General features: G+C 39.6%; 1 protein-coding gene across 1 annotated transcript; it reads right to left on the reverse strand.

The window, feature by feature from the left end:
* Nucleotides 1-77,110: 77,110 nt before the first annotated feature.
* Nucleotides 77,111-237,764, reverse strand: LOC104569999 (von Willebrand factor D and EGF domain-containing protein). Its single transcript, XM_088521813.1, has 29 exons — nt 237,668-237,764; nt 205,443-205,627; nt 196,638-196,866; nt 193,803-194,035; nt 186,875-186,964; nt 185,478-185,613; nt 181,630-181,853; nt 179,066-179,139; nt 172,433-172,679; nt 169,121-169,326; nt 164,996-165,936; nt 152,020-152,156; nt 151,085-151,246; nt 146,739-146,843; nt 144,629-144,743; nt 141,602-141,852; nt 140,147-140,369; nt 134,485-134,622; nt 132,283-132,433; nt 130,668-130,834; nt 114,940-115,842; nt 105,432-105,527; nt 104,566-104,661; nt 102,375-102,470; nt 100,773-100,868; nt 87,574-87,669; nt 86,316-86,411; nt 80,166-80,263; nt 77,111-77,200 (listed from the first exon to the last, which is right to left on the reverse strand). Exons 1-29 carry the CDS (start codon nt 237,762-237,764, stop codon nt 77,111-77,113), a joined length of 5,778 nt encoding a protein of 1,925 aa, XP_088377939.1.
* Nucleotides 237,765-288,358: the final 50,594 nt, after the last annotated feature.

Genomic DNA, 288,358 nt, shown 5'->3' on the forward strand with positions numbered 1-288,358 from the left:
AGCTAATTTTATATCATTTTTCTCTTATCCATCTTCCATTCTCCTTTAGCTTTTATTATCACTCAGGACCTTACTATTCTCTTTTACTTAGCTGTTTTAGTTTAGTGGGTTTTTATTATTATTTTCTGGTGATATTCTGTCAACATAGTATCTTAGTGTTGCACAGTTGAACAGGTCAAAACACAGAAAATGGCTCTTTTTTTTTGTGGAAGTTGATCTATTTTGAGAGACTCTTCTTCCTGGGACCTGGGAGATCTAGTAGCCTATGACATCAAAGACTTTAAATTTGCTCCCAGTGGGTTCTTTTCATACCCTTATCCATTTTAGGCTCCTATGAACGGGCTCATATAGAATATATAGGGGGGGAGTATCTGCTGATTTAAATTATTTGGCTTTCAGAAAGGGAAACTGACTGTGTCAGTGTTTGTGAGAATCATTTTGACATCTGAAAGGTCTTTCCAAAGGGTAAATTTGCGGAGTTTTAAGGCATATTAAAAGTATTTTGAAATTATGATAAGCTTATAAATAGCCAAATACTTCCAAGTACATTCAAATACTTCTTCAAACCTAACCAGTAAAATCACACAACATGATTTATTTGTTTTGCTTGGTGCTGTTTTTCTATATTGTTTTACAGCAGACTAAGTACAATGATTTATATAAAGTACTATGCTTGGGCTGTTTTAACAATCATTTAATAGGATATAGGATCAAATGGTGTATAACTCACCATTTTTGCTTTATCCATGCATCATATAAATTGAATAGCCAAGTGTATACAGGAAAACAAACACAGGATTTGTATTAGGCATGCTTTTATTCATACATACAGAAGCAGCATACGCAAATATGTTGAAAAAATAATGTCTTCAGTAGAACAGGAGGGCGCTCATCACCTCTGGAAAAAACACCTATCATTCTGGTGCCTGAATATCAATTAAGGAACTCATTTGTAAACATTCAAGTTTAAAAAAATTGGCTTATAAATATATATTTGTGCATGCCACAAACAATGCCTCTCTACCAGATGACTAAAAAAGTAGAATTGATACAATAGAATTGTTATCAAACACAAACTCATATAGTATAAATTCAATAAAATGCCTAGCAAGTGAGCTAGAGTTTGCTTTATACTGTTTAGATGAGAGATCTGAGCATTAATTCATCTGTGTCTGTAGAAATTAAATTTTTTCTTTTTCCCCTGGTTCTATAAGAAAAGCACTAAACAGTAACAGCTCAATCTTCTATCTGTTTTTGCTCCTGGAGGCAGAGAAGTTTTAAATTGTAAATAAACTTCAGCAAAGGTAGGGGTTTGCCCCCGTTTCTGTTCAAATACATTAAGTATTGCATATGCACAAGTGCAGATTTGGGGTCTGTTCCACAGAGAAATTATGATCATAATTGTTTTGGATAGATATTATCTGCCTTTGGATAGATATTATCTGCCTATACCATGAATATTGGGCCATTGGGCTCCGGAGCCCAATTTCTGTCGAGATCAATCAGTGTTACTGGAATTCCAGTATTATTTAGTAATTGAAACCTGGAGCATAATACTGAAATCTTCAAGCCCAGTTGAACTCAACAGTTTATCCTGAGTAAGCACAGGAGAATTTAATGCTACACTGAGCCACATTAAGCAGGAGATATGGCCAAGTCTTTTGCAGGTTGCTACTGCTTTTGTCAGTGACTCCGAGGAAGCAGGCAGAAAAACATTTGTATAAATGTTGCACAAAACCAGGGATATGAAATCCTGTTTTAAGTGAGAAAACCAAACTCCTGTAGAACTGTGCAAATTATTCATGAAAAGAGCTTCAAGTGCTGAGCTTTCAGCTAATGCTCTGGTGAAAAATCTTCTTCCTTTAGACAACTCTCATAGAAATATAACATTAAATCTAAATACGTTTGCAAAGAACTACTGTTACCTACTGTTTTAACTACTCTTGAAACTGCAATAACATCATTTAACACTTTGAAGACTGGAATAACTTCTTTCACAGGGTCCCAGGATGGCTGAGGTTGGCAGGCGCCTCTGGAGAGGCCCTGGTGCTGGGACCAGGCCCCGTTGGGGTCGGAACAGCTCAAACCTCTGGGCAATCTGCTCTAGAGCCCGACACTCTCACTCCAGAAAGGTTTAAATGGAATTTCTTGTATTTCACTGACCCTCCTATGAACCTTGAATGACCCTCCATGCTAGTGCTGAGCCTATTTAATGCAAAATTTCCCCTGAACTATTTGAAACTGCCTTGCTTTTTTGCCAATTTAAAGTATCACATTAAATGATACAGCCAACTGGTTTTATTTATAGTGTCTATAGAGTAGTTCAGAGTCTTTAACATATTCTAAGAACGCAGAATTTACTGTAAAGATCAGCTTTAATTAAGTACAGGCTTTTTCAAAGCCATTAAAAAAGAAAATTCATGAAAATATCAGAAATCTACATCCATACACACACAATATACAAAAAATAAAATCACTCTGTATAAACATAGAAGAGTTTCAGCTTAGGGAATCAATACCAACCAAACCAAAGATCATAATGTGGAAACAATTTATTACCTATTAAAAGTAAGCTAAGGACAGAAACCTAAAAACAGAAAACTTGTGTCTCAATCCAGGAAAGTACAGAACCTGCAAGTAACCTTCATTACATGTATAGACCCACAGCATGCATCATCACTGGAACCTTCCTTCAGTATTTTGCTGTACTAGGATTTTAAAGGAGGAGTTTTTTACAGGTCCTGTAGATAAAAAAAGATTTTTTCCTTAAAATGATAATCGTAAGGTGGTCAGGGTCAGTTGAGGCAGTGCAGGGGAAGGGAAGAACCAAGTTCCATTAATATCCACAATATCCCAAGATCTTGTGCTTGATGATTTCTCCATAACAAATTCCAGGATTTCATTGGTGTTTGCACAGGGGAAGAAGAGAAAACATTATATTTATTGAAATTAAAGTCAGTAAAAAAGTCTTTTTCTTCGGTCCCTGCATTTGGCCAAAGAAACAAGGCTGGAGAACTGAACAAATGGCATCAGGGGAGGAAAAAAAGACAAGTATTCTTTGCAGAATGTCCCAGAATGGTAGTTAGCAAGTTTTTAAAGCATACAGAGTGCCTCAAAATTAAAAGAGTAATTAATCGCAAATTATATATATATATTTAAACACAGCAAAATTAAACTAGCTACATTTTTTAAAAAAATATCCACCATTACTGGGGTTTAAGGTTTACCTGCTGTTTCAGTCATATTCAAATCAAGAAACATAACGTGCAATATACATTTTAGACATCTTAAAAGACCAAAAAAGCAGGAAAAATACACAGGCTGCTAAAGTGTGCCCAGCTTCTCCGCTTCGCTGTGCTCCGCTGAGGGATGCTCGGGGATGCCCGTGTTCCCGTGGAGCTGTGGTGCCGTCACCGGCGGCTTCCCGACTTTCCTGGGGTGCCCCTGAGCATCCTGCAGCTCCGGGGCCGCCTCCGGAGCGCGTCGGCTGCCAGGAGCACGGGCTCCCACAGGGATCAGGGCACAAGTGGCGGCGTGGGCGCCGGGCGGTCGTGACAGCTCCCCTGGCGAGGGGCTCTGCGTGCTCCCACGTTCAAGTTTCAGCATGTGACACAGGTTTAGGAGGCGTCAGGGCTCGGCTGCTTCGGTTTAACATTTCTCGCACTAAAATAGCACATTTCTCTCACACCAGCTGCGACTGCCCCAGCAGTGTTCGATTTCGCTTGCAAAATACCCCGAACGAGCCGGTCGCGGTGCAAAACAAAGCGCGGAGCAGCTTGCAAAGGCCGCTCCGTTGCTGCAGCACAAACGTACGGCAGGAGACACCACCCAGCGCTGTCCCACGCTCGGTGCCAGGGTCGCGCCAGCTTCTCCGCCACCTCAGCGCGCGCTCACTTGGGCCGGCAGCACGTTCTCCCCATCCTGCTGCTGTGAGAGAGGGAGAAAAAAAAGAAGAAAAACAAAAAAACAGCATGAAAACCGGCAGAGCGGAAACGAGAGCCTCGCGACGCCCGCGCGGGCCTCACCCGCCTGCGCCGCGCGCGGAGGCAGAAGGTGCAGAGGGGCGGCGGGCGCTGCGGGCAGGGCTGCGGGCAGGGCCGCCACAGCAGCACGTTGGCCAGGTGGGCGATGTAGCTGGCGGCCAGGCGCAGCGTCTCCACCTTGGAGAGCCTGCGGTCGGCCGGCTCGGTGGGGATGAGCGCGCGCAGCGCCCCGAAGGCCGCGTTCACGCTGTGCGTGCGGTCCCGCTCGCGCGCGTTGGCCGCCGCGCGCTGCCCGCCGCGCCGCCGCCGCCGCTCGCCGCCCGCCGCCCCCCTGCCGGCCTTCATGGCGCCTCCCGCCGCCCCGCCGCCGCCTCATGACTTTTTATGCCGGCGGCCTCACCCCCGCGGCGGCGGCGGCGGGCAGGGATCGGGGGCGGCGCACGCCGCACCTGTCGCCACCACCGTTACACGGCCGCTGGGTGCAGGGCTGCGGGTGCCATCGTGCTGCCCCGCGCTCCCGGCCCGCGCCTCCCTCCGAGCTCCTTCGCTCAGGGGTCGCAACCAGCACCAGTTTATTCTCTGCTCCCTTTTCTCCATTAGAAAGAGAATCAGCAGACTGTCTGCATGCTGAAGCTACCACAAGATCACGGTGTGGGTTGTCCCGAGGGAAGCAGGCTGCTGGCTAAGTGCCCTCGATGCACCATTATACGTGGTCGCCACCACGAGCTGCTTCGCGTCGTCATTACTGTCTAAACGTCGCCCTTCTCCCTGCATCAGGGCTGGATTCGTGAAGCAGTCGTGGATTCACTCTTGAGTCGTGGCCAGCCTCGTGCTGGAACTCTAGTCGTCCCGGCCTCGTGTCCCCACCAGCCTCAGCTCGAGGTGGTCAGGAGGCGCCATGAGTCCGGGCACCATGAGTACGGGCGCATGTGTCTCGCGGATCGGCTGGAGCGGCGAGACGCTGGGCAGGGCTCGCCATGGGCATGAAAACACCATTCCTCACCGACCTTTTGAAAAGTAAGTGCTCTAGAAAACTCTAAAGTTCGATTTTAATACTCAAAGGGCTTAGTTCCCTTAAAAAATGAAGTTCCGTTCTGAGCTTGTGCTGTGCAAGTTTCCTCATTCAAGCACATTAGATATTTCCAGAATGAAATTCTAGCCCCATCCAAGGCAATGGCCAAAGTCCCGCTGACTACAATGGCAGGAGGATTTCGCCCTTGGAATGTTCTGGAGCTGAGCGGCAGGGGCCCTGGTTGCTTGTGAGGCGCCGGCGTTTGCTTACCCATGTTGTCTGGCCAGAGTGTTCACTTCGCTTTTCATTACTGAAAGTGAAAAAACAAAAACTCGCAACACAAATTTCCCCGCAGCTTCATCCCTACATATACTACTGGGATATTAACAAAATCAGAATTTATGACTTATTGATAAACTGGCAAAATGAGATAGGAATAAGCAATACTCGGGGAGAAAATGATGCCGTGTCCGCAGAGGAAAACAGAACGATTTCCACTGACGTTGCAGCAATAGCTAGTGCAGGGGTTAAGGACGGGGGCGGTCGAATGAGTCTTGTTCTGTTTGCAAGACAGTTTGAAAAAGTAGGGCGAGAATTTTTTTTTTCTTTCCAGATAAAAAGCCTTGTAAACAGGCCAAAATGCTGGTGAGTTTAATTACTAGATTATTGATTGGGATAACATTTATGCAAGTGCTAGGGGGAGAATATTCCTCAAGATAGCTGCAGTCGGGCAGGATTGTACTATTTTATTTTTTCTCTTTCCTCTTTTGCAATTTGCTGAATTGCTAATAACAAGCAGGAACGGGCCTGCGTGAATGCAATGCCGAATGGGGAAATATTTCACGTGTACTGATAACATTTTGACTGAAATTTTGCCTTCATCCACAAAGAGAGAGAGATGTCTGAGGTCACTGTAAGAAATATTTAACAATATTCCAAAGATTTGGAATACGAAGTACTCCTTCCTACAGTTGCAGACTAGTGGCCAGTAGTTTCTTTGGTGTGCATTTTTTAAAGGACAGTGCTAATAGGAAGTGACTAAAGAAATACTTAGAAAAAGTTAATTTGGAAGGACTGTGCCTATGAGAGAACCTTTCTCCCATGTCAAAAGGCACTGGCCTTGCAAGGAATATCTGTGGTATTCCTGTGTGCATGTCAATAGTCAAGATAACTCTTATTCAGTATTTACTGGCTAAATGAGGCATTTCAGTTAGACCTGGCAGGTTCAAGGGAGAACCCAAAGGAACCTGATCAAGAGAAATAAAACCCAGTGGTGACTGTTGGTGTGCAGTGAAGAGTACAACCTTCCACTGAATGCTACTCCTTAGGTGACTGCTTGTGTGTGACTTTAGGTGCCTGTGACAACTGCTTCTGTCCGTCTGTGGATGACTGAGTCGTCGTTTTGATTGCACTTCTTAATAAATGTGACTACCATAAAATACATGTTGAACAAAGAATCTTTTAAATGACGTTTACAGAAATCCTGTAAGAGAGTGACTTTACGAAGCAAAGATTGCGCAGTAGTTCACTTTGGAATGGTGCAAGAGGAAGTCTTTGGAGAAGAAGGACTTGCACAGGACATGTTAAATTATGAGAGGTTAATCATGGTATAGATTTAAGGCGTTGTGTGTTTAAGTTATGTCAGATGGGATGGTAAGCCTTGGAAGGGCAGATTTTAATAAATTCGCTCTCTTGAACCCTACACCTTGAACTACACCTTGAACTATCCGAGGGGACAGGCTTCTACCGCGGTACCGTTTCCCAGGTGGGAAATGCACCTCCTTGATACTGTTTAGCCTGGCACTTCTCTCTTCACTTGCAATCTCTGTCCCTTGCCTGCACTGATCTACGCCGCGATTCTCTCTGGTGTTAATGAGTTTTCTGCGTGGTGGCGTGCGAGAGGCCTTGCTAAACTCCAGAGATGTTCTGCCTACCGAGTTTTATTTATACACCCACTCTGTTACACTCGACAAAAAGCGGCTGAGTTGTTTATCTTGTGTTTTTGTCAAAAATTTGTCTTACAGTAATTTTCTCTCCTCTGGCTGCCCACGGAGGCAAATCCAAATATATTATTCACCTGTTATTTCAAAGCCATTTAAACTTGCCAAATCTAAGTAGTGCTTTACAAGATTTTGCTGATACTCTCAAAGTTGTTATTAACTGCCTCAGAAGTAATTTTTGATCGCGGTTGTATTCAGTGGGATGATGACAAGGCATTTCTTTTCTCTGTCAAACTGGAGCAGCGTAAGGACAGCATAGCTGCTCTCAGAAACAAAATGTTTTGTGAGCAGTAGCTCTAGAGAGTTTTGTTTGTGAAGGCTGAATGCAACTAGAGCTATCCCCATCACTTCCTTATTTCAATACTAATTAAACCCACCAAAACCTGTCTTGATTGAGGTGGTGGTTTAGATGATGTGGTCGATAGCCTTCAGCTGTGGCTGAGTTTTTCCATCAGTACAGGTGCAAACCCTCATGTCATTTAGGGTCTGGAAGGTGGGATGGGGACTGTGGTTACTCCTGTCTTTATATATCTGCTCAGGCCAGGTTCCTGCCCCTCTGGACTTGCCTGTGCTAATCCAGACCTCTGTGGCCTCATGCACAGACCCCAAAATGTGCATTTTGGGGTCCCTGAAGAAGGGAGACTTGCAGCATCATCCAGCAAAATGCAGGACACTCTTCAAACTTTCCTCAGATGAAACACAAGCAACTTCTACTCTTTCTGATTGATGCCAGGTATTATTGGAGTAATGTATATGTGTAATTATGGTGCGTGTAATGCCTTGCTCTTCTTGCTGTGTGTTTTGCCTTTTCAGAGACTAATGGTTTGCTAGGTCTGTATTTTTTCCAAATGTTTGTTACCATCCAAGCTTAGCAGTTTGAATCTCTGATAGTAAATCTAGTTTATTTAGCTTGGTCAGAATTTTCCCATCTGTGGAGAGCTATAAATCTAGAACGCATTATTAAAATTGCACAGAATTGTCCTGCAAGTTTTTTTTCCTTAATATTGGTGGAATATTATTATGGAAATGTAACTTGGATTTTAATTGCTTAAAATACTTGACTGGCCTAATAATGAATGTGAACATGAGGTGCAGAGTTGTCTGTTTGTGTGAAATAACTGTGGCAATCTCCTCAGAGTGGTTATTGCCATGTAATTTGTTCTGTCTTCCTCTTCCCATGACTGCTAGATCTTGCAGAGAAAACTTTTTCTGCTTTCTTTTTTGTAAGCACATTTAAAGTATCCTTTTATGAATAGCATCACATTGCACAAGATTTGGTAGATACTCTACGAAATGTATTTTCAGAGGTTTCTTTCAAGTGCTTAGAGATGACAAATACAAAGGTATCCAAGAAAAAAAAAACATGAGAGAAATATAATTGAGTGTATAATTACTGGAGTTTCTGTAATATAACCTCAACTGAAGTTGTTTGTATGGTTTCTTTCCCTCTTCATAGCTTCTTGAGTGTCCTCCTATGAATGTACTCAAAGACTGACAGTCTTTAGATACTTCACTTCCTTCTTTCTAGTGCTTCAGTTGAGCACTTATGCTTCTCTTAACTAAGAAGCCTGTGATCATGATTCCATAGTTTAAATTAAAGGACAGATTCAATTTTAGTCACAGGTTCAAGTCAGAACTGGCTTCACTGTTGCCTATAGAGTTGATCTATACCTACAGCAGTGTAACTGATGCCATATTCAGGGTCATAATCAACTGCTGAACCACAGGTGAAATTTTAAGGTTATTTTCTAATTGCTCATTGGTGCAAAGGCAGAATGCATCAATTGCTCCTCGTTGGAACCAAAGGACTTACTAACCACATTGATGTGACCGTGAAGCCAGTTTTAAGCTTCTGTTGGAAATACTATGCAGTGCATTGATATAGGAGAGGTATCAGGGTAAAATACCTTTATGTTCTCCATTTTCATGACAGCAGTTGAAGTGGAATGTGCGCATATGTATGTTGAGCTATAAAGCTATTTAATTCTCCTACCTACATTGCAAGTAAGTCCAACTTTTCTGTGCTATAGGTTGAATGCCAGTTCGGTAGTATCTCAGTGTGCCCTGCAGAGAAGTGGGTGTTCTGGAGCCTGGCGATGGCAGTCATGTTCCTCAGCGTGCTCGGGCAGCCATGGGAGGCACCAGTGCCTGGACAAGGTTGTTGCCTGATTCCTGCCATCCTCTGCTCCGGGGGAGGAAATGGCTGGGCTTCTGCTGGGACTCCTTTGGGGAGCGGCTCTGGCTTCCAGGTGTGTTTTGGATGATGCAAAGGGTACCCATATGTAACACTGTTGTATAAAAGTCAGAGCTGGACTTCAAACCCTACTTAAATCCAGCTCAGCATGTGCAAAAAACCCAAGAGATTTAAAAGAGATTTAAACAGGTATTTGCAGGATGTAGCAGCAAAGAGCACGGTGCACAGGCCATTTGTATCTGGCAATGCAGACTGTTTATCTGCTCTTCAGTTGGAGAGAACCTTTTTTGGGCTTTTTCATTTTGGGAAAAAAAACCCCTCAGCCCAGAGATCTTTCTGTGGTTTGAGGTCTCCTTTGGTCCCAGTAGCAAACTTGTGGGAAAGGCAGTTCAGAATAAAATCATTTCATCTCCAACCTTCTGCTTACACATGAAGCAGTGGTGGTTTCAGATGTGCAGATATACTGCTTTTATCTTTCTTTAGATATGGATGAGGCAAATTTGCTGAAAAGTGCCTTTAGTCCATTACTATTAAACCTAAAAGGAGAAAAAGAAAACTTCATAAATTGTAAAATACAAAAGCCAAACCAATGATCTACCTAAAAGTGAACTTTTTGGCAAAACACTCTCTTCAATTGAAAACAGTGTTTCAGAACCTTGAATCAACAGCTGTTGATATGTCTGTTCAGTGGCTTTCTGGAGCTGAAATTGTACTGTATATTGAATAACAGGTGAACTAATGCAAGCAGTTTATAGTCTGAAATCTTAAAAGAGTATGTTATACTACCAAGCAAACATGGGATCATGCCTGATGTGTTTGGTATGAACTCCAAGCTCTGTCAGTGTAGATATGACTAGGGTATTTGGGTTATGGGGCTGCATAGAATGAGTCCTATGTCCTTTGTGAGTATAAAGGAGAGTTCCATTTTTGTGGATTTGGAGGCTATAGAATTTTGCCTTGTTTCTGTTATGCAGCCGGTCTTTCATATCTGTTCCTGATTGCACACCAGAGAGCTTTCAGACCAGCAAGCCCTCTACAAAGATGCTCTGACCTTTCTTTGTGTGCCTGTGGGAATGTCGTGCTGAAAGGGAGGTCGCTCTTGTTGGGATTCCTGCTGGCAGCTGCTGTGCCAGGTGCTCCTGTGTAGCAGGAGCGTGGGCTCTTGCATCTGGAGCCTGGAAAGATGGTGCAGGTAGAAAGAGCAGCTTCATGGTGCTCTGAATTATACTGAACCGTTGTGTTTCAATTGAGACCTGTTTGCCTTCTGCTTTGTTTTGTATTGGTTTGCTTTACTCTGAATGCACCCCACATGACAGGTGTCATTTCTGTACTTGATATTATCCTCAAAGAAACCATCAATAATACCAAATGCTTCAAGTTAATATGTTTTGGGAAGTTACTGTGGCAATATTTTATAGCATGCTGGTTGCTGCACAAGTCACAGTGGTATTTCTTTTTATGTCTTTTGTAGACTTACAGTACACCAAGAGCTAGCACTGCAGTGTGCCGTGCACACCTACAGCTCCAACCCTGTGTTGGAGCTTCGTTGATCTGGTCTCTTCCCTGCTTAGCAGCTGTAGGTATTTGGTTCCCCAGGAGGTAGGAATGGCCTGTTACAAGGGTATTGGCTGGTGCTAGTTGCTGCTCCTCTCTGACAGTGGTTGCTCCTTAAATGTTTCTTATTTTCAACCCTTTGATGTAAACTGCTGAATAGCATGAGAGTTTCTTTCTTTTGGCTCCAGCCTATTGCTCTGTGCTCTGTCAAAAATGTTTATTAATTTTGGGCTGGCATGCATGGCAGTTGTTATTCAAACAGGTAGGAAAGGTATTTGGAATATAGCTCAGCTTTTATGTAAAAAACATAAATGCATTAATATTATCATGAAGAAAAAATGAAATCTGTCTGAATTTAGAGATATACTGTGATAAGCGCAGAGTAAGTTGTTCATCTTTATTTAAAAAAAAAAATTCTAGTCAAGTGATTTAAAGTTATGGTTTTGTTGAAGTCCTTGATTGATCAGAGACTTTTTTTAAAAAAAATCCATTTCAAATGAATAATACTTAAACTTCATTGCTTTTCCAGTTCTCTGTACTTCACTATGCAGTAGGCCCACATCTGTACTTATATGTATAGATACATATTCTTTTTTTAGTATGTCTGCTGTCAGTTTTTTTCCAGTTGTACTTGATTGTTCTTTGGGACATTCTGCTGTCGTAACCTACTGCCAAATCTCCTAAACCAGCATTTCCTTCTATATTAATAACACCACCAGAACTTTATAAAAAGAGTTTTGTTCTTGTTTCTGGTGTTAGGAATGTGTCATTAAAGAACTTGCAGTTCGACATACTCAGCAACTGTACTGAAAATGGTTCCACACAGGAATTAATGGCTTTCTCCTGAAATCATTAGAATGAAATTTTTGACTTGCCATGGGGTCCTTGAAAGGAGGAGCTGCAGAGTGACACAGTTTGGTGTCTGCTAGGGGGTGGGTGTGCTGACCTGCCTACCACGTGGACCTGAACAAGTTACCTGCCTGAAAGGTGCTGCACAAAGGCTGCTTATAACTCGCTCCTCATGCAGACAAAAACAGGCTGCTATCTCGGAGACATCCCCTTGTTGATGACCTGCCTCCCAGGCAGATCTGCCTAGTTATCTTCTGTCTTTGAAGCAGCTCTGTGCAGAGTTATGCTCTGAGCAGACTGAACTGCTGCCTGCCTGGGAGGTGCTTGCGCTGGTAAGCCTCCTGCCAGACAATTTTGGGCAATTATTTAACCAAAACATCACATTTCTGAAGGGGACATGCAGAACTAGAATTTATAAATTATATTGTTAGCTATGGCTGATTACTGTAACTGATACTGATTGTTTTAACTGAATATTTGTAAGAAGTATAACAAGTATCCATCCCACATTTAAGACAAAGAAATCTGTCAGAATTTCTGACAATATGGCACAGAACTGATGTGTGCTCTGACTGCTGTGTCATTACCCAAGCTGCAAAGCTTGTTAAAGGATAAGGAAAGAAGGAAGTGGCAGAGTGTTGTTTTGCTTTCCTTTTTTTGACTCCAAATTGCTGCTCTGTGTTGAAGGACTAAAAGGAAAGTGGACACCATAGGTTTCAGTATAGGTTCTTAATCATGTATGGTCAGTTAGGACCGGTTTTTAGGCACTTACACAATATGGTAATTGCCACATGCTCATTCGTAGTCAAAGAAATGCTTTTTTTTTACTTCAATAAGGAAAAAATATATCATTTTGGTTAAACAATGAAATACAATTCCTTGTCTTAGAGAAATTCCAATTATGGGTCAGACACTAGGCTTAAGGGAAAATAACATTCATATCCTCAAGGCCATAGAGCTGCAGCAGTAAAGTTGCTTGATAAAGGATGGGTCAGATATTAATCATTTTTGTTTGGCACAGTAATATTGTCTAAAAATCTGTTCATATTTCTGCAGTAATCCTGCAATAATTTGGTTGCAGTCAGGGTATAGTCACTCTGATGCACCTAAAAACAAGGTCTGGAGTAAAGCTCTTATTTTATCTCTGTGTTTTGTAGCAGAAGCAAGAGTTTTCCTTTAGATATGTTAGCCTTTGATATAGCAGGACAAATCTCAGCTGGAAAACATTAACTGCTGCACTTCCTTTGCACAGCATTGCTTCTCCCTGCGGATCTCCCTTGGTGCTATGGATAACTACTTTCTTCCTATAGCCTGAACCAGTTTAGTGGTGGACTAATATTACCAACTGTTATCAAAGATGCATTTTTTTTCATATTTTAGTGGTGCTGAATCTTCAGCTTGGACATAGTGCATGAAGAACAGGGGTGGCTCATCTGAGCAGAAGTGTGACCATCCTCAGTCCAGGATACAAATGCCCTTTATTGTGTGACAGCCATATGTCCTGTGAGCTGTTCCCATGTGTAATTTGGTCTGCTTTCATACTTGCATCATGTAACTAGATGCCAAGGACAAAGGACAGGTTGGTGGGGACTGTTTGTGGGCTTTTCTGATCACCATATGTGATCTTTATTGCTTGGTCTTTCTTTAGCCATGGTCAGTGCCCACTTCCAAGTCATCCTCATCAGAGGAGCAGAATTCTGCATGTCTTCATGGGTGTCTGTAGGATTTTCCACCTCTTCATAGGCACTTTGATCCCTTTATGTGATAGAGGGGGGGAGGAAAAAAAAAATAAACATGATTGTGTACTTGTGATGCAGTGTGGCCAAATTTGTGCTAGTCCTTTAGTTTTGTTTGTTCTGATCTAAGTTAGTGTCATAGTCTGGAAAAGACTTTTCTTTCTCTTCTGTCCAAATTAATTTCATCCCCTGGAGATGAGGAATAGAAATTGGGAGCATGGGGAGCTGGTGTGCTATTCACAGGTATCCACTCTTTTTTCTTCCTCTCAACCTGTTTCACCATCTCTATTCTAGCATATCTTGACTAATGATTATGGTAGAAGAAAATGAACCCTGCCCTTGGGTATTTCCCAAGCAGACTGAGTTTGTCAGGTGAATTATTCATCTTGAATTAGCTCCTGGGAAGCTGGGACTATACAGAGTGTGGTGGTGAACAGGCTGGACCTCTGGGTACTGTTGCGACAGGCAGGTCTAAGGTTGACAAAATTCACTGTTTAAAATGGCCACAGCTGACAAAGTAAATTCCTGCATTTATTAGATACCTGGAGCTAAAAGGCAGGGCCTGCTGGAGGGAGGCAAGGAAGGAGCTGGCAAAGTGCAAACCCAGATACAGAGCACGAAGTCACAAATGTGAAGTGTGGGGAATCTGTGCATGATACATTGGTGCAGGATTAAGATAATCCATTCGTGGGAAATAGCTGTGTCCATCCACTTCCCAAGCATGTAGAGAAGGTTCATCTGCTGTTTAGACCACACTTAGATCCTTGCAAGTCCCCACGTGGCTTGGTACGATGCCTCACTGGCTAACTGGGGTACCTTCTGACCTGCAAAACTGAAATTCAGCTTATTGGGCTCCAATTTTTACCTTCTGCAAACACTGTTTCCTAGTAGAATGACCTGCTGTAACATATGTATCTGGGAGGGGGAAAAAAATCTTATGAGTTGTTAGTCCAGATATGGTTAGATTGCTTTGATAAGTATTTGGAATAGTGGATTTAAAACACCAAATAAATCAAAGGTGATGTACTAAGTCCTTGTTTTCATCAAAGGCTTTATAAGGATTTTGGTTTTATTGGCATAGTGTCCTTGTCTAATCTCAGTCTTATGCAGCTTACCAAATGTGTTGCAGAAAAATCCTGTGATGCTTGTCCATGTGTGTTTTGAGAAGCAGCAGGCACTAAAGAGAAGAGTTGAATGCATATGACAAGAAGAAAAGATTTACCAAAATCTAGTGATTGTGTTAGGGAACTGAATCTGAGGTAGGAATGGGCAAAACTTTGGACCTTCCACACATCACTTTTGGTTTCAGTTTGGCTGTGCTGAAGGCCTGCCAAGCTTTTCCTATTATCTAGGTTATTCCTGTCTATTCTCCATCACAAAATATCCTCACACAGTAGGCCATGGTCTCCTAGATATGATAAAATGATGAGTTCATTCATGGATTGGTAGTGAGATGGGAAACCCCCAGACTGGATGGAGCTGGACACGGGCTTCCTACAGTGCTTCAGCAACTTTTGTCACCTTCCTGTGCACATCCCTGCAATCCTGTACAACTTGTTCAGGGTTACCTTGGGTGGTGTGAAAACAAGCCTGCTGTGCTGGGAATAAATTCTATTTTAGACATGAATAGAGGATATTTACTTTCATGCTTTACACAGGCTGGACTGTTTCACAGGCATTATAGTTTCAAGATAAGCTATGACATGTTCTTCACTTATTCCTGGCGGTTTCTTTCTAATACTCAGCCTGCCTAGACTCTTTTCAGTAGTTTTTTCCCTGGCATGGCTTTCAAACAGGGGGTGAACTTACCTTCTCTCTGCCTGGGCCTGCTTCTGGGCTCTGTGTTTTATCTGTGCTGTGGCCCTGGAGGTGCTCCAGGCCGGTTTGTGCATCTTCACCAGGCAGCTGGGCTTGGCCTTGCCTGCCGCGCTCCCTCTGCTCCATCTTTTCATTAGGAGTGAATCCATCGCAGTTAGGAGATGCTGGTCTGTTCTTCCCATCTCTGTGCTCAACAGCCTTGGCTGGGCTGTGAGCCTGCTGATCACAAAACTCCCAGCACAAAAGCAGGCAAACAAGCCAAGGCACTCTGATTATTTTGCAGAAAAAAGTCTTCCCTATGTATATCATTGTGTACAAGGAACCTAGCTTCCCTTTACGTACTGTGAGTGTCTCAATTACTGCTTTTGCATTCTTTGAGTTTCAGGCGCTCTCCTCTCTGTGCACATCCAGGAATGCACCTTGCCCAAGGGCAAGATGGTTGCCTTTGCTCACCTCCAGTTTACTTGGAGATTGGAGAACACAAGGAAAAATGTGCTATTGGCATGGCCAGCAGCTAAATGTCAAAATTTGGCTCAAAGATAATGCCTTTAACTACTTAAGCTATTTCTGTAAGTAGGTGCTCCTTACACAAGCAGGGATTGAAGGATCAGACTCATAGCATTGTAAAATCACCCTCTTAGGAATTTTCAGAACTGCCTGGAACATTTTGAATTTAATTCTCCAAACCCTCAGGCAGCTTTTGAATATCTCAGCTCTAATATATTGAAATAGCAGATACTGAACTAAAAAAGGGAAAAAAGTGGGGGTTCTGCTCTATCAGGTGATTCCTAGCAGGGCTGGCAGAATAACAGGGCCCCGCTGCAGGCTTCTGTTAACATATCAGTGTTGGGTAGGGCTGCAAGATGCATTTGTGGAGTTTAACATGCAGAGCTGTGCCCAGAGAAGCCAGAGTGTGGGTGGCAGAGCCTGGGCTTGGCTCTTGCCATTTTCTTCTTTAGGGACAGGTGTCACTGCCACCCCAGGAGCCACCTTAGCTTTCCCTGCAGCTGTGCTGGGAGTGAGCCCTGTACCATGCAGTGAATCTTCAGTCTGTACATTAGGGTAAGTCTCCCAGAATACAGGTAGCCTTGGTGGGCAAGCAAACCCAAATTTCATCCTCATCTCTTCACTCTAAATATTTTAAAGGATATAGATATATTTGGGTCATGGCTGGTCAGATGCATTTGCTTAGGAATATTCTTATTTCCCTGAACTGCAGAGAGCAGCCCTTTAAACACTGCTTGTGGTTCATCTGGCTGCTGCTCCACATGATGGCAGTGCGCTCCTGCGCTAGCGAGCGCCCTTAGCTGCGGTTTAACCTTGCTCTCAGTTAAGTATTTCATCAGAAGAATTTCTTCTGAACGCAGATTGTATTTTCCTTCAAAACAGAACAGGGGAGATTGTTTTTATTGTCTTTTTTTTTCTAGAAAAAGACAATAAAAAAGCTGGAGTAAACTTCAGTTTTGAAAATAGCAACTTTAACTGAACACTTTGTCTGTTTATTCCCCCCACGCTAACTGCCAATATTGCAGTTCTGTAAGAGGAATGCTGCAGAAATTTCATGCAACCATCAAAATCTGGTTGCCTGAATATTACAAAAATCATATTTTCTTTGTTACTGCATCATGTTTTTTCTGTTTTTATTTCTAAGATTTTTTTCCAATTTCCAGTGAGCTTTTATTTTTTTTCCAGTTTAGAAATCTCTGAAGGGGACAGTCAGACTGAGATCATGAGGGGTTATAAAACAGTGATTTTTTTTTCTTTTGTGTTATCAGCTGAAGTACCTTGGAATGTGTATAAGTTGATTGTTTTATAAATATTGCATTAGAAGACCATAAACACTTTTTCAAAAAGTACTGTGCAAAGACTTGTTTTCAAGAATTTTGCTTTTGATTCCCTTGGTTGGGAGTCTGAGGATAATACAGGGAAAAATCTAGAATAAGTAGGATAAACTATGGCATCAGTTTTCTCCACTCTCTAATATTGTACCTAAACAGATAGTGATTGGAATGATTTTCTAATAACTCACCATGTGGAATACTTCTAATTCTAAGAATTGCATTTTAATGTAATCTGTGCTGGGAGCTCTTACTGGTGCTGGGTGGTACTGCAGGTATCTGCGGAAGTGACGGTTCCTGCCCTCGGATTCATGGCTGCTTTAGCTCTGCACACAACCGAGTAGGAAATCCTTCTTTATTTCCAGAATGAATTCCAGTCAGAGGTAGGCTAAAAGCACCATTCATTTAGATTAGAGATTCTGAAACTATCACGTTTGTAACCATTTGTCACAGTTTAAGTAGCAGTGCATAAATGTCATGCAGTTGGTATACAATTTAATCTCTGCTGACAACAGCTCCATTTCTGAAGTTTTCTCAGCATCTTTTTGATGGTTTGCGTTTCTTGTAAACAGACCCTGGAGTTTATGCAGAAGCATGAGGGAAAGCTGATAATGTTGAGGATTATGTGGGCAGCAATCAAATGTCATTTCAGTGGCCGCTCTAAGTGGTTGAGTTCTTTGCAGCACTTGCATTTAGTGAAATGGGTGGATCTCCATTTTGTGGCCGTATTTTAACATTTTTGTTAGGTCAGAGAAAAGCAAGTGTGTTAAATGTTTCTCAGTTGGAAATTCTGCAGTAGTTTAGTTCAGCAAATGCAGATTTCAAGACATCATTTAAATTGTCTACCTTATTTTTCCCATTTCAACACCAGTTTTTCCAAAATTTTTTATTGTCATGTTATTTAATTGATATCATTGAAATGCTGTTTTCTATTTTAATTTTAAAACAATTAAAGATGAATTGCTACATAGTGTTGATTTTTAACTGAAAAACTGAGTGGGTTGTCTAATTAAAACATCTTAGATTGTTTTCAACTTAGGATCATAGGATAATTCATGTTGGTAGGGACCACATAAGCTGTCTAGTCCATCCTTGAAGCTAATCTAGCCATGAGGTTAGACCAAGTTACACAGGGCTTTGTTGAGCCTGGTCTTAAACACATCTAAAGATGGAGACTGTCAAACATCCCTTGAGAACCCGAAGTAGTTTTTGTTTTCTTTAATTTGTTCACACAAGAAATGCACCGAGGGCTTGGTTTGCACTGCACTGTACAGTGTTATCCAGCTGTTCCCCTTCTGCATGTTGAGTGTATTGAGCCAGTGATGGCACCAGAGCCTGAAGTTGTTCAGGAACGGATTGTACCTGATCTCAAGGGCTGCCTGGTTGATTGTGTCTTTGCTCAGCAGTCAGCATTACTGGAGGGAGGTCAGGAGAGCATAAATGCCAATTATCATTCCCTTTTATCAGGTAGACTGTACTAAGATAAAGAAAAATGTATGTTGAGCTTGAGTTGCATCCTTACCTGCCTCTTTTGCAGAACAGAAGATGGAGATATAGGAATTGTCTTAGAATCTGCATGATCCTCTCTTCCTTCCTTTTTGGTTTTTTCTTACCACCTTTTTTTTGTTTTTTATTTAAGGAGGGAGAGAGAAGAGATAAACAGCAAGAAGGTCCTTGGAAGAGCAGCACTGAGCTGGAGGAGCTCTATGAACAGTAAAGGACAGATGGATGAGTTCTTCAAGGGGCAGTTTAGGAATGGATGTGGGGACCAAAACAAAGGCTGGAGCAGTTTTTAGTTAATAGGAGTGTCAATCTTTACCTCAATCCTCAGAGCAGAAAGGGGTTTCTGGGTTGTGGCTCACACCATAGTGATTACTGGAGAGAGCGATGATTACCAGTTTATCAAGCACAAATGTTTAACTTATGGTGAATGTCACTGCTCTTGTTCTATTGGAAGAATGTTTATAGCTTTAGACCTTACTTCCATTAAAGCTTTGGCCTAGACAGAATAGATTATAAATCCCAGTGACCCTGTTCAGTGAAAATGCCCTTTATAGACCTCATTGCTTTGTCTTCTCAGTCAGTGTGTGCTTCAGACTGTGTTCAAAACTGGAGCAGGTGGGGAAAAGAATTGGTGAATTACCTGCTGCTAAGGAACTGTGATGAAGTATGTCATTACAGGGACTAGCAAGACACACAAGTTTTTTATGGGAATTTATCTTAAAATAAAGAAAAAATGTTGATACACAGAAGACTGTGCTGACAGTCGAAAAACGTAAGTTACAGATGCCTCATTGCTTCATACTACTGAACAGAGAGGTAGAAAGATTTTTATAGTCCACTAAAGTGCATTTTTCCTAACCAAGGCAAGCAGAGCATATGTCTCAGGAGGTCCTGGAGGAACTGGAGGTCTGTTTTAGTGGGATACTTCAGATAGAGCCAGACATGGTTCCTGAAGGTCTGGGTTAATGTGCTGCTTACAAAATTACTGATGAGAATGGTTTCAGTGCTTTGGTAAAACTCTTCAGGCAGTGCTACTAGGTCTTTGTGGTTATCATCCATAGCTTTTAAAATACCTGAAATTGTTCTTCCTGGAGGGGGGAAAAATGTGCTTGAGTAAGCATCACTTACACTGCAAAATACCCCCAAAATTGAAGAAAAGTTTCAACCTTATGGAAACAGAATCAGTCCCAGCTGACACAATTAATCCATGTTGGTGATGAAAAGCTTTGTAGCCTTCTGAGTCCACACTAATTTTGCGAAAATATCAGTTTAGCAAAAAGATGCCATGAATAGTAGGGGCGTCAGATTCAGCTAAATGAATAGGAGTGACAGAAAGTACAGACTGATTCCATGTAGTCAGTGAGAGGTGGCAGGGAGAAGGCCAGATTAAGTATTCTAATGGATCGGTTTTCATCCAGAGGGGACATTTGGACTAAATATTTTGAGAAACCCTGTTCCATTTTTTTCTCAGGCAGTGCTCATATCATAACCCATAGCTCCTTTCTCAACTGTGTTTGAACCACTGCCAGGTTATAGTTGCTGTGATTCTGTATGGTATTTCAACTGACATACTCTTTGCCCAGTTATCTTTGTGAATGAAGTCAAAAATTCTAGAATCCTCTCTCCATAAAGGGTTTGAGTTGACATTTTGCTTACGGCTAAGAGTAAACACACTGAATTTCAGGGTAATCTTATTTTTGCCTTTAAAAACTTCTCCTCTTTTTAAATTTGGAAGCCTTTTCTGCTAACTGACCTAAACTAGGTCAGTTTAGATTTAATTTACCAACATGATATATGTGAAGAGCTAATTTAATAATCTAATACAGCATTTTTTAATTGCCTAACAAATATAAGTGTGATCGCATCTCTGAAATGAAAATCAAGACCACTCAATGTCCTTTTGCCAAACTGATTTTGTCTTTAATTAAAAAAAGCAAGAAATCCCAGTGATCCAGCCCTCCTTCCCATTAACATGCGCTGCACAGGTTACTACCTGATTTATTCTCTGTTCTGTAGAACGTTGTCTCACATTGCTTCCTCCCTGAAGAAACTGCTCTATTTGGAAGAAGTTAAGTGAAGTTAGGTGATAGAAAAAGAAACTGCAATCCTCACCTTAATACATGATAAGATATAATTTGACCATTTATTTCCTGTTCTTAATAAGTGACTCCAGCTAGTGAGGCAGAAGCAGTAGCCCTTAGCCTCAGACCTGGCACTCTGATTTCTTGGTAAATAGCTGAACATGCCTATGAGATTAAGTGATGAATTCGCATCAGCACCCAATGCTCTTTGATCAATACCACTAATCCATTAAGGATTGCAACAAAGGATCTTATGTTTCTGTGCCTCTGTTCTGGTATTAAATGAGGAGTAAAACAGACTAAAATCTTCCAAAATAAAATAAGAACATTACCCTTTGCACATTTTAACGATAAAGAATCCTCATTAGTGCATCTGCTGGCCTGGACAGACTATCTTGAAAGCAATTTAAATTTAACAAAGTAATTTTTAAATTAAAAAGAAAGGAGAAGTTTTATAAGATGAAAATGTAGCAGAAGCAGCTACAGCTGCATTCAAAATCCTATCTCCTGAATCTGGTAACAGTTAATTAGACCAAATGGCAGCAGAACCTGAAAGAAAAGGGGCAACAGCTAAATTAAAGCCAAGGAAAATGGTTATTGAGATTTTATTGTAGGATTCAAAGCCCGTTGAATTTAATGGGAATTTTTCCATTGACTTCAATAGGGTCCAAATCTGTCCCTCATGGCTTTGAATAAATGGGAATTAATGTTTCAGTGTATCTACTTTTCCAATGGAAAGAGCCCCTGCGAGAAGCCCCACCAGTGACTAACTTAAAGCCATACAGTATTTTGTTATTTACATGTATGAGAGTATATCTATAGAGCCAGGTTCTGCAGTTCACTAACAAAATGCTAAGGTGACCCAAGTAAGTGCCTCTTAGTGTGTGTGACCTGTTAGTTTCAAAACTACTGTGAATGTTGAAAGAGGTACATTTATTGCTTTTGCTTTATTTGTCTCTTTTCCTTTTTTGTTCTCATTTTTAATTTCCCACTCTCTCCTCTGTTAGTCTTTTACTTTTGATAACTGAAAACTAGTGTGAGAATTGTAACTTCCTAAAATGTTCTTTACTACATTTAAAAGTGTAGCACTCAATGAGTCTTTCATCTGACTACTGTGTGTGTTAGATCAAGGTCATAATGAGTTGGCACATTTGCTTGCTGCAATGTATAGGTATCTAATGGCAGCTGCGTTCTTCACTCCCTGAGTTATTTTCTTGGTTGCATGAGGTGTCAACAAGAATGCAGACTGGGATGAAGTTTGAAGAAATTAACATAAATAGTGTCAATGTGCTGTCTTCTGATTTAGTGCTAGTTTCTTGAGAACTCCATTTTATTGCTATCAATATTTTCTTGTGATCGTTGCTACTGTAACATAATTTCAACACTGCAAATTAATTTCATGTAGATGTACTGTTCGATTCCATCAGTGATGAGAGTTCATGCAGTCACTCCCTCCCCTCTCCTTCCCACCTATTATGTTATCTTCTGTTTACAGCTCATTTTCTGGACTTTCACACCCACAATGTTTGAGAGAGATGGCATAATGCTATGATATTTCATTTAGCCTTTGATAACTCCCCTCCCTTGGGTTGTGAGAAAGTGAAAATTACTTTATAAAAGAAGACTTGGCTAACATAGGGGAAAATATCACTAAATGCTGCATCTGAGAATCACAGTACACCCAAGGTGCTGTTCAAAACTATTAAAGTCATGCCTTTGATGGTCTTTAGGCATGTCATTTTGTAACCAGTAAATTTTGAGCACTTCTGTAATCCTAGTTTTTTTTACCTTTTGCTTTTCACTTCTGTTGAACAATTACAGTGCAATTACAGGTTTCTGTGGTAGACAGAATAGTACTTTCATAGAGTTCCTTGTGTGGCAAAGAAAATTATAGTAAGGTAAACACCTTAGGGCGAGGATGAGATTGATATTTTCTCTTTAAAAAAATCTAAACATTTTAATCTAGTTTCTGAGAGGAATTCTAACTCCTAGAGGTGGGGGAGAGTGAAGAAGAGATTTCAGGATGGATAATGAAAGTTTGTAGCTTCCAGCCATGGAGACTGACACTTAGCATGAGCCTTGGCATGGGAGGGATGGGAAGAGCTGTAGCCTGACCCCATGGACATCCAGGGATCCTGCACGGCATCCAGGGCCTCCATCTGTGCCCAGTAAAGCTGTTCCTCAGTGCCTGAATGATGCTGCACAAATATGGTGTTGGGCTGGCTCTTGGGGTGAGGGCCCTCACATGAAGTAAAATATGTAGGAGGGAAATAAGGGAACAGAGAATGATACAGAAAGGGCAAGTAAAGATAAAATAAAGGGCTGAATAGGAGCACTCTAGAAATTCCAAATATTTGAGCAGAGGGATCATATTTTTATGCCTGAAGGGTGCAACTCTGGAGCCCTAACTTGAACAGCTGGGCTGGCTTGCTGAGAAAGGATAGGAGATCAGAAGGTGCTGATCTGGTAACACATTGGACTGTTGAACATGGTGGAGAGAGGAGCAGGGAGCTGCCAAGAGCATTTAGAGCCTGAGACAGGTCCAGGGCCGCTGGGACTTGGCTCCAAGAGAGCTGTAGGTGTCTCAGCTAAATCACATCCCCTTAGGATTGAAGGGGGTGCAAAGCAGTAACAGTATGTGCCTTGGTGTCTGTTATTTTCAGTCCATTTGTCTGAGTACTGCATGCCTTTTGACAAAATAAATCATACTTTGTTTTGAAGAATGTTTTCTGCATCAGAACCTTTTAGTGCTGCCTCCCTTCTTCCACAAGAAAAATCCTGTTGGAATCAGGTCTTGCAGGCTGCAGCAGCAGCTATCAACAACAGGGATATTATTTAGAGACCTAATCAGAAGGGTCTTGGCATCCTAACTCAAATAGAAACAGCTCTGGGCTGGTAGCTAAAGAGTGATGCTGACAAGGGACTGAGTTGCTCAAGGGGGCAGGTACCTGATACTGCAAATACAGGAATTTCCTCCCTCCTACTGCACATGTAGCAGAGTAGGGAGCATTAGCCTGTATTGTTGTTAGCAAACTGCTAAACCACACAGCCCCAGAGATGTTTTTGGCACTTAAGATGGGCTGTGGGTAGGGTGGAATTCTGTCTTAAAGAAATTCTTCACTTAAGTGGCTCTATAGCCTGCAGAATGTTTAAATACTTTTGGAATCTGTGTTTTGGGTGGCAGCTGCTGTGTCCTTTCTAGCTGTGCACACTCTACAGGTGTGGTGGGTGGTAAGAGATGCTCAAACAAAAGGTGTTCACCAACGCATCACTACAGCTTTGCCATGGATTCCATGTCCTGAGGGAATGTATCCTCAAAGATACAGTCCATGTTACATTTTCCCTTTCAGTTTGAGAGCGAGTAGTGACAGATCTAAGTATTTCTAAGTGATGGCAACATTAAGAGCACTATTTTAGTGATAGAGATGATCAAGAAAATGGAGATGATAAATATATTTACTCTGCTGCTTTTTATATATACTTTGCCTACCTGAGCAGGTGTTTGTAATATCTTTGAACATTTCTCTGCCTGGATTGATTTATTACCAGCACAGTCGTTATGTTCCCTCCAGGCAGATTTGCCTCTATATCAATTTAGCATATCTTTAATTACAACTGGGAAGCCTTTAAATTTCACCTGTGTTTTGAGCAATTTTCTACATTGTAGTCTGAATTCCACCCAGTAGCATTAGTCGAATTTATGTACAGCCCCATCTCCCCAAACCTATAGGTATATTAAAAAAGAAGAAAGCTTAGAGCATAAAATTCAAGCTGTGGGAAGTCCCAAACTTTACCCATATTTTCCAGTTCCAAAGGACCTTGGCTGTGTTCAGGGCTCTTTCTGAAGAAGCAGTGAGTCAGTATTTCCTGTTATCACTGTTCTTTTGTTATTTACTGAGTGCTGCTGAAGCCCAGCATCCACACAACTAAAACCTCAAATGCTGCTGGTGTTTTGTGTCCTACTGCGATGATTTGCAATTGCTCATGAATTAGCAGAGCACCCTGCAATGGCAGGTTGTGTCGGTCCCTCTGTAAATGCAGAGGGAGGGAGCTCAGACTAAAAGCGAGCGCTAATACTGAAAATGCAGTTTGTAGTGACTAGTCTCTGTTTTTGCAGAGTGGTGCCTTAAGTAGCCTGTTTTATCTTTAAACTGTAGTTTCTGGTGGTCACAGTGCAGATGTGAGTGCTCAGCATGTCTGTCAATGCAACCCCAGCTGTTTACAGTTGGATTCATGACCTTATCTTCCAAATGAGGTGGGACTCCTGTCTGTCAAGTTCATACAATTGTCTACTTAAAAGTCCTTTCAGAATCTGTATACTGAAAGAAGCCAAATAAATCTTTGGTGTGCAGTCCATGCAATAGCCTTACTTAGTCTTTTTAACCTTGGAGTGCTTGATTTTACAGCCCTAACGATTGCTTTTGACATAGTTGCTCTTCATGGAATTCTCAAAGATATTATATGTGTATGTGCATTATATATTATAAAAGATATAGCTATATAATAAACACATACAAAACTTAGGCAATCTCAATTGTTTGCATCCTGGCTAGATTGATTGACAGATTGATTTTAATGTTTTTACTTTTTACTTCTGGACAGGAGTTAACACTAATTGCAGGGAAGAGATGGATGGACCAGTTTCAGTCCAACAGTGTGATGCCTCTTGACACTAATGTTTGTTATCTGGGGGGAATGGCTCCTTGGAAGGTTGCACTGAAGTTTGTAGAGCTGCGATGACTTGAGTCTTGGTCGCATGTGGTCAAGATATCTTGGGAATCAGGTGCTTGCCAAGCCCCTTCAAAATAAGGAGCTGCGAGATGTAAGACATACAGATGAGTATTTAGCTGTAAAATTCCAGTGAGTTTCTAAGTGATCAGATAATTTCAGAGACTTAAATGAGCCTCAACTCGAATGTTTTAATGTGATAGTAAAAATTTTCCATGTGTCAGTCCTGTGGCTAAAAATCTAGGTCTCTGCTCCCAAGCCTGAGGTACTAGGTAAGACTGTACTGCAGACTAACACACACAAAACACATTTTCATCAAACCTTATTTCAAAAAAATAGCTGAAATACTTTATTCAGCAGTTCAAAAATAAAAGAAATCACCATCGGGAATTAAATCTCCCACTTGGATAATTTCAACAGTTACATTGAGACAAGAATATTTGCAAAGAAAAGCTGGATCTCAAACCAAAAAATGCTAGATATGCTTAGCCAGAGGCATCAGTAATTATGATGACTTTCTCTGAGTCAGTACTGATCTCCGATCAGTGTGACAGTGCCTCTATGTTCCCATATGTGTTTTCATATGTGGTTATTTTACTGAGGTGGTTTTGCATTGAATAAATACCCTTTCTCCTAAGAGCTGGACTCCTCACATCTGTCCATAAATCCGCTACCAGTTTTCAATAGTGTTAGCCTAGTCGTGCCACCGTCCTCAGCCTTAGTTTTCCAACTACTTATTCCATGTGGATGACCTGCTCTTTGCTTTATTGTGCTGATGCTACCCAGCTCTTTTGCAGCTACCCAAGATCTGGTTTCTTTGTATGTAGCACTTGTGGGTACACCATGAAAGAAACCAGCTCATCTCCACAGAAAAGTATAAATTAATGTTAATTAACTCTGGTTTTGTTCTTCCCTGTGTCACTTCTGGGGTTTCTTCCCTTCAGTTGCAAATGGGGTGTATAGGACTAATTCTGTAAAGTGCTGGGATTTCGTAGTTCCCTCTTATTCCAGAGATTGTATAACACTTTTCAGGACCTTGACTCAGGTCTGGATTCAGCCATTAGATTACTGAGAAACCAAATAGTGAAACTGTCATTATTTCAGACTCTTCTGAACAAGGCAGTAGAAAATATACCACATGAAGCAATCATATGTTATTATTTAAATGGCCTAAGATTGATCCTCTTTTTCTTTAATAGCATCTTTGAAATCTTTCTCCTGTGGACTAGGCACAAAAAAACATGTTTTGTAGCATACATTTGTACATGGCATTGTCATTTGGTCAAGTCTTTTCCATCTGAAAATGATTTTCCTCCTCTTTTCTTTCCCCCACTCTCTAAAGAATTGAGCTTCTAAAAACTTGATGTACAAACTGCACTTTCCAAGCCTATAAAACTGGGATTGCTTTATGGAACTGGAGAAGAAAGATTTTTATTTATGAGCAAGCTTAAGCAATTTTAGATAGTCATTTTGGTCTGGTGGAAGCAAGGAACTAAATTCAGATTGCTAGAAGCACTAATTATGGATCTTTTTTCTAACTAATATTTTTGATGATAGTTTCAGATTCAGAAGCCTGAGTACTCAGGTCTCCAAAAATTATGTGGGGCCTTAAAATGATAAACTTTAATAAATATTGCAAGGATATTTAGAATATTCACACCAGTTAAAGAGTGTATGTGCTAAATATTTGATTTCCTTCCTTTATAAAAATAAGGAAACAACACTTCTTTAAAGAATGGCAAATTTCTAGCATCTTGGTGGATTTTGAGAAATTATGCATGAATAGCAAGTTTCACAATGTTTTAAAATTATTCCTGCAACACAGCTTGCATTGGTGGTTCTGCCTACCTGCATGAAGTGGTTCGTTTGCAGGAAAATTTACTGGAAAAAATGGAAACGGATGAGTGGTGTTTGTCAACCAACAGAAAATGAAACATCATGGTAGCTCCTAGAGAGTTATTCTATGAAATGCAAAGATTAGAGGAAATTGTGATGCATATAGTGTAACTAAATGGTATTTTTTCAGATGATTTGTAATGGACACGTGCAGTGCCTAAACTCTGAAGCCTGATATAAGCATACTGTTACCAGTGTAAAGAGCACTTCTACTGGATGATGTCAATTAAAGTACCTGCCCTACTAGCTAAAATAACAGGCATGTCTGAAACTAAACAGAGGAAATGGCCAGGAGAGATTGCATTTGCTTCCTCATTTTAATTTGCCATTCCCTCCTCTTTTTTTCATTCAAGATTTTCGTCCTTCAAATACATTTCAAAAATTTATAATGTTTATTCCTTGTACACACTGCAGGTCATTTGATTTTATATCATGCATTTTTATAGTCTTGCTAGAATAAAATGTGATATTCTCTCTTAAACCCCTTACTGCTTTGGCCTTTCTTAGTCTGAGTTGCATGGTCATTTGTTATATATGTCATAGGAGGCCACATATCCTTTGTAGCATTTTCTTTTTCTATTCCCTTTAGAACTTCTTTATGCTTCAAAGTTTGCTGCTTTATTTCTTCTTAAACAATTCTGCCTTATTTTTCTACTAAGTCGCTAAGCTACTCAATTCAGTCAGTAACTTTGTTTTGCTTGTTCTTTGCTATTTCTAGTTCTATAAATCCTTTGTGTAATAATTTGGCAGTTCAGGTTTGACAAGATGAAAAAAATGATGAAAAATTTTTCTGCTAAAATATCTTTAAGAATGAAAATTGTACTGCAGAGCTTCAACTCTCATCCATGTTTAAGATCTAGCCCTGTATTCTTAATGAAACCATACTAGGATTTGTGCTCCTCACATATGTTCTCTAGTGCTGAAGAGCTTTTAATGTAGATGTGGAACCACAAGATCAGAGAAAATTCTTCATTAGCTGGGTTGCCCATCAGCTCAAACGTGAATTATTTCAGCCCCGTAGAGGTATATTGACAGTTCTTAAATGAGTTAAAATTCCTAATCCAGTTTGCTGAATTTCAGAGAGGATTGTGTTACGTGTGTGTCTGCGTGTACCTATGTATGAGACTGCCTGTATGTGCATGTTTATAATTTCCAGACTGAAGATTTTATTTTTAAGTAATTTTTTCTATTATATTATTTTGATGCAGTACCAAATTGTTGTTACATTGGTCTTAAGAACTGCTGAACTGCTCCTCCATTGAGTTGGTAACTATAGACCTGGACTGATAGTTGGTAACTATAGACTTGGACCGAGAATGAGAAGCTGTGCTGCATGCTCTATATGCTTGAGTTAGGTATTTTAGGTTGCAATTTTAAGAATAAAAAGTCAACTGTAAAAGGGGCTGTATTTAATGCAATATTATTGTCCTCATTTTATGAATGAGATGGACAGAAACATTTGGAAAACCAAATGATTTTTCCCAAGGTCAGAAAGGAAAGAGCTGAAACCGTATCTCCCTAGTTGCAGTTTCAATGACCTAAATGCACACTTATCCTTCATGTGAGTTCTCAGGCATAGTTCTGTTGTGCTTCATGTGCTTGAAAATACTTTCCTGTATCAAAATTGTGGAGTCTTTTTATTACCCACTTTGTTTAGGGGAAATAATAGTAAAATTAATGAAAGAATATGAAGATTTTCCATAAAATGGGAGTGTGGTAGAAGCAGATGGAAATATACCAATGTTTTAGGCTTATTTAATGAGGATTTGTAATTCCTTTCTTTGAGAGTTTTGTGAAGTTGAGACATAAAAAGGAGAATTGTCAAGAAGAAAAAGAATTACAAGGTCTGGAGTTAGAAAAGCCTGATAATGGATTTGCTGGTGGTTTGGAATAATGATGGACCTATTGATCAGCTTTGCAGTGCAGTTAAAGCTCTGACCCCAGAGCTTTGGAAGGCCTGCACTGGTTTCTAGGAGACTTGTTAAGCCTTGAACCAGGAAAGGTTCCTTTTTGGGAGGGAATCATTTCTTCCTTTAAGTCTCCTAATCATGGGCAAAACTAGAGCAGTCCACCCATAAATTGCCACATGGTAATTTGGTGATGACCAGACCCTTGACTCAAGTCAGGATCTGTGGCTTATCCTGTGAGATCAAAGTACATTGTGATCAAAAAGAGGGGCGTTTTCACTCTCTCCACCATACAGCTTCATTTTGGATTCCTTTTTAGTAAGAAGTCACTCTGCAAACTGCTCCTTTTAATATCTTCTTTCTTGTCCCAATTAGTTTGGAAATTGAAGTCTCTTGTTATCACTAATGTGCTCATTTAATCTTTGTAATTTGTTACCATTTCTTCATATTTTGGAGGCATCAGACATTTTTATAGCAATTCATATTAGCAATGTGATCTACTTGCCTAAAAAAAAATCAACCTTAAAATAATTTACCTCTTTAAAAGTTATTTAAAAGTGTCACTGAGATAAGTGTTTGATTCTGCTTCAGTTAAATTCAGCAGAACAGATTGTTATGCAAATTCAGTTAGCCTTACAGTTCAGACATGCAGTTAATAAGCCTGATATGTGAAAAATCCACTTGCATAATTATTAGATTTTTAAAATACTTAAAAGTGGTAACAGATTTCCTTTTTACATATGGGAAAGAGGGAAGCCCAGGGCTGAGGTGACTTGCTGCTGAAGTCAACTAGGAAGCCACCGCTCCTGCTGGGAGCGGGCACGGACTGAGGCTTCCAAACAGCAGCTCCTGCTCCGGCAGTGGCAGCAGGTAATTATATCTAGCGAATGCACATATGTGTGCATATAGCAAACATACACATATAATGTATAATGAAATATGCATTGAGTATTTAGATGGAATTAGCCATGCATATGTTATGAAATTATATATATTATGTGGGTTATAATTAAGCATATTTTTTGGATTTCCAAAACAATCAACTCGATGTTAAGTCTGTGCAGGTTTGTTTTTCCTGAAAAGTTCCTCTTGAATTTTTATAGTTTAAAATTAATTTTTTGGGGAGTGTCTGAGCATCCTTTTTAAAGAGCTCTGTATATCAAAACTCTTAATAAAGTCTGGGGACTCTTTGTTAGGTTGTACAGCTAGTTTAGGTGTCATAGAAACAGTATCAAACTTCAACTTACATTAAGTTATAGGAGCTGTAAGTGCAGTATAAATTAAATTAGTAGGTGAGAAAATAAGGTTTCATCATAAATCAAGAGATATTTGAGGCGAAACAAAAAATAAATGTACAGGCAGAATCTTGTAGTTGAGTCATGTTCAAAAATATTAGAAAGCATCAAAGTGAATAATTGTTTCCTCTTGTGAGTTCTTTTTCCACATTAACAGAACACTTGTAATATTGATGTATCTTACCAGTCATCTAGAATGCTTCTTGCTGGTGGAGTAAACAGAATATTTTTGAAGGTTTCTCTACGTTGTAAGGAGCATCATGGGAGCTTATTAAATTCATTAGAACACAAAGAAATTTTAGCAGCCATTCTAAGTGTTTTTTCCTCCAAAACAACTTTTGTTTTATTGAGAGTAAAAAAATCAGGGAGTGAGCACTGGAAAGAGTCCCATGCTACATGAAATAAGGAGGGGAAAAAAGTAGCTACTGTTGCTGCTTATGACTGAAATCTTCAGGGAAGCTTTGAGTTGAGGGAATCGGTGTGTTTTCACTCTTAGAGCTTTATTTTTTCACATAATATGAAGAAATATCTAGCAAGGGATAAAACTAGCAAATAAAGTTGTGGTAAGATGCAGCTTTCAGATACCTCAGCTAAGAAAATGTTAGGGTGTCTGCAGCATCTGTCAATCCAGTTGTATTTAGTTTGCATAATACATGCCTTAAGGAACTGTGTAACTCCTCAGCTGAGGAGTATTATTCAGAGTATTATCTGAAGTTGATGCCTCTTGTTTTCAGACAACAGCAGTATGAAAAGCTATTCTGGGCCAAAGTATCCTCCTCTTTAGCAATTGGGATCCAATATGAATCCCAATCACATGAATGCTTAAGGGTCTCTTAAATGTAAGAGATAATATCCAGAAAGGTTCTTCTGGAATCAGCTTGGATGGGAGAAGCCAGAGTGAGGTTTGAGTCTGAGATGATGCATGTGTGTTTAGCCTGTGGGAAAGGCAGGATGCTGCTTGTGTCCACACTGGTAGTGGTGGGACTCGCTTGAGAACTTCCTGGGCTTTGCCCATCTCCTTGGGATACCAGAAAAAGTGCGTGCTTAGAACTGGAGCAGAGAAGCAGATCCGTGAAACATTAACATTAGCCTGAAGGTGGGTACCTAGCTTGGATTTTTGGATTGGAGCTTCCAAGGAGGTGGTAAACCAGGAGCACAAATGGTGACCATGGGAGCAACTAACATTGTGGAACCACATAGGAAGTTGGAAGAGTGATAAAAAGGTTTGTTTACAAAGTGATGAAGGAGAACAGAGTAATGTGTGGTGGTTACAGGATGGGAGACACAATTTCAAGAAAAAAGCTGGTCAAAGGGGCTATTCAGAAATCAAGCAATAGCAGAATGGTGTTTTAGAGACTACTCTGAGACTAAAATAATGCTGAATGCTGCATAGTCTAGTTTGGGAATACAGAGAACAATCAGTAAACACAAATTCAACAAACTTAGAATGAAAAATAATCATTCAAAAAATGGCGAACAAGCAAAAATGAAGTTGTCAAATTTATACTGATAGGGAAGGACCACTTGAAGGGTAAGTGTTTTCAGAAAAAAGATAAGGAAATGCAGACAGTGCATGGGGGAACAGAAGCTAGGATGGGCAAACAGATGAGTTAGGAAAGAAGACTTGCAAAGTTCTGCACCCGTGGTGTGGAAGGAGATGAGGCTTGTGACTTTTCCTGCAATTTAAGAGGTGGTGTCAGCAGAGTTGTAAGAAGCCTTCATTTTTCTCATTCCTTCTGTCTGTCAAGGTCCATTTTATCATAAGTGCCTGTAAGGTGCGTAGGTGAGAAGTATGGTTAAAGCAAAGAAGGATCAGAGTGATACACTGAACATAGAGTAAAAAGAATAATAGAGGTGAGAAATTTCATGGGATGATTTTGTGAACTTAGGAACTAACAGTGTTGGCACACCTCTGTTAAAAACATCATCTACTAAAAAGACAGGCTAAAGTGTAATAGAGCATGAGAGGAGTATGAGCTATTATTAGTGCAGAAATGTGGGCACTTCCAGGCTGTAATTCACTGCATCTAAATAAAATCTGTATTGTAGGAGGGCAGCAGAAAAAGCTGCCTGGAGCAGCTTGTCTTTCTTATTGGAAACCCAAATAACTAATAGAGATTAGATATCTCACTTATAGATGGATGAATCCTTCCAAGATGTGTGTGTGTGTCTCTAGGTGTGCTTTAACCATGAAAAGGCATCTGTAATGTAAAGGAGGTGTGTGGCAAGCCATGTCTCATGGAACTATAAATGCACTAATATCATGATGGTTCCATCATACTGGGAATGATTCAGTTGAAATACCTGAAAAATCTTGTCTAAATCTATGATTCTAAACTGCTTAAAATAGATTTAGTATGGAACAGCATCAGAGAGAAAATGGAGAGCCCACCATAAAAAAATAAAATAAATGAGGCAGGGCTATTTTTAGTATAGTGAAATGAGGAAGAAGGGGGGTTATGATTACATCTGGAGAGCAAAAAAAAAAAAAAAAAAAAAAAAGCCTTATCGGTTAGAGAATAAATGGTAGAAACTGCACCATTAAAATGGGAACCATAAATGCATCATAAAAACAGGTTAGGCAAGAAATGTAAGCAAGAAAGGTTTCTAATATACAGTGAGGTTCTGCTACAAGCCTTCTAGCAGGAGTAGTAAGATTTTAAGACAGGTTTATCAGTTTATAAAGATTATACATCATGCTTACCTACGATAGCAAGGATAGGGTTTTGATGTTCTGCTATTTTATTTAATTCGTCCTTAAATTCTGAGTTGCTCTTGTGGCTCCTGAAGTAGTAGTGAAAGGCAGAAAGAGGCTATGGCTCAGGAGGCCTCCCAGCTGCTTTCGAGCTCTGGATACCCAGGGTTTCTGGTCCTTGTGAAGACTTTTCAAATAGCCAGTTGTACTGGATTAGATTTTTATTTTATTTTTTTTTCCTCCCTGCATTGTGCCTCTTGTGAGGAGATATGAAGCAGACTAAGCTCGGCCTGTTGCACCTAGCTAGAAAGGAAATCATTCTCATCCAGTCATCCTTTACATCAGTGTTTTGAGTCATTGTTCGAGTGATACATTCCCAAATGACAGTAGCACTAATGTGGATATTGAATTCTGAATAGATTTTTATGACATGTATATCAGAGTTTTGAGGATCGCTAGGGAAAGTATTTCTACTGACTGCAATTTGATGAAAAGCATTCAGCGCCCAAAATAACTGTTGATCCGAGATGTTGGTGCTGTCATAGATATTAGAAGAAAAATATTCAGGTAAAGCGAAATGTTTTCTTTGTTTTATGAATATATTCCACTGTGAGATTTAAATAGCAATGATTGTCCCCCCAAATAAGTCTTCTGAACTCAAAAATATCCTTTGGAAAGCTGTAAAATTCTTTGGAAAATTCTAATATAATAATTGATTTTTGGCTATATAAAGTTGTTAGGCACAGTTACAAGAGTACATTTACAAATCTATGCAATGCATACTTAGAACAAAGCCCTAGTGACAGTGCAGAGGCTTTTATTTCTTTGCCTGCAGTACAGCACAGAACAAATTGAGAGATGCCTTCACGGTAAGACAGTTTGTTCTTTTGATTTCACTTCTGATTCTCTTCAAGCATGAAGCATTAACAGCTTCATTTAGATCTTCTAAGCAGGAGCAGAAAAGAGGAGTTCAGAGGGGTCCTGTGAAAGAAGATGGAGTCGTGGGAGAGGGGTGGTTTCATTATTTATCATCCTTTTGGCTTTCTGAACAAAACCTGCTAGTATTCTTGAAGGACAAGCTCTTCTAGTGGAAACGAGTGTAAAAATGACACGATATAGTAATGACCATTGATGGACCAGAGTTAGTAAGCATTAATAGAAGAAGTTTCTGTTTGTAAATGGCGATAAGGATGCTGGGTTGACTTGTTGCTTACTAGCTGTGTACCTCAGTGATGTTATCTGTGAAATGGGGATCACATACATTTCTTATAAGCACTGTTTTGTGAGATTCTTGAGTAATGTGCTATAAAAATGCAAATTTCTATTTTGTTCAGTTATGGGTTTAAAATCCCTGAAAGTAGTTAAAAAGAGGGCCATTTTAATTTCACTTTGACTTTTAATTCAGAGCAAAATAGTCATTCATAGGATGGTTGTATATGAGGTGTGTTAAGTTCCCTTTATAGTCTGCATAATTAATTTCTAGAATAGCCGAGTCAACCATTTATAATAGCCTTTAAAGTTCTTCGTAATAAGGCAGAAAGCCAGCCTTCAGAAAGGTCAACAAGGCCAAAACATGATCTTTCTCTGAGAAGCAGTCCTTTCACTAAATCTCCTTCTATTTGTAATTTATTGTTTGCGCTCCTTGTTCCTCTACAATTCCAAGGATTATCATATGCTCAGAATAAGTTCTTCAGTTCCCAGCCCAAATGCCAGTTGTGTTCTTCATCTTACTGCAAAGTGAAGCGAATTAACCCCTGCAGATTTCATGCTACAGCCATCAGGTAGTGCTTGAGCATTGCGGGGCAGCTCGGCTCCCATGTGAGAAGAGGAACCAAAGGCTCCATAAGGGCATTGCCAGTCAGTGGTTAAGCCAGGGCAGCAATGATCGCCATTCTGCAGTGCTGGGGACACCTAAATTGCATCTAGATTGTAGTAGTTCAACTAGAAATTAGTATCCTCTACGTGCAAATTGGGTCTCTGTTATTTGTGGGCACTCTTGTTCTGTGTGACTCCAGAACACTCCCATAGTAAATAATTAAGCCAGGCTTTGTCTGTTGGTTACCTTTGAAGTAAAAGGAATTGTTGCATTTAGGAAAACCAAGCCTATGTAGCTGCTGTGAAATACATTAAAATAACAAGAGTTGGGACTATCTGATCACACAAACAACATGAATCATCTGCAGAATACAGTCACCACTATTTTTTTCTGTAAGGATAAATCAATGATAGACTGAGTCACTTCATGGCATTGCTACATGCCAGACACTGGGCTTGATAGATCTGGCGCCCAGCATGGCACATGCTGCGTTCCAACAGCAAAGCTGAAATTTACTGTCACACACAAATTTAAGAAGACATATAGCAGAATCAATATGGTGCTGTATTGCTACACTGTATACAATAGCATGGTGAAGTTCTGTTTGTCATATGTTTAATTAGATTTTGTATTTAGCTAACACATTGACAACACATAAGAAATGATAGCGAAGTAATACCTGTGGAGATAATATTTTTTATTAGTATAAATAAATACATTCAATCAGGCATAATAGTTTCATTTACTGGAGAAACTAAGATTTATTACTTTTTTTGGTCATTTAAGTAAATAATACTCTGTGTGCCTTATCTATGAAACACTTTTTTCATTTTAGCAGTTCATAAATGTGTTAAGCATACTTCTGTATTTTAATGATATTAAAATAATCACACAGATTGAAGTCAGAGCAGCATGAAAAAAACAGAGCCTGCCAAGATAAATTTAAGTTTCCTAATATTGATTATTTCTGTCACAATTTAAACACTGAGCATATTTTCGTATTTCAGAATTTCCAGCAAGATTTAAATTTTAAATACAAAGTTACTGGGAAAAGAAAATATGCTCTGACTATAATTGTTTTTGCCCCTCTCTTTACACAAACAGCCGTGCTAACTGTAAAACTTTGTTTTATCAGAACACATTTAGGCATTGAGACGCAATGGGTGGTGATGTTACGGTGAGATAATCGCCCCCTGAGGTGTCCTGAGACAGCATAGCTGATTATCTCTAATCCTGTTGGGATGTAATTATTTCATGATAACGATATGCTTTGAGTTGCCTTATTGCTGTTATCAAATTTCTTTTGGTTTATATCTAAACACATTAAACAATGACTTTGTCAACTCTGAGGTCCATTGAGATTAATCTATCTTTTCACAATGTTTAATTGGCAGTTGGAATATGTCTTCAAGCCTGTTTTCAGTTTCCTCTTAAGATTACAGAAAAATGCAGGAAGAACACCTGAAGGTCTGGTCCATCCACACGAAACAATGGCAGGATAAGTTATTTTTAATGGATTAAAATCAGAAAAGTTGCTAGCTAGGAGAGATGGCTAACAAGAACTTCAAATAAACTAGCAGTGCGTCTGCACTGCAGTGACATCACGTCTTCTAACCTCCTATTTTCCATGCCTGTATGAATGAGTGCTGACCATGAGGCTAGATAGTTCTCTGGAAAAGGCAGGAAGGACTCGTTGATGGGTGTCAAGAGCAAAAGAGAAGATGCAGCTCTGCAGGCACTTCATCATGCTGCTCTGGTGGTGCAGCCTGCTCTGAGCTTTGGAACAGGCCGTGAGGGTTTACAAGACAGGTGGAGGAAAGCTAGCTGGGTGCCTTGGATGCAAGGTAGACATGCCATCTGTTTCTGTTTTTGCAATCATGCGATAGGTGTTCAGACATCTGTATTTTTTGATAAAGGTCTAAGGTATTCAAGTGTTTCTACTTTGAGATCCATGGCCCAGTTTATCCTGGTGACATACAGAAAGTACAAGATGATGGGAAAACCCTGTGGTTTGAAAGCTAAGTCTGGTTCTGCACTGTTTATGCTTCCTGGCTCATGAAGTCAGATCTGATTTCTGTGGTATAATTGGTTATCTGAACTGCTCAAATAGAAGGTACCTAGAGGCCAGTGCCCTAACTTTTAATTGTGAGAAGTGACACTTAATAGAAATTCAGAGTAAATCTTCCATTTCGTTTGCTATCTTCAGTCCTTCATCTGTCATCAAATCAATCTTCATCTGTCATCAAATCTAAGGTAAAATAGCTGATATTGAAAGAGTTGATGTTATAACTGATTTATGTGGTCAGAAGTGCATGCATAAGCTGCACCACATTTCACAGAGCTGTTCTCTTCCTTATTCACCTTGAAGACTTGTAAGAGGAGGACTCAAGTACATGTGCCACAGAAACCAAGACATGGAAGGAGGAGAGCTTGAACACCACCACTGAGCTGAGAAGCTGGAAGCAACCCTGTCACACACCTCAAAGCCACACCAACTCTGAAGTCTTTCTTGACTATTTGTAAAATAGAAAAAATAGATTTAGGAATTAAATTGAGCTGAATGTTTACATTTGGTGTAAGAGACTGAGAAGAACTAGGATTTTTGAATGCAGTACTATTGTTAAGTCATCTCCTTTCCTGGAGATGGAGAATTATTCTGCTAAATAATCTGAGCCTTATTATCTTAAGCAAGGATGAATAGTTAAAAGTGTTGCTTTTACTTAAAAGTAAAAGAAGGGTTTATAGAATGGAGCAGAAAGATCCTGAAAAACAACAACAAAACCCAAACAAAAGCAAAAAAACCCACCCAAACTAAAACAGTTTTGGGGGAAAAGCTTAAAGTAACATTCCCTGCATAAGTTTATGAAGGGGAGACTCCAGGAAACTGGTGAGGTTGGCCCAGTCTTTATAAACCCTGTCCAACGCAGACTAGTGTCTCTGCAGTGTGTGGCAAAAAATCCAATGATTTAATTATCCATAGTGTCTATGTGGATTTTGGGTTTTAGGAGTGGTGTTAAAGAAAAAAGGAAAAGCAAAACATGATGCTCTCTGGACCACTGCCCATTCCACAAATCGCATTCTCCTCCAGGCTTTCTCAGCAAAACATCTTTGTTTTCTAGTGAATGATGTATTCAAAGAGGAGTTGCCTTCATTTATTTTCTAAAGTAGGGCTTGTTTGTACTCTACTTCGAATAGATTTCTGTCTCATTTTACTAATGCACGCTCAGTCCTAATCTAATAATCCGCTCTGGATTACTCAGTGCTAATAGAGCTGTTATCCATTGTAGATGAGTTGTTCTCAGTGAAGGTGACGATTTCCAAAGGGAGTTTCAGAGTATGTATGTGAATAATAATTTAAGATACGGACAACACATTTTCAGTAATGAGGAGGTAAAATGATAATTGAGTGGCTCAAAACTGCTGTGATTTAAAATAGTTTTTAATTGAGAGAGATTTGCAAGGTACATGACCATCATGCAAGTTAACAGTGTTGAACTAAGAGGACAGAATAATTTTTAAAATGATTTTTTCAAAAGAGAAGATGCTAGCTTCAGTGAATTATACCCAAATTCTATTTGAGACAGTTTAATTCTGACTGACTTCTCTTTGGAGTTTAATGTTAATTCTTGCATACAACTTTTCCAAAAAAGCTGTTGAATAAACAGATACATATCATTGCAGGTGGTTCTTAAGCCTAGCCTTTACAAATAAAAGTAATTTCACAAAATCAAGTTTGAATTATTCAAAATGACATGCATCTAGTCCATCACAACCCTGTTCACAACAATTGGACTTCTGCAAATGAAAATGTTGACTTTTTGTTTTGGAGATGGCTTTTATTTTGTGTCGGTAAGGTAGCAGGTCCTCAGTAGCCAAAGTTAGGACTGTGAAGTTAGCTTTGATCTGCTAAAGTTCTTTTGCAAGACCTGTGACCTTGATTTGATATTTGCGATTTGCTGTAGAGAGTTTGCTGCCTTAGTGAAGGAATAGACTGGCTGAGTTTAAAGGATGCAATAACAAACATTTGAGTAATGCCTACAAAATGTTTAATGAAAAAATTCTATTCAAAGTTTAAATTCTAATAAGTCACTGCATAACATGGCTGACTGCCTTGAAAGGAAGGAGATTTTGTTTGCCGGAAGGACAGGCTTGTGTTTCTAATGGAGGAGATGGATTGTGATCCTAAGGAGTATCAGAAAGGTGGACAGTTGTCTTTGTGGGCTCCAGTGTTTAGGAAAGAGGATGAACATTCTGCAAGATGCAGAAAGTGAGCAGAGGAATCATATACAGGGAACAAAGCAAAGGAAAACTGTGCAAGGATATCCCAAACCCTACCACAGAGGCACACTTTCGGTAGGGATCTGCCCAGTTGTGAATTGCATTTCACTAAGCACACTTCTAGAACCTAGGAAAGTTGCTGGAGGAACTGCTCATCCTGATGATTTTCTCAAAAATCCTTTGCCTCTCCTCAGTAGGAGAGGAAAGATGACAGAAACTGCGGCAAGCGAATACGATTTTGACAGGACCTGCTACTTCAGTTTTTGGTCGAGTTTTATAGTGCTGATGCTGACTTAGCAGATTTTGCATTAGTTTTCCTATTTAAATTTGCATGTGTGTTTTGATGAGATAGTGAATAATGGAAAGACAAGAAGACAAGCCAGAGAAACAATTGCTTATGAGAACAATTTGTCATAATGCATCAGCTGCAGTTTGCTGTAGCCAGGTGCAAGGGTAGGAGCCTGCCTTGGAAACAGGCATGCTGAAAAGGGATCAGTGTGGATATGATCATGAGTAATAATGTACAATAATATGATGAAAAAGGGTAAATGTAGTGCTGTGTTAAATAGAATAGATATAGTATAAAAACTGTCTTGCCACCATCCAGGTTATTTACTGCTACAACCCTACAGTGCGTATGTTGCAAGCAAAAGTTGATGAAATGTCGGGTGACAATGTGAAATGAAGGACAATTTTTCACATTAACCAAAACTCTAGTTTCAGTGGGGAAAGTGGTGGGGAGGTAGTAGTAGCAGGGGAAGGTGGTAAGACTTGATCTTGTCTTTGTGGTAACTAGGGAATTTCAACTCTAGGAAAATTGCAGAGAATTCCAACCCTCCTACTGTCTATGTGGGTCATGAACGGAGGGGCTTTGGGAGCTAGCTGTAGAAAGCAGAAACTACCAGAAGCTTAGGAGAATATTCATGGTCTGTATTTTAAAATGCTGAAAAATTGATTGTACCTATTGCAAACAAAGAAGAAAAAATGCACAAGTCATTTATCAAGAATCTTTATTTGTCAGAAATTATGAATATAGGCATTTAAATGAACAAGATTAAGGGTTATTCTTTCTGCATGTCCCCCACCCTGGAATCTGGAATTTTGTTGGAGATTCCAGTACTTTCTTTTCAAGTTGATACTTCATAGTGAAGGGTTTTCATTTCTAATAGTTATTTAAGATGGAGAACTGCAACCTAAAACTTGCTCTTGGCAGGATAAAGTCCTTTATTTCCATTTTAAAATGCAATTTTACTTTATAACTAAATCTAATGCCAGCATGAGGTACTATAAACTTTTAATAAAAGTTTACTTAGTATTAGACTGCCTAGTATTCTAAATATTAATCATAACTCAGTAAGGCTGAACACCTGCACAGAAGAGTGTGTGTGTTTTTTAACCTCTGAGCAAGAGTGCTATTTGTGGGTTAAGTTCTATGAGGGTGGAGGAATTTCTGTTCAAGTCCTGCTTCTACAAAATTTTCTTTTTTTTTCCCACCTGGAGCTACCTGGTCCATGTGGCACATGCGTTGCACCTCTCACCTAACAAAAACTTTGATACTGTTAGGGAAATTAGCTGTTCTTAATCTGACAGTGGGAGCTAAAGGTTGGGATAGAAAGCCACAAGTTTAGATGTGCCTTGTGCCTTTTTTAAGTTATTTTAAAATCTTTTAGCCAACATTCTGTATCTGATTGATAAAATTCTGTGCAGTACTGCATCGTCTCATGGAGAAGGATTTCCTTTGCAATCTTGACAAGCCATCTCTGAATGTAAATCTTGAAGAGGAGACCTCAAAGATGGAGGCAGTTGCCTGATGCCTGTTGGTGGGGGTCGGAAAGCACAGGGACTGCGTTTGCTTCATTGGAAGAAGGGTGTCCTGTTGGCTGAACACCCTCCAATGTGGAGGGCACCAAACAAGCTCGTATTGAAGTGGTCTGTGGCATGATGAACTGCTGAGGCAGGGATAGCTAAGAGCTTGGCACCTGAATAAGTCATGAACAGTCCGTGTTCATTTCTCAGAAATCCTACACAGGAGCTCCTTCAGCTTTACCCTGGTTGGTTGCTTGGGAGACTGGTTTTAGTTGTTTCAATAAATATCATCCAGACTTGTCTGCCTCCCCTTAGTTTCTTCCTTTTTTCTCAAAACAAAAAGTGGGAGTGTAGCTTCCTTTAAAATGTGCTCCCTTTCCAGTCTCTAACACCCACTATTTCTTTTCAAGATATTTCTTACCCTTCCAGCTCACCCAACTCATCATTGTCTTTGCCCCTTTATATCCTTGTCAGTGCTATTTTTACACTTTTTTATTCTTTCATTCCTTTTTTTTTTTCCTCCTTGCACTTCTGACATCTTTTCCCCGACTCCTTCCTTAGCTGTTTCTCCTCAGACCAGCAGTCAGGATCCTTAATGAGCTGTGACGTGCTGGGCTCGCTCGGTGTCGGGGCAGTGCGGGCTCTGAGGCTGCCTTGTGCTGTGCAGGCACAGGGGTCTGCAGAGACGAGCGCTAGACTGCTCAGAAGGTGCTCTGTAATCCCCCCGGACCCTGTCCTGGGACTGAGATGATGGTTAAGAAACTGTAGAAAATAAATGAGATTCCATTCATTAGCCTCGGAAGACTGCGGCAGGGAAACTTGCTTTATGTCAAATATCAACTGAGTCCAGATCCTGAAGCCGAGTAAGTTCAAATGCTGTTCTGTTGGAAAGAAGACATGTGATTTATTCCAGCTGAAGATGTAGCCCTCTTCTTTCTATGCTACTACTAGGCACTACTTTTCTAGGCACCTGCTGATGCCTGTGTTTTATTATTTAAAAGAAAGAGATCACTGGCAGCAAAAAATATTCACCAATAAAATGAAAATTAGGCACATATAAAGCCGGTATAAGAAAAATGAGCAGGAGAGCAAAAGTTCTGCTAAAAGCTTGTCTGTGGTATGCCAGGGCAAAGGGAGGACAGGGTGAAGCAATGAACCTCTGTACCTGAACAGGAACTGTAAAAGCCTTTCTGATCTCCAGCATTTGGGACAGCACATTGCTACCTTTCTTTAGCAGTTATTTTGCTTCTTTTCCATCTCGGAATGGGTAGAAACCTACACTGAAAAGCTAGACCTGCTTTGCTTTTCTTGCCTTCATGAACTTCAGAAAAGCGAAGATCTGAACTCAGTGTATAGGCAGAAATGAATCTAATTCCATTAGGTTTGCCTGTTTCTCTTTGCATGCTTCGCTTGATGCCCTATGCTCTCTTGCATTTGCTTCTTATTCATTCTTAAGATTTCTTTGTAGGATTTCTCTGCATTCAATTACTGTATTCTTCGGGAGGATTGCTTAAAGAACATATTCAGTTATTTCCCTTCCTTTGGTGTGTTATCACTATATTTATTGTAATTTCTTGTTTACAGCAGTAAATTCGTATCAGAATCAAATGTGAGAAATTCTGGGTTTGCACATATACAGATTATACAGTGATTTCTGAAAATTTGTTGTTTGACATGAATATTGTTTACCTTGAGTAAAATTTCCAGAGATCACATTGACTCCAGTGCTTGTAAACGTGGGTGGCTGCATACATCCGTGAGTCTAAATTTCCAGCCATATCTATAACGGAGACAAAAAGGGATGCAGGAAGGGAGTAAGAGGCCAAATAAATGCATAAGAGACCCAGAGAGTGAAACACACTCTACTGCCTTTAGGTATCATCCAGTTCCCTCTAAGTGAAAAAGACATACTCATGTCCTCTCATGTGTCTATGGCGTTCTTGGGTGAATTCCTTGGCTAATTTCTGTTGACTTTTTTTCTTCTGCAGGTGATATTTGTACATTGTTTCTTCATAATGATAATATTACCAAACAATTTTTTAAGATATCGTTGTAGGTTAATAGATGTAGGTACAACAGAGAAACCCATGCAAAACCCACCAGTTTGAACTCTTATGGGTGTAAGAGTATGGCAACATCAGTATGGGCACTGGCAAGGGAGCAAACGGGCACCCTTTGCACCCTTGATTTTTGGTATGCTGATGTTTCCTGAAGGAGAAGGTGGAGAGATGAGGGCAGATTGTGGGTCTTTTGCCCATGGAGTTGCCATGTAGAGAACTGTTCTCATCACAACAGTACAGGGAGTTGCCTGCCAGAAAGCTGGGGTTCTTTTATTGCTTTGGTTTTTCTGAAATAAAGGAACTTATGTCCCAATTCAAATTACCTGTGACAATTCTAAAAATGGCTTCTTTGAACACATGCCTTGAGAATGTGGGCAGGTGCAGGTAAGCTACTTGACAATATACATTTTGTTGCCTTTTGCAATAATGATAGCTGAAAATGTCACTGCCATTACATAGCACATTTTATGCTATTTGTGTAATGCCCTTAAGCATCCTGTCCTGCTAAACAGAACTGCAAATTACTGGACCTGGGTAATCTTCCCTCAGCAGCTTGGTATTTCTGTTTTTAATTGTCAAACCAATTACTGGAGCTTTCTGCGAGAGATGCTAATATTGTTTTGTACCTAGCCAGGAAAAAATGTTAAAAGTCTTCTAGGAAATTATATTTTGAAATACCAAAATCTAAAAATACATATTTAAAAGTCAGAAAAATGGCAAAATATTGTTATTATTTGGGAAGTATTGTGTACTTTAAACATGGCAGAGAATTAATATTGCTACAGAAATGCTTTATTCATTTCTTGAAATCACACCTAACAGAGGGAATATAAACTGATAGTGGAATATGTTGAAGGCACTTGAAAAAGCTTTGGTAAATTTAAGAGACTGTGCTGCAAATTATTCTAGAGCTCTTATAAACAGGGTCAATGTAGGTTTATGTAGTGTTAATGTGATCTCTTTTATACTGAGTTTTGAAGTCTTTTAGTGCAAATTCCCTCACTCTTAAGCTCCGATTCTCAAGGCCGTGTGCTGTTTTAAAGCCTGCAAAGATTCGCTGGGAAAGTGAGAATTTATACTGATAGCAAAGAAGTGCCTCAGGTAGAAGTCTAAGCTCTCCGAAGGACTGCAAGGACGTGGGGTGGCACTAGAACAGGGAACATGTGCCAGTGATTTAAATCAGAGCTACTTGCTCTCCTGGTGAGGTTTTATTGACTTCAGAGGCTACAAACCTTCTCCGAGAAGTCTTGTGATATTGTCAAGTTGTATCAGAATGAGAAAACCTTATTCTATCTCATTGCCTGTTATCTTTCTGTTACAGTGTGCCAAATATTTTCTTCTTAAAAGAGTTTTTTTTTCAGACACACAAGAAGATCTATGCAGCTTTCAGAGAGAGCTGTTTTGTGTATGCATGTGTATGTAAAAACACAGGATGTATCTGTACATGTACTTATATAAAATACGCGTGTAGGTACCTTTATAAACTCATAGATATGTGTATTTTGTTTTATTTTAGTTAGGATGATGTTCTAGGATGATGTTCATGTTAACTTGAAACATTGGATAAGAAGGTGAAAGAATGGGTAGAAGGGGTCTGGAATGCAGTACACACATGAGGTGTTTACAAGTGCAAATAAACTTCAGAACAGAAGGAAGTTTAACTGATCCCAAATACTTCAGTGATGGATTTTGACCACTTTTGCAGTGTTAATGGTAGGATATTGTGTTTTTCATGTCCTTGTGATGGAATGTATTTAGAGAATGATATAAATGTAGGTAGAGAACATATCATTGAACATTATTTTTAGTCTCATAGGAATCTAGATGTTTAAGAACAGCTTGCAAACTGATTAGTTTTAAATCCCTTAACGTGAATAGTTTTGGTATTAAAAAAGAAAACTGCCAGCTGCAAAAGATATTGCTGTAGAAATCCACCAGGAACAGTTTGCTACATCTTCACAGAAATACTTTTGGGGTCAGACCCACTTTAAATAGTGTCCTGTGAAAATATTTGCAAGCTTTGGAAGCTCTATAATAAAACTTCAGCAATATGTTTTTAATAATGTGTTCTGCTAAGAGAACTATTTCAAGTTAAGTGCTTAAATTAACAGAACTGAACAACAAACTACGGCACGCCTGAGGCAACAGAAATAAGATGCTTTTTCCCGAGTCCCAGCTGCGGTATATTTGAGGAAAGGCGGTGCTCCACATGCATCTTTGATGCAGTCTGCTGTCGCTGGGGGAGCTGCAGTCGGAATGAGTTTCGCGCGACGTGTCCGAAACGCTCAGATCCTGAATCCCGCAGGGCTTCGGCGCAGGGAAGGCCCCCAAGGAGCCGAGCACGCGCTGCGCTCTGGGTTATTTCCTAGCGAAATCACGAGTGCTCGGCAAGAGCAGCCTCGTGCCAGTCCTGCATCCTGCCCTCTGCTTTTCAGGAGCAGCAGTCCAGCACGACGCCTGGGAGGATGATCTACACAGGGCTTTTCCCCCAGCGAGAGGTGTTTGATAACAGCAAGAGCACAACTGGAGGAACTAGCACAGTGCCCATTTCTCTCTTTGCTGCTTCCTCTCCTGCCAAAGAGCAGATATTAATTTGCAGGCAGTGATGGTATTGATGGTATTTCTTTCGCTTTCTGTTTTCCCTCTTAAATGTTTTGACCTTTTCTTACTTTTAAAACATTAAGCTAGTATTTAACTAGAAGCCTTTTCTTTTTCATTATTTCAGACTTGAAAGGGTTTGTTGGAGTCTCTAAAACAGGTGCTCTGAAATCTGGAAAGACTAACAGTCAAGATCCCTTTTATTCTTCTTGCTCCTTTTGTGGGTTTTTTTCATTCTCCCTTTTCTCTGAAAGCAAGCAACATGCTTTTTCCAACTAATATTTTGCTTCTAGTTGAGGTTCACAATGCGTCAGATCATTGTATTCCATCAGAGAATAATGCTTTATTTAACTATAGATTATAAAGGAAAGCTAGCACATTTTCTATGGAGATAAATGCCCTACTGAAGGGTATTTAAGGTCTTTGTATTTACTTCTGCAATGCCTTAGAATTTATGTATCAGCTTTTAAAAACATTTCTCTAGTAAACCTTTCTCACAAATATGTGAGACACTCACATATTTCATCAAATGGTTTTTTCCTTAATTTGTGTTTTGTTTGTATTCCTGCCTGTGAGCTGTCTTTCTCAGGTGTCTTCATATTTCCCATGTCACCCTACTTTTAGTTAAGTGTAGCCTCACTAATGCCTATGGCAATATCTGTTCCCCCCAGTTCTTGCTCTTCAGTTTTCTCCTCCATGGATCAGCAGGACACGGTACTAATTCCTCACTCCCTCATTCAAAGCTCTCTTTGCATATGAGAAACACTTGAAACCATGTCTGATTTTTTTTGTATCTTTTCTCTTTTAAATCTTGGAAATTGTCACTGGAAATGCGTTAATTGTCATTAAGCCTCAGTGGAGATTCGGATGCTGTTGGGTGAGGTGGGTCATACTTGCACTGGATATGATTGATCCCTCCAGAAAGCACAATCCTTTATGGCTTTTCTCCATATTCATTACTATCAAGTCCCATGAGTTTGAAATTTATGCAACTATTTATATAACCATAGCAAAAAAAATGGATATTACATACTCTTCATTGTTTTCCTCATTCCTTAGCTGGAGCAAAGCTAGTTTGAGTTACTGTGGGCATGCAGCTTTATATATATCAAAGGATCAAGGTTTAAATGCCATCACATTTTGGGTCTCCTTATCCAATACTACAATGCTAAAAAGACCCTGGCAAAACTATATGGTTCAGAAAACTAAAGAATCCTGGTCTGACACCTGAAATGCAGCTGTCTTCATAAACCATTAAGATCAAAGGAGCTTGTGCCTTAATATATTTATGTCAAACATATCTTTGCACTGTCATAAACATCCTCAATTCTGATTTCTGTGGGAAATGTCAGAATGGCAAATTGGCATGAGATTTGTGAATGGCCCCTCAAACCCAGCAGAAATGCCAGTCTTGCCCCGCATGGGCAGGCTGGGACGTGCCACAGGGAGCCCCTGCGCTTCCCGAGCCGGCCTCTGCGTGATCTCTGAGCTTGGGAGCTGTATGGTCAGCCCATGATATACACCAAAAGCCTGTCTACTGATATACTGAACTTCGTCTTGCCTGGGTCACCTACCTCAGGAAAATCCTCTTTACTGCATAGTCGTTCACAGAGCAGTTTAGGCCCGAGGTTCTTTCAGATCCGATACCGGGACACAGCTTCGGGAGGGCTGCAAAACAGAGCAAGAACAAACTGAGGTTTTATGTGTCAGTTTTATCAACCTGTTTGCAAGTCCATAAGAATTATGTAAAATGTTCTCAATAATTGGACAACACCTGCATTTATAAATATCATCAGAGATATAAGGTAAATATATCCACAGGCACAAACAGATGAGAAACTAGCTTTTCCTCTGCACAATGTATTTCCAATTATACCTTCGATAAAATACTAGGAGACAATAATTCATATATAATGTTCTGCCATATTTAACACTCAGATATGTCTGCATAATTACAAATTCAGAAGGCAGTAAAAATCATTAGAGAAATAGCTGGGCAAACATAACAGATCTTTTTTAAACTGCGAATCTCATCTTGAATTTGCAAATGAATTCCATTTGACAGTACTTTCCTTTCTTAGGGTTTTTTTTTCCTGCAAACATCTGAGCAACTGAGTTTGTGTAGTTAAAACAAAGAAATAAACCTGCTATAGAAAATTAGGGTGCTTAAATCAGCATGGATACATTTTAGAGAAGAGGGAGGCTTGTCCAAGGACACAAAATCCATTGCTTGTACTGAAGCAGTCATTAAAATGAGCTAGATGTGGCTCCTAGCACATGTTTTGCAGCTTGTGTGTAAAGGCACATCCAGGAATACCCAGGAAAAAATTCAGCTTATGAATTTCATTCAGAATCTGAGCTTTGCAGGACATCTTTGCATATGTCCAAGCCTAATGCTTGCAGAGTGTCCCCAAAAAGTGATGCTCATACCTGATGATCTGCAGCAATTTTGTAGTGTGTCGGAGCAGCCTTTTCATGAGCAGGCTCATGAAATTGGGTGTCACAGCATCGTGTAAGCTCATGATTGCTGCTGTTCCAAGCCGAGGCAGCCAAGCTTTCTTCACTACTCACAAATATCTCCACCCTGGCACTTGGTCCAGGACTGGTTTGGCTGATTGTTACTCCCTTGACTTCTCCAGTTCTGCTTTGGATTGATTTACCACCTGTCTTTTTGCAGTCTAAATTTCTGCTTCTGTTTGGAAAAGGTAATTTTCAGAATAAACAACTAGATTCCAGTTCCACTCACATGGGAATGATATCTTGAATTTAGGAGATAACTATTTCATTGACATGTGGGAAAATACTGTGAAGTCCAGTGACCATAAACTTGATTTTTTTCCTATCTTGAGTTCAAACACTTCAAATTTCCACATTTAGGTTGAGGAGAAATATGAAGGCTGCAGGAAGCAGTCAATGAAAACAGAAAAAGACTGAAATGATGCAGTAAGGAAGCAGCCCCATGCACTTCTCAAGTTTGAACCACAAATCTCCTTTCCATATAGTCCATATGCTCCCAGGTCCCATCCCTGTCCTCTGAAGTGTGCAGGTACATAGGTACAGTGGCTGTAATCATAAAGAAGGACTTGACATTTCACATATGCAGGCTACGAGATCTCTAAGGAACAGAAAACTGCACCCAAAAGATTTTATTAATATGTAGTTGTAGTAACATCTTGAGAAAACAGGATGTTGCAGGCTATTGTGATGTAGAAAAAGGATAATGTCAACAGGATGGAGAAGTTTTTATCTGGAAAGAAGAAAGGCGTTTTGTCTGGAAGGCAGTATTGCAAAGCTGCATGCCTACAAGAGGCAAAGAACTTGTTTGTGTTCAGGGGAATTCCAATAGTAGAAAAGGATTTTGAAGATGGACTTTTAAAGGCAAATTGAAGCTGTTTGAGAGATTGGAGAAAAAAAAAAGACTGCACATAAAAATCCCTGAAAAAAGGCTGTACTGTAAATCTATAAAAGAAAACAACTTTTGTAAAAGTAGATGGTAAATTAATGCATTTTTTGAGGTATAGTATTTTGGCTCAGTAAAATTTGGGGAAAAATGATGCAACACTTTCATAATCTATTGTAAACTTCTAAATTTGGAATATATAGTGCTAAGGGCTGAGTTGATATTGTAAAAGATCATCACTTTTGATGGTTCAAACAAATACAGAGTTTAACAAATGCATTTTGGTACTGCACTTTTCAGCTATACTAATATCCCCACTTACTCTGTGAGCAGCTTCTCATCTACGTTACAGAATGAAGGACTTTTATGCAGCGTCTGCCCTGGTTCTCTGTGGGTTAGGTACAGGTATGACTGCTGAATGACTCTATCCACTGAAATGTGAACTCTGCCATAAAATGTGTCATTATTTGAAAATGCCCAATATCACTGCATGCCTACCAGAGCATATAGTGCTAACCTCTGAACTCTTATTATCCCAATGAATTTTATGAATAGGAATGGAAAGATCAAGGTGTCTGATGCTCCATCTGGTTCATGTCTGTGAATTATCTCCAAAGTTGTAGGGATATATGTACAGTTTACTAATTTTATTTTTACATTTCTGTCAGATCAGTTAAAATTCATGTGGATCTTTTTATTTCTGTCAAGTTCTAGTAACTGTTAAGGTACGCTAGAAGCCAATTTCTTTACAAAAATAAGAGTTTTACGCCATCCTATGACTTCCTAAATTGTTTCAAGTAAAGCTAAGGAGGTATGGTTGAGTGGGGGGCTGTATAAATGAGATCTGCAAGGCAGATAGGATGATATGGTGAAAGAATTAATAACAACAGCTCTTCATCAGGCCATCTTCGTCAAGCAGTCACGGAGATGCTGAGTTTGACCAGCCCAACAGAAGGTGACTGCCCCATAGTCCCCAAGAAGCTCCTCTGTCTCTCCTTCCCAATTCCCTTTATTTGCCTGTGGGAGGAAGGACTGATCAGGCACTGGTGTGGAGTGCCCAGGGTGGTGAATGAGCCAGGGTGAATCCCTGCCAGCAGGGATGGGCTTTCTTCCCTCTTGGAGCGCAGCATTTTGCTCCTGATCTGCTCTATTCTGCCCAAATGAATCAATGGCTATCCCAAGTAAATTGTTTTTCTTGATGCTTAAAAAGTATCTTCCATGTAGACATAACTGCTTGTAAGTCCAGAGAGTTTGTGGCCTTCTCTGCTGAAGCTTTGAAGTTTGATCTTAGGTGGATATGGTTTAAATTTATCACAACTGATGGATACAGTAAAGCAGATTTAGTAGGTCAGTACTTCTACTCAAACTGAGTAGAGGCCACTGATACCTCTTGCTAGTTTTAAGACAGAGAATGCTATAAATTTCACAGGTTATGACACCTGTTTTTATCACCTGCTCTGCAGCTCTCATTTTAAAGACTAGCAACCTGAGGTGAGCATGTGATGAACTGCTGGTGAAGGATGGGCAGAGGAAGGACTGGAATCCATCTTCCCTGTCATAACTCAGACAGATGGCATCATACAGGGTGTAGCTAATGGCCTGATTGCAGTGAACCCTTCTGGAGAGTGCAAGTCTATATTTAAATCTCGAGGCCGTGTCCCTACGGTGTTCTTGGAGACATGTCTGTGCCCAATGCTTTTGTGTCCCTGGGTTGAGAGGTCTGTTTTTTTTGTAAGACTTGATCACACAACACCACTAAGTCTAAATGCAGTGAAGAACCTCAAATGGCAGCAAGAAGCTATGGGGTGGGAGAAGAAGTATGAGAGTTACAGCCATGATGTGGCAAAGCTGTTCAGGAGGGGTTGGCACAGATAGCTCATCATAATATACATCCCATGGCTTGTAAGTCATCTGAACATAACCAGTTACACCAGAAGTAACTCTAGTCTTGACAAAGGACATTGGTTGGTTTAAAGTTTCTAATGAGCTTTTTGCACATCACCATTCTTGGAAAAAATCCCAAGCAATCTTGTCAAAGTGAAAACAGTACTTTATCTTTGCAATTAGGGTTAGAGAACTTAATTCCCATGAATATTCAGTTCTTCCCACATCACAGTTCTGCTCATTGATCACGCATGTAAAACATTAATGGCATCCTGGGTACTGACTGAGATTCAGTCTTTGCCATTTGCAATTCTGCTCCCTTCGGAGGTGGCTGAGTGTAGCAAACCTGCCTTTTAGCTTTAAAAGCCCTGTAAACACATCCCTGGCCTGCTGCTACCCGTCAGTACAAGAAAAGTGTTGCAGTTTTGCTAGGAGTGCGGTGCAGCTCGCAGCAAAATAGCTGCCTCTCAGAAAGCCTCCACGAATCCTTTGAACCTAATTTGCCAGGTTACATCATGAGAATAAGGATTTTTCTATCCTCTTCTCCACGGGAAGGCGGTGCGGCAGGCACTGGTTGAGAAAACCCTGCTTGTGATCTCTGCCATCCAAACCAGCCCTAACTGCAGCGCAGAAGTTGAGCGAAGAAAAACGCAGCGGATAGTCTGGTCCTGTTCCTGCAGTTTGGGCCTTTCTTGCAGCAAGGTTAACTGGCGCAAAAAGCAAAGTTAATACCCATCTCCAGGAAGTGTCTTTTACACTTAGAATTCTGTGCTAAACTCAATTATGTTTATTATAAAAAGCAATTGCCATTAATTTACAATTGCATATATCTCCAGAATGTGGGGTAGCATGTAGACTTGCAAGATAATTTAATAAAAGATGATTTGATTAAAACTTACAAAATTGAAATTTGTAAGTATAGGTATTAATATCCTGTGCTGTGCCCAAAGATATATTCCTTCCCTGATATTTTTGGTTATTTCTTTGCTAGGCTATGTATCTTTATGATGGAAAGTGGTGATGACAACCAAACCCCTGTAATATTTCTTAAAGATTAACCTTCAGTAAATATAATAAATTGCCCATGCTTTCATGTTTGTATGAAACTGCTTCCTCTAAACTGTCTCAATCTAGTCCAGTGCCAACCACAAAAAAAAAAAAAAATCTGAGCAAAACATTCAATTGAAATTGAATGGGATGCCATAAAATTAATGGAAAAAATATATTGGACCAGCATTCAGAAAATGATCCAGACAACTCAGCCATTTAAGCACAGGAGTTTCAGACTAAGTCAGTGTTAATCCTATCGACCGTTTGCAGTCTGCAAAGCAAGATCCATAGGTCTATGGCAGTAGGCATAGACGATTTGCTTTACTCGATGTCATCTTCAAGTTTAATTTGCAGTACATGATAACATATGTTTAAGGTGACATGTTTCTTTGAGGACTTTAACTGCCACAGGATATTTTAGAATATCTTTATTTTTCTGTTGTTGTATTTTACAAAACTATTATTTTTCCTCCTTCTTAGGCAAAATATAACATTAAACTCCTCTCTGATAAGACCCCAAATCACAGAGCAGTTTGGTTCGTTTTAATCATGCCTAAATCTACTGAGGTCAAAGAGGGATTCTCAAGTGCTTAAAACTAAGCACAAGTTAAGTACTTTGCAGGAGCAAGTCCTTCCAGAATCATGGTGGGATTAGTTGTGTGATTACAAGTAGCTTTTTCGTGTGTTTTAAGTGTTTAAGTCCATGGAAACCATGGCAGAAGCTCCTCGAAAAGAGCTTTGAATATTCTCCTATAAAGATTTACTTTTTTCTTTCCTATTTTAAATAAACAAGTCCTAATTATTATGCATCCTTTTCATGCACATTTTTATAGTTGCTTTTTGCTCGATATGTTTGTTTTATTGTTGCTTTTCCCCCTTTATGCATGCTAGAAAGTTAAACAGTAAAACAGGGTAAACAAGCAGGTACTATGTGATAATTGAACTCTTAATGTCAGTGTTATGATGCAAGTAATGCAACTCAAGGTCTCTTATCCTTCAGCAGCGAGACAGTAATTGCCTGATGATAATCATGATAACTACACTCCCTGGAGTTGCTTCACCGCTGCTCAGAAATCCCTTCTGCATCTCTTCCAGGGGCAGGATGAAACCCCCCATATTCAATTATTCTGCTGCAAGTTGAATGATTATGATGCATGTTCCCTGCCACAGTGATTTACATAAATAGAACATTAGAAGTTTTATTCTACAAGGAGGGATAATATTTTAAAGTAGAAATAATTGAATACCGTGTGGAAGCTTCATTCAGTGCTAAATGCAACCGCTTCTATTATGCAGCACAAGCATTTTATTACCTGTACATTACCTGCCTGCCCAGCCAGCACAGATGAAACAGTTACTGATTATATTAACAGATTATTTTTTGAGAAATGTGGTTGTGAGCTGTTCAAGTTTGGCATGAAGAGTGAACAGCGATTACAGTCCCCAAGTGCAGAGATTAGGCCCGAAGGGCACTTCTACTATTCATGACCTTTGTACTGAAACCCTGCGTTAGACCACCTACTTGAAGAAACAAAAATTAAAATTAAAATACTTTTGGTTTCCATTGAGGTCCATGGCAATGAGCTCCATAATTAGAATGCATTAATTAAAACAGTGCTGTATGCTTCCACGTATACTCTGTGGGTTATCTGGGCTCGAAAACGAGTGTGATTTGCCTGCAATTGGGCAATGTGTTTCCCACGTCTATCCCAGAGTCTCTTCTGCCTTTCCCTCCTGATCCACATCATACTGTGCTTCTTCAATGTACCTTTGTGCAGATTTTACAAAGAATTGTTTTCTAAGGTCCAGAATATACAGCAACCAAACTGCTCTTCTTTCAAAGGGATGTGAGTGACTTAGTGGGTGGTATGTGCCTAAAAATGGATTTCCCTTTGCTTTTAAAAGTTGTTCCTTATTTTTTTTGAGTGCCTCTACTCTTGTATTATGAGAAGTAATGAATAACTATTATCCTTTTCTGTGCTATTTGGGATTTTAAAGTTGCCATTTTTTCCAACCTGATGAATCCTATTCCCTTCTCCTATATTAGCCGTTCCGAACCCTTGATCAGTTCAGCCATGTGTCAAATAGGGATAATAAGTTATTTGCTTTAGGGGTTGTTATGAAACTACCTGACTTGATGTATTATAAAGCTCTTTGAAATCCTTGGGTAGGCCTGTTTTCTGTTTGTTAGCCACTTCGTTTCTCACCTAAATGCAGAAATGCAAAACTATGCAGAATAGTTGTTTTCTGAAGGTGTCAAAATTGCACGCTTGGAATTATCATTAGACAGTTTGACTTTATTTTCATCTGAATCTTATGACCCAACACTAACCACTAATAACCTCTGTGACAGTATTCCTGAGCCATTTAATTTAATTAGGTCAACCATTACTCAAGAATGCCCAAATCCAGCAGAACCAGGGGATATTTTTACCAACTGGAAGCAGCTTCTTCTGCACCTGGGGCATTCAGGAGGTGTTTAAAAACCAGGATTACCCTTCTTGTTACCAACTCATGTGAGTTTTCAAACACTTACACACGATGAGATAAACCCTACTCTTCTGTCTGGTATATTTGAAATCGCTCCACTGATTTCAGTAGAGTTCTTCCAACAATTATTATTTCTTGTGCTATTCTTAAGCTCAGAGTAAACTGAAGGGTTAACACTGTATGCTTTTTTTGCAGCTAGCACAAGATAAAAATGTTAACATTCTAAAATATATTGAAACAATAAAATGATCATATTTTTGATGATTGCAAAAGGCATAAAGTTATTCAGCTCTTTGGAAAGATTCTTAAGGAAAACTGGTCATATGTAAATCTTTTGTAAAGTGTTGGCATCTTTGAAGTCTGATGCAGCCTCAAAGATTTGAGCCCACATGGTTCTTCCTGCAAAAATGTTTTTTAAGCACACCAATTAGGATGTCCTATGGATTGATTTGAAAAATGACTTTTGCAAATGACCCTGGTTTCTGCCTTACTTCTTTTCTTTTCTTTTCTTTTCTTTTCTTTTCTTTTCTTTTCTTTTCTTTTCTTTTCTTTTCTTTTCTTTTCTTTTCTTTTCTTTTCTTTTCTTTTCTTTTCTTTTCTTTCTTTCTTTCTTTCTTTTTTTTTTTTTAAAAAAGTAATTCGTATAGAACTCTGCAAATTATTTTTAAATAGACCTCAGACTAAAATCACTGGTTTAAAGAGGTACCAATAATGTGAAAGACATGAGCATGTTGTTTAATTTATTTACAAGGGATCGATGTTTTCTTATATTGGCTCCTGTTTCGAAGTAAAGATTTAATCCATGAGAGAGCAGCAGACACAGAATTCAGCTCAAGTTTCCATGTCCCCTTCCTGCATGTGGAGCCTTGGGAAGACGAGTAACACACTAATAGTATTTTTCTACCATACCCATCTCCATTTGCTTCTTTGAACGCTTTGTTTCCTGCACTAATATTCTAGTTCTCTCAACATAATGAATGAGCTAAGGGACTTGCAGGCGTTTCAGTACCATTTGTTTTTTATCCTAAAGGAAAATACAAACCCCTCTGTCAGATAGGACTATGCATAAAAATAAGTGTTTTCTGCAACACAGAAGTTGAAGGTGACCTATGCTAATATAACTGATACAAACTTTTTTCAGCTGAAAACACTTCACCAGCTTTTTGTTTGTTCTTGCCAACATGTCCCTCGCAATTTAGATACTGTGTAGTATTTAAAGGATGCAATATTGAAATGGGAATAGATAGTTGAACATCTTCATGAACTTTCTTTGACCTGTTAAGTATTGTTTACCGATTTACTTGGTGAGAAAATAAAATTAAATGATAAAAATGGATTTCCTAATTCAACTTTTTAAATTTGAGAATGAAAATGCATGTTTATGACAAATTAGAAACTGGAAAATTATTTTGTAAGACTAGAAAAATTGTTTCCAGCCTTTTAATGAAAAATACAGTGAAAAAGAAATATTAAAATATTTCAAATGAAAACAAAATTAAGGAATTTTATTTAAAAAGTAACAAGCTTGCCTGTTTCTCTTTTTTTCTTTGATTTTTTTTTTTCATTTCTTAGTTCCATGTAGGTATCACCAAATATACATTTTTTAATAAAGTGAGCTTAGTTTTGCCTCTGGATGAAGAAGAACAATTACTTTAAAATTACTTCATGTTATTGATGGATATTTATGCTGTTAACCAACCAGTTGTATAGCAATCTGCCCATTCCAATACCGACCTGAATATTTCTTTAGCCTTTCCCTAAATTGTTCTTTTGCATCTTCTGTTTATTGATAGAATAATTTTCTTGATTTCTTCAGTAATCAAAACCTGTCCCCACAAATGAAACTCTTCGGGGGCTCAATGGCCATCAGGGCTCAGAGAAGTAGTTCAGGTGCTCTGAGCATGAATGAGAAAGGAAGATATTCTCCTTCCAATATGGAGACATCCTTGTTGGACTCCTGTAGGTTGTCTAGTCCTTGGAATTAAAATTTAGCATCAGTTTCCAAAGAGGGAGGACTGAGGCCCATAAACTCACAAAGCTCTTAACAAACTAATTAATATTCACAAAAGTGAGTCAGGAGTTGGAAGGAAGAACTAATGAGGAATGATTAAGTGTTAAATATGCATAGAATGTCTTAACAACTATTAAAGCAAAGGACAGAGTAGTTGCCTGCAAATACTGAATGTAAATAAAAAGGGCAGAGGAATTAGTGAGGTTGGTTCTGGAACTAATGAAATAATATGTAGTAAAGTAGTTGTCTTTTTGGTTATTAAACTTTCCCTTAAGCTCTAATGCAATAGGAGATACTGGAAAGAACAAATGAGAGGAATTTTAGGACAAAAAAATGAAATAGGATAAAATCCAAGCCCTGGCCAAAATGTCGGAATGTAAAGAGGCCGTCTGCAAATTAAATCTTTGAGAGACAGGAAGGAGGATGAAGGGAGCTGTAGGCCAGTCAGCCTCAGCTCAGTGCTGGAAAACACAACTCTATTGGTGCTTGACTTGTGCGACTGCCTTCCGTGATGGAAGGACTCACTCTGGGAATGGAGCGACGGCCGGGAATGCCGTTCAGCCTGGCATTAACCTGGGAGCAAGCAGATCCCACCAAATCCTCAGAGCCAAACACATCCAGTAGGAGGTTGGGCTAGGGACCTCCAACCTACGTTTTTTAATTAGACCATTAAGCAATGGTCTAATTAACTGATTACAGCTGGACTTGGACAGGTGAGGAGGAACCAATCAGAAGAAAAGGATATTTATGAAGAATTTCCAAGTTGAGTTGAGAAAAAACTTGTAGTCGAAGGATTAGACTTTTGCACTGAAACTCCAGCTAAGCCAAATAGAGGTTTTGGGGGCTCCATAGAAAACTTGTTTCTAGTAGGATGCCCCTACTAGGAATCCAGGGCTGTGTCTGAGAAAGCTATATAGTCCCAATCAGCTGTGTTATCAGGTGTCATTTATGAAAGTTTTCATGTTGGTAATTGTTTCCTACGTTGTTTGAATGGTAAACATTTAAAATGTAAATCTATTGCAATAATTTTTCATATATATTCTAATTTAGAGTAATAAAATGATGCTACCATAAAGCCAATGTTCTGTTAAATCTAGTTCACTTGATACAATATGTTGCAGGTGGAACATTGGAATGACTGATGCGTGCGTGCCTGCTCCGCCTTCGCAATACATCCAGCAATGTTTACTTTAATGCCAAGCATCATGCAATTGAACATTCTGCGTATTTAAAACACTGGAATTCCTGTTGGACAAGTCAGCTAAGTGAGGTACCTTCTAGTACACACACTTTCAAATCCTAGTGCCGTTAAACCAGAGTTCTGAAGGGCAGTCTGATGGTGGGATAGGGGGATCGTGTATGTGGCTACATCTGGAGACACTACCAGGCACCTTGGAAGTTCAAGGGCATTCCTGAAATTGATCCCTGAAAGCATTTAGCAAGCATACTTAAAATCACACTTAAAATCCTCATCTGTATTAGGTAACATAGTAGCTTTGTCTTGTCTCTAGAAAAATTTAAAATTTAATTGCAATATATGCCTCAGATATTTTTACTTGTGAAATGTGAAGAAAACAGTATCAAAAAAGAAAGATTTAGATCTAGTTAAAGATTGAATATTGATGATTTATCTTGGCAGTGGTAATTCCCGTATTTATAAGAGCAAGAGTTCTTTTAAATCTGTATCTTATTGTAGCAATATTGGGTCAGATAGCATCAACCTCATCTAAGCTAAAAAAAAACCCTTTTTGCTTTCTTACAAGAAATAGTATTACTGCAAACTGAAGTATAGAAAAAAACATTATTGCCTCCAAGGTGGTATGCCATCTTAATAAGACTTATCTTTGAGACAAGGAAAAATGTACTCTTCAAATCCCACATGCATTATAAACCACCACTTACAAAACCTTTGTTCTAAAATGTCGGCAATTTTACCTGGGGCAGATATTTCACTGCGCTTAAAAGGTCTCCGCAGGATTCTACTAAAACTAAGGTGAACCATAAAGCCCTATGGATACAATGAAATTTAAAGTTTTTGTTTTTCCAAGTTTTTGTTGACTTTTTTTTTCTTTTTCAGTACAAAAATCTATCTTCATCCAATGAATCTAACCCTAGCTCATGCTTACTATCAAGTTTTAAAAGCAAAATGGCAATTAGAAAGAATAAAATTATGTTTATTCAAGAAATGTCATTAGAATACAAAGCACTGTGACAATTAAAGCAATTAGACATTTGAAGTAAACCAACAACATAACCAGCAAATCTATTTGGGTCATGAGCCAGAAAAGGCCATCTGGCATTCCCAGTGATAGCACGAACAAGAGCTGGCACCTTTTATTGCATGTTGATAAGGTCTGGTAACTACTGGATTGCTCTATCTGAATGCAAAATTGCAGACAGAGTTGGTACCACTGCATTGCAAGTGGTAATTAATGCAACGGAGCAGTAACATCACCAGGCACATGACCTTTCCAGTTACACTCAACCCATCTTGCTCCAAAGGTCTGCAATTGCAATTCTACTGGCAAACAAAACACTTATTAGAGATAAAACTAAAAATAAGGGATTAACTATGCAAAAATAGGTGAAATACCTCAGAATTATGAATGGCAAACAGAGATTTCTGACAAGTGGAGGCTTCTAGCCTATGATTCCCCTTCACATTACGCATTCTTTAAATTACAGAGAAAAAGGTCATAATCCTGACTTGCTTTGACTGGTCTGAATTGGTGAACTGCATGTGTCAACACATTTTTTTTCACTCTTATCTGAGGTTGGATGGTCCCTGGAGAGCCATGGTGTGTGGTATGGCAAAGCAGCATTTTCCCTTTGCATTTTCCTTAGTGGGAAGTCTACTTTTGAATCCCATCTGCCTTTGACTTTGGGGGTGTTCCAGGCCCATCTTGCTTCTCTGGTGTTGGGCCATATTGAGCCACTGCAAGACTGAATGAAGCAAAAGGACCTGCTGGGCGGGACATGGGGACTTTCTGTGAGGGCGAGCACTCGCTTGAGGATGCTCCAGTAGATCTGAGATGTTCTTCCAGAGGCTTTCTTATCTGTAAAATCTTCACATAGCCATAAAATGGGTGTCAGGCCTGGCATGCAAGCTGTACCTACACTGCAGTAGGAAATGTTTTTGTTATGAGTGTCACGAGTGTCTCCATACATTCGTCTCAAAGCAAAATTACCCTGATAGGACTAGAGGAAATGGCCGGAAACTGAAACATCAAAAATTCCATAGGAACTTAAGGAAAAATTTCTTAACAGTGAGGGTGACAGAGCACTGGAACAGGCTGCCCAGAGAGGTTGTGGAGTCTCCTTCTCTGGAGATCTTCAAAACCCGCTTGGATGCAGTCCTGTGCCACGTGCTCTAGGTGACCCTGAGTGTGCAGGGGGGTTGGACTAGATGATCTCTAGAGGTCCCTTCCAACCCTAAGCATTCTATGATTCTATGATTCTATGAAAACAAGCACGAGCTGGTAAGCTAAGCACAGGTATTTCTTCGCTGCACCCATAGCAAATTCAGCCTGGAATTAGCTTACAAGCAACCTTGTACATCTTTAGCAACCTGGATTTTAAATACTACAAATTTTGGCTGAGACGATTTTTAATGAGCATTTAATGAGCATTGGAGATAATACTTAAGAAATAATATTTTATGACTGGGTTCTTCTTTAACTCAGTTTGCAAACTCATGTTAGGACGACACTAATTTTGCCTTAGTGGAATTTTATATGGAATGAACAAATGCAAAACCAACCATTTCCTTGTGAAGACAAGGCCTAATTCATGAATAGGAATCCCACAATTAACTTTGCATCTGTTGGTCTTATCTGCATTAGAAATCACTGTGTAATTTTGTAAGGGCTGAGGGCTTTTTGTATAGTAACTAGAGGAGCTAAATTTAATAACAGAGTTTAAATAAATAAATAAATAAAAGAAGATGTTGCAAAGGCTTCCTCTTTTTCCTTTACCGGCCATTGTTCTGACAGGTGTATGAATGCCTCTCAATTCCTTATACCCAGGAGCAGAGGTTATAATAATGGCTTTAAATGTGTAATCTTGTGCAATAAAACCCCTACTATTAATGCAAGGTTAAGCATCTGATTTTTAAAGCTATCAAGGTCAGGAAAGTAAGGAGATAGAATTGCCAATGCAATTTAGCTTTGGAAATTTAATATATTAAACACAGTTTACAATTCCATGCTGTAGTGGAGGAGAATCAGTCCTGGTACTATGAAAAACAGTTATAAATGACTTAACCAGTTTTCTGACTGATCAGTAGGCAGAGAAATCATTGCAAAAAAATTCAGTGAGGACCACACAGTATGGAATTTGTAGTACCCTGAGGCTAGAAAATTGACACTTGTGTTTCCTCACTGCAAAAACTTTCCAGAGGTTTCATTTTATAAGACTTCATTGCAAAACAGAGTATGTCCTGGCTGCATTATCCATAGAGAAAGGAGAGGCTTCTTAGATGAATTAGTAAGTTTTTAGTTTCAAGCTTTATGCTACTGTTTCCTGGAAGAATTTCCTGTGCCATCATAGGCAAAATTCTAAAATACCAAGTCTAGTCATTTTTAGAAGGCAACGAACTGTCTTATACCATGTTAATACATAATCTATTAAAAAAATAGAGAGAGATTTCTGGAACTTTATGAAGTCCAATTAAATTCTTAAGTTTAAAAATCAACCCTGATGATTTAGTGAGACTAAATGTATTGTTTTTTAAACTTGATCATGGTGATCATCATGATTGTTGTCTGATATTCTCTTTCTTAAAAAAGAATTTTGTCTATAACTGGCTTTGAAATATTCTGCCATACTTTGGTACAAAAGAAATTTTGCAAAAAGTTTTACAGTTATCTCACTTGGAGTGAATTTTGTGAATAGTATTGAAACAAAGAACTAGATGAAATGGTTCAGTATAGCAATTGTACTTTGCTTTTAATCAAGTGTTCTTGGTTCATAAATTCATAAATTTCCTCCTTTGAAGGTTAATCTCCTCTGAGGCTTGGCAGGTACCACAGAGATTTCCCACCAAGATTCACATCATTAGTGAAAACTGCAGTAAGACCCAAAATCACAGCCCAACTTCCAGGAAGAGAGGCAAAGTAGTCTCTAATCCACAAGGGTGCCAATTGTTTGAAATGAGTCAAAATTCAGCATGAATGTAGCCTCAGTCATGCCCAAATTTTAGTTCTACTAATTCCCTTAAAGAAACATGGGTGAAACCGAGGATGCAGCTCATCTGAGCAGAACAGCTGCAGTTATATAGCAATAATTTTAAGCCACATGAGTGATCTTTGCAGTTGCTGCTTTCCTTGTTTTTCCCTTCTTTCTTCACCAGAAGCAGCAAATTTTCCTTTCTGGTGTCCCTCTTATGCCTCTCTTCCCTTTTCTTCCCTACATGTTCCTTGGGATGTGTATGTCCACCTCCCTTCTCCTTAACTGGTGCTTTTCTCATTTCTGGTGAGTCTGGCATAGAGACCAACCTGCCAAGTCCAGAAGAACTCATACAGCTCTACTGCTGGCCAACAGGCCTCCCCTGTTGAAAAATCACAGAGAAATGGGCTAAAGCTTTAGAAAAGATCTGTTCGTTCCTTTGTTCTTCCTCCTCACATCATGTTCATGCCAATTTTTGTTTGCCAATTTTTGTTTACCTCATGGCAGCTCACATATTGGTGGACAGTAATTTGGACACTCTCAAAAAGTTTGTTCCAGGTTACAGATGTTATTGTTTTGCCAGAAGGTTATCAAAAATTGCAGGGAAGAAGATTGTTGCCAGGCTGAATTATCATATGCCAAGGATGAATTCCCACTCATAGCAAACCTGGTGATTTCAAAATCAAATCAAATCCGTTTGTCCAAGAGGATTCTGCTTCATTTGTGGTCTAGAGGCAAAGGGCTTCACAGGTATTTAGTTTCTGAGGAACCATGTCTCCCCAAAACAGGGATGATTCCAACATTGCAGTAGGGAAGAATGTGTAAGAAAGCAGAAAAATACAGGCAAGCAGATGTGTTCCTCACTGGCGTGGTTCCCTGCTAATCCTTATGTGATTTTGAACCTTCCGGAGATGCGGTTGAGGTGGAAGACGGTGGGACGTACCTATATGCCCCAAAGGGATTTATTCTCCATTAATCCCCTTCAATAGTTTATCCTTTCACAGGAAAGATTTTCAAAACAAGGAAAGCTCTTTGTACATCTTAGTAAAGTGAGAAGCAAACATCCTAATTTATACATCTTAATGAGTGAGTTTCACCTGAAAAAACAGATATTTACACAGCTCTGCTTAACATAAAATGTGTGCTGCTAAGATGAAAGTGTTTTGTCGCAGCTCAGTTTGCATTTATTAGTGATAAAAACTGTAAAGCAAATTGTACAACCTAGATTAAACAGTATTGAAAAAAGAGAAAGTATTTCAACGTGAGTAAAATTACTAAATGGAAATTTTGAAAAAAAAAATCTGAAAATATTCATTATTGTGACTTTCATGTCACACAGCCTGAATATTGAATTTTATTCTGTCATGTAAAAAGTGATAATAGTGTCTGCCTTAAATATAATTTTCTACTTTTACAAACAAAGTAGCCCAACTATAAGAACATGATCAGTTTTTTAGTAGCATAGCTCCAGAAGTTCAATTCAGGATTTTTTCTATCTTTCACTGCTCTTTTCACATAACTTGTGGTATGTGAAGTTCAGCTAGTAAAAATGATAAAACTGGCACAGTGTACTGCCCCTGTGTAAAATGCCTCCTCGCAATTAAAGCTTTTCTTTGCCACCAGGAGTTGGTTACTGTGCTTGTAAGATTGATTTTTTTTAAAGGAAAAGAAAATCTATGAAGTATCTCAGCTAGCTGAAAAACTGTGCTTGTCTCTCTACATATGTCTCTCTAAAGTAGTCAAGGCAGCAGGAAGCCTCTATGGGACATGGAAAGGTAACAAACCCAATTTGTGAGGAGTCAATGGCTGCACTTAAACTGTGAAAGATTAATAGATAATATTCTATTCCTGTGCTGATTACCATACCTCTACATTTTATTAATCTATTTTTCTAAAGGAAGGCACTTCCTTTAGTGCCTTCCCGCAGGCACTGAAGTTTGTGGTAGTCCCCACCTCTTACTTATTTATCTTCATCCTTCTCTCACTCTGGTATCTCCTGCAGATGTTATTTCCACAATCTTTTTCATCTTACAGGCAGAGTAAGTACCTTTTCTTTTGGCTATCCGAATGTAATCAGCGGAGGGGCTCGAGTAAAGACAGGAAACCTGCCTGTGCCCAGAAGCCAAGAAGAGCCCGAATTACGGCGGGCTGCCTGCTCCTCCCTCCGTCCTTACAGAGCAGGGCTTGGGGCAGAGCTACCTCCTGCTCCGCTGTGTTCCCTGGCGTGCACACAAACGAAGCGCCTTTAAGTGAGAAAAAGGAGTTTTTAACACGTTGATGCGGGCAAGGGTAGCAAAAAATTCCCTGCAGAGCTCATCCCGGACCCGGTTTCTGTGCAAACATTTCCGTGCAGGATGCTCCGCACCCGAGAAAATGAGACTATTCCGTCTCCTCATAAATACCCAATGAGCCACAGTGTCATCAGTCTTCCTAAAAATAAAATATTAAACGCTGTAAATGGTATTTGACCTCTATTACAGTTTCCAGCAGATTAAGAATGTTCCCATGTTGAGCGGCTCGCTGCCGCAGGGGCACAAAACCCGCCGTGTGCGTCTCCACTGGGGCTTGCGGTGGGGCAGGACGGAGCCCCAGAACACCTCTCTGAACCCACACCATCAATGCTGTCAGCATTGTCAGCCTTTTTGTGCTTCCAGTTATGTTCTAATATGGAAATATGGAAAATGTGCTACTGTGTCATCTCTCGACGCTATCAACAGTATGGTCTACAACTGCTTTCCCGCAGCGTCTCTCCCACTTTTTCAGAGATAATATTTTTGCAAGGCTATTTTTAAAATCTATACTTGCAGTTCCCATCTGAATGCTGCTAACATATGTTTCCAAACAAGGATGAATTCACAGTGGGAAGCTGCCATATTTTTCTTTAAAAGCCAATAAATAATGTTCGTGTTGTTAGATGAGCGAAACTCAACTCAGATGCCTTAAGTTATTCAAAATCTCAGGGTTATTATAGACTGCTTTGTCTCTTCTTATTTCTGTCAGGGTATCCATCATACTCCCTTATCAAAATCAGAGATGAGAAAAAAAGAATTCCCATTGGCCCTAGGGCTTGGGTTTGCAATTGGACCTGATGTCATGTGCTAAAGGAAGGGAAAAGGGAGCTGGTGGGTTATGGAGGATTTTGTCTACCTAGCTATACATATTGGATGTAAATGGGTAAAAGGAAATGGGTAATAGTCAACATGAATATATTGAGGAAATATCATGTCAAGAACTCTATTTTTATTTTATTTTATTTTGGTTTATTTTATTTTACTTTATTTTTTATGGAAGGCAGTCCATTTCTTAATTTCATTTTCTTTTGCAAATCTTTCAAAGCCTGTTTTCATAAGTAAGCTAAGGAAACATGGTCTGGATGGGTTTGCTGTGAGGAGAGAAGGGGCAAGTCTCAAGAGTTAGGAACAATTTGTGGCTTCTTGTGAGAGTCATTCTGTGGTGAGACTCTTGAGACTCTGCCATGCGCTTGGTGACCATCTTTCTGTTAGATAACGGAACAGAGACCCAGCGTACGAAATTTGCAGTAATACAAAGCTGTAGTGGTCTACAAGTAAGCTGGAAGGTAGGGTTAGAGCTGAAAATGTTAATATAATTTTATCCATTATCAGTGACAGAAATGTATAAAGGGAAGCAGAGAGGAGCTGAGGCATGTTCAGTGACCATAGAAATATTACCAAATATACATGAAACTAGAATAATTTTGCCCATATCCTACGTAAGAGTTTACATTTTGAAATACCATCTGGAACATTGATTTATTTTCTCATGTTGTGTGAATAACTTGAGATTACAGTGGTTATAGAATAACAGCGATTATAGAATCACATGAGTTTCTTCTTTATGTATTTTGATCCAAGCCCATATTAAGTTTTGGTGGAGTGGCCATATTTTCATTGGCTAGACAATTTTTATGTGGTCTGAAAACCGACATGCAAACATTTCCATCTTCTTGGTGGAAAATTTGCATAATAGTAATAAAATATGAAGTGATATTCAGTTGATTTTTTTTTAATCTAAAGGCCCAACTCGACCTGATGTGTCTCCTTGAAATCTGCATTATTTTGCTGTAAACTGCTTACTAAAAAATAAGTGCGCTGTGCCCAATAAACATCTAATTGGATATGAGCCCTCCAATAGTTATTTTTATGAAGAAGAAGTAAACAATCATTTCATAATTTTTAATGGAACTGTATTATTTAATAATACTTTAGCTTTTGTCTTGCTATAATTTTGTTAACATAAAGCAATCTTTAATTACTTTGTGTGGCATATTTGGTAGTGACTTTTCAGTAGAACGCATTGGGTGCTGACCTCAAACCTCAAAATCTCTTCTTCGCTCTTCAGACCTCTGCAGCTTTCTTTATACGAAAACACCTTTCTGAAATTAAACAATTTCTCTCTCTCATGAGGGAAACAAGGGGAAAACACGTAGGATTTTTAGGTGGGTAAACTGCTGCACACGTGTGTGTGTTTGTTTGACACGATGCACCCGTGCTCCCTGTTGCAGAGGCAGGAGCGTGTGTGACTGGGGCTCGTGTGGAGAGGACCGACGGGGCCCTAAGGAGCTGTGGACACTTCTGGCCTGGCTTCAGCTTGTAATTCCCAGCTTGGCCAAGGAGCCAGGGGGATTCTCCTTTTCCCCTGGTGTCTTCCTTTGGGTGTACACGTGTTGTGAGGCACTATGATCTTGAGAAGGCTTGAGCTTAGAATTAGCTGAAAAAACTGAGCTCCAGCTTGCCTTTCTCTTGAATTTTTTTTTCTACGTGTCTAGGAACAATTTTGCTCGAACTTGCTCCAATAGGAGCTACTTTTGCAGCTTATGGAGAATCTGTGAGCGCCCCTAACTTGCATAAAATTGACTGTATTGCAGGTGCCCTCTCCTAACTAGGAGAATTTAAAGCTACTGACTGCAAATCCAAGCATGAAATGATCCTAAGTATCCGACACAGCCTTTTCTCCTTCATCTAAATTTAGCTCCCAGGTGCATAGCTGCATCTTGCTGTGCCTTTGCACCCAAGGACAGACATTATCCTACAGTATCTAAGCAAAATACTCTGTAGCCTTCTTAGCTGATGTTAGATTGCAGTACTGTAGTCATGAATACAGAATTAAAATTACAGGTTGTGATTTCCTTTCAGGACACAGAATGCCACACGACCATTCGGAGCAGCAGGTAGTGCCAGACTGCTGACATGAAACGTTGCAGTTAAGCACAGGGATACATCCTCACACATCTGTGCAATATTTATAAGTTAGTTGCTTCTCAGATTGCTCATTAACTGTCTAGAGTGGATGAGTGCATTTAGGTTCATACTGTAACTAAAGCATTAAAAGGAGTTAAAATTTGCTGGAATTTGCTTGGTGAAGTTTCTTTCAGCTGAATTACGGGCTAAAGAATGGCAGCTCGGGCTCACATTGAGATTTGGTCTGTTTATGTTTTAGCTTGTCCTTACGGTGCCCTACAACTTCAACACAGCCTTGTAGCTTTGGAAAGATTTAAGATTTTTGAGTTATGTTCACTGTTGCTTATTGAATATAATAGACTTTTCATTTAAAATAGCAAGTCAGTGTCTTTAGCAAGCAAAGATGGCTTTATTGTAAGTGTTGCCTGGGGACGGCAGAGATTTGGATTCAGCCCTTGGCCCTAGGGTTGCACTGAAGAGGTTTGATCTGGTTCGGTAGAACTGGCGCCTCCCCAAAGATGCATAAACAGCAGCTGCTGCTGCCTCTGCTCTTGCTCTGCTCCGGCCTTCGTTGGAAATGGCTCCGCTCCTCCCGCTGTCGAGGCCATGGAGGCCTCCCTGCCGGCCTCCTCCGTTGCCTCTTGGCCCTCAGCTGGGTCGGAGTCGCTGGCAGTAAAACAAGATGTTGGCCCTGGCACAAGTGTCTTGTCAGAGCAGCGGCAGGGCCCTGCTCTTGCTGCATCTGTTTCCTTCATTTCACAGGTGGGTTTAGTTTCTCCAGCTGTATGCAGATTGTGAGAAATCATGTGTTCACGTAACACTGACCTCAGGACTAGGGCTTTGAAACCCTGGGTTCAAGTCCCTGTTCAAGTCCCATCATATTCTCTTGTGATCACTTGGCCTGTCGTTAAAGGCTCAGTAGCAAATCCATGTTGCTTACTCCAACATGTTCTGCTTTGTGAATAATTTTGAGCACATTTAAGGCTGAAGAATAAATTTAACATCCTTTTGAGGCCCTTTTCAGTGTTATTTTTCTTCCTGTTGAAGCTTTATTTTGTACAAATGCATTTTTTTCACCCTAACCAGTAAAATATCCTAGAGTGGAAGAATGGATAGTAGATTTGCGTACTTCATGCAAAACCATGTGTTTAGCATCTGTAGATCAATCTTGCCAAGTTAAATCATTAGATTTGAGTTCAATGGGTTTGATTCTGTCAATTGTTAAAAAAATCAAACTCTGTGATTGTAAAGATTTCATAAGCATTTCCGCTGATAGATTCCCTTAGCCTGAAATCAGAAAATATGCAGCCCCTTCAAGATCAATGTTTTAACCTTTTAAAGAGATTTGCCATTCACACACAAACATTTTTCCTGCTTCCTGAGACCATAATCTTGTGTTACAGATCTATAATAATTTCCAATCATCTTATGTAAATCTTTGCCTTTCTTTCTAAATCCATGTGGTCTCTAGTGTAATAGCTACTGGTTTTTATCCTATCTGCTCCCCCTCCCAAGCTCCTTCCTGCTGCAGCTGTAACCTTGCTCTGGTTCTTCTCTATTTTTTTCAGGCCTTATGACTCAAAAATTCATGCTTAGGTTTTGTTACCTTGAGACTGAGCCTGTCTTTGTTTTTTATATTTTAGATTTATTTCTGTCTGCTAATTCTCATTTTTAAAGAAGCAAAAATCATTATTCTTATGTTGTAATATTTATATGTTCTTATCCCACAGTTAATCTCTGTGTTTGTGTCTTGTTCAGCTGCAAACCTCTTTATTACCCAGTTTTATTTTACAACAGCCTGAACCTTGCATGGTTGCAATAAGAGATTGTTTTCTGTCTTGATCTTCCTAGCTGCGTCTTTAAAGCAATTACATTTATCTCAGTGTTCATAACTCTTAACTTGTATCTTCACTCTCAGATATTTCCAAATAGAAGTTGCAAAAATAGTTTCCTTCTTAAAAGAAGCTTGTTTATTCCTTTGTATTTTGTTGATTTTCTTGTTATATTTGAAAAAATAGAGAAAAAAAAAACAAGTTTTGAATTTCATTCTGTGTGAATAATACTTGGGCACATTTTTACCTCGTGTAGAAAATTTCTGCCAGTTCTTCATGTCTTTTCCCTTCACAGATATCCAGTCTTCTTCAGTAATTTGGTCTTGTAAAAGGATGGCAGCTCACAGCTGTTGAGGGGAAAATGATTGCTAGGTTTATAAGGGCAGAAGCTTATAAACGTGTTTTAATCGCAGGAGAAAGATTTTGAAATGGTGTCTGTATTAAAGGGCAATTGGAAATATTAGGTTGATAAGGTTGGCTTGTGGTATTAAGCAGATAGGCTGCTTGATTTTGTGCCAGAGAAAATTTTTCCACTAGGCCTGGCATCGTTAAAACTGGAGATAAACAAGCTTGATGACCACCAAGGCTCGAATGTTCATTCTCTTGAGACACACAAATTAATGTAATAATAAACCCTTTGTTGACTATCAGAAGATATGTGTAGGGCATAGGAAGGGCTTTCTAATAGAAAAACCTGATTTTGCTACACGGTTATGACAAATCAGCCTTCCACCTGACACAGAGTCTGACAGCACTAACAATCTAATAAATCAGTCATGGGTAACGCATGCTGAAAGGTGCTTCAGGGGGAAAAATGAAGAGTGTAGACTAAGTAGATCTGTAGTATGTTCCTGTCTTCCCGTGGCACTGTGGCAAAACAATTCTCTGGATTTTCTTGGCAAACTCCCTGCAATAGTTATTCCTATCTCTGCTTTGTAGTAGAGGTACCCTCAAGTTACATGTCTAAACCAAAATGACTTCTAAACAGGAAAAAAAAAAATCTTAACAAGACATCACAGAAATCAGCTGAAAACCTGGCTGGTTCTGTGGGGGCACCATTGTGACAGAAGAGTAAAATTTAGAGACTTAGTACAGACATTTTGCTTAAAATTACCATCATTAAAATAAACTGCTCTCTGTTTCAGACTGAGAATTTGTCTAGATAGGTTTTTTCCTCAGGAAGTGTTCTTCTTTTTTTGATCAGTTTTAATAGAGTGACTGCTCCAGACTAGGTTAACTGTACGGGTGGAGAGGTGCTCAGTCATCTGTCAGATGGAAGGGAAGTAACAGAACTGGCTCCAACATAGAAGAGGGAGAAAATCTAATTCTACCATTGCCAGAAGAGCCCAACTAATAGAGATGAGGCACTTAGGGATGTGGTTAGCAGATATGGTGGTGATGGGCGTGTGGTTGGACTTGATGATCTTGAAAGTCTTTCCCAACCGTAATGATTCTATGATTCTATGATATGATTTGGAACTGTGCTTCATACAGTCTAGAAGAACCTTGTCTTAGTTAAGAGCTTATAAGTAGAACAAATCTGAGGCACAACCCTGAGATCAGAGGCATGGACACCAAGATTAAGACAGGTACTTGCTGTGTTTGAGGAACCTGACCTCACTGGGGGTGAAGAGCTCTCTGCAAGAGGAGCTCCTGCGTGGTCGCCTATGTCTGAGTTTTCCTGTGGGAAACTGCGCTAACATAGTGTTCTCCATGTTCGAGCTGCTAGAAGTAGGAGACAACACAGAAAGCAGAGATGTTTGTCGATGGCCTTTTGTTCTAAAGCTGCCCTGAAGCTGATCCAGGGGATCAAATCCATCTGTCCATCTACCAAGCACTGGTGCAGTGGAAACCTACTGAAACTGAACACAAATCTGGCTGTAGTAGTTGTAGGCTACAGCAGAGCTCCTGAGTATAAATTTGTTTCCTGAAATATAAATTGTACCCTTAAACGTACATATTGTTATGCATACTGTGACATGTATAGTGTGACGTCTTCTGCTCTTTTTCCAAAAAAAAATTACACATAAAGGTATAGTATCAAGCCCACCAAGCTCGGTGGGAGTTAACTTATATTTGCAGAGGAGTTGACTGAGTATTTTTTGACAAGACACCTATGAAATAATGTAGAAAATATTTTCTCATACATTATTCTGTATCATACTTAAAACACATGCTAAGAATATAATCTCTGTCATCTATAAGCAGATATCATCTGTAGTGGCTTATTTGCAAAGTTTATTGAACAACCAAGGGAGGAGAATCACTTAAGTGCTGAAGTGGCTAAGAGAAAAGAGTCGGTGCCAAAGTTCATCCGCAAAAAAAGAAATGTTTTAGACAACTAGACAACCATCTACTACTACTATCTAGGCAACTTCCTAGTTTTCTTAAAATACCTGGAGATGTACAGGCTTATGTGCATGACTTAGGCACTTCCTGAAGTGCTGTGAGAAGCTGTAAGTTGTTGAAAGCCTTTTTAAGCTTCCAAATCCAATCTTGGCAAGGGGCTTGGTTCATTAGCACTGTCTCTTGTAGACCTTATGGAAGCAAGGCAATAGAAATCTTTTTTATTGATTGAGGCTGTACTTCAAGAAAGGCAAAATTGCCACCCTAAATTTAATCTTGTAGATAACTTACCTGGTGCCAATGTTCTGCTTTAGTGTTAATGTCTTCCTGGAACTGCTAAAGTGCATGTTAAAACCGTAACTTCGTATTAACATTATTAATTGTGATCTATATCAGTATGAAATTAAGATTTTTTTTGAAATTTAGTAGAATATACCCATTATTTTTCAAGACTGGTCCTGTGTGTGTGCTCAGTAAAATACATGCACAGATTAGTGAGTATAATTTGCTTTTACATTCTTTTGCATTTGGAAAACTAGTTACATTGGAGAAGTTCGCAACACAAAATGGAAGGAAAACCTGCAGAAATAAAGAATAGAAAATCATTTATTGTAAAACAGTATTGATACAATTAGAAGCTTCTTATCATATACAGTTAGATGCGGAGAGAAAAAAATCTGCTACTATTAGAGATTAGGAAAAAGGGAGGAGGACTCTTTCTGTGAGTTACAGCACCCAAGATTTCCCAAGCTTCTTTGAAACTTGATTTGATTTTTCAAAGGTCTCATAGTAAGTGTCTCATTCTTATAATTTGACAGGAAGGGTCAGATCAAATCTTACACCTAGCAACTGTTGCAGTGCTAAAGGTTCAATGAAAAAATAGTTAGTTGTATGATTATTCCATTTCTATTACTTCTCAAAGAGTGAGGAAATATCAAAACTTCTCTGCATTCCTCTGTTAAGACACTGTGGTTTTAATCTGTAGCTGCTTTGAGTCTTCCAATAGGACAAATGAAAGAGCGTGTGAATGCCCAGACTCTGGTTTGGGATTTACCATACTGAAAGGTGCCTCAGCTGGTGGTTTAAAAAGATTATTTTCAAATGAATTTATAGTTGGGTTTCCTATTCCTTCCTGTGCTCCTTCCTCTTCTCGCCCTGGCTTTCCTGCTCCTACTCCATCCCTTGTCAGTACCACTTAGTGTGTTGAAATAGTTGGAGCTCACAAGCTGCTTGCCTTGTAGCCTCTTCTAGATGAGACGAGGGTAGATTTCTGTAAATCTGCATTTTCAGGTTAAGAATTTTTTTAGAGCACCTAGGTTTTCCAATGTTTCACTAAGCATATGATTTAAAAGCTAATTAATTTTATAAAATTCTTCTGGGGATTAAAGTATCATGGCTACATGGGGCCTTGGTAGTCTTGCTGGCTCACTCAGGCCCAATCTAAATAATCATTAAAGAGAGGAAAGAAGAACTCAGGGGTAGATGCAACTAAATGCCAACTTTTCAACAGATAAGATATTCTTACCTCCAATTCAGAACACTGGGGCAAAATCCAATATCTTAAATAATTGCTGTCACATAACCAACTTTTAGAAAACTAAAGCATTTGGCTTTTGCAGTTTTTTCATTACTCAGCTCCATGATACTACAGACTGGAGCTAATATTAATTAAACATTATGGAGGTCTTTTACTCAGTTGTCTGAAGTTCTTATTTATTCACTTTTTTGGATTATGGTTAAATACACTTCTTTAAAAAATGAGAAGAGATGAGGGAATTTATCTGTGCCTTCCAAATTTTAATGAAAGCAGAATAATGTGTCACTAAAATCTTTATGAAATATTCATTTTAAAATTTTGCTGTTGTCAGGTGCAGTCCATGGTGATGGTCTAACTACAGCTACAAAAAATGAATTTGAGGCTTGCCATGCCAGACAATTTCAGAAATAAAGGTACGTTTCTTGATGTATGGTAAGGTATTTTTGTTCTTCTGTGTGATTATATGAGGGTAGGAAGGAGAAGATTGACAATTTCTTCACACTACATCTTCCCGAAAATGTGCACAGTGCCAGATTACCAATACCCAAATGATTGTCTTCATTGTCCTGCTGTTATGTTATCTTCATCCTATTGGGAGCTGCAAAAAAGAAACGAGTATTCAGCTGCTTGTGGGACCATATGAGAAACAGCTTTACGTGTGTGGTGTCATGCAAGAAATATTATGTGCAAGTGTTCAAATGATTTAATGTAGTTACTATATTTTCTTTAGATTTTTAATGTAATTATGGCAAAATCACAATCCACATTTTTTCACAGTTTTGACTTAGGTGACCAAAGTTTTATTAACCAGGTAATGAAGAACATGATTTTGAAAGGGATTAAGCAGTGAAATGATGAATGGAACTGTTTCCAAAGCATGCACATGAAAAGATATCATCTAGCTAAGGCTGATTTCTGCTCCATTGCTTCAACAGGAAAATAGCTATATTGCTGAAATGATTTGGCTTAGGCTCTATTATTTGCGGTGGCACTTGACAGTTATGGAGTTGGAATTCAATTTCTTTCATGTAAAGCAGGTGTGCCCTAAAAAAAATCACTCTGCCACTTCTGTATAACGCTTGAAGATTGTTGGCTTCTTGCCTGAAAGCATTTCAGTGTATTTACCCATTTTCCTAGAGCAGAAGTTGTCCACGAATATCATCTCGGTTTAAATACATGAGTGAATTTTCTTTAGCCCCAAACAAGATAATAGATGATATGAGAAGCTTTATTTTATGCTAGCACATAGATTTAAGAACCAATTTTAAAGGGAAGTTTTATTGAAATCCATGTTACAGAGCAGATAAAGATTTATTTTTCTATTATTTAGGACAAGACAAAAGGTGGTCTTTAATCTTGGCGTATCTGTATTTGTATCTGTATCCAAATTTTACTTCCAGGTTTGACTCTACGGTAGAAACCTTTGCTCCTAATAGTGATGCATCCAGGTAGCAGTTGGTTATTTGTGAATAGGATATGGCATATTTACTTTATATGAAAAGGCAGCATACTTCTGCAAGTGCCTGCTGAGATTTAGACAAGCTTAGTTAGAGTAAGGAAAAGTGTATAATATCTGAATGGGCAATTCATACTTAGAGGTTAGATAAAGATGTGGTTGTGTGCCGACATCTGTCTGTCTACACACACAAACATATATATGTATGTACATATTTATAGTAAGACTTATACCTAGATTTTTATGTGTGTATGGTATGTGTGAATGCATTGGTAAAGTAGCATAGAGACTTGCAAGCAATCTTGCTACACAGACTTATCTGCAGTCACCCCAAAGCCCCATTCTGCAGGAACATGCCAACTGAAGCCAAAGCATCTCTGAGAGGACTGTCACTAAAATATTACCCTCTGTTTCTTTTCAAACTCTAATGAGATAAACAATGTTGTAATTTTCAAATCATTAATTCTCTGCAGTCCCTCTTATACTTAAGGAGAGGGTATGTAATGCATCCTTTTGCTGCAGAGACCCATCAGCAATAGCCTGGGAAATGAAGAGAATGAACATTTTTCAACATCTGGTTTCTTCACAAGCTTCTCTGCTTATGTGTTCAAGTAGTCACACACACTGCAGATTTTCATTTTGCTGTGCAGGTCCATATTTCTTTAAATCTTTTAAGGGCCAGTTGCAGTTTTTGTCATCAACCGAATGGAGCCTGGTAAGGAGCTCTCTAGGCTGGCAGAGGCCTGAGCTGACCCACGCAGCTCGTGTGCCGCGTTGCTGTGTGGATCCGTCAGGTCATGCCTGGAATCCCAAACCCTTGAATGCTTCCAAGTCTTAACTAACTCCTGTGGTTTGGGCTGCTCTTGTTTCGCCTTGTTTCCTGCCCTTCCAGTTCCAGGATGCCTCTGGACACAGCCTGGCTACACAAGTTGTGTGTTTTGAAGGTATTCTGCAACATGATGGGAGAGTCAAAGTCATTTGTCCTGCTTAAATAAACTACCCTTACATTCCCTTCTAATAAGCAAGCAAGTAGTCTGACTAACGTACATTATAGGTGTAGCTGAGTATCACTTGTATTCAACTTTTCCCTTTTTTTCTTTCATATTAATTACATCTTATTTATCAAGTAATTTTTAAATGTGTGTCATTTTTTCCTAAATCTCTACCCGTTTGGTTTGTATCTTTGTGGATGTTCAATGCAGCTGTATGATTTCAGCTGTAACTATTGTCATTTAATGTCTCTTGGTGTGTACATGGGCAAAGTAACACTGGCATTGAGGTTAGTAGCTGCAGCAGAGGATTGCATAATATGAGACACTGCTTATTAAAAACATTCTTCTGTGTTTTTGGGCTTTAGGGAAATCAATCAATGTATTTAGTCTTTGCAATGTAGTCACCAAGTTCATTTGTGAGAGAATGAATGGCATGTTCTCCTATATGTTTTATTGGTAAATTCTAGTGTTACAAATAACTGATGAAAGTTTTGCCTTTTTAATTATTATTTTCTGAAAAGGGCTAGACTGCTAAGTACATGTATCCCTTAGAATAAACATTCATCAGATAAACAAGTCTAGTGCATTAATATTTAAAGTGTTATTGAGAAAATAAAATATCATGATAGCTTGTAGTGTAATATTATCTACCATTTACATCCAACTAGATAACATGGTTTAGCTTTAATTAATTCTGTTGGCTTAATTAATTCTGTTACTTTAATCTATTTAGAAAGAGAAAAAAAAACAAGGAAAGTATGATGGTATCAGATAGGACAAGAGTAGCAACATGAATTTTGTAGAACTCCCTAAGGCCCAGATATTTACAGATATTTAGTTGGAGCCCTCTGGGACTCCAGCTAAAGTTTTACTCGCTGTGGTTCCCCTGGCAGAGCTGGCTGGTTGGGCAGGGGCTGTTGTGAATGTTAAAGTCAGCAGGAGCGTTTTCTTCATGTCCGTCATGAAACTTGCTAAATTATCTGCATGTCTCAAAGAGTCAATACAAATTAAAAATACGCAAACGGTTTCTAAGAGAGTGATTGCCATTCTAGCAAGTTCATTAGCCTTCTGAGGAATGCTTTTGGCAGGCTGTTTAGCAGAACTCCAAAACAAAGTAAACCAAAAATGTCAGAAAATGAATTGCAAACCACTTGGTAATACAAATGTGAGAACGAGGATGTAGATGATGAAGAGTTTGGAGGAATGTATATTGTTCTTCCAGGAATGTTGACTGTACAAGAGGGAACTATACTGAAGATTACAGCAGTGCAAGGGAATAACTTGATTAAATGTGTGTGGGCTGTCCAGGTTTCCATGGGTTTTCTGGGGGGAAGATTTTTGCAGCACAGCCTTTTTTCGCTTCCTGTGTCTAGCATCTGAGTATTTGCAACCCATACTCTCGAGAAAAATACTGTTGAAAATGAGTATTTAGCTCCAAATTTGTGAGACTGCACTGAAGACTGGTAATTAAATCCAAAGGAGGAAACAGTCCCCTATATGGGGTATATGGCAATTACCTTACATTTCCTTCTCTAGGAAAAGGGGGTGGCAAGATTCAGTTAGCAGCAGGTGAAGCCACCTAGAACCTCCCTTGTCAGCTGCTGTTCTGCTCCAATTTAATCATAGAATCATAGAACATGTTTTGGACAAATTTTACATGTCACCTACTACTGTATTGTTCCCATAATTGAAAATTGATAACAGAAACAGATCAAAGCATGAGCTGTAACTCCTATAGCAAAACATAGTGGTAAATCTAGCAGGGAGAGAAAATTGCAGATGACACAGGCAAAGCTAACATGTTTCATGCGTTTTCTTCATCAGTCTTCACAGGATGGTTAAATGTGACCAAAGGTTCAATGCAATTAGAATTAACAAAGAAACAGAAATGCAAGGGAAAGTAGGGGGAAAATATATAGAGAGAATCTATCTATCTATCTATCTATCTATCTATCTATCTATCTATCTATCTATCTATCTATCTATCTATAGATTCAGAAAAGCCAGATTTAAGGCCTGTTTGTAAGTGAAAAGACTGCAATAAACTAGAATTTGAATTTATGATATGCCTGCTACTCTGCATTGGCATATGGGACTTCCCCTATATGGGAAGTCCTGGGTACAAGAGGGTCTTCACATGAAGCAACGAATCCAGGACCTCTGGAGGACCAGTAATTAACTCGGAGAACTCCTAAAAGATACAGATAGTTCAGTAAACATAATACGTATCTTTAGATGAAGAAAAAAAAAAGAAAAAAAAGAAGTATTAAGACAAACCGAGCAGCCTACGTTGGTATCTGAAAGGATGCTGCCACAAATTAATAATCAATTTATAAGCCCCTCAAGCATAAGGAGGTAATAAAAAACCAGCCAGTCAGTATCCACCAGCAGACACATTTTTTTTCTTTAGGGAGACTTGTGACGTGCTGCAGACAGTAGTATATTTTAGATGAAATAAGTAGGGAGGCATATCTGTTTGAGAACCCATTCTCAAAGAATAATTTTATCAATAGTGTCTTGTCAAGAAGGGTACCCATAGGCCCTGATTTTTCTACTATTCATTACTTTCATTAATGTCTTAGGCAATGGGATTTTTGAATAATGTCACACTTGGAGGCAGTGCAAGCAGACTTAGAATTAAAAATATTCCTGATAAATGGGTGAAACGGTTTCAAATGCGTAGGATAAAATTAAATAAAGACAATAAAGGCAGTGCTTACAACAGAGAAGTCAACTACACAAATACCAAATGGGAAATAACTGTTAAGGCATCAATATTGTGGAAGTTGGTTACAGTGCTGTAACAGAAAATGTAAATCTTTTCTGCAAGTGTGTTAATGAGAGAGTCAGCAACCAAACTGGGAGGCAGTAACTCTGCTCGAGTCAGGGGGAGAAATGCACTTTAAAAAGGATGGCAACAAACTGGAGAGAGTTCAGAGAAAGCCATCAGAATGAAAGATTTAACATGTAATTTGTTGAGGAAAATGAAAGAAAATCAAGGAGGGGATGTCGTAATCATCTTCCATATGTAAAAAGGTGTTATTAAAAGGACTGTGAAAGCTTTTCTCTGTTATCTACCAAAGTTACCCCAAGTGGTGTCAGGTTACATTGCAACAGATTAGCTTTATATTAGGTGTTATGGAAAAAGAAAAACATGCCCTAGCAACATATTCCAGCACGTGAACAAATTATTTAGATAAATTGTGAAATTTCCATAATTAACAGGTTTGGAGAAGAAACTGATTAAAGCCTCTTCATAGTCTTTGTTTATACCTGATCCTATCTCATGCATTAACTGTTGGGAGACCTATCATCTCAACATTTTTATAATATATAAGTATGAATTCTTATTCTTACATTTTATTTTAGACCATGGTGGTAAATTAGCTTCTATTTATTAATATATCTTATAATTTTGACTTTTTGAAGGGGGAAATAATATCTTCTTCACTCCATTTCATAAGCCATACTATAAGATTTAAATGAGATGCCACGTAGAACTAGCTTGGATTCTAGCTCTAAACAAGGGATCACAGGTGAAGGAAACCCATTAATTCTCTTTACTCAGAACCTTTCCATCTTCACATCAGAGCAAAACAGTTTTGTGGAAGTGCAGCCAATCAGTATTTCAGTTATGAACTGAAATTGAAGAGCTTAATCATTGCCAGAGAGATCCATGCATTTATATGTACCATTGATAGTTTGGCATTTTGGACTTATGTAACATGCAAATTCTTTTTCTACTTTCTCTTTTCCTTCAGTCCTGATTTTCTATGTAATAACTGCTCATATGTGAAAGGAAGCCTGGTATTTGATTTGATATATTCTGTGAAGTGCAACAAAGTTCTACCTGGTTTGTGAACTGCCACATTCCTCCTTCAGCCATTCCAAACTAGATTAATGCTTTAAAACAAACCCAATGATCTGGGTCTGCGATAACAAAAAGGGCATCTCTCGGTATACAAAAGGAAAGTCCTCTGAATATAAACACCTGTGAACAATAATTCTAGTTTATCTTCACTTATTCCTGTTTCTGTTTGCTCTTCTCTATTAATTGTTTCAGAAAATGCACAAATTTTCCTAGCCTACAGTCAAGCTACTTAATAGATTTTTATATAGAGAAAATTGCAGCACTTACTCATCTTATCTACATCTGCTGTGTTTTACTATTGATGTAGGAGCTGTAATTCAATATGAGAATGTACTTGTTACAAAAATCCATATAGGACTTTAATTTTGATATTAAAATCTAATTATCATTAACAGAATAGAGTGTCCATCTGAATAGATTTTAATGGTTTCTCTCACTGCATTATGTAATAGAAATGAAAAGGTGTTGATTTCTTTTCTCAGCCTTTCAGTATAGATAAATGACAGGGCAACCTGCAAATCCTCGTGGAGTTCTGCTGCTTCTTAAAAACGTCCCCCTTCACCATGGCAAATGTATAAAATGTCCCTAATGCCCGTGACTGTGGAAGTGAGAAGAATGTCTCAGAAACAGCGTGTGTGATGTGAAGCAAAGCAGTCCTCAAAACAGAAGTGGGAATTCAAGCTAGCACTGTGCAAGGCTCAGGCACAGCAGGCGGGACAGAAGGAAGGTTTTGTCTTAGTGCCGAGGTGTGGAGGTGAATCTAGACCCACAGAGGATGTCCAAGTTAAGCACAGCAGTGCTTTACAAGAGGATAAGTTAGGAAAGTGGTGGGAATATGAAATGGGGCAGGGGATATATGGGGTGGATGGTACAGATGGTCTGGGGTGTGGTAGGATAGGCCTTGCCGTTCAGAAAGGCTTCCAGGCTTGGGTTGAGCTACAACCAGGGCACTCTTAATGCAGTTTAGTGTGCAGATGATTAGTGGATTTGGAAAGGAGAAGCATATAAGGATGTCACTCTTGAAGTAGACACAACTTGTGTGGAGTTTTTTACTTGGAGTATAAAACTGTTCCAGGAGGGAAGATTTTATATAGAACATGGATACAGTGTTAGATTAGCAGCTTAGTAGAAAGTAACCTTCCTTTAAACTATTTTATAACCTTATTTACATCTTTCATGTGGTTAATATGATCTTAATTCATTTTCCTGTTAACTATTTTAGACCCATTCAGTTATTTTTGTTCCTCTTAAAACAAGAATCCACTGTTTTTGGCCCATACCTTACCTTTTTTCCACATGCTGAGCCAGTATAGCCACTTCTGCAAGCACAGACATTTGGTCTTATGCACCTGCTTCCAAACAGACATTTTTGCTCACAAAGTGCTACAAAAGAAAGATTAAGTTTTTTATAAATACAGTTACTGTAAGGTTCATAATAAGGATAGAAATATGGATGAATATGACGTGAGGAAACACCTTATGACTCTGTATGTTCATATGGTGGAGGAAAGGATAATTAGGAAAAAGATTTAGAACTTGGAAGTTGTTTATCACAGGCTTTTTCATGTCTATATATTTGTTATTTTAGAATTTTCTTTCTTTATTCTTATCCTCTTCTAAATGATGGGAAAAGAGAAGACTGTGCCAAGGTAATCACCTCAGCTCAGTAGGTAATGGATCTGTTTTGAAAGCCAAGATATACTCTGGGCAGTGATAGTTGGTCAGATTTGTGCCAAAATTGATTTTATTTTGTTCCAATTGAAATAAAATAAGAGCTGTTAAAAGACTCTTTCTTTATTTGAGATGAAAAGATACATAAAATATGCACCGCCAAAGGTGATGGAGTCACGATAAATAAAGGGGAGATTTTCATGAACTGTGTACTTCACATCTCTGGAAACAGGGTGAAAGGAAATGCAATTGCATGGCCCTACATCATCAGTAATGGGCTATTCATTCTAAGTAAAAAGGATCCAACAAATGTTTTTAAATGTTATTTACAATACCAGTGTACTTACAGAGGCCCATCCATTTGAAGATTTTCTGTTAAGAAAAGAATGAGTCTCCTTTTCAAGAAAAAAAAAATAGCTATGGAAAGTAATGAGTTGAATTACTCCAACCTTAGCCAGTTTTTCATCCTCATTAGCAGTTTGCATTCTTGTGACATTGTTTTGGCACAGAGAGAAGAGAACAGCTAATTCATAGGGCATCAAATCAAGAAGAACACACACGTCATATTATTTTAATTAGATCTCATGAGTTAAACTTTCTATAGATATTGCCAGAATATTCTTTCCGAGTTACCAAGAGTCAAACTCAATGGCTTCAAAATCAGTCAGGTGTGCATCAGCAGCTGGATTCTTTCATTTTCTTATCTGGTGGAAATATATAGGAGGTCTCTTACTATGCACTAATATGACAGATTTAAAAATAAAAGTATATTTATGTGTGTGTTCTGATACCATCTCTTCCATTGTTGTATCTAAGCAAAGTAAGCCATCAGATTTGAGACATGGTATTTTACAACTACAAGAGATAGTTCCATGGAAAATAAACTTCAACACATTGAAGGGATGAAGGAACAAGTTCCAGAAGTTCAGTTGATTAGTCTCAGATTTCTGATTTTGATGGAGATATATATAAAGTAAATTCTTTGCATTAAGGTCTGAAGTCTTGGAGAGAGAGAGGAGTTAGGCCAGTGACTTCTTTAGAGAGCCTACTGTGGGATCCTAAGCCATTCAAATGTAATTTTGAGAGAAAAGTTACAGTAATGGTTATAGTGATCTTGAAAGCCCAGAGGAAAGCTGTATTTTGCTATAATGATTCCTATGTCTATGCTTATTTAAGCATCATCTGAAACTTTTTAATGCTTTTTGTCTACCATGTTATTGAAAAATATATTGCCAACCTTACCAACTTATCATAAATGCTAACCCTCATAGAGAGGGTAATGATTTCACCATATGAAAGAATATTAAAATGTAAATGTAAACCTAAACTCAAGCCTTATAGCTAAGGGAAAGAGGTGAAGAACCAGACTTACAGGCAATCCGTATATACTCAAAATGAGAGGATGTGAACTCCCTGGCAAACCACTGCTCTTATGAGTCAGCCAGCGAGGATTTATCCTGTTTCACAGCTACTGACCTTTACCATGTCCAGAACAAAAACATACAGAGACCTGGACATGCTGATAACCTTCAGATGTTCTTTTTATCTGCTGCCAGGCTCCTGACCTTGAGCTAGTGACTTGCCTTCCTAGCATGAGAGCTAGTTGGTTTATTTCTGCTCTTTTTTAAAATATAAAAAATGCTGTATTGTTTAAACAAGGTTTTCAGAAGCTAACAGCTAGGGGTAGTCTGGTATGCATTGGCAGGATGGGTTTTAAATTAGTTATCATATTTTTCCATCTGTAGTTTCTTTGTTTCTCAGGTGATGCCGGCAAAGAAAAAAAAAAGGGAAATGATTTCCTCCTTTCCTCTCGGGTAAACTTCTTGTCTCACCCTCTCTACTCACTGTTTCCTGCCGCAGTGCTCATGAAAAAAGAGCTCAATTTTAGGAGAAAAGTTAAAAAATATTTTGAAAGAAAATTGGAATTGAAATCAAAGATGATAATAACATAGCTGAAATTCAAATGAATATTTCATAAATGTATTTACAAGGAATGCTAAGCCACTAAATGCTAAGAATGACACAGACTATTTCTTCATTATCCTGTACAGATTCAGCAAAGTCACTTAATAAGCTAAGCTTATGTTAAATTATAATCAATAAATGCCTATTACAAAAACAGATTTATCCCTGAGTGCTAAAAGAAAAGAGCTACTATTTGCATACAAATGGCAATCTTTTTAAAAGTTTTTCTTTTTTTAAGGTTTGAAAGGGTTACATAGGAAAACTAGAAGCCAGCCTGTTTGAGATGTTCAAGACAGAGAGAGAATGAACAAGAATGTTGAGAAAATTGTAAGGCTGTAAGCTTGACACTTATAACATGCAAATAAAGCAAAGATATTCTGAAGGGCAAATGAGAAGCCAGTATGTGTTCAATAATGTTAGAACAGAAGACAGCAGCATGAATTTTAATGATAAAGATGCTTCACAACTCTACCCTTCTTATACTTTATAATTAATTATTAGAATTATACCTTGATCTGGCATGCTGATCCTTAACAACAGATTTACATCTCTGGCCAGAAGCCTTCTGACTTTACTTAGGGTTGTGTTTTAGCTAAATCTGTCAAGGGAATCAGACTGCAGAATCAGGTCTTCACCGCTTTGGTCTAATGTTTCTTTTCTAGCTCAAGAAAAAGAGAGATGTGAGTTAACACAGTAGGAGATAGAGAGAAGCCACAGGAATGGAGCTTTAGAATGGGTATCTAATCTAAAATTGGTAGGAAATCTGTAATGGCAAAACATGGTGATCTTATGATACTGTTTCTGTGTTTATAAGGAGGGAATTTTTAGAACATCTGTGCTGCTGTAATGAAAGCCAAAGACAGAGTCAAATAGAAAAAATCTTACGGTGGAAACAGATATGTCCTAATCTATGAAGCTGCTACTTTCTGTAGTTAAGGTGTGGTGAAAATTTCAGGCAAAGTAACTTTTAACCTGTCTTTCCCAAAGGTAAATTTTCCCAAAATTTACAGTACACTCTGAAACTTTACAATTAATCCTTAAACTATGACAATCAAAGTCATAGTTATTTATTAAAGATAATGTGTGTATCCCACCATATACCTTTTTTGGTGGGACAAATGACCTGTTTTATTGATTCTCTTTCAGAAGCTATTCCATGTAGTGACAGATGACTAGGGAAGAAAACTGTTCTGTTGGTTGACCTCTTTTGTTAGAGTCTGATAGATGAGGACTATTGTTTTATCCATTACTCCTGCAACAATATCACTTAAAAGTTTCTTTACCTGCATTTATCCTTGCTAAATTCTGCAGTGCAATGGTAGCCAGAGACTGGTGAAACTGGGAGCAGCTTGCACAGACGTTATGGGAGCGCTGCTTTGACTTCGGCTGGTTGTTCTAAGAACAGTACTGAGAAATTCAAAATTCACTGCTTTATATTGAAATGCAATTTCATTGCATATCATTGCAAAAGAAGCAAATTTTTTGCTTGTGTTATTGCATCTCCAAAATGCAGCTGAACTGTTCTATATTAGATAAAAGTTCTTTTATCCATTAGCTGAAAGACACCTATGATGTGTACATCTGGTAACAGAGTCCAGGGTCTTCAGAGAGACAGTTACTCTGATTTGGACAGTGCTAATCTTAAATACAACCGAACTGAAAACCTGCCCTAGATTAATCTCAGTGGGGTTGCCGGCTGCAATGTTGAAGCATCACTTGTGGTATGGATCTCTGGATGGATTTCTCTAGTGAAAGCTGGCCAGAAATGTAGGGAATCATAATTTGCACTTAAAAGTTTTTGTATTAACTATTCAAGACCTAAAACTAGAGAACATCATGTTTTGCATTTTCTAGTTTTAGAGAGGTCTGAAGATTTTTCTTTGTGGCAGCTATAGTTACTGTTGCCTTCAAACATCTTCTTCAACAGTCAGTGCAGGTGTAGGCCTTGGTGGGTTAGACCCTGAACTAAATAGCTAAATCTAGGACTATTTATCTAACCTCCTCCTCTTCCTGGAAAAAGGCCCCAAAGGCACAAACCGTCCCCAGTTACTGGTGGACTGTGGAGAAGGTTCAGTGATTGCTGGGAAGAGTTATCTGGATTTTCACTTGTGGAATGAAACTAACTTTTGCGTCAGAAAGCTGAAATTATTTAGAAACACATAATGATACTATCTTGAATGATGTGTTGCTATTAGTTTTGCATGCCTTAATGTGAACATTTTGCTGAATTATTAAGTTTAACAGTCAAAGTCTGTAGCTAAAGTGGTGCAAGTCTGGAACATGGCCTTGTTGTGGATGCTCTAACTAAGAAGAAAATTTGATCATATACACAGAGAGAGAAAGAGGATGCAGAGCACAGAGAAAGCTCAGAGGTTGAAATTTTTGGACAAAACAATTTGCAAAGAGGAAGGTGTGATGAGCCAAGTGCCTCCATGCTCCAATGCCGCTGCTCCTGGCAGACTACATGGATTTGGCCTCCTGCTTGTGCGGTGCCCTGAGATAGAAAGCTGGCCGGAGCCATCCGGGAGTAAGAACAGAGGCTGCTCTGGTAACCAGAGCTTGTTTGCAGGTCTCTTCACTGCTGCTCGTCAGTGCTCACTGAAGTGAGCAATTCTTTGAAAAAACGGGGCACTCAGAAAGCTCATAATGTTTAGACAGATAAATATATATCTTAAATTCTGGATTTGGCTGAATAGAATCTCATATTAAAATTCAAGAACACAGACATACTTTCACACATTATACTTGTATGAAAAATCTCCTTCCTACCTAACACCTGTGGGCATGATGAGGAGGATATTTTTACTGCTTCCTCCCTGCCTTAATCTGAATACCACACAGCAACATTTTAAGAACCAATCATCTGCTCTCTGACACTAGTATGTCCCCTTTCTATTAAAAAAAAAAAAAAAGTGAAATCCCAACTACTTGGTGCTTATTTGAGTTTTCTGTGAGACCTAGGAGTTTCAGATAACTCTTTTTGGACAAAAGCTGATTAAATTGTCCAATACAGTGAAAACACAGGAAGAAATAGTAGAAACGAGTGAATGTGAACAGATTTGGAACAAAGGATTCAGGGGCCTGATTAAATAAATACATGAAAAAATTTCTAGGCTTGTGTGTTACAATTGCACACCCATACGGATTTAAATGACAAAAAGGTTTCCCTAAGTACTGATGTTCTCTGTGAGTGTGAGAAGGATAATGCCTTCATATGCCTTTCCTTGTGCCATTTTAGTCTAGAACTAGGAATGTCCACAGACTGAAGTGGTGCTGTGGGCAATAGTCGGTGACGGATCTCTTCCTACTCCAGCTTTCCAGTTCCTCCCCATGCAAATACGTTTTCTCCATCTCAGTAGTCAGTAATGCACAGCATTTACAGGATCAGGCTCCTGGGTTACAACCACATATTGTTACTTTACGTCCTTAATTCCAGCTGGACATGCAGTTTGGGATAATCCATTTCCTCTTGTCTCTGACCTCTCTCTTTCACTTTGCTTTGAAATCATAGTTTAAAGACTACTAGTTTTGTCTGACAAGCCAAACTGAGCATCTGCCAAAGTAAACGATGACTCAGTTCTCTCTTTCTCACTCATGTTGAGTCCAGAAGTGTCTTTGAAAGTAGTAGTTTTAGTCACAGAACAAGACAATTTTGACAAATCGCAAGTAGAGTTTAGATGCTAATCCTTTTAGAGTTGACTTTTACGTATAATGTAAACAGAGTAGAAAACACAATATGTAAATGTGTCTGGTGCACTCTGCGTGGCTTCGAAATGGCAGGACATAAAGCAGCACTTACGAGTCTGGCACAGCGTTCCTCTCCAGCCCCCGGAGCACTCGCAGATGTTCGGGCCTACACATTCGCCACCGTTCAGACAGTTCTGCAGGCAAACGGCTGTACAGGTTGACAGGTAACATGTGAGAAGATGTACACAAAGTCAGGCTTTCAAGAGATGTCTTAAAGAGTGACGTATGAACATGCTAAGTTTTAGGTCATATGGCTGATTTCTAGATAAATTAGTGTGTTCTATTCATCAGAGAATGAATTGTTAGGGTTTTTTATATATTTATTTATCCTTAAGATTGTGTCATTGATAGCTGTCTTCTTACCTACCACTAGCAGCTTTCCTATTCCTGATGCTTACCATCAATTACGAATGTTCTTCACCTCTTTATGATAGCATTCATATGCTATATGCATGTGTTGTATGTTTTAAATAAATAGAATCATAGTAGAGTTTGCTATGCTTATTATATACATTATCCATTCTGAAATACTGAAGGAGACAGTGACTGTGCTTTTTTGTGTGTGTATGTGTGAGAGACACAGACTTCCTGCAGAATTTAAGAACTTATATATTATGATTCCAAGCACTGAATCTGAAACTGTATTTACCAGTAGGACCCAAAGGGTAAAAAGACAGTATTTCAATCCAGTTTATATATAGCATGTCATCTCGATTCTAAATTTATCCATTTTATCTGTCAACATCATGATAATGAATAGCCACATACGAAAAAATGCTCCTTGAAAATATTTCAGGATAGGAGCATTTTAATTATGTGTTTATGTAAACTGAAGGCAGATATGGTAAAATTACAGAGTAAGAACACATTCCCCAAATTATGCACCAAAATATATCTGATGACCTTGGCAGTATATCAATTTGGAAGGCTTTATAGTAGGCTTTAAATACTTTTGTATGTTGAAATATATGACATTGGTTTATAAAATATAACAAAATATGTTATATTAAACATAAAATCAATACTTCAAGTTTAATGCTGTACAAATGAATTTCCATAAGTATATGCAAAACAGGTGCATAAAGCAGAACCAGATTTCCCTACACACACATTTTTTCCTTTGCAAGTATCAAATATTTATAGCATTTTGTGCTACCTATACTTAAGATTGCTTTTCTTCAAACTGCTGAAATAGCAAAGCAAATTCCATTCTCTCTATTGCTTTCTAATATTAAAAGAAGATTACAATAGATGATGAGTGGCTTAAGCAATAAACAACAATCTGTCTGATAGGCAACAGAGATGCTTACGTTTATTACAGTGCTTTCCCTTCCAGCCTGACGGGCAGTCACAGACATTCGGGCTTACACATTTCCCTCCGTTCATGCACATGGGATCACAGACACCTGCAGATGTAGATCAAATGAAGAACATGGTGGTTGGGAAAGGAGGAAGACTTCACTAGAGACTTGCACCCTTTCATAAGCTTAAATTGTTAGTAACTAGAAAACAAAAAAGTAATTTGGATTTGAAAGTCTGAAACTCAGGCAGGATAGCTTCTATGAGCTCTTCTGCAGTGTGCTAAGGCTTGTGAGGAGACTGTCCTAAGGAATCTCCAATAAGAGCTGCTTCAGCAGAGACTTGAGAGAGGCATTAATTACCAAGACTCTCAAAACACAAGTCAAATCTCTGTACTGGCTGTAGACAGACCAAATCCTTGTTAAAGCTCTTGCTGACTGGAAATATCTGATATTCTCAAATGTTCATTTCGATAAGAAATGACTTTGCAGAGAATAGATTGGCTTCACACTATTTTGGGAATGTTCTTGTATTCAATCGCGCTTAAAGACTAAACAGATCTGTATGATTATTTTTTATTTCTTACCTTTACCCTATATTCTTTCATCTGAGTAATATGTGAAGTTTTTCTTTCAGCTGGAGGAAATTGGATGTTTTCTTGTTAGATTTCATTAGAAATCTAACTGATGTTTTTTTGTGTCTCATATTAGATTCTGCTTTTGTCAAATGTATTTTACAAAACCCAACACTAAAATCTCAGCGTTTAAGAAGTCGAACATCTTCAATTCCAGCGCACAGAGCTCCATGACTATAGCTCTGGACATAGGTAGATGCTCTATTCAGATGCCTGGAGTCCTCGTCTGCTGTTTCTCCTTGACTCTTATGAGCACTGCAGGAAGGAACCATTAGTGTAGTTCAGAAACGGGATCGTGCAGATGTGATGGAAATAGGAGTTATTGCTTTGACACTTGCCCTATCCTTTTGCTGCACTACCAGCTCTTTGAGCTGCTTTGCTGCTCATAGCTGGCTGCTGTATTGGCATTTTGCTCTGTGCCAGGACTCCTGGATCTCCCAGCACAGTGACCTTCCCGTAGGCAGATTGAACTTACCCACCCCTGTAAGGGCTGGTTGAATCCAAGCCCTTAAACTGTCATCCTCTTTTTCCTTCTTTCCCCACCTTTCCTGATCCATGCTTTCACCCTGGCCTCTGCTTATTAAGGCTCTCAAGGATCTAGAATTCTTGCTGAGCTGTCAAAAAGCAACCAGTAGTTAAAACCTAGTTGAGTTCTAAGTGTAATGGCAACCGCAACTCTGAAGTCATTTTATCTTTTCTTTTACCCTTCCTTCCTCCCTGCCTCTTTTGAGCCTACATTGCGAGTGAAGGCTTTAACCTGCAGTCTTGCACTGTATTTTATTTGACTTCTTGTTCCAATTATAAAATAGCTGAAGTGTTCAGAATTTAGAAAAGATGACAGCAAACCATAATGTTTAACCTAGAATTCAGATGACCTTAAGATTTGTAATAATTGCTGATGATAAGGTCCCTAGTTCTAACTTGTTCTCCTCAAATCACACAATGAAAATCCTGGGATTTTATGTTGAGATTGGATGTAAAAGATTGTGTGTTTTTCAGTTTGTTAGATATTGTGAAACGTGAACACTGTCTTCCTCACCCATTAAAAAGTGAAGTCAAGAAAGAAATAAAAAGAAGCACAATAATATATGTTCAACAGGGCTTTCTTATTTTTGGCCCTTTCATTTTCTGTGTTCTGTCGCACTTCTACTAAAAATTACATATTAAGATTTTCTTAGTTGCTTTGTCTTGATATGAGACTTTCTGACCTTCTTTCAATTACATGGAGTGAGGGTTTGTCAATAGGGGAAATTGTTCCATCTCACTTTGAATTGTAATTCAGCAGAACTCAATCACAGTTGGGATCCAGTTTTGCTTTGAGTAAAACATAACAGTTCAAACTGATATTCAGCTTGGGATTTATTTGAGTGTTTGTTTAACTGCCCTCAAAATGAACAAGTCATTATGGGAGTGCAGCACTTTGGCACTGCTTATGACCTTTCTTACTTAGGCAATAACTTCAATCCAGAGAAGTTCAATTCAGAGATAACTAAGGGAGTCACTTAGGTGGGGAGTGTGGGATCAGGGCTGCACATGCTCTGAAGGGCAGGAGCCCTCTTGTGCAGGTAGGGAACCTATTTCCCTGTTCCCTATTCCCTATTCCTCTGGATAGGGAACTCACAAGGGACATTTATGTAAATGAATGCAGTGATATCTATCCCTTTTTTTCTGTCTGACATCTCTGCCTTATTCGCTCCTCCTTTAACTTCCTTAAACACGATTCCATTTCAATGCCCCTAAGACAGCCTTCAACGTTTGTTGATTATAACTAGTTCCGATCCCTACTAGTCCCACTCCTTGGCCTCTGTGGAGGAGCTCTGATTTCAAAATAGCAAACAAAAATGTTAGAGCCTCTCGCAGGAAAACTAAATAAATTATCAGACACTACGAGAGCAAATCAAATTACCCTAATTCTCCCAGGCATGGGCATGACTTTGAAAAGACTCAGATTTCTTCTTCCCCCTCCCCTGAAAAACGCAGAACAGCTTGACCCAAAGACAGCAATGGTTTGATAGGTTTACCATCTGCCTTGGGGACTACCCTTAATTAAAATGATGTAAGTTGGTTCATGTTTTTCCTTTGTTCCAATGTGAGAGTGTATATCTCTGCGGGTGGGTGCTATCAAAATGTCTTGGGTGCAGTCAGTAGCTCTGAAATCCACCCCCTTGCTGTCAGCATCAGGATTTCCAAACTGTCACTAAGAACTGGAGCACAGAATTTTATATTCCATCAAGTTCCTCATTTCTGTGAAGGCTGTGAAGGCCATGGTTTAAAAACTAGAAAAGGCACTTCAGTGTTCTTATGTTTTCCAAATACTGTTAAGTTAGATAAGGTAAACCTATGTTGGAGGAGATAATGCAGATTAAAGGAAAAGCATGATTACATGTTGTATCTTAGGTGAGGAGCGATTTCGATAAAGGGAACAAGCAGCTGTGGGTGTTAAGATAAAACATAGGTGTTGCACAGAACGTCATACAGAATGTGTGCTATTCTCCTGTGTAATGAAAGGCATTCACGAGCTGCTAAGTTTTCTGTTCTATTCAGCAGCTATTTCTCTTTGATGGTTTTAATGTATTTTGACCTTACAATCACTTAAAACTTTCTTTGACCCTTTTTAAAGCTTATCCTCTCTAGGCTGTCTTGACCCAGTGAAGTGCTTCCTGCAACTCTTTTTATCAGCCTCCATAGAATACCAAGGTTCAATTGATCCTTAAGGTAGTCAAAGCACCTGGTTTGTAAGCCAAAGGCTACAGCTTCCCTTTCAAAATAAATGTTTCCAGAGATTACTTAAGCTGTTAAGAAAAACTTAAATGTTGGAGGTAGTATCATCAATGAACACCTGCAATTCCAGGGTCTTCCTTTTTTTGCCCTTCTTGCAATCGATTTACAGTAGCAGTTGCCTTTAAAATGTAAACAGTGTTAAGCAAAATCTGCCTGCTGGGGAACACCAGGAGGAGCTAGGGCAGAGTTAAGCTCAGGGCACGCTCTGCTGCAGCTACTGTAAGGAATTGAGAGTAACCTCTTATTCTAACAATATTAGCCAGCAGTTAGTTCTGATCGGTTTACAGTGATTAAAAGAAACCAGACATTTCCCTCAGAATCTCACTGGTTCTGTGGATTAGCAGGCAAAATAGTTTTTTGCTGAACTTAGGCCCCTTTCTGATTCAAGTACCTCATTGCTCCTTCTCTCCCTAGAAGCAGGTGATTCTTTTTCCTTTTGGCTTCTAATTTTGTTGAAATACAGCAGACTTCCTCCCGACCCTTTATAAAGTCAAAACAGAGGGAATATTAAATCAGGCTCCTAAAATTTTGGCAGAAAGAATGTTTTGGAATGTTTTAGGAATACACTGCAGCAGCTGAACATCCTTGTCCTTTCCTGACAATGACAGTGCACAGCCTATTTCTTTCTGAATCAAAAATTACCTGTCATCATGTATCTTGAGCCGTGCTGCTGATGAGGAGACAGTGCGTCACACTGCAGTGTTGATTAGAAGATGGAGTTTTCAAGACAACTGTTCTCTCTCTTTTTTTTTTTTCCCTGAGAAGCTGAGAAAATTGACCTGCTTCTGGATGTGTTCTGCCTTTGGATGGAAGAGAGAAAATAGCCTCAAGCAGTAACATCTGTGTGGGCCAGCTAAGGTAATGCATCAGGCTACAGGTTACTGACAAAAAGCATAGAAATGAAGCCAAAAAACACCTACTGGTGTATATACACTTTAATTTATCCTTTAAGTCACCATCCCTATGTTGTCATTTGTATGTGATTCACAGGCAGCTACTTTTATTTCTGGCTGGCATTGGGTTTGGAGCGACTTCTTTGTGCGTCTAGTGCGTATTTCAACTTGATCTCTGCATTCCTCTTTTGGGGAGGAGAAAGTTGATCAGTCCCAGTTTTGGCTTTTGTATGTGCCCATATCGTATTTAATGTCGGCTTTCTCCTTTCTGCTTAGTGGATATCTAGATTTGGTGTGACGTGTCAAAAACAGAGGGCTGGAGCTGGGGAGACACGGCGTGGTAAGGAGACAGAGCATGGGACAGCTTTAAAAATAACATCGACTGGTCTCATCAAGAACATACATATGACAGAACTCAAGCTGAGAACAAAAATGAGACCAGGAGCTGTCAAAGCAGTGAGTTCCTGCATTAAAGCTGACACTTCTAGGCCTTTTCAAACATTTATAGACAATATGCATCACCTCTTGGTAAATGCTAGGGAGAAGTTCTGTGGTTGGAATGAGACAGTCTCAGGACTGTGGCCTTAGAGCGTGGGGGGATATTGCTGTTCTATTTCACAGGACAAGAAACGGAGGGCCAGGCTGGCAGTTTCACAAAATAGCACAGTTCCATTGATCATCTGGAAACAAGGTTCCACAGCTCTCAGGATGCATTATGCGTCTTAGCAGCACTGCTCAAATGAAACATTATCCTGACTGCAGTAAGGAAATGATTGGTTAGATGCTTCTAGGCTCCAAATAAAGATTTGATCTTGCTGCATGCTCTTTAATCCTTGGAACAAATGAATCACAGAACAGCTGTGTTTTGGGTGGAAAGGGAGTCTCTAACACAGGGGCACTGTTTTTGGATTTTACTGTCCTGACACTAGCAGAAGATAGTCCAGGTAAAAAATATCATTCTGCCCTTTAGAGGGTATAACTGATGCTCAGCAGATCATTAGTGAGATAGATGTACCAATATATCTGCTGCTGTGAAGGTCCCAAATGCACATAGCTCTCAAAAACGTTATGGATTTGGGACACTACAAAGTTTTTGTCCCTTTTTTTTTTTTCAAGAGCAATAAGAACTAATTTTGAACATGGTAAGCTTTAGGTGAGTATGTTGCTCTCTGAGCAACAGAGCTTCAGAGCTTGTTTTTCTCTGAAGCTTCTCATCTAGGTTGATTTGAATTTGTAAATAAAGAACTGGCTCTATTGCCATATTCCAGCTGTATTAAAGTATCTTGGGGACGTGTGAGCCGCTGAATGTCAATAATTACAATCACAGATTAAATTTTACAGAAAAGCAATTTGTTTTATGTAGCAAAATTGTTTTCAAGAGTTTTGTGTAGGGTTCTTCTAAAATTTGGATCCTTACCCAGATCAATGATTCTGATGTTTGCTTATCCATATTTCTTGCTTCACGTATCTCTGACAGAAATGCAGGGCACTTCTTCAATAAATTAACCTTTCTGAATAGCAAGAATAATCTGGTAGAAGCCTCTGAGGGAAGCAGTGCAGGAGAATGAATTACTGCAAGACACAGAGGGAGCTGTAAATGTAATTGTGATGGGTGTGGGGGCAGTTTGCATTTCTAACATAGTCACCTTGCTGCACAACTCTCTCAGTATGGGTTAGCTTGCATCACCTAGCAGACATCAGATTCAAAAATGGTCTGAAAAACTGCAGACCTTCCAGACAACAGCATGATCCCAGTGTTTTTCCTGTGTCTGCTTTTTCTTCTGATACATACTTAGAAATACGTATCGGACCTATTAGAGTTATTAAAGCAAGAATTAATTTACATATTAGAGCACATTGAATACTGAAAAGGAAGGCTGCTGGGATGCTAGACTAAACTTTGTTTGTCAATATGTGATGTACTGAAATCCTGTTTACACTGTCATGTCACTCACTAAATGGTATAGTTTTATATTAGTTAAAGAGGATCCTGGTCTGTCCATTTGTCCTTCCAAAAGATGCCTTGGCAGACTGTGGCAGCAAGATTCTTAAACCTTAGGACACAGCGGAAATGAGTGACATTGCCATTTTAACACAGATAGAAGATTTTCTGCTCTCCCTGGGCAGAAATGTTTCTGCTTCTGTATCTTTCAGCTTGCCTATTGTCACTTTTCAGGTGACACTCTTCCTAGAGGTACAATGGTATGACGTTTGGATACCTGTGAAATGTTTCAGCATCTTTCAGCATGAAAGGCACGGTGAACAAAATAAGCATGTGCAGGGGCACACACATGCACGGTCTACTTTGGGAATATTCTGCCATGTATTCCCAAACCCCACCATATATCTTGTGATCATTCGCAAAGCCTTTTTCTCATTTGTCAACTGATTTTAGTCGGGTTGCAGCCCTATTAACTTGAAAGAGACTGTAGCTATACTTTGCTCTCATCTTTGCAACTGTTGGTCTATAATTAATGCAGGGAATAGCAGAGCAGACACTCAGCACAACTTATATTTCCATCTCGTTAGGGCCTGGCTTCATTTTCTCTTCACTGGGGAACGCTCCGTGTTTCGCTAGGTCAGCGAAGCATTGCGGCGTGTTCATGAATTGTGCCCTGAGCAGGAGGCGCAGGGAGGCTCCCGCAGGTCCCGTTTGCCTTGGCCTCCGCGCTCGCGTCTGGCCTGCTCGGAGCGGCCTGCGCCGCGGCCGCCGCTCGCTGCCCCCGGCTCCATTTTGTGCGCGCAGAGCCAAGGGGAGCCTTGGGGAGCGGAACTGAGGAGAACCACACTGAGATGGGAGGTGGTTTCGAGCCAAGGAGAAGAGCAGCAGAGAATGACAGGGCTGATAACCCAGCGGAGAAGGAGACGCTTCTCATCCGCACGGAGCGGGGAGCCCTGGTGCTCCTTTCAGCAGAGGGCTGCTGTCCGCGCTGGCACGGGGCCAATCATAGAATCACAGAATGCTCAAGGTTGGAAGGGACCTCTAGAGATCATCTAGTCCAACCCCCTGCACACGCAGGGTCACCTAGAGCATGTGGCACAGGACTGCGTCCAAGAGGGTTTGGAAGATCTCCAGAGAAGACTCCACAACCTCTCTGGGCAGCCTGTTCCAGGGCTCTGTCACCCTCCCTTCTCTTACCCTTATTTCCATCCTTGAGAGTAAGCTAGGGCTTCGTTGGGAACAAATATTGGGAAGGATTGCCTTGCCAATGCCTTCTTGCAGACAAACAGTGAATGTTAATCTCCGGAATTACTCTCCATCTTTTCTCAGTGGCAAATCCCACACTACTTTTTTTTTAAGAGCAGATTTTTTTAGATATTTTAATTGGAAACAGATACCAAAAATTATTGTTACTTAAATCAATTAGTAGAAAACGAAACACTTATCCTGACAGAGAAACTCACTATAAAAAAGAATTATAGTAATTCAGGAATCCAAACTATTCTAGTGGAGGTATGCATTTATGTACAGCAGCAGATCTGACACATTTTTTAATGCCTTTAAGATACAAGTTAAAAAAAAAAATGGCTCAAGACCTAGATTTCCTACTCTAGTAAAAATTAAACTGCAGCCTGCAGATGTTTTCTGTGGAATGAATAAAAGGGTAATATGGCCTTTTAGCTTCTTATTTAGGATATAAATTCATCTTACACAGAAACAGATCCTTGTAATTTTTCTGAAAAATAAATGTAGACACAAATGCATGTGCTTAGAGCCCCTGTCAAAATAATGCACCACCTACATGCATATGATCAAAATTTAGCTTTTAAGTAAGGTCAGCTGAGGGTTTTGTCACAAATCCTTCCTAAGCATGAGCAGAGGGTAGCGCTGCTCCAAGAGGGCAAACCGTGAGCTGGATTGTACCCGGAGTCCCCATCTCCTGTTGGCTTTCTCCCCTTCTTCCAGGAAGTTAGAGTGTCCCCGTTTTCCCAGGCAAGATGCAAAGTGTGTTTGGTGTTTAGGGGAATGGCAAAGATACTAATATCCCTGATTCTTTTTTCTTTTCTTTTTTAAAATATCTTCTGTTCTATATCCTGTCAATATCTACCTGTATCCTGCACTATGTATCTACCAGACCTGCCAATCTCTCTACTTCTGTCAGTAGAACTAATGCTTTTAGCAGTAAGTTACATGTCTCTCTACTATGAGCAGCTATTTAGTCATTTCCAGACATCCAATGTCCCAGGGTATCAGAAATCTTGGACAAATAGTTGCTGCTCATGAGCCCATCCATGGCATGTGAAAGTCTAAAAAACACATTATTTTTCATTCGCTTAGGTTACATTCATGGATTGTTTCCTATTCAGTTATGTGGGAGGGTTTGTTCAACCTCTTTCGACCAAGCTGGCTGATTTTAGATGGCTTGAATCAACCTGTCTACTCAGTGAAGATATTCCTGAGAATATATTGCCGGTTGTCAAAATGATAACTTGCTGGAGGTGTAATTTTTAGAGCAATACAGGTTTCTGCTTGTGCAGCTCACCGGGCAGTAATCTACACAAACTTTTTATGAGAAGGCTGGAATGCAGGAAATCAGTGACTTTCACAATCTGGCGTCGCTTGGCAAAAAGTTGCCTTTGAAACCTGATGTTCACATTTCCAAATCAGTTTGTTTCTAGCCCGCATGCCATAAAATCCTCCTGTTATTGGGAAGGAAAAAGAGACAAGGAAGAGAGGAAAGCAGAGCTGGAGGAATGAAAGTGAGTTACGCTGTGCGCTGTGACTGAGTATAAATCCTGCCGGCAGGAATTATTGGAATGGAGAATAAAATACCCGGGTGCAGAAACGTGGTTCTCTGCTGTAATGCAGTGTGTAAGACGCAGCTAACTTGGCCGGGAGAGGAGCGGCGAGAAGGGCTGCTGCTGCCAGAGGAACCCGGGGTCGGGCTGCAGGTTCGCTTGGTATTCCAGGGAAGGGAGGAGGAGGATGTTCGGCGCTGTTCTCCGGTGCCCTTTGCTTCCTGATGAGCTCCGGGGGGAGCCTGCCCTGCCTCTTCACTCAGACATGGACTCGCTAGAAGCAGATAGCGGCGAAGGGGGGATAAACATGTGGTCCCGTGAATCCCCCCATTTCTCTGCCCTTCCTTTCGCTCCAGCCCTTCATAAGAAAAGTAAACTCAACTTTTATTAGCTCTCCCTTTTCAAAAAAAATACTTATAAAGGAGACCTGCAAAAACACATACAGCAAATAATGGAATCGGACCTAGCTTCTTTGCCTTCGATTCTTGTAAGGATGTGGTAGAAATCGATGTGAACACTGTGGGAGAGCCTCATGAAAAGTCGTAGAATGCCAGGATTATTTTGACTGTGCATGAATTAAAGAAACAACAGTAGCTTTTCTTTATTATTAAAGCAGAGTATGTTTGTTTGATGCAAAGGTGATCCAGCAGTATGTTTTATTTTGAGATCCTGCCAGCATTTGCCTCTTTATGCTCAACGAGACAGATGATATTGAAAACAATTCTTAGCGAGCGAGCATACAAGGTTGTTGTACGACTGCTGATGCACAACCATCCATTTCACTGTCAGTTCTGACACCCGCTCACGCGGGGCGTGGGTGTTGGGGCTGCATAATCACCACACAGTTATTTATCAGTAAACACACCAGGCAAATCCGTCTGTCTCCGCTGGCAGCCAATCAGACCGGGGTGATTTACACGTTTTGGGAGACGCTGTTTAGAGCATAAAGAACAAACAGAAACTTTCAGGCCCAATGCCCTTCTCCATACGCCAAGGCAACGAGAGGAAGCCTCGATGGCCAGGACATGGCTGGTGAGTTTTAGCTGCCAGGCAGACATTCAAAATGCCAAATGGTGCTGGGGTGGAAGTGAAGAACCCAAGGAACATTGCTATGTATTTCAAAGAAACCAACAGCAACTTTGGGCTCTATTTAGAAATAACACGTGTTTGATGGGCTAACATAGCTCTTAGTTATAATTACATCCTTCATTTGAGAATCTCAAGCTGCCAAAATCAAACAGAACTTTTCTTTCACAGCCAATGCCAATGAGATATTAAGGAGGAGAGAAAAATGCACAAAAACAGTAGGCACAGTGCCAAAATATCCAGGGACAATTACTCAAAAGCTGACTGAACTTACCCTATCTTTGCCTCTAGATGTTGTTCCTACCTAAAACTGAGTAGAGATGTGCCATGACAAATATATTATTTGTTTAGATTATTCTGTTATTTCAGTTATGAATTTTAGGGTGTCTTTCTATCATGTTTGTTAAGATGGAAGAAATACTTCTACCTGTAAACTACTGGATAAAGAGACAGCCAAAACTATTAGTATTTATTGGCCCAGCAGAAGGGCAAGCGTCTGTCCCAGGCTGCTACATATACCTGAGTTCCAAGATTAGATGAAATCTTAATGTGTGCATTACCTCCCAGTTGGGTGAATTTGCTTTATTATTGCAATTCATACCACTATTAGTGGATGCCAGAGGTAACTGTGTATAAACTGGGTACTGTAGTGTAGGAGCAGACGCAAACCTGAAAAGCATGCTGATTTCAATCATTGACTGCAGGCTCAGGAAGAAAATACTTTAGTTTGGATCATGGTTTCTGAAAAGAATATTTCTCAGGTTTTCTGGTTCATTGGAAATTTCCAAAAACAGCAAGTATTTTCCAGATCTAATGATGAAGAGTATCAGACTGCTCTATATGATATACATGGCAGGAAACATCTTTAGACTTTCGTAATCCTAAGTTTACTCACTCAACCTTGATCGGTTTTGTTAGGGAGGCAATAAATCCTCCCAACATTTCCAAGAATGGAGACTGGATGTAAGTCCATAGAGAAGCTGATTCGCTGCCAGAGCTTCAGAAAAACTACACTAGAAGGGGAGAAACTATTCTAGAAAAGGGCAAGAACTCAAGGACACTGGAAGTTCATATTCAGAAAGCGAGGAGCAATTAAAATAATGATGAAGCCACTCACAGGGAGTTGTTTTTCTCAGAATCGTAACATGCCCCGTTCTGGCTAAGCCAGCTGTGCCTTGCTCAGCACGGGGTAACCTGGCAGCTGTCAGTGCTTTGGATATTACCGAGCTATGATTTGAGCCACAGGTTCACATTTGAGTTCCTCTGAAATGGAGATAAATTGTCCTGATGATTTGCAAATGGGAGCTCCTGCAGTCTTATCCAGTAATATTCAGCAAACTTTGTTTCTAGCTATAGTTTGCTATTTTCATATATGTATTTCTTTTTCTTGCACATTGTGCAAAGATATCATGACTCCATATAATTACCGTAGCCAGTAATAAATCATGAGCAAAATCACAATTCTTATGCGGTGCACAGATGTTTTACATGGGGCCTTAAAGGCAAACAGGAAAGACTTAAATCCTGAGAAAACCTTTTCTACCCACTGGTAATCTACTGTTCTCGTTCTCATTCTTTCCTTTCCGTATTCTCCCCGTCTCCGCTTCCAGGGAGGTTAGTGGAAGCACCGCATTGATTCTTTTCCCAGGGTGATTTCCAGACTCAAGCACACAGCCTGCAGGGGTGAGCTCAGCTTTACACAACCAGCTGCCAAGGCAGCCGCGGGATTATCACAATCCCACTTGTCATTGTAAATCATCACTATTTGATAAATGTATAAAAATATCTATATACTGCTAGCAATACTGCAAATGAGACACAATGAGCTATATGCCATGTTACCATTTTTTGAAATGTGAAATGGATGTTGTGGTACTTTTCCCATTTTATTTAAGGAAAATTAGTTGGGAACTGGAACTTCTTCATTCTAGCAAATTGTTTTCCACTTTTTCATTAATGTGTGAGTGTAATTGAGATAGGGACCCACAGGGACACTGTAGATGCATCTGCTGAGAGGGGAAAGAAACATTGCGCGTTGGTAGCCCTGCACCATTTAGGGGAAGGCTTTGCTAGAACTGCATCTTGATCAGCTCTTATTTTCTCTGATCTGCCTTGAGATAGGCAGTGTGTTTAAAGCTGGAAACAGTGCTTTAGTAGTGTTTCCTAAACTCAAAAACAAGTTGCCAAACATAAGGGGCTTTTTTTTTCTTCCTGTTGTTGTTTCTCCTTTCTTCCCTCCAGCTTGTTCCTGCCAGAACAGACTATTCCATCGCGCGCTCCGCAGCCAGGCAGAGCTGTGCGGCGCGGTTCTCTCAGCTGAAGGAGGGCAGAGCTCTGGTATGAGCACGGAGAGGGCTTTTGTTGCTGGAAGGGATTTTTTACTAGCTTTTTTGCTCTGTGTGCGAAAGACATAAAATGCTCTGGAAATGTACAGCTTCTTCCTGCCAAGAACGGTTGTTTTCACAGCTCCCTTCTCGCCAATTTCAAACTGGTTAAGAAATAATGATAATAAAAAAAAAAAAAGTTTTCACATACATACCATAAACTCCCTGGGTGAGCAGTAGAGTTTGTAAAAGTGCCAAAATAGCCTGTTTCCCCATAAGAACAGAGGAATCGCATATGAGTACCAGTGCTAAGCTGAAGAGGGAGTTTTCGGAGACAAGAACAAAGTAGAGGCTGAAGCATTATTAGCCAACTGTATTAATTAAGCTGCAGTTGTGATGGTTTGACATTTTGAAGGATCTCAGTCAGCTGTTCTGCCTTTGGCTTTAAGTTTTTTCCCCAAACTCTTTCACGGAATAAATTAGATCGTCTCCAAATCCAGTGCATGTTACTCAATCTAAATTCATGAAGTATGTATAGAGGATTCCAGCAAAACATTCTACTCCCAACATTTACTTAACATAACAGTATTCTAATTAACATGTTGGTTTTATACCTAGAGTAGTGCCATACAAATAGAGAAGATTAGAGCATTAATCCAAACTAAATGTTCTGCTTAACATGCACAGAAGGGGGAAAAAACTGTTAATGAGCCAGAGATCAGAGGAGAGTGAAGGGAAGTCCTGTAACTTACTTCTCTGGCACCTTCTGCCCACGTAACCCTCAGGGCAGGAGCACACGTTGGTTCGAACACAGTGACCACCGTTCTTACAGGGAGGAACGCAGACAGCTAAGGAAAGGAAAGAAAAATTGTGTGATGCACTGAAATCATGCAAGGTGTTAATGCTGCTTAAATACAGGCACCTTGTAGGTACCTGAGTATGGATGTCTGTGTTGGAGGATCGGCCTGCAGCCAGGGTAGAGGTGTTCCTCCAAAGGCTGTTTTGGAGCGGGTGCCTCACAGGAGGCTCCCGACTCTTCCCGTTTGCAGAAAAATGTGGGAGAATAGTCCTAATGCCTAGAGGTCTTTGTTAGGTACCTGGAGTTAAACCATGGACTATGTCAGAGATTCTCTTTGGTCTTTAACTTTGTAGATCTACTTCTGCTCTTAAAATACAGAATAATGTTTGATATTTGCACTCTTCTCTCTTTCCCAATGAAGCAGAGTTGAGGACTTGGATTTTCTTCACTGTGCTTCAGCTCTATTCCCATATCACAATAAATGGAGGTTTATTTTCAAATTTTGGTCTAACTTGGAGTATTTAAGGATGATAGCTCCAAATCACCTAGATGCTGAAGGCCACCTGCCATGACAGATGTCAAGACAGAGATCATATGGTTACAGAGTCTGTATTATTTTTTCTCTCTTCTTCACCCCCAACAACACAAAAATGAAGAATTTCCAGGAAGTTCGAGTTACAATTATATTTTTGTGTGTGAATTATTCACTTGCAAAAATTTGCGTTAGTTGAATTCATCTAGGAATTCCAGGGAAAAAAGGCAAAAAACACCTTTAATATTAAAATAATTTAGCTTTGCTAATAACAGTGTAGTTATGTGCTGCTATTCAAATGAGGATATAAAAGCCATCCTCAAAAATGCAGAGCACATAGGAGAAGCACTGGGGGTTTTGAACCCTATATAAACCCTAAGCAATAGCTTCTGTCTTCTGTCTATTCTGTGTGGACTAATGAATAGTTAAAAGATTCATTAATTTCAGATTGACGTCGGGAGTGCAAACGAACAGACCAAAAAGCCCAAGACACTATTAGCCTCAGTTAGAGCCCCCTTTGGGACATGGATTCCAAATCAGGTCCCTGATTAGGCCAAGCGATGTCTGGTCACCTGTGAGAAGGGGACTCTGAGGCAAAGTCCTCTGAAGTCTCCCACCCGCTGGCTCTCGGGTGGTCAAGAGTTGACACTGTGAAGCCCATTTGGAGCTAAGTGCCACTACACACTGGCACGGTGCACTATAAACTTAGTAAAATGAACAAAGAAATAGACCCATGCTGTAAATTTTAATTGTATAGTTGCTAATTAGTGATATCGCTTCAGATAGTTTTAAATTGTTTAGTTATCATCGATGCCATCATAAATAAGTGCTTACTCCTTCACAGTACCTTTAAGAACAATTTAATGCAGATTTATGATAGACTGTATCATCAAAGGAGCACACAGGGAGTCCTGACAAGGAAAATCTCTGGATATACTGCATGCCGTGGCAGCAATGATATAGGCTGCTGTTTATATTTTAAGCCTGGACTCTTTATCAACATGATAAATAGAACTTTCTTACCTCTCTGGCACTGTGGTCCATAAAAACCATAAGGACACATGCACGTATTTGGCCGTACACAGATTCCTCCATTTAAACACACAGGATTGCACACAGCTGTATGTAAATATAAGAAAAATCTATTAATCTCTTATCATTTTAACTTTTTTTAGAGTAGACACATCTTTGTTGCTGCCCCTGTCGTGAGAATAAATATTTTTGGTGATTTTTGGACAAATTTCATACTGTCTTTGCCAATCAGTTGTACAGTGGTGTGGCATTTATTTGCTGTTGCACAGTAGGAGCATGGCAGTGGGGTTTTAGCATAGCTTTGGGGGTGAAATAAAACAGAATTTAATAGTTATTTCTGATGTCTTCCTGTGGTTTGCGTAGTTCTTCTTCTTTCACTTTAGTATCCCGGCCGAGGCAGTAGAATGTAGCCTTTTACCTATAGCTTGCTAACCTGGAGATGAGGTATTAACCGTTGTCAGCACTGGGCAGTGAGTGGCATTTCAGCGGTGCTGAATAGGTATGTGCAGCAAAACCCCCACTTGTTCTGCCTCCTTTAAGTGCCAGGTCCCATGACATCCTTCTGCCTCGTGCATCACTGGCAAAGCCCTCTGTGCCCATTTATTTAGTGGTTATTACTATTGATAATATAACAGGCATTAGGAATTAAAAACTGCTTCCCATATTCCTATGTGGCAAGTGCCTGACTAAGTGTTGAAAGAAATGTTTGATTTGGGAAATCAGCTAATCTACTTGGGCAGCCACTGTGTGAAAAATACGGTGTCCGATGCAGTTTTCTTTACAAAGACATTTTAAATCAGTCATTTCCCTTCTATTCACTTTCTCTTTCAGTAGCTTATTGGATAAAGTAAAAAAAATTAAGCTTAAAAAAGATAGGGCCACAGCAATTTTTCAGGTGAACAAAAAAGAGAAATAAAGCATCAATATAGAAAGAAAAAAAAAAAGGAAATTGTTGTCTTGATGCCATGAATTTAAGACTAAATAACAAACAAAATTGACTTCATTCATTGCCAATAGTGACTTTGGATTAGTTGCCTCATTTTCATAGCTGGTTCACAGACGTTCACACTGTCAGTGTTTACAGTTCCATAGATGATGTCTGCCAAAAACTTATATTTTTGTTTTAATATATGCATAAACCAGAGATTTCCATGTTCTGGGAATGCTTTCCTTCAGGAAGAAAGGCAATCCCAACAGGTTTCTGAATTTCTGAATACAATCTGTAGTGCAACAAATCAGTGCCACAGAGTGAGTCTGATAGCCTTTCCCTGCGGGTATAGTCAGAAAAACAGACTTCTGTCAGGAAAAAGAGGTGATGGGAACTGGAGTGCCAGAGTAGTGACAACACAAATTGTTGAGCCTGGACCTTAGCTGGGTTAATCTATGTGTCCTTGATTGCCCTTTTATACGAGCACTTGCAAGATCAGCAATCCCAGGGGTAGGTGGCTGGGATAACATCTCTCCCCTTCCAAGAAAGGTAACGTAGGCTGTTCTTTAAGACATTCAATAGTCACTAGGCAAAATGCCTTCATAGCCTTGGAGCTCTGTCTCTAGAGAAGGCAAGTAGTGCTCCTACTAGCACCTAGGGCCCGAGAGAAAGCTCTGAGCCAAATCTATTCGAAATAGGCTGCAAAACTATGCAAAACTGGCTAGAAATAGATAGCTAATTCCAGACCTCGCATTGTCATTTTGTGCTGACTGATGGAGGTGACTTTTACCTGAGTGCATGCCTTGCTGTGAATGCCTTTGCACGTAGCTGGTAGGTATTAAATGCAGCCGGGAGAAATAGTGTGAACTCTGGGAGGCAGCAGTGGACTTTAAGTTCTTGTGAACCTATTTTTTTCTGTCTTTTGGAGTGGCAAAATTGAGGCAAGAACTCGACCAAAAGAAACCAATAGTGTGATACAGTTGCTGATAGCCTACCTTTTAAGGTACTTTTTTTTTTTCTTCGATTATGCAGTATTAACCAGAACTCCTTATAAAGTTGCTAACCTGGCATTTTCCGTTTGCTTGCTTACAGTCTCTCCCTAACTTAAACAGCCCTTATTCTATTCCTGTCTTCATAAACCTCATTTCTAAGTTGAGATCTGAATGTATCCCCACTGCGACCGCTGAATTACAGCAGCCGTAAGGAGGCCGGGCAACAGAAGGAATGTGGGGCTCGTGGCTTCCCAGCACGTACCTATTTCACAGGAAGGGCTGCTCCATCCATTTGTGCATTTGCACTCGTCCGGGGACACACAGATGCCGCCGTTGTGACAGTGCCTGTTGCAAACCACTAGAAAACAGGCAAAGGGTCAGGTTCAGAATCTCTCACCTGCAGCCACCGACACGAGTCCTAAAGCTGCTCTACGACAGCAGCAAAACCAGTGGCGTTACTCCGAGATGTAACCTGGGATGAATCTGTCCCTTCCTTTCTTTTTTAAATTCACTCTTTTCATCAAAACTCTTGCATCTAAACTACTTTGCTTTTTAAGTATTCTAGCTATCCTGGTTGATAGATAAAATTATATTCCTGTCAAGGGCAACCTGATATTTAAAACAGGAGAGAGCACTGCAATAAAGAAACTGTGTATGTTTTGCCATTCAGCTAATACTGAAGGGCTGGAAGGGTGATGTTTTTCCAAGTGCTCTATATATTGAACCTCTTTTGTTGCCTGTATTGCACAGTAACATGACTCTAAATAGGTATGGTTGTCTTTTTGTGTTCTCAAAATTAGTGTTACTGTATTCACTCCCACAACCTTGAGTTTCATAAACGTTACTATAAATAATATGGAGGTTTTTGCTTGTTTGTTTTTCCAGAAGAAAATGTTGATATAGATGTGCATATTTTTACATAATACAGCTATGCTGCTGATAAAAATATGCTCAGAAATAGTTTAGCAAGGATATTACTTCAATATATTATACTTTGATTTCCTTGCTGTATTCAATCATAATTTTGAAGGGAAATACAGAAAAATAAATAGACTTCTTTGTGTCTTATCATTTTCTGCAAATTCAGACATGTAATGAAAAGAAAAACCTCAATGTATTCATACATACTTGTTTCACATTGAGGACCAACAAATCCATAAGCACAAGAACAAGTGTTTTGAGATACACAGGTTCCTCCGTGCTCGCAGGGCGGATCACAGAGCACTGCAAGAAGCACAAGCAAAATAAAACATGAGAAATATTGTGTTCAAATATTACATTCTTTGTGGTTATGAGTACAACACTTATTCCTACTACTTCCCACGTGCCATTTCACTAATCCTATAAGCAGTTCGGCTACTGAGGAAAAGACTAAAGGATCTAAGTAGGTTAATAATACAGCACAAACTGAGGAACTGGCATAAACTCTCTGTAAGGGAATGATTTTAACATAATCATGTTATTTAACTTCTGACCGGGTACACTTTTAAGTACATATTTTGGAAGTCCAAGGATGCAGAAAGTACAAACATAGTCTGTAATACAAAATACCTTGGCCTTCCCTCTCTACAAATGTGCCTTGTGCATGTTCAGGAAGCCTTAAAAGGTGTCAGATGTTATTCTAAACCAGAGATGAAGTGTTTCCTCTGAATACAAAAGAGCTGTATAGAGTCAATCAGCAAAATGGCAAACATCTAACAGTTTAAATTTTTAATAGGCAGTGTGAAGTCTGAAGATAGAGCTGGGGAGGATTTCTCAACACATTGCAATAAGTAATGTCATGTTTGGAAGAAGGAAGACGAGGAGGGGCATTGCATAAACTTGGAAGCTTTACAAACTTTTCTTTTTTGCAGGAGATACTGCTTTGTATTTAATGTTGGTCTTTAGGAGTCCGGCAGTAAACTCATCTCTTTTAAAAGTTAAAAAATCTGAATTTAGGGAACTGTGTAGGGGGGTTCACATTACTTAGCTGATCAACTGGATGAAGTTAGGGAGCTGTTTTCCTTGAGCACCCTATACACTTACTAGACAGTTTCTCTGGCAGTTGAGTCAGACCTGGAGGCTGTTTTAGGGACTGAGGAAGAACATCCCTAAGGGCATCAACTGTGTGAGTTAGCCTCTTGAAGCTAAATGTATATGTTATCAATATACATAAGTATATAAATATTATAAATGTACAAATATATATATATATATGAGGCAGATATCTAAAGTTTTGCATCATTATTGCCTCTACTTGTAACCCTCTATTAAGAAGAAGTTACGTATGTGAAATGCAGGAGAATCAGAGAGAAGAAACTGCTGTAGGAAGGCCACCAAAACATAAAATACGGTGCACAGGAGCAGAGCAAGGTGCATGTGTTAGCTGGCTCCCACGTAAGCCTTTTGACAAGTACGGTACAGAATAAAAAATACCCATCCGTGTGCTTGGAATGTGAAGGCAGAGAAAAATACTGTACTTTGGCAGACTTTACTGGCAGAACTGTATCTTTTGTAATGCGTATGAAGTTAAGCAAGGTTATTCCAAGGAAAATGCATAATAAGGAAAGAAACCAAAGAGATTCAAAACAAAGTGCCATTTCAAGTACAAGAGGAAAAAAACAAGCCTGGTACAATTTGTTCTTAAAACTGTGAAGTTTTGAAAGTACAGTTTTGGACTGCATAATTGATAGACCACATGAAGGACAGATACTTGTGGCACCAAAAAATTTAACTGAAGTTCATCCATTGAAGGCCTCCCTACCCCTTGTGATTGCACTTCACAAAAAGCCATTGCACATTGAGTTTGCTATTCAAAAATATTGTGAAAGCCACCACAGATTTTTAACAGCAACTAAAAAGACAGGATACAAGAAGATACCTTTTAATAAAACCATTTTGACACAAATAACATTAAAAAAATAATTTGGTATTAGATCTGCTCTTCAGGTATTTAAGTATTTAAATTTCCTGTTAGCAATCATTTTCAACTGTGAAATTTTCCATTAAGCATTAATATAACTTTAGCATTTGACATGTCTGAGAACAGAAACCTCAACAGATACATTTTGATCTGCACTATATATGCTGAGAATGACATTAAGCTAAATTCAGTTTTCATTTGGTAAGCTATAACATTTAGACATTTCCTTTTCAGCATGTGCTAGAATAAATTTGAAGTGTAGATCAGGAAAAAAAAATCCCATTTTCCAGACAACTAAATAGATCTGATTTAGACTCCTTTAGGCAGTTGTGTTAAAGTTCCCAAAGATCTTCTGGCTCACCCTGCAGTAGCGGGTGCTGCGGGCAGGGCAAGCAATAGGTAGCAGTCTGTGTTGAGTTGGAAAGTGGAAGGGAGGGGAAGAAATTGAATCTGTTTTCAAACAAATTTGTTACTCCTTTTAAATGGAAGCACTGTATTTATAATCTCCTTCTTGCCCACCGTGGCTCGCTCTAGATCTCACTGTCGTCAATGACAGTCTTTCTTACTGCGTTGGGCGTAGGGTACTGACCCATCCATTGCACAGACGCATGTTTGAAAGATCTTCATTTTTCTGTGCTTAGAGAAGCACAAAACTTGCTTTCAACTATATATATATATTAACAATCAGAATTTAACACTAGGTAGAATTAGGTGCCATTCTCTCCACAGATGCAATGACTGGGATAAATACACCTCTCCTTTTGAAGTACATGAAATGTGATTCTCTTTCCTGTAGTAAGATGGTCACATAAAACCTCCAGATGCCCAAGTGTTGAGCCAAGCACAGTGACATTCAGATATATTCTTTATTTCAAGATGTTTGTAGGTAACTCATTAAATGAATGTGTCCGACTGAATAGACTACTTTCCACCTGGCCTTTATACATTGTGAGTTACATCTAAACTGTCAGAAAAGAACATGATATTTTGGATATTAAAATATTTAGCTCTTATTGTGACATTTAATAATAAAATGTTTAAAAATATTCTATTACTGCTGAATAGCAAAAGATAAAAGCTGAACACTCTGGCTACAGTGAGAGAGGGAGGGTAATATTCACCCAGAAGGCATTTCCCTCTACTGAGAAATAGAAATATACTGTTTATGTCACATACTTTTCCAAGCTTCCGTCTTTCATCTTCAGGAATAAACATTTTTTTCCATAAACATTTACTAAATTGTACAAAGGTATTGCAGGGTTTTTATACAAAACGTTTTTGGATGGTATAAAATAGCAGTAAAGAGAAAAGCATTGCCGCAAATGGTCAATCTTCCTGTCAAATATATGTATGTTTATGTTTATAATTTAAAATCAGGAGATGAGAAATTGAGAAGTCCATTATTGTTTTCTTTGAAAGTGCTTTTTGGAAAATACCCTGAAACTACTATTTTTTTTTTCCGTTAAAATACTTTCGTTGTGTGCATTTTTTTATTTTAAGATGAGATCATTCACTTTTTATAGGTTTCTCCATGATAACTTTGGGGGTGCTCAGAAATACATGCCGTGTTGTTTCCTTTGCTTTTGATATCATGATCAGCAAGTGGCTGCAGGACAGACGTGCTGCTTAATGTCTCAACAGCGAATAAACTGGCTATGCAGTCTAGTGTGTGACGTCCTGGATAGACCCAGTCCTGTTTTCACTCCAGCAAGTCACTGAAACGTTCAGTCTCCCAACACAAGAGAAAGGAAAGGTAGGAAGGACTGAAATCCACCCTTGCCCTGATGGCTTTACCCAGTCAAAGGAAACTGAAAAAAAAGTGCAGCACGTAGAGATGTCTGTGCACTATTAAAGATGAGATGTATGACCCTCCTACATATGTATCTCTCGTATTTGCTCTAGGAATGTATTTGGTCCTCGGATTTGAACAATTGTTCCACTATGTGGAAGAGTCATCCTGAATAAATATCTTATACTACTTAGGCCACAAAGTAGTGATGTTATGTAGCATCAGATTGGCAAGTCAATAAAGATCAGTGGAAGTTTAGTGCCTTATTTCATTTAGTGTCTGTTCTTGCCAGTGCCTCTAATTACCCGCTTGTATCTGGAGGTGTCTAGGTACAGAGGTAGGCTCGCTGCCAAGCATCAACGTGGTTCTCCTTAGATGACAGCAAAGTATGCATTAAGAGAGGAAATGGGAGCAGGTGACGATTCCTACAATCAAATTGAAGTCGGGCAGACCTGGCAGGTCTGGCCAACCATTTTGTTTTTCAGCAACATGTATTGGGAGTTGTATATTCCATGTCCCTTCCATGTGGATTTTGACAGACTGCTGTGGATAAATCAAGGAACTAAGCTGCAGACATTAAAGAACACATGCAAAGTAATCACCTAATTAAATGAGGCACAAGTTTTGTTTTACACTGAGGCTTATGCCACTCAAAGACAGAAAAATAGCTTATGTGTTGCTCCATTATGCTGCACTGTGTATATCCCATGCTGGTCTTCTAGGCAGGCCTGTATTTCATTTATTAGTGCAGTTAAAATTACTTGTGCTTACTTAAATAGTCCAGCAGTCCAGAGCCCAGTTATGAAATAAATACCATCATATCAAATAGAAAATGAACTAGATTAATTTGACTGGATAAATTGGGAATAAAACTGCAGACAACAGTTCTACTGAGGCTGTATTAATGGGCTTTTTTTTTTTTTTTGGTGAAATGTCAGCTGAGTGCTCATCTGCAGTCAAAAAAAGCAAATAGAATTTAAGGATCTGTTAGGAAAGGAACAGAGCACGAAATGCCAGACATTATTACGACCTATATCCATGGTGAGCTGCATCTCAAATACCATGTTCAGTTCTGACTCCTGCAGCTTGGAAGAGATATAGTAAAATTGGAAAAGATATAGGGAAAAAAAAAAGTGAGAGGGACAACCAGAGTTGCGTAAGAACAAGAAAATTTTGGAAGCTGAAGAAGAATAGAGAAAAAGAACAGAGACAGCCAAATCACTTGCAGGGTATAGGATATGAAAATACAAAATCACGAGTGGCCTGGAAAAGTTGAATAGGGTACAATTGCTTTGCTCTCTCAGTACAAAAGGGGAAGATGTAAAGCTAGCAGGCAGATAGTTTAAAGGAAGGAGGTAATCCTCTAAATAGCACATAGTTCAGTTGTGCAGCTCATTGGTGTTACTGGGGGCAAAAGAAATTTATATGGGTTCAAAAATCATTTGGAAGAAGTTGCAGAAGAAATATATATAGAGAGAGATTACCTACAAAGACTTCTGCTCTGAAGCCCATGATCCATATGTTGCTGCGAGACCCTTCTGAACAGTGTCCTCTTATTTTTCTCATACCTGGTTGATCATCTGCTCTTGGTAGCTGTTGGCGATGGGGGGATGAGCTTTTCATCTGCTGTGGTCTAATAGGCTGTGTAAAAATGCCATGAGTCTAATGCAGCCACCTGATTTTTTCATTTGTCTCATCCAGCTGTGCATCCTGAGATCACAACCCATTCCCAACTACTCTGTCTTTCCAGTTGATTTGAAAATTACTTGGTTTGTATGTCAAGGCAATGCTGTGTTTTCATTGCTTGAGCAGAAAGCATGACTACCACCATTCTGGAGAAGATTTCCCTCTGCTCAGAAAATAGCAAAATATGCCAGAATTCTACAGCCATCACATTTTAAAGAAAATACCGGTTTCTAGAATAACAAGACTTTATTCTTCATAGGAATTCCGAGGAATTATTATGACTACTAAAAAAAAAAAAAAAACAGATAATACATTTTAGCTATCATCTAATCCAAGAGAATTTTACACAATTGCCTATATTTTATAGAAATGAGTCATTGACTTTTTAATTGTATAGTTTTAGTAACCTTAACTCCCTTTTTACCAAACTTGGAATTAGGTAAATCAAATCCATGACTAGGAATTTGTTTTAAATTCTCGTTTTTCTTCAATCTTCAGGTTTAGGGCTCTTAGTTAGATTTAGGGCACAATAAAAACACCCAGAGCAGAAGCTTTTGTTAGCGTCAACTGTTACAGAACGGAAAGGACATGTTCCACCTCAGGGAACCCTAAGGAACCCAAGAAGTGTAACAGCTGCTCTCAGACAGTAACATATGCGCAGACCCTGGTTGAAAAAAAAAAAGCACCCGGGGAAAAGACAGTATTTTTTCCTTTTTTTTCCTCATATAGTGGATACAGTGTCTTTGGAAACACAAGCATCCCTGTAGTAGAGAGAAGAATGGAAGCAAGATCAGGAATAATTACTCTAAGGTTGTTGGCCCCCCAACAACATCCTAGCAAATATTTCATAGCATTAGAGCTTCTAATGCTATGTAAGGATGTGTTTGTAACGCATTCCACTTTTAATGTATTAGACAGAGTATAAGAAACATTATGAAAACAGCCCTGTTATAAGCTATTATAGTGTTTTGCTTTTTTTAAAAAAAAATGATTGGCATAGTGAACTGAAAAATATAAAGCTCAAGGAAAGCTCGCTGAAGGAGTGTGACACTTTTGCAGTGCACTTTGGAAAGTGAAAGGCGCTGTCCTGTAAAACTGCTAAAAGTGTATCATCATGATGTATTGGTTTTATGGTATATATCCTTGAAAGGAACACTTAGAGGGGAGAGGATGGGTCCACCTAGCAACCTCCCTCGTCACTAGGGAACACTTAGCTAAGTTTATTCCATAAAGGCAAGCAAGCAGGAGGAAAAAAAGCAAGAGAATCCACTAGACTACTGGAGGCCCTACTTCCCCCATTTACTTTTTTTCTATTGTGGGTAGGTGATAATGCCTCTCTCCAAAATACTCCCCTGAACTGATGTGTTTTGAGGCCTTGCACACAGACTACTCTTAACATTAGGTCTCTAATAAATGATAATATTGACTTCACGGCAGGGAGGCTTTTATAAACTGCAGACTGGACCGGCTGTAGGAAAGGGCAGGGAGGTGATGAGTTGGGCCTTGAGGAAGCTACTTCATCTCAGTTCATCTGCAGCATAATTAGCTGATGCCAGAAAGTGTAGGAGAGTTAAGAGTCTGTGATGTTTGTTAAGCCAAAGCAAGACGGGTAGAAGCAAGGTCCTAGTTCTTACATACTGTGACATTGTTGGTAAATAAGGCAGTGGTCTAAACAGAGATTTCTAAGAGCTGCTGAAAGTATTTCAGTTTAGATGGCTAAGTGTATGCCAGATACAATGAAATCTATCTGTATTCTTCCAAAAGGAGGCAGTAGATTGAACCAGATGCTCCCCAGAGGTCTGTTCCAACTTGGACTCTGTTTTTAATAAAAGGAAGGCAGAGTAGAGGGAAGATACTTCTAATTTCATCCAAAGAGGGCGAGTAAGGGACTGTCCAAAGTCATATGGATATTACAGAAATAAAATTTGATCTGATTTAGTTTAGGGGAGAAATTCATTTTCAGGAAGCTTTTTTTTTCCCCAGCCTGATTTGGAACCTGCACAATTAATGAAAAAATCTACGTTTTTGGCTCAAGATAAATATCATTCAGACACTCTTATTAAACAAAGGTCACATTCCCCCAAGCTGTACAAGTAGTAAACCTTGCTGTTGCTGGGCAGTTTCTTCTAGATCAATGAATTTCAGTGTCAACTACAGTGGTGACAGCTCCCAACAAAGTATCTGAGCCTGCCAGCACTTTTGCTCACTCGCCATGGATGTTGCATCAAAGCTTAAAGATTTCAGAAGGTTTGGTCTCATCTGACCACTTCTTAGTGATCTTCTGATCTCTCTTCTTAGACAATATTGCTGTTTCGAGGGAAATCTGTGCAATTGTGCCTGTATTGTCTGGTGCTAATAACAGAGGTTATGGCAGTCCTTATAGCAAGGAATTATCCTCATCTTCCTACGTCCTGTCAGGATGAATCAGCTCTCTGACATGGGAAGAGACGTGAATAGCCAGATGTGCAAGGGATGTTCCTCTCATAGTCCGATGGTGGAGACGTTTTGGGCCGTGTTTCAGGACATGGACAGGCAGGTGCACAGAGGGACTTGTGATGAAGTAGAACCACGGAGCAGACAGGCTTAGCCAGGTGATGCTGCACATGGTCACAGAATCACAGAATGTTTGAGGTTGGAAGGGACCTCTAGAGATCATCTGCTCCAATCCCCCTGCACACGCAGGGACACCCAGAGCACATGGCACAGGGTGGCATCCAGGTGGGTTTTGAAGATCTCCAGAGAAGGAGACTCCACAGCCTCTCTGTGCAGCCTGTGCCAGGGCTCTGTCACCCTCACAGAAAAGAAGCTCTTCCTTATGCGTGGAGGTGGAACTTCCTGTGTTTCAACTTACACCCGTTAATTGCCGTCCTGTCACCGGCCACCACAGAGAAGAGCCTGCCCCATTCTCCCTACAATCACTTCTCAGGCACTCGAACATGTTGATCAAATCTCCTCTGAGCCTTCTTTTCTCCAGACTAAACAGGCCCAGCTCTCTTAGTCTTTCCTCAAACAACAAAAATGATGTTTGTGTCTTAGGTAGCCAAACCCGGAGACAGTGAATGATGTTGGCAAAAAAGTACTTCATCTTGTGGACCTTCCAGAGACATTTTCAGTAATACCAGTAATGGAGGAAAATATCTTGTGAGACAGTAGAAGGCAGAGCTACATTGTAAGTACTAGATTTGTCATACTAAATATGTTTTTTTACACAGAGCACCCATATGCCCACATTTGTAAATACAGATGTGTACATAGGCCTGGTGTTTGCAAGGTGGCCATACTGCAGCCAAACTTGCTTTGGATTTGCCAAGACTTGGGGAAGCTTTTTACTTCCCCAGCTCCAGGTGTAAGGTAGGGGTCAAAGACAGGGACCTTCACATGCCCATCTGCCTTAAGCTCTTTAAAAGGCACATTTTGGAAGCGTGCAAATTGTAGCACCCTACATTACAGTAACCTTTTCTTAAGTCTTTTGTGCTATATCCCCAGATCTGCCCTGGGCATCAAGGGCTGCTGTAGTACAAGAGGCTTTAAAACTCTCACCAAAGATTGGCTGGTATCAGGGAGATCCTGCAGTGCACAGTGCATCACACAGCCCCAACAGCTCAAACTGTGCTCTGTGGGGGTGGAACACGAGGAACCATATGCAAAACAGAATTAAATAGATGATGCAAACACTTTTGTGCTGTGTTATTAACAGTGAAAGACCAATTAAGATATAAAATTATCATGGGAATTTCAACAAAAAGGTATAATTAATGACAACTAAGTCAGGGAATTCATTGTTTAAAAAATGTGGATTATACCCTTCTGGTGCTATGCATTTCAGATGACAGGTTTGTTTTTGTGTTTAGAGTATTAGATATTTAAAGTATTTTTTGTGATAGAAGAACAGTTAGATTTTCCTAGAATACGCATAGACAAATGGAGTCAATTTTATTCTTTTCTTCAGAAGTTTTATGTGGTTTCAAATATAATGACTTCAGTAGAGTGAATCTGGCCTTAAGGAAGGGAAAGTAAGATCACAATCTGTCTCTGCTTTTAATAGATTAGATATTATCAAATAAGTGTGCCACTTTGTAAGCAGAAATAACTTTCCTTGAGTTATAGAAGTTAGTCTGCTCTTTTAAAATATAACTAACTTTAAAAACAAGTACAATTTGCACCTGGCAAACTGTCTCCAGCATTTGATTACAAATCATTATATTGGGTAATGATTAAATTTGAAATTATAAAAGGATTTTAGAAGGGATTCTTCTTACCTTCACATGCAGTCCCATTACCGCTGTAGCCAGGAGGACAGGGCCCGCATTTAAAAGCTCCGTCTTTGGCTGGCTCACACTTCACGCCGGCGAAGCACGGGGTATTTGCACAAAAGGCATCCTGGTGTTGAGTCCCACGGGTGGGTTTTGGTAGTTCCAGCTGGTCGCTTGCTATATCTTGTGCTTTTCTGATTGCTGTGGTCTGTGCTAGAAGCCTTGTTCGGAAAAGAGGCCGGAATGGCGGGTTTGCACGTGGAGGAGCTGAATCAAAAGAAGAAGCTGTTAAATGAGGTGAGGAAGGAAGGGGTGATGCCAAAGGGGATGTTCTCTGCTGCTCTGTTCCAAAATCTCGGGATGGCTCCGTCTTTGAGACCGTGACCCTGCTGAGCCACTTCCTAAGGGAATAGCCGTGTTTGGGGTGAATCCGCTGAACAGCGTGGGGGCTCGTAGAGAACGAACTTGAGTTTGTCTTGAGATGAGACGAGACCGTCCGTATTGTAACTGCTTTACTTTGTTTAAAATGAAGAGGCGTTTGGGTAGTCATAATGACAGCTGCTACTTTGGCCTCTCGTTCCTTGTGTGGAAGGAAAGTATGTGTGTCACCACTCATTTTTATTTTTTCAAGAAAAATCTGTTTCTCAGGCAATATGGACTCCTTGTCACTTCTTTTTGTTGATAATGTCTGAGCCTGGGAAAACTTCCTTTTTATTGTAAGGGATGGAGTGCTAATGAGTGTGGGGTTTCTTCCCAGAAAATATGTAGCTTCTTGTCTTGGAATTTGGGTATGGGAAAGAAGGGAGTAAATATTTCTTGGTATCTGTAAAGCATCTTCCTGGTGAGAGCCTGCAGCATCATCACTGTTTCTTTCAGCAATATCCATGTGGCTTTGGGAAGATCCTGGAACTAGAGCAGAAGGGACATAAATATATTAGTCAAATATGCGGGTCTAGAGTTTTAAAGGAACCTCAGTGAATCCATAGCTTATAAACAAACAACAGACTCTCAATTCTAGATGTAAAAGAGTTTATTTATCATATATGATAGAGTCACATCTATTCCAACAGGTACAGAAAGAACACAGTTTTTAGGCTGTGGGTATCAATAGAATTGGTGCACAGGGAACTAGAATACAGCAGCTTAGAGGATGACTCTTCATGATCTAGATGAAATCTATTTATGTTAGCTTAATATTGAGCCTAAACCGGTAAGTCTCAGTGAATGTCAGGCTTTTCTCTTTGAGCAGCAGCACTGAGTTTGCAGGGATGAACTGCAGGCAGGCCAAAACACTTGGCGTGCAGGCTTGCTACTTTTGGCCTGTTCTTGCCCATGAATTTTGGCACTGTGCACCATTTTGTGGTGCACCCTACAGTTCTTGGCCACCTGGGCTAATAATTATTCCTCATTAGCTGCATAGATTGCAGCAGCACACTGGGAAGCGTTCTGCTGGATGGCGCCCAGTGCAATCCGGGATAAGACAAGATGTTGCGGTTTGGGACAGAGAGATATCAACGATGGAGAAGTAAAGAAATGATAAGACAGCCTTTCGCAAGAGCACGTCCTAGGCAGGCTGCAGTCCCATCAAGCTAGTGTAAAACTAAGTTTTGTAGTCCTTACGGCATGGGAGAGTTTGAAAGGAGAGCAGTGGAGGAGCGTTGTCAATGCTGCGCGCAGCTCCCTCCAGACGCGAGGGGCAACGTGTCGGAGAGGCGGCTGGTTGGATCCGTCAGCCGCTCGTGGCACGGCCGGCCGCCTCCTCAGCTGTGCTGGGAGAGATGATAGATGGAGAGAGGGTAGTCTGTGAAGGGCCCTGAAAGTGGAGACGACTAGTTTGAATCAATACTTTCAGGAAGATTAATGGCCATCTGCTGGCTTTAATGAATGGAAGAAGCTATTTTTAACCAGTCCTGGCACACTCACTCCATCGGAAATGGAATATATTGGATCCTGTACACAAAAACCTCACTTGGTTTTAGGATTGACTCAATGCGAGGTGTACATTTACCTTTTAAATGTAAATATTAATCACTTTTGGAAAAACTCCTTTTGTTATAGAAATTAGCCCCAGTTAGCAAGGAACAAGATGAAGAGACTTGGCAGAGGTCAAAAAGAAAGTTAGAGCGTTCACCAGATCAAAGGAAATCCTGGTGTCCACAGCTATGTTTATCTGGCCTGTAAGCATCACTCTTCTGCAGGCTGGTGGATTTTTATTGCCCTGAAGCATCATGTTCTAGAGTTATATGGTGGTACCAGATCAAACTATGAACATCAGCACATCAGATTTTAACCTCCATGAATGATGAGGAGCATAGAGTGGAAGAAGGGAGATAGGAAAAGCAGGAAGGACATCAAGAATAAGAGCATGAGAAGATGCGATATGTCAAAGGGTTTTTAAAAATGAATGAGAGAAAGAAAAATGAAAGAAATATCCCCACAGAAAGTTGCAAGTAACAGATGATTATTGCTGCCTTTAGAAAAATCAGCTCAGGGACAAGAATGAACAGCAGTGACAGTGGAGAGCTGAGTCACCTCCTGACACATTTTCAAAATGAGCCCTAATTATAGCTTCGAACTGATTCCATCGTATCCTATTCAGATGAGTTTTTTTTTCTTTTCTAACTAAATTTTACTATCAAAGGGATCATACTGACAAAAACAAGAAAGGAAAATCTTCTGTTTCCTGATCAGGTGAGAGAGATGCAGTGTACTCATTCTTCAGATAAGCTGCAGCCTTCTCTATAAGGGTGGAAAGCACTGTTTTTGGAGTATACCTATGATGATGCAGTTTTTGACACCTCTAACAGAGCTATCAGTGAACAGCAATGATGTGTTTTGGTTGTTTGCTCCTTATGATACGTACTGATTAAGATTCCTCATCCTGCACTTTTCACTGGCCACCAAAGGCTGTAAGATGCTGTCATGGGAACACTGGCATCATTCAAGTCTGTCTGTTTTGGTGTCCTCACAGCCATCATTTCTTCAGATATTTTCTAATAGTACTACAGTGCAATCTAGTTAGGATTAGAATAGGACAGAAATTTTCTAGAATAGCTGAAAATTTCCTTCTGCAGTTTTCCTGGTTTCTAAATAAGCTAAAACAAAGAAGTATACTAAAAGATTGCAGATCCAGCTATCTGTAGTCAGCAGCTTTCTCAAATCCTGTATTACTTCAATTTATTTTCCTTGCAGTCGATCAATATCTTCAGATGTATAACCCATTATCAATGCAGAAGTGTGATTGTGTGAATCTGGTTTGCTCTGTGTGATTACATATTGGACAGGATGAAAATAACAAAAAAATGACAAGGCGAAGTGCTCAAGGTTATATGACAGTACAAAAATACATTTTTACTACCTGTCAGTATTTCTTTCTATATTAACTGGGAAATGTGGAGCAGTGGAACAACTGAGTTTATTTTTCACAGAAGTAGATAAGTGACTGAGAAGCTGATGCTTTGCTCCAGCTGTGCACGGCAGGAGCACTGTCCGTATGGATGGAGCCGCAGCGCTGGAAGCACCGCGGAGCGCAGGGAGGGATCAGGCCTGGAGAGGATGGATTCTGCTCTTGCCTCTCTATCTGGGCATGATTAGAACAAGGGTGACAGAGGCCAGGTTTCAGAGACAGGGTGCTTAACACCCCTCATCTAACTCACCACGAGTGCGCTGCACGGGGCTGGAATCCCCCTTCATTAGAAGGCCTTAGCCTTCTGCTCGCCTGACACCATGTGCCACCGGTGCTGAGCTCATGAATCAAGGTCATCGTGGGCAATACCTGCTCATGCTTCCAAAGCCATCACAGTGCTGGGGAGGCACAGCAGATTCTGATTCCTTCCCTCACCTGAACTGCATTTTCTAGTGAGCTTACTTGCTATCCCTAGTTGAAGAGATTCATGGTAATTCTGAAAGTTATAAAATGACCACATAAGCTAATGCAAACAGCAGGTCACAAAAAGAGCAGAGACACTTGCCAGGCTCTTAAATGCTGGGTGAGATAACAACACTGAAACACAGGGAAAAAAATCAAGTATATTTTCTCTCTTTTGTGTAACTTTTTCATGTACTCACATGAGGAAGGCACTAGAAGAATATGACCATATGTGTACTGTAGTCAAGGTGTTGCCTTGTCCTTCAGTCAAACACCCTAAACCAATCTACTCTGCAGCTGGAGAATGGTTTGTTCTCTTTACTGAGATCTCCTGGCCATGGTCACTTTTTCCTGTCAGTTCAGGATATTAGGGCACCTTTAATTCTGCTCAGGTTACACCCATTTCAGAATGCTGTGAGTAGTTTGAGAATTCATCTCATTATTAACACAATTCAATAAATTTACAATTTGTGTAGCTTTAGAGCTATTAACATTTAGTAGTACATGCTGTGTAGCACATTTCTCATTCAGAAGAATGTCGACAGAGGAATGCTCTTCTGACATATTACACTATGTAGGTCATCATTTAAAATTTGAAACATCTACCAGCACATATATCTTATTTAAAATGTCAAGAGAGAACAGAAAAATTATACTGGTCTAAGAAGTCTTGTTACTAAAGTATTAGGGATCATTCCATTTAGCTCTCTACTGTTCCACATATATATATATATATATATATATATATATATATATATATATATATATATTTACTTGGTGAGAGAGGGGAAACTGAGTAGCTGTCATTAGCAGGTCCTAGGGAACTTCTGTTTTTCCATCAACTCTTAATCTGCCTTAATCTGCCTAGCTATCCAAGTATACCCTACATCTTCCTTTTACCAGCTATTCAGGAATATTGGCTTTGATTCTCCCTTCTTGCTCTTAAGCATCCTGAATTTCCTCACATTCAAACAGCGCCTAAACGGATTGAACATCCCAGTGATCGAAGTCCTTCCCCTTATGATCAAGCAGTAACTCTCTGAATATCCAACTGCAAAAAATCACTCAACTCGTTTAACTGAGGTAGATTTTGACCTCCTGGGCTTTACACAGGATCTATTTCCAGGCTTGCTTTTGCAGAAACAGAAGTGTTTTTAAGGAGTAACTAGGATTGGCATATTATTATTAATTTAAATAATAGTGTCAGAGATGAGGATTATTTGGCTGTTTTTGATGTCAAAAACTGAAAAATCAAATGTATTGTTACAGTTTAGGAACACAGAACACAATCTAAGTAAACACATCCAGAAGTTAATCTCCAGTTTGAAAAGTGGGAAAAGAGAGAATACCAATAATATCTTTCATCTAAGAGATGCCCAGGTCTGTCTGGAATTCAGAAATCAAAAAGGTCGAGGAGCCACATGGAAACCACTGGCTTTGTTCAGACAGGTAGAATAAACAAAATAGCCTATTTAGTTCATGCTGTCCTAGCACAGCTAGACTGCTTGTAGCTTTAATATGCCTTAACTCCAGATTCAGCAACGCATGAGCAAAGCAATTGCATGAGTGTTTCCATCTGCAGAGGCGTATTCAATCTCAGTAAAATCTCTGTTCTCAGACCCTCACTTCTGTGATCATTAAGTTTACTCACTTGTTGCTTTAATGATGGAATTAAAAGGTGAACATCTAGTTCACCCTCCCTGAGCTATGTCTCAGCCTCATGGAAAATGAGGTTGTGTTGCTGATATTGCTACCTGTGCAACTTTTCTTCCCTGTTGACTTAACAAAATCATGAACAATAATGAATATTCTAAGGAGTCTGCATTACCAAGCAGCTTTTGATTATAACAGTTCCTTCCTGTGCTTCACATTGTCTTGTTTGTCAAATGTGGCTGCAGCTGTACACACACAATTCTTTAAAACTGTTCATAATTTGCAATGCAAATTTGTTTTCTGTCTATGAAATACAAAATCATACTGCTCTATCACAAGGCTTTTGTGAAGGAGAAAACCTTGGATCTACAGCCAGTTCATCTCCGTATTCAGAACAAATAATTGCCAGAAACGTCAACAAATGAAGCTATTCTTGTGTCTACTTCTGTGTATTTTATCAGCTGTGATCATTTAATTGATGATCATTTACAGACACCTGGAACCTTCCCCCTTCAAATTACCTAAATAGTCAACTTTGAAGTTTGCAGTAGTATTCTCATAACTTTAGTTAGTCCTCAAAGTCCTCATAACTTTAAAGGACTCTGCTTACCGTACAACAGAGGCTATGGCGTGTTATACTGCATGTAGGGGTGGAGAAACACAGAGAAACATTCACACTGTAGGAACTAGATCATGCGGTAGGTAGTCTGAAATTTCTAGGATTAGTCATGCCTGGCAAAATTCTTCAGATGCCTGCAGCAGGGACAGGAAGTAAAATTCTCATTCAACTATTTGGATGTGATTTTTTACTATCCTGATTTCACCCAAACTAGAGAACTGATGCAAAGAAAGGTAATAGAGCCAGACAGTGTTCGAGCTTGCGCTCTTGCATCAAAGTCTTCTGTGAAGAGGCAATCATAAGGAATCAAAGAGGGTTTGGCTGTGTGGTACTGGACTCTGTTTGGATATCCACTTCATGGAATTGTGGGGTCAGTTTTGCAGAAACTTTCCCCTCTGTTGGTTTGGATTTAACTAAACCTACATAAACAAAGCCAATGTAAACATCATGGTGAGTCAAGTGCTGCTGTTTTTAAAGACAGTAGCCTGTAGCCCATGGAGCAGGTGCTGAAAGGTGAAGTACTATAGTGGAACTTGGCAAACTCTAGATATGAATCAACAGAAGAATGGAAATGGTAGCAGCAAAAAAAGACATGACTATGTTTGTTAATCACAAGGTGATTCTGAGCTACTTGTATGCTATGAAAAAGGCAAATGGTTCTGGGATAGGTCAGGCATAGTAGTAAAAATAGAAGAATACAGAAAGAATTAGCCATTTCTGGTCACTTGACAAGAAAGATGATCTCAAATTGGAGCACGATCATGGCAATGAAAATATGAAAGAGACACAATTAAAGGATATCTTGTTATACCAAGAAAAAAAAAGAAGTATGTCAGAAGGGAACAAGATTGCTTTCTATGAATATTCAGGGAGAGTCGGCAGAAAAGGGAAGAGAGACAAAATATCAAGGAAGGAAAGAGTGTTTAACTGAACAGTTGAATTGAACTGATTAAATCAGAAGAACAAGTTTATCATGAATAGATTAGCTATGAATGAAAAATGTATTTCTTTTCGCTGGAAATTTTCAAAAGCTCCCAGCTGCCAGAAGAGTGATATTTTAGACATTTCTTGCAGTGAAGGAGTGAAAACAAGAAGTCCGGCTTATTATAAGATGGAGACTGATAAATGTGTTTATTGTGTCTGCTTGTAGCAATGGGGATTAGACTCTCTGATCAAGGCCGTACTTTTCCAGTTCTGGATGTTGAAATCCTGTGTGAGTAAACAAGAAAATATCAAAAGGAGACAATCTGTTTACTGATCCCTCATTAAAAGCTCTGCATGTTTCTTTGCATCAATCTACAGTTCATTTGTGTGTATTTTTTCAAATATAAATTTCTCAGGGTAACATAATTGACATTTTAAGTCATTAATTGAAATGTTTAAGCAAAATTAGATCAAAGATTCTAAGATGCTCAGTCATGAAGCAAACATCATTAATGTAGCAATGATATTACTGACTACATGTCAGAGAACATTTTTTGAAGTAGTTGAGGAATACTTACCATGATCCCTTTAATACATAAGAAATCCCAAGCAATGCATTAGAAAGGTTTTGTTTGGATGTAGCCATTTCCTTATAAGAAAGATTATTCATAAACCCTTTTCAGTACAAAGCATCATAATGTAGGGATTAAGAAAATCTAAAAATGCAAAGATTTGAGTATTAATTCTGCCTCAGTTTAGATTCCTTTTAACCAGATATTCTCCTCAGCCTTTAAGTGACCAATTCCTTTTTATGTGTCCTGAGTAGATAAGGGTAGTGTGAAGCTTGATAAGCTAAATTTCCAGAAGGAGATTCAATTTTGAATACAACAGAAAAGATTTTAATATGCAACTCATCTTAACACATGGTACTTCACATAATGTACAGACCTGCATTCCAAGGAAGTATCCATGAGCTCTCAGTGCAATTCATGGGCCAATAGATCAGATACAAGCAAAAGGGCAAGGACTTTTCAAGACGGAGAAGGACACAAAGATAACTTTATAGAAAAAAAAGCCTTTGATGAAAATAATGTAGTTTATGGTCTTTGTTTGCAGACTCTTTAAAAAAAAAATGTGATGTTTCCTGTAAGTTATCCATAGGAATTTCGAAGTCAGTCACCAGAGATTGCATTTGTAAAAATTGGTGTGAGACTTGTAGATGGCGGAGATGCCAGCATGCACAGCACACAAGGACTTTGGAACTTTTCCTTATCCGTATCTTATTGGGATTTTATGTGGAAATTTATAAACAAGCTGTGCTCTAACGAAGAGCGTTAGATGTGCTCTAGCCCTCTCCCAAGAGACTTGCCCCAGCCCGTGCCTGTGATAAGAGTTTTCTTCCATGTTCCCTATATCTGTGGGGTCTGAACCACACTCTCCTGCAGCCTTTGGCCGTGCTCTTCCTGTGTTGTCACGTGAACTCCTCAGCTAACGCAACGGCAAGTGCAGAACTACCGCTCCATTTCGGTACCCTGTGGATCACCCACTTAACTCCCTCGTAACCTTTTTAAAGCCCTTCCTTTAATTAGCTTTTGTCCGTCTTTCAGATCTAAGGTTTTATCTCTCGTCTTTGTGTTCTACCTTCTCCAGCTGATTTTTGAGTCTGCGACTGTGTTATTTCAACAGCTGTAAAGAGACCATTAAGATAGAGTTCATAAAAATAAATTATATTTTTGATTCAGGAATTGGCAGTATGTTTTACTTCTGTTTAATGCTATAAGAGAAAAAATAATAAAACTATTTTCTTATCTGATGATGCCTCTTGGGCCTTCCAACTCTCCCCTGACTTCAGCAAGTTGATAGATGTATACAAAGCAGGTTAAATCAAGATAGATCCTGTCTGAAATATCCCTATCTAATTCTCTGAAATATCTATGTAGAATCCTTTAGAGCTGTAGTAATAGATTATATATAAAAAAAAGGGTTTTAACATTTCTTCAAAAGAAAACGCATAATATTTCTTTAAAGAAAAATAGCTTAAGTTTGAATATTTTACTGAAATTCTCCTTTTATTTGATTCAAGACATAAATGGTCTAAAATTACAATTATATTGTTTTGGGTTGTAAACACATAAAAATGAGTTACTTTACGTATGAAAGCCAGCAAACAATCTCAGCTATGCCTTGCTGGAGAGTAATAATGAATCTCTTTTAATATCATAAAAGCACATATAAATGCCCTCAGTGAAATCTTGCTTTTATTGCCATACTGAACAATTTCAAGTGATTAGGTTGACAACTATCCATAGGTTCTTTCCAATATAAAATGAAAAGCAAGGGACTTGCTGATCAGTTTTCAGTTTCAAGAACTCTTAGGCAGTTCTGCTAATTTGTATCTTGTTCAACCAAATGCATTTTTCACTTTGGCCTTTGCTGGTAAGTTGGCAATGATAAACAACGTGACTGCTTAACTGTGCAGAAGGTGTATGGACGGTGTGCTTTGAATTCAGATCACAGCTTAGAAGGGTCAACATGCCAAAATCCAAACTGAGCAGCATGAGAGGAGAATTTGAAGTTTATCCTGTCTCAGCAGTCTTTTGTTAATGCAAGTATCACTATTTAACTGTAACTCACTGCTTTATTAAAATTACGCATCATCAACTAATGCTGGAAGTTATTTCTGGCCTTTGAATTCTGTGGTAACATGTTGGGCCCAGACATCTTATGCCATAAGGCTTTCCTTTAAGATAAATATCTGATGGGAGGGTGTAAAGAAGACACAGCCACACTCCTCTCAGTGATGCCCAGTGACCGGGTGAGAGGAACGGGCATGAACTGGAACACAGGAAGTTCCATCTGAACCTAAGAAAGCTCTTCCTCACTGTGGGGTGGTTGAACTCCAGAACAGGTTGTCCTAAGAGGTTGTGGAGTCTCCAACCTTGGAGCTAGTCAAAACCCAAATGGCCAGGTCCTGTTCACCCTATCGTTGACCCTGCCTGAGCGGGTGGTTGGACCAGGTATCTTGCTTTGCTTCAATGGGACCTGCATGTTGGTCCACTATGAGTTACTTGCCGTTTAAAAGAGCTTCTAAGTGCCTTTAACAAAACGGCAATGTTATCAAATTTATGAAAGCAGGGTTGGCTCCCTTGAAAAGCTATCTGCTATTATAGCTAGATGATTAAATGGGCTTGGAAATTTTAAGGAGAGAGAATCTTACTTTCTGTTCTGTCAGTATAAAAAACTACAGGGCCTGTGTCTTCCATAGATTATTATTTGCTGCGGACTGAGTTGTTATTATCTCTTAAAAGTCACGTTGTTGCAGTGATTGCTTAAGCAAAAGGTGGCACATTCTTGGTAGAAGAGAAATGTAATCTGTACTTGATGTTCTGATTGAATGTAAATATTATTCATGGCATATAGCTTAGTCTCCTTTCCTAGTGCTTTTATGGCTTGGGCTTCATTGGTCTTCTATTGCTGAGCTACATCATTTCCTAAATATATCATCTGGATTGGAAGCACTTAATAAATTCTGGATTGACAGAGTATATGGATCAGTGAAGCTGGTAACCGTTTATCTTTTAAATTATCTAAACATATTTTTCCCACTGTGCCTGCTTTAGTTGTTGTATTTAGGTCATAGCATATACTGTACAGGCCTTTTTTGATATTTTTTCTGAACACAGTTAGCATTTTATTACGTATCCCTAAGAGGGAGAAATCATAAAAGACTGTTTGATTTCCTTCCTATCCTGCCAAGTATAGGAGGTGGTTTTCAGTGGCAATTACATATTCAGAGGGTAAGAAATGGTCAGTACTTACGCTAAGAATGCTAGACCAGGCCCAGTGTAAAGGTTACTCGTATACTAAACTGTCTTCCATGGATCCAGAGCATTATGTCCTTGGATGGCAGCATTTCTAGCTACACTGTGGCTACCATTTTGTCACATACCTCTTGAAGGACATGATATTAAAACATAACACATCCATTTGCACAAATACTCCTTTTGGGCTGAAGTACGCAGAGGAGAAATACAGAAACAGGGGTCAGGAACTTTCAGTACAAGTTCTAGAGATGACTCATGGCTTTATTTGCAATGGCATTGAGCCAAAGCGAGGAGCTGGAAGCCTGGCACAGAGGAGCTGTGCTTCCAAGTTTCAGAGCTCACAGATCTCTGGACCTCACAGGAATCAGCTGCTGATTAACGCACAGAGGTAAATCAGAGACTTATTTCTGCTTATTTTGTATTTCTGTTTTGTCTTCTTTACAAGGATCTCAGACAACTCCACAGCTAATGACTGCAGCATTAAATATTCCTGCCTTGAAGTGAGTCTGGTAACTCATTGCATGAATAATGTGAGGATTGATTAGTCACTGCTGTTAATGCTGCAAAGTGTGTGCATTGTATCTGTACCTGTCAGTAAAAAGAGATTTTGTGGTTGAAAGGTGTGTGTGTGATGGGCCTATGTTAACGCTTTTTAGAAACCTTCCTTCCAGGAACAACGCTGAGCTTAATCCATTAGTGTAAGGCTGTTCATTTAATGCGATCACTTAGGATTTACACCAGTGTAGGTGAGACTGGAATCTGAGCCTTGATCTTTTCAGTGCAATTTCATCAATTCTGTTTGATATGAAATGAAAGGAGTGCATTATGTTCTTCAGCCATTTTTGGAGCAAAGTAATTTGACAAGTTCAAGGCAGTGAAAGAGGTCTTCCCTCCTGGAGTTAGCTTTAGAACTGAAACCTTGGATTAGCAATCAAATCTTTTACTATGTTGTTTTCCAGGAGTTATTTATTTTTCATGGACAGGAATCAATGATGAGTGCTAATAATGACAGCAGTGATTTCCAAGTTAAAAGTTAAGAGTATACACGTTAAGAATAGCAAGTTCCTCTGACTACCTCTGTGCTGATTGAGCACTATGAGTTTAAATGTTTTCATTTGTTTTTAAATGCACACCTTGATGTTGATCTGAGGGTGCTGTAAATGAGAGGGTCAAAAAGGTATCTCTGATGTAAAATCATAGTGAATTCAGAAGCATACTCCAGGTGTGGATACAGTGTAAAATACAGAGTGCATAAACATAAGAAATAGCTAGGAAATACAAAAGTACATCAAATGCCAAATGTCTACAACACTGCAAATTATGTGCTATGGCAGGAATGCCAGCAGCAGTGTTCAGGGTGAAAAGAGCAGAACTCGATTACGGAGATCATAAAATAATCCTTTCCCTTGATCCTCGGCTCCCCAAACTCAAAGGAGCACAAAGAGCCGGCTCTGAACAAACAATCTTTTATCAGTGATGGATGTGGCACTGTTTTGTCCAGTAAAACTGCTGATTTACTAATAGGAGAAAAACAAATCTTTTCTGATGGCACCTACCTCTCTAACCTGCTAAAGAAAGCACAAACAGATGTGTATCTCTGCGACTGTGAGTGATGAAACCAGCCTAGAGAAGGACCAGGAACGTCTGCCTAGTGCTAATATTGCAACATGCAGTAACACCAGCAGCATCTCCCATTAGGACATATTCATTTTCCTTATGCCAAGAATATGACCTATGATACTGCGTGGCTTGATTTAATGGAAGTGCCTTTTCCAACAAAAAGGTAACAGATATTTTATACAAATGAGAAATCTGCCCAGTGAAGCCTGGGCAGATTTAAATTCCTTACACTTCCCTTTTATTGCATGGCCAGCAAAATTAAAGGATGCTACTAGTTTTTTAAAAAAGCAAGTTATATGCTTTATGTATTTTGAAGGGAGAAAAGTAGTTTTTCCTTTGTCTTACCTGGAAACAGTACATATGAGAATGTATTTTTTAAAGTAGTAATTATCCTTTATGTGTGAAACTCCATGAGGGTTTTCATACTGGTCATTTTTTATATAAAGGGAGTAAATCAAAAATAATTGCAACAGGTCTTGGTGATTTAAAGTTGTATAAATTACCAATATTAAGCAGTTAAAACATACAAGTAAGAATAGAATCAGACCTCAACTGGTTTGCCAGGCAGGTATGTATAGCTCAGAAACTTACTGCAATCAAGTGATCCTGCTAGTTTAATTCCACAGATAAGTCAAGTACATCAAAACATTAAAACCTATCACCTTTCAGTGGTCAGGAAATGGTATTTTTTGCTGTAAATCAAAACTGAAGGACTTCTGGATGCATTTTCTCAGTCAAAACTGACTTAAGAAACCATGTTCTTGCAGCACATTTTTTTTTCTCCTCAGTAGCCTACAAGGGCAGTTTGATAAGATGGGTAATTTTGCAATTTCTTTAGGAAAACATTCTTATACCTTAACCCTTAGAACACAACAATCAAATAAGAATACTTGTCAAAATAGCCAATAAAACTACAAAATAGGAATTAGTAAGAGCAATTTTAGATTACAATTTCTAGACTTGGAAAGAAGTGCCATGTAATCTCGCTACCTTCACGAGCACTGTAACACTCTGAAAGGATTTCCTCTCTTTTATTTGGAGAACAATAGCATAAGCTACAAGGGAGAGAAACTTTTATTCACATAGGCAGGATTTCAAATTAATCATAATCCACAATTTACATATATAATTTTAATTGAAAGTTCTTTTCTTCTTTTCTGATAACTTTTAATCCTGTGTGCTTTACAATACTTCTATGTGAACTTGCGAACCATATGTCATCAATCTGATTATAAATTAGGACATTCATATAGTTTCAGCAATTGCTTTCATAATTAAATACTAAAACAAGTGACTACTCTCATTTAATCCTGAGGCACATGATTCTTTAAATGTTGGACTTGCCTGTGGCACCCAGGCAGCCAGACATCTTGCATAATGCCAAAAAGATATAAAATCATGCAGAAACACTTCCTGAACTCTTGCAAAGCAAAGGTTGTTTTCATTCCTTACCCAACAGAAAGATTTGTGTGAAATCCCTGGAACTGTGAGCAGAATTTTTATCACTTCCCACTGATGTCAGCAGGACTGCTAAGCAACAGGGCCACCCTTCTCTGGATGGTCTTTTAGACCCTTCTTTGACTTCAGGGGCTAGTTTCAGGCATCTATTGTACCATGAAGTCGTGGATACACTTTGCATATTCGGGAGGAAAAAGAGAAACAAGACCCCAGCCCATGTGGCACAACCCGCTTAGGGAAGAGGCCTGTGTTAGTTTCAGATCCAACCTGGGCTATTTGTTAAATCTTGCCTGGAGCTGCATATGAAAAGTGTGAATCACTGTAAATGGCACCTCGTATCTCAGCTTCCCTTTTTAGAAGACAAATGATTTGATTAATGGTTATATAAGCACAGTGTAGGTGTGTCTGATTTATTGTACCAATATCTATAGCTGCAGAATCTCTCTTCTACACAGCAGCATTGAGATGACCTTTGGTGTATACAGTATTATTCCATTAGCAACAAGGTGCAGCACTGGTCAATAATAGAAATGTCTGTATATTTATATGCAAAATGATTTTTATTTTTGGTCAGCTGCTTTTACAACTTCACCTGTAGCTGACTCTGTGGCTGACAAACTGAGTAATACAGTGTACACACTAGTTGCTAGACAGAGAAAGAAAAATGTTAGTTTTATTTTGGAGTCCTTTAAATTCAGAAAACTGGCTAAAATCAATTTATAGTTCAAAGAGAGTGGATGATACCGACATTAAGTGGTAAAATTGCTTCCACTTTGATAGTGTGCATTAAAATATAACACCAAGGTGATAGCCATTGATTTGGAATAAAATAGGAAGTGAAGGTAGGTTTGACAAGTGTAGGAGGTTGGGGAACAATTTGACAGGTTTCAAATCAAGCAGGTTCACCTGAAATACTTATTAAAAAGAAAGAAAAAAAAAGGAACCTGCCTTTATAACCACAATTATTAAGGAATAAATGTCAATTCACTATGTAAATCACTCTGGGCTGCAAAAAAGGGACAACCATCCAGACTGGCCTTAGAGAATTGTGCAGTGAACTTTGAGAACTGATATAAAGAGAGCAAGATCTTATTTCTGATGATTCTGATGAAGGATTGCTGCCTATTGGCACTTTCTGCCTGAGGTCAGGGCCCAGCTTTTCTTTAATCACAGCAGAAGACCTTTTCTAATGATCAGTCCATAACGATTAATGGGAGTAGCTGATTTTCTGAACTAGAAAAAAAAATGCTACTACTCAAGCTATGAAAGACAATATGGAAATGTTTTAATTATCTGTTCCCTTTGATTGTTGGTATAGCTGTTCTTACGTGACACTGTGTTTACCGTTTTCTTCACAGGTCACTTTGGAGTACAGATGCCTTGCAGCAAGAGAAGAAGGAAGGCAGAGTGTTATTGGCAGGTGTCCTGGTCTGGTCTTACTGAGAAGGAAAGAGCACGTTTTGGAATCATATGCCAATGCTTGCACAGAAGTACAGATGTGGGGATTTATAACATCTACTATTCCTGATGTGAAGAATTCTCTCTAACAGCAAATGCAATGGTGCATCTATTTAATTTCAACTCACAGAGCCAGGTATACATGAAACAAGACTTCCTAGCTGTTCATCAGGTAAGAATGTTCACAGGCAGAAGAAAAGCCTTAGTGATTGATTATAAAGCACATTGTGTTGCAACACCACCCTGTTCCACATTTTCTTACAGTCTCTGTCCGCAAAACTGTTTTAAAATTCCAAAAATCATGAAGTACCTGGTCTGGGGACTTTGGTACAGACACGGCCATTTCCAAAAAATCCTGCTGGACATCGGCCACAGAAGTATCCAATGTAAGGTGGTTTCCGATCAAAACATGGGACTCCAGGGAAACACGGCCTGTTAGCACAGGTGGTAACATATGATGGAGGTGCTGTGTGGCCAAAAAAAGGAAAGCCAAACACTTTTAAAAATTACAATAAACCAAATGCACATATAAAATAAAGCATCACTAAGCCTGCCTAAAACTATGCAACTGCTTATATTCTTTTAAAATATAATTAATGCAGAGTGTTCTCAACCTTGTGCCAAACATTAGAACATCCTGTAGGCAGAGTATATCAGAACATCTGCTTCTCATTAAAACAAGATTTATTAGGCTTCTAATTACATGTTTTCAAGTTTATTACTCAAAGTTGCTTGGCATTTATCATGGATAATATAGATATTGAAATTTTCAGCATAAGTGAAAGATTAGCTGAGCAACTACATTAATCAGACATACTTTTGTTCTTTTATGATTGGAAGGTTATCATCAAACTTCACAGTACATATACCATACCTTTAAGAATACCCTGTCAAGTACATATGTTTCTGATTGCAAAATCATCCTTAAGGTGTCAAATATTGTATGAGAAGAGACTGCTCTAATTGTCTTCGAATGATGTGCAAAATCAAACACTCTGGTAGTATATAATATTTTATCACTTATGATGTCACTAAATAGCAAGAGCATATGAACTGCCTCAGAAGAGGTGTTTAATGGAGTCAGGACAGAGGACAGATGAATAAAATATTAGTGGTGGTTGTAGATCTTTTTAATTGTCTCCAGTGAGGTCTGTATCATGATTCTCAAGTATTTCCAGCATTATTCTTGTACCTTGCCTGCAAAAATACAATGTATGCCTCTAAAAGGCAAATTTTGGTTAGGTCATGGCAGGCCTGGCACAAATATACAGATGAAAATGTGAAAAAACGAACATATCGTTCACATATGTCCTACATAAGAAATACTCCCAGTCTCAATTCTTGGGGTCCTTACTTTCACTGGAAAACCAACAAAAAAATATGATACTCCTTAGAACCAGGCCTGTGTACGAGGAATGTGTTTCTGTGTTAGAAAGTGTTTAGTTCTGCAGTGGTCACTGTAGTGACTGCAGATGTTCTTGGAGAAGCCTGGGCCATAGTTGGGTTCATACTCTGAGAGTCAGTCTTTGTTTATCTTCAAACCTTGGTCCTCATTCAGCAACTTCCAGTGCAATGCTGAGATAAAATAGCAGCTGTGTTAGACTGTGGCAAATTCCTGTAAGCTGTCACTCATATTGCATTTCTTTGCACTAAGCGGTGAGATTGGGACTGATTTTGCTCCTTCTTGGAAGCAGTGAGGTCTCTAGTCGAGCTGGACTACCCTGGTTGCTGTTACTCTAATGACTTTCTTCCCATGTCAGTGTTTAGCAGCAACACTCGGTGTGATGTACTGAGGAGGGTTGTTTTTGTTCTGCAGCTCTGTCTAACTGATGCAGTTAGCTTATGTTAGGATGCTAAAGCATATGACCTCTAAATACATAAACTGCAACAGCAGAAAGAGATTCTGTGTCACTGTACCCCTACCTTGTGTATCACTTATGTTGATGCTCTTAACTGCAGGAGAATTCTTTGCCTCTAAGGGTTGCAATAGCCGTTCAACCTCCGTCGTGTTCAGATCACCTCTGCCGTCGTTATTGTCAATGATGGGCTCTTCTGTAACGTCAGCAGCAAGCACAGCTATAATAAGACAGTACGGAGGCAAGGAAACAAGGTATTAAGAGCTTAGCTGTGATTGATGATAAAAAGCAATGGTAACAGCAAATCAGATAACCTGACATAAGTTTATTTCAGAAGCCTGCCATCAAACGCAGACAGGCAAATCAAATGAGTCAGCTGCTGAAATGCAGGACAGCTTTGACACAAATACAGAAAAAATTACTTTGTCCAAATTCGCTAAACTTAAGTCATGCAAGAGACACAGTTAATATGCACAGGGATCTTTTAGTGAGCTAAGGGTAGGCAATGTGCTTGCTTGCACAAAGATGAGATGCTGCACACTGGGGCCCGTGATCTGTCTCTTCCTGCTTCACTTTGAAAGCTTTCGTCTGAAAACTGCCTTGTACATGTTTGTTATCTTCAGTTAGCTCAGCTGCCAACTTTGTGCTCTCTAAAATGCATGTTCCAAAAATATATGGAAGTCAAGGGGAAAACTGATTGTTTGAGATATTAAAGAATAATAATTCCTACCTAAATTTAAGACAGTTTCTCAAAGGATTGTGGGATCTCTACATGGCTATATGTGATATCTACATGGATATATGTTGTGAGATAAACAGCTCCGGATTCCTTGGATCTTCTTCACTCTTACAGAAAACCTTGAGACTGTGACTTTTTATATACATTAAGCAATGAACTATAGCCCTCTGTAACACCTACAAAATTGGTTCATTTTCATCCTTCTGCCTCCTTGAGGATACTTTTCCATGTGCTGCAATAGGGGAAGTATGGGAAGGGATGGTCAGTCTCACAGCAGAGAGTATCAAAACCATGAAGAATGATTTATATTCTCTTTTGGTGGAAAAAGAAGCACTTGGAGGCCTTTCAAAAATAATGTTTCTGTAATTAAAAAAAAAGCCTAAGGAGAAGTTACGACTTCTCTGATATATTTTGGAAAAGGGCATAATTTTGTGTATCAGAATAGCCTTCCCTTGCTACTCATATTAGCTACAAAAACATACTTGGGTGATGCAGATGCATAATCAGCTTTGAAATGACTCATTGTTACCAACTACCAACTGTAAAGGAAACGTTTTTGTGCAGACATTTGCAATGTGACAGAAGGATATTCCATAAAACTGCAAAGGCAATCCTGCTGGCCCCAGAACCTCTCTGTTACAGTGTGGCTTTTTACATCAGATTGTTTTTCTCTTGGTAAACAGAATGAGGAAAAGTCATTGTCTGCACAGTTCTTATCTGTATTTTTGCTTTTTAGAATTATTTGGAAACACTAACAAAACATAAAAAACACTTCGAATACTGATTTGCTCCTCCTTGTCAACCCAATGTTGTTTTTACTGAAGGCTTGTGTGTGTAGAGCTGAAAAAAGCAGATATAGAGAGTGTGTGAATGGGTCACGTCCTGTGCACTGGAGGGTCTCAGTGCTGCACAAAGTCACTGCAGCCCCCGGTGCTAGCGAGGCTGCTGAGGACAACCCTGACACAAACACTGACAACGTTCAAAATTGTCCCTGGCTTTTTCCTGACTGGTTGGAAGCTGTATGTCAAACATGAGCTCGGCAGCTATGGATTGCATCCTCTATCAAAAATACACCTCGGGCATGGAGGTGAAATTCAGGTATGTGTGAAGGACTTGAACATTGACCTTGCTTTTACACTAGCTGTTGCTTGTACAGCTTTCGCACAAAACAAACATCCTGTAGGTGCTGCAGAGTTGGTGCTCTAAGTTATTGTATGTTTTGGAGGAGATATTTTGGAGCAAAATACTCAAGAACCTGTGGAACATTCTTAGCTGGCATCTAGAAAATACTTTTTTTTTTTTTTTTTGTATGCTAAGGTTCTAATAAAAAGGAAACTAATCCGCAGTGAAAAAAATCAAATAGAGACCAATTTGCAAATACCCAGATTAATATAACATGGTCATGGTCTGGTTTGGGTATTTAAAGGTCCAATCGTGAGTGAGTAGCAAAGTACTCATTAAAGGGAATAGCAGTAGAATTGAGCCCATTTCCCCCCATCTATTAGAACAAATCACGTAAAACACTTACTTACATTTGCAAGTTTTACCATCTCCCTCCATCCCAGAGGGGCAGATTCCACATATGTATGATCCAAAGGTGTTCAGACAAGGCACTCCAGGAAAGCAGAGATTCTCTTTGCATTCGTTCCTGTCTTCCTGACAGGTAAGCCCTGTGGCAAAAGCAAGGAGTTAATAGTGGGGGAAGATTCCCTGTTTATTCCTCAGCGCGAATGTTGGAGCAGACTGAGGCTTACCTCTCAACTGTGAGCTCATTACAGGGTACGTCACTCATGTTAGTGCCAAATTCCCTGCAGTCTCACTAAAACCTGCTTTAATCTCACTGTTTATTACTGTCGTTATTGGCACCAGAATGCTGAACTTGAGACAACTGCTTGTAGAAAACTATGCATATTAAAGAAGTGATTTCCCCTGCATTTCACATCTTAGCTTCTGCTTTTGTTGTATTGTTTATGCGAGATCTTTGTCATATATTTCAAAAGCCAATGTCACCATTTTGGCTTTAGGAGCTTGAGAGCTGTGTACTGACATGTTGTGCTTCTCATCACTGTGTGAACCTCACATTACTTACAGATTATTGTATACAAACCTGAAAGAGTCTGGTTGGAGGAAAATTTTACTGAATAATCTGATTCTTAAAAGTACGGTTTCTTATTTAAAATCTAAATTTGGAGAGACATTCTCAAAATTCCTTTAATCCACAGCACTGGTGTTTGAAAGATAAGCTAGAATTTGAACCCAAAACAGCGCATATGGGCTATTACTGATAGTGGAAGTAGGTTTTAAAAGTTCCTTGAAGTAACTGATATTCAAACCCTGGATATGGATACCTACAGGGCAAGCCGAACCAAAAGTTAAAATGACTGTCTGAACAGCAAATGAACTGTAGGAATCAAATATAGCAATGTTAAATACTCCCTCAGGCTTCAGATATGCCTGCTGCTGTTTCTGTGCATTTGAGAAAACTTGCTTGGCTATTCCTGATTACCTGAACACACAGTCCTGATAGCAGCTCGTAAGCCAGCCCTTGCCACCCCTGCTCAGGTGAGCCTTGTGCCCCTTGCAGGGCTACCTGAGGAGACTGGGACACTTGCTGGTGGCACGTGGAGAACCCCTTTCAAGGCATTGCTTAAGGCAGGGTAGAATGGCTTGTAGCATATCAGACATTCAGCCTTATCAGAAAAGAAAATGTAGGGATAAAATAATATTCTTTCTTCAAAACAGATTTATCTTAGCAGAATGACTTACAGAAAGATGAGAACAGATTATTATTATTCTTTTACGACATAATCTTTCACTGCTTCAGCATCTCAGATAGCTTCCACTTGTCCTTTCATGTTAAAATAGCTTCTCCATGTAAGAAACTCAAATGAAGTCTCTCCTGACTGAGATGCCTGAAAAAGCCAGTGTCTCCCCATCCCCTGCCAGTCTCATCTTGCAGAAGAGGAAAGGCAGAACTAAAGAGGTCACCTCAAACCAAGTTGTTCTGCTTGTGCCTTCTTCTTGATGAGGGAAACATCCCTTCTTATATAAGTTAAACATCAGTGAGTAGACAGCTGATTCTGTGGGGATTACCTTACTTTTTGTTTTTTTTTTTTCCCACACTTTTGGGCTACTGGTTTTGTTGTATAATTTAATTAGCAAATTTATAACATTAGGCTGCTTCTCTCTGATATGCTTTTTTGATGACAAATTGGGAGATCAATACATATCACATTATGGAAAATATTATATGGATTACTCTCTGATTAGATTAGTAATTATATTCTTTCTCTGAATATTATAAAAAGACTAAACATGAAACCATAGAATCAAAGTAGGACTCCTACACACTGTCTATTTTGTAGGGGACTGTCTTTAAAATCTCAAAGATGAGAAATCTGCAAAAGGCAAAGGAACAATGTAAGTATGAAACTAAATTAAAAAAATCCACACATCTAAAATCTGTAATGTAAAGGTGGAACTATGTAAGTGCTTAATTTCACTCTTAAAGATATTTGATTTAAAACAATATCTGGTAAATTTTGGCATAACAGTAATTGGGCAGAGGCTGAAGATGAATGTTCGGGAAGTCTGAGACTAGGCTGAACGATGCTGAAGAAGAAGTAGATTTGGAAAAAAAATTTGTCTGTAACAAGAAATGTGAATTATTATGTTTGCATGACCCCCATGCACTGCAACACACAGGAGTCTCAATTCCCTTGGCACTGCTACTGTACAAATAAAAATAATAGGAAAAAAAGATCTTCAGGTTTCTAGGTTGAAACCTCTGTTCCAGCTCTATTTCCCTGTCCCTGCATGGGAAGTTGGTTGAAAAGATAAAGTCCTTTTATGCCTAGAGAGGAACTGACCGCCTGCAGATGCAGAAAACAAATTTTTGATCATGTTTACATTAGGCCGACTCTAAAACAAACACTACCTAAGCTTGAATTTCGTTGAGGGATTCTATGATTATTACATACTATGACCAAACTTGATTTGCTCTGTTTCCTGAAAAGTAGCATGAATTTATAGCCCTTTTCTTCCCCTCCCCCCCCCCATAATTTTATATTAATAAAGGGTGAAAAAAGGAATAGTTTTGTGATTAAGATACAGGGATGGGGTTTGTTCCCAAGCAGAGGATTCTTCCTTTCAGCAGTCATAAAGAAGAAACAATAGAAATTCTCATTAATAGTGTTGCAAGAAAACGAATGAAGCTTTGAACACACAATGAGATAAACATGTATAAGTCTCAACGGAAATTCAAAATATTAATAATTCTGAACCCATCTTTCTCTCAGATTTTCCAGTGGCTTTTGTCCATGCATCGTTCCCATTCCTACATTATATACTTATATTCCCTGAGATACACAGATGCACTTGCATTGCTAGTGTTTGGCAACACATGGGTGCTTCTCTTGCAGTGGTGTTTGGGAAGCTCTCAGAGGAGCTAATGTTTTGGGGTTTTTTTCTACTACCTGTTCACTACCATTTGTAAAGATTTGATGCTGAAGTGGTGTTGTCACTTGAGCAGTACAGCATTGCCTTCTCATTAGATTATTGATGGTTTTCTAGGGAATTGAGACGTAAACACAACATCAAGGATGAGCTTTTATTGTTGTCACAGAACCTGCCCTGAAGTAAAATCATCTGCCTCCCAGCTGGCTTTCAGCTCCACTTGCTTATAATTTTTCACCCTCTATTAAAACTTTGAGATGTATTCCTGTTTCAGTCAATCATATCTTTGTTTTGTTGCTGTTTATTTTGTTGTTTTGTATTTTAGAATTTTGGACCAGGGAGGCAGAGCAAAAACAATATACATTTATTTAAATTGATAAGAAATAAAGAGTTCAGGAAAATCTACTTTTTCTTGGGTCATCACGATATCCTGCACCCTTATCTTTGAAGTCATATTATAGATGTATCTTACTTTCAAGTATGGTTTCATTAAGTGTTGGATTTTTTTTTTTTTGGAGAGTGAGAACCACATTTCTGAAAATACTCCATGTGAATTTATAAACAAAGCATTGTAATTATGGCAGATGTTTCATGTAGAATAATAGAGCTTGATTTCATTCCATCTATATGCGGTACTGCAGAAAGTGAGAAAAAGGGCAGCAGTGTCAGTCTGTTGGGGAAGATCAAACAACAGTAGCAGACCCAAGGAAAGAGATTTGCCCCTGGAATTATGTTGCTTTCTACTCATTTAATTCACTTCCTTGTAGGCAATGAAGGATTGTTCCTCATTACCCAAATGTTTAATTAAATACACCCTAATAGATTCCCCCATTTCACTGTTCTCATAGGGATATTATTTCTAGGGAATTCAAGACAACGTCATTCAATATAAGATTTTGATGGGGGAGGCATATTTATATTTTGATCAAACATTCTGTTTCTATGTTTAGTCTCCATGCTTAAGCTTAAATATTTTTGGATCATTAGAATCTCTTGTGGATGTACTCGCTCTGCATACTAGCATACTTTTGTAAAGTTGTAGGATTACTGACAGTCTATACTATCTAGTAATTATGCAGATCTTTTGGATCATGTTTCTGAATTCCCAATTTTCAGTCATTTTTGGTTTTAAATTCTGTCTGCACTTCTACAGGTAATGAAAACTAAACTAGCGATCCCATGTGATAGAGGTAAACAAAAACCGTTTCAGAATTGCTGAAGGAGAGAGAGTCTATTTTTTCTTATATAAGTCCATTGAGTATAGAGGTTCTTGCAAATATGCAGTATATGTAGTAATAATTCTGTGCATCTGATGTGATGTCTTCTTGCTTTTCCAAAGCTATAGCACTATACAGCAGCAAATATTATGAGTCTCATGAATTTATATGTGCTTTCATATGTGCACTTTTTCAATAGCTTCAGGTACTGAAATGTGAGCTCAGCTTTGGTTATTGAGTTTTATGAAATGATTGTGACCCAAGAGATACTTTAAGACAGTTTCAGTTAGCACCTTCCACCCTGGGGAGACCGATTTGCACCTGATGTGAACAGGTAGTAACTCCATGGTGTTACTTCGTGTGGTGGCCTGTGTGAATGGCTGGCTTTTCCCTTAGGTGGCACCAATGTTAGGAGCCCTGGCAGAAAGGCAGAGGATGAATGCTGGGTGCAACATCATCAGGCTAAGCGTAAAGCTGGTCTTTGCCTTCCTTCCATTTTAGCCCTCACCTGACATACGAATTTCTGGTTTGTCATTAACAGCAGGGGCCCCCTGAATAGATTGCTATATCAGCAAAACATAATTGCTTCAAATTAAAAAGTCATGTGAGTGATTGGCAGGATGGATCCATCCGTCAGCCACCTGACAACTCGATTGGAAGGTGTATCCAGTTAGGAGCCTACTTAGGTGCTCTCAGCAGATGAAGTCTGATGAAGTAAGTGTAGCCCAGCAAACACATTGACACTGGGAACTGGGAGCTAAGCTGCTCGCACACCCTGACAGGATGAACCCCATGGAAGCTGCAGGCAATCGCTTTCTCTTAACGTTTCCAGTTTTTATTCCATATGTCTTGTGTCCACCTCTTTTGTTTTCATGGCATTTTGTTGTCTCAGTCTTGTCGCTTTTTATTCTGCATTCCTCGGCAGATCTTTGGTTGCAGTGATCATCTCTCTTCCCTGCATCTCTTAATACAATGTTGTTGTCACCCTTGAAAATTTTGAAGGACTTTGTGCCATCAACCTATCTGAACAACTCAACAGGCTTGTGCTGTTCTGTTTAAATTTAATGAAGATTTATTTTTACTTATTTTCCATGTCTAGTTCTCCTTCCTATACCTGTAAAAAACACTAATTTCCAGCTTGCCTCCTTGGTTTATTCTAGTAAAATCTATTGGAGTGCAAGAGTATCCTGCATCTTCTTTCTTTTTTCATCTACTCACTTTTCTCCTGGCTCATCTCACGAAAGGGCAATTGGGAATTTGCCAGGTAGAAACTGAGATCAGAGTAGTTCAGAGCATCCCTGAATGATCATTTTAGGCTCATAGGGCCTGAGGTCATTTTTTCTGCCTTGAGCGTGGCCAGTTAAGTAGCTGTTTTTACATATTCTCTCTCTGTTTAAAGCTGCTCATGGGAGCAGAGGGGAGGCACACATAGCCTCTTTGACAGATGCTTGTGGTCATGCTGCATTCTAAAAAGACTGAAGTACAATTGCAGGTAAAATTGAGATGAAAAGTGATGTGTTACCTTCCAAACCAGGGGGACATTTACAGATATAGCTGCCCACACCGTCCACACACACTCCACTTCCACATGGGTTTGATTTGCAGTCGTTATTAATATCTTCCTGGCAAAATTCGCCATCGAATCCGTTTGGACATAAGCACAGATATTCACCAAGGCCTGGGGGGAATTTGATATTGGTAACACATGTTCCACCATTGACACAGCTGCAAGGCTTTACCAGAACCTGAGGAGGGCAAAAGGGAGTCATGATAAGGCGCTTCTGAATAATCGCAGTTGAGAGCTGTTACCCCTTGGGAAAAGACAGATTTACAGTACAAATATGTTATACAGTATTATGAAAACTTACTTCTAACCAATTTCCTTTGTCTAGATAGATGATCTCACACTCAGCACACTTATGTGACTGAAAGCTTGACTTTAAAGGGATTTCTTTTTATCATTTATGGGCACATTCTAACCTCTTACAAGAAAAAAAAAATCCTATTTGCTATAACAGCAGTTGCTACACGGTATCTGAGGGCAGGATTTGTTCCTTATTCTTCAAAGAAGAAGTGAGAAATCTTTTCTCTTTGCTTGCCTGCATATCCTCTGTAGTGTTTTTGCCATTACAGATGGCTCCCAGGCAGGAACATGACTGTGGCATTCCTTGGCTAGTCTCTATTTCAAGGAAGAGGGGCCTGTAGTTATGTTACCTATTAGCAAGGGCAGCATTACAACAGATTTGAATCTCCGCATTATCACATTTCATTAAACATAGATCTAGCTTGAAATATTCCCATTACAATCATATCCAGACTCTGGTTTCTCCTTTGTTGTGTGGGTTCAGCAGATTGGTATTTTTAATGGTAATTGTTTGAATGGATAAAGATTTGAAACTGTAGCAAAAAAATACTTTTGTTTTCCTCACAAAAATTCTCATGTGTCAAGTGACTGCAACCCACTTTATTAGCTCTTGCTATCATGGGATTAATGCTAGGTTATACAATAAAGAAAAAGCAATGCACGGGCACTTCCACGAAACTTAAACCGTGGAGTAATGACATAAGAGCAAGGCACCCTCTGAAAATATCATTGAGAATGAGTTATAATCTCCCTTTTATAGCTAAAACTTGGTCTTTTATATTATATGCTTTTTTTTTCTACAATCCGAAAGCAGAATGTGAATTTTAAAGCAGATTAATGAACCATTAACAGGCTCTGCAAGAGTGTTCTTTCAAACAGCAATCAATAGCACTCTCTCTTGTTCATTGCATATATAGTTTCTATGTTCTCAGAAATATTTATTCCATTAATTGATCATTATTGCTATACTGGGTAATATACACTTATGAGGAAATAGCTGAAGTCTTAGATTTTAAGACAGTAACGAATTATTAACTATGACAATTGCACTAAAACGCTAATATAATAAACAGTTTTTTCAGCTTTTTTTGTTTAAAGTGTTCATTTCCTTACCTCAATAGAGTATCTGCTCTGTGCATTGCATTCATCTGACACAATGAATTCAAAGGTCTGCATTTCTTCTGAAACAACTTTCCATATGAGAAGGCCAGCGGGAGAGAGCCTGGCGTCCTGCGGACCAGCCTCCAAGATGAAGAGCACAGCTGACCCTTCCGGATCCAGCGCTGCTAGCTGGTAAACAAAATTCTCCCCAATAAAGGTCAGCAGTTGGCTGGAGGGGGCTTGGAACACGGGAGGCAGGTTGTCTAAACAGTAAAGACAAAACCCTGATTACATAAAGTCAAGTTTCTCCCATGTACACATTCACAATGAGTTCTTTGCAGGAATGTTCTTCATGAGAAAAGGTACAGAAATATCCTGAGACTGATGGAGGTTATTTAAATGTTACCAGCAGCAAATAGCTTTACCAGAAACTATAGTTTCTTCCTCCTATTTGTCTCATCTTCCATACTGAACTTCTCTACCATAGTGAACCATGATTTCTTTTGATATGTTTCTGATACACAACAGATCAGACATGACTTCTATAGCCTCCCACTAGTCTGCCTTCCCAATTCTTTCTAAAACGTTAATTATATCTCCAATAGTTGCATGTGTAAATTTATTCTAGCTATCACTCTGTCTGTTTAACTGTCTGTCTAAAAGTAAGTGAATGAATTCTCATAGTGATGAATGACAGGTGGATTGCGTGGGCAATTCAGGGGAAGAAAAGTAAGCTAGGTAACTATTCCATTGAGTAGCTTCCATTGCTAGGTACCATTACATTGCCAAGATGATCTCCATATGTCCCTTCCAACATCAGTGGATCTGAGCAGTAGGTAAGCCTGAGCAGTGGGACTGAATTCAGTCAGACACCTCAGGGATAAAGATCTCATTGACAGTACAGGTGCTACAATGGCACCGGGACTGTATCCTGTCACTATTGCCATTGTTATTCTTAGTGGTGGTGGTGTTTATGTTCAGTATTTCCTTAATAAAAATGAAAGCTAAATTGCACTCAGCTATTTTATAGAGAAACTTTGCCTGAAGATATTTACGATATAAATAGGTAAGAAAGACAGGGAAGAGAAAAAAAGTATTGCAGTTTAAAATTGGAAACCAAGGCAAAGTTGAGTACCCTGAGGAGACAACAGCTCTGTGCAGGGCTGGAAATTTCATCTCGGTGATTTAAGACTCCTCAGTCTCAAGCCATGTTTTCCTTCTTTAGCCATCAGGACAAATTAACGTACTGATATTTAAAGGAATGATCTCATAGAATGTAATGTGCTTATAGTTTTAAGTTAAACACTGCTACTTCCAAGCATTAATTTCAAGCCATACTCTAAAGCTATGAACAATATATGTGTTTTCATAAAGACTGCTTGTGTCTTTGCATTATGCTTTTGGGAAGTCATTATTAGTGGGCTTTTTGTGCATGCATATCCACTTCTCAGCTTTTGCTTTCCATAGCTTGTCTCACATTATGCAGTTATTTAAATGTGCCTCTCTACTCATTGCTGCTCTGCTATCAGAGTTTTTGAAACTGCCTGTCCAGCAGATTGCCATGGCATAACTGCTGAAAGCTTCCATCTATTAATTTACCTTTTACTTCACAAACACTCAAACTGTGGAGCCCATAAAGGTTGTGCCAAAAGTAATCAATGAGGTATTCAGTGGGTATGCATTTATAGATAAATGCAAAGTGTTAACTGGATGGAGGATTACAAAAAGTGATAGGCACTAAAGAACCTAAAATGAGGAGCTCCTAAAGCAGTCTGCTAACAAGACTGTTTGTGACTACACTGAAGCATCCTTTGCATTCAGTGAATATGTACTCACAGTTATTGCACAACCTTTTTAAAGTTCTCACAGTTTTGAAAATGAGTCAGATGAACCCTTTCATTTTGGTATTCTTAAATTTTGAAGTCATCGAAATGTGAATCATGGTTTGTTCCACACTTTCTAAATCATTTCTAGCCTTATAGAATTTCAAACAAAATGCAGTTTTTACCTTTTAAGTAATTTTTGAACTTTAATATGAAACTTTCTCAGTATTAATAACCAGTATGTCTTCAGGACAGACTCATCCCCAGAAATAATATTGCTGTGCCACTGAGATACAAGGACAGAAAGGAGGCAAATTTTATGAGTCAGAGGTGAAATTTCTCATTAAACTAAATTATATCTTTAAGCAGAAAGTCTTTATGCAAAAAAAAAAGATACTTTCAAGTACTCAAGCTCTTCAAGACTGGCTTACCCTTAAACATTTTAACTATTGTCTGAATGAAATGCAATGGTATTCTTAGTTGGCCAAAACTTGTGATGGATTTGCTGTTTTATAGGTCCTTTGTGGTCCTTTCTAAGTGTCTTTCTACCAGCTCCTAGGCAGGCTGTGTCTGCACGCTGCTTCTCTCCACAGTGTCTCTATTGAGCTACAGACCCAGCCACTGCTTTCCAGCTCTCCTGCTCTTTCTTCTCCTTTAGGCACTCTCCAAAAGCCTCTGTCCCTGAACAGTCCCAGTTTTCCTCCAAGGAAAAGGGCTTCAAAAAGCGGGTTTCTCCACAGCTCCCATCATGCAGGGCTGCAGAATGATCCTTCAGGTTGTGGAGCAGTGAAAGTCACGGTTAGCTGATGCTTATCCCCCCAACGCCCTGCTAAGCCAAAGCCTTTTATGCAGCACCTCTTAGAACTGGGCTCAGAGAATTAAAACAATTCTTTAAGATACCAAAAATAGGCATTTTTCTTTGCGGTGTTTTCTGCAAGTTCCCTCAAAGATTTGTACTTGCAATGTGATTAGAGATGTATTTTCAGCAAACAGATGTAGGCACTGCATGAGGCCTCGATATATCAAAATTTTCATCTTTGAGGTGTTACTTTTAGTTATTAATTTGAAGTCTGTATTTCTCATGCAACCAACTATTCCCACTGGAAACTGCAGTTTCCACACACTGTACGATAGGCCCACGGTAGCCTGTGTATTTCACAGGCTGAGTGCTAAATTCCCAACTAAATGCTTCCAAGTTGTAGAAAAAGTGTCTTACTTCCATTAATAGACCAGGCAAACTTAGAAATGTCAGGTTCACAGAGAAGGCAAGGACTGGCAGGGCTTGACTCTCCTTCAACATAGCAAAGTCCATCTATATTACAAGTATTTTCCTGCAAAAATATAAAAATAAAATGGGTGGGAGGTGGAGGCAAGGAAAAAAGAAATAAGAAAGATAAGAAATTAGCAGTTGCTAAATTGGATTGCTTGAATTTCTTTAATATTGATGGATAAAATAGCAGTACTAAAATGAGCACGAAGCTCCCTACCCATTTTGTAAGCAAATACCTGGCTGCAAAGTGCCCACGGTCACAGCCTGCCCGGGCACAGGGCTCCATCCCACTGCAGCCCAAACGCTTCCCCCGAGACTGACCCGGGTACCAAATCTGGTGGTCTCAAGCCCTGTTTTAGTAGTTTCCCAAGCTTCTTTTTCAGTGTATATTAGGTCACATTTTAAATTATGCCATCTTAAAAGTACTGGCTAAGGTAAAGAAACAGAAAGTACTTTGTAATTGCCCTCAAATGATAGAACACCACAGATCTCTAGCATTAAAATTTGGATGTTAATTAGATTTTATTACATTGTTGTTTTCAAAGGAACTAGGCTTGGTTCTGATGAAGAAAGATGCTTTTCTTTTCTTTTTTTTTTTTTTCCTGATGTGATAATGTGGTGGAGAATGGGCTCCATAAAAGAGGAACACAAAATGTGAAATGGCCTGAGATAAAATGTCCCCTAATTGAAACACCTTTTCTGAAAGCAATTTAGGTATTACAAAGTAATCTTATAAGAGGGGTAATTAGAATGTGGTTTGATGCAATTGGAAGCCCAGTTCAAATAGTCCCTTGAAGCATCTTAGGACAGAAATTATTGTAATCCCTAGAGAACAACAGCACAAAAACATATATGTTTCAAAAATATAAGAATAAGGCAAAGTTTCTAAAAAAAAAAAAAAAAAAAAAAAAAAAAAAAGTAAAAACTTTTTAATTGAAATTGTTCTTACATCATTATTTTAAGCAGAAATATAAATGTCTTTGCCCTCATTTGAGCCTATGGAATAATTTCTGTTCACTGATTTACTTGAAAAAATGTAAATTTTTGTTTTATTTTTGTAACTGGTAAGTTATTGCAGTCACTGCAACTTTGCAAACTATTTTTTCATGTTAGTGTTAATGAGGACAGTGAAGCAAATGTGTTAGTTATACCTGATTCATCTTTATTTTATAAAAGTGAAACGTGGTGCTCTCTATGCATCTCTGCCTCAGGGTAGAAAAGCAGGAATGGGGCATTAGTGTTTTCAGTCAATAGCTGCTAAAAGTGTGCTGTAAACCCCACTGAAAAATAGTAAAGTTTTCTAATGCAGTCCTTTAGAATATAAAGGGAGGATTTTAGGAAAAGGGGATGTTACAGTAATAAATAATTTATTAGAGTATACAGGGGACACACATAGAATACAGTGTTATTCCAGCACTTACGAGCACGTACGAGCAGGCTGGCAGTTGAAAACGTAGCTCTAGACTTAGATTACAGCATCAACACTGTCGTAGTACTGTGAGTTTGTACTTGGCAGTATTTCAGGGAAGCAAGAACGTTTCTATGGCCTCGGGAGTGTTTTCTCGTGACAAAAGTTGCACAGTGTGCATGCCAGCGTACCTCTTGCTAAGGCAGGAAATGGGAATGCAAATGATGTATCCTACAGTGACGGTGCTTCCCCCAGACAGACTTAGAATTCATGCAAGATAAAATAACTTACCACCAGAGACACTTCAGAAGGGAAGGTAAGCTACTTTCAGGCGAGAATCCACAGTCCTATTTACTTCCACTAATATTTTCAAGTATAAATATTACCAACTGTGTTCTTTCTGGAAATGTCAGTCCGATAAAAGTCTATCATAAAGTCTACTTTATCAGGTATTCATGGCACACAGAAATTATAACAATGAAAAAAATGGAAATTGTGAAAGAGAGAAAAGTATTAGATCGTGCAGCTGACCTCTGGAATAGATTTTCCTCTTCTGAAATAGGTACTATGCACAGTACATCAAAGGGAGGGAGAGGGCTAAGGAAGAGATGAATGATCCATATTAAACCTTTATGTTCTTTCAATTACCTTTAATTTACAAACTCCGGTTGGATGGAATTCACAGGCCTGGCAGACTGCATCGTACAGGGTCAGGACTTTGGAATTACTGTACTGGAAGCCATCATTAGTGATCTAAATGATACAAAAATCATACTTATAAGTAATAATGTTCCATATGGAGACTGTGTGCTCACTCTGGAGCATATACCATTGCACCCTTGCACTGGATGCCTGCCAGCGAGATAAATTAAACCGCTTGTGAGTTGCTTTACTGCAAGCTAACAAATTGCTTAATGTTCCAAACTGGAAACTCTTCATTAATAACCAAAAGATCTTTTGGCTCAGCTGACATTCAGGGTTTTTTTTTTTTTTTTTTTTTGATTGTAGTTAGATTTGTTGAGTAGTCTCAGCTTTAAAACATTTTCAGTAGGCAAAACCAGGTTGTTTTCCAGTAGTGCATTACCATGCACTGGTGCCACTGGTAGCTGGGACCACCAGTGCCATCACCAAATAGGTGCGTCCAGCAGATACCCTTATGGAGAGAGCACAGGCAGTCAAGTTCTGCAGGTTTCCAGTTGTGACACGAAATTAAGATTTTTGGCAAAATGTCAGGATCACTTTCCTACTAATAACAAAGCGGTTAGCTTTCCCTTTCTCAAAGATAAAAAAAAAAAGCTTTTATTTACATGGTTTTAAACAAACCTCAAAAAAGTACTACTGTGGATAAAACTGGGCAGTGAAAGTTTTATTTCAGCAGGAGGGTAGAGAATAGGTCACCTTCTAGTCCCAACACAGGAAAGTGTTACACTCCCCTGTAATTTAGAATGCCTTTGTCTACAATTAAAGCCTTAAAAATGCCTTTTAAAATATATTATGCTTGCACAATAAGACAGGGCTACACAAGCCTATGTTTTAATTTTCCACAATAAAAATGAAAGAATGCCGGAGAAATACGGAAAAGTGCTTTGAGAAAGCATTGTCACACCTCTCAAAGTGACATATGTGACTATTAAAGAGCATTCTAACCCCAAAATGCTCCCCAAAGCCGTCCTGTAGACACTGGTAGCGCTCGGGCGCGGGAGCCAGCGCAGCTCCCCGAGCAGAGCGGGAGCTCTGGTTCCGATGATGGACAATAGCGGGGTCCACACGTCAGCCCACAGAATCGAGTATTTAAGAAGTTGCTAAAACCAAAAGGCTGGCGTAGACGTAGCCATGAGATTTACAGCTCCTCATCAGCAGCAGGGTCAAAGAGTCTAAAGTTTCTTGATCCAGTAATAAACTACTTGAGTTCACTGTAAGAGTGAACGCGTGTTAAAACTGAGCGAAAAGATTATCTAAAGTGCACAGAATAAAAATTACTTTAATAAATTCCATAAAAAGCATCGATTAGCATAAGCTCACTAAGACTAATATAGAAGCTCGTGGAATGCAATACAGGAGATACTCCCACAATGTCACGTGTGATCGTTCAAAATGCAATGCTAGCTAAGTGGATCAACTTCTGCAGGCACAAATATAAGTAGATAAGTGGATGGTATTGCTGGATATTTATAATTTGAAGTTCTGAAGTACATAACACCTACTTTGGACTAATTTAATTGAAGTAAAAGTCATTGGTATTGCTATAAGGAAACTGTTTCTTTCCTGCACAACATGCTCAGTCAAAGTGTTCATCTATTATATGTTATACTAAATGGAAAACTCTTCTAAAAGATGCAAAGAAATTACCTCTGAGCTCCAGAGGAGAGAAAGAAGAAAATCCCCTAAAACAACCCCCAGAAACGTGTACCTCGAAGAAAAGTGATATTTATTTGCAGCAAGATTTCTGTCAAGAAGCTGTCATTCTTAATGCTGTTTGCATTTGATTTCATTCTTTTATCAATATTTCCTTTTTTTTTAATTCAAAACTAGTACACTAGTCATTACTAGTGTAATGGGGAGATGCTAAAGAAATGAATGAACAAGGGAAAATATATTGACTTATAAAATTGCTCTAATTTTTCTATTCCAATCGAGCATTGTGAATGAAATATATATCTTTCCAATTTTTTTGTTACCGTAATTTTTCAACACTCTATTAGAAACTTCCACTTTGTTGTTTTTTTTTATAATTGGGTTGTTTTATTTAATCGCTTTTCCATTAGTTGCCCTAGTGATGTGGCTGCTTTCAAAAGCAGCGGTCAGATCTAAGATGAGCAAAACTCTATACAGAAGTCAATTGGCCTTAAAAGTCCAATATCCACTGCCAGTTGTGCCATGATGGTTTGAACACATGTATCCTCTGGAAATAAAATGCTCTTTCGTCTGGACAAGCAATCAAGCCAGTGAGAAGCAGTCCCTCACATCCGCCTGAAGTGAATTTCATCCATCATGAAACAATGTTGGCTGCTTGCATCACTCATAATATAAATACGAGTTGACTTGCAAGAATATCTGTGAATGAAAAATGGAAGCTCTAGAAACTTGCTGAATCCAAATTCAGTTTCTGCTTCACTGGCTTTTTAGCAAATATTATTCCTACCTTTGACAAATACAGGCAACGGAAATGACTTGAGGGTAAGCAGGGACCTGCTTCCCACATTAGGTAAGTGCCTGCCAGGCTCTTTCACCTTTTCAGCGTGTACCTGGATAATCTAAGTCATCTGCTGCCTGAGTAAGACTTTGTATTTTGGTATCTAATCTAATTATATTAGGTGTGGTATCTAATCTAATTATATGGAGGTGGCTCTGGTGCAGCCACAGTACTTTCGTATCTGCATTCAGCAGTATGTCATGGGAAGAACGAGCAAAATCTGCTTGCTCTAGAGGAGATAAAGTGAGAGAATACTGAGAAGAATGTGTGAGCCCCTTCCACACCATGAGCAGGGGTCATGGAAAAATTGAAAAACAGGCTTATGTGGAATTTTGATGATTTTTCTCCTATTTGATTTGCTGGTGGGAGAGGTTCTGAAAATATTGGAGATATATTTTCAGATAGAATTATTATTTTGATTTTTTGGGAAGAAGTTTTGCCTGCATTTTTTAAAAGCATTAATGTAAGCGTAATGTAAGACAAAAGATAATATCAAAACAAGTCTTGCTAGGACTTTTCTGTAGCACAAAGTTTTGAATATTTGTGGAATTCATTTCAAATCATCTTTGTCTTGAAATAGTCCGTGGTTATACTCTCTGTGCCACCATAAAAGAGACATTAACGCTAAATAAATAAATGAATGTCTTCTAAATGGAATTCTGAGCTTTCCCTTCACAATTCATTCAGCAAAACTATCCACATGAGAGATACGATTAGCATGCAGCCGGCTACGTCTGCCTCGGATGGTTTAACTGTGCATTCACACAGTTGTGTAGCCAGGAAGCTGATTTTTCCATGGGGTTCAAAGGCTCGGGAAGGTGCAGGAGGCTTGCAAGCACGGAGATTTCCTTGAACCAAAGTGCAAGGAGGGAGACATTCTACACATGTTTTGAGATGAAAATATGAGCAACAGAACCGCGCTGCTCAGGGCTGACAGGCAGCGCTTGAAAGCAGAATGAACCGCGATGCGCGCTAGCGACGAGGCAGCGCGGGACAGCGAGCTGTCCCTCCCCGCCACCAAGCTCAAGGGGGTCTCATGGCAGTTCTTCAGATCCCAAGGTGGGATTTTGGCTCACCAAAAATATCCATCTTAAATAAATGTACAAAGTTCTTTTTGTTTTCCATGTGCAGCAAGGCAGCACCTCTGATCTGCACTGTGAACAGAGGAGCTTTGCAGGAAGGCTGGTAGCACTGGAGGGAAGCTAGTGTTTCACTTGCACATACTCCAGTTTTCAAAGCACATCTGCAGTCCTTGTACAACCGTAGTACATTTTTCTCGGCTATGGGGAGCTGGAGTATGGGGTGCTGAGCCTTAAGGAAGCAGCCAGCCTCGGGAACACAGACGTGTAGGCTGAGAACGGGACCAGGAGCAGGTTCAGTAAGACACTGATTTCCTGTGAATATGTGGTAGGAGACCTGCCACTGATCCAGTGAATATGCGAGACCTGCCACCGACCCAGTGAATATGCGAGACCTGCCACCGACCCAGCACCCCGAGCCGGGGCGCCTCGGAACGAAACACTGATGACTGGCAATTGATTGGTCCGACCGCATCCATCTTGGGTGATTACCTGGAGAAGTGATTGCAATTTGCTCTTTCGGATTGCCTATAAAGACATCTGGTTTCAACTCCTTTTGTTTTGTTTTGGAGCCTTTTTTTTTTCACTGCGTGCCATTAACGTAAGTATTTCTACGGGCACCTTTAACGCTAAAGGGAAGCAAATGTGCTTTGCATTTTGATTTACCATGACAACTGATTTGCTCCTTCTACATTATGTCTTAGAAACATAAGAAATCCTACTTTCACTTGCCATCGTGCGAACGGCTCGTCGCCAGCCACGAAGTGCACAGCCTCCATCCCTGTAACGTTCAGCAGAGGAATCTGGCAGTCAACGGCCTCAGAGCTGAGGAAATCTGCTTTTGTGGTCTCTTGCTCTCTTGATATCCATTCACTGTTGAGATGCTGCAGCAAAACAGAAGGGGAGTGCAGGAACTCAGTCGCTGTGTGTTGAGATCAGCTACACAAAATGTCCCTGCTTAGCTAGGCCCGATGGGGTGCTCAGTGGCCATGGTGGGCAAGTCTCAGCTGGGTCTCAGTGTGCAGGATGCAGGCTGAACTTCTCTTGTGAAGTAGATTTATGAGATGCATCCAACAGTATATTTGAGTATCCTTACAGCAAGTAATTCAACATCTTAGAATTGTCTGTGTGTGGCAGCTTGTAATAAAATTACAGTCTTGCCCAACAAGATCATTTCAATACTCATTAAAACTTCTGACTTAGTACTTAACTATGACTAAGAACATTGAAATAAGAGATGCAGTAGATGTGTAGGGGAATCCTTATATTTTATATTTAACTATAACAGTTAGCATTCAAATGCATTTAGAAAAACAACCAAGCGTGCCCATTCCAGATGCACAAAATGAGAAATAATATTGTGATTTCAGGCTTCACTGAACTACAGTGTAGCTGAACCAAACAAGAGTTAAACAAACCCCCATGGAGAGAATTGGCAGGAATACGTAGCCTTGCATTTCTTTGGAACCAGTCCTGGAAGGGGCCCAGCCGCTTCAGCTCCCCTTGCTCATAGCAGCCTGTTGGATTCAAGGGTATTTGTGCCCTGCTGCCACCATGAGAGATGGTGACATTCAGTACCGTTCGGGGAGGGAGACTTTAATACAAACATATCAAACTGCATCATCAGTACTTTATGAACCTGTGGGAAGGTGCTTACAATTAATCTGGTGACCTTGCAGTGCAGGTTGTGAGAATCTTTGAAGCCAAGGCCGAACACCCGGATCCTACTACAGTCAGAGACTCGGATATCGCAGAGGCCCCCGTGCGCTAAGCCTGTGATTTCCAAAGTGTGCTCTGGAAGGACGAGATAGATACAGAGCTTTAGAGAATGCACCTTGCGTGCTACTCCCTCCTGCCCCCACAGAATTGCTCTTGTTGGTGTTTCCTTTCCGTACACTGGGGGTTTGTTTCGGGTTAATTCTTTTTCTCAGTATTCCTTGCTCCCCTGCAAGCTTCCCCAAAGAGGAGCAGGAGCAGTTAACAGGAAACCTCCCAGTGAGCAGCCAACCTCCTGCTGAACAATTTTCTTGCACACACAGGATTGCAAGATTTATCATAGAGTGGTATAGAGCTCATGTAATTAATTAGCTTGTGTTGTGGCTTCAGGGTAAAAGGTTTTCACGGGCAATACCAGCTTTTGCTGACTCCATTTGCAGCCAGGCCCAAAACATAGTTTGCCATAATGCAGAGAAGCATGAAGGTGGGAAGTGGAAATATGCTAAGATGACCCTGCCGCCAAACTCCTCATAATGTGAAATAATGCTGCAAAAGACATTCCTTTTCCCAAAACCAGTGCATGTAACAAATCTAACAGTGCTCAGAGGAATGTTTGCATGTGAGGGTTAAGTCAGTAATGGGCGACACAGCTCTGTACAATGTCAGCACAAATGCTGTGCACCACTTAAGTCTCAAACGGTATTTTGAGGCCTTAAATAGGGTTTAAGTGATGTATGGCCTGTGCTGTCCTCCCTGCAAGGTTGACTTTCACCCATTAATGTTTTAAGGATGCTTTATGATTCTCAGGTAGAGTTTCATTTTTCTGCTGTTGCACTTTAGCTGTTAACATTGCCTATTGCTATCACGTTATTTTTACAGAATGAAATTTAAAATTAGTTGCAGAATCCAGATCTTTAACAAAAATATAACCGGGCATATCTGGGATATTTTACATCAGCATAGGTATTTGCACAACCTGTAATATCCCTGTAATATTCCTGTGTCATAGCTGTAGTCAGGCAGGATCATGCTTTTGTATTTTCGCTGCCAATGTTTATAGTTCTTATGGGCAGTAGAAGCCATCATGATTATCTGCTCTATCATACAAAGCAGAATATTCCCATTTTGTTTCTTGGATGGTACTTGTTAGAAGTGGGTTAACTGGGAGCCATCGGAGGCAGATCATGCACCAGCATGAGGATATTGCCCGTCTCTTATCCTCAAGCTGTCTCTTATCTAAAACAGAAGCTCTGCATTGCCTAATATTTTAATAGCCCATTGATTGAGCTCTGATTCAAGAGGCAGAATGCCTTTAGCTGATAGCTGTCCACTGCACCTTGCTCTTCCTTTAGGGCTCTGCCATTTAGGCCATAACAAGGATGAATGTTGTTCAAACATTGTGATCCCACCACCTCGCAGCCCGTAACACATAGCTGTGTGGCACTTGTTTTCCCACAGAAAGGAAGGAAGGCAACATAAAGGTGAAAAACTGTGAAAAGACCTTCTTTTATACTCCCAAAATGCTTTTAGTATTTCTTTTTCTTGTTGTTGTTAAGGATTTTATTGCTGCAGCATTAGCAATGCTGTTGGGCATTTGCTATATTTACAAAAAGAGAAATAGTTTACAGCTTATCAGCATTCATCTGTTAGCTGTGGATTTCTGTAATGTACAAAACTATTAGTCAGATGTAGCAAATGGTTTTGATAAATTGCCATCTTCTGCAGTTAGTGTATTAAAAAAAATGCTTCATTATGTTTTTCATAAGATTTTAATAGTTACTCCCACTAGTACTGAGGTAGCTCAGCTTGCATTAAAATTTTCATCATCATTTCAGATTTTCGAGCTTCTGCGTGTGAGGAAAAATCTCATAACCCGGGGATGAGTGACAGGGCAGGAATGTGTTCATGCATCCCTTCTTCAGCAACCCTGCTCAGGGTTGTCGCTTATCAATGAGCCCTGGAGACTTTCTGCAGGATTTGCTTACATCTCTGTGTACATCTCGACACTGCTGCAATAGTGTTGGGCCAGGGCCAAAGCAAAATTATGCAGCCTCAGTGCTTTTTGAAAAGCAGCAGCATGGCATGCAGGATTTATTTCACTCAGGTTGTCCCATGCACTCTTTTATGCGGATTTTTTAAATTGCTCTAAATCTCATAGAAAAAAAGGGTCCCATATATTTTTGGATATCTTCTCTCAAGGCTTGTCCAATTGTGTGTTAATTAGGATGAAGATTTTTTTTTTTTTTGCGGGGTTGTAAAAGGAAAAATGTATATCATATATTTCCTCTATTTTGATGGAGGTGGAGAAGAGGAAGGAGGGGACTATGTTTTTGTTTCAATAAGCTTTTTATTTGTTGCCAGTCTTTGCTATTTCAAAGCATCTCCATCTGGGAGTTCTCTAAAGGGAAGAATAAGCAGTGTTGCTGTGTAGGAGATCGTATTTAATATAATTCTCTCTTGCTTTAGCTCTGGTCAGCTAAAGACATGGTAAGTGGTGAAGTCCATTCACATTTTTTTTACAAAGGACTTTTGTAGGGAATATTTTGAGAAAAGGAAGAAGAGGGAGAAAATGAAGAATAATTTTATAACTGTTTTTTTTTTTTTAAATGATACCAAAGTTCAGATTTTAGACCTCAGTATGGACAATAAACACAATTAGCTTCGTTTTAAACATTGGCCATTAGTTTTAATCTGAATGTTTCTGAAGGTGAACAATCATATTTAATGGACATAGGAATTTTAGGCATTTATTTTTAACATGGTTTTCTGTTTGTCTTTCCTTCTTTCTGCTGTTTTTGGTGTATATTAACCAGTCTCTACCAATTGCAAAGAGTGGCAGTCTCGAAGACATCGTATCTGTTCTGTAAATGATATGTGTGCACAGACTTAGAAGCAGAACGAAATTTGACAAAAATTGTATATTGTGAAACTAAACTTACTGAAGTTTTACTAGTGGTTGGATGCAGCTCATGCTTGGTTTCCACTTTTGATTACAAAAATATCCTAGCACAAATGAACATTCTTTTGCAGTGCTTTAAAAGCTCGTATGTAATTTTGGGCAGATACTGTCAGACCAGAAATTGAAACTGGAGGAAGTTTGTCCAAACAAAGAGAAGGAAACGGACTGCCCAGTTTTCCTTGATTTGGATGATGAATAAGCAGCCTGTCAGGAATGCGAAACAGATCATATGCTGCTGGAAATGGTTGCAGCTTTGTTGAAGCAAAAAATAACATTGTCCATGTTAATTGTCAAGTGAGATATTTGTCAAGCAGGAGCTGGTTTTTCTAGGAGCAGGTGAATGCAAACAGACCAAGCTCACTTTGCTGTATCCTCATGTGGCTGGTGGCAAGGCTGTTTGATTCTGGATTGCAGCACTGTGTTTGCAAGCTGCGGTGCCAGAGCCTGCGGACGTCCTGCTATCCTGCACTACGGAGCTTCTGGATCGGAGCTGCCTGACATTTAGTTACCTCACAGCATGGATGGAACAAGCCTGAATCTGCCTCTTTCATGTGAATACACAAATATTCCACTTCTTTCTTCTGCACATGTCCCTACCTCAAAGCTCATTTGAAAATCCTCCCTAAATATTAATTTATATGCAGCTTTCCAGCGGTTTTGTGCATCGTTGTCCTGACTTCTCTAACCTGGCTTCTAAGAGAAGACTCTCTTTGCTGCAAATGTAGTTCTTGAAGAACTGCTATTTGCCAGAGTGCCCAACTGTGGACCTATGTCCTGTTGCTGACATGGAGAATCTTAAAAATAATAAGTTTTGTGCTTTCAAGGGCTCGGATATCCAGGGTTGCAATACAAGTGTTTGCTTGCTATGCAAGAATTAAGCTTTGCAAATGAGGGAGCATTTTAGATAGCCCTTAATAGCTAGGAAAGTTACCCAGGATGTGACATCTTAGCAGGGACATGAACATCTGTCCTGGAATTATTCTCATGTAAATGTACTACGTGCCTAAATCCCCGTTTACCCTCCCTAGCCTGTTAACAGACCCAAACTCCCAACTTCTTATTGAACCCTGTGGTGCATCCACATCAAATCAGCAACTGGTGTTTCCCTGCGGAAAGGGCATTTTGCAAGTCCTTTAACTCGCCACCTGCAAGGAAGGGACTGGCTCTGTGTCACAAAGCAACTGTGTTCTCCAGCAATGTGGTAGCTTATTTTTTCTTTAAAAGCTTACTGTGACATTGTGTGTCTGTTTGATCTCCTCTCTTTTTAAAAGGCTTGCTAGCACTTTATGGTAGCGATAGAAGGAAATGGGGAGGATGTTGTTAGCCCCAGAGTATTGGCTAGTTTTTCAGTGGCCTTGGTAGGTGGTAAAATTTAAGGTCAGCTTACACATTCACAGTGTTTACTGACATAGCAAAACAGACCTCAGTTTTAGTCACTTGAAGGCACTTTAGAGCAGGACCAGAGGCAGCAGCGCTTCGTGCTAATGACTGCAGTTACGGCGCTCAGAGGGAGATGCAGGATGGAGCTCAGGGGCCCCATCACAGGCTGCGAGTCCACGCGAGTGGAGAACTGATGGTGTGCAGCAATTTCCCCATCTTTGCAGTTACTGAATTAGAATAAGATCTGGTTATTATGAATGTGTTCTCTATTCATAATTGTTTGGCCATTCTGTGCTGGGAGACCTTGGATTGTTTATACTGCCGTAAACCCTTTGTAAAGCATCATATAAGAAGTTGCAGTCCTGCTCTGAATTTTTGGCTTCGAGCAGTTTAAATCAGACATTTTAAAGTTCTAATTCTAATTTTGTAATGCATAAATTTATTATTTGGGGTGTGTATATGTACTCGAGGAAGGGCATTGTTTGCCCAGGGTTTTGGTTTTGTTTTGGATTTAGCAAGATTTAAGACAGAAATTTCCTGCAGTGCCTGCAAACAGCAGGATATAAAACAGGCATGCGTCCGAATTGTCAGGCTTTGGTCAGTTTAAATGAGACCTTTAATTCTATAAACTATTGCAGCATTTAATTCTGTACTTCAGAAAATGGTCTTGTTTAGCTTCATGTTTCACTGAACCGCTTTCACTGCTTTGCATTAAGCAAGTAAACTGATCAGCAGAAAAGACTAATCTCCCTGATCTGATTTGCAAGCAATAGTATGGATCACCGAGCATGCAACCTTCCATGTCCCTTATCATGAGGATTTGATATCGTTTTAAAATACAGTTTCTATTGACTTGGTAACTCTCAAGCTAATAGCCCTATTGCAGCTCAGCCAGGCCTGTGCTCTAAATGGAAAGAATGGGGAGTTAATACATTACGTTCAGAAGTGTGTGTTTATTACATCTTCACCATAAAAAGGAAGTTAAAATTGCTATGAAAAGAGAAGCTTCAAAAATGACATGAAGCTTGTCAGTCCCTGAGAATCGCCCACAAAACTCCTAGGCAGGAATATGTTTTATTTGACTGGGAAAAAAAAAACCTGTCTCCATCACTATTAAACAGAATATGCACATCAAAATAACGATCAGAATATATCGATTGCAGATTAGACAGGGCTCACAGTGTTTTTCTTTAGTTTTTAACTGTATTTCTTTTGTAAATTTTATATTTGTCATGCAGCAACATTTTTATATTGTTATCTGCTAGAGTTTTGTTATTGGAGCTGTTCATTCTAGGGGCACCAGAGTGATATTTTCAGAAATGGATAGCTCCCATTTTTGAAATAATTATTACAAGTATTCATAGTTAACTCACTCAGATGAGGACCATTCCTGTGTAGTTAGCTGAAAGTAAGAAATAGTGTTTTGTAAATAAGCATTTAAAAATCATTTTTAAATTTCCTTTCAATATTAAAACATTAATTGGTTTAGTTGGGAATAAGATGAATAACTGAAAAGAAAGCAGCATATTTCATGATCCAATATGAATTTTCATATTTATCTCTTTTTCAAAAGCATCTGGTAAACTGAGGAAAAATTTAATATTAAGTGGATATACCATCTCTCAAAGTAAAGGTTTAACAAACTGCATGCAACATCTCTGCAATATCTAGATACCCTAATGAACGCCCCTTCACATTTTATAAAGTCAATTTGAAAGAAATAAATACATATTTGTAATATCTCTAAGCACAATGTAAAGAACCCAATCCTAGTGGAATGGAAGCAGCATATTAAACAGGTTTTATGTAGCAGCAGCATATAGAGGTCTGCATGAAGTGCTTTCTGCTTTATGAACTTGTTGTTGAAGAAAAATGTACTTCATAAAAACAGTTAAGGTCTGAACTACTGTAATAATTACTGCCTTACTGCCCATCAGTTTTTAATTGAACAAATACCAGTTCAGGGCAAAATGGAAACAGATCTGCCCAGGCATAGGAAATTTTTAAACCCTAGATAAGAAAATCCAGTATTATGGAATGGAAAAGGCAGTAATTAATAAGAGAGAAGAACACCCGTACAAGTGTTCAGTAGTATGTTTCTGTGGAGATACCCTGGAGTTTTAGAAATCAGATGTTTTTCTTTGAGAAGTCTAGTATGCACTTTTGCTTCATGTAATCTAATTTATGCATGGCGAATTCTATTGACCCAACATGCCATAAAGGCTCCTCCGGAGCTGTTGTGATGTGTCATGTCCACAAACTACAGATTACACGTGCCAAAAAGTGCGTGTTTACCTGACAGATTAATGGTCCTTACATAATCGTGGCATCCTGATCTGGAATTTAAAAGCCACTGAATTGATAGAAGAGGGAGAACCCTGTTTATTTCAAAGTTAATATATTCTCATACAAAATCTCAAAAGCAGATGTTTGAGATAAAGAAATAAAATACTCTGTCCCCTTGCACCAGAGGATCTCAAAGCACTTGTCTATCAATGTCACCCTTATGTTTTTGTCCTATAAAACAGAAATTAAGCATTAAAATCAAAGCAAAATAATGTAGAGTGAGATTCCTCTAATACCTATTTCATCCTCAGCTCCTATGAGTGGTCTGAGCGATCAGAATATTTCAGATGTGTGCCTATGCATAACATCTTTGTTCTGAAGCCTCATTCCTTGGCAACTTTCATAACTGACCCGTGCCGTTGTTATTTAGTAGAATTTTTTTTTTCCAAGTAATTTGTGTTTTCTCATGAATATTATTCAATGACAGCATATGAACAAGACTCAACCCAAAGCTGCATGTTAAAATTCAGAATGATCAATACACTCATTTTAAGAATAACACAGTGTAACTCACATAACCGGAGTTGTAAATCTGTAGAAGGGACCTTTTGCCTGTGGTTCATAGCCCTAAAAATGCTGCTGAATTCAAAGAACTTCTTAACAGCAGGACTGAATTAGACCCACTCAGTGTTACAGCAATGGTATCTTCCTTAGCATCTTAGGTAAGCACTAACTTTTCATCATCTCACAGTACTTTTTATTAGCTCTGGGTTTTTTTACTAGCTATAATTTTTCCAGAACATTCCACACAGAAATTTAAACTTCTTCAAGTGTCATTACTTCACTGAAACTAATTTGTCCTTATTATTCCTCATTACCTTTTGTCTTGTAATTGCTCTTTAGAGCTTCATACAATCTGCATATTACATCCCTCTATGTGTGCTTTACTGGTCTTGGTTCTTTTTTATAATCAACATGGTCAATATATACAAATCGTAAGCACCAACCTGATTTGCTATCTGTGGTAATTGGATTCTGCATTTAATTACAGGTGGTAATGACATTTTAAGCACCTCATACAGGTGTTGGGGGGGTTTATGAAATGTTAAGCAACATTAAGAAAGTCTAAGCTTCTGGAGCAGTGCCAAATTTCAGAGGTGCCTTTCAACTCCAAATTGCAGTTTTCATTTGAGGATAATTATAGCTGTGGCCACCTGGACAGCTCCTTGTTGGAATGAAACCGTGCAGAGGCGTAAGTCTGTCTGCAGGCAGCACTTCGCATCCTCTCTATTCCTGCATGTTTTCATTTTAAATTATTCTAAATATGTTATGGGTTTTATTCTCATCCCTAAAAATACTGCCTGGCCACCTTTCTTTTTCTGTGCTGGTTGAAACCGGTGGCACAATACATTATTATATATCGGCAGCATAGCTGAGGTTGGGTGACCTTGGAGAAGATATTTGAATTATGTTGATGGCCTCCTTGATCTTGGGGGAGTTTTAATTCACATATATAGTTCCAATCTGAGAAAATGAGATGGAGATTTGTTTTGCAGCTAATGGGAAAATATATGGCCAGAACAAGGAGTTTCCTTCTCCTTCATTACTCATGTAACTTTTCCTCTCTAATGACTTTTTCCTAACCACAGACTTTAAATGTTACCTTAGCTGGCCTGTGAACATACAGCTTTATTCCTGAGATTGTTTTTAATTCTGTTTCTCTAAGAGAATTTCTAGTGTGAAAGTCTGTCTTTATTGACATAACAGGACTTCAGTGCTGAGAACTTCCAGTCTTTGGAATTGTTCTGTAAGAAGCACATCGTTGTTTCGTGGTGCTGTAGCGCTTTTCCCTGCAAATCGGTTTTACATTACACGATATCTATGTACGAGGAATATTTCTGCCTATGAAATAAAAAAAAAATCAAGCAAATATCTTTACAGAATGCTGTGAATAGCATTCCAAAATGAAGAACAGCTCACAGTGAAGCTCACACAGGAGTGGCTATGTCTTCCTTGACTCTACTGCATTAATTAGCTGACCTTTGCTGAAGTATTGCAATGGCCAAGGGACTGGAGTGCCATAACTAAGATTTTATTCCTCCTTTTAGGGGCTCTGACCTGGGAGTGGACATTTGGATCTGTTTTACATCGCAAATCCAAGATCAGGTTCTTTTATAGGTATGCACCTTCAATATTTCTAAATATAGAGATAGGAAATGAATATTCTAAATCAGCCTGGTCTGATGGTCTGTAATATATGGAGCTCAATATAGCAGATCACACGCATTCATTCTAGGCTGGAGACATTTTTGCCCGTCCACAGCTAAAGCTGAAACCAGCTGCTTTTGCAGATTTCACTCAGCTTCTCTACAGTTGGTGTTTTGCTTATTCTGAAGGAGAAGGTTCTGCAAATCAGGTATATTTCATCAACTTAGCATTCATTGGTTCCCAGTTGGTTTGGGAGAGGAGGAGAAATGGACCCTAAAAGACACTTCCTTTTGATAATTCCTCTTTATGAAGTTTCATGTTTCGTATCAGGATTTAGAACCAAATTTGAGTCTGTGGTAAGATAACCCAAAGCCTTTTGAGGGAAAAGGAGCATTACTTGGGCAAAGAAATATATGAGATGCTATGGACAGATTTAGGCCCAGATCTACCTCAGTTGTTTTTAATAATGTTATGGTCCTCTGAGGGTATTCATGTGAAGAGGTGTTTTCCGACACATGTGCATGCTACACATTTGAGAATAACCTTAAAAGAGTTATTCAGATGTAAGATCAAACACTCAGAAGTTAGTAAAAGAGACGAGAGAGCTTTCATCATTGGTCTTTGCTGAAACTTGGCAAGTATCCACTGAACATGCTGAGAAGTTAATTTTCAATACTGTTTTCCCCAAACTAAAAGAAATTCTTCTCTTTAAGGGACTGATATGATTACAGTCTTCAATCTGTTATTACTAGCATTAGCAGAAATGAGTATTGTCCCCCCCCATCCATCACTGGAAGACTTGAGGACTGTTTTGGGAACATGCTTGGCAAAGAGTCATAAGGCAACAATTAGCTGCCTAGTATAAAGCAAAGGCAAAGGTTTACTCTTTGAAGGGTTGTCTGTTTATGGAACCCACATTACAGAAAGTTTTGTCCGGATTGTTATGATCTTGTAAATACAGTGATGTTTCAGGTAAATTTGGTTAGGAAATGGATCCTCTTTACTTCTTGTGTTTTCATTTTGGGGGGAAAGTCAAACTGAATCCAGCCAAACAAAACTCTGTTTTTTTTTTTAAATTGAAATGATGCTTTCTTTAGCAAGCAAACTCTAAAAAAAATGAGAGTTTTTTCTGGATTTTGATGGATTTTTTCTCACTTGTCTGTAGACATTTTTTCAGCTATATTTGTTTAAGTATCAGCTATATTTGTTTAAGCACAGTTTTTCATTTTAATGAACAACAGATTGTGAAATATTTTGAATAAATGTTTGCAACCATTTCAAGTTTTAAGGATGTGGAAAGCAGTGAATTGCTAAGTGCTGATTTTGAATGATTGGGAAGTAGCGATTTCTCTGTAATACCTTTATTTTCATGCAAAAGGCAGTTCAGAGGGTTCCTTGGGTTGGGGGGAACGTACCTGTGTGTGTGCTGCATGTTAGGGTTTTGCCATGTAAAAGCTGATGTATAGATAATAAAAAAAATAAATCTATATGGTGCAGAGAAGATTTTAGCAATTGAATTAATTACAGTAACTTTATTAAGAGCCTGTTGCACCACTCTGATGTTTTTTCCCCACCTTTCTCTGCTGTACAAACCTGTAAGAGCCAGTGAATGCTCATGGGGTAAAATGTACCATGAGTGATTTTTGTGTTTCATCTCTGGAGACTGATCGCTGCTGATGGGATCTCACTAGTATGGCAGAAAAAAGGAAAAACAAATGTTAAATGTTCCCTGGGTCAGGTACACCCTTGGGAAGGAGTGTCTGCGTGTCAGAGTTATGCCCACGGGCTTGTCCTCAAGAGAAAAATGTGTTGGTGTCTCAAAATGGCAATTTCTTTTTTGTTGTTGTTTATTTATTTCTTTTATTTACTAGTCATTTAGCTGGAAGCCATCTAGAGAGCATTCTTCTCCTCTTGGGTAGTAATTATTAATGTGGTCTGTTGGTTTTCTTAAACAAAAAATAATATTTGCGCTTACGGCTTATGTCCACAGAAAATGTTTTGCAAGTAGTAGTTAGAAATACAAGTTCTTAGTTGCAGCTAGGAAATGTGCAGTACCACACAGAGAGGGCTTTGAAAAGATGCCTTTAAGCCATTGTATACACCATACACGGAGCATTTTAGCCATTTAAGTACCTTTTGGCTGGATGAATAAAATGAGCAAAGTGCTGTCTATAAAGCACATAAGGCCCCCTTTACATGCAGTAGCTGAGCTGTATTGCTATAAAGGACTAAACAGGCATGGGTAGAAAGTGAAGTAGCTGTTTATAGCTGATTATGAATGCAGATAGTATTTAAGTTGATGTAATATAGTTATTTACAGTGTGATAGAAAGAACAAGACTTTCACTTTTTAAATAACATAGCGCCTTGTAATTTTGAGACAAGCGCCTAGGAATTTTGGACAAGGGCCTTTTGCATTTCGTTAGGAGCCCCGCTGAAGATGCAAACATTGATTTTATGGCAGCACTAACGAACTCGTGTCCAGTTACCAACAACCTTGCGAGCCGCGAGTGGAATTTCTCCTCTCCTAAGTGCTGCCGTGTGGCCGCGTCCGGCCTCAGGAGCAGCGAGCGGAGCCGTGAGGGGAGCCAGCCAGGAGAAGTCCCTGTCCCTGCACAGGCAACACTAGTGAGGCTCTTTGGAAAGCTGGGGGAAATCATTTCATGTATTTGGAACTCTGATAAGCAGACTTCCACAAGAGAACATTGCTGAAGCAAAGAGCACCCACTGCAGCTTTCTCTGCTGGAAAACGACGCAGTGAGAGGACTCAGGGCTACTTCCTTCTCTTCTGAGGATAATAAAAATTTAAAATCTGGTCTAAGCAGCTCTGCTGCCCAAATCCCTGAATTCTATATTGGACAATTATTACAAGATTGCTCAAAGCACTTTTCAGGCAGTGATGTCAGTTGTTCTCTGTGTGAGTTAGAGAATTTTTCCAGATCTGTAGAATTATCCTGTAAATTTTAGCCTATCATTAACAAAAAGCAAATGCTGTGTGCTTTTAAATCAGCCCACCGAAACATGTTTATTCTGAAGCACCGGGGTAATCCTGTTCTACTAGTAAGTGCATTGCAAGTATCAGATGTGCAGCTGGGTTCCTGGGGCTTAATGAGATTTTGATGTGTCAGCTAAGCCGTAGTGAATGACCATAAATATATGAGCTTTACCTCTCCTAAACACAAAGTAATATCCATTTGCTTAAGTGTCACAGAAACATATTTCCCCCACAGAGGGATGGGCGATGAGAGGATGTCTTGTCCCTTCAGCTTAGCTGAAATGCTGTCACTTATTAAGCTGCAGGATCCCAGCTGTATACCTGAGCCTTAAGTACCTTTCTGGTAACTTTAAGCATAAGCTTATGGGGTTTGCTGAAGCAGGGCATAATTTGTTAAATGAGTGCTAGCATTTACACACGTGCTTAGTTCCAAGCACTATGAATAGTCATACTTGGATTTTTGCATTAGGAGGCTGAAGTATAAAGAAGAAACAAATCTAGCGGGATGTCCACCTGTTTAAACATCAGGTCATTCATAACTGTTTGCAGAATCAGGTCTGTAGAATGCACAAATCTGATGTTCAAATATGTCCTATAGCTATTTATGTCTCTGAAACAGGTTACATGTTCATTTTGTCACTATTTTTTTTATTAATAGTGTTTGAAATATAGTGTTTGAAACTCATTTTCAGATGTTATTCTCCATTGATCAGGAAAAAAAGGAGTGTCTGTACAGGGCTGACATGAATATTGACCACAAGGTGAGTAAGGAAGACCCTCATTTTTATCAGAAGCTTGTTGCTTGTTGGCACGCCAGTGATAGATCAGATGTAAAGAAAATCACTTCTGCAAAACCAATTTGCTAAGGGGCTTGTAAAATCCATTTTTAAAAAGTTATTGAGGCAAAAAAGTGGACGATCATCCAACCAGATATTTTGATCAGCTCTTCAAGGTCAAAAACTGATTACTAATTCATCAAATAACTTACTGGTATTGCTGTTCAAAGAGCAAACACCTTTGTGCAGATGTTCTACCTAATAACTGCAGTACCTAGAAAGACAAGTAGGAACAAATAGAATTTTTTACTTACTTCTGGCAATACTACAGTCGTAAGAGCTGTGGTCTTCAAAGCACCGGCAGCCCAGGTCTGTACATTGTCCATTGCCATTACAGAAAGCAGGACACCGGAGAATGGTGAGGATTTCTTGCTGGCTAGCAGATGGCTGGTTTCCTACATGAAATATTCTGTTTCCTAGCACTCTTCTTTCACATTCGTTTTCCAAAAAGGCTATCAATGCAGTCACCCAGGCCACATCATCCTTGAGTTGCAGATCTGAAAGACACATACCAATTGCCTCATCCATTTGCTTGCCAAGGACGGCTTTACATGCTAAACCAATGGTGGAATTTGCGAGGATCTGGTGGCAGATCTCCAGAGCTTTAGCATAGGTTAGACCATTAGGAGTAGGCCATGCCAATGGAAGTTTTGTCTGGCTCCCTTCAAAGTAGTCCTCTGGGAAAAAGTACGCAAAGCTCTCCGAGTCTGTTTGGCTTGGGCTTTGCAATGGATAAAACGATGAGTATTCATAATAGTTGTCTTGCCTTTTGGCTCTCTGCAGTTTTTCTGCTGGTTTAGTAAAGTTAATGAAACTGTTGTATTCCTGGCGTTTCATGGAAATGTGTGTGAGTGGCTTTAATTGGTGCTCGGGGCTACGTCGCTTTTTGACTGATTTCGGCAGGTACCTCCGATGAAAGGGTTTGGCCGACGATTTCCTGTTTCCCAAAGTGGATTCTATTTCTGGGTGAGAGACAAATTCTGATGTAACATCTAGATATGGGATTGCAGAAGTATAATCCACATTTTCATAATGGCAGCCAAAGGACTGAGGGAAGGAGTTTTGCAAGGTGCTCAGTGTGTTTACCGAGTGCAGGGACTTGGTGTTCACCTTCTGACATCTGCAGTACTTTTTCCTGTGCTTCCCTTCAGAAGGTGCTGGAGTCTTGTCGAACAAGCTCTTCCCTGGAGGTATTCTGGTTTAAAATCAGAGATTAGAAAGTAGAAACTTTCAACAAATTAGTATACATTCCTTTCTTTCCTTTCTTTGCTTACTTATACATAAACTTTCTTTCCTTGAGTCTAGGGAATGCATACATTCCCAATCTAGCAAGTACCTAATAAGTTTAAACTCTGTTTTCTTTAGTCACTTTTGCACTGTCCTTTCTGAGTTGTCGTATGTATTTTTTTAGGACTCCACTGAGACCGTTTGGTAGCAGATGCTTAAGTGCTTTGCTGGCCCTCTGCCTAAGCGCGTGACTTCACTTCACAAAACTTTTTTTAAGGTGCAGGTTACTCCTTGCGTATTGCACATGAAGTAGCACCTAGGATTTGTCCCTGATGTGGCTATTCTTGATACAGTCTGGAGAATGACTAAGGAGATGTATTTGTTTCAAGTACTTCATTATGGAATCATCTGTATCCATTTACCCTTACTCTAATTACACAGGGTTTCCTCTAAGGTCTGGAGCACTGTACTTTTTTCCTTTACATATTTTATTCTTTTTAAAATTTTTATGCATACTTTATTTTGTTCTGCTCTTCTAACGGAGCTTTCTTTGAGCTTTTCTTTTCACATGAAGTTTTCTATTGATCACAGGGTTAGGGTATCATATAAGGGAATATGGTATTTTCCCTTTTTATTTTAACCAAGCTTTAATAATGGACAAACTTCTACAGAGTTTAGTTTGAACAAACATGATTAAAGTTTCTCTGGAAACCTCATGAGTGGAAGATTTCTGATTGATCTTATTTGCATGGCACAAGAAGAATCCTAGAGCTTTGTAGAAGATACGTTTCTTGTACCAAGAGTTGGCAGTGCTTTATTCCAGACAAAGTTGATATATCACCAAAAGTTTGGCTTTTTTTTTTTTCCTTTTGTGCTACAGCCAGAATGTAGAGGATTCAGGAAAAATAAAACGTTTGCAAACATTTTGAAGTCAGATACTAGATTCTCTTGTAAAAAATGTAATTACCTTGTTCAAATATTCCACTATATATTGAAAATACCTGATGTTATTATTTTGACCATTGAGACAATACTAGCTTAAAAAAATTGCAGTGACAGTTGCAAAAATGATCCAATTTCTCTTCCTCAAATATGAGCTCAGACCTTTGTGAAACCCTTCTTCACGATGTGCAGGTACAGCAGACTGCAGTGAGATATGATAGGAAGGCTTTCATGCTCACAGAAATATACAAGCTATTATGCACTTAGCATGAATTTTCCTACAGTGTAGGACAATAAAACCTATTTTGTTGATTGAGGATCTGAAATGACCTCTTGCCCTTTGCAGTAAAAGTCAGGGCCACTTCAGATTCCACGCAGCCGTCCTGCACGCGCTGCCCGCTCGCTCCGAGTGCTCGGGACACCTGGATGTGCTGCTACTCGGAGTCACACCACAAACTAACCGTAAATCTAAACAAAAGGCCACAGGAGCTGGAAAAGGCCACTAGAGACTCTGGTTAAATATTACATATTAAATATTTAAGTAAAAATGACATACACTAATGATTAACAGAGTTGAATACTGTTACAGTGAATCCAAAACAACGGTAACTGCAAAATGTAAGCATAATTTCTCTTCCTAATTTAAGATATGTCTTTTAGAATTCCTGTTGGGATGCTGTGTTGAGGACTGAGAGGTTCTGATATCATTTTATTGTTAAAGGTACTTTGGAAAGTTGCTGTTTGCAAGCGCTCTGTGCCATTCTGAGCCCTGCAGCTGCCTGGGAGATGAGGGAGCCAGGGATGGAAGGGATGTGCCAGATGGCGAGCACACAGCCTACCTTCAGGTGCTGGAGAGTCCTGAAGACTTGTGTGCCTTAAATGTTATTTAAAATGAAATTAAAAACAGCAGCAGCAAAAATCACCCTCCAGGTTTTAATTTCTGTTGTGCCATTTCTCCGTGGGTGGATTAGAGACTGATCCAATCTCCTCTGGAGAGAGCTATAGCCTTTCCATTGATCCAGCCAGGTTTTGAATCAGGCATGGCGTCTGAAGAGTCCTTGCTCAGGGATTCAGCATAGCTAAATTTGTCACCCTCTGCCTTCTCACTTAGCAGAAGATTCCTCTGCCTTTCCTGAAGTATTCCCATCATGCGTGCCAAGTGCTAGAAAATTCCTCAGTTTCGTATTATCTTCCCAGGTGTTCTGTCTTGGCTCCTGATCTTTTTTTCAACCTTGCTTCTCCCAAGGGTCCCAAGGTATCCCCTCACTGTTCATGGCAGGTTGTCCTTGCTCTAAACTAGTTTGCCCTTTCTCTTCCGACAAGCAATATTTGACTGCTATTCACAATATCAAGTGCATTAAGTGCATTAAGATACGTTTAGGCTGCTGACTTCTAAACTGTACTATTTCTACCTACGGGTCAAAACTGGCATGAGATAGCCATCATTTCAGCTCATTGGACATCACTAGAATATGGTAGACGCATTTCTTCATTTTTTAAAAATGTAATATGTCTATTTTTTGTTGTTGTTGTTTATTTGTTAATGAAGGATTGAACCAAGCAAACAGCTTCTGCATGCTGAATAACTGCCAAGTTAATGTGTATATTGACCCATCAGACTAAGGTTTGAGTTTGTGTCACCTGTGTCAAATTTTCATGCAGTTGTTCTTCCCGCACCAAACAGGCAAAGTGTGAGGACTCAAGCTAATTTTGCAATAACTGTGCAAATAAACATAACCCATCATCACCACCATCCTGTTTCCATTATCTGCAAACCATACTTCACAAGCAAACCTGTGCGGCCAAATTGTCTCTTTTTGGTATTGGGGTCACCTTGCAGGTATCTTTAGAAATCAGTATGAGGAGTTTAAATGTGGAATAGGGATACATTACAAAGTCAGCTTCCTGGCTTTGGTTACAGACCATCCATTTCTGATCTACTGTCATTAGTAGAGCAGATATTAAGTTTTAGCATGGTACATATATTACCACACTTCGTCAAAATTTAACATTTAATCTATATTCACATATTGTAATTAGTGCTCAGGAATAAAAGAACAAGGGAAATGCCAAGTCCTTAATTAATCCCTATTGTCAATTATCTACATTTTCAAACCCTATTGTCAATTATCTGGATTTTCCAGGGTGGGGTGAGAAACGCTCCCTAAAACCCCATTTCTTCCCGGGCCTGGAAGCATCGGGGTTTGTACCTCCAGGCCTGGACGAAGTCCTCGTGGGTCGCGCTGCGGCGGAGGGGCCGCCCGTCCGCGCCGTGCGCGTCGTTGCGGCCGTCGCCGTCGAAGGTGCCGCACAGGCCGCGGGTGCCGTTGAAGTCGCCGCTCGGCGCCCGTACCGTCAGGCTCAGGCCCCACGCGCTGACGTCCGCGCGCACAAACGCTCCCGAGGGGAACAGCAGCTGGAGAAGCAGGAAAAGGCCATTACCGAGCTTTCTATGTGGTAAAAAGTGTCCGTTTCTGTACTCTAAAGAGTAGGATGCCAGCTACACAGGTGGTGATTTAAGCTCACTTAGATATCACTATACATATTCATTCCTGCTGTCCTATAAGCTTACTTTCAGATTCTCTCATGCTAATATCTGATAACTTTATACAAATATAAATCCACACAAGTGCTTCCTTTTAAAATTAATAATTACCTTCACTGAAGTTTTCCCACTGGTAAGTTAGCAGCTAATTTTTGAAGAAACTTCCATGACACTAAGACCACCCTTGTGTCTTCGCCTAGGAAATTGTTTCTTTTAGATAAACTGCCAAGTCTGAAAAAGAGCTTTCTTCCCTCTGAAAAATCGTTTCATTTTCCAAGGCTGGATTACCCAGAAAATGATTGTGTTTTAAAGTGGATAAAGCAATTTTCTCATTAAAGAACTTGTGGTAGGCTTATGCTGACCTTTAAAAGCAAAAAAAATCTTGAGGGTAAGACAAAGAAGTAGAGCTGTGTGGATAATGGATTTTTCAGATTGGTGGCCCAACTGAAAAAAAAAAAAGAATAAATCTCTTCAACTGAAATGTATTGTTTGTTTCCTACATTTTTCCAGGTAAAATGGTTTTGAAGCTGATCTATATCAGGCGTGGGAGGAAGAGAGCTCTATCCTGATAACTAACCCTAGTATTTTGGTTGATCCAGAATTAGAAGTTTCGAGTTAAATAAAAACATACATTAAATAATTGGAAACTTTTAATTTAAGTATTTAACTAATGTGCATTGCTTTTTATTTCTTTTGTTTCCTTTTAATTGTGATTTTTTAATTATATACATTTTTATTTTCTATATTTCCTCCTCCTTTATTACCAGAATTTATATTTGCCTACAGTAAATACTAATCTTAGGCGTTTTCTCTTCCTAGCACTTTTTGTGTTGCTGCCTGTGTGCGATCTCCTGGTCTGATTGAGCTGAGCAGCGAAGTTCCAGTGAGCTCAGTGGGAGCTGGGGATGCTGTGTTTTGAACTCAGACTCACTTTAGTTTGATCTGGGCATTTAAAGTATCTTTTTCTCAGAATATTGACCTTGGCCAGCAATGGAAGTGAGCACTCAGTTGGCTCATGCTTTGTGCCATATGTCTGTCTGTCTTTAAGATGCAGGATTGGCCTGTGTAAATCAGCAGTAGGACTCTCCCGAACTACGGTGGCACACGATGAGCCTGCGAAACACCAAAGTTTGGAACAGGCGCAGGTGCTGCCAACCATGGAAGAGATGAGCAAGCAGATGGCACAACTGTGCCAGCTCCATGTCAAAGTCTTCCTGAATGGCTCACGTAAAACCAGTTCTCCAAATACTTCACAAGGCCTTGGCCGTATGTTCACCTTAGCTGTACTGGCTTTGCAAGGTAAGTTAAAAAATGATTCGCAAACTGAAAGCTAGAATGACTTGATTAGTTCTTTTTTTCTAAGTTTTTTTTTTAAACATATAAGAGGAAAACTGTGGGCACAGACCTGGGTGAGTTTCTTCTTTGAGGTAAACATGTGCCTTCTAGTTACATCCTTTGCTGCCAGGAGGAACCACCGGCTACAACGCTGAGTGCAAATCCAGCAGTCAGGGCTGCAGGAGCTCTTTCAGTCCTCTGTGCTGTTCGGATTAGTATTTGCAGGTGTGGATTTATTTCAGGAATTTAGAGGGCTGTAACACTTTGTTTTCTTCTTGCCCCTGTTAAGCTGTGCAATCTGCCACTGAGGACCTGACAAGTGTCCAGCTTTTCTGTAACCCCCATGGATTTAACCATTGCTGATGGGGACTTTGAAGAAGCCTTATTGAGAACTCAGCTTACAGAGATATAGGAGGGCTGGCTGTTGGAAGCTGCCACCACGCACAGAGCAGAAAGCAACTTAACATGGTTCAAAGCAGCCACTTTGGGAGCTGCCGGAGCCGCATCCTGACTGTGCGATGTGGGGCCATGCACGTTGCTCTGCCATTCCTACAGATTCCTGCTTGGATGAGGGTTGGATTCATAGCTGTGTCCTGAAGGTGTCCTAATGTATTTTAAGCTCAGAGGAAATCAGTGAGACTTACATGAGGTGTAAATGAGGGTGGGGGTTTCCTTGCTAAGATCATTGTGGTAATAAAACTGCAATTACGTGGCATTCAGTTGCAAAATGAAATGACAGCTTGCTCCCTGCTTTTTCTCTATTCTATAATTAAGTGACTTTCAATTAGTAGCTTATCAAGATCTATTCCAAGGGAGATCACAAACAGAGTCAAAACATGGGAACTCCCTCGCATCCTTCTGGCTCTGCTGTGGACCTGCTTACACTCTAAGTAATTCCTGGCAATAAATCTTGATGATACAACTTGAGGATAAAATTATCTTCTTGGCTGTAACTTGCGGCTCTACTCCTCACCAAACCCCCCTAGTGCAACCTGCTCTTATTCTTCCAATGATTGCAACCAGTAGAGTGGATTAAAATTCCCCAGTCTGGATAAATGATAGGCATCATTTTGCATACCTGCAAAGCATATTATGGTCTTATCTTTTTTTTTTTTTGGCAAATTACTTTAAATTATGTCAAATATTCTATGTTTGCAGCCCATTTTCATGGCTTCTGGCAGCTATCTGGATCTCTGTATTATTGCCTTCCTGTCACATTCTACCATTCCATGGTTCTACTCTATCTACCTGTGATCTTGCCTTGAATATTTATATCAGAAGCACTGCAAAAACAATTGCTTTAAGAAGTGAAGTGTTTGGGTAGTGCCTAGTGTAACTAAACTGTGAGATTGATGCACTGCGAGTAGCAAGCAACAATATTCGCCCTGAGATGGGTTTCCACGACATTTCTAGAGATATTTGCAGACACGTCTCTAAGAAATACCCTGAGATATTTGGTTGTTTTTGTTTTACTGTTTGTTAAACTAACCCTTTAACTGGCTCCTTCCCTCGGTCTCATTTTCCGATACCCTTTGCGGCCTCAGACATTTTTGTAGCTACCTCCGTAATCGCTCGGCGGTACCAAACTCCCAGTTGCCCGAGCGGCACCGCCAACAAGAGCAGCACCCGAGCCCCCACGCACCGTGATCTTCCTTCCTCCGTAGGACTCGAGCACTCGGACGCGGTGGCCGCGCACGTCCAGCCGCGGCTCGGCGCGTGTCCGGCCGCACGTGTCCAGCACGGCCACGTCGTCGCCCTCCCGCGCCGCCACGCCGCAGTTGCAGGATGCGCCCGGGCGCCCGCACCGCCGCTGCCGCACGTGCACCGCGAACGGCCGCCGCGCGCTCCCGCACAGCAGGAAGGTGCCGGTGCCGGGACTGTCGTAACGCCTGGATGGGAACAAGCAAAAACAGCCTTGAGACACCCCCAGCTCCCCAGGAGAACGGACAGATCGACACGTGGGGAGACAGGGAGCACCGCGAGGAAGCTGCTGCCGCTGCAGTTATTAGCCGGGAGTGCATAAGAATTCATGGGAGAAGCTGGTGGCTGCCGAAGAGCTGCTGCTATGGCAACGGGCAGGGATAAAAAGGATAAACATTTGATAAAAGCAAATGGGAAAAAAAGTCCCTGCCTCCAGGCCTTAATAAATATGTTTTGGTTCTAACTGGATGCTTTACAGCATGATATTCTTCAAAGCAAAATCAGTGCTCGAATAACATCCTCTATGACTAATTACTAACTTTTACAAGACTGAGTGTGGCTAGGTGAATATTTCATATGAAGAAGTGAGATTCTACTGAAAAACAGTTAAAAGGACTTTTTTTTTCCTCACTTGCAGAACAACTTCTTTATGAGTAGAAGTTTCAGTCTGAATGGATTGGCAATCAGCACATTGCAGTGTGTTCAGCAATTTGGAGCTTTCATTTTTCTCAGGAGAAAAAGTCCTTGCTCCATCTGAGTTCGTGAGGAGACTAATCCCACAGATGTTTCTCCCTGCACTAGCGAGCCAAAATTCCTGTGTCCTGCAGCACAGTGCAGTGGGAGTCCAGCATGAAGCTCTACAGGAGCATCCTCCTGCATTCTCTGCTTTCTCACCCAACGATCTTGCTTTACTCTTCTGTATTTTATTCCAACACAACATACATAACTAAAAGAAAACAGTAGCTATACTATAGCAGTAGCAACTATATAGACGTTGCAGGAGGTCTTGCCACATAAGCCAACAGTTCTCATCCTTAAAAGCAGTGGATTCTCCTGCTGTCTTTTAAGGCACAACATGTTGTTTTAAACAAGATTTTTACGAAATTGAGTAACATGGGAAATAAGCTATAAGCTATTAATAATAATCCTTATCATATTCTGCAATAAAAAAAAGAAAATAAGAAAAGCATTTTGCAAAGTATAAAGTCAACCACTAAACTAAGTAACAGGATTTTTTTAAAGCAGCGTCACATCACTGTTTTTTAGTCAGTGTTTTCTAGTTAGAGGTACAAATCATTTATTGTTTTATCTTTGGTTCAACACCCAAGATGTTTTAGAGTGCTATCAAGATTTTACTTAGATAGTAAAATCTTAGAAAGCCATAGAAAGTGTGTAACCTAAAGTACAGCAAGAATTTAAACCCCAGCTTCTTTCCTCTGCAACGATGCGCACTGGACTTTATACTTAATCTTGAAAAACTTAGTGAAGTTGACTACAAAATGATTTTGAATTATTCTGTCTCATCTTATTTTCTAATCAAGTACATAACGCCAAGCCACTGAGGTGCGGTTGCAAATACTGATTAGGACTAAGGAAAACATTAAAAATATCTAATCTCTTTTAGCATCAGATGCTGGCTCCATTTGGAACTCTTCACAGGAGAAAATGAGGAGCCAGGAAATTTAACAAGAATCACCTTGCAATTTCCTTCAATAGCCCTTTCAACAAGAGGTGTTTAGAAGGAAAGGTTTTTAGACAGGTTGATGGAAAAATATGCAGCAAAATGACTATAGCTAGACTAATCAGGTGTATCTAGTAAATAAGATAGTATTAGCTTATGTATATAAATATCATTCCAGTAATGGGAGCTATTCAGTGTTTAATAAGCAGAGACAATGGATCCAATCCAGCTCTCTTGGAAGTCACTTAGAGTCCTTCAATTAAGTCATGACACAGATTCCATAGCACAAAACAGATTTGCAATGTGTCTAAATTGAATCTTTCAGCTGGCTTTGAATTACTTGAATGGATAATTGAAGGTAATCAGGTAAACTTTTGTGATGTTTATACAACTATAATTGTGATAATCATTCATTGGACAATATTTAAGAAATCAAATTGCAGAGCTGAAAGCATCAAGCGGAGTTATTGGAGCTCCTGCACCAGGGGACTCAGCAGATTCTTTGTGAAACAAGCCCTATTGCTTGGGTCTGAATTGCCCTGTATTTTGCATCTTGCATTTCTGCTTCTCTAATAATCTACAGCAATGGATACTTCCATTAAAGTGGTCCCCTCCCTGCTCATAGGTGTTTAGGCTGTTTTCCAAGAAGTACATCACGTTCTTTTTCTTTGTGCTCTTTATCCAAGAATTGGATTTTAAGTCTTTGTTTAAGATAATGAGATGTTATTGTAGGATTTTTTTCTCTTGGCTCATGGTAAGGAACGATAAATGTGTGTGATATATGTTAACACTGGTAGTAATGTTAGATTAAGTAATGTGATCTCTGAACTGTTCATCAGGCTGCACTGAGATCTCCTTCACTGTTTTATCGATTCAGTTATTACTGTGACTGCTCCTAAACTTTTCCCCTCACAGTTTTGCTACCAAATCATTTGATGTGTTGGAAGCTTCTGCTTCCCTCGTTAGTGAGAACAGTTTTATGCTATTTGGTGCCCTAGGAAGTATTGGATTATGCTGCAGGATGTCCTCAGGTTTCCCCATGTTCATCGCTGAAGTGTTCTCAGGGCAAAGCTCCTGGGTTATGTTCAGAGCTTTCTGGAAGCCTGGGGGTATAAAAGCTTCCAGCAATTGCCAAAAAATAGAAGTCTAGAAGAGCAGCTCTGGAAGGGAAGGGCTGCCTTGTCGTGTCCAGGACTTCGTTGTGGACTGCTGTGATGAATTCTACTAAAACCAAGGACAAGGACAAAGTTGTGCAAACTGAGCTGTTCTGTAACCAGACAGGGACTGGTGGCAGTGTCCCTAGGATAATACTGCTGCATTTGTATAAATGCTCAAGAAATCTCACAATTCTTTTGTGAAATAAAAAAAAAATATTTTAGCAAAATGCAAAATAACATTAATCATATATAACTCACCAATCAAGAAATATTTCCCTTTTTACACTTTGCCATAAAAGGATTTTCTCCATGTTGAAAGCTAATATTTCATATTTAAGAATCTACAATTTACGATATGGAAGGCTTTTATATTTATAACATGCCATAACTAATAATGAAGGCCATGCTTCTGTTTTACAAGGCTTTCACATTCATTTAATTTAGAAGGTACTTTGCTATAAAAGGAAATGCTATTTCTGGATTTTAGCTAGTATAATTAGTGCTATGCACTAATACACACAAATTGAGTGTGCTTGCACTTTAAAGTATGACAGTTTCTTCTTTGATTTTCAGTCTATTTATTTGGTCAAAAGAATAAAAATGATAAAATAAATATTTCTTTAAAATACATATTAGCAAAAGGCATATGGAAGGTGAGTATTATCATTGCAGCCGTGTTAAGTATTTTAGTTATATTATGAATAACTAGCTACCCTAGAAGTAATGCAAACTCAGTAAATCAAATTGAAAAATATTGTCAAGTATTTGCAAAAGTTAACAAATGAAGTATTGTTGTGAAATCTCACAAAATAACTTATACATTAGAAGTAACCATTTCAGGAGGAAAGCTTTGCTATCAAAAACTCCAAGTCTTCCAGGCAGTTTTTTGATTCCATTTTCACATTTCCAGCTTGCAAATTTGCTAAAAAAAAATAGCATCAAAGTTTATAAATTAAGTTTTAATGAGTCTTGTTTTTCTTTTAAATTTTGGAAACCAAAAGCTTGCAGTTTTCTATTTTCGTGTCTGCTTTCATCCTTGCTTTTCTCCATTGTGTATTTTTCCTTCACTTCTCCATTGCTAATGGGCAAACCAGAAAATCTGGGAAAGGCAGGAATATGTTTACGTTCATGTCCAACTGCATAGAAAATGTTCCTACTATTCCATGCTGCCGACACTCCTGCAGGTTTGCTAATGGCAATGCTCCCCGGGTTCAGACTTTCTCTTGCTTGGAGCGTTGCAGCTCCTAGGTTGTCGCTCCACAGGGCTGCATGGAGAGTAGGCAGGAAGGGTGCTGAAGACCCAGCCGCTCTTATCCTTTCAGCCCATTGCTTCCTAGTCCCTAGGAAAAGTTTCTTGGAGTTTATTCTCTTTCCTTGCTCCACCATTTATAATCTACAGAGATCCCCTAGTCCCTCTCTAACAGCTTTTTGTTGTTGAAGGACATTTTTGTGACTTCTTACTTGAGCCCACAAGCTTTCTTGGGGCAATTGTTCTGTATTCTCAATACCTAATGCACATCTTATTTAAAGCACAGTTTTCTACCACATAATGTTTTGGAAATGTTTCCATTCCATAACTCTGTCTTGACGTTTGTCTGAGGGTTATAGGTTTGCATCAAGGCAGAGGCAGGAGTTGCATTCACTGCTCCTTAAATACAGAACTTTAAATTCATTTGTCAATATGTTACCATTTTTTAGATTAATGCATGCAATAAGCAGAGAGAGAGGTTGCCTAACTGATGTCTAATAGGGCAGCATAATCATTATAATAATTGAAAGAGAAATTATTTACAGTAATAAATGGGAAACTAAGTAGGAGTAATGGGACTGTGAAATGATGGGTAAGAAACTTGGCTGGATATCAAGAAGTGATATGTCTTAGTGAAATAACCTGATTATCGAGATGGCAGAAGCCCCATCTCTTGGCTAGACAGGACAAAACAGCAACGAATGTCCACAGGGAAGAAACTTCCTGTACTGAGGGCCCAGGGTATTCCTGGGATTTTTTCTTTTCAGGATTTTGTGATTCTGAGGTAGGGCGCTGCAGAGGGATGGTCTTTTCCAATCTCCCTGTACTCAAATGGATTGTACACTTGCCTAGAAGCATTTCTACGTATTAACAGTAAAGGGTTCCAAAATGAGTTATTCAAATAAAATTGCTGTAACATTTTAAGCCCCTCTCCCCCATTTTTTTTCCTCATGGAAGCTTGGTTATAATATGTCTGAGAGGGTACCCCCTTTCTGAGAGGGAATTTTCAGTAATTCATAACTTTCTTCACACAACAGTCTGGTGGGTCATTATCCACTCTTAGCCCCAAATCAGAAGTGACTATTTTAGAATGTAAATGTATATAAAGTTTTTAATTAATAGTGCATATCTAATTTAGCATCCCAAAGGTGAAGCAATTGCAGATACAAGCGGCATGTGGGTGTCTGTGTGCCACTTGGAGCTCTTCCCTTGTAGTTCCCTCCCAATGACTGTACTGCCAAGTTCTGGCCCATGACAGCCCATTTTAGTGAGGTTTGAAAGACCCTTGGAAATCCAATGTTTTCTGTGGCCAGGGAAAAGTGATCATCTTCTCACTGCACTGAATCCTGGGAGCCCTGAGTCTTTCTCCCAGCTTTGTTTCAGACTGAGCGACCCAACCTGCATGAAACAAGTACCAGACCCCATGAATGACGGTACGTGGCCAAAGTAGAGGGAAGCCCTAGATAGGCAGTGACTGATCTCCGAGCTGGGACTACCCAGTTCAGGTGACACTTCTGCTTGAATGTAACCCTTAATGGGCCAACTCCCTCTCCCCCTTGCCTTTCAAGCCGAGACTTTCCCATCTTTGACGTCATTTCGGAGTTTATGTTCCGACAAATGCATGCTGCTAGCTCCAGAGCATGCTGGGTTGAAATTGGGACATTAGGATGTTGAAATTAGAATATCATGCCTGCTGAGCCCCTCTGGATGCTATATTCATAAAATCATTATCTGTCCCGTTATGAGGTTAACAGCGGAATGGCAAATCTGGAATGTGATCTGAAATATTAGTAACTGTTCTTCAAACATGCCAGCTGTAAACTTAAAGAACTTCTGATTATGCAAAGCATCTAGGGTAAATATATTCATAAACGATTAGGCAAGTTAATTGAAGAAAAATTGTGTACTGTAAAGGCTGTAAAACACAAAGGTACCATCTTTGGCTCGCTAAATCTTTCAGCAGCTTATCACTGGGTCATACTATCACCATTTCTGAAGTTCTTCTGTCTGGACAGTGCAGCTATTTTGTTTCCTTTGTTATGATTATGACTGTCAGCTCCATGCAGAGATGCAGAGGTTCATACACAAATGCAGCAGCGTTCTTGGGCCAAGTGACTTTGTGTCACGCTTTCCTGTGCTGCTGTGGGGATGCTCGGGTTGAACTGGGGTGTCTGTAACGCAGTGCTGCGTCATGCTGCAGACACCCACATTAACAACCGTTTTGTTTGAAGAACATATTAGAATCTGACCTTTGTTCTGTAAAAATCACTCAAGATCAGAAGCATTTTGGCCTCAGGATTAAAACAGTCCTAGTGCTTTTGTTAGCAGCTGCACGGAGACTGCACGTTGCTGAGGCCCTGCATTAATCACTATGAGCAAACCAGCACAACGCTCTTTTGTTGTTTCATGTACAACCAAATACATGCTACAACCGGAAACCAAAGACTGCAGTAATTGAGGCAAATTATTTCAAAGCAGAATACTCACCATCCATCAAATGTGATAATGTGAGGATCAGTGAAAGAGTAGCAGTTCCCTGTTGGGAGGTCTTGAACTGTGACCTAGTTAAAATGAAATGTGTAATGAATCCAGCCAACGCAGCGGGTTTGCTTCATTACTGCTCCTCCCAAAACATAAGGGGCAGCATTTCTGTGTCAAGTATAAACTGAAATCTGACTTTAAAGCATGCGAACAAATTGGTACAGAATAGGCTTTGCTTTCAAAAATTTGATCATGTGCAATGTGAGGAGTTTGGAGCGCTCATATCCCACCAGGGTAGATACGGATTCCAGGGTCTGCTAGATGGTATAAGGAGGTAATTAAGTAGCATTACTTTTTTTTAGTCGTCGTGGACAGCCCACTAGTTTGACCTTAAATTTCCTGATTCAGCATTGACTGATCAATGTATTTGCTGTGCACATTATTGATCAGGTCCCAGTGCTGAGGCTCAGGCTGTAGGTATGTGAAGGAAGGGAAGGGATCTGCCAAGATGAGCAGAGATCCTCGACTGCGTCATCTCTCAGCTCCCTCGGCGTAAGCTGGATCACAGCCCAGGTCTGAGAGCTCTGGACATGAGGAAGCAGAAATGCTGCCACCGACAGCTAGAGGTAGGATAGCTCCCACTGAAGTGGCAATCACTTTGCTGCAGCACGGTTAGGCCTCCATTGCCACCTCCTCTCGAGACGGCGCTTTTGCGTGATTGCTCACTGCTATCCAGTTCTCAGCAATGCAAAACGGGGTTATTTGCATAGGACCTGCAGTGATTTGCAATATGAACAGCTCCTCGGTCACTGGATGAAGTGTTATGTTTTTCCCCATCTCCAGCCCACCACGGATTTTGTGGTCAGAGCTGCTTGCCTGCTCTTTGCCCATGAGAAATCCAGAGGTGCAATTCAGTTAGTTCTGCTGTGATCTGTGGCGCAGGGAAGAAGAATGGCCAAGATACCCCTGTGGAGCCTTTTGGTGACAAAGCAGAATTCAGCTTTTTTGGTGGTAGTGAAATTAAATGAGCAAGAGGGACCTCCACTCACTGATAAAATTCCTCACCCAGGGCGATGCATCATCTTTCAAAATGCTCTATAACCATCCCACAGGGATATTGCTTGTACACCCACAGGGTCTGGTGTTCCCAGCTAGTAGAGTGATTGCCTTGAGGAATGAAAAGCGCCACATCCCTTTGAGCAGCATTTTGACACGAGGTCAGTTGCATTGTTTGCATTTACAGCGTGGTGTAAAGGGTCATCACAGAATTTTCCCATTTTCTCCACAGCCACGAACAAACACATACACCTGCCCCTATCTGCCCTGCTCTTATTTTACATGATACCAGTAAAGGATGTGACTGTACATGGAGCCTTACGTTGCTGAAGAAATCCATTTCTGTGAGGGGAAATGAATATGTCAGAATATTCTGCACACCATTTCCATTCAGTTTTCAGTTAAGTCGAAAATAGTTGAACAAGCCTGAACAACTAAAATCCACAGTGGTGGGTTTTAGCATACGAGTTTCTCCGTGATAAGTTTCAGGAACTAGTTTACATTAATGCCTCTGATTATCTGCATAGCAGCAACGGGGACAGGGGAATAATGTCTGTTTGTTTCTATAGATCAAATTTTTACTAGGATTTGATCTGATTTATTATTAAAATTGATTATCTTCATTTCACATTTGCTATATTTTCGTAGCTTAATGGACTACAACTGCATCCATACTATATATTTCATTGGAAGTATGGTTTCTGTTCGTTATAATAGACCAGCCTGGATGTGCCACCGCTCTGGCAGTTTTAGCTGAATCAAATTAGATATTATCCTGTCTTATTCTCTCAGGCCATGGGATTACAGCACACTGCTATGAAACCTCCCAGCTGAGAGGCTGAAAGACCTTTGCAAATGATGGGCCAGTTGCTGCTTGCCACACTTTTTTGGGCAGGCTGTCTGCAGCGCAAGTGTGGTTTGGCTCTCTGATAGCTTCTCATTATTTTTATTTTGGACATTTATATAGGAAGAGACAGAGTGGGTAAGAGTGTCATCGGAGGTCTCCCGCTGGTTACTGGCAGGGTCACAAATTGAACACAGCAGTACCGATTCTCACTTCTCCTCCCTTTCTAATTACTGAGGCACTCACCCTTTTTTGCCCAAAGTTTTCTTGCAGGTCCAGCCTTCCTTTCATGCCAACCAATTTTATCACGTGGTTTCTGAGCTTTTTTGGAAACTTTCCTCCACACTATGACAAGGAATGTTAATTCCCTAAACTGGATTTCGCCCCTGCCTGCTCGCCAGGCTCACTGGCAAGCTGGACTGGGTCTGTAATCCAGCTGTTCACCCTGCTGACGTGCTGACTGATTATCAGACCTGAGTCTGTTACAGCAGGAAGCTTTGCATGCTAATCTTCTTGGCACAGAAAGACACTGGTTTGGTTTCCTACCCTAACAGCAGTCCCCAAATGTTGGTGCTCATATGGTTCAGATTTATCGTGTTGCCTTGCTTTCTCCGATATTAAAACTCCCATTTAAATTTGACATGTTCTCCAGACTACTTTAGGAACCAACCTGCACATCCTTTGGGGTGTAGTCGCTCCAGAGCGGCCCGCTCCGTCCGGCCGCGTCGGTCCTGGCGCTGATGCGGGTGACGCGGTCCCCGTCCTGCGCGAAGTCTGTCACGGCCGTCACGGTCAGCGCGGCCGCCGCGCAGCTGCTCGCCGTGCAGGGCAGCGCGTGCAGATCCACCTGGCACGATGACAGGGCCACGTTCGGGGGCCCCACGAGCCGGGTATCTGCAACGAACACAAACACCGAGTTCCACACGACACGTCCCAGCAGCTCTCCTTTGTACCGTCCAGCACAAGTGTTTTACATTCCCCGACACGCATGCATGAAACCAGATGGGGTTTGTGTGAAGACAATTGTGGCTGACTTAATCTGGCATCCCTTTGCACATTTTACTATTTTTTCCCCTTTTTTATATATATTTTTTCCTGCATTAGATTTTTTACTAATACTCATTGGTGCTGTTCTGTCCACAGGTGTTTATATTTCTGGAATGACCGTCTTTATGAGTCCATGTGCAGAAAATGAAGATGAGTATTTCTCATGACAAAGAATGAGATGAATCTGTGTTTCAGGAAAGTGTTTATCTTTCACTAACTTTATTATAAAAAGGGTATCTGCTGAGACTTGCTTAATTTAAAATAAAGGGAAGTTTTTTTATTTTCAATCAGTTTTCAGTAACTTTCAAGTCTGGGACAGGAAGAAAAATGCAACAGATCAGTACATTCTTCTCTCTTACAGGTTTTTGGATTTGGCTAGGTTATTTTGCTCTGTAAAATGATGGTAGTATCATTTCTATCTTTTATAGAGGAGATGTGAGGACAAATTCACTAAAAGACTGAACAAAATAATATATGATGGTGTTACTGGCTATATAAGTGTCTATGATGAGTGGGAAAGTGATGGGTGATGACAAAATCCATGTGGCAACGGTAACTCAAGCTTATGCATGCAGCTCTGCCCCTGCCCATCACCTCTCTTAAAACGAGAATAGTGGTGTCCGTTTCTCTTCAGTGCTGATCCTTCACGCTGAGGTCACAGGTAAAATGGTAATTCACTGTTTTTTTCATGGGTGTGTTTTTTTATGAGCATTGACCATTTGGTTCTGAGCCAGCTGGCCTACATTTTGGATAATGTCTGTCTTCTCCTTAAGGAGTCACTCAAACCTTCATGAATTCTTTAAGGAGTATATAATGAAATTTGGGGCCTAGAACTGCTTTCAGGACTATCAGTGTTTGTGCTAAATGTTTAATTTTCCGTTGCAGGCCAATATTTATGAGATGAGAATATACAGTGTCCTGGAAAGCGTGGCAATGGAATTAATTGGATACAAATCTAAGTGATTTTTTTATCATTTTTTCAGATTTCTAGCTTTGTTTAATAATTTATATGAGATGGTATTCAAGTGTTCTAAGATTGTATTTCTAATAGATGGTATCCAAGTCTTCTAAGATTGTATTTCTAATACGATTAAGTTATCAACATTTTATTCCTTATGGAAAAGACTCATAAAATGGAAATGAAATTAACCCTTTAGAGTTCTATAGAAGCTGCAAACATTAATTGCATATTATTTCTCATACCAAATCCTTAAAGGCTGCTGTATATCATATAGAAAAGTCTTTGCTCATTTTCAAGGTTCCTGATTCAATTAAATTGGAGGTTTCCATAAGGAATAGTTACTGCCACTGCAGACCCATGGGCTGTGCTCAGAACTCAAACCAGAAGTTTAAAATCAAACAAAATGGTCTTGTCAAAACAGCAATGATAAACGTAACAAAAGGCGAACTCCGGTGGTGCTGGTGTGCCTAGGCATTCATTATGATACTGTCTGAACTTGAAGAGATATTTCTATGCTTGTAATTAGCTTTCTTATCACTTATTCCCTACATAATTAACACGACAGTGGCGTTACATGGATTCAGTCAGACGAGGAGCTTGTCAGTTAATTTCTTTGTTATAAATGAATCTCAGCTCAACTTGTTTTTATTTTCAATTTATTGCACTGTGGCCGACATTACTTTCTTCAGGAGCCCACAGCGTTCTTTTGAATAAACAAAGAACCCTACAGACAGTAAAGGCACAAAATAAATGTGTGGTTACGCAAACACACAGCAGTAGCTGTTCAGTCTTAGCAACGTATAAATATCTCAATTGATTAAGGGCCCAGTGTCATACAAGGATATAGCCTTGGGGTGGAACAATCAAGGACTAGATCTGGTTATTAGTTTAAGTTACATAAATGAGATGATTAAAACTGACAGAAAGTCGCCACTTCGGTGACAAGTTTCCTCAAAGATCAGTTAATTGGGAGAGTTGTGTCTCTATCTTGACACCTCTTGGCACCAAAATGTCAAGCCCATTGAAGCCTTGAGAAGAAATCTGCTCTTGCAAATGTGACACCACCTCTTTCCTTCAGTTAGATGCAAAAGTGCGTTGTGGGACTAGAGGAGACCCCCGGCAAGGAGACAGGCTTAGGTTCTCATTTATCAATCCCAGCCTGCCCAGGCCTGGGAGCTCCTAGCCCATGAGTTTACTGTCTGTGAAACATTCGAAGGCCTAAGAATATATCTAGGTAGCTTAAAAAAAAAAAATCCCTTATAGGTTCAGTGACAAGCTTTCATTTTGGGTAGGCGTTTAAGTTGCCTAGAGGTTTTGGGGACATCCCACCACACACCAGCTTGCATTCCTTGGTACCTAAATATCTCAGGGAATCTGTTCCCATGAGCTCAGTGAGTGCTTGCCGGGTAGCCAAGAGGGATATGGAGAATAGGGAACTGCTGAGCCAGGGAGAAATTCAAAATACTCCATGTCCGAGAGCCAACACAGCTGCTGGAACCATACGGTGCGGCTCGGCTTAAGATCACTGTGTTATGATATCATGCGAAGGAGTTTTTTTCTTCTCTTTGTGCACTTGGCTGATGGTGGGGAGAGAAACAAGAGGGAACTGAGAACTCATGTTGTACAAATGCCTGATTAAGAAAATAAAAAAGGCAGAGATGGAGCAGCGAGAGTGGGGAGGAAGATAGAGACTTACTGGGTCTTTCTTGTTTTAGAGGAACTGTCTGTTTTTTGCCATTTTTTTTTTAACTGGCCTTTTGAGGAAGAAAAACTGTGGGCCTAATCCTGGCTCTAAACAATCTTCTCATTGAGGCTCTCATAGAAGTAGAATAAATCCCTTGCTATAAAAAGATTTGGGTGTTTTCTCTATTGACAGTGGTAAATAAATATACAAATGGTTCCCTTGCTTAGGCATGGCTATTGCACCAGATTAACCTCAGGAAACTGTTTGCCAATTGAAAGGGCAAGGTAATTTCCTGACACATTGTTAATACATTAAATTAAAAAATATTTTTAGGAAAAGCATATGCTACATTGTGATGCACAATTATACATTATGATAAGAATGTTTTTTTTCCATTTAAAGTAAGGTAGACAAAAACCACAAGCCCACAAAAGAAGAAAAAAAAGCTTCAGTACACATTTACTGAATAATAAATCTGTCAGTGAGCTCCTTATTTGTAATTAGTGTAATTAGTGGAATTATTCTAGCTAAGACCATATCAATTACAAAGTTTAAAATGCAATTTTATACTCCCATAATTTAAAATAATTTCTTCTACTCATATTTATTTCACCCATAAATCTCAATGGATTATTGTTAAGGTGTTCTAGGTGTCAAAAACCTGAGTGATACTATTGTCTGTTTTATCATGTATTTTATTTTGTAAGCAAATATAAGGTCTCAGTAGTTTGAGTTTATGGTGTCTACCCTGTGGTAAAATTAATTGTAGCATAGGTACCGAGAAAAGTAATCACACTGTTTTGATGCTGATATGTGAAACTCTTACCCAAATCCTCAGTACTTAGCTGTAAAGTAATTTTGCAGGAATCATCATTCCCCGAACAGGTAATAGGGACAGTACTCAGAATGGTCAGAACATGCTCTTTGCCATCCTCTGCAATTTGTAATGATTCTGGTAAAAACTGAAAATAAGAAAATCACTTTTAGATCATTTTGACAAATTAATAAGGTAGTGCTGAAGTTTATGAAAATTTGAGTTCTTCTAAGCAATTATGAATCATAAAGTCACTTGTAAAATATTAATCACCTTAAATTTTCGAAAGGTAAAATTACTAATAAACTATCTTAACAGAAAAGAAGAAAATGAAGAAAATGTTTGCAGCTGCCATGTGTTTGCTTCCTATTTGCCAGTCTAAAAACCTGCTTTTATAAAACCTGAAAATAGTGTGATACTATAGAATATATATATTCATGTTTAATATCTCTGGCTGAAATGAGCTTTCATTTCAATGCACTAAGGCACTAGCAATATTTATGGCCTGCAGTGTGGCGCTGCCTCAGTTATGAACATGGACACTATATTGGTATCTGCTGCAGGTGCAAAGTAACTAAGTGCTGTTTTCACCCGATTCCTCTTCCCTGCTATGGCAGGAAGAAGAATTTCTCCATACATAATACATCACAGCTTGGGCCCTGGGGAAAGGAGATGGGTTCTGCCATTTCTGCCTATACCTTCTTCTAGGGCAAGGGCAGAAACAACGTTTGAGTCTAGTCAGAAACCGGAATTTTCATTCCTTGTAATTGCTTGGAAACAATTCTGACATTAAAAACAACAACAACGAATTGAACTTATTCTTCAAATGTCATACAGAAAAGGCTTCTAGATTTTTTAAACATCATTCTTCTGGGTATGAAGCTCAGATATTCAGAAGATCTCAAATTTTCCAGGGTTGTCAGCCTGACAGTGGAATTCCTCAGTAGTGCTTTGCTCATAGTGTGGGCTTACCCTCAGAAATTTGATTTTTTTTTTAATGTCTAACCACAAGAAGTTGTTTGATAAAAAATCATTTCTCTCTACACTTTCTTCTGGTCTCATTACAATAAAATTCCGCACCCTTGCTGGTGTGGCTTCCCACCATATATAACCACAAGAATATTTTGGGGCATATTTATCAGAAGATGTAATTTTGCACGTTCTTTATGGTGCATTAGTGTCAATACCTGCACATTCTGCTGATGAGCGCTTCCAACAGTTTTACAAACACATTGAAAGCCATATAATATATTGAGACATTTTCTCAAAGTGAACAAAGACACAGCTTTGGTTATGATTATCAAGACCTATGCTTCCGTGTATTATCTTTCAGAGCAGGTCAGATAATATATAATTTTTATCTGGGGATACGCTACAGAAGTTCAGTGAATCATGGCCATCAGCATTACCTTAATCCCTGCATAGAATCCGCTGCTTTCTTCAGGTAATGACTGCTGATCAGGAGCGTCCTTCATAAAAGCGGTGACAGTGCAAAAGACCTGTAATAAATAAACATGTATTTTATAGCTCTTCTTGAAAAGAATGGCATAGTTATGTAACTATTCGTTGCTGAGGTCTTTCTTTATTGCTGGAACAGAGTTTTTGGAGGTCTAGGCTTTAAAAAATGTTTATGTATAAACCTTGAGATTTGAAGGAATTTTGGTTGCATTAAATAAGGAAAAGAACACGCATTTGCCTCAACAGCTAATAACAGTGAATGCTTACAGTGCATTTTCTTCTGCAGCTCCTTCTAGGGGTTAGTAATATTATCTCCATATTAATTAGGGACAATTACACTATTCATAGGTGTTACTGTGCAGATTATGACATTAGCCTTTAGAATGTCAGTCTGTGCCCTGAATCAAATATCTTTTTTTCTGTACCATGATTTTGAACTGTCCTTTGTTTAGATTAGTGTGACAGCCACCGAGTCTTGGAAACATTGTCAGTAACATGCAAAGCACCTGTTTTTCTTTTTTCATAGTGCGTTATAAAAGTATGCCTAGATGAGACAAATGTGCCTACAGGGTTCATATTATAAAAGCAAAAAACAACAAAAATATGCCTTAAAACAAAAGCCACCAAACACGATGTACCAGGCCAATTATGCTTTATTCTTAGCACAGTCATGCAACCTTTATCTCTACTGAGCCCGCACACCATCTGCCATCCCAGTGTTTCATTGGTTTCAGAAAACGCAAACAGCTAACATTGTTTATAGGATCATAGGATTAAACTACAGAATTTTTTCTTAAAGCAAACTGCAATCAGCTCTGAAATGGCAGTTCTAAAATTTTTTGGCCTCTTCTCATAAATGGAATAACAGATTGTGACATACTAAAATCAATTCTAAATAATCAGATGGCATATTTATAGCTACTGCCTTTTTTAAGCCTCAAGTAACCCATGAGGGGAAATCAGACCAATGTAATTTATTTTCTGTTTTGGTTTTGGACAGATTTTTCAGCACCACCTGTGGGCTCGACGTGTTTTTCAGAGGTCAGTGTTCATGGAGAAACCTAAATGCCACTAAAGCAAAAAGTGTTGATTCAATTGGACCCTTTGGCTCCATCCACAGTTCTTTTAGAAGCACCCTAAAAATGAGGGTGAAGCCAAAACCTTTTGTCATCCGTCCATTACAAGGCAGCCCGTGGTTGGCCTCCATGGTCACCCCAACCCTTCCAGCCTTTTCCTGGGGAGCAAGTGGGCAGACTGAAGGGTCCTGGTGCCCTTCGAGGATACCCAGGACATCTGGGTATCCTTCACCTGCCTGCAGGTCAGGCTGTAATGCATGACAGTGGTTGGAGGTCACTCTCAGAAGGCTACTTTTCCCTAGGCTTCTCCTGGGACCTCCTGTCTAGACATGGCCCTTGTGACCAGCAATAACCAAACAGACTTGAAAAAATTAAAAATATTTGCAGCATTATAGGGTCATATGGATGCGAGTGATTTTTTTAAAGTCACATTTGGCCTAGTGAAAATAGTGTTATTTATCATATTATTGACATGGAGTCATGTACATCTTGCCATGTTCACTGGATGGAGAGAGGACATAGGCCTTAGAGAACCACTGTAGAGGGCAAATTCGTCAAAGACTCCATAGTCAGAAAATATCCCCTTGAGGGAGAACAACTCATGTTCCCCTAAAGGTAATAAGACCCTATCATGATTAGATTTTTCTTATTCCCAAGTATTCCTCGTACAAGCTCATGTTCAACTTACAAGGCGGAACATGAATATTGCCCTTCTTACTGCCATTTCCATTACAGCAGCTAAGGAGAGAATCTGCAAAATCATGATCTGACAAGTCAGTGACAACACAGAAAGAGAGAGTTTGGATGATATATATTCCCCCTAGTGAAAAAAAATGATTCCATTACAGAACTCAGTGAGCAAACGCAATGCATCTGCATTGCAGATACTATATTTACACTTGTTGGGTTGTTTGCACTTTTTGCTTCAGCGCTTTTTACCAAAAATATTCACTTGGAGACTTCCATTTGAGCACACCACTTGCAAAATTCCTGCTGGGGAGGGAGGTATAATTAGTGCTGGCAGGATCGCTCACTGGGGTGCAGAAAGCTGAGTGGAGGGGGAGGCTCCAGCAGAGGAATCTTGGAGTCATCTTCAGTAAAATGACGCCTTGGAAAATGTCAGAAACCCAACCTCGTTCCCTGTTTGCAATGTGTTCTCACTCATTGTAGAACACAGCTATAGTATCATAGAAAATTAACCCATAACAATATTCTGAAGTTATTACCAGACTCTATGTCCTGTCCATTTTAGTTTCAGCATATATGGGGTTTAGTACAGAATTTGCAAATCAGAAATGTATGGGCAACAGTCATGAGTTGCATTTTATTTCTTTCCTGATGTATTTCACATCATTCCCTTTCTTGTAGTGTCTTTACCTAGCTAGGTGCACACTTCACAACCAGCAGATGCGCTCATTGGCTACTGAGGTTGATGGTTTGTCACGTAATTATGGTGATAGTCACTCTAAGAAGTTTTTTGCCTTCAGCCAAATACTAGCTCTTTTTCTCCAGTTCAGTAATCAACTTTTGCTTTCTCTCCTCTTCCTTCCCTACTGATGGATGTATCTCTTTTTAAAAGCAAAGACATAAAAGCAGCATTACTGTTGGCAGTATAAGGATGGCCATGAAGGCCATGTTTTTTCACAAACTCATCAAATATTTCCAAAATCAAATTACACTTTTTTATCATCCTTTTTAAAGGAAGAGAAATCTGTAAAGGTGCCTTCAGACACTGTGAATGAATTGCTTCCAATTGTGGTCTGCCTCCCTCACTTTGTGCGTTTGTAGTTATTTCTGTAGGGCAAAAAACTACTTACGGGCACAATGTGCTGATATAAAAAGGCCCTGGTATCTAAAAATTTCTACATTCCTGTGTTTCAGAGCAGATTTCTACCCTTAAGTGAACTTTACTCCCACTTTGCTGCAAAGCCTGTGAGCAGCATATTTAGCCAAAGCAGAATTCAGCCATTAATTTGGTGGTGATTGGGAAAGCTCTGGGAAATGACTGGGAGAATTTTTAAATGCTAAGACATTTAAATGCTAAGATGTCACAATCATCAGCAAATTTCCCCCTAACATCTTGCACATCAAAATGTCTATTTAGTGTTCTCAAAATCCAAAGCTCCCACAAATCATTTATTGAAAATCATTTTAAATGTAAAAACCTCCAGCTTTTTCCTTTTCCATGCTCCTAATTACTCCTGAAAGCAGCATAGTGGTCGTCAGTGGTAGTTTGAGGATGTGTTGAGGAAAAGGAGGCCAAGGGTAGAGACAAAGAAGCTCAAAGAAAGTTGCATTCACGTTTGTAATCATCTTCAAAGGCAGAGCGCACAGGGCGTCCATCATCGCCGCCGCGGTGCTGTCCGAGTTCCCATCGTCGTTGCCTGTCAGCGCACGCTCCGGATGGTGGAGATGTGGCTACCTGCCAGGGACCATCTCCCAAAGACCTTGGGCATGTTTTCAGATGTATCTCTGTGTCTGCACTTTAAGGCTTTCTTTCAGAAGTCCTTCTGCAAATTTAGGGTCTCAGGAATGTCCTGCGGGCCGCCAGGCTATCTTGGGAAGGGTGACACATTTATTTATGGCAAGCCTCTCCTGGCAGAACTGGCTACAGGTCACCCATCTCTGTGGCAGGAGCTTGAGTGTTGCTGTAGTGACAGTGGTTTAAAATTAAAGTAATTGCTTCTACTGATAATAGTCTTTCAAAGCTTGAATACAGTTACGTCCAAGTAAGACTTCAAGGTCTGGATTTCAATGTGGAGGGAGGCCTTCCATCCTGTCTGAGCGGTGTGGGAGCTCAGGGACACCGCTCTGGTCAGTGCTGGGCAGCTGCTACACGCTGCCAGCGTCACATCAGACACCTCTTCAGGGTGCCCCCCTTGCAGCTACAGCCGCAGCTTTCAAAGGGAGGCAAAAGATTTCCCAGGACAAGGACTGCTCCGTCATGCTCCTGGTGTTGGCGTGAAGGGTTTGGTTGGGATCAGCTGTGCCAGGTGAAGGAGTGGCATGTGCTGGAGATGAAGGCTTCCCACCTGCAGGTGCCTGCTCTACTAAAGGCTAATCTAGGCAGCACTCTGTTTCTGCCAGGATGCTCCCTTTTTCTGCTGCTGGATGTTTTGGAAAGGACTTTCAAGCTCAACTGTAACCTTCAAATTAGTAGTCTTTTGTGTTCCTCATGCTGACTATGTCAACTCCAGTGCCTGGGATGAGGTTAGTATTTAAGCAAGGGGAAATATCCTTTCTTTGAGAGTGGACATGAGCTGTTCTCCCTCATATATCGAGGTGCTAATTTGCAGTGTCCTTTGCTGGAGCATAGTTTTCAGGCATTGCAGAATGTCATGCGAGATGGCCACTTCTAGCATGCAGCGTGGAAAGGCCACTTTTACTCAAACATTTTTATTCCACAGTGTGCATCACAGTTTATGTATGGTGACAATTGCTTCTTGCCGTATGAACTTTCAGATTGCTGTGCTGAGCAAAATCTGCAGTTTGCTTCTAAACACCTTTCTCTCTTAGCATAACTCATTACTCACACTGTGCCACTATAATTTATAGATGGCTGTGCCTCCAGGAATGGAATGACCTCTGTCCGTATCATATAAATAAGGCTGAGGAATGCTAGGATTTTCATATCAGATGGAACAGGCTTCTTTCGGTGTCTATATAGAAACAGCAGCATGTTATAGATTTATTTAAGATTGCAATAGTTTCACGAACATTATGCTGCCAACATCACTGTCTGAAATAACAACATTGGAGCTCAGAGATGGGTGAGATAAGCACACATGACTGCTATTAAAAAATAACTGGCTGTTTAGACTAAAGAGAAGTCAATACAGGTTCAGAAATGCTGGACAGTAAATCCCAATTCCTCTTTAAAGTTATTATATAGCTTGACTACATATTAAAAATATTGATGGTTAGTCTATTGTGTGACTAACCTATTACCTGGAGACTTTCTGATGGATAAAATATAGTGTAGCTATCAATCACCTAAAGAATGATTAAAAATAATCTTTTCTCGTGGCTGTACTTCTTTCATGTCAGGAGACAACCAGAAAAGGTGCTAGTTCCAGCCGAGGCTTATAAATAATACAATTCCTAGAATTCATCTATGGGCACTGGAGCTCAAACCAGACTGGGCACAGGTGGGTGAAATGTGGGTTGAACAGAAGAAAGCAGTTTTTTTGTGATGCTGTGAGTTGTGCAGCCTGCAGGATTCGTTCTGCTTGGTGATGGCCCTCGAATGGGAATCTCTCCTTGGTGGCATCACCTTTGCCTTGCAGTAGCCACATTATCACTTGCACCAAGTGAAAGGAGAATCTGTCCCTTTGTAACTGTTATTAGAAAGCCATAGTGGAAGAGCAAACACAGTCCAATGCTTTTCTGATCTTTAGTGTGTAAAAACTAAATTCCCAGTTAGAACTGAGGCTTCATTACTTGGTTTTCACCAGTGACAATTTATGGGTAATTATAATTAGCCAAATAGGCCATGAAGACCTTCAAAAAAATTTAGCAAGGAAGAGAACATTTTAGTGTCACTAAACCTGTTAAATTAAACATGAGGGTTTCAGCAGAGGACAAAGAAGGGCTTACTGAAAACTTAATGTAATGAAAAAGATCCTATAAAAATTTGGTGATGTTACTAGTTAACAAAACTACATTTTTTTTTCTGTATCCCTCAGGATTGCTAAAACTAGATTTGACTGGATTTGTGTTACTAAATTTGTAACACAAACTTGCCTTGAAACCTGGCAGAATTGTCCACCTCATATTAGTGGGAAGGCAGCATTAGTCAGATTGCAAATTCAGATTGCATAGTTTTTTTTTTTTTTCTCATTTCTTCTCATAATTACCTAGACTGTGTTATGGTTACAAATGACTCACCTTTACAAGAACTGGAAAAAAACTATTCATATTTCTTAAATATCTCAAAAAAAGAGCTGCAAAACACCACAACTATTTCCAACCTACTTTTAATACAAGGCTATTATCCTTGTTTGTTTTTTCAGTTCTGTGTAGCATCACTAATGGCTCTCTGCCTACAAAAGTTATGAAGCTAATCTAACTTTAAACGTCTTGTTTCTGTACCGTGAAAGGCCATGAATTCATATACAAGTCATTTTTTTCACATGTCATATTGGCTTCTGTTTTGTAGTTGTTGTTGAAACTAGATCTGTGTTGCTATGTAAGCCATCAAATATACTTCTTAAAGATTGTTTTGTAATGAACTCTATCTTTCAGTATACTATTGAACCAAGAATTTGGAATCAGAGAGGCAGAACACCATGAAAAAGACCATAAAATAAGCCTCCCTCTACTTTAAAATGTGCTATCTTTCTTTTCTGTGAGAAGATGTTATTGTGTCTCAGGTCCATGAGTATAAAAATTACAGAGTGCGGATCGCAGAGTATGCCTGTACTGCAGATTCTCACTGCTGCAAGGCACAAAAAAAAAAACACTAAGCAAAAATTGGATCAGGTACATGTACCTGCTACTTGTGCCAACTTTATGGCGTTCGAGCAGTAACGTGCGTGTAGTTGTTCAGGTTGTTTTGGAATAATAGCAAAGCAGAAAGCTTCCATGAACTCCGTGCTATTCAAAGAAACATTACAGGTTCTGAACCGGGTATATATGACTGTGTAATCCTGTATATAACCCTGATTCCATCTTTTTTTTTTCTGTGCTAGGTGTTAAAATAATGGATGAGACACTAACAGAAAACAACTATGATTTTAGAAAAGTTTGACTGAACATTTGATTTGTTTTCCTCTCTCTTTTGCTGAGAGCAGGGTATCCTTACCGTGTCTCCCAGCCTGAGATGAACACCGTCCATCTCCAGGTAGGAGAAGGGCTGCTCAGTGGTGTCCCGGCGGATCTCCTCTTTTGTGCCCGTGTCGGACAGACGTGACCAGAGCACCTCGTAGTGCAGCGGCTGGCGTGAGGATGGGCGCTCGTAAACACATTTCAGGTGGGCACGGTTTTCCACAAGCTTGGGAGTTATCACGGGTTGCAAAGCCAGGCTCATGAGCTTCTCTGGAAAGGAAGACAAAATTATTGTGCAAAACATTACGTTAGTAATGCAATTATTCATTCAACAACAGGGTGATTTGAATTCAACTGGACATGAGAGAAACACTCTTTTATATTCTTGTGATTTGATTATTAACTCTATAAAAAAAGCAAACCTCTTTCATGTAAAGCACACAAATGGCTAAAAGTGTAATGACTGTTCATTGATGTTATAATAGTTGACCTGAGATTTTTTAATTTGTAGTTAGAGTAATATTAATGAAATCAAGCATACACTTTAATAGAAATTAATTATTTTGGCAAAGGCATTTAGCTTTGGATTTCCCAGAAGCACAGGCCTTTGATCTGCATTTTGCAATAAATACAGGAGAGAGATGAGTGATAATTACATTACAGAGGTAAACTGGCTCTCAAAGAGCAGCCAGCTCATATCACCATGTGGGGCAGACTCTTTCCAGGCTGTTCTGAGATGCACCTTGAATGAGCCAGTTCACTCTATTTTCTCTCTGCCCAGAATAATTCCACTGCTCTGAAAATACAGTCTGCTTTATATATGCTTCAACAAGTTATGAAGTCTGAAACTTTTCTTCCTCTAAAGCTTACTTAAAAGTAGAAGCAAAACAATGTATAATACTGTAGGGCAATGTTCTTTCATGCCTCGAGACAGGGACTCAAATGGAAAAAGAAGCAGGTTCAGATAGTTTGAAAGGATAAATCAAGAAACTTTTGCAGGATTGTAGAGAATATTATGGAAACTTAAGAGAATAAGATATGAGACTGTTAGAGCAGAATGGAGAATAGATGTGTTAACATCTGTCTAGGGCAAATAAGAAGAGCTAAGGAGAAGAAACAATTTACTTAAAATATGAATAAGTGCTAGCTGTTTATAGACTTTTTTTTATATGTACTTCTAAGAGAAGCTGCCTCAAACTATTCCTCGGACTATGACTTTCTGAACAGATTTATACCAGAAGAACAAAGTTAGGCAATCAGAGCATGGGAGCCTATAAGCAAAATTGTAGGTGCATGCTGCACTTTTCTCAGCTATAGCCTTTCTGCCAAACTGTGAAGCTTTAAATTCTTTTCACTTGAACCTGGGAAGTGCAGAATGGTGCCGGTGTTCCCGAGCTCCGGGTAATGGGGCTGTGGGGAGCTCTCCGGCAAGAAGCTGTGACACTGCCAGCTGGACCGGGCTCCTCGCTGTGCAGATTTAGCAGCGCGAATTCACAACCCCCCCATAAGAAACTCCAGCTTTTAGTGGTTTCTGTCCAATGCATGATACTGCAAAGACGTCCTGAAATCATCAAAGACTCAGGGGAGCTGATCACTGAAATGCATTAAAAATGGAGAAAGCATCAATGGCTATGTTAAGAAAAAAAAAAAAAAAGAAAAAGAAAAGGTGAGAGAGGGCAGAAATTCATTGGTTTGGCATAGCTGGGAAGAGGATAAATTTTATTCTGTCTAAAATGCAGGCAGATTTAAGTCTCAAGTGCTATTATGCAAAGTTACTAAATAAATACTGATCAAGAGGCTTAATAAGCAATTTGATGACCTGAAGCAATTAAATAAGCCTGAGTGCTTAAGCACTATGACAGAAAGGACAAAAGTAATCACCTAAAAAGTAGAGATAAAAAATCCTCCTAAGAAGGGTAGAAGGAAGCTTTTAATTGAACATGCTGAACTTAAGCAATGTTCCCCCCTCCCCCCCAAAAAAAGAAAGAAATTATAGAAAGGTTTCATTTATTTTGAGTTATATATTTATTTGGAATAGTGAATTATTCTTTCTTTCTTCAAGTCTATTTTCCTTCTCTCTCTTCTCTTGCACATGGGAACGTTAAAATATTGATAAAGATAAGAAATCAGACCCCTCTCACTTTAAAAACTTTTTCTAAGTTTGAATTTTGCCTGATTGAAAGGTGGTAACCCTAGTTTCTCAGTGTGGCTTGCCTCTGTCCAAAATTGCTGAAAGGAAGGTATAAAGGTAATTTTTTCCCTTTGAGAAAGAACTGTCTTTTCTGGCTAAATCTATATGCACCTGAACATGCTCCTAAGTTCAGAGGGTTTAACTGAGTGAGCAATTGCTTTCTGCTCTTCCTTTGTTTCCTAGCTACGGCAGAGAGGTTAGAGCTCTTGTATTAGGCTGAAAATTATTTCTGACTAGAGTAATTATATAAATGTCATGAAAAAGATGTTATCAGTTTTTTTTTTTTTTCCTTCCAGAGTTTCAGAATTATCTTTTTCTTTGTGGGGGGGAAGATGGTGATTATTTAAGATAAGAGCAAGCCTTAGCTCCTGTATCCTTGACACAGGACGTGGTAAAATGGAGCTGCTCCCCAGCTGGGCAGCTTGGAGCCAAAGTGGAGAAGAGACAACAGCAAAGGTCATGTGTGAACGGTAAGCAAGCAGAGAGCGCTTCGGTAGCACACACCAAATTACGTTTTGCCCTGGCAATGATATATTTTCCTCAGGAATGCCTGCTGGTTTATTTTGGTGCTGGGGGCAGTGCTTGACTTGCAAGGTGGCTGCGCTGCGTGTTGTGGGCCCTTCGCGCTCCCAGCGAGGGAGGTGGAGGTGGGCTCGTTGGTACCGCGTTGGGTGCCCTCACCTTGGGCGCAGTAGCCCATGCAGCCGTGGGTGGGCGGCAGGCGGTAGACGAGGAAGGCGCCGCAGTTGCGCACGGCCACGGGGATGCGGAACGCGCAGCAGTCCTGGGCGCCGCCGAGGAGGAGGCGCCACGTGGCGCAGGCCGTGAGCTCCTTGCGTTGTCCAGCGGCCGGCAGCGCTTCCGAGCCCAGCGAGAGCCACACCGGGGCCTGTGTCCCGCACTTGTTCATCTGGGGACACACACAGAGGGGACAGTTTACAGCAAGTATGCCACGGCTCCACGGGGAACCATTGCTACAAAGCAAGGCTATGAGGGTGGTGAAGATGGAGGGTGGGCGAAGGAGCCATGTAGACAATCATAAATACCTATTTTATGAGGAAAGACTAAGAGAGCTGGGCCTGTTTAGCCTCACGAAGATTGAGAGAGGATCTTATCAACATGTACAAATACCTGAGAGGAGGATATAGAGAGGATGGGGCCAAACTCTTCTCAATGGTAGCCAGCAACAGGACAAGGGATAATGGGTATAAACTGAAACATGGGGAGTTTCATCTCCACATGAGGAAGAACTTCTTTCCTGTGGGGGTGCCGGAGCCCTGGAACAGGCTGCCCAGAGAGGCTGTGGAGTCTCCTTCTCTGGAGATCTTCAAAACCTGCCTGGATGCCACCCTGTGCCCCATGCTCTGGGTGTCCCTGCTGGAGCAGGGGGGTTGGAGCAGATGATCTCTAGAGGTCCCTTCCAACCTCAAACATTCTGTGGTTCTGTGAACCCACTGAACAGCACATCCCCAAAGCCGGCCACACATCAGAAAATGTTGTTCCTAAAATGGCTTTAGCGAGTGCATTTTGGGTCACAGTTGGGAAAGGCTGAGCTGTATTTATGTTTCCAAATTTAGAGATAGCTGGTCAAAGATCTCAGATCTGAATTGCTCTCTGTAGGTGCCTGGCTCTCTCCACTGACTGTGCGGACATGATTATCCAGAACTGCCTTCAATTTAAGTGCCTCAGCGAGGAGATCGGACATAGTCTCAGCCTCCTAAAATTAAATCCAAATTACTGACAATAACTGACTCACAGGGAATAAGTGTTTCTGTTTCTTTGCATTTCCTCAGACAGGGAGAGTGCACGGTGCCATTTCTAATAGTCCTGGGACACCCTTCCTCCAAAAGGGAACATGTGGCTATATGTCGTGTTTGGAAAACACCCTCACTCTTAGACATCTAAAAAGCACTGATTCTCAAGAGACATTGTTAAAATGGTCCAAAGTCTCGTTTTCCCACAGAAATGTGGCCTATACCTGTCCTCGTTGTGTCCATGTGCATCCCTGCTGTTGTAATGCAGGAGGCCACCGGGGAGGAATGGCTTGCCAGAGAGGAGGGAATGTGCATAGAAATGCTTTTACTAGGAATTTTAGATGAATTCATTTCCTGCTGCTCTTTAAAAGCCGTGTTTTATATGATTCTTGAAGAGATTTGTTCCATTTATTTATTTACTGCTGCAAGGGAGGTCAGTGCTTTGGAGCTGAACAAGGTGCAGATATGGGAAATTCATTCTATCCTGGGTACCTTCCGACTTAGAGTGAAATGTAATGTGAAATAACAATGTTTTCACAGCATGTTTATAAACATACAATAGTAATGACACCAAAGAGTGCACTGAGTATCTTCAAATAGGATATGGAGAAGAGGATGTGCCATTCATAGAAAGAAGAAACGGTTGAGAGAGAAGGATGGGTGACAAGAGCTCAGCAGTTTCTATTTCATATTCATTTTATGGTTTTGTTGAGGGCCACTACACATACAGTTAAAAACCTTTATGTTTTTTAATTTAGATATTTATATGCATGCCTCGCTGTCTCTGATCTCAGAAGAAATAACCTTCTAATGATTTTCTATAGAAGACCTTTTGCTGTTTGAGATGTGTTGAAGAATCGCTGCCTCCATTTGCTTGGGCAGGTACCGGCCTGCATGGCCACAACACGTCGGCATTGCATGAGGATGTGCAGGGCAGGCACTGCCTCCTCGGCTGCCTCCCTGACCTTGGGCAAACTGCTTAACCTTTCTGTGCGTGGCTTCCTTATCTATAAAATAGAGGTAAAGGAGGTGGCTGAGGTTGTAATAGTTCTTCCTTGCTTTTCAGCAGTGTTGAGAAGATAAATTCATTAATGAGACACTCAAATATCTACCATGCTACGAGCCATGTAGATAAATAGACAGATGCAAGTGCATTCTGGCTGTGATAAAAGATGAAATGGGATCCATATATAAAAGTGGTTTTGTATGCCATGTTAACACATAAAGGCAAAAAAAAAAAAAAAAAAAAAAAAACACGGAATAAGAAGACAGTGATTTTCTTCCTCTTTGTATTTATCTTCACTGTAAGTCTGCAAGCCATTTCAGTGCTTGAGAAAGTATGGATTAGTGCCACTGACGTAAGCCAACAGTTTTGTGTGCAAGCTTTATGATAAACCCTCGCTGTTGATCTGCAGCACCCTGGATTTGTTCTGGCAAATCTTGCATTGAAACCGCTTCAGCTAAATAGTTTGTTATGTAATGTGCACAAATTACAAGCAGTAATGAACCCTTTTGACTGACTGCACACTCTGCAAACTCCAGCCTGAGAAATCAGTCATTTTAACAAACTGCGATAAAATATTACACACTGTCCAAGGAAGAATTTTGGTGTGAATCAAGGAATTCCGTTTCCCTGGAAGCTTCATGATATACGTGCATTTATTTTCTGCTTCGAGCTGTATGCTGCCCATCTTAGGCAAGCTGCCCGTACTAACCAAAAGGATTTGCTGCATTAGGCCTCTGTGAATTGAAAAATAGACCTGGGAAGGGCAAATGTATATTCATGCACTCAGTCAGCAATACAGATAAGAACAGAAAGACACAAATGAGAAACAAAAATCTGGAAGAAGAATTTCAAAGAGCCAAAGTTTTTAGGTCCCAGCTGTGGAATAATTAGCGTTAAATTTTGCAGCAGTCATTTGAGAGAGTAACCAGAAAATTGAATACAGGGGTAGCAAATGATTGGCATTCAAGATATAGCATTTACCTGCAATAACTACAGTCATTGCTGCACTAAGAATAGCAAAAAGCTGTGGGAATCTCACACCATAATTCTGGAGCATTTCTAAACTGGAGAGCAAGAATTATATATCTGCCTCCACAGAAGAGAGAACTTTGCATCTCTCTCACAGGCAAGTATTTAGTCCTAGAAGGCAGCAGTGAGGGATGCGGGCTATGGATTTTTGAGGTTATCTATGCAAGCTACATAATTCAGACTACGTAGCAGCACCGCTGCTGTTGCATGGAAAATGCCAGTGTTTATTACTTGAAATAGAAGATACACAGCAGGAAGAAAACTAAGCTAGGATGTCCCTTGACGTTTGTTCAGTTATTTCTGAGTATACTGCTAGGCCAAATAAAAAATCTCTCCCTAAAAATCCTGTCCCCCTTTTTCAGGTTTAAGCAGAGTGCTAGACTGGAAGCTGCCACAGATTGATTAACACTGTGTACTAGATCACCTGCACTCGATGAGTGTGGTTGAAAGGTGTAGTTAGATTTGCAACTGTCCAGTTTAATTATAATTTACTGAAGTGAACTATATTGCTGTAAACACTAAATTTAGATTATACAGTTGCATCTGTCTTAGGTATTTTGCAGTGACATAGCTTACACAAAAGAAAACTTTTCTAACAGAAGAGGGATTTTGTAGGCTGTTGCTGGGCTGTTTTCAGTGCTCAGTATCCTTTCATTCTTTGTCCAATAATAATTAAGTGGTGTTTTTAATCTTCAAAGCATTTTATAAGCCTTACCTAATTAATCTTCCCAACACCTGTGTGTGGCAGGTAAGCATTCATTAAGTGTTTTTGAGTCATACTTAGGAGCTCACTAATCTCTTTAATAATTCAGTTCAGAAAACCTAAACGACAAAATTAAATTTGTTCCCCCATTGCCAATTACAATGGGACAAACCATTATTGTTTAATCCAATGATGTCTCCTTCTATTTCGTAGGGGGGGGGTTGGGCAATCAACTACTTTGATTGATTGAACACTCTAAGGTTCTTTATAATTGCGCAAAGAAATCAGGCTTGATTGTTCTTGTCACTTGGGTATTGCACTGAAATTATGCTGTTAAAAATAAGTAGCACCATATGTGAGAAACGCATTGTTTTAGTTTGATAGGAATGGAAGGCTTTTCGGTATATTGTCGGTTGGCAGTTGAAGCATTGTGATTTTGCATCTGTTATCCACTCAAAACTTTACTTTGCCTTAGTTTTTTGCATTTCTTTGTAGTAAGTTAAAGTAAATATGTTTTTTATTTATTTATTTTTTATTTCAGTCTAGGGCCGAACTCCACAGAAATCGGTTTACGTCAGGGATATCTGTAGCAGCAATTAAACTGGTGCCTGTCTTGGGTTTCTTTTAAGTATATGCTTCTGAACAATAGAGACTGTAATTGTAATTTCTATACGAGGTTTTTTGTATGTCTGAAAGACAAACAAGACAAGCAAAATCTCTTCATACCTACCATTATGATGTTAGAGTATTCACATATATAGGCAGAAACAGAATTGCAGATGAAAACGTGAAATAATATCTTGAAAGTGTCACTTGCTTTTAAGTTCATATAGAAATTGCAAATCCAAGTAGGATTGGATTCAGAGCAAAATAAAAAATTGAAATAAAATAAAAAATTAATAGTATGCCCCTGAGCTATTGTATTTTGAATCTAAGTAAAAAATTTTCTACAAGAGGTCAGGTAGATGAGGAAATTAAACTGAATGTGGAAAAAAATTAATCTTCTTCACCAGGGACTAACAGTATGAGGTGTTACACGCAGATTGGATGTGATACTCTTTAACATGGCCTTGTTTAATACACCAAAGAGCAGCCCTGTGCCAATGCAGGCTGAGGTGCTTTCTCCAGCACGGGAATGAGCCAATGAACAGAACATGAAGGAAAAGCACCATTTTGCCTTTAAAAACCCACAGCTTCCCTGAGCAACCGTGTGCTGAGCTGTGCTCCTTAAGCAGCTCTGATGAACCCACAGCGGTCTCCTGCTCCAGCAGGCCCCTCAGGAAACACAAGCCTGGGAGGAAAAAAAGAAAAAAAAAAAGGGAAAAAAATGAAAAGAAAAAAACCCAGCACTCCCCAACACAGAGCTCTGATGGAAACCCGGGGCTGTGAGGAGCTGCGTCCTCCAGAGAGCTTTAATCTCTTTGCTCATCCTCCCCAGCGGACACGCCAGCCTTGTCCTCTGTCTCCGTGTCTGTTATGGCCTGCTGTTCTTTTCTTTTACAGACTGTTCGCTCCTTTAAAGCCTGCTGTTCTTTTCTCTGGGAGCCTCCAGTGCGGCTCAGTTCACCTGTCTCCGCTTTTTGCAGAGATGAAGCATGGAAGGCAGGAGCTGGATGCGGGGATGCTGGTGCTAGCTGCAGCACTGACTTGATAGAACACGTTGGCATAAAAGCTTTTTGCCCGGCTCCCTTTCCAGGCCCTGTAGTTCCTGGTGGAGCCTGAGCTGCTTTCTGTATTTTACTTGATGATGTGGCTGCTGTCACAGCCTGGGCAGGACGGGCTTTTATCCCCCAGCCTGTCCTGGTTTCTTCAGAGCGCCCAGGACAGGAGGTACCAGTGTGTGGCACAGGTTTTTCACCCACACGTAAGAGAGGAGAAGGAAGAAACACAGTTCTGGTTGTGTCTGTAGCTGTAAGCCCTGCTTACACTGCGCAGAGGCTGTGACCGCGCGCGGCGCTTCTTTAATCCACACTGAGCTTTTATTCCACCAAGGTAGTGTAGACCTTCAACAGCATTAGCAGGGGGTGCTCCTTCAAAATCCTTTCCAGTATTCATTCCTTTCCTGGGGCTTGCCTGTATGCGTGTGTGTGTATGTGCTATGTTATTTTAATCCAGAAGCCTATTTTTCTAACCAATGTTTTATCTATATTGACTGTTCATTGTTAAATTTTTCCCTGTATTTTTAATAGATTTTCAGTTGAGCTTTAATTTTCATGGCACTTCTGTTCTTTCCCTGAAGGTCATTTTCCTGCTAGATCTGGCCATGTCTGTGCATTGTTTCTTGTTCTTATTGTAGTCCCTTAATCTTAGCAAAGGCTTCCCTATGCTTTCTTCCTTTAGTGATTTTTTCCCTTCCAAAGTGAATCTGGCAGTTCGTGCAGAACAAGCTATTGTTTGTGATGTGTAGGCAGCAGCCTTGCTACCTGGGGATACAGAATTTGCAAGTTTGTGTAGCTTTTCCGCCAGAATTTGCTCTTGGATGGGGACGTGGCTGTGGCCCAAGAGCGCATGCTCAGAATCCTGTAATTGCTCTGCTTCCTTAGGGAGCACAGAGGGAGAGAAGAAGAAGAAATAGAGGGAAGAAGGTCAAGATTATTCTTTACCCCCCACAGGGAAATTCAGCAGGCAATGCCTAAATTGGAAAGTTATTTCAATCAAAAGTATTTTACCAGTGGAGGAAGAAGTTTATGGACAGCAGTTGGATTTAGGGGATGGAGAATTCAGGAATACGGTTAATGTTTTCACTATCTTTGACCAAAAAAAAAAAAAAAAGTTTTCTTTCTTTTCTTTTTCTCTCAGGTTTTAATAAGCTTGCTCAATTAGTGGATGCGAAGAAATTCTTAAGAGTCGCTGCTATTTGTTAGAGGTCCATGGCAAAAGTCTGGGTCTGTTAGTGGTGACATGGTTCTGGGCAGAAACTCTTGTAACTTCTTGCTTCATACGGTCGCAAAACAGTAATCAGATGTGGCTGCATTTATATTATGGATTTTTTTGTGTGCCAAAATTCAGAATATAGGGTTTGAAGAGTATCTGAAGGAGCCCACAGCTCCCACATAGGCCCCACGTGCAGCTCTGAGGGCCCTGCTCCCTGAAGTGCGCCCAGCACGTGCCAACCCTCCTGCAGAAATTCTCTACTCAGAACCTCTAAATCTCCATTATAGTTTAAATCCCCTTTGAGCACAATTGGATGGCAAGAATCCTTACCTGCTATTGCTTTGAATTAAGAAGTTAATCTTATCCTTTGATAAGCAGCTAATTTTCCATCCCACCAGTATCAACAGGGCATATTTTCTACAAGGCACTGGGGTCATGTACTTTTTAACTATCTACCTGCATTGTCTGGCTTAATGTGGTCACTTTTTTCCTTCCGTTCAGGATTTTGTCTTTCTCTTGTTTAATTAAAATCAGCTTGCTATAGCCAGAGATTGGAATGTCCAACAATAACTGCTTATTAAAGAGTGGAAGCTGTGCAGTTATTAATTTAAATTATTTTGTTCCAGAGGTTTTGCTCAAATTAAATGGAAAACCAAATTAAACAATGATTTAATTAAGTGGAAGAGAGAGAATGTAGAGGAAGATTTAGAAGGTGAAGATCTAAAAGAAGAGCATTCTTCCAGTAGTGACATATAACAGATGTAATCCTTCATCAGCGTAGTGAAACAGAGATTTACTGTCATTCAGAGGATAATGAAAAAACCAACGGCAAGAATTATGTTACAAGATAAGAAACTAAACTGATGATTATAGCTCTACAAACCTGAATAAAAAACTCCATAGAAGAGATTAAAGGAAACAAAGCATGTTTTGTTGGAAAGAAAACTCATACAGTTGATCATTACTAAGTACTAGAGATTGCTGAATGCAATGACAAATTAAATAATTTTATGGAATATGTGCATACTCATAGAGCAACTGATGTTAAGTAAAATGCATAATACATCTAGTTGTTTATTCAAGGATGGCCTGCCATGAAATGACTATTTCAATAACAATCATAGCAATTTGTTCACATTAATTAAATTTATGGATTGTGTATGCAGAGAGTTAGAAATCCTGGAGAAGTGACAATTATTGCTTAACATTTCATTTACTGTGAGTTCATGAAGATATAGATCTATTGTGGCAAGTTCACAGATCCGTTCAGGAGGGTGTGAACTCCTGCTTGCTGATTTCATAAAGGTTTCTCAGCTAGATTAACATAACATAATATTAGAATTACTGTCACTCTAGATTGAATGTTTCATCTTTAAAGTCGTTTACAATAATTAGTTTATTATTTTCTAAACAATTCTGTTTAATAGTGTATTTGAAATTATTCTAACCTGCTACAGCTGGGCAATTTAATAGAGCACTGATTTTACTTGGGGTCTGGGATTGGTCTAGCAGGAATGATTGCAGGTTTAAGATTATCATCACACATATTAAGCAGACATAAAAATAGGTAATTTTATGGTCTTTTTTTTTCAGAGAGTACTGTTATGTGATGGAGCTTTTTTGTTCTATAACACAGGGCATTTACAGAACTGTAAATAATACAAAAATTGTTATAGTTAGAAAGACAAATTTGGTTTTATCTTTTTCTCCTGTATGGCTAAAGTGCTTATATTGTACCACTTTTTCCCTTTTGATTGCATTAAGCAGCAGATAATTATTTTAACTGGGAAAGAAGTCAAGGATCTATTCCAGAGAGCTGGAACAGAATTCCTTGGACTTACCGGAGCTGTGGCATAACAAATGAGTAGATTTAGTAGGTATATGTTTTTAGGGTAGGATGAGGCCTTGGTCGGTATTTGAACAGCTCCTGGTTCACAGGGATCGTGGCCTCTGGCTGTTGCACTCATGTACAGCAGCACTGTTAGGGGAAGAGCCGTTTTCCCATTGCCCCTCCAACCCCATCCTGCTCCTGTCATCACTGTACAGAGGAGCCTGGAAAGGAGAATCACATCAAAGGATCTATGCAAGGGCGCCAGGATAAGTTCTTAAGTTTTACTGACTTCTATGCATTTTGTTGGCATTTCTGCAGGCCTGTCGTGGATCATGAAGCGGTACCAGGCGCGGGGCAGGGAGTGATCGCAGACCAGGTCCCGGGTGGCCGCCGGCTGCAGCTCCTGCGAGTCGAACCGGACGCTGCGGTAGGGGCTGCGCAGGACGCGGTGGCCCTCCGGGGAGCACTCGGGAGCTAAAAACGGTAAAAAAAGGACAACCATTAAAGAAAGTGTATCAGTTTGATGGCCAATAGCTGCTTGGGATTGGGCAAGGTGTCAAGACAAAAGTGGGAAACATTCAGGACAACTATATAAAGCGTTGGAAGCCAGGCTACATTAAGATCTTATTTATTTAGATTTTTATCAGAGCTGAACCAGAAGCAGAAATCCTAACCCCATGAATCTGGTCTCAGCATAGTTCTAGACATTAACATCTGCATCTCTCCTAAAAAATTAAAAAAATGGGGTGCTTTGAGGTTTCAAAGTCTTGTGATCATTAAAAACTCACTTTTTATTTGGTTCACATCATTGTAGATATGAGTATTTTTAATCATAACACAATTTCTTATTTATTGTTCAATACATATCTATATAAATAATGAAAACAAAACTGGGTAAAAATAATAATAAGACAGTAGAGGACAAACAAGTAGAACCTTGTCGTTTGTAGAAATTTGTAAGACTTGAAAATATTCAAGCCCCAGGTCAGATTCACCCAAGGCCTGTACCCAAAAATCCCAGTTCAGACCTATTATATATGCACTGCACAGTGTAAATCAAAACTGCTTCATCTCAAAGCCTGCTTGTTTACATACTTGCCTTGTTTATTCTCATATGCCTCCTGATTCTCTACAGAATATTCAATATCTCCTATTAGCTGATAGTATGAGGCCTTCCAGTGATTATTTTAGAAGTTATTTGTTATCAGCAAGCTGATTATGTAGGGAAACAAGGGTCTTTCTCTTGTTTAATGCAGTTGTTCCCTCGTTTGCTCTGCTGGCGCAAAGGCCACTTGCACCGGGCTAGCACGGGGGGGAACAGGCTGGAGTTTGACCGCTTTATGCATCAGCAACACAAGTGTCAGCTAATTTCTTGCTGCAAAAATCTTTAATTGCTCATGATGTAAGAGGCAGTGAGGACTGAGCGGGGACTGCACAGCCTGGTTTGGAGAGCAAGCTGGGCAGTTAGCAAAATTAACTTATTGCTCTGTAGATGGGCCATATTTATGTGAAACCGCTGGCAAAGAATGAGACCCACCTCCCACCCCTCCCAAAAAAGTCCTTTTATTCAAACGTCACTTTTCAGGTCGTAACCCTGCTTTAATATTATGCCAGTGGCACTCTGAAGCAGATTTATCATTTTTATTTTATTGACAAGATACTCAGAAGGTCAAAGTCAATCCACTTATGCACTATTTTTAAAGATTATTTTTATTGTGCCACAGGCAAGGCAATGGTATACAAGCCAAATGGGGACAAAATGTAGCGTAACAGAGGCTTTATTGTAAATTTCAGGGAACAAAACTATCAAAACGATGGTGCAATTCAGTTAAATGCAAAATTCAACTGAATTAATAGAGTTGCCTTTTAAAACAGAGCCCAAAGCTTTTCTTTTTTACAGGTAAAAGACATTTTACAGGGGAAAGACTTGAAAATACTGCAGCACTAATTAAATCTAGCATCTGATCGCCTTGCTCAGAACTCCTTTCTGGGGGTTTGCGCCCAGCAGTGGGGACCACATGGAGACCATCCTTGGCAAATTCCTAACTAAAGGAAAATAAATGGCATTTCAGCAGACCAAATGTTCTACACGTATGAAAAATTTACCCTATATTTGAAAACCTTATTAAAAGTTGGCCCCTCACTGGTCTGTTCAGTCTCACTTAGTGCCTCAGAAGTGCTAATAGGAATAGGATGGTATCTCTCGGTGCCTTTTGCTTGCTCTAAGTACCTTCTTTCTGAGGAAAAAGCAGAAGAATCTAAAAGTAAATGGTATTTAAATATGACTCTCTGCACAGTGCTACCACAGGAATCCTACGAGAGCATTTTATTATAATTAATAACATTTGGATTCTCAATAATAATATCAAATACTTTATTTAAATGTAATTAATAATGCTCTGCTCAATATGTATTAGTAATAATCCCAATCCACACAGCATGTTGTGGTTTTACCAGTGATTAACTACGCTGTCTAAACAATGCAAATACATTAGAAATTGAGACACAGCTAATTATTTTTCATCCTTCACATATTTTTCATTTGCAGTAGTTTAGAAAATGCTGCTTTGCATGTTACCATTAGTGATGTTTAACACTGCTGGTAAGGATTTAAGAGGAAAAGGGATGAATCTGAGGAGCAAAGAGGGGAGGCATGTCAGGGTAGTGAGGAGGGGGATGCTCGCTCATTAAATTTAATGGTGTTGAGGATGAAATTTGCTTGTTTATGGGATGAAATTTGCTCCCTGAAGTATCTCCGCTCCTGTGGTCTGGGCAGCCACAACTGTGGATGTGTGTTTTATTATTTATTAAGTGTCAGAATCTGTTCCCGTGCCTTTTAGCGGGTCGGGTTGTGCCTGTGGACTGTCACTGAGGAGGCGATCGGGGAAATTGATCTTGTTCTCAGCCTGGTGTTGGTTCCCCTGAGCGATGCCAGCCTGTGCGACACGGTGACTGCAGCTGCCCTTTAATCAGGTGAAGCTTTTCCGTGCATTTTTAGTGGATGACAGAGCCAGGTGCCGGTGCCAGGCTCGTGTGCTCCGATGAAGTGCTCAATGTAGCGACTGTCCCCACTCCTGTGGGGAACGATCAAAGTCAGTGTCCACGTCTTGCACCGAGCTGCTGTTATTCTTGTGCTGCCTAGACTGCCTTTGAAAGGAAATATTTATTTATTTACATATGAGGAACCTGTATGTTTTATTTAATCCCACGACTCTATCCGTATAATTGCATTCAAAGGGTTTATGAAGAAAAATGGTGGCTTTTCAGGGAGCTGAACCTCATCGGCATTATGACCATAAAATTCTCCATCAGGAAGAGTATTAGGCACATCAGAGCTGCTGCTTCTCTCCACCCCAGTGTCTCAAATCCAGCACTGCCCGGGAGCTGCTCCAGTCACTCCTCAGTGCTCTGGAGAAGGTCTCACGCCTTCATCCCCGTTGAGGAGATGCTGCTGAGAAGCCAGTGATTTGTTTGCTTGCCTGCTCTTAAAACATATTTTTAAGCCAACAATTCCGTGGCAGCAGCTTGCTGAAAGGAGCCGCTGAATTGCTTCCTCCTGACATACTCAAAGCAAACAAACGCAGTCCCCGTTGCCACTGCTAAGTGCAGACAGCGTTGCAGCAACTCTGTCAGCGTCACAGAGCGAGTCCTGCGGGGAAAACGTCTCCCTGCGGAAGTCGTAGGAATATTTCTATTAATGTCATGGAGGTCAAGATTCCCGCAACTTTAATGTGTAGTGACTTGTTATGCTCAAATGAAATGACTGGAGACTGTGGATTGTGCAGAAGAAAAAGAAAAAGGTTATTTCCTGCAATTTAGTAGCTAAAACATGGCTCTTTGCAACAAGCTGAGCCACTTGCCTATGCGTTTGCCAGAGTCTTTGGTGCAGAAGATGTTGCCCAGCGCTGGGGCTCGTGCCCAGGCTGAAAGCCTGAGCAGAAATCACGCGGTCGGAATTTGCTTCTATTTGTAGAGGCAGGTTGGTGCGGGTGCAGCAGAACTCTCTGAGATCCTCGCTGCCTGTAAATATCAGCGGATTACTCCGGGAAAGGTTTGGGATGCGGCGAGATTTTGTTTGTTTGCTTTGAATAGCAGCTGCAAATCAAATAATAACAATAGGGGATGGCAGCTAGGAAACCCCGAAAGAAATACAGAGCACACGCCCAAGCTTGGTGTTTGCTTTGGGAAAAGCAGTGCTGGCCACACATTATATTTAAAGGGCATTTTAAAGCTCTGGGAAATAGCTGGCAGTTCACAGGTAGTATTTGCGTGGTGGATGAAGGAAACCTTGGTGATGGCTGCACGTAAAACTAAACGATTCCCCCTTGGGTGAGGGGCTGCAATTGCTTGTGATGGGAAACAGCACTTGGGGATGCAGCTTCTCCCTGCCTGGCCCCGGAGCGCACGGAGCAGACACTTCCTGATGGCTTTCCCAGCGAACCCAGGGAGCTTTGGAAATAGGAAACTGAAAAATATATAACCATGTACATATATTTTTCATACCAGTATGCCAGTCTTTGGAATGTATCCCTTGCAAATTCGGGAATTTCCACTTTTTTTCATATTCTCAGATCCATAGTGGAATGAAACATTCTCCAGAATGTTTGCACATCTATCCGTAGAAAAAATGTGAAATATTTTGATTTTTAAAAGCCAGTCCCAGATGCCCAGCATGCCTGCAAGTTGCAGCTGTATTATTTGCTTCCCTGTCGAAGGATCACCACTTCCCTGCCCCATGGCTCAATTTCACTGGCGTACCTGGGCACCAGTGAAAGCTCTGGGGGCTCCTAGAGTCTGTCCGTGCCAGCAGCTTCCCACTATTATGATTTCCTGTGCATGGAAAGAGAATTTGGGCAGAAAAGAGGGAAGGAGCTAGGAGATAAAAAAAAAAAAAAAATCCTTCCAAACTGTTGGCAGAAATTTTCATAACACAGTAAAAGAATCTGGTCTGATAAGATGTAGAGATTCCTTTGCTGGATAGAAGTTACAGATGAGCAGTAGTCTATTAGCAGATAGATATTGTAACTGAAAAATGTCTGACAATTTATACAGGCAAGTCGACGCCTTATTTCACCAATATTTGCTAACATTTTAATGCAATTATTCTGTATGCTGATGAGAGCAATTTTCTTCCCCAAAATATTCAGGAATCAGAATTTGTTGTGAATATGAATGTGATCATTGCATGAAAATGCTTGAACTGTGTGTGCTCTCCTCTGGCAGGTAAAGCATAAGAATTTCATAAAATCCTTGATAGCTAATAAATAAAACTATATTCAGATAATTCAGAAGTAGAAGAACCTCCTACTGATAATGAAGTCCATTGAATAAATACCACATATTCATAATGGCCAGGTCTTGAACAAGTCATAATTCATTCATAAAATGAAATTAATAGAGATAAATGAACCGTTGTGTAAAATGAATGTAATTATAGAAAATTTGACCTAGGAAGAGATAGAGCTGCAACTGAAAAGAATAAAACATTTTTTCAGAGTTATTATTTGTGCTGAATAACAGACAGAATTATGGAGAAGGAAAATCTGGCCAGGCAGGAGCTTGGTTTTTCGGCAGACTGCTGCTTAACACTTCCACTTAGATATTAAAGTATTTTGAAAGTAAGATGTCTTCTTGTTTGGTAGATAATTTAGCATTTAGAGTAACTGCTTTTATTTTAAGGCAGACTTTAGCCTTACAATAGAGGTCTGTTGTATTTTGAAATAAAGTGATGTGCATTATTTCTTCATGTGATGCACCACCGTGGTCCAAGATAGCAACAGGTGAAGAGATTCTTGTCCTTCCCTTGCTCCTATGGATGCTCTAATCCTTGATATTTTCTTCTCTTAGTGTATTTACCTGAAATGCTTACTTATAGATTGCTCCCACTGGGCAGGATTAGCCAGTATATTGCTTAATTCGTAGGAAATTCCTTTTTCTGCACCAAGGACTTAACATGGGGCCCTGAGACAAAGTGTGATTGGAATAAAAATGCTCCTAGGATCCAAGACGTTGTCTGCATGATGTATGAGAGCTTCCTTTGCCTGGGAACAAGGCCCCTCATCACCCTGGTCCTCCTTGAAGGACCAGTGCTCTATTGACCAAGCATGGGCCGGTGTTCACTTCCAGGGGGAACTATTTTTTATTCATGCCTCCATCTTTTATCAGGGGTTGAATTTCTATTTTTAACCCGTGGTTTAGTAAGGGGGAATTGATTACATGAAGTCCCTTGCCATGTCCACACATCCCCACGAGACGCCGGCTTCTCCCCGCTGCCGGCAAAGCTCAGCCCTGGAATATAGAAATCGTTTGCTGCTGCTGTGTCAGAAGGGAATTGAAAACCTCATAAATTTCCTCAAGTTATCTATAAGTTAATGACGATGCCTTTAAGGACTTCTGAGAATCAATAAAAAGAAAATTATAATTATTGTTATTGATTGGGCTATTTTGCTCTCGTCCCTCCGAATGAAAAAGTGAAGCAAAATGAAAAGGTTCTTTCTTACCTCTAATCTCGGTTGAACATGTGCTTCCAAATGTTGCTTTCCCAAATAGCAGGAGCAAAAAATGGACTCACATGTTTTGATTCTCGGACCCACCGGGCTCTATTCAGATGGAAATTTGATTTCCATGGTTTGCCCCTCTGAGAGTCAGAGCCTAAACTAGGATGCTGGCTAATTACAGCGTGAGCGCCACACATTCTCCCAAGCTGCTCCCATGATAAATGCTGAATTTTGGCCACGTTTCCCGCTGCTGAGTTTAGTTCTGCATGCGGATGATACAGCACGGGGCAGGGTGTCACCACTAACACACTGACAGGGATCGAGGTTGCAGAAGAGACTGTCGGAAAGACACCGGGATTCCGGCCGCGGGCCGATTAGCGCCGCCAAATACCCGCTTCGGGTCCAAGCGCCACCCGTGATTTAGTGCCCTTGTAGGCAGGATGACGAGCTATTTTTTTTTTTGCCCTTATTGTTTTGTTATTCACTGATACTTTTCATTCCATTCGCTGAATCGATGGGGCTTTTGGCAGCCCCATGCTTCTCCTGTGTTTATGATGTGCTTTTCCCTCGGCATTTTGACATTTCAAAAGGATGGTGCAGCGCAGTCTGCCTTTGGAGGGAGGCTCTATTAGCTGCTGTTATTCAGCAGTGTCCTCGCAGCTTGTCCATGGACATGCTCCATTTCCCTGCTAATACACGGGCCTGGAAGGATCTCAGCGTCTACCAACCCGGAGTCGGGTCTTGCTTGATGCTGTCGGCACGTGCACAGGCAAATCCCCTGGTCTTACAGCCTTCCCAAAATGGGATCGAGCAAATGCAGCTCCAGCAGATGCAGAAACTTGTCTCATGCATCACAGCACTTTGGATGAATTTAAAAATATAAAAATAAGAGGTCATGAGCCACAAATGATCCTCAGCCCGCCTGGCTGGCGTGATAAGGTACAGGCATGCGCTCCCAACCGTGGAAGTGCAACATTAAGTCTAATAGATTTCCAGAAGCCAAGTTTATCAGCAATCCTTCGTGTTTGTTTGTTCAATAGATGGCAGGTACCATTTCCGTACATATAGGCATAATTAGCTTTAACATCAGAATGCATTAGTGCCTTGCTGCTAGGGAAAGAGACTGTTTTTCCTGGTGATATTTCAGGGGAATCCGGTATGTCTGGTTACGGAAAAAGTAGCTCATTGTGTGTCTTGCACTTGAATGAGGTCTGTTGGCTCTTGTTCATGCCATGAAAGAGGAAAGCTTTCAGCACCTATACATGAAAACCTCTCTATAAATACATTTCCTAATTTCGTTTAGTGGAATTTTGCCCCCTGTTCGGGCAGATACTAATTTTCCTCTTTGTTCAGTGTGATCTCTGTTCTAGCTGCTCCACAGCTCCCTGCTAATTTACCTGGAACAGTGGGTACATTCATAGAAATGAGTCTGGGGAACCTGCACGGACTTTGGCTATTACCAGCTTTAGATACAAAAGAAAAGTGGCTGTCGGCTGAGCTTTCATTACACTTACAGCTGCTACCTGCACAGTCTTTTAGGACGTAATTATCCCAATAAGAAAAACATCTCCCTAATTGTGTGTGGCTGAAGCCGCCTTTCCCGGCCGTATCACTGCCAAGACCGCAGGACAGGCAGGGTTTGGGGTTTGCTCTCCCATCTCCTTCTTCCACAGCAACAGCAGCTGGTGAAATAGTTATAGCTTGCACCAAAATAGATGCTTCAAAAAAACAGCCATTCCTCCTGAAGGAGGAAGCAGCCAGAACTTAATTCTTTCTCTAGCAAAGGCTCAAGGAGAAACGTTATCTGTAGGTAAAACAAGGCAGAGATGCCCTATTTCAGAGTTTCTCCCTTTACATCATCAAATAACAAACTTGATTTCACATTCTTTGCCAGTAATTGGCTAATAACTGTAATTTTCATCTGACTGAGTTAGGCTAGAAACCACTGTTCAGAAAAACCCTCCAACACAACAATTGATCAATTCTTCATTACAATCGATGCATTTAGTTTACCCCAGTCATTTCATTTGCAATTTGAGTTAAAGAAATAAAAAACAACAAACAAACAACAAAAATCTGTTCAGGCAATTCCAGATTGGACAGCGCTAACACAAATTAGTAGACAAAGAAACAGCAGGCGATCAATTTATTGTTCTCTACTTTATTCTTTAGCAACTTGTTGTCATTGTTGAGCTGCATTTGAAACTTGCCAAATTTGATTATGTGAAACCTTGGGAAAGACAAACTTCCATCATTTTTGCATCATATTTTGGGAGTTGTCTGAAGAGCTCGTACAGGTAGGACTGTTTGGCAGCTGCCAGCATCCCATCAATCACACATAGCTAAAATATAGCATGGTAGCCCTGGAAGGGCCACTCTTGTTGTTTTCTCACATTGAGCTGGTTCCGAGAAGGTTTAGCTCCCACTAAACCACATGCCCAGCAGTGCAAAAGGCCCAATAGTGGCTCTATATTCCCTGAAACCTTCTTTTGTGCCCCCAGATTAGCTGTGGTTGCTGGTGACTGTTGGGAGTACTAGGTAGCCCTGAGAAGATCTCTATCCCCCTGAACCTGCTCTGTTTTGTATAGTTTTATTCGGTATTAATAAGAACATGTGTTGACTTTGCCAGCTTCCAAAACCATCTCTCTTCCTTTTCTTTTTCTCTTTCTAGGCCAATACATATTCAATTATTTATACCAAATCCATAACGTGGTTAGGAAAAACTTCCCAAAACAGTCTGTCACCTTGCAAAACCCCTGTAGAGCAGAAAGCCCCCAAGGCAGGGCAGGATGTTATAGGTGCCTTTCTGCCCCAGCTATAGTTTATTTGCCATAACAAGTAGAAAATCTGTCTTTAGCCTGAGGGGAAAAAGCATCTGGTGAAGCAGCCTGCACACTTATATCTCTGCTGCCTGTGCAGATGGGTTATAGTGCACTTGCAAAGCAGGTGCACCTGTGAAAGGCAGAGGTTTCACCTGCAGCCACTTTCTCCACATAGATAAAAGGATCTTCTTAGGGGAATAGATTTCTGGAAATTATGCCTTTAAAAAAATAAAAAAATAAAAAACTTTTTTTAGAAATTTTTCTGAGAATAAGGTTCAATATTATCTAGCCATAGAGGTAAAGGACAATTTAAAATGGCATGATAGAGCCTTTTAATGAATTCCTCTATCTATCTTATTCTCAGCGAGTTCTGCTTCTGTTAAAAAATTGATGCTAGGTGGATTTTTTTTATTTTATTTTTTATTTTTTTGGTCTTCTGCATTGGCCAGACTGATTCTGCAGCTGGTCACACTTGGCACATTTTGAAAACTGCAGCCCAGTTTTTCATGAGCAGAAGCAGACAGTGCAGCCCTTATTGCCTTCTGCTGGAGCCTGTTGCAGCAAGGCTGATGGTTCTGCTTGGTGGCCATGAGCACACCCTGTCTGGACCTGCCTAAGGTCAATCCCGTTGGGAGTGTGGGACCAAAGTGTAGGTATTCTTCTCTTTACTATTGCATTTACCCCCTCACCCCAAATTAAACCTTGGGCAGCAACTGTGTGGAGGAGAAGCAAATGTCCATGATAACTGTGAAGACCTTGGTGAGCTGTTTTTCAGCCTCTTGTTGTGTTATCCATCATACTGCTGAAAAAAATGAAGGCTAAGGACAAGTATTGTTTCATCTTTTCTGTTATTTGCTGAAATAATCCAGCATTGAAACAAAATACTGAAGTCTGGGTTATTTTGTTGTGGAATGTGTAGATTCAGCAGCATGGCTCAGTATTAATGACAACCAAATGGCTTAGTCCCTGTGAACTGGGATGCCCGTTTGCTCTTAGGGATCCAAATAACACATATGACTGAATTAGCTCAATTTTAAAATAGCCTAGCAGCAGCCAACCATGTTTTGGGTTAATTTGCAGTTTCTGGAATTTTGAGGCTTTTCCAGGCACAGACAGACCCAGTGCAGAACCGAATTGGCCAAACATGTGAAGATTTGAGGTATAAAAGGTTTAACAGATGGTAATGTTCTACATTTTTTTTCTGTTGCAATACTATGAGTAAGGACAGCATGTAAAGCAAGGTGGAAAGGAAAATATTACATGTATGAGGGACAGGAAGAAATAGTTATAATACTGTGCTTTAGTTGACTCTGAAAAAGGCAACTGTTGAGCAGATATTTCGGGGACTATGGAAGGTTAATAAAAAGATGACTTCACTGGTTTAGCAAGGGAAAGTGACTTATTTTAATCTAAAATAAAACCTTCCAGTTTTTCCACAGAAATAAAATTTCTGAAACCAAAAAGCAAGACTGATAGCAGTTTAAAATAAACACCTGTTCAACCCACAATTAAATATTTTTGGAAATAGAAAGCATTAAGTAATCTAATTTTCAAGATGATTGAAAGGAAATATTTAAGTTCTTTAGAAAAGGTACTTTTTTTTTTCTAGTCTAAGTAGGTAGATATGTTCAAAATAAAGCTACTGTGGATCCTGCTGACCTAACGAAAAGTGTCACCAACGCTATTTTAGGCATCTCTGTTCACAGGAAGCTTGCTCCTAAGGGAGCTCATATCATTTGAGTTTGCCTCACAAAGCATGATCCCTGGGACTAAATATCTTTTGTTTTTCTTATCTGAACTGCTTTCGTGTACACGAACTGCTGCATTTCATGAACCCTTTCTTCCTGCTCTTTCATATTCCTTCCCTGACTCCAGAGCAGCCAGAGCTGAGATATAGCTAGCTTAAAATCCTCATTACATTACAAGCTGTTACCAAACTCCTTTTCTTCTGGCCCCAGCAAAGCAATGCCTGCACATAGCACTGCATAAAAATAGAGCAGGATAATGTGTGTCTTGGCCTGGCCCTTGCCCAATCCTCGTTATCTGGTGCAAAGAGTGCAGAGATGTTTTTGGCATCAGCAGTGCTGAAAAGAGGGTCAGCCTCCTGCTTTTCACGATAGCCCTTCTTATCTCTAAGTTATTGCTGCAGGGTCTGCATGGGGACATGAGGCAGGGAAAGCGCTTCAGTCCCTTGGTGGTCCTTCGGTAACAGAGATGGATTCTCCTGTCCTCTACCCCAAGCAAGGATGGTTAATTCTGATTTATCTCCCGTGCTGTGGGGATCGACCACATGAATGAACAGTGTCCCCAGCTCTGCCTCCCAAAGACAGGATCTGCACGTGTCTCTGTTTCACACACTTCTCCAGCAGCAAAGCACAGGCTTCATCTTTGTCCATCCTGATAGCTACCTATGCTTTTGCATCCTTTTAGACTGTAGTCTAAAAGTAGTTCTTAGCTGTGACACAAATCTCATTCATGTTGCAGTAAGTCCAAATTTGCCATTAGGTACTAGAAAGCCCTAATGTGGATAATATGGTACAGATTTATCTTAAAATGTCCATCTGAACCAGTTAATTTCCTTATTTCTCTCAACCTGGTTTCTTAATATTTGTTACTTATTCATTATGACTGCATGACTACAAAGAGTACATCAAAGCTAAACATTTCTCTTTAATCAAGGCCCCACAATGTTATCACTCTGGTCATAAGACTTCAGCTTTCATATTTTCATCTCAGTCCTATTCTTGGAATGTGTCCCATCATTTAAAATCGTTGTCTAAGGTTGGAAAAATGATCTCTTCTTTTTCAAGGTGAAACTTTTCTTAAGATTGCCCATGGACTTTATAGGTGCATGCTAATAATGATATAGATCCTTTTTTTATGTAGATTGAATCTTTTTTACAGTAATAATGAAGTTTGTATAGCCCCAAATACTTTTTAAAGATTACTTAAATCACCAAGTTATTTTGGCCGTGATTTCATGAATAGTGGGAGTCTGTCCCTTTGCAAAGGGCTCTGGAAATAGTCATCAAACTCTCCTCCTTTCCAAGAGAATAGGTTGTAAAGTGCTGATATGTGATCATGTATGTGTGAGGAGGCTGAAGATAGGAGAAGAGTTTTCAACCTTCTTGTAAGATAACTAAGATGCATATGCTATTGAAAATAAGGGGGGGGTTATGATTTTTTTTTTTTCATCTTTTCGTGTCAGTCTTTTCTTCTGGTCTAAGTAAAATCAACTGACAGCTGAGTCAGGCTATCCAAGCCTCTTTATACTGTCAGCGAGAACCTTAGGCAAAGTTATACATCGACACAGAAGCAGCCTTGGTAAAAGGAGGAGAGAAATACACTGGGGAAAATGTACTGCCTGTGCCCGTTGTCCCCAAAGTGTAGCCTCGGCCAGCAGCAATAAACTGTGAGACAGTTTGCCAATGAAATAGAAGGTCAAAGAAAATAAGGCAGACCAGGGAAGGTCACATAATCCGTCAGTGTTCAGCAGCAAACACTGCAGTCTATGCAGAATCCCATTTTCTGCAAGTAGGGTGAGATTTGTGAACTTCAGAGGTGTCACTGTTGCTTTCACTGTGCTCTTAAAGTGTGTTGGTTTTCTACTAAACTCATCTTTCCAAACAGCTCACTAAAATTGAGTGTAAACCTTGCAAGTTTTTGCTCCAAGCTGCACATGCTGCCCCAAAGGAGCTTGCACGGGGTCCCTTTGAGGACAAGGCTGCGAACAGGGCCCCGTTGTTCATGAACAAAGTGGGGGCTTGTTTGTGCCCTTATCTGTTCGGGGCTTGGCAGGTAGGTTGCATGCTGGATTTATGTCCTGTCTGTTAACAACTTGCCTCTGAATATTTGGAATCAGTATAAAGTGAATATAGCGAGATACCATATGTTAATTCCAGTTTCATCTTGGCTGATAAAAGTGCATAGTATAAGCTCTTTGTGACATTATTGCATATGAATGCAGGAAGGCAATTGCATGGACAGTCTAGCAAAGCAGTAGCATTACCCATTAAGATTTTATCGAAGCAATGCAAATGTTATTAAGGAGGAAAAAGTAAATAGAAGGTTGGGTAGCAAGATCAAATCATCTAGACATCCAATCTCTGATTCTGCAAAGATTTTTGGATGTTAAACTTTTTAATAAGGCTAAGAGGTATTTAGTGTGTGGCTGGTGCATCAGAATTGCTGTTTACTCTCTTGCTTAAGTAGATGTGTATATTCTATCTCCACATGTAATTTTCAGGAAAAAATAACTGGCAAAGCAAAGGATGAGATTCTTTGATGCTGTTCTCCTAATGCCTGATACTATCAAATAACCTCCAAGTTGCCTGACAGAAAGAGCCTGAAATTGTGAAGAACAAGATTGACTGAAATAAATTACAGTGTTTTAAAATGTTAGCTAATATTGATGTTTCTGAGAAAAAAAAATACTCCAAGAATGCTCCCCCAAAGAGTTGATTGATACGGCTGCCAGCGGAGCCCGTGTGACACTGGATAAGTCACTTCAGCCGTGTCAGAGGTGATCATTACTTTTATGTTCCTCGTTTTCTGGGTGCCTGACTGATGACCCTGATATGCAGAAATATGAGGCACTTGAAGCTTCACTGTTACTGAAATCCTGAGGTTTGAGCTGGCTGCAAGCTTTCTAATGAAAAATTTTTCTCTTGGAAAATGTTGACTTGCCACAACTGAGATCTTCACAGAACTGTATTTTTCCACTGAAGTAATATTTGTGATTATTTCTTTTTTTATAAAAGATGGAATTTCTGGAGGGGAAAGAAAGAAAAAGGGAGGGAGCACTTCATTTTGGAATAATCAAAGCACATGAAAGGCTGCAAAAATGAGAGACTCAGCATCTGCTCTGAGTAAACTTGGCCAAAACTTCCCACATTAATGCTGTTATCTCCTGAGCCGATGCCTGTTACAGAAGTGGTGGGAGAAGGAGGAGAGAATCTTTCTCCATCTCCCTCTTTCTTAAAGCTTTTACAAGCACTTCAAAAGGCTCTGGTTCATTCCCATGTGAAAGAGTGAAGAAATGTGTCTCTGTGGCAGGGGAGACCAGGGTCTCCTGGAGAAGCTCCTCTGGGCTCCAGACACCCCAATGCAGAGGAACACTTTTGCCTCCTTCCCCTCTGTCTCTCAAATTATTAACGTGTTGGCCTGTAAATGTTGATGTAGCAGACCCAGAGCATTTTTTATTCACTCGACCACTCACGCTTTCAAAGGAAGAGACGTGTTGGTTCAGTGTAATGTGTTCTCCGTAAATCCATGCTTGTTTTTCCCATCACCTCATTTTCCTCTTTTCCAAGGCAGGTTTTAATATTCTGTCCCATCCACAGAAGGGGTTTGCCTATCTGCTGCTTGACATCACATGAAGGGGATTGCAGACAACTCCAGACAACTTGTCCTGCTGCCTACCTCCCTTTATAGATAGGAAGTGTCTAGCCTGTGTCTCTGCTACAAATTTGGCTGATCTTTCTTCCTCTGCCATCAGTGGATACGGAGAATAATTGACTGCTATTTTCCTCCCATCAGTCTTTCACGTATTGGAGGACTAAATGCATTCCCTTTCAGTCCTCTTTATGCTAAACAAGCCTGTTTCTTTTAACTTCTCCTCATACATTGCATTTCTAGGCCTCTTGTCAGTTCAACTGCTCCTTTTTTTTTTTTTTTTTGAGCTGTCTCCAATTTGTCCATCTTTATTTTAGGCCAATGATCAAAATTAGGTATAGTACTCCAGCCTCTCAAGTCCTCTCAAGTCCAAGCATGCAACGTAATGTGTTGTTATGCTTTTATTCACACTATCATCCTCAAGAACAAATTTGATTCTTGTTAATTTTTCCTAATAACTTGGCAAGCACTGCAAGTAGTCTGGCCAAGATTACCCCAAGTAATCTTTCTGACAAATCCTGGAGTTAAGCACTATGTTTGTGCTTCTGTGTTTGTCTTTCTTGGGATCTCAGAGGTTTTCCATGAATTCTTGAGTATGATTTTTAATGATTTAAATAATGGTTTGGCTAGTCCCCTGTTACTCATGGTGGATTCATCAGTTAGTAAAAACCTGGATATATCCCTTTAACTGTCTATTTTCTTCCCCCTTGTGCTCCTCTTGCCTTCTTAAAATGAACTGCACTCTGTGTCTGATCATAATTAACTTCCTCTGCGAAGTCTGAAGCAACAAAACCCTCAAATGTGCCTGTGTTTCCTGTGTCACTTCACCTGCTCTCCTTCTCCACTAATGGACCTGCACTGCTTTCCTTTGCCTTGGTAACATTAATAGCGTTTACCCTTCACCTCACTAAGGCAGTGAAAGTAAATTAATGAGGGTGCATGAAGCACCCAATTACTATAATAAAGAATACCAGGAAAAGCCTTTTGGAGAACGAACAGTGTTCTGTGGCATACATGTGTGAAAGCCAGGTGCTCACAAATAAGACCAAGACAAAATACTAACTAACTGCTCCATAACCCAGTACTACCATCATGTGCGCTGTAGGCAGTGAGGGTCCTATAGCAAATCGGCGCGTGATCATTCACTGACACCTGCATTATAACTCTTGTGCACAAGGGAGCAAGTGCTGCCTGGCCTCCAAAAAAGTGACATCTCCTCATCTTACCTGTGTTTGTAGCCAGCATCCTGATGCTTTGCCACTTGTTTGGTTAGTTTTCCATAGAGGGAACAATGTCTTCATAGCAGTTAAACAAGTTGGTGAGATTCTCTAACCTCCTCCTCCCGAGGGTGCGATGGCTGCACGGGTCACACCAGGCCATCTCACTGCCTTGTGGAAGTGTTTGGGGCTGGTAGCTGTCTTGCATGGCTCATTGAGGGGGCACAGTGATATAAATTATGAGGGGAGGTTATTCTGAAGAGGACTCAAGCTGAAACAGCCCCATGAAGATGGCTACCACAACACAATTTGTGCAAGCTTTCCATTTCCCCAACTCATTTGCCTGAGATTACTGAGGACCAAAGGCCAATTTGACATGATGTGACCCACAGCAACCCCTGCTCCAAACTGCAGAAGTTTCTAATGAGTTTTTATGGATTGTTTTGTCCTTGGAGAGTGTTACAGAGATGATGCACTGGCTGCCCTATGACTTGTACAACTGGTTGTTTCACGCCTTGTATCTAGCATCCTTTTACCCAGAGGGAACAATTTAAAGTAGGCTGAATTGGCTTCGTACCAGCCAAGTTTCTCTGCAACAATGATATATTTACCTGGTGGCTTGCAGCAAAATTAAGATATCCTTTTTCTGCTCAAAAAGTGCAAATAATCACCAGAGTGAGTCCAGAACTGACCCTGGCTTTCTCCCAAATAAATTTTTTTCCTCCAGTTGTTCAGTCCGGCAGATGAGGCTTTTACTTACCTGCTGTCATCTGACCTCTCTGTCCAAGAATGTAAAATTAATTAAACAAGCCTCTCTCCAGCTGTGTTCGCTTAACAGCATGTCCATTCTAGCACTAGTTACCCCAGCATTTAGACCAAGATTAACAGGAAATGTCTAAATAAGTGGTATAAAAATTTTTGCACTCTGCCTGCTGCAGGAATGGGCTCATTGCACATCCTGCTCTTGTCCTATAAGTGTAGCCTTTTGTCTCCTGTGTCCTTTCAGCTTAATTTTAGCTTGCCCTCTACTTTCACCTCCATTACTGTGTTATACATGGGCAGTTGACTATGTGACTTAATCATAGCAGCCTTGTCCTGCTGTTTTACTTCAATCATCTCCAACCTCTCTCCACTGGGCCGACAAAGGTACTTTCCCCTGCACCGCAGAAAACATGATCTAAAACAATATGATAGTGTTGGAGTTCTGCATGCATAATTTCAACCGTGTTCCATGTAACTAGTCACCTGGCTTTTCTTTTTTAATGAAATCACCCTTGTTATCAGCCTGTTTTCATTCAGCTCTCAGAAAAGGATTGCTCACAGCATGAGTCATAGCAGACATTTCAGTATCTCTGTCAGGAAGGCAGCAGTGATAATAAAAAGAGGTCCATCCAGACAAATCTTTGGAAATATAACATTTAAGAGCTGAGATGCTGCTGTTACCTTTCCATCATTTTTGCAGAACATTAAAAAAACAGAACACTCCCCAAACAGCATCTTGTTCATTAATACCTTTGTACTGTTTTCCGCAGTGTTTTTTTGCATCCATTATATAGCTCAAAAGCTTTGCCACCTTTATTTTTCACTTCTAAGTCTTCTACTCTAGGAACTTGTGTTCTGCACAGCTAAAAACCCGGCCAGGTAAGTGAAGCCAGCTATTTTTTTGAGGCCAGAAGTGCTCTCCTGCCTTTGCTGCATGGGGTTTGTGCAAATGTGCCCTCCTCAGCCAAGCAAGCGCTGCTGCCTGCACGAGTAAAGGCACCTTCTAGCCTCACCCCTCCTGTCTAAATGCAAAGATATCACTGCCCACATGTGAAAGTCTGCCCTGAAATCATCTGTCGCTTTTTTTCCCTTTGTATTTCTCTTCTGATGTGAATATTTTCTGCAAAGTCAACTGGCAATATGTAGATCATTATGAAGCTTTTCTGGCACAGCATCAGCTGATTGATGGCTGTGAAAATGCAGCATATTTCATTTTCTCTTCCTGGACATACAGCCAGCTGCTAATGGTTTTCACAGGGTGAAGCTGGCAGCTGCAGGATCGGGTCTTGAGGTGCCTAACTGTGTGTTTGCAGGATGCCACCTGTGTTCTTGGCTGATCCACTACTGGTCGTTACTGCTCCCAGGAAGTTGTCTATGCGAAACGGGGGTGAAATGGGGGCTGTGCCTGCCTGCAAAATCCAGAATTTGACCTCGGAAAATGCAGTTGTTAGTGTCAAGTGGGAATGAACTTGAAATCTTTAGGCAACTAGGACTTCACTAGCCTGTTTCCAAAAACACATTCAAGTCCTTTCGTTTAACAGTTGCAACTTAGTTTTATTCGTCTGCCTCCTCAGATCAAATATATTAACACATAAATATTATCCCCTTCATGTTAATGATTACCACTTGCTGCCAGCTGAGATAGCATGAACTTCCAGGGCATCCCAGGCCAAATGAGAGCAGGGCTGTGGCTCTCAGCAAACACCCGCAGCAATCGGTGATTTTCTCTTACAGCTCCTGACTAAAATCTGTATCTAAATCTTTGTGCCTCGATAGTAGGAAATGGTCGTTTGACCACAGCATGTATCGATCCACCTGGCTTTCCTAGGCCAAAGGGCTGCGGAGGCCCCTGACGGCCACATGATGGTCTTCATCCAGCAAGATATTCAGCTCCTCCTCTTGCTGTTATAGCCCTGTGTAACTGTGAAGAATGAGGTTTGGGCCCACTTATACATGTAGATGCCACATCCCTCTGAGAAGTAAAGAGAGGAAAAACACAGGTTGGTATGAACGTGATGCTGTGTGTTATTGACTCCACTGACTTTTTACAATTCAGCCTGGATGTCTTATCTCTCCTGGAGAAAGAAAGAATCACTTGAATGCTTGGAAGAAAAAGGACAGAGCTGTGGAAAGATTTGTCACTTTTGTAAGCTGCTTTGAAACAGTAATTAGGATGATCTGCCTTTGCATTTTCATTTTGGAGGGTTTCACAAGGACTTAAATGGGAAAGAGAAAAGCAAAAGGGATCAGTTGGGAATTCCTGAAAGGAGCAAGTGAATTTCATCATTCTGCAACTCTTGCAAGTAAAAATTATGCAATGTTTGCCTTCATTTATATCCTATCCTCATCCGCATAGATGTAGAAAGAAATCCACATCTATCTACCAAAAAACAAACAATTTTAGAGAGAAGTAACAAATTTCATAAACAGATATACTGTAAATCAGAACCTTCCTTCCAGGTATGAAAGTACAATTTTGCCTGATTTCTAATCTGTATGATGAACAAAAAGCATTCATAACTGCCAAGAGGTTGGGAAGTAGGCCTAGAGTTTACATCGCTTTCTCCTGTGAGACGCCGCAGGTCAAATTCCCTCTCATCAGTGTGTGCCACGGAGGCTTTAGATAAAGTGACTGGGGAAGAATAGCTGAATGGTGAAAGCTATTATCTCAGAAGACTGATATTTACTGGGTTTCTGCTTTTTTACCTTTCTAGCTGACTCCCAGATTTTCTTTTATTGCTACACATTTGTTTGCCTCCTTTCTCTCACAAATGCCATTGAACCGCGTGCACACAGGTCTCAGACAATTTTATCTAGAGTTATCACCCAAAACCTTTTCAAGACCTGTTCACATGCAAATGAGCCGTGCCGGTGTCGAGGGCACTGCAGCCCATTAGTAATCCTGAGAATTAACAATGGAATTGCGTCAATCCGAGACGGAGGAGGACTATGGACTATCTGGTCACAGGGCGGCTGTTCCCCCTATGTGGGTACTTTCAGTGCTAAAAATACAGTAGAACAGTTGAATTAATGCTGTTGCGTAGACCTCATTTGGATCCCTGTGCACATGTTCACGCCTGTGCAAGCTGAGGGAATGGCTATTAGGGTAATCAGGGGAATGAAGAGCTTGCTTTTTAATTAGAGATTAAAATTAATTTGCATAGCCTAGCAAAGGCGGGGATGAGGAATCGTTTTGTGTTGCCTCTGCCTACATCAGGGAGGAAAATCCATGAGCTGAAGGATAATGAGAATGCCAGCAATAGGAACAACGTCAAGGAACAAATTTAGAGTGGAAAATAGGAGATTTGTATCTACTGCAAGGCAAAGATCTAGATCATTTGAAGAAAGAGTAACAGAAAATTGAGTTCTAGGATGGATTCGATCAACTTCTGAAAGGCATTAGGTGACCTGACTGCTTTTAATAGTAAGGCATTTGAGCTGAACAAGAGCAATGACGTGGTTCATGCAGTTTAGGGCTTTTAAAATATATTTGAAGACACCAAAATATCTCCAGTGATGTTGGCTGGGTTGGAGAGTTTCAGCAGACAATTCTCTTCCTCTTACGGATGTAAGCCCAGACACCTTTCCAGAGACTGAAAATGAATGTGATGTGTGGAATCACACAGCAGGGTTATGTAGGGAGTGTTTGAAAAAAGGAAAATATTGGCATGTTATTGCAGCTCCTGAAGCAGCAAAGCTGGAAGAGTCTGATTCAGGAGGCCAGAGAAGTGTGAAAGTTTTGAAATGCTGGCCTAGCCCTTACACACCGCAGATTTGATTTAACGGCTAATGGATACATTATTGTTTATCATATTCTACTTTTTTTGGATTTTTTTTTTAAAACTATTATCTGTTTTGTTATTTTATCATCAGTCATTGAATTATTGCTGGGATTTTTTTTATAGATTCATCATCTTATCATAAATATGCCAGAATATAAAAATGTCTGATTTGTAGAGTCTCACTATGAATAAATTAAAGAGGATTTATGAGACTTACAGTCTGTTCTTCCCCTGTTCTTTGGAGGGCTTTGTGAATGTCTAATGAAAGCTCTTATTTCTTATTATGGAATTTTATTGCTACCATGTAACTGGGTTAATATAAGAATAATAATAGTAAGGGATATGTATTTCCCTGTGAGATGTGTTAATATGGAGAACAGCATCTGAAGTTCAAAAAATAGGAACTAAAGTGAAAGCTGTATATCATATTCTGTAAATTGAAAGAAAAAAAAAATAAAGTGCTGAAAAAACAGGGAAGGAGTGTGTAGAAATTGTCCTATAAAAAGGCAATGACAAAGGTTTCTGAAGATGGGAGTTAGCATCTAGTTCAGTTCTGTTGCTTGATCATCCTTGTTTTTTAAGTCATTTTGCCCTACTCTTTGATTACGTTTTAGCAAACATCTTGAAATACTGCAGTGTTACCTGGTGACTCCTGGTCTTCTCCACAAACTCTTATGAAGGGGAGGAAGAGGCATAGAAATCAGGAGGTGGAAAGAACCAATAACGAGCATATTCTGCCTTCTCAAAGTTCTTCTTTCTGGTCCACCAGAACGTGGCTGATGTTAATTCACACAGATTGTACCCCAGGCAATAACCCATACCCCGTTTTATGTGCAAAAGAACCCCAGAGACACATTAAGTACTTCCCTGAGTGCAGGTGAGCAGGAGACTTGAGAATACAACCTGAATCCCCTGACTTGACTCTTTCTCCTATGTATGAGCAAAATAATAATAATAATAATAATAATAATCCATCCTTTACATTCTTCAGAGTATTTTAACATATTTTAACAGCATTTTCTATAGGAATGGGTTAGGCATAAGTTCACAGGTGGGTGACTTGCAGCTCAAAATGTTGGCGTTTCAGTTCATTGCCCTCTGCGCAGTGCTGCGGTTGATAATCGCTTGGTATCTTTGTAGAGTTCATGGAACACGTCAGAGCCATTTTCCTCTGGCCCTAAATCGAAGCTTTTAACAGGTATATTCTAAATACAATAGGCAATTTATTTAAAAGTTTAAAATCACACTAGTCTGGAACTAAACTGTAATTTCCCATTGTTTATCATTGTTCAAGGCATTTTTGCTGCTCTGGGATGTCAGAAAGCAAGCTGGGGGTAATTGTTGTACTATGTTTCACTGTGAAATTCAGTCAGATTAATGACTTGAGGGTCACTTGAGATTTAGGTAATTTATATTTATGACTTAGTGTTTAAAGTGTTTTACCAAATCAGGAAATAAATTGCAGGTTTTATAAAAATATCATAATTAAAAATTGACTTGTACTAAGTGTTGGCTTCAGGAATGTACCTGAAGTTAAGTATGATGGATGTTTAGCTCAATGAAAGCTATAAAAAAATAGAAGAGGCTTACGATGATAAAAAGCATTTTTAAGTAGCTACATTATCAATCTTTATATTGAGGCAAATTCTGTTTACATTTCCTCTGTATTTTATTTTCTTGAGTGTGACCAGTTGTGGAAAGAGAACAATATTAGTATTATCCCCAAAGATATTATCACATTTCAATTCAAAAGAGGTTCTTGAATCTAGTACAAAACTTTAGAAGACAGAAATCACAAATACTTGGTTATTTCTTTAATAAGACTTATTCACTCTGGAGTTTAGGAGACTGCCATAAATCTTTCTGCTATGAGGGAAAAAAAAGGAAATTTCCTTGCCTTTCCTCATCTGAGCTGTCCAAATATTTAGGTGATGAAGAGTGTTTTGGCATTCATTTAATTTGGGAGAAGCAATGGAAAAATATGCAATATGGTAAGTGAGGCCGTGGACGTCCAGCTAAGTGGTTTCACATAAGCCCTCCTGCGCTGATAAGGTTTCCGTACCTTTATTTCTTCCTTCCCCGAATTACATGCTAGTGGCAAAATGATTATTGATAACATCTTCTAGATGCATTATCCAGCGTCCAGAAGTGAATAACTTGTTGGTCCCCTTTTGAGCTCACTCACAGGCTGGCAAGGGGTCAGAAAGAAGCAAAACTTGCTCTTTAATCTGTAATGGTTCTAAGTTTATCGAGTGTTTCTTCACTAAACTCTTATTTAGTTTTCAAGAAACAAGACAAATTAGCTTTTTATAGATGGGCAAGTATTTCCTACCCAAAAAGTGTTTTTATTTTTATTTTATTTTATTTTATTTTATTTTATTTTATTTTATTTTATTTTATTTTATTTTATTTTATTATTTTTTTTTTTAAAAAAAGGCCTCCTGCAACTTCCCTCTCACACAATTGTGTGGTGATACAGAAAAGAGACTGTGATTTAAATTTTTACTCCAAGCCTTGTCCTTTTATCAAGGAGTGTTTGAAGGGAGGGACAGCTTGCTCAGGAGTAATATAGAAAACTTTGATATACTTTGAGAAACAAGAAGAAAAGGGACTTCAGGTAGTACTGGTGAACAGTGGGCATTTAAAGATGAATTTGGCTCAGGGCTTTTACACTGCTCTCCACTCAGTACTATTAATTCTCAGAGTTGAGCAAGGGTCAATTTTCACTGTGAAAATTCAGTCAGTGGTCAGTTTGACTCTAAAGAAAGCCAAGAACAAGTTAAAAATATATATATTTCAAAATCCATGATTTGGGGGCTTTTCTGGTTTGTTGCTTCTGCCAGAAGGAGTCAATGCTGTGTTTTTGGAGCATGAGAACAAGGACCCTCCTGTGCTCAGCGAGCCTGCGAGCTCTGCCCATAAATGCATTTTCTTCCTTGCTTTGTCCCATCCTTTTTCAATGTGAGTTGAAGTGACAATGGTCCCCCGCAAACCACCTCCAGATATCTTATACCTAATGAAAAACCTCAGAAAAGATATCTACCCTCCAAGAGCAAAAGTCCTCTCTCCGAAATGTTATTCTTACAGTAAAACTATGATTTTTGCAAAACATGGGTTATATTTATCTTAATGAAAAATACACATTTTCCCTGTGCTCTCTCTTAATCACAAAGCAATGGAGAATAGAGGATATTCTATGGATTTCTTTTTCCAGAAAAAGACTGTTGATTAAAAAAAAAAAAAAAAGGTTGAAAATCAGTTTGTTAGAACTTTGCTTCATAAGCACAAATAAGAATAAATCACTTATTTCCTCATTGTTGGTGACTCACAAGCAGGTATCATTACTAATATTGAAACTTTCTGCCCCTTCTATTTAGCCTGTTCATTCTTCTAAAAAACATATGCTCAGGTTAGAGCTGGTCAGGGATTCTAAATGCTGATTTTTTTTCCTAAATGCTGCTAAAGGTACTGATAGAAAGGTGCAAGTTTTGAGAACTTTTTGGGCACAGTTTTCATCTTAGGAAGAGAGGATTTTTGATGACTCATGCCTATGCGGATGTGGTTTTGACCAAAACCACATATCAATCAATCAAATGATCAATCTATCTACCTATTTGCCTTTAGTATATATATTATTATATATCTAAACAGTATTTTATAGATACAAATAAAATAAACGGACATTATACCAGAGAATGAATAAACCTGCTGTGCATTTGAGTTCTTGGCATCTTTACAGTGCCTTACAGGCAAAGACATGGAAGACTGACACCGGAGCCCCTTTGCTAAGATGTATTTAATTGCTAATAGAGAGTGAAGCAGCTCAAATAAGAGCACTAAAGATATTCTGCCCTGGCGTAATCGATAGCCCTGTTCTGAGGGCGCCTGTCTGTGACAGAGGAGATAGATTCAGCTCCCGCATCCCCAAGCAGAGCATCCTTCCTGTGTGAAGTGATTAGCAGATTATCAGGCTATCAGTTAGCACGTTGGGGTTTTCCCAGTTTTTTCTCCGTGGGGAAGGAAATTTTGAGATTGCTCTTAAATTTTTAAAGTAGCAAGGCAGAAATGCCCTTGGTGTTTGGATGAGCAGCCGTTGCTGAAGCTGAAGGAGGGGCAGCTTTGGGAACCCCGTGATCCATGGACTGTTTTGCAGATGATCACGGTGCAAAGTCAGGCTACAGCAGCTGTGAGTCTGTGATTCAATTTGGAGGCAGAAATCCAGTGTAGTGGCTGGATTTGTGCTGTGTGTTTTATTTGACCTCCATCATTTTTCTTGTAGCATTTCTACCGCACTAACGCTAGAGATAATTGTGTGCAACTACAATAACAGTAGTGACAAAAGCAATATTTCCCAGGCTTATGCACACATTTGGCCACCTGTACTACCTTGTGCTGGACAGCCATGTGTTTTGCTTTTATATTCAGGGCCAGCCTCATGGAAAGCAACATAAGTATTAAAGTATGGGGAGGTTTCAGGCGTGCACCTTATCCCCATGTGCTGCCCAGATGCTGGTTTCCAATCTCAGGCTGGGATAGCCTTCAGAAGGTCTATGCATTACTCCCGAGGAGGGATTTCTTGGCACATATGGTTAAAAGAAACCAGAATAAAGCCCCATGCTTCAAGGGGTATAAAATAAAATTTAAAAAGCAGACTTAAGAAGATGGCATCTTTCCGGCAGACCTTTGCACATGCAAATGCTGCATCCAGTGTTTCTGCTTTCCACCTTTTGGAGTGCTAACAAGGCACCTTCCCACGCGGGTCTTTGACCTTGTGAGAGCTCCTGCCCTGGCATCGTCCTGAGCAAGAGGGGGACAACCCAGCCCAGCTCCCCTCATCCCCTGGTGCTTGCTGGCCCTTTGGAGGATGCTTGGTATTCTCTGGAAGCCACCTCAGCCTGCAGACAGGAGATGAAGTTGTTTTGAAAGAGCAGATGAATGTCGTCAGAGGTGTATTAATGAGAGCAAGTGTCCACACGCCCATGCAGGGAGTATAGGCAATAACCACCAGAATGAGAAATGCTAACGGGTATCAGACTTCATGAAATAGTGGGAATAACTGTGGGTGATTTTCAAAACTCGGATATCAATTACTGGGGAAATATGAAAAAGGAAGAAGAAGTGGAGGAATGAGGGTGGGTAGAAGATTTATGATTTATGTCAAAGCTATTTGTGTTGCAAGGCAACAATAATGTCAAGAGGAGAAAACAGTCATAAAGTGCCTTTGGGAGATATATAGCTCGTGCGGAATCATAGTCTGCAGCCTGAATCCACGAATCCCAAAGTACATTTGTATCTTTTTGCCTAATGCCCTCACACAAGTACATAGGAGGGACAGGTACTGAGCTTAATTTCAGCCCGCCGCATCCAAGACTTGTTCAGACTTAGACTATCTGCAGTGATGTCTTCAGGATATATCTCTAAAGCCTATATTAAGCCTTAGGACCTGCAGGGTGTATTGGAGCAGGGAGGACTCCCTTTGTCCTGTGCTTTGAGATAAAAACACACACACACAGTCAGCTCTAATGGAACCAAACACAGCTGTTTGTTAGGATACAGCAATACCCCATACTCCAACCTGGGAATGCTACAGGCCGCTCTCACCTTTCCAGCCTAGCTAGCTGTTCAGAGGGGCTCCTCAGGCATTTCCACTAAAGAATCAGGGGAAATAACTGGTCCATGCAAAGGACTGGAAGTCATTTGAGGCTGTGAGTGAGACTTCCAAGAGGTGTCATAGGAAAAAGGAGCTCAAGAGCTTCAGGAATGTTACGGGGTGTGGGGGCTTAACTCCATCGGGTGATTATAAGACTTTTTATTAGAGGAAAAATGAATTTTGTGAGTGTTTACAGGCTAGTTAAGGTACACGGATAGCTTTCTTTTGCCTTCATTTTTATATTGCTTTGTATGCATTCAGAAAATGAAATTTCCACATATTTTAACACTTGAAAGATCAATTGCAAGCACATTAGGGTAGGAAATAAATAGCCTCTTCTTCATTTTGCTTTTACTCTTAGCAAGACAGAAACAAGTAATTAATTAGATTTCATCCTGTTTATGTCTTTGTTGCCAGCTCTAATCTTAACATCTAATAAAAGACCAAAACAAATGGCTTCGTGTTTTTTTTCTCTATCCCATTAAGAAAAGAACAGAGCTGATGATAAGGTAGCCCAGTGAATCCAAGTATCTATGCTGTGTTGAGAGAGGTTGAGTCACAGTCAACTAATTTTATAGCATAGCCGTAGTTGATTATAGAGCAAATAATTGGACGAAAGGGACAAAGAATACTATTAAAAATAATCTCTGAAAGATGTTTGTGAATCTGGGTGCTCCAGTACCTGGTCTAAATCAACAAATAAAGTATCTGGTTAAGGCAGTGAGATCTCATAAAGTTACTACAAAAGAAGGTGTTCCTTTAGCCAGAAATGTTATATTATTAAGTTAATTTACCATTAAAGTTTGTTATAGTGCTATTAACTTTGGCGAACCCTTCCCTCAAGTTCGTGTGATTGTCTAGATGCCGTCTGCAAACCTTTCTTTTCTGAGAAGAGTGTACACAAACTAAATGCAAAATTATCGTCCACTTAAAAAATGGGGAAGAAGGACTGTGGCTCTGGGAAAAGAAGTGTTTTGCTATTTCTTATTAGCAGAAGAGGGAAAATTGTGGTATCTACCAGTCCATGGGACATGCAAGAGCTACTGAGCTGATGAGGCATTAGCGAGACACTACGTGAGGGACCACTTACTGAAACTGTCAACACACAGAGCTGTCAAGGGACAGTTGAGTTGTAAAATGCTCCAGCTACCACGGGAGATGCATTACATTATTGTGGTATGCAGATAAATTGCTATCCAGCTCGTGGAAGCCGCTTTGTGAACAAAATAGAAGAATAAGATAAACTTGCTTTCAATCGATGAATTAATGTAAAACCAGCAAAAGGAGTGGAGCAGACTGCTACAATCTCTCAAATATATTAGGCAATCAATTTTTTTTTCCCTTTCAAAATGCGGAATATTCCCAAGTGGCTCCCAGTAGATGCCATGCAGAGTGAATACAGCAATCAAAGTAATAGACGTCAGAATAATCAAAGTAATATGTGTCAGAAAGAACCAAATGAGTACATACATTCATTAAGTAAATCTCCTAAGAGCTTAACACACAAAGCTCTTTCCAGAAAAGCTGTACAAACAATCCCATGCATTAGCACATGGTTTCACTGGTGTTTCAAAGTCAGATGAAAAATATTTTGGATTTCATGAAAAATATAAATAGCCTCTAGTTAGGGCAAAACACACAGTGTAGCAGCCACAATGAAACCAATAAAGGTCATAACTGCAGTTAAACTGAACTACTTCGAACTAAAACTTAATAAACATGCAGCAAGTAACATATGCTGCCAACCAAATGTTATTGATTATATGCGTTTTTATAGTGAACTGGGCACCAGCAGCAGTCAGTACTAAATCTCCACCTGCAAAGTGGCAAGACAGATACTTTATCCATGAGCAAAGTAGCCAAAAAGGCAAAACAAAACCCCAGGCATGTCCAAAGTTACTAACTTATAGACAAAATTTAAAAAATCTACAGTCTGACTGCCTAGAGAAAATTTACCAACAAATTCTTTATTTAAAGAAATACAGACCAAACACAGCCAAAAAAATACTAAATGACATTTCTCACAATATCCTCAGGATTGTGAACAGCTTGGTCACAAAAACATTTAAGGAAAAGTGTTGGAAATGAAGAGTCGAATCCAAAGCCAGCTAATACAAGCAAGAATATTTTATTTTAGACAGCAGATGTGGCCTAAAAAGAAGTAGGAGAAATGGCAAAAAAAAAAAAACCCTTCAGTCTCTAATGCAATCAGTGCAGGAATGATCCTTCTTCAACGTATTGGTATGATAAAGTACATTGCACATTTTAGAAATGATTATATCCTTTTCTAATGTAAATCAAGGGCAATTTGGGGGAAACTTCAATTTTTGGCAAGGTGAAAAGTGACAAGCTGTTTGAAACCCAGTGTCATTTTTTCTTTATCGATCTCCTGAATCTGAGTGCGCGGCCACTTGACCTTAGAGTTCCTGAGCAAGATGAGAAAAGGTTGGACATTTCTTTATGCTCCTATATCCTGCCCTGGTCTGGTCGTGCATTTATGTTTTGCTGTGGTTACCAGGGCTGGGGTGGCTCATGAGCCTTCGTCTCTGCCCAAGGATTTTGGTGTGACCTTGAGCTGGCCACTTCATGTCTCTATCCCATCTGTAAGCCAGAATGATGATGTTTCCTCTCCACTGCAATTTGTCTTGTCAATTTAGGAACAAACACTGATTTGTCTTGAGTACTTGCAACTCTTATTGATTGCAAAGGAAGCTGAATGTATACAGTGCCTCTTAGGATTTAGCATTTGGAGACAAAATGACTTTGAGGAACTGGACTATTAAAGCAAATATTTTGGCCCCAAATGTCCTCTACTGCATCTAATAAAGTGATCCTCAACTTTAGTATGGGGCAGAGTAATAAATAGCTGCTGAGAAGTTTAAACAAGATACACATTTGTGTTCAAAGGGACATAGGCGAACCCTGAGAGAGGCAGCAGGAAGAGAGCCCTCTCGTACCAAACGTATTTTGTAAGCTTGTATAACCTTGCAAATAATGATTAAATGTCATCAGAATGTTGAAAGGCAAATGAGCGAGAGAAAAATTGTTTGCCTACCAAATTTCAAAGCCCTGAAATCCAGTAATGACATATTGATGCTGCTCAAAAATGTCAGAAACGCTACTAGGAGAAGGACATTCCCCTCTTCCTCAGACTGTAAAAGCTCCACCATTTGTGCATTCCTAATAAAGGAATTATTTCTGCAGCAAGGACAAGCTTGTTCTTTTTCAGATAAGAAGGGAAAAGAATGGAAAAGTTATCAGCAAACAGAAATCACTGTACAACCCTAACTACAGGCTTTGCTTTGACTGTATGTGATCAGATAAGATCCAGTTTCACTCTCAGTCTGAACAATGCAAGCTGGATTAATTCCAGCCGATGGAATTAATGCCAATTAATGATGCCAGTGGAGCTACATTGTGTTGATTACAGTTTAAATAAGAAAGAAATAAAATATTAACCCAGAGACAAAATTTGATTGCTAAAAGCAGTATCAGAAGAGCAGGATGCTGTAAAGATTATTAGTGTGGTCTGCCTTTGTCAGTTGTTCTTGTTTATTTGCCATGGCTGGAACGTCTGGATCTTCTTTCTGTAAGAGAGTGCCCTGCACTACTTGTTTGTCCGGGGCTATAAACATCTGTGGGACTTTCCTCAGCAGTGAGGACCCAGAGCCGGAATAATCCCCAGTGAAATTGCTAAAGTCCCTGGAATGTCCCAGACCAAAACGCGCTCATGGCCCCAGAGCTTGAGCCCTGCAAGCTGTTAGCAGGCTGCAGAACGGGGACCGTGCGACCACAGTGGGATCTGCAGCCCGCAGAGCCAACGGGTTCCTCTGGGCACCACAGGATGGAGAGGGGTGGGTGGCCACTGGGGACAGCACTGGCATCTACCTGGGGAGGTGGGAAGGCTCCCCAGTAGAAATGAATTTAAAATACCGATAGGGAAGGGTTTTTTGGATTCACATAGATTTTGCTTAAAGCATGTGAAGTTCATGGACTTTTGGTATTTCTGCTTGGATTTTATAGTGGAATCTCAAAAACGAGACCCTGGGTTCCGTGAGAGTGGCATGCAATGCACATTGCGTACTCCTTGGCCCTACATCAACTCATCCAGTGAAAGCAAAAACAGGGTTTAAACCATAAAATTACAAGAGGTGCTGGGTAGTCTTTATTCTGCTAGAATATTCTCATTCGCTTTACTAAATTAAATCCCGGAGATCTGGGTCTTTGGGAAGTCCAGCAGTGACTTCCCAGGCCTCTTTCTTCTGCTCACCCTGCACCTCAGAATAGACTCGCATCTGTCATAGGTGTTGAGAGTTGAGGAAAATCCACAGGAATGACTTTACAAACAGTGGTTTGTGTCGGGTTTTGCTCTATCCTTAGCACCATGCAGTGGGGTCCAGGGGACTTCAGGGGCTTCCAGGGAGGGCTGTAGCTCTGCACAGAGCTCACACCAAAATGCACAACCTTTTTTATGCTGTGCAATGGACAGACTTCAGGCAGAAGGAAGCAATTCCATCCTGGTGCTGAAGCAACCGACTGCTTTAAGATAAATACTTTTGTCTACAATGCATCTATTAAAAAAAAATTAAAAATAGCTATTGTCATTTTCTTGTGATTGACTTATTTAGAGAATTTCATGCAAGGAAAGTCTGACAAGCTCTGTGTTGTGTTAGCCCGCCCACACCTATGATTCACTGAGTTGCTTTGCTTAATCTTCTACCACAGAGCAGCTATGGACACTGTGGTAACCCTTTCATGTTCCCCAGGCACAAGAAATGATGTAAAACACCCCAAATAATGAGAGGAGTAGCAGGCACTAGGAGCCTCGTTCCCTAAAATATGACCATGGAAGATGATCAGGAAAGTTCTTCTTTGCTCTTTAAAGGACTTTTCCACCCCCTTCTCCTTAATGAGGCATCTGCAAAAAGCTGTTTGGTCAGACGTTCCTTGTTCACAGCTAAATTCTTGTGGGATTAGTAGATTTGTTATACTCAGAGCATAAAAGTAAACAGCATATGGCTTTTTAAATATCCTTATACTGTCACATCGCAATCTGTCAGAATGGAAACTTTTCTTTTGAGCAGTTTCCTTTAGTTGGAGTTTGCACTACTTAAAAAAATAAAAAATAAAAAGCAAGTTTTAAGAATTCTTCTGAATCATCTGAGAGACAACAAGCTAGTTCTTAATTCTTGGTCTGCATCCCCAGTTTAGAAAAATATGCCTTTGGATATTACCTTCAGTAATGCAAATACAGTGGAAAAACAGTTACTTTGTTACTAGGAGCTAAAAGGTCATTTCCCCTTGATGAAAAGCTTGTTCTATCAGATAAGTAGCTGCTACACTCCATAAAACTGGCAAGCCTTCAAAAGGTTTTAGAAATTAAAGGCATAGTTTTCAGATAAAGGGGATAAAGTCGTTTGCCTTGTGCTTGGTCCTGCAAACCTTTTGGGGTGACCCCTTGATATTAAAATGGAAGAGCACTTTAAATTGTTTTATCTTCAGGCAGCTAACGAGTGCTGGCTGACAGTTCCTTAACACTAGTCGAAACTCCACTCTAATTAAATTTTGTAAAATATTGCAATGTATTTCCATTAAGGGGGAGTGCCACCACATAGTTTACTTAGGCTATAACCATAATCACTCACAGTGCTACCTTTTGGTCGTATGGCTTTTCCCATTATTTTTTTACCCTGCTTTTATTAGCTGAATTATGTCTAACATGATTTTCTCCGTATCCCTGCAGTGGATTAATAAAGCTCTGTAAACAAATTACATATGTAAAATCTACGTGCTCTTTGAATCCTGTGCTGGAGTGGAACAAGACTTGCATTTAATATGTACAGTAGGAGAAAAATTACTCTTGAACCTTTTACTGCCAGAGACTATATAACTGTATTATTATATGTGTAATTAACTGATCTATAACACTGCCCTAATGTATGGTGTATATGGTGAATGTATATGAGGAATAGATTCTTATTTTAAAGCTTTTTCTTCCTTTACGGCTTGTTTCATATATTCCATTTATAGGAAAATGATATGAATATTCCTTAAATCACTTGAAATTTTCTAGTAGAAAGTAAGACTCTTCAGAGGTTTGCAATTTCTCCAGCTAAATGAGAAAGAAAAAAGTCAAACAAAACCCTCTAATGGGCAATAAGCCTAGTGTCCTGCAAGCATGGGTGGTTATCGCTGTGAGCTTTCACGCTGTCTTATAAGTTGTTTATTTTAACCTTACTTCCATTCGGTTTTGGATACCCTTGCTAATAATAGCCCTCTGTTATTCTAACCCCCACTCAAAAGTGAATGAAAACAAGATCATCTCCATATCAAATGCACATGAACTCTATCCCTACCAGTGACTAATAATTTAAAGTACTGATTTCTTACCGAGCGGAGCAGACTCCGGGCTGATGGGCAGCACGGGGATGCAGCAGAGGAGGGCGACAAGCGCGAGATGCTGGTGGGACAGCGGGGGCTGCCGCATGGTGTCCAGGAGATGCTTTATCCAGACATCTGCAGCTCCTTAAAAGTTAGCTTTGGAAGTACTAAACTCTTGCAGGAAAAGACATCTGCCTGCCTGCCTGCCTTGATTTTCCTTTTTTTTTTTTTTTCTCCTTTTCAGTCCAGGCCCTTGGAGAGGGCTGAACGTGTCATCAATCCCCAACTTCCCAAGAGGAAAGCCCTGCGGTTACAGCCCCCCAGCACTCAGGGATGAGCCGGGAGCACGTGGCCTCGCAGCTGCTTGTGCGGCAGCTGCTGGTGACACCCGGGTCCACACACCCCCGCAACAGGCAGACGCACACCCGCACCGGGCAACAACCGCACAGACAGCCACCGTCACCCGTGGAAATGCCAGCTGGGACCCCAACACTCCTGACATAAAATGCAGCAGTGTTTGGACTGACAAACCCTTATGAACAACTTCAGCAGGTTGGTTTATTGGCAATAATAACATACATGGGAAATAGACACAAATATAATTATAATAATTTAATCATTCATCTTTATCAAACATATTTTTCCAAAGTTTTATCTCATTTGAAGCTGCCGTGTTGCTATGATGGGGTGCCCTTGCGCTACTTCTGGTCAGTGTGAATGTATATCGTGAGCTTAACATGTAATATGAAAAATTTACTATGAAATCTCATGCTATGCTCTTATATTAATGGCATTTTATTTAGACTATATTGTCTACCCACCCTCTGTTTAGTGTTTTGCATACCTGCCACTGCTTCTTTTCTTTGAGTTGTCAGGTTTGATTATTTTGTGTCTGGTGGTTGAAGTGAATTATCTGAAAATAAACCCACAGAAGTCTGTAAACATTCTATTCAAATCAGGCTAATCGCAGTGTTTAAAAGCATAAATGAAACCATTAAAAAACAATGAGTCTCAAACACTGTTAATTCAGTTTAACTAAATCACTGAAGAAGTTTTAGCACTAGATTTGTTGGGAGTAACATAGGTTGTTTCAGAAAAAAAGTCTTTTTTTTTAATTTTGACTTTTTGATATTGCAAAATCACTGCTTATAACAGTCTCATTGGATTGGGCATTTCATAGGCCTGATCTAGGGCCCTTCAGCTCTTTGGGAGTCTTTCCACTGGTTTACTGACCTTTTCATTACATTCTTTTAAGTTCAGAAGAGTTCACGCCCTTTCTTCTGTTTTTGTTTATGGATGTTATTTTTTTTCTTAAGAGCTTATCATCCATTTATTGAGTACAAATCCATAACAAATTACAAAATTCTAGTTTATTTGAAACAGGACAGAAATTTTGCCTTTACATAGCTTTCTCAGGTAATGCTTGAACAGTAGTTTCTACCTATTCACAGAAGCACAATCTTACTTGGCTCTAAGTTTTGCCTAAAAGGCATCACCCTAATGTTTAACTTCATGGGTTCATGAAAAAGACTGAAATTCATTGTGGATTAGGATTTATGCTTCTAATGACCTCCTACAACTGGAGAAAAAGGATCCCTTTTCCTTTTCTTTCTTCATCAAGTTTTAATCAAGGGGTGTCCTTGAACACGGTTTCTGCCAGTAATGATGAAATGAAGCCTCCCATCGCTTCCTGCAGCTCTGGAGGACAGATGAACTGAAGGCTGCATAGACAGGGAGTTGCAAATATTCCCCATCCCCCAGTCTTCCAAGACAAAGCTTCAAACTTACAGCAGACCTAAATATGATGGACGACACCATCTCCCCCCAGGTATTCATCCAAAAACCCACGGGAAACTAAAACCATGGAGAACATGCGTAAAAATATTGCAAAGTATTTTCACAGTCTCCACACCATTAAGTAAGAGGGAAAGTTAAAATTCCCCAGAAAGTTACTGTAGTATAGTGTGGGTAGTGAATATTTGGAGCAATTACCTTCCTGGTCCATACAGAAGATGCACATGGCACTGCAGCCTTGCATCAGGCTGTCTCATATTGCGTTAATATTAAACAGCAGGAATGAACATAGGGAGTTAAAAACTAGCCAGAAGTCACAGCTGGGAATGGGCAGCAGCATTTCAGACTAGTACCTAGGCCAAAAATTGCTTGGTGGATACGCATGTTTGGTGTTCTCTGTTCTTTGTGGGAAAGAGAGCACTCGAAGCAGCCCACCCTGCAAGCTGGGATTATCGTACTGGGAAACTGCAAAATAGTTTCTGTTAATGCAGTGATGGAGAGCGCTGGACAACCCACTGTAGAAGAGCTAGGAGGAATGCTAGGCAAGAGCAATGATGCTTGGGGCCTTCTGAACCTCCTTGTTTCCCACCTTAGGGTGGGAGTGAATGGTAAAAAAAAAATTCCTTGAAGGTCTCCAGAGACCTGACGTTTTGGCACTTCATTCCAAATATTAGATGCCTGGACTCCCGGGGTAGTGTAGGAAGAGAATTAAGCACCTAGGAGGAAAGCCCAGGAGCTCTTGGCAACCGGGAAATTTCGAGTCCCATCACTTGGATGTGTTCTTAAGGTTATGTGGAAGTGTCCATCTACCTTCACCAACCAAGGAAGGGAATGAGAGAGGCATAACTTGCTGCTTCTTTTCAAAAATCAAGCATGGCTAACCCAAGCAGCAGATAGTCCTTTTAAGCACCAGCGCTCTAATTAGAGGCTGCTAAAGATGACAGACTGGGTTTGTTTCCTTGCAGTTCCTGCGAGCATTATCCTCACAAAGTAGCTGTCCCTCGGGTCACATTTCCAGACACAGAAATGATTCAATACTCATGGGGCCAAGGAGAGCATCATCCTGCAGAGACTCGCACACTCCTCGCAGGACAGACTCCTTCAGAGGAAAAAGACATCTTCATTTAATGATCAAAAATTCTCTGGGAGTCTAAGCTTACGCATTTATGCATGCCAAAACCCTCCTCTGTGTATTTTTGCATGGGTATTTTATCCAACAGGGAATACACACATGGTCCAGTGACATGTTTTTGAAGCCTTGGATTCACAGGAAAGGCTCCCGTTTCTTGTGGTGACCTCCATCTGGTTTGCAGAGAGGTGCCCGGTGTGCTCGCTGTAACAAAAGAACAGCATTCACACCCTGTGTTAAGCTAAAACACAGCTCGCTCTCTCCCCACTGTTGTTTCAAGATACACAAATGAGTGAAATCAAATGGGAAGCACTTCATCTTATCTTGTACCTCGTCTGGGAAGAAAAGAAAGCAGAACAATGATCATACAATGATTAGGGTTTGTGTTTTCCTTTGGTTTTTAGTCTAGTGTACAACAACCCAATGCCTTTGTTTTCATGAATCTGATTCTTCAGAAAATAATAGAAGCAGCACGTGTAATTTGCAGAGCAGAAGGGAGGAATACTTGCCTTTTTTAGGATGATACTTCAGTATACAAAGGCATATCCATACCCCAACAGCTTGTGGAGAGTAAAGAATGATTTCGTACCTTTGATCATTTCATGCATTTATATTTCAGGTTCTAGTTCTCTGATGGAAGAGCCTTGATGGTGCATTTTGGCGTGTTCCTCCTCATTAGCCAGTGGGCCAAAGTTATGGGCTTTCGGGTTCTGAAAAAGAGATCACCTGAAGAAATGTACTCATTAACTGTTTTTTTTTTATAAGGAACAGAGTAAAAATGCTTAGGCAGGAGTCTCTCAGAGAAATTATACCCATTCCTTGTTCACAGAGGGCTTTGGAGCAGATTGAGGACGAGCATGATCCTGAGGTGACGCAGGGCCACCACTGGAGCAGCCCAACTCTTTTGCCATCACAGACTCCTGTTTCAGAAAAGCATATGATTTTTGCAAAAATCAATGGTAAGGATGCTAATTTTTCAGAAATCTTTTTTATTCTTAGATCAGCTCAATATTTGTTTCATTTTTCTGTGAGCTGTCACTGTGCCTCAATTGGTCACGAATAACTACTTCAGCTTTTGTGGATATGGTTTATTGTTCTGCTGTGGTGAAACAAAATACTTTTTTTAAAAAAATGCATATTCACTGTATTTCTGCAAAATAAAGTACAAAAGTATCACAATATTCTCAGTCGTCATCAAAATACTTTGATGTCTGAGGACTAGTCCAATAACACAGACTTTAGTAGACAAAAACAATTGGACTTCTTCTCACAAGCCTCTTTGCCTGTTCTGGCTCCCTCTCCAGTGATTACAGGTTAAATTATGTAAGTCTTTCCTTAACTGGATAATAAAAATAAAGAAGAAGAAAAATAGCTATTCATAGTGTTCATTATGAACAGATAACACTAATACAGAAATCAGTATTATTCAGAAAAACTGCACACTGAATTATCTCATTGAGTGAACTTTCCATTTAGGAAACAGTTTTCTTTCAACCAAATGACAGCATAGAAGTATTGAATAGGAGTTTTTCATGAATATTAGTAGTTTAAAGGCATGAAGTGGCGAAGTGTTGCTTCTACTTTGAACCATTTCATTCAGCCTTTTTCTGGAATTTTTCTTTTTGAAGAAACCTAAGTTTTCAAAATTGTAAAGGGCAAACAGCACCTTCAAGCCAAGGAGTAATAACAAGAATCAGAGCAGAACCATCAGTTTTAATAACAAAAGGTGGGAATTTGGCTGTGATTAAAAACAGCGTAAAAATAGCATTCAAACTCTGACTATCCATATATCTGTCATCTGCTCTTTCATCCTCATTTTCCATCTTGACTTTTATTATTTGATCTAATAAGGGGATCTCCACAAGCAGCTCTGGTGTCCAAAGGAAGCCCAGATAAATGGAGGGGGTCTCTGCTCTGCCTCGGAGCAGACCAGATTGCATCAACATCATCAGAGTAGGTGTTACCTCTTCACTGCTTTTAGGCTGCCTAGCAAATGGGTGGTGCAAGGTGTAAATAATAAACATCATAACTGTCATGAAAATACAATATAAAGAGCATCAAGGTATAAAATATGAATAACTTGTGGATGTCTGAAAATAAGCGGCAGAAAAATGAGAGTATTAAGAATGTAGGTCACTTCCCTAAATTGATTCAATTGCCTTTCTGCCTTCTCTCAAGAAGGTAAAATATTGTAGATATTATTTATTTTCAGAGATGATAGGTTAATCTACGTATTAATGGGGCTATTCATCAAGATCAGATTAACGGTTAAGATTAAGAGGCAAACATCACATTAAAGTAAATAAAGACAGTTAGGTGCCTGCGTAGGATACTCCCAGCTGGACATAATTTTAGGGGTTCTGAGCTATCCCCTTGAGCAGGTCACTTCCCAAATTCCCCCTCTCCTTACTGCCACTATCCTCAAACAAAATTAGGAAATTAATTTGAACATCTCTATTAAAATATTTACTATGGAACTTTTTTTCCCCCAAACTCCTAGTAGCATATGTTTTGCTCTATAACCTTATCACGGGGTAGGTTGCTTTGGAGAAGACAGAGATTTATTCTGAAACATTTTTCTTTCATCTCTTTATAGTTCTACTGATGATTTTAAATGTTTGTGCTGTTGGTACTTACATACAGCAAATGATAAATGATATATTACTACAACAACTTCATGAAATGGAATTGCTTTTTTTTAGTGAATTTAGTGAATTTACTGTCTTGAAAGGTAACAGATTGATAGTACTAGTGAATTAAATCCTCTCTTTATCCCCAGAACAAGTATAATATGGGCTTTGCAAATATCTTCCAAAACCTATAAATCAGCCATGGCACCTCAACTATCATCCAGAGGGACCTGCTATTCCCTCTCTTTTCCTTTTTTTACCCTGCAACTTCTTCCTCAAGGGATTTTATAGGACGCTTCAAATGGGGGAACAAAAAAGCTCATGTATTGCAGCTCATGAGCCTCTCTTTTCTGTCCTAAATAATAATTTTCTTAAAATAGACATCATCTTCTCAAATTGAATGTGTTATGTGGAGAATATTATGTGTTTGTGGTTAGTGGTTAGCCTTAGATGAGGGTTTGCTGGAACACACATCATTGCCAAGGTACTTCCAGACACAAATAAGAAACTCTCCCTCATCTCCCATGGAAACAAACTGGTTTTGTGGAATCTCTGCTTTTCTCCCAAAACACTAGCATCAGCCTCTAAGCAGACATGATGTTAACACTCCACAAAATAATGGAAACTAGAGAAATAATAGAAATATGGGGCTAGACTTCACCAGATCCCTTCACACCAGGGATCTCAGAGGAATTAATGTGATTTACACATACTGACACATGGAAAAAGACAGTTACCAACAGTGAGCTCAGAAAGACCTCGCAGAAGCTAAGGGCCAATTCACAGTGAGCCAAATAATTTATTTTCTGCAAGACTTGCTTCTCCACCAGCCATTGTACAAATCCAAAGTTTTAATCTTTTGAAACAAGTAGATATCAATTAATTAGAGCAATTTCTTTTCTGAAAAAAATTGCATGGAGGGAATGGCAGGTGTCAAATAAAGGCAGAAACACTCTAAACCCATTATTTCAGCTTTTATAAATGACATATGTTTCATGAATTCCTCTTCTTTAACTGCCTATGAAAATTTAGGACTATGGAATTAGGAGAACAATACTTATTATTATAGCCCATTAACATTTTCAAATGAATGAATGTTATAAATAGGTGGGGTTTTTTCTTCTGTCTTTCTTTTTCCTTTTTTTTTTTAACTCAGGTAGGCATTTGTTCCAATTATCACATAAAATGGAACCGTAATACCACTTTACAAACCTTTCTGGGATTTCGGGGCAGTATACAATGGGCTGCTCTTAAGCAGTAGTATTTCTGTCCCTCAATACACATAGATCTCTCTCAGGCTATAGTTTTTTTAATGCTTCCTTTCTTTTTGTTCTACTTGCCTGTTATCCATTTCAACAAACTTATATATTTTCACGACCTTAAATTTTCTTGCCGCTCTTTTAAAGGTCATTTCACCTTTAGTATAAAAAGCTGTGGCTTTTAATATTCATAAAATCCAAATATTGTCTGCAGTCAATTATTCCCACTGTTTATTAGTGCAGTTGTTTTTTTCATGCTTTTGGTTTTAGTGGCAACATGAGATTTGCTGCGAGTCACCTGAGATTTCTGAAAACACTGCTTTTGAAGGCTCATGAAAACAACACAAATGCAGCAGAGAAAATATTCCATTTTTCCAGCTTTATTTTTGATCTTGGCTCAAACTGACACAATATGCTACTGAAATTAGTAGCCTATTGCAGCAGATCTCAGGCAAGGGTTGGGTTATCTATTTATATAAAACCAAGAAATTATTTTTTTGCTTCATTAGAGACTTCAATCGCTTTTATCCATTTTGATAGTGTGTGAGTCAGGATAGGTTTTACACAGCTGACTCCTGGTAATTGAAGGCTCTAACTCAGTCTCTAATTTTGGCTTTTAATGACTGAGCACCCATTAAAGCCCTTGTTTTCCTAATAGCAGCTAGAAAAGATGATTGTTGCTGCATCAAAATGACCAAGTCTTCTCCTTGACCATTAGGCTGAAGTGCCTGATGCTGCCCAGGTCCTTCTGGTGCAACTCTGGTGCCAGAGAAATGCAAAGTGCTTTTTCAGATGTGAAGCTCGTGATAGAAAGAAGACAACCATGATCTGTGTGGACCAGCCACAATAAAATACTCTCACAATTTCCAATGAGCACATATTTTTTTGTCTGCCACTAGTGCCTAAAATAATGATCTCCAGATCTCAGCATTGGAAAACCTTTACAGAAAAGGGGGCCATCCTGTTGCCCACCCATCTGGCCAGACTGCGTGGAGCCAAACATATTTGCACAGAATTACACAGCACGAAGGGGTAAACTTCTCCCCAGTGTGCACAGAGTTTTATAAAACTATGGCTCCAAATTACAACAGACTGGGTTACAGGACACTTTTCCTCTTTATCTATTAAAAAAAAAAAAAAGAAAGGGAGCAGGTATTTGCACCTGCCAAATTTGTTTTTGACTCCCATGCTGTGAACCTGTAATCACGGCAGGTAATAGGATCTCACTGAAGAGTTAACTCGATAAGGAGCAGTAAGGGACACAGAGCCTGCAATTCATTGCATTACAGCATTTTGCTACACATTTAGCAGAACTGACTAAATATCAGTGGCTAAATTATGACTAAATACCATTGGCTGGGTTATGAAGGTGGCTGATTTTATAACTCTATCTAAACATGCTTTGCTCTTGCAGTAGACTCTCTAATGCATTACAATCTGCCCATTTTTTGTTATTATTCTAGAATATGTCAACTTACATTGCTGCTTGGCCCAAAGTCAAATGTAACAAATGCTTTGTTAAATAATTGGTCTAAGACTATAGAACAAAGTCATCCATCACCAAGTCACAAGTTTTGTTTTGTTTCCAATAAGTCGTTTCAGTGCAATTTCCTTTGGTAATAAATCTTTAATCTGTGATATTCAATAGCATTACAAAAATACTGGATTTACTATGTGTTAAGTGTTTAAATGTGGGCTAAACATCTGATGAAAATCAAGAGCTTATGCAGACCTTTTATAGAATTTTGGATTATGCAGTAGATATAAAATATTTAAGGCCCAACTCAACTGGTCCTAGATGAGAGGACAGACAGCTCGATCTGCTGTCATGGATGTGTCCCTCCCATTGGGACCTGGGTGCCAAGCAGACATGGGCTGCTCCTTGTGCTGACGGAGCTGCTCGCCCCAGGGACTGAGGCTTCCTGGGCTGGAGGAGGCCTAAATCCTGCTTCAGGAACCACTGGATGAGCTGCTATGGAGCCACAGGATGGGAAAAAAAAAAACACCCTAAACTAAACAACAACAAATCCTGGAAGCAGTTGATTTGCACAAATTCATAGAGACATGAGAGTCCATGTAGCAGGGAGTGTCACTGGATATGTTGTATTTCCCATCAAGTTTTAGGTTCTACAGAAGCCAAAAAGGTGCAAAAAAGGCACTAAAATGCAATTGTACTTTCCTATTTTTTGTTGAAATTATTATGAATTTTCCTGGATCTATAAGATTTCAGTGCTAAACAGAAGACACGTCACTTGTGCCTTTAAAATGGTCCTTCTAAAGACAGAGTCCACGTTTAGCCTGGAAAAAGCTTGGGATTTTGTTCTAAATACCAGTATGGTGTTCTGACAACATGCAGATTTGTAGAGGGTCCATATTCTGTATGGATAATGTAAATCCCCACATTCCGATGCCCTTAATTGCAATGATCATCATACAGGTATGTGTCAAAGAAAAGACACAGCTCCAAAGAAAAGGACATGACCATCAGCTGCATGGGTGATGATACAGACAACTGTAAGTCTTTTTTTTTTTTTTTTTTTTTTGAGGCTTTATATCTTTTTTGAAAACTGAGGACAAGATACGCATCCAAAAGATAGCACAGGATCTGCTACGTTAGCACAAGGTCTAACAGCATGTCAGTGGCAGTGAGTAAAAATGTTGGCTGCTCAAAAAGACTTGTCAGGAATTTCTGGAATACCTGCAGCGTTTCCGCAATGCTTACAAATTGCAAATGTCACTTTGTGATAGACTGCAAATAATTAAAAGCAGCTAAATATACTGCTTGTAAATGGGGCTGTTGTAAACTTTGATCACAGACAGGAAGGAATTCTTTTAAAACCTACTGTTAACAGTAGGTAAAAACTTAATAAGAAACATGTAAATAATTAATTCTTCCTCCAGAGCCAGGAGAGATTTGTTGTTGCTGCTAATGGACTCACGATGTATGTTGTATTGTATTTTCTGAAGTAAGCACTGGATTACTTGATCTCTATACAAAACAAAATAGTTCCTCTCCCCAATAGCTTTATTTGTGCTTGCCTTCCCAATAAAGAGTATTTTCCTGGGTTAACTGCAGCAACTTCCTTTGAGGATATGCAGAGGATGGCAGAGGTAAATTGACACTTAATAATAAGCAGTATATTTCAAAACAAAGGAAAGCAAAACAAAACAAAAAACTGTTGCAGAAAATGATGCCGAAAAGTCTGGAATTTTGGTGTTTGCATGAAAGCAATTACAAAGCACACAGAGCTGTTTAAGAGAATCCATGGCATTAAAAGCTACATTTCCCTCCATGTGATATTCTTTGAGGCAGTGCCATCAAGAGAAGCTCTACTCTTCCTTTTCCTATACCTGTGGAGTATGCAGAGCCATCACAGCTTGAAAGTCTTTCAGGGAAAAAATACTTATGGAAAGACGGTAGATTACAAGTGTTCAGAAACATGGGGTTAGCTTCAGATAGGGTTATATCAGCACTGAGAAGAAAACATGCTCTTCCTAAGTTATTTGTTAAATATTTTGGCAGTAGCATAATAACCTTGTGTTGGACATCATGCTATTAAATAATGCAATTGCTCTGGGTTGTCCTATTAAAAATTATCCCCTCACAGTTCTGCTGAACTTATGAATTTCAGGTGAGCCTTGCTGGATATATTGTCTGCAAGCATTAATAGCTGTGCTGAGGCTAATACGGCTCAGGAACAACAGAGATGCCCAGGCATAAACCGACATATAGCTCTGGGATAGGTAACAGGTTTAAAAAGAAGGATTAAAAAATTGCCTTCCGAGTTCTTTTCTGTGCAAGATAGACAATCGACTCCTGGCATGGCTTCATTCATGTGTGACAGACACCGATAATATTTAATCATAATAAATGCACAAGGACTACTGTTGCTTCTGCTGCTGACAGAGAAATTGCACCTTAGTTGTCTTGATGCTATTAATTTTCATTTATATGCAAATATAAATGAATAAATATATTAGGAGGGAGGATATTTTTCAGGGAAGGAAAGTGGATTTTGGAGGCTGGGGATTTGCCATCACTTGGCAGTAAAAAATATACATTAATATTAAGCAGAATCTAATGGAACAGCCATGTGGAAAACAACGTAGAAGACCCTAGATGACTCTTTAGCTGTGGCTGCATTGAGCTGAACTGGAGAAAGTCCTGGCTGATGGCCAGCAAGTCATCCAGGGAACCAGTAGCCACATATAGACTTACATGATGCAGAGCTTGATCGAAGCTTGTGCTTGTACTCTTCCCCAGCCTTGGGTTTCCTCATATTCCTGCTGTCTCCATGCAACTTGTCCCAGAACGATCATATTCTTCACTTATTACCCACCATCCAGCATCTTCTGCCATCTTCCATCACCCAGCACCCAGGAGAGCAATGTTTTGCTGAGACCCGATGCTGCCTGTACAGCATGTGTGCCCTGCTCTGCCTCCTAGCAGGTCCTTGCCGCTCGGGTCATGGGTTATTCTCCTCTGAAAGTTTATTCCCCAAATGAAAAGCATTTTAAATGTCAGTGGCATCTATGAGGAGTATCAGGAGCTTTCATGCCTCATTCCTTTTTAATTTTACCTCGCGGAGACTCACCTAGCTAAAGGCATTAACAGCTCCTAAAACTTTATGAAAACTCGAGATGGTGATGGGAGGTCCCCTACAGCTCGAGTCCTCTGCAGAAGGATGAAATTTCACTTTCTCCCTTTTGAGGGAGATTTGCCTTAGTGTGGAGGGTGGTAACAGCATGGTTCTTTCCACAGATTACAGGATGCTTGTTTTAGCCATGTTTCTGACTTCTGTGAGAGTTATTTTCAACTGATGCAATTGTTAGCAAGTATCTGGTCACTTGGGCAGGGAAGGCAAGAACTGAGCCATGTGATAGCAGTGACATCGTCTCTGTTTGTGCCCTAGGCTACAGAAAATGATGTGCCTTAACGTATTAACCGAGTTGATGGACTCATGGCTTTTCGGCTCATTTTTGCAGAATGCCACCTATGCATCAGTTATATCTCACAGTCATACTGGCAATGATTTGTATTAGAAATGAGCATGGAAGGAGGTTACAGTAAGCCCAATATACACAGCAGTGAGAAATTCTGTAGCATTTACACTACCTGCAAGAGCAATTTTGGGGTCTTTGTCACCCGGCTTCCCGCATCTGGCCATGGCTCACATCTCAACTTGTCAGTGGACATTGTTATTTTGGGGCTTGACAAGTGCAACTGCATGGGACATAGCAACAGATCTGTAAGAGCAAATAATATCAGTCTTGATGGGAATCAAATTAATATATCTTTTATAGGGCACAGCTGCTGCACTGATGCTGCTTCCCGCACAGCAATGCAAAGAAAAATGTTCCCCATTTCCCTCCCCGTGTTTTATTATGTGTCTATTTAGCTCTGCCTTGCAAAGATAGCAGCCTGGAAATGCATCAGTCAACATTAATAATAAAAATAATGCAGAATTCTGTGGCGAAGGCTTGCGTAGACACTGGTACATACTGTACATACCAAGGGGGACGTGCTGGGAGCTCCGTGCGCTTTCCCTGCGTGGTCTTTCTGCCTGCCGGATGCATTAGTGGGCTGGCCAGCAGATGGTGGTGTTATTTCAACTACTTCGCTTCACGCTCCCAAAGACGCAGCCTGGCTGCAGAGATTTTACATCCCACAGAACAGCAGTCACGGGTCTTTACCACGAGCTGCCTGATGCTCCTTCTTGTAGAAATAGATGTTACTGATCTATAGATTGAGTTTAACATTACTGCGATTGTCTTGATGAAAATGCTGGTGATGGGAGGAAGGGTCTCTTCACGCAAGCAGCACAAAATCGTTCGGCTCTTTGAAGGACTTTTTCTCCTGAAATTTCAGGCTGCTACAAGATGTGCTCAGCGCCGGTCTTGCAGAGTAATTGCTTCCTTCCAGGATTTCCAGTCTTCTCCACAGCTTCTGTCAGACAAGCTATGCTCAACTTCTGTCACACTCATGCTCTTTTCCAGCAACACCCTGTTCCTTCTCTTCTTGTCCTTGTGATGTTTCCATTGCTCCTCAGGCAGCTTGCTCCTGGCTACCCCCACAAAGATGCCTCGGAACACTTGTTGATTTTCTTGCATCTTTTTTTTTTTCAATCTGAATTACATCCTGTTTCTTTCTTTCTTTCTTTCTTTTTTTTTTTTTTTTTTTTTTAAAAAAAAGGGGGGGGGGAGTGTTCCTGAGACAGCCAGGAAGGTAGCAGCTCTGCTCATGTGCTGTTTGCGTTTAATGACCTGTACAGTCCAACCCAGGCACATCTCTAGGCAAACTTTTCTTGATAATGGTGTTTCCTCCACCGTCTGATCGTGAACTTTTTGCATGTTTTAGGGTGAACCCTTGGGAAACTTACACCTGGGGACTGCTAGCCTGTAGGGTCAGGTTAGCCATCCTATAGACAGACAATCTTGCAAGGTTGCAAGGGTCAACATGCTTCTCTTGGACACCCATCTTGCCCACCAGGCCATCAGCCATCAGCCATGTCACACATTGAAAATGACAGCTGATCTCAGGCACTTCTGAGCCTGGCTCTTGTTTTGGCTGCAGACCTGTCTCCCACCATGCCCATTTCCCCTAACATGTCTCTTCTGCCACTATGACCCATGTCACTTAACACAAGCAGGATTAAGGAGCAGTTGCTGATCCAGCACTGAACTCTGGTCTGTGTCTATCCTAAGCAGACGGCAATTCATGTCCACTTAACCAGGCAGAGTAAAGTATAAAAATGTAAAACACATGAGAATGAGACTGCCTGAGAAGTACAGAATATATTTTTTTGTAATATAAGGCAATTTATATGTAAAACACCTGTAATCACAAAAGTGCCTTAAATACAATATTCAAATCCCAGCAATAAAAGACCTGTATCTGACAATGATAAATCAGCACATTAAAAACATGTCACTCAGAGAGCAGATGCTCTTTGCTGGGGAAACAAGGTTTGTAATGTGGAGTTAAAATAGTGGTGACATAAACAGGAATAGTCATGCACAGCTGGTCCATGTCCCCAGCAGTGCCAGGATGGGAGCTGAGGAGGTGCATAAATACTTGGCACCACAGCATGTTGCTATGGCCACAGTGGCTTCTTCATTTGGGACCTGGGACTTTGGAACTGCCGATATTGCGTGTTTAGAGGACCGGACCCCATGCTGCCCCCAGAATGGTGGCAGCTACTTGCTAGTCAAGTGGTAAATTCTATTAAATTGGCTCTAATAGCAATATTTCTCTTTGTGTTCTAGGACCCCAATCCTTTCATTTCCAGACTATCTCAATAATTCATAAACTAAACAAAACTTATCTGCTTATCTTGGTGTGTCCCAGTGTGAAAACAGCCTTTAGATAATAGACCTCTCTGGTCTTTTGGATGACCTTCTACTGCACCTTTTTTTTTTTTTTTTTGTTTGTTTGTTTCCTGCATGGATAATCAGGAAGTTGCTTTTCGTGTAACCCAAGAAAAAAAGAAGTTAGCAAATCTCTCAAAGCCACAAACATCAGCCGCTCCATTACTTGGAGGTAAAGCAGACATAAAATTGAGAGAAGCGACAGGAATCGGTGTGCACTCTACATCCTCAAGCTCAGCCTGAAATGAGCTTTACAGAACTGGAGGAATTGGGAAATTTCACTGGCACAACACAAAGAACAGGGTCACAAAGGTAACTCTCATTGGAATTAGGTCTTTAAATATCTGTTCTGTGCTTGATCAGAGAGTGGGCTGAAGTGCAGAAGGTTTTCTTGTCTTTTCTTGTCTTTTTTTTTTTTGGTTAAATCTATTTCTAAAGCGGTAAGATGGAAGATTTACATCCTGGAAATCAGCTTTGCCATCAAGCAGTCTCAGCCACAGAAGTCTTAAACATGTAATACACTGTGCAATTTAACAGGATTATCAGAACGTAATAGTTAAGGTTTTGTTCTGCTAAACGTTCACCCATTCTTTGTCAAGTATTGCTAATTACCAGGATTTTAATGGTAACATTTAACAGCTCCAGAACTCCAGGGTCTTCTCATATCTGCCACAACAGAGTTTTCAATTATCATAATTCTGTCCTTAATTTCTGTTATCATAATTATCCTTCATTATAGCAACATTCTTAAATCTGACTCATCAAAGCAAAATTTTTCCTTGTTTCACTTGACTCACAGTTCAAACTGAGATTTAGCCTTTCACTCAGGCATTTCATACTATGGTTTCACAGAAAGGGAAAAATAAAATCACTTCCTCCCTCTCTCACCTATGGCAGTTAGTGTAGTAGAACATATAGTACATTTTCAAAATGGAGACGAGTCAAGGACTGAATGTACACAACCTTTTCTTTTCTTAACCCTGTCCTCAGACTAATAGTAATAATATAGGCTAGAAATCTCTGATATTTGCAACAGTCTCTCTTCCACAAGTGTGTTTCATTTGCTGTTGTTGCATGACTGCCTTTCAGAAAGCCCGGGATATTATCAAAAAAAGTGTTTATAGCAGATAACAGCCATCTCTCTGATAATTTACCTGTTTTACAAGAAAGCCATCTACTTGAAATGGTCTTAATTACATTGACAAAATGCTGGAATACTATAAAGCTTCAGAACTTAATTTATTTAAATTGCTTGTGCAATTCACTTTCAAAGTGTCCCGGCATTTGCACTTAAAAAGTGTGATCAATCTAAGAAAATTTAGATGTTCTCAGCATCAGGTCTCTTAGCATCCACCAGCTGCAGCAGCTCTTGGATTGACTGATGGCAAAAATAGCATAAAGACAGTTTTCCAAAAAAAAAAAAAAAAAAAAAAGCCCTTCAATCATGATGAGAAAGGGTCATTGCAATCGCAGGTGTCCTGCTGAACCGACCTCAGCCTGCGCTTGTTGAAGTAAATGAGGACTTTATTGCTGAGTTTGTGGGCACAAACTGCAGGTCTCCATCACTTGGCAGCGTGCTTGCAGAACCCCTCACCCAAGTGAAGGGCTCTGTTTAACCAGCTCAGCCCAGTAAGATCCAGCAAAACAAATATAGCCAGGGCACATAGCTCGTGATATGCGTTTAAGCACCTTGTATTACTTTAAGTGCTTCTACAGTACTTCATCTCTTAAGTTTGTGTAGCAGCCTCTACCTAGGAGATTTCCAAACTCAGCTATTTAAGGATGTGACAAACACCACACCGTAAAGCTTTCAGAGAGAAAAATAACCGTCAATCTCATTGTCATCTCCTACCCTGGCCCTGCGGGAGACTGCCCGGGGTGAGGAGCCCGTGAGCTCTAATGGATGGACACGGTCCTGGTGTCCAGCTGGGCCCCGGAGTGGCTGCATCATTCTCAAGTGGTCACTTGACCTTCTTTGTCTTCATTTATGTCAGCTGGAAAATTTGATGTAACACAGAGGCAGAGCTCTGTAGCACGTGTTATACGTGCGAACAACAACCCCATACATACACAGAGTGCAATATACATTTGTGAGATGTGCACGTGCATCCCTTTGGGTTTTGGCTGCAAGTTCTGCACTAAAGAGATCCTCTTGCAACATCCTAAAACCTACAGATAATAAAGTCCAGCGCATGCCCAATTACTAATTAATTTAAGGCCTCCTTCTCTACATTTTTATTAACTTCGATGTAGTTGTTAGTGGGTAAAAGGCGTGATTTATATAAAGGCTGCAGAAAGCTCATAAGCCACAGGCTTAAACTGCCTATCATAAAGACCTGCATGCAGTGGGAAGAGGGCACCAAGAGTGAAGCTTTTTCTGTCTTGCCTCCCATCAATCCTGCACAGTCTCTCATGGCTGTACAGTCACCCTGGGTGGAGATTGGTCCCTGTCACAGCACATCCCTTGGGACAGGTCATCAGGGCTCAGCTGGGAGATCCCAGCTGGGAGAACCTGGAGTGGGCACCAAAGCCAGTTCTTCACTTTTTCCTGGCAAATCTGGAGCTCTTTGGGCAATTCATCCCACTTAAAAAACGGGACTGGCATCCTTTGCCCTTAGGTGAACAGCTTGGCTCTGTTCACCTTCTCTGAGGCATTTCAGCAGTGCTCTTTCTGTTCACCTGCTTTTCCCTTTCAGGCCCAGCACCAAGCTGAGGCCACCTCTACTCACCTCAAGGCTTGGTCATGGCTGACCTGATGTAGTCTGGGTGATGGCCCTGGTTTGAGCAGACATAGGTGCAAATGACCTTCAAATGTCCCCTCAACAGGCACTTCTGGGCATCCTGGTCCTGCAGGCAGCAGGTAGGTGGGGTTGGACCACAGGGAGGAGGAACGTGAGAGATGGGTTTAGCTCTGATGGCATCACCTTGAGCGTGGGCAAGAACATGGCTTTGGTGCCTCATTAACTTACTTTAGAGGCTGCCTTCAGCACTTTCAGGTGTTCTCTGCAATTTGCATTCGCCTGTGAACCTTGGGTGCGCAGGTTTGGATCAGATTCTTGTTACTAGCTCCTCTCTAATTGCTTTTTGACCCCAAATCTGCAGTTGACTGGAATGGAAGATGGTGGAGTGTATTTATAAAATGAACTGTGGGTACTATAAAATATATCTTCAGAATATGTGAAACTAAAATGATGGTTGACTTTTAATAAGCTTTTCTGTCCCAGTTAACTGTTCCTGAACTGCTGCCAATACAAGAGTAGCAGCTAGAGAAGAGCTCTGCCCTACTTCCTTTTCTGTAAAAGCTCTTTCAGTTGTCTTATATGCAGTAGCAACAGCACAATATTAGCACGGAGCTCTACCTTTACTGGCTCAATGTGACTTGGGTTAAAGTCTATATATAGCTACTCCATTCATAACTATGCACATATTTAATAAAAAAATCACGCACAGCAAAGAAATATGTCAAAGTGACTGGCAATAACTGACATAGCAAATGAAAGTATCTGTAATATTCTGTAATATTGTGCGTATGAGTGTGATAACAAAGAAATAAGTAACTATAATGCATAGCTTAATTAATATTACTGTTCAAGGAAATCACTGTCCTTAGATTCTACTACAATCTAAAGCAAAGATAGATATATTTATCTCTTGATGTGGAAATCTGTCCCAGTGCAAGTTGATAATTCCTTGCAATGTCATTATTAAGAACTGTCAAGATTAAAGTAAATTTATATACATGAAAAAGTAAGCATATGCATGTGCTTAACTGCACACGACTGTAGCTTTACATGACAGATAAGGAGATTGCTCCTTATGACCACAAAATTAGGAGTGCAAGCATTCACAAGAACATGATCTCATTTTTTTTGTTTTAGAAAATGAAAATCTTCAGGTACTTTTAGCAGAGCTACTTTGGATATGAAAATGAAGAAGTGTCACTCGAATTAGCTGGTCCCTGGAACAGCTGTATTGGAATTTCTGCAGGGCAGAGAAATTTCTGATTAAAAATATTCATTTATGTTTTTAAATACTTTAAATATTATTTAAAATATTTTTATTCAAGCTGTGTTACTCATTGCTGCCCAACTTTGTTGGTGGTAACATATTTGAATTCAGTGATGGTCATTGGAAACATAAGAAAGTGTCCCACGCTAAAGTAAATTCATGATTAGGTGGTATTTAGATCTGTAGACATCGCTAGACCTTGCTAGACATTGCAGTACTTTATGCTATGGACCATCTGCTTTCCAACACACTCCACCAATCATCTTTGGTAAGAGCAAAGCAAGAAAATGTCCCTCTCTGCTTAGACCCTCCTGGTGCATGCATTGCATGCATTGGCATGCATAAATTAACCTCCTCATATGGAGAAAAAATACAGACTAGCACCGGGATTCAGCAGTGCTGGAAGATGGTAACACTCTCAACGTCCTTCACAGCTGGAATTTCTGCTTCACCTGGTGGACCTGAATCAGTTTGTATCACGCAAGCAAGAACTCAGACCCCCAGGAGAACCAGGTGGGCAAGTCCTACCAGCCAACGCAGACCTGGCTGCACGTGGGGAGCTCACCCTGGGCTTGCACGTCCCTTTACGAGTACTTTACGGAGCATTTCAAGCTCCGCAAGTGCAGATGGTGTTGGCTGGCGATAGGCATTCCCTGACAAGGCTGTTTGTCCTTAAAGCCAACAAATGCAATATAGTTAACACACACAAGCAAAAAAATAGATATTATTTTAGATTATTTGCTTTCTCACTGGTGAAGATCTAATCACACCATGCCCTATCTATCAAGATAATGCTGAAAGACCCATGTGAGGAAGGTAAAATGGAACAGCCAAAGCTCAATAAGAGATTTTCCTCTGTTGTTCGATTACAATAACTTTACTGAGCTAGCATAGAAATGTAAAAGAGAATAGAAAACATTCATCCTATTCACTTCTCTATCAGTGAGAGTCTGTTTTGCCTTGTGTTTCCTTTGTGTCTTGTCTACTCTGGTCTACAGTGTTTCTGGATGTGAAACCTAGCAATCGTTAAGCAGGAAAATAGGTCTTCTATATTTTTCTCTTTGCTATTTATTGGTATTTGCTCTAAATTTCATTCTCTTCTTGTAAATGAGAAGTGCACAAACACCAAGCTCTTCTTCAGAGTGCCTTTTATTAAATAACAATTGACTGTTTTTGTTTAAAGTCACTGAGAATTAGCAACTATTTATAAATGAAGCTACTTGCATTTGTACTCTTGAGTTAATGTCCCTTCTAAGAAATCAAAATACTTTTGTGTCCTTTACCTCATATTTCTATCACTGATGAGAAATAGCCAGTCTATAATGCGAGCAAATCAAACTTGTTATGCAGAGTTGATTTTTGAAATGAAGCTGTAATAAACATATTATTTTCGACACAGCTGCCTGTAAAAAAATATTGAATTTTTTTTTTGTATACTAAATTAAACTGCTAAAGAAGATCATGATAAAGACAAATATGTCAACTGTCACAGACTACCCAGACCTGCCCTTGAACAGCTGAGGGAAAGCTTTTCAGCTTTGGTAAATATTAAGGGTAGAATCTGAAAAACACTAATTAATGTGCACAGCCCCTATTGACTTTCAGAAGGATGTGACTTTCAAGGTCACTTAGCCATTGTTAATTATTTCATCCTTAGCCTTTAAAAGGACAGTCATGTCACCATAGTATTCAAAAATAAATGATGTGCCATATAGTAGAAACCACCCTAATGACTGAAAAACCTGAATCCGTTTTATTTAACTATTCCAAACCTCTTGTGTCCTCTGCAGTGGTGTCTGAATATTCCTTGGATACTGCTTCCTGCATAGGTGGATGAAAAAAAGTGTATAGTTCACACTGATAATGAACGCAGAATATCTCACCCACTTTTTGGCTACAAAATGGACACAAAATGGGTTTGGGACAAAATGAACTGACATTTGGAAAAATATAATTAAAAAATATGACACAACAAATAGCATAAAGCAACAGAGGGTTGACCGCCTCCTAGTCTCCCAGAAGAAAACTACTGCTACAATCAGCTGCAGAATCAAAATGAGCCTCCCTGAAGCTTAGCTTGTTATCGGATGGAAAAAGCACTAACTGCCCTTCTCTGGGGAGCAGCAGATAGTTTGCTTGTTTTCAAGGGAAAGAGCCAAAAGGCAATAAAGAGGGATTGTACAATCTGCCCGCAGTGTAAACAGTGAGAACCGGACACGTACATCGCATAACACTTCCTAAGCTGACAGCTGATGTTGATAAATATCACCAAACTCTCCCGCTCATCTTCATCTCGCCAGAAAAATGGCACCCTGGATATGGGAACACAGAAATTCATGTCCGTACTCAGCCATGGGAGGACACACTGATCTGTTAGATTATTATTATTGAATATTATTACTGATATATTATTACTGATTGTTATTACTGACTATAGAATATCAGTGGGATTTCATAGAGGAGAAAGATTTTCACTTCAATTAGCCTAAAAAGAAAAATAAATTATATGAGTATATATAAATGAGTATATATAAATTATATGAGTATTATATGAGTATATGAGTATATTATACGAGTTGGCATTTTGGGGGGGATGGGAGATATCAAAATATCACTTCATTCGAGCTGTGGAAGCTGATGGATTTTCGACACTGAGATATTTCACGTTGAACTGAACTACCCTACCCCTTGCCTCATAAACCAGGTTCAAGCCCAATTTGCAGCGTTGCCCCTGTGGGCCCCTGTGACCTCGGGTGAGTCACCTGCCTCTCTCATGTCTCTGTTTCCAGCGATGAAAAATGGGTTAATAACGTCCGTGTTGCGGGCTGCCGTGAGGCTGCATTTCTCAGTGAGATTGGGGACTGCGAGGAGGCTTGGGGAGGTAATCGACTGACACGTGTAAAGTGCTGTGAATACAAATACCCAGCAGCCTTATTTTATTCATGCTTTCTTATCTTTATTTGCACCAAATCATGTGTAATTTCCCATTTATGAAACAGAGTGGATGTGGCAATTCTCTAAAAAGGTAATTTTTAAGGACGGTTACGAGCGGTGTCACATTCAAAGGTCCGAGGAGAGAAGATTTGTTTTCATTCTTTTAGATTAACTCTTTACAACTTTAACCACCAAAGCTTTGAAGGGGCAATGGAAGAAAACGCAGGCAATTATTGCTCACACTCCCAGGGTGTACCTGTTTTTTTTCCTCAGTAACTTTTTGCCATTTTCCAATAGACTCAGCCTTCATAAGAGCCCAGCACCCTGAGAAATATAACTTTTTCTCTGAATAATCATGACACAGAACAAACTCCCAGTGGTTTAACCAGGATGATTTTACATGCTAGTAGTCTAAAACCTATTTTTAATTACCACGGTATTTCTTCTGTGACCCTGATTCAAGCACATACTTGAAACCTGTCAACTGTAATAATGATCATAGCCACGTTGAAGTGCATTGAGTCTCCATTAAAGTTCTTGATTTCCACGGTATTTTCAAGCTCCATGAATCTGAATTTACAGCAATAAGTGCACAAGTGTTTTGCTTTTGATTTTGAATTGTGATTGTTGCTTTTGTTAAATGGAAGTCCTGGTGGGTTCCAACCAGGTGGGCACAAGGAGACAAGTTAATTTTGTGACAATTGTGCTCTTTCTCTGATGATCTCTGCAGTCGCTTGTTTCCATCAAACAACTTGCTGAAGTGGCTGAAGTTTCTTCCGGTTCAGAACCACAGCTGCAGACAGAAGCCAGTTAAAAGTAGTTGACATGTATGAAATTCTGGCACTTTTTCTGCATGTCACTAATCATCTTATTTAGCCTTCAAGATGCAGGGTCACTGTGCAGTGTTGTTCCAGAGGGCTTCTGAGTCATTGATCAAGGAATATGAATCCATCAGGGAGTGTAATTGGGTGTGAACTGCCATCCTCCCACAGCAGACACTTTGGAAATATCAGAAAGGATGCACTTTTACTTAAATAGTCATCATGACAGAATCTCGTTTACTTGGTGCTACAAACTGACAATGTGGAAATAATTGAACGTAGCTGCCTAAAGAGCTCAAAAGCAACTCTTTGAGCATACTGGACAGGTGGCCTGATATTGAGAGTCTGTTCCATTATTAGGACAGATTAATTTATGCTATGTGTTGGGTAGCCAAACACTCGCTAAATTTACATCGCTACATAGAATTTCCAGAGCCACCCGTTTGTTAGCTTTGCCCTTGCTGTTAGGTTTTATGCCACCAGTGCAAAATAATTCTGGTTTTGTTTTGATAATTAGTGCTATCTTTGAGTGCCATTCCCTCCTTATCCTTCAGGTTGGAGGAAATGGAGGACACGGCTCCCTCATCTCCAGCATGGGCAGGACTTGGAGGACTTGCATTCCTGTAGTGCACAGAAAGAATTGCATTTATAGGCAGCATCACCACAAGCAGAGTAAAAAGGGGGTCTGAGATTATTTTCCAAACCAGCCTGGCAGCCTTTACTGGCTCCCATCTGTCAATGGGATGTGCATGAAGAAACGATACCTACCCATGACTTTAGGAACCGGGGAACTTGCCTTCTGAACCAATCATGCTTATAAATAATTGAAGTTACATCCAGCTAGACTGTCTTTTAAAATACATCTTAAATTCTTCTGTAATGTGAACCTGGTCAAATAAGGTTAGAGATTGCCCCCTTCTCTGTTTTCCTTGTTATTCTTTGCAATATTATCATATAAGCTATGGCATTGTGCGGGAGGCTTTGTATAATAGAGGTTTACAATAGATTTGCTGACAGGCTTTTAGTTAGCACAGCACTAGCCAGCAGAGCCATAATAAAGAGCTTTATGTGGGATTAAAGCGTCTGGAACTACTCATTAATTGGATTAATGAACTGTAATTCATCATGCATGCCAATCCTGCTTTAGTCTAACTTATTCCTCCTCCTCCCTTGTAACATTGATCCAAAGGAGACCTCTGTTCTGGGAAAGTTCATGAACAGTGTTAAGACTTCCATAATTTCATATTCACTTTAAATCCCTAATGTGATCAAAATTCCCTTTATTCCTTCTATGAATACTCTATACTTTTTATTTATATAATATTTAAAGCACTTCAGACATCTTTTAAAGCTCCTCATTCCAGGGTTAAGCGTAAACCTGATGTCGCTTTTTTTTCAGATCTTATGGGTTTTAAATTTTCAATGAAATTTTAAGGGCCAAAAAAAAAATTAATTAAGCTTTTATTTAAAAAATTTAAACCTAAAACCTAAAACCTGGAATCCAGTGTTTAATTTGGATTTTTGATGGAAGGCAGTATATGCTATCCAAATATTCACTTAAGCAGAGCCAAAAGGAGACACATTTAAAATTTCTGGTAGCTTGCACCTAAAGGCCTTCTTTGAAGAACACTGTCTGCTTTTGATTTCCTCCCTACTTTTCCAGGCTGCTGATAAATGATCTAAAATATATATGTATATTTTATCTTTTTGTCCCAAATACCTTTTTCATTTGCACCTCCAAAATTCACCACTTCTTTAACTACACACTGGCTGACTGTTAGCCTTGTCCCACTGTCAAAAGCTGAAGAGCTCCTCTGGAATTGCTCATAACCTGCCTCCAAGTGAGGATACTGAAGGCAATGTGCATGCTGAGGAGCCAGAACTGGAGCTGAAAACGCTGTGGGTGCCCAAGCCCAAGTGTGACAGTGCTTCTGAGAGTGAGTTCATGTCTTGGCATAAGGAAAAGTAATATCCTTTATGAAACCAACTATGGAAATTAGGAATTTCATCATTTGTGAGTAGGGATTAGCTGCTAATCCCAGAAATTGCCAGAGGCTCATCAAGTCAAAGTGGGGTTCCTTGTCTCCTGAATCTGATGCTCACTGTTGCCAGCATCTAGCAGGAGAAGGGAAGAGGTTAAAACTAAAGGCAGCACTCATCATCATCCCTATTCTGTGTCAGATCAAGACAGGGTTCGTTCTGGTTTATCCAACACGCAGGGTAGGAAACCTGCAGTCTTCTGCTACTGCTTACTCTATGGGTTTTTCTCTTTTTACTCTACTAATTTATTATCTGCAGCTCATTTTTTTTTCTTGATCTGAGGCAGACTCTCTGTGCTTTTTTCTATGCTACAAGGCTTTTATCAATGGACTCTGCACCTATTGCAATTAATCCGCAGAGCTGTTGCGCTCCAAACCCTGCGAGCGTTGACCTCGTTCTGCTCCCAGGCTTTCAAGTTTAACCACCCCGAGTTTCATGCTGGGCTTCACAGTGTCCAGACTAGGAACCTGAGGCGTTCCTCCAAGCAAATGATACTGCTTTCCTTTGCGGTATTTTGGGAAGTAGATTAAGGGCTGTGGTTGCTTTTCAGAAAATCCCCCATGTTACATCGTTGTGGAACTTTTCTTTATTATAACTGACACTGCTTTAAATTGAACATGTTTAGGTGGCAGAAACAAAAGGCTTCGAACTTGTATGCAGAGTTTAGAAGCCACTGTCTGAACCCCAGGAGATGCTGCCCAAATCATCATTTAAAGTGTCAGTCCAAATTTTCAACCTCAAAATTCAGGCAGTATGGTTAGAAAGTGATTTTTCTAGAGTCTAAGTCAGTGGTGTATGAGGGAGAAATGATATATATAAACAACAACAACAAAAATATTATATATATATATATGTTTATGTGTGTATATGTGTATGTGTGTGTATATACACATATGCATAACTAACATGGAGAGGCACCCATGGCATTCCCTTATTTTATCGACAGATAACTATCTGATCACCCTACTGGGAAGGTGACAGTTTCTGCACAATTACAAAAAATACAATCTGATTTTTTGATACTGCAAAAGATAAATTACAAGATGTAGTTTTTCAAAAGTGGGAATTCCACAGTATTAAAGAAAAAATTTATTACAGATAATTGCTTGCTCTGTTTATGTTGTTTCTGTAGAACTTAGATAAGCAATTTAGGTTACTGCGATTTATAACTGTTTTCATGAAGATGTATGAAACTAAAAACCTGCAAGCTTTTTAAATCCACCTATAAATCATTTTATACCTTTAATTTCTTCCATATAAATATTATGGGTTCATGTATAAAATACAAATTAAAATTACCACATGCTTTCCAAAGAACCAGCTATTGCTTTTTCCCCCAACTTTTTCACTATTACTGTATATATTCTCTTCAGATATAATCATGAAATAAATTCCTGCAGGTTTGCTGAATTTTCAATATTTAATGTTTGCTGTAATGTTATATTTAAAAATATTTTGGTTAGAATGCCAGTGGTGGGTGCCAGCATCAGCTTCCCCCATTTGAAAATCACAGACTGAAAATCAGAATCTGAAAAAACACTAGTGTTTAAACTGTCATTTTAGCATTATTTTCTGCAGATAGGCAAAACATATGCATGAAAGAATAAAGTTGACTGATCTTTTTTTTCTTTCTGCATTTTATCTAGTAATTAGCATAAGAAATCTGTCTTCAGGAATGGGGAGAGCTGATCTTCAAGGTTCCTTTCTAAGAATAATTAGAATTTTAAAGATAAACAGAGAAATAGAACTATATAAATAAGTAGAGATGCAGTGAAGCTAAGATGCCTGGTTCTCCCCAGTGTCCTGCACGAGATATCCAAAGAGAAAAACTCAGCTACGGCAGATTCCTCAGGGTGGAAACAGGTGGGTACATCTTTTTTTGTTATCTGGACATAAATCCTCACTTCACCCAGGTACAATTTAATCTTACTGTGAAGGAACAAACAGGATACAGTGACTGTAGCCATGGCACTCAGAGAAAACTACCCTAGGGATCTCTCCACTGCTTGACTTTAAGTTGGGGCTCCCTGCAGTGTCCAAACCCCTCCTTCACCTTGTATCTTCTCTTAAAATTGTCTTCCACCTTGCTTTTCCCCTCACCCCATGGGGATTTTCCATCTTTCGGGGCTGTATACTGGACACAAAGTAAGGGACGCAAGAAACTCCGTATTTCTGCCAGGGACCCCCCCCAGGCTCAGTCAACTCTACCAGAACTCCTGTTTTCTTCCACCCTTCACTGAACTCAAAGTCCTTGTAGGTTATATAATGATTTTTTGAAAGACTTAACAAGGTTACTGCTGCTGAAGTGCTTCTGTCTCTGGAGACTGGGAAAATAAATAAGTCCCACAACTCTACAAAATGTTTCTGGCTCTGGAGTCCTCCAGGCTTCGTGTTTTGGCAGCAGACATCCACCTTGACAGTACGCAGCCATCTTCAATCCACCACTACATATGTTTTAAACACGACTGAGCTCCAATTATAAATTACTTGCTTGTTTCTGTATTATTTTAAATGGTAGTTAAGAAGTTCGAAGCCATTTCATTACCACTGCAAAATTTATCTGTGGGGACATTAGAATAAAAAGTACTTATTTGCTTTGTGACTTAAATTGCACCATTGTGGAGTATCAGCTTGCATTTTAAAGCAGTAAATTCACAAAATTACATTATGTTTATAGTTGTCATCAAAATATAAAAAGGAACATTAATCTTCCAGAATTTAATTTTGCCCAGATTTTAATTCCGTCCCTTATTACCAAAGGGATTTATAGATTTTTTTTTCCCTTAATATGCCTGCCTTCTCAAAGTTTATGTTTGAAAAAATGATATGCTACAGTACTGAAGTAATTTTCTAGCTGATAGTTTTAGTATTGCCCTCTTATTCTCTAATAATTTACATACACACATTACGGTGCTCCATTCTTGTCTCAGTTCGACAGGAATTTTATACCTGTAATATTTCAGCCCTCCTCTGGGAGATAGTGCTGGGTTTCCCAAGACATGGAGAACCTGAGGGTTTTGCCCAGTCCAGGTCCATCTAGGCTCAGCTTAACATGGTGCTTCTTTAGGCTGTCAAGTGCTTATATATCAATGGATTTAGGTTCCCTTTCCCAGCAAATTTTACTTTTCCATCTCTTTCCTGTGCGACATCTTTCACGTGGCCTGCTTGGATATCCATATATTGTACCCATCACTACTTGGCTACTAGCTAGTGAGTGACCTCCTTCCTATCTACCTCCTCCCTCATCTGAACACTGTCTTTCTGTCTTAGCTCAATGCAGAAAAAAATCTGATTAACTTATTAAAGAGGGATATTAACCTATCCCTCTTTAGAAGTGGTAAGGTTATTTTTTTCCATTGCTTTTCATGGGGAAATATTTTATTAAGCAGAAGGGAGCCTGGTTCTGGTGCCTGTCAAGGTATGTCACATATAACATCCTAGGACATAGCTGCCACATGCACACCGGTATGAAAGCAGAATTTTGCAACAGAATTTTGCTTTGAATTCTTGCCTGAGGTGCAAGGTTGTTAAGATCTTGTATGTACCAGATGGTATGTGCATTTCTACTTGTTCTTCAACTTTCCAAATAAAACAAAGAGAATAAATTGGGAAATAGAGTGACAAATGACCTGTGGCCGTGCTTCGGCAACTGGTCAGCCCAGTGGGAGCCTTCAACATCCTGGATTCTCTGTGTGGATCCTGTCTTTCTGCTGCTCCTGGTGCTTGGGGGGTCCTTGATGGGGGACTTCAGGGTAAGGAGTGCAGCAAACTGACCATTTTGGGGAAAATTTCTGGCATCAGAAACGGCTATGAAAGTTCAAGGAGAAACTTGTCTTTTTTCTTTTTTTTTTTCCCTATAAATCAAGCATTTTTCCTCTTCACCTTCGCTAGTCTGAATTTTTATGGACTACATTTTAACTGTGTTGAGAGAGCATCAGGTCCTACCTTATGAAGTGTTTTCACACAGCAGGGTAGCCTTTCATGTATTTCCTTATGGATTCTCCTTTTTTTTTCTTTTTTTTTTTTTTTCCATTTTGTTCTACAAAAGGGCTGAGCCCATTTCCAAAAAGGATTCATGGCTCTGGCTCATCTGACTTGAGAGAAGGAAACATTTAATTAGGACATGCTCATTTCAATGCTCTTTTTACTGCTGCTTGTGGGAAGACAATGAATTACTTGCAGATATTAAAATCTCAAAAATGTGACTGAGATGCCACTTTAATGGAAGTCAGCCCTTATAAATATTCCATTTGCCTGGGACTGTATATTGCATTTCTCCACATTTTTTATTGGTATTATCCATTTTTATTATAAGCTTTATTCTATCAGCAGGCCTGATGACTTCTGTATAAAGTTTATTTAACAAAACAAATCCAAAAATGTTGTCATTGTAGACTAAGTTGGTGTATTTTGGGCCTGTCAATCACTCTTATTTCTCTTTGGGATTTATTGCCTGTTTGTCACTTGTATCCTACAGATTATGCTTATCAGTAAGCAAAGATCTGTCTTTTATTAGAGTGTACGCATGTCAGAGATTATTTTTATTTACCATTTTATCAGACAAGTCTATTTCTGGATATGTTGCACTTCTAGCTCACCAGTTTATGGGCTGCTTTGCCTCATCCCGTGTTTACATTGCTCCATGTACATCTCCCTTTTAAGTGTTATACAGGTGCCAGACTCATGGATCTGTAACCAAAGCTGCAATGTGAAGAAATGTGATGGGCTCTGACAAGATCATTAGAATTAACACGGGTTTGGGTAGAGTTTACATTCAAATTGAAGAAAAAGGTTAATTTTGCAGTTTCGGGACTTCTGTTTCTATCTGATAAACTATGTGGCAGTGAGGGAAACCAAACAGACAGATGATTCACTCATCTTACAAATCCTGCTACCTACCCACATTGGTCTGAGCAATCATAGGCAAGGAGGGGGTGTTTGGACAGGGATGCATCCTTCAGATGCGTTTCAGACACACTAAATAAATAACGCACCCGTTACTAATGTCTGAGTAGGGTGATCTCTCACCCTTTGGCTCTGGTCTCCGGGAAGACATTGTAGTTCCAGTTACAGTCATGCTCTTCTAATTTTCTCAAAGGTTAACACAGTTTTATCTTTAATAGCTGCTTGATCATTGCAGAAGCTAACAAGTCATGCTGGAGACATTAGCCAGGGAGACAAGGGAATATATCTGGATGTCTTGCATGATTAGAAGGAGAGTGATTCTGCTGCTGCTATCACTACATTACTGCAACCGGGATGGAAGTGACATGTTTATTAGGAGTAACATGAGGTTCAAGAAACTTTGGGTGGCTGCCAGCAGGGAAGTGATTGCCTCTCTCCGCTCCATCTGGCCATCTCCAAACCACCACACAGTAATAGTCAGGCTATAGTTGCTTCTCCTCAACAAAACTTGTGTTGGCACATGGATGTCACCAAGCTTACTGCCATAACAATTTGATTAAGTCTCATAGTGCTGCTAAGTAGATAGCCAAATAAAGCTTGGTGGTGCAAGGCTAACCTTAGGCACATGAGTGTAAATTCTTGATAAATAAATTGTAATTCACTGTGCTGTTGTATGTAAAGAAGTCAACCGAACATTTCTCCTTTGTGTTTTCCTTGACCGTATCCTTCAGAGAGAGTTTGCTGACTCCATCTCCTATCTGAACTGCCTGCCTATGCTTAAATCCAAGTCTATTAATAGAAATAAAAGAGAAAAGAATAAAATCTGCTGTGGTACTGTCAGCCTCGTACCTTTTTTGCAACATGTCTCTTGGTGTTACGCTTCCTGACACCACCTGCACTCAAGAGAGCCACATGCAGAGATGCTACAGATGGGAAACCTGGCCAAAATTAAACTCAGCAGGAAATGTTGCCTAAATGTCCACGGTTTTCATGTTGCCCAATGTAATGGCCATGCATTACTATGAGATCCTTTTTCTGCTTTGCACAACAGTTAGGAATTCAACATAATATGAGCCACTGTGAAAGGGAATTGCATTTCTCATATATTTGCATGTTGAGCTCCATGAGGAAGCAGAGAGGTCTGGAATGGCCTGAAAAATAAATAAAATAAACACAGGAGGGAGAAAAGCAATTTTGGAAGAGCTGGAAGAACCATTGCTGCAAATGACATTTTAGCTGCCCTCCACTGGATTAGAAAATACGCATTTTGCACTGTGCAGACTAGGGATCAGAGGGTGAAGAGACATGAAAAGCAGAGTTGTGGGACAAGTCTAGCAATTTAGGCAAAACCAGTTGACTTTTTCAGACACATCCAACTTTATTCCAACAGTCTGTATTGCATTGTAATTCTGCACATGATATTTATAGTCAGGTATTCCTGAAAGGGAGGAAGTAAATTTGGGTAAATTTAAGTTGCCTTTGAGAAGTTGGTATTGAAGAGAAAAATTATAGTAACCTGGAGATCAGCATACTTATTTAATGTTATTTGGCAGTGGTCTACAATATGGCTTATTTCTAGTATTGTGGTTCTTTTTTATTTGCTAGCTTTATTTTACTTCATAAAAAGAAATGCTATAAACAATGCATGTTCTGGTAGGTATTCTTTTATATCACATCTACTTTTGTATACTACCTACGTATACATATATCTGTGTATGTATGTATAGGTAAAAATATTTTGTGTTCCAGAAGTAGATATTCCAAGAAAAATATAACTAATAACTTTAAGAAAATGTGCAAATGTTAACAACATTTCACAGGTAACTTCTTATAAAAGTAATACGAAGAGTTTCTTATATGCAAATTACAGTGCTTTGGTGAAGAAAGACACACTTTGGGAACAGGGCACAAAGCAATTATGAAGGTCAGCATTTACCCACAGGTAACTACATTCTTCCTGAATATATATCAATAATGCCAGATTTTTCGCAATACTTTCCTTAAATCTAGTGTTTTAGTGGCAACACTTGTAACTAATTTCACATGCAACTATTATCAGATTGTATTTAAAGTCTGCTATTTTGATGGTTTAGCATTACTAGTGGACACTGTTAGTTAGTCACTGTAATTACCAAAAGATTTCCTTTTACTTTTAAATAGGGAAAAGAATGACTAATGAAGTTATACAATTAGAACAATCATAGCTAATGGATAAATAAGGATGTGCATTGCATCTATGGAGCTATTCTTTTTCCATGTTCTGGGTTTAATGATACATTTCTGAATTTTAAGTGTAGAGGCTTAAAAAGGATTAAATGCTTCCTTTCTAGACTTGGTGACCTAAGATTGTCCAGAAGCCTAAAAAGATTAAAATCCTAACTGAAAGCCCAGCTTACGTTTAGAATAAAGAAGTTATTGCAATAACCTTTTGATTTTTTACTGCAGCATCAAGAAAACTTTTTTGCTTCATAGGTATCTATGGAAGAGGTAAAAAAAAAAAAAAGTCAGAAAGACAATTATTTGGCTTGCACAATTTCATCAGAGGTGCCTGGACTGAACTCTGGGTGTGCACTGGGGACAAACCTTGAGTTTGCCAGTACTGAAGAAAAGGGCCTTGAGCTCAAAGTAAGCCTTGCCTAGGGACAAAGAGAGCATCTGGAGATGATACAAGAAGTGTCTTCCTAAAACCTGCCAGATGGAACATCATGAGCTGGTGGTGGGGCAGAAACGCTCGGCATTGCAACATCTGGAGGTGAGTCTGTAACGCTCCTGCTGCAGTCTCCATAGCAAAGCAAATGGTTGTAGGGGAGTCCAGAGAAAAAAGGGTCTGAAGAAGGATCCAGCTCTCATACTGCCACATGCTCAACTTGCAACTTGTTCCAAATTCACCTCCTTTCACACGAGCGGATGTGTGGCTGATGGAAATGAAGAGCTGATCACTACAGAAAATAAGCATCCTCCAGCACCGTCACTATACTCATCCATTCATACGGTTGTCACAACACAGCTTGTATAGTGATCATTTGTGTGTATGTGTGTGTATTTTAATGAGCTCAAAATAAGCTGCTTTGAATTTTATGGAAAATATACACATTTTTAGCTAAAGCACCCTCTTCATGTGGTTAATTTAGGTGCTTGCACTCTTGAGTGTTTTATACTGTTGGATTTCCGTGTTGCTTAGTGTAAACACTGATTCTCAAAAGTTGACCTTTTGAGTATTTTATTCAACAATGTCATACTGAAAATGAATGTGTCAACACCAATAAACTTAGTGGAATTTAAAATAATTGGAAAGGTAGTTTCCGTTGCAGCCTCCAGTTGACTAAACTAGTAGTAATTCAGGATGCAATGATGGGAAAATTGAGATGAATTGTGGAGAAAGCACATAAAAGGTCAAATGGTAAGTTGTTTTATAATTAGGGAAATTGAAGTAGGTACAGCAAACATTGCTGCTTGCAAGGTCACAGGCCTTTGGAGCTGGCTGGAAGCAACAGTGGTTTTGGCTGCCCAGAGATACAAAATGCAGCCCACAATATCCCAAAAAACCCAACTATTCTAATTTAGTAAGAGGCTGTCTGCTACTTACTGCTCACCCCAAATGGCTGCCAGTGAAAAAGTACAGGAGTCCCTTGGGATTTTTATCAAGGGACAAAACCAGTATTAAACAGCTTACAGCCCAGGAAGCACATCTCAAAAACAATGAACTACCAAGACTCATTAAAAGGCTCTTTCAGCCAATTGAGTTTAAAAAACTGGAGATAGGAACAAAATTTTAACAGATGCAGCTGTCATTTAAGATTAAAGCAGAAAACTGGTGATACAAAACCTTACAATATATACAATCACACACTTGTTCCTACCAGAGCAAAACTACCAATATCTCTTAAAATATTTCAGCTGAAAAAGGAAAAAAAAATAAAAATGCACTAATAATAAAGCAAGACACTGAGCATAAAGAGTCCTTACAGAAATAATTTCTCAAAGAAATCTTTTACTTTCCTTTTTACAAACTATGTTGGAACATGAAGTTATAAATCCTCATTCTGACAAGACAAAGATCTATATGCTTTGGGCTTGAGAAAAAATGGAGCGTGTATGGCAAAGAAAACCCAGTAAATTGCACCCAGTCTGGTCCAGTAGGATGGGAGCTGCAGAAGTCTCTGGGCGCTGTGGGTCAAGTGCTTGGAAAGAAGCGGGAGTGATGGGTGTTTTGGGAGAACAATCGTTCTGCATTAGCCTTCCCATTGAACACATTTGTGGTGGTTTCGGAAACAAGCCTCCTATTGACCTGGAAAAGGGTGGTCTCACCATATTAAGGTGCAGAGTGTCCCGGCACTGTGTGCGTGCCCTTGGACAGTGCAAGTGGCTTCCTTTCGACAAGGTGATGCAGGTGACACTCATGATCTGGGGCCTTTGTCACCTTCTTGGCACTGGAGAATATGGAGAAAACAGGCTACTGCTTACTGTTGTACACCAAATCCACTTTTGCTTCAGTAAAAGCACATCATCTATGGATTTTCTCTTAACTAATCAGCTAATTAAAAATGTATAACCTTTTGGTTACTAAGATAATGAAAATAATCTTTTTTTCTACATAAATGGCTTTAAAATATCATTTCATAATATTTTACCTAGTACCTTAACACTTACATACAAAAGAATGTAATCCTCGAATTCTTCCACATGTATTAGAATTGCCTCCCAAGTGAGCAAAATCTTAATTTTTAAAAGCTTATCCAATTATTTTTATTTTAAAAATCATCCTACTAATTACTGACATGTTGCCAAGTACAAAAAATCAGCTGAGTGTATATTTTTTAACCAACTATTTTATATATCTTGGGACAAAACAAACCTCTGTCAATAAAATTGCAAGGCTTATCACAATCTACAACAGATGCTTTATTGAATACTTTAAATATATTACTCTATTAGTATCAGTTCATGTCACTGTTACACTTCAGGTGAAGCCTTCTTAAAAGAACACTAGATAAAGGATGGACCTGTTGAAGCAATAGATTTACTATTATGGATTTAAGAGGTCTCCACTGTATTCGCATTACTTTATTACCATTTAGCACATTCTAATTAAAAATAAAAAGACTCCTTCCCTTTACCTTCTTCCCTTGTGCATTTTAAAGTGATTTAATTCTAAAGAGAAAGAGCAAATGACAGATCAAAAGAAAATGTTAGACTATAAATTACCCGGTTCTCTGGACATATGGACTATTCATTAAGTATGAGGTTGAATGCTAGTTAAATTTCCTTGGCTGCCAGATACGCTCATTCAACCAAGCCATTTTGCACATTATGTAGGACATGCCCATGCTGTGATTTAGGGAATTTCTCCTAATGTGGAAAGTCCAGAGATATGTTGCTCATGGCAGAGCCTTTGGCTCACATCACGAAGTGAGTACCCCTACTTCTAACACCTAAGATTGGAAAAAATGGGGGTTTGACCATGCCATTCAGCTTCTTGGCACTAGAGAAGATGGAGAAAAATGGTTACTGCTTACTGTCATACACCAAATCTGCTTTTGCTCCAGTAGAAGCACGTCACCTATGGATTTTCTAGCTAGTTTAACTAATTATTTTCTAATTATATTAACTAATTAAAAACTGTATAGCCTTTTGGTTACTAAGATCATGCAAATAATCTATTTTCCTGCATGCTGGCTTCCTGCATCGTTTCGTAATGTCCATTGGTCTCCTAAAGGAAGAGAGTGCAATGAAGTCTTTAAAAAATACATCTGCCTTGGCTTCTGCTGGGGGTCAGGGGGACCTGGACTGGTCTACCATTACCATTAAAAACCTTAAATTCTTAACTCAACTATCATTGGATCAGTGGGGAAGATATCCAAAGAATCATTAGAAGCAGGAGGTGGACAGGCTTGTCTGCCTTTTCAAAAGACTTCAGTCTATTCAAATGGAGGAAGCACAATCATTTGCTGAGCTCCATCATATTAGACACTGTCAAAAGCTTTAAAGAAACTGCCTGTGCCCAGCAGTGCTCACGCTTTATGCTAGTAAGGCAGAGAAAAGGACCACATTCAAACAGTAATGGAGTTGCAGAAAAGAAACTCTTCTGCTGACAGTCTCAAAGTAGGCTAACGGGAGAGTCAGTAACTAATGTCTGTTCTGTATGTGGGGAACATCCTGCAGTTAAAAATAAGTGATGAACTTTGCATGACGCACAAAGCTGCAAAGTGCCTGCATTAGGCTAATGCCTCATTTTGTTATTTAATTAACAATAGTGCCACCGAATCAGCAATACTTACACAATATTTGCAGCATGGTAAAATTGCCATTGTTCGTTGGCGAAAGTACTGAATGCTCATTGCTGGATTTTTTTTTTAATTGATGATTCTCAGCATTCATAAAAATAAGAAGCCAATTTGCACTGGGTAGATCCTGCAAAATCCTGCCAGAATCAGCTTAGCTTTCTCAGCAAAGCGGCGTGAATGTAATTTTGCATTCTGCAGCAGTCCCTAGCACTTCCCAGGCTGCTTTTCACCCCAGGCTTGCCAACGCATTTTGAACGGCTTGCTTTTTTGCTTTCATTCTGACTTAGATAAACATCCTGTAGGAAATGAGATTAATACCAGTTCACAATGCGAGACCTTCATGACCCCGCTTCGTTATTACTACTTGGATCGTCATTCACATCATGAATAAAGATGTGGGATATCGCTCCTGGAAATATATTGTGCTGCTAAAAGGATGTGTGGTTGAGAGCTACCTTTTCCTCGCTGAAAGGGAATAGGTGGTGCTGAGACCAGCTGTTTTTAGAGGTTTCACCTATTGCCAAAGTGAGCAGCTGAAGTGAAATTCTTGAAAGTGTCTGTGTTAGAAATGGGTGACAATACTTCCCAAGGTGCTATTGCCTTGGCTTGGGGACTTTTTTTCTCCAAGGCCATTTCATACCTTTCCAATGTCACAGGTTATAGTTCTTCTTGGTTACCAGATGGAGAGAAATTAATGAAGCTCAGGTTTAATCATAGGTCTATGTTATGCTTCTTAAAAGTGATTTTTAGCAGGCAGCATCCCCAAAATTCAAAAAAACTTAAGATTTAGTTATGGAGTTTCCCTCCACGGCTGGCTTCCTGGGGGGAAACTCACTTCTCTGACAGAACAAAACTAATTTTCTGATTCTGTTGAACCACTTATATTGAAGAGTAACTAACTCATCTTGCTTTAACATGAAGGCCTATGCAAGACAGTAGGTTTTAACTGTCTAAACAGAATTTGATTACAGAAGCCGGAGTGCTCATTGTCATTGTCAATACGACTGATTCAGAATATTGCGGCAGGAGCCATTGGGTGATTTTTTTAACAATTGCCTTGATTTTTTTTTTCCTAAGACAGCCCAACATAGAGTTTTTATCTTGAAATAAAAAATACTATGTTGTTCTTTGCTCTGTTAAAGAGCGGTCCTTGGGGAGAACCTGTCAGCTAGTCAAGAATGGGCTCTTTCATCTTATTCTTCGTCTTCCAAGGCAGCTCCCAGGATGTAACAGCTTTGCAGGAACTGAACCGTGGGGATGTGGGTTAAAGTTTCCAGAAGAGGCGATTATGCATTGCCTGCATGTGGCTGCTTCTATCACTAGACCGCTGTGCCCACGTACAAAGTAAGTAAGTCAGTTGGTAAAGTCAGCCTATAGCCAGGCTCTGCTTCACTGATTTCTCCTCCTGGAGAGCCCCGAAGGGCGATTCCAGCCCACGAATATACATAACTTACTAAAATGGCTCTGGCCAATTAGAGAGAGCATAAATCTGAATTAAAATGCCCGCTTCCAAAGACTTTGATTACTGACACTGCTTACCACTGCTCTTGTTTTACCAAGAAAAAGGTAAAGCAAATAAACCTGGTTTCCCTGGGTTTATTTGTAATTGTGTCTCATTGTAGGAGGTGCAGGAGATTTACCGTGGCTGGAAAGATGCGGGAGGAGCTGCCGGTTCACATGTTGGCAGCCTTCGCTGCTAGGCTTAAAATTCATGCCACATCCCCATAAACATGAAATATGAGGATGAAGAAGTGATTTGAATTTATGAATAGGGAATAATGTTCCCTGCTCTAAAACTCTCTCACCATTTGCTGCAGCTAATGATGGAAGGGTTTGTGAATTTACGTTGTGACTAAAATCCAGATTTAACCAATTCCAAGCTTTTTGAACACCAGAGCTGGATGGCATGCAATAAGATGTAATTGTCAATTATCGAAACATATCCATAAAGAAAAAGTCATTAAGCATCAGTGAAACTGCAGATGGTTTGAAAGGTGTCTACATGTTTCTAAATTTAACCCAATTAAAATAACAGACCCGTGTAAAAAAGAAAAAAAAAAGAAAAAAAAAAAAAAGAAATAAAGATTCTGAGGGGAGAAAAGCAATCCGACAGGTGAGCTAGCAGTCTGCACTCTGGATAAAGCTCTAAAGACTCAGAGACAAGAGACCTTAATTGAAGTCCATTAAAATCAATAGAGGAATAAAAAGCTAGGCAAAAATAGAATAGCAAGGATAACATAGCAAGGGACTGTCAATGTATTACGTGTACCAAGGGAGTTTCAGAGTATTGAGTATGATTCCTACTGAGTTAACAAGAGCTACTGCTGGTCAAGATCTCAGAAAATCTTGGAAATATGCCTGCCGCTGAATTTTGGCGTGAAATCCTGCCCTGCTGGAAGTTATGCTGCTGGCCTCCCTCACTGTGATTTCACTCCTGCTCCTGCATTTTCAGGTCCCTTCTGACAAGGTGTGGACTATAAACAAATCACCACGCCAAATCACACTCTCTGCAGAGCAAAATTCTCCGAGCTGCTGCATTTGTTTCCTCTTAAAAGGCAGAGGAAAGTATTTATGTCTGTGCTTAGGCATACAACTAAGTAAGTAACCTGTGAGCTACGGTTATCTCTAAAAATACAGCTGGCATTGAGAATATTGAGGATGTTTCCACACTCTCCTCCCATTTCTGGTGGCTATGGTGGACCTGAGGAGGCTTGCTGAGATACAGAGACCATCTACCATGACAAGCTAGGCTTAAGCAAAAGATTTTAATTTTGTCTGCATTTGTCTTATCTATTTTTTTTAATAGATAACATCTTCTTCACTTTCAGGATTTTCTTCCCATGTATGAAGAAAACCATTATTCCCACTCGGGGAAATTCATTTTTAAAGAACATGATTCTAAGCTCTGAAGCTCTAAGAAAGCATTAACTATCATAAGATCTATAATATATAATTAAATTAAATTTTATTGGTATACCCTAGACACAACTTTCACTTATTTGCCTGACTTGTCTCTCTATTATAAAAATATGAAAGCAGAAGGAATTTGCAGCATCCTTGCAGTGATCATGTGAATGTACAGTGCTCTGGCACCCAGTTGACCCATTAGTGATTATCACTGCAACCAGATAGTGCTTATCTCAGGAAGAACACCATATTTGACTGTAAAATGTAAAATACATGTAATTTTAATATGCTATTTATATCGGCCACATTATGTGTTCTTCCTATCACAATGCAAGCAATCTCATTTATTTCTTCACGGCACAAAGTTAAGTCAAGGGAAAATAAGAGAGAACGGGTCAAGTTAATAGTCAGGAGGTTGCACAACCTTTCTGCTTTGCTCCGGGCAGGCTACTGTCATTTTAATCTGGTTTGTGTGATGCTAAAAGTGAGCCAAATGCCACACACTTCCCTTGTGCCTGTGGTCCCCCAGTCAGCAGTCAACCTGGCCCCGTTTCTGTGCTCTGTCAACAAGGCTATGAAATGGGGTCGAATAGTCTGTTCTTATCTTTTCCTGGCTAACCTGTGCCTATGTCAGTTGATGCAATGAATGGGGAACACTGAGGGGCATGATAAAGGCTCCTGATTCGGAAACTTTACTAAACAGCTCCAGTGAAAATAAGCCTTCATCATTAAAAAGCAAAATTTATTTTTCTCATGAATATTTTGCAATAGGAAACCAATGGCTTAAATTATTGCCACACGTAACACAGAAATGGCTGGAAGCTTCCCCATTTCAAGTGAGAGGTTTGGATAAGCTGGCTAATAAACAAAAGAAACAAAGTGATTTGACAGCACACTTACTTAAAAAATTTCAGGCACATCCAGCGAAGAGATGATATGTTACTGCAACCTTGAGTGCATCCCTGGCTCAGAATTTCCTTTTCTTCCATTTAATAGACTAATTAATCCCCATTTATGTTAAAGTAAAGGAGTCTTTGCAGCACTCACTAACTGTATTCTTATTGGATAAACATAAACAAAATTTATGTGTAACTCTATAGCCAAGTCCTTGGACCATCGAGAGGACTGCTGAGATTTCAGCCTTCAATTCCCAACTTCTTAAGAAGTCCATGTAAGTAATGATGCTCAGTATATCAGCTTGATACTGCCTCTACACATTAGCACTGCTTAGATGGTGCCCATAACTCTCACAATACTGAAACCAGCAGTAAAAGCAAGTGCCGTCACGAGACTCTTCTCCCTCAATAAAAATGTTTCCTTAAGTGAAGACCAATAAGCCCACATCAAAAGAGCTTGTCTGACTCAACAGCCATGTGCTCAGCGCACTCTGGAGAACGGAAAGGAGTGGGAATGCAAGGATTTTGACAATCTTCCCTAATCCTCCGGCTTTCTCCTGCCACATGACAAAATGGGCCCAAGGTGGGTGATGCTTGGTGAGTCAATATGGGAAGCTGCTCCTATGCATGATGCCAGTTAAGTAATCTGACATTTCAAGTATCAGGAGGAGCTAAGCTTACCTTTATAACCTAGGTGCAAGTGGTTGGTTTTAGATCTTTAGTCAAGAACATAAAAATTAATACCAAAGAAAGGAAACTCCTGATTTCTCAGTTATGCATTTAGCTGGATCCGGGCATGTGAAATGAGTGCAGACCTGCCAGACTGTGGACCACCTGTGCTGATGGAATAAATCTGGGTAAGAAACAATAGCAGGCAGGTATTTAAAAGAAGAAAAATAAAGAAAGAAAGCAAACAACCCCCTATATTTTCACTCAGAAAGGAAATTAAAAAGAGAAAAATGGAAGCAGGCTCTGAAAAAACAAATGTTCTTAACTAATACATAGACATTTTTAAAGAAAATCTAGACTGAAGGGGTATTAAAATAAAAATGGAGCAATTTAATGAAGAGAACAAAATATTTCAAGAACACAAAAGTACACAGTTTACATAAGGAAGAATTCAAAGAAAAAGGGGGAAAAGAAATCATTTTAAATAGTTTGCAGTACTAACAACCTTAAAGCCTCAAATCAAAAAAAGAGGAAACCTTTACACAGAGCACAGAAATTACTACTACCAAATACTGTGCAAGTTTCATTTTTCTTTCTTTTCCTTCCTTCCTTCCTTCCTTCCTTCCTTCCTTCCTTCCTTCCTTCCTTCCTTCCTTCCTTCCTTCCTTCCTTCCTTCCTTCCTTCCTTCCTTCCTTCCTTCCTTCCTTCCTTCCTCCCTCCCTTCCTTCCTTCCTTCCTTCCTTCCTTCCTCCCTCCCTTCCTTCCTTCCTTTCTTCCTTCCTTTCTTCCTCCCTCCCTCCCTCCTTCCCTTCTTTCCTTCCCCTAAAAACTCTCCATTCTTTTTCCTTTTGTATTTCTGGTAAGTAATTTTAGAGATCTTCAAAAAATATCTAAAACAAATGATGGCATATTGAAAGCGTATGGGATAAAAACACATTTCCTGTTGATTTCTTACAGTCAATAATGCAATCACTTCCCAAAAATGTGTTCAAGTAATGTGACCTCAGTCAAGCAACGTGGTTAGTTATCTGATGAACTGTATTTTGCAGCCACGACAAGGTGTCTTACATACTTAAGTGCTTTGGCCCCAGGCTTCTGGAATCAATATGAAACATGACATCGTGTGGGTGAAAATCCTGCACTTACAACCGGGCTCCATTCATTGGGACTGCAGGCTCTGAGACGGAGTCTGTGTTTGCATTACCCATTATATCTTCATCCTTATACAGGAGATGTCCAATAATATAAGCAAGCCTATTTTCAACAGAGCGTTGTGCTCCGCGCCAACAGGGATCACAACCGATCATCTTCAACACCAGGCACAGCATATACCCCTACAGCAAAACTCTGAGAGCTTTAAATTGTGGTTCTTTTAGAGCACTTCAGTCTCTCTCTGTGTCAGACTCTTTTTTACATATTTTGCATCATTAAGATGTACATAATTTACAAATTATAAAATGTCAAGAATTAGACTGCCTATATTAGAAAAAGATATAAAACTAATAAGTCAGAAAATTCTTACTCACTTTTATTTTAACCCCAGAATTTACCAAAACACCAAAATGCAAAAAAAAACAGAAGGGAACTTTAAAATATTTACCACTGCTATTTGGTTAAGCAAAGCACAGACATAGGAGAACTGGAAGCAGGAAAGTAGCTATTGTAAAATTTACAAATTAAGGAAACACATGCATCCCTTCTTTCTATTTTTTTCTAGATAGTGCCGTGATTTATAACATAACCCATTTTTCTAGACATTTCTGAATGCTGTGATAGACTCGAGTACTTCTAAATGAGAACAACTAGAATACTGCAAAGTCCTTACCTGCAAAAATCTCTGCTTTCAAGACTTTGCTAGCATGTCATCAAGGTAGATGAGCTTTTTTGATACTTACACCAGTTTGTAGCAATATCACTGATCCTATTAATGCTATAAGTATCTGTGAAGCAATATGAGGCCTGCAAAATGATTAATACCCATTGATATAATTTCCTTTCCAAGGGAAACCTTAGGAGCATTTTAAAAGGCTGATACATTGAGCTTTTATAAAGACACTGCTAAAGACTAATAATCTTCTCTTGTGTTTCTAGCTTCTAAGTCTTCTCAGCTATTAATTTTCATGGAGTTACACATTACAGAGGAAATTAAAGGTTTTAGATAGAGCATGAAGGTTGTTAGATTGCAAATAATAAGCCAAACGTGATCACCTAGATACTCTGAATTATTGGGATTTGCAAACTCACATACAAGTGTTCCTTTTATTGCTGGCTTTACTGCTTCTAGTATTTAAAGATTTAACTAGAAAGAAAATAAACACATCCTCTGAAAAGGCATCTGGTAATTTTAAAATTTCAAATAGAGCTGAAGTGTTTATTTTTCATCTAGATTTTTTTTTATAATAACTTTTGATTACAATAGTTTCTGTCTCTCTATCTTCTTCTTCTGGGGGAAGACTTAGTAAAACAAATGTTTCACTTATCTGTGTCTCAGGAGGCCCTTCTTTTTCCAGTTCTTTTATGGCATTAAAAGTTTCCCAAAACAGAATCATTTAAGACCAAAAGGGAGGGGGAAAAAAAGTCATTTTCTTTCACCTTCTGTGGACTGATCTTTATGTAAGCATTGCTTTCATTTTCCACACAGGAATCATTTTCACTGAGTTGTCAATACTGGCAATTTTACTCGTTTTGGAAAGACAAGATGGGCCCTGGCAGGTGAGGGCAGAGGGAGCTGCTCAAAGGCACATGGCTCCCATTCGATCCCATCCCGTCATCGCTTCTGCTGCTGGTCCCACTCCAGGGGACACCAATTTCTGGGATGCCAGGAAATGAAAGGATGGATACACCGCTGTGTCAAAAATCGTTGCTGGGAACTCATAGCTCACGTTAAGAGGAGAGAAGGAGCCAGCAAGCTGTTCCCACAGTTAACCTGCTCACATGCACAGCTGGGCACAAGCAGAAGAAAATGCCCCCCAGAGCAAAGCCATGAAGGCAATCTCAGGATCGAAATACTCATGATGGAATGTGGCCTCTCACCAAACCCGTTCTAAATGGGTTCAAACCCATTCTAAAACTTCAGGAATAAAGAAGGTGAAAGGACTGATGTTGCTGAGAACTCAAGGCTCGAAAAGAGACCCCCTCTCCACTTCATGTACTTAAAGGAAAGGGCAATTAAACAGCAATGCCAACAAATGCCTGGCAAGACATGTGATGAAACATAAAGAATATCCTTTTAAAACTACGTAAAAATAGAGAAGTACACTTATGGTATGCTCAAATAAGTAACCTCTCTCTTACGATCACAATGGGACAACAGGGACATAAAATACCGAGGGGAATCATGAACATTGTCCATAGTATTAACAATATGTGGAGAGTGGTGAGAATAAGAAATAAAAACAGAAAATAAAGAGAGATATCGATACATGCTCTGAGTAGCGAAGAGAGCTGGTAGTAGCAGACATAAATTAGATGAGCATTCCTGTGCTCTCTTTGGCATGAAAACAGCACACGCTGCAAGGTCACCCAGCTGGCACATCCGTCACCCCTCGCACCTGAGCACGCGCTTGTAAAAGCGCTCAGACCCTCCTGCCCCTCAGACAGTGACAGCGACAGCAGCGCGGGGTCACCCGTCGGAAGCGTTTGCCTTAGAGACAGTGACATCTCTGGATGCGTCACGGAGCATATCCATGACAAGAACTGGCACCCACTTCAGATTTTTCTTTTCTTTTTCCAGAAAATTTCACGAAATCAAAGCAAAAGGCTTTTCCAAGTTAGTCTTCTTCTACTTATTTAATTATTTCCCTTGCCTGCAATGTTCAAAAGTTTAGTCATGGAATAGGTTGTCATATTCTCTTTTCAGTGGCTGGGATTTCTAAAATATCTGTAATGGTATGATTCACTACTTGAAAAACTATTACTGAGCCATCTTACTAAAACTAGAGAAATTTTCAACCTGTCCCAGACTTGTAAAACCTGGGTAAGGTGGATGTTCTACATTGGTTTGGATGGTAGTTTGTGGCACATGATCAGCTTTTGTTTCAGCGCTTTGGGAAATCCTGCCCTTTATGGCAATTGTAAGTAAAGCCACTTAGTTTTTGGAGAGAGAACTGAGAAACCTCACATCAGATGTTAACTGTACAGATTAACTTCTGGCAGGCATTAACTTCTGGCGGTGGGCAGAAAATGAAGGTAATGGAGGAATCTGTGTGTGATAATACTGCTTATACTCTTTTCTCTTCCTAAAGATAAGTAATACGTGTTCCCCACATTAAAAAAAAAAAAAAACTCTATGCCACCATTTACCTTATTGTAAAAGTATCCATTTCTATCTACTATTTATTTATTTATTTATTTATTTTTGTCTTAGGCTGAGCTTCTAATGTTTAATCTTGGGTTTTGATGTGTGGCTTATTGGATAGACAAAACTCAGACTGATAAGGAACATGCACAAGTGCAAGGGGATGGAATCGTGTTGTCTGTGCACCTCAGTAAATGATATTCCCTGTTGCTTTGTAGTCTCTTTGCAAAAACAACTGCAATGCTTCCTCACACTGAGTCTCCATTAGGATTCAGAAGGAGTGGAGGAGTCATTGACAAGCTTCTTTCAGCACACAAAGGTAATTCAATTTTCTAGTAGCCCAGTTTTCATGTTAAACCACCAGCACTTCTAACATGGAAGATTTTCTGCAATTTAAATTGTTTTCACCACTTCCTATGCCACCATTTACTCTTCTGCTCTTTATGGTTCAGCTACCAAATGAGATAGAGGAAAATCCCCTTATATCCCTTTAAAATATCCAGGAATAATTAACCTGCAAAATAAACTTTTGTTCTACTTGTAGAGGAATCATTAAGTGGTAATGGAAACAATAGACTTTTTAATTAAACTTCACTCAGGAGGCAATTCTGGTATTTGCTGAGCTTGTCAGATGCCTTGACAGCGTTTTCCAGATTCGCTGGCACATCCCTACATTTTCTTCTTGACCCTTGCTGAACTTCAGCTTTATTCTGGGAGTCTTAATGTTGACAAAGATGTACCCATTAAACTGAATTTTCACCTTATTTGCAGAAGTTTTCTGGTTGCCATGTCACTTTGGTCACTTCAGGCATGTATTGCTAGCTACCTTTCCTAGCTGAAAACAGAGAGGGAAGCATCCATCCTCTACATTTTGCTTTGGAACATAGAGTTGGGTTCTTTTCTTCTCACCACCCGTCTGAGGGAGAGAGGGTCTGAGGGACTTCTATATGGGCAAGCTAAATTTTTAAAGGTGTTTCTGCTCTATTTCAAAGAGATGGACCTCAGAAATAGGAGGCAAAGAAAAGAGAAAATGGGAGGTAGATGGAAAGCCACAGAGGAGTTCATGTGAAAAAATGACAGAAGGATGAAATAAGAAGTAAAGGAAGAACATTGTGTAAGAAGTTATAGGAAAGCATATGTTAGGGAAAAGACATGTTTGAACATTGGAAGGAAAGAAATGCAATGACGAATGACCAAAACCAGAGGGCTGATCAGAGCTAGGCTTGAAATTAGAAGTTAATGAAGGTGGTAAGACATTGGTGCATTTAAGTTATCTCAGAAAGAGAAAATGTATTTAGGGAGCTAAAATATGAGCAGACCGCACTTTCTTCCCAAATACTGTATTTGTGTGCAGCAGAGTGGCAAATGTGCCAAACCACATCACATTCAGACCATCTTCCTGGCTGGAAAACAACTAAAAATCATATCATGAGATACTGATAAGAAGAGAGGTATAAATGAATATTTGCCTGAGTGCACAAAAAGCCTTGGCTGCGAGAACTCCATAGCAAAGAAGAGTCTACTCTGCCCTGAAAACTGGTTCCTTAAAAATGTAGTTCATGATGTTATATGAAAGCATCAGTTTTCTTACTCTTTGCACCTACACTAAAAATTAAAACAAACTTGTTATCCTTTTCTACAACCTGCTTAAAGAAAGAATTTCAATTCTGATAGAATAAATGTAAAATATATAAAATATTTTCGAGGCTTTTATTATTATTTTTTTTAATGTGTGGCTTGAAAATGACAGTCTTCAAGGACTACTGCCTTTAAATTTCTGACCAGGTGATTTTAAAGGGAGTCACACTGGCCTACCTCAAGCATTACAGGAAAAAAATGCTCCTAAGTGATTCCATTACAATTATGAAAAGTCTGCACTTCAGCTAAATCTGGAAACATATCCCTAAGTATTCCTGCTGTGCCTTATTATTATGGTGCATTAGTTTAAAGCACAAATTGAACAGAAGCCAAATCAATATTTCATTTAAAAAGGAAGCATGGCAAAATGAGACTTGGTCTTTGCAGTTTTGTGAAACTCTAGAGGTGCCATCTTCTGTACGTGCTTTTTTCCCAATAGCCAGGCATTGTGGTAGCAGAATTTCTAACTTCAGTTGTGAAGACTGAGAAAACACTTGGTTGGCATTTTCTATGAGCACAAAAGCAAGCCTGATGCCAAATGCCTTAACATAAAAACTGCAGAATCCAGCTGAGGCCCATGGCTGTGTGCGAATCCTCTGAACGGCAGAGTAAATAAATTACTCCTTTCCAAATCTGACCTGTTCATTTCATTTTTCACATGGTTTCAGATGTGCCTGGTTTTTCCTTCTGCCTCTTTTCTTACCAAGAATGTATGTACACAGCTGAGATGAATCTAATCCTGCCAGGAATAAGTTTCCATTTTGTTCAGCAAGGTGGATCAAGACTCCGCCAATTTTGATCTTTCATTTGTAGTATGAGCTAATAGAGAGGCATATTATCTAGTTAATAGAATGGCTTTGAGGCTTATTATAACTTCAATGAAATCACATTCAAATATCACCAGGTGTAATTTTACTGTTATCCCTTTTTCAGCAATATTAATAAATATTATCTTTCTATTAATACCTTATTAAAATATTAAGTACACGTGACATGGCTAGGTGATGTCTAGTCTGAATGACAGCCACAGCCTTCAGCGCTGTTGCTATGTAACAGCCATGGAAACCTGGGAATTCTTGGAGGACAATTCCATTTTTTTTTTCCTAATTTCTTGCTTGCACACATTCCACTCTTGACCTCACTCTGTGGCATTTCAGGGGAATATTCTCACTCCTGGACATATGTGTCGGAGTGCTGTGTCCATGGAAACTGGAATCCCAAACAGGCGGGAAAAGCAGAGCAGCAGTTTTTGCCTCCTCCAAAGACCTGGCAATTAGCCCAAATCATCTTCTGCACTTCCCTCATCTTCAAGATAATTGTTTCTTTCAAAATACTCCAGTTGTTTCTCCAATAGTTTATCTTTCATCTTGTTTTTTCAATTATTTGTAAAAGTGTAAAGATTGATTACGTTCTCCTCATTTCTTATTAGCTGCCATTTGTCACTGTTGTGAGAAACATCAAAATGAAGGCTACTGCTATTAAATGGGAAACACTATAATTCCCATGCAATTTATCCTTGTATAAGGGAAAAAAAAAAAGAGAGGAAATAAAAAAGAAAAAGAAGAAAGAGCCTTTCCTCCATGACTGGATTTGATTTCTCCACATAAATCCATTCCTTCCACACATCCCACCCACATATTCTCTCATACAGCCTGCAAAGTTAGTAAAACCCAGAGACCACAAACAAATATTTTAGAAACAGTTGCATTTATCTTGTGAATGGCACTCTGTGATTAGCTTGCTTATAATCAATCACACTGCTATCAGATTCACAAAAGTTCATTTATGCCTCTGAAAAAAACAATTAGATGTAGACCTTAAAAGAATAGATTAAAAAGGTTTGAATACTCAGAGAGAGTAATTTAAAAATATTAAAAGGAAATTACTTTTTAATTTTATGTATTCATCTATTTGTAAGTTAATGAAATTAATGAGGCAAGAAATGAAATGGAAATTCCAGGACTTTGCATTTCTATAGCTAGTTTGTTTGCCAGGAGCAATCCCAGAAAAGCCATATTTACTACCAGTTTACAGCTTAAAGTAATAAATAGCCTAATTGCAAGAGTGATTCTGTTGCATATTTTGCCCCTCTTCTCTCATATAATCGACAAAAATCATATGCATCTCCCTGAAGGAGTTTCTGCTGACCAGCATGAGGCTAAAACCCTACTGTAAAAGTGTAAAAAACAACTAGAAAAATATAAGATTTCTATTAAGATTGTTTTTTCCCCTTCTACAAACAAAATCTGCTCAGCTTTCCGTGTCAACATAACATTGAAATGAATCATCTGTGAAGCTGAAAGCTGTGGTGTAAGGATGGTGAGAGAAGCTGTTTTCAGAAGATATGTTTGCATTTGATGTATTTTCTTCCTTCTGCTGTAGATGGGGAAAAATTTGTTTGTTTCTGTAGTGTTAGCTCAGAAAGATAAGCAGAATCCAAGCAAGGGGTCTCTGCAAGAAACAGGCTGAAGCTCAACCTGCAGAGCTCTGCACCTTTGAACATCTGCAAATTTTGATCAAGCACCAAAGCTCGAGCTGCGTCTTGAGCAAATTGCAGTTATTAGACCAGCTACTCCCATGAGATGTTCAGGCATCTTCTCCTGATACTAACATCTCTCTGGGGGTTTTCAGCCTAGAGAGGCTCTGGTAGCATCCCTGTAGACTGCCATTCCTTTTCCATTAAAATTTACGGGAACCTGTCTCGACAAGAGAAGCAAGGCAGGCAGGAGCAGCTTTTGTCTCTCCACCAGCAGGAGAGGGAAGTATTTCTCTGCAGGAAAGAGCTGGAGAGTGTGAGAAAGGAATGTGTACATTCCGTGTCTGGCTCTGGGACAGGGTCATGCATGCTAGGAATTAATATTTAGAGACTCAGGTCCATTTCCTTGGTCCTTTTCCTCATTTCTTACAACCTTTGGGACTTAAGATCAAGGCTTTTTTTTTTTTTTTCCTTGAAAATTGCTTGAAATCAGTGGGTACCTCTTGGCTGGACCCTGGACTTTTTGGGAAGACCCTTAGCAGGAGCTGCAAGAGGAACAAGAAAACTGTCAAAATCATAACAGTCATGCCTATAGGAAAAGAGGATTGAAGCAATGACTGGAAAGAAGGGGTATCAGAGGCCTTTAGTTCTTGGGTGGAACAAACTGTAAAGATAACTTTAGAGAAAAGTAGAAAAAATGCACCATCAGGTTTGGCATCCCAAACTGACACAACATCAATGTAGAAAATACTTTTATTTTACTGGAAGCTATGAAATACTTAATTAAAATGATCGTGTTGGCAAGAAGACTTTTTATTAGTTGTATCTAATCACAGGCAATTACTTTGGCATTAAGCAGGTAATACAGCAAAAGTGTCATTTATTGTTATGAGACTCTGTGTAGTATAATGCACTTTTTAATAACAAAAACAAGGATACTAGTCCTACTAATAATAATTGACAAAGCAATAGCTGGAAGCTTGGGAACCCATTCTCCTGGCTTGTCCTGCCTCAAAAACCTCCTCCTTGCCCTGGGGATACCAAATAACAGCCTTAAGGGTCAGCCAGGCAGTTGGTAAGTTTGGGTCTCACCCCAGCAAACATGACTTTTTTCAAGCTTCTCTTTGTGAAGATGAGGTATTATTGTCATTCCCCAAAGCCGTCAAAAAGAGCATTCTTTGCACAGATAATAAAGACATGTAATATCCCCCTGAATATTTCTTCATCTCCCTCATTACTTTCACACATACACTTTGACCTTCAATGTCCTACAGACAGCATCTCCTCTGCAAAGTCTGGACCCCAAAATCTCACCTGAACTGTAAGTTTCCTTCTTCTCTTACTGGGTCCACAGTCAAACAGGAAATATATGCTATTAAAATATCCTTTCTCTCTTTTTCTCTCTCATCTAAGGTTTGGGTTTGTAAGTCCTTAGTCCAGGAATTTTCCTTCTCATAATTTCAAGACAACTCTAAGATCATCGTCAGCAGGAGATTTAAGTGTCCCACTGGATTTTTTTTCCCCGAAATAGTAACTAGGTTTCAGATCCAGAGGTGGTCCAGATGCCTGAATAGTCATCAAACTTAAACTCTTTTCCATTACTGCTAGAGAAAAATGCAGACTGCAGCTAACTGAGTATCTATTGGAGCATCCAAGGAAAGAAAAATTTCAGAACTTTCCCTGATATTCATAAGTTCTACATAAACAGATTTCTGGAATCTTCACTGCTAGGTAAATATATATATGTAAATATATGTAGCTAAGTGTAAGTAAAACAAATAAATAAACTAGGAGATGACATTATATCTTAAGTAACATTAAACCAAATCTTTAAACTAACTAATTTAATTTATTTTATCTCTGTATAGATAAGTCTGAACACAGAATTCAGCTTCAAATGTTCAAAAACCTTCAAGCACATTCACCAGGCAAGGCAATAAAAACATGAAGTTTCCCTGTCAGCAGAAGTCCATAACCCATAGTGAAAATCTCAGGCTCAACTCTATATTGAAGTTGACTATAATAGTCATTTGAATCTAACTGGAGTGAGTTGCAAAATTAAAATTTTAAACAGAAAAAAGAAATTGTATATTTTATATTAGATTTGAAGGGAACATCATTCAAAAGCTTAAATCAAAGCAAATTTTATACATTCATTAGTGATCTGTTGGATTAGTTTCACAAGGAGAGCTTTTGGTTTCAATTTTTGTAAATCAACATAACATCTTCATTTTCTCATTTGCTCCAACTGTTTTATGTATATAGTATCTTATAGTATCTTATTTGATGCTTTCTCATTGAACCTGACATTAATGCTATTAAATATGTTGGCAACTTCATGTTTATAAGCTCATCAGTGCATCCTTAGATATTTGTTATTTTGTATTTCTCATTGCTATCTCGTGTTTTTCTTGGTAGCAGCTTTGTCACCTTTGCTCACATCATTTTCTAATATAATTAATCAATGGGAAGTGTATAGTCAGTGACTGATATACATTATAAAAGTTCTGTCATTGAAGATGCTGACATTTATGAAAAATATCAAAATGCACTTCTATTAATCATATGGTTACTTCTGTGGAACCACAAAATAAATCTTTTTTTCCTTGGGAAAAATGAACCTTTTTGGTAGGGTTTGATTTCC

The sequence above is a fragment of the Tinamus guttatus genome, unplaced genomic scaffold (assembly GCF_059628265.1).
Source record: "Tinamus guttatus ecotype Peru unplaced genomic scaffold, ASM5962826v1 Tinamus_guttatus_pri_ptg000133l, whole genome shotgun sequence".
NCBI classification, from domain to species: domain Eukaryota; kingdom Metazoa; phylum Chordata; class Aves; order Tinamiformes; family Tinamidae; genus Tinamus; species Tinamus guttatus.

What these genes read in the sequence shown, in the direction of transcription:
- LOC104569999 (XM_088521813.1), bottom strand. Translation starts at nt 237,764, where the DNA reads ATGCGGCAGCCCCCGCTGTCCCACCAGCATCTCGCGCTTGTCGCCCTC. An exon ending in CATGGGCTACTGCGCCCAAG is followed by an intron (nt 194,036 to 196,637) that starts GTGAGGGCACCC and finishes CTTCCTTTCCAG; the next exon opens with AGAAGCTCATGAGCCTGGCT. An exon ending in TGGTCCTCAATGTGAAACAA is followed by an intron (nt 104,662 to 105,431) that starts GTATGTATGAAT and finishes CCTGTTTTCTAG; the next exon opens with TGGTTTGCAACAGGCACTGT.